The sequence below is a fragment of the Pelodiscus sinensis genome, chromosome 1 (assembly GCF_049634645.1).
Source record: "Pelodiscus sinensis isolate JC-2024 chromosome 1, ASM4963464v1, whole genome shotgun sequence".
Classification (NCBI taxonomy): Eukaryota; Metazoa; Chordata; order Testudines; family Trionychidae; genus Pelodiscus; species Pelodiscus sinensis.
The window spans coordinates 91,840,980-92,113,350 of NC_134711.1; the positions used below are offsets into that span (position 1 = coordinate 91,840,980).

Sequence of the window (272,371 nt, forward strand, 5' to 3'; positions counted from 1 at the left end):
TTTAATTACTTGTTAGTTCCTGTGAGTCTTATTCATGCAGAGTAGCATGTTACTCCACACATGGTCCCTATGGAGTAAGGTGCTATTCAGAATTCAAGGAATATGGTCCTGTATTAGACGCTAAGATACGATGAAGGACATATTAAAAGTTCCTAAAATAGATAAGCAGAGAGCACTTCTGGAAACACTAGTGTAATTATCCATGTTATAGTATTTCCTCTTCTTTCAGATGCGATTTGCTGAGCAGTGAAATAGTTAGTTCTGTGGACCTTCGTGGGATCATCACAGGCTTCTGAGTTAAGATCCATTGAAATGACCAGGGCTGTTTACATCGCTGGGCTCTAGTACCAGGTGTTCTGCAAACTAAGGCAGACTTCTCTGCATTGGTCGATCTTGCTTCATATATGGAAGGTTTCCTACACTACCATATCAGCAAGAGACTTTTTAAAAAGAAAGTTGAGAATTTGGAGAACAATAGAAAGCTTTGTCTGGACTAGGCCACTCCTAGTGTGGCGGGGGGGGGGAGGGGGAGAAGGGGGAGGAGCTGCTTCACTTTGAGAAACAGTGTCTTAGATGGTGATTATGGACTATTGAAACTCATTTGAAAAACGTCTGACCAGAGCTAAACTCCTTTAGTGTAATAAGCAGGCCCAGCCTCTTGACTCTGTGAAATGCCTTCCTGTTGTTAATGTAAGCCCTTCATCTCGTGACAAGTAAATAGTTTTCTAAGGCTTTGGCAATGTCTTTTACGGTCTTTGCTGAGTGAGAAGTAAGTAACCATGAAAAGAGTCTTCTTCCCCTGTTCGTGTGCTCAGTGGAGTAGTTTTATTGTATCTTTATTTATAGGGAGCTCACTTTTGGAGGTTAAAAGGGAGTTTAAATCATAGTTTGCTAAGCTATTTTGGAGGTGGCTGTTATCTGTGTCTCTACAGATTTAGTCTCATGACCCAAGTCTGTCTGTTGAAGAAGACCAGTTTACTTATTTCTGGTTCTGTGTGTACTGAACTAACGTACATCCCTCTGATATTGGCTTTGAGGGCTTCCCAGGAGAGCTTTTGATGAATTATGAGTCGTCTGAGATGCAATTTGAAATTGTTTGTATGAATGTTGTGTCGTTAAGCGGGGATAAAATTAAATCTTTCAAAGCTGGATTTTGATGGACAACACTGTTTCTACAGAGGTTGTGAAGGGAGTCAGATCCAAGATTGTAATCTAATGTACTGCTGATGCCATTGAGCCAGAGCCTGTGTTGGCATGCACTAATGAAACTCCACGGGCTTGACTTTAGTCACCTCATTTCTCATTCCTAAATGTTTCTCCTGCTCTGTACCCCCGGTGGGAAAGATCTAGGCTGCTGTGACTCTTTGGGAACCTCTCTTCTTGAATTCAGTCTGGAATGTCTATTTCAACACACTTAACATCCTTGTAATTTAAATCTACTCTTTATCAGTCTCTCACATCACATATTCTGAAGTTTGCCCCTCTTATTTCTTGTACTTTCTACACTGAATTATCCTGCACTCAGTCACGATATCTTGCACGTAGTCAAATTGTGGGGAAAACAGATGCAGCTAGGCTTCCAAGAGAGTGGATGAAATGGGATGCTGCTCACTGTAGATTGTGCAGCTGTTCCAAATATTATCTCGCAGCATTGATCTGTACAACCATCAATCTCCTTAAGCTTGGCTTACCCTCACTGGGACTTGAGTATATTCATGGGCTCTGGGGCTTGGCTCCTTCTTGCTTGGGGGAGAAAAAGATAGGTGTTATCTTCCAAATGCCACTCATTTATGGCACTGACAGTAACTTGTGCAGATCCATAAACTTCCCTCTCTTTTCTTACATGAGGAATAACTTGCTTGTCATATGAGTTAACATTGTTCCCAGATTAATGGGGCAGCTTGTGCTTCTCAGAGCTATTGTTCTAGGCTTGCTGCTCAGCTAGACTCCTCCCCATTGATTTGCATTGTTGAGGTTTTCTTTGCAGCCACAACATCTAGTGTCTGAATTTTTAAAAAAATGAAAGCTGAGATTCTGGAGAACAAGATGACTGCCATATTCCAGACACAGTACTGCCATGTACCAGTGTAATCCAAGCCTTTCCTGCATCTTTCTCTGGCTCAGTGGCTCTCAATCTGAGGTACGTCGGGCTCTTCTGGGGGGAACATAAGCTCCTCTAGATATTAGTCTAGTTTTACAACCGTCTACATGAAAAGCACTAACAAAGTCAGTACAAGCTAAAGTTTCATATAATGACTTTTTAATACTGTTCTATGTACTATACGCTGAAATGTAAGTGCAATACTTATATTCCAATTGATTTATTTTACAATTATATGGTAAAAATGAGGATGTCATAAATTGTTCAGTAATAGTGTGCTGCAACACTTTTGTATTTGTGTTAGGGATATAAATGGTTCACTGGTTAACCAGTTACCCCGTAAGCATTTGCCTTACCAGTATGCATACTGGGGTAAACAGTTAATTGGCACCCAACCAGCCTGGAGCAGCCTGCTGCTGCGGCTCAGTGTGGCAGGCCCTGCCTAGCCCAGTCGAAGCAGCCACCCACCCGTGGTACGTTGCAGCGGGCAGGCCTGGCCTTCGGGCAAGGTGAGCAAAGCGGTTGTCTTGGGCCCTGTGCCTTCAGGGCCCCTTGCTGCTCCGAGCCCCAGGGCCAGCAGCTTCCTTGCAGCAGCAGCTGGGGCTGTGTCCATTTCTTTCCTGGGCTGTGGATGAGCTGAGCAAGCATGTCACTGATCCCAGCCAAAGTGGGGACTGAAACCAACAGCGTCACTACCCACTGGCACCATGGACACTTCCGGCCCAGACAGCGTGCTGCTCCAGCTCTGCCTGCCCAGGCTGCTGGGGCTGGTGGCAGGAGCTTGGCAAGCCCTGCAGCGTGGCGGCAGAGGGGCTGTTCAGTGCTGTGTCAGGGTGAGCAGGACGGGATGCTCCTCAGGGCCAACTACTCTGACTGGGTGTTCACAGCGGTGTCCACCAACCTCAGCCTCATCACCCCCTACCTGTAAGTGGCTGCTTCCCCCAGGAGGGGTTGAATGTAGCGGGGGGATGAGCAGCTGGCTCTAGTCCCATACCCGCTGCGAGGGCAGTGAGCCAGACATCCTGAAGAGACACCGGATGAAATTTTTCTTAAATCTAGAGGTGCTGTGGAATAAATCCAGTGAGCAACTTGTGCTGCCCAGGCTGGACTCTGTAACCCCTCAAATAGGTTTGACTTAAACTAGATCATCCACTGGCTAGGCCCTGTTGTCAGCCTGTCGCCTTGGGCCTCACAAACTCTTTGGCCACGCCTGGTGGCAGGCGTGGCCAGACCTGGGCAGCACAGTACAGAGTGCCCAAGTGGGCCTACCACTGCACACTGCTGGCAGGAGGCTGCTCCAGCGGCCCCTGTGGCCTACCACAGCGGGCCAGTTAACCAGTTAAACATATACTTTAACCAACTAACATTTTAAATGGGATTCGACATCCCTAATTTGTATCTGATTTTGTAAGCAAGTGATTTTTAGGTGAGGTGAAGGTTGTGGGTACACAAATCAGACTCTTGAAAGGGGTGCAGAAGTCTGGAAAAGTTGAGAGCCATTTCTCTAGTTTCGTCTTGTGCAAAATTAAATTGAGACAACCCAGTTTGCCTTCTTAATTTCAGTTCCTGAGGGATCTCTCTGAATTTGTCTTTTGGAATGTCAGAGGTTTCTCTAACTCATATTATCCCACAAGGATAAAAATGTAAAAGAAAATTACATGTCCCTGCCCTTCGTACATCATTTACTTTCATTCTGTAAGAAGAGGTCTAGTTGTTCTCATTGGTGAGAATGTTCTATTTAAATACATTCTCATCTGGTCTAATCCAGGTAGATTTACCATCATATGTTTAATTTACTACCCTAATTGTATATAAATAATGACATCTTTCTGGAGACAGTCTCATGAAAATAAGAAGCAGATTGACACATCCACCCCACACAGAGCTCTCTTCTCCCATTCTCCTGCTAGCAGCATTCAACAACTGCACTCTGCCTATCAATTTTAGGAACTTTTAATGTGTCCTTAAACATTGTATCTTAGTGCCTAATACAGGACCAAGTTTTCTTGGAATTCTGAATAGCACCTTAATCCACAGGAACCATGTGTGGAGTAACATGCATAAATAAGACTTACAGGAGTTAAACAATAATTAAAAGGAATTGGTAGTTGCTAGTCTGCAAACACACCACTAACTCTGCTGTTCCCACAGGGTAGAGAGAATATATAGAATATCTACTGCATCTTGTGAGTGTCAGTAACTAGAGTGGGGGAACAAAGCTGAGTTTGTGTGTATGCTGACTCCTCCGGAGAAGGAATGGTATGTCTTGCATTGTGTTCTGGGAGCCTGATATATAGCATATTATAGGCATTGAGAGGGAGGTTTTTTTCAATTATTTCAATGGGCTTTGGACCAGGTGTAACAGAGGAGATACATGGGCTCATCCTGATCTTAAGTGGTAGAGTGTTCCATAAAGGTCATAGAATTTAAGGCCAGAAGGGATCACCAGATCCTCTCGACTGACCTGTATATCCCAGATCAGCTGCGAGATGCACTTTGGTGCCATCTGCTACGGTGTCCTTGGGGATCTAAGTATCCTTGGAGGGTTGTATAGATGGCAAAATACATTTCTGGTCCCCATTAGTCTTTGAGTGCCTTTTTTTAGTGATAGTGGTAGGAATGTAGACGTGTTAGTCTGGTGCAGCTGAAACAAAAAACAGGACTGTGTAGCACTTTAAAGACTAGCAAGATGGTCACTATTTGATCTGAGGTAGTGGGTCTGGCCCACGAAAGCTCATCACCTATTAAACCATCTTGTTAGTCTTTAAAGTGCTACACAGTCCTGTTTTGTTTTTTTTTAGTGATGGCTGAAATAAGTATCCAAGGCTGAACACTAGTTTGATGACGGGGGGGGGGGGGGGGGGGGGGGGGAGATGCCTCTGTCAGTTTTTTTGAATATTTCCCTTTCCCCATAACTCTTATACCCATCTAGTCTGGGTCTAGCTTGAGACAGCTGCCTTTATTCATGTGCTTCTTTCTTTTAGACATTGGAGCAGCCATTGATTATTATCATCATGTATATGATTGAAGCTGTCAAAGCCCCAATTAAGATGAGATCCCCCTGGCACTGGGTGTGGTCCAAATACAAGCTAAGGTCCCTACCCTGAGGAACTAACACTACAGTTTAAGTCAGGATGCAACAAGTGGCTGTAACAAACAAATACAAAGGAGAGGGCAGGGGCAGGAGAATGAGGGCAGCAGAGGTCAGATCACATGGAATATGCATAGCTTGATTATGATTCAATTAAAGGCTTTGCTTAAAAAATTGAAACATTTATTTTAAGCCTTTAAATCATTTAAGATAAAACCCCACATACAGATTGCATTATCTTTAATGTGAAAGATTATGGGCAAGTTCACTGAACTTGACCCAGGGTAAATTATGCCCAGGGTAAATTATGGTTTACTGTGTTGGAGGGGGCTTTTTACTCCTGTGGGGTGGGTTGCATCTACACTCAGGATTCCTCCATATTCTCCCTCTGCCGCTCTTGTAACTCCCCGCACCATCAGTGCTAGTGACAATGAAAGCCCTAATGTAGACAGAGTGTAGACAAGTTATCTGCAACATCCCCCTACCCTGCTCAGAGCACCCATACAAAAAAACATTGTCTGAACCTGACAGCAATATCAGCGCTCCAACTATCACTGGCATGGATGGAGCTGCCCGGCTGGGAGAATTCCATAATGATATTGACACTGCCTGCTTTCCAGCATGGGCAGATTTAGAGTCTAAAGGGGTATGGAATCAGTCTATTCCCTGGGCTCACCCACTTTCTACTCAGTGCCACCCACTTTTTTGGATCTCTGATGGCCTTTTTCAAGCTCTTCAGCAAAGGGGCAGTTGTAGCTATTTAAACTGCAGCAGCTTCACCCACAGCTAACTTTATTCTACTAGGAACTTCATTCAAATTAGGGAACATGCTGGGTTAAATAGAGCTCCCAAGCTATTTCATGGAGCAGTACATTTTATAATGTGCATTTCCATCCATTTCCTGTTGCATTAAGTTATAAAACTGTCAAAGTTTAAGAAAGCAATTTAAAAACTACCGTCAATATAAAAATAAAACCTGTTTAATGTTTAAGAGTGGAGGGAAAATTCTGAGATTACATTAGCCTGAAAACAGTAGGCCCCAGCTCAGTCACCCTAAAGTCTGACCCTCCCCACAATTACAGTCTGCTGCTTCTCAAGTAGTTCTGCTGATGCAGCTCAACTCTAACTTCAACGTGCTGTTCAAAGGCCCCTCGCCATCTGCACTGGATGCTGCATCTCAAATCTGCTCTGCAGCACTTACTTCTATTCCAGCCTCCCCCCACCTTTGCTAATACACCCCTGTGCAGACTCACTGCACCTTGCTGCATTTTCACTTATGCGCCTTGGTCCTTTCTTGCAGCACACAATGCTATTCCCTTCCTGGACCTGCTGAACAGTTCTATAAATATACCTCGGTCTGACCTTTTAAAACCAGAGCACTGGGCCCTCACACCATTTGGTTTCTGCACCTGAATTCTTACCTACATCACTTCTTGCCATTCCAGTCCTGCTGACTCATGCATTGATAACACGCTCCAATCCGACCTGAAAGACTGTCTGTCAGTCCTGGCACAGCCATATAGCTCTAGCGAGCCCCTCGTCAGACAAGTATTTTGCACAATGTTTTAGTCCAAATGCAAGGGTTAAATGAATTGCAGAATTCATCTGAGTTGCTATCTTCCTGTTGGTGACAGCAGGTTGGGAGTAGTCAGCAGTAACACAGTACGATGTTATAACATATTCTAGTCTGCAGCTGTGTATATAAGTAATTTAGTTGGAGTCTGGGATATAGGCCGTGAACAAAGGTGCAGGAGGTTCTAGGTCAGCGATGGGCAACCTAGAATTGTCGGTTGTCCACGATAGTGGCCCTCCTTCACCTCAATGGGCTGCAGCAGCCTGCATCCCATTGTAATTCCACCCGCAGCCCTGCAATCTCCTGTCTGCCCCCCTTCCCACACACTTCTCATGCACTGGGACACTAGAGCCCTACTCTTACCAGCTCCTTCCCCTCCCTCCCAGCACTTTTAGAGCGCCACGAATTGCCTGATTTGAGCTCCATTCCCACTCCTCCACCGCCCTCTCAGAGCTGGAACACCACAAATCTGCTGATTCACAGCATTCCAGCTATGGGAGGGAGGGTGAGGAGACGGACAGAGTGAGAATCAGGCGATTCGCAACTCTTCTGAAAGTGCTCGGGGGGGGGGGGCGTAGGAAGTGTAGGGTTCCAGTACCCCATTGTGCCAGAGGCACATGGGAGAAGGGGGCAGCTAGGATGTCTGTGGGCTGCAGGTGGAGCCCCAGTGGGCTGCATGCAGCCCATGAGCCACAAGTTGCCCACCACTGTTCTAAGTGCTGGTAACAGACGCTGCTTTTTATTCTTTAAAATTCCTTGGGAGCATCTCTTGTGTACCATAGAAGTTAGGCCTTGTTAAGAAAATCCATGCAAGTGTTTTACTGGTATTCAGCACACCTCACCCCTCTGCTGCTGCTCTCATGCTCTTCCATTCGTTCAACTCTTAGGTACCTTTGTCAAAGCCCCCGTCTACTCATTTGGCTTAATATTTCTGTCCTCAAATCTTATAGTGCCAGCAAAATATCTCAGTCCTTGTCTAGTCCTGCTTCTCCATATCCATCTACTATTGCACTTTAGTCCTTCCCTGTGGTCATATTCCTTGCCATTTTCTTGTCTTAACCAATATTTTTTCTATCTGTGTGTGGAATAAATTTTGGCATATGCCCCGAGACATGTACGCATGTGCACCACCAAAAGAAACACAGGTTGCCGGCTGTGGGTGCTCTGTTAATCAGCTGGGTGGCACCTGAATCTCTCCTAAGCAGCCACTCAAGCGCTCAGCTTATAGGAAACACTAGTCTTGACCCTCCCCCCCCACAACTCCTCTCCCAATGCACCTCAAGTCTTACTAGTACAATCCCTTCTATTCTTGCCCTGGAATAGCCTACGCAGTTAGGGTTGCCAGATGGTTTCAACAAAAATACTGGACACACTTGACATTACATCACAATCTACATTGCAACTTATTTAGAAAATACCGGACATTTATATTTTCTCATTTATATTTTCTCAATTTGTTTCCCGAACAGAAAGCTCAAATACTGGACTGTCCAGTTCACAACTGGACACCTGGCAACCCTATACGTAGTACAGGCAGTCCCCGGGTTACGTACAAGATAGGGACTGTAGGTTTGTTCTTAAGTTGAATCTGTATGTAAGTCGGAACTGGCGTCCAGATTCAGCCGCTGCTGAAACTGACCGCCAGTTCTGACTTACATACAGACTCAACTTAAGAACCCCAAGCGTCCCCAAGTCAGCTGCTGCTGAAACTGATCAGCGGCTGATTCCAGGAAGCCCGGGACAGAGCAACTGTGCCTCGGGCTTCCTGTAGTCAGCGCTGGTCAGTTTCAGCAGAGGAAGACTTGGGGACGCCTGGGGCAGAGCAGATGGGGTGCTGCTGGGTTGCTCCAGTAGCGCCGCTCCTCGGCGCTACTGGACCAACCCAGCAGCACCCCATCTGCTCTGACCCAGGTGTCCTGATTCAGCCGCTGCTGAAACTGACCAGCAGCGGCTGAATCAGGACGCCTGGGGCAGAGCAGATGGGGTGCTGCTGGGTTGGTCCAGTAGTGCCCAGAACGGCACTGTGGGACCAACCGGCAGCGCCCCAGCTGCTCTGCCCCAGGGTCCACAACAAAAGCCTGGTCTGCTGGGGGGGGGCTACACTAGCTGCGCCCCCCCCAGCAGACCAGGGACACGGGGAGCAAAGCCGCAGTGGCGGGGTGCCGCACCTCTGAGGCTTTGCTCTGGCGCGGGACCCGCCGCCGCTGCGGCTTTGCTCCCGGTGTCCCTGGTCTGCTGGAGACGGTCCCCAGCAGACCAGGGACACCGCGAGCAAAGCCGCAGCCGCGGCGGGGTCCCGCGCTTCTGAGGCTTTGCCATGGCAAAGCCTCAGAAGCGCGGGACCCCGCCGCGGCTGCGGCTTTGCTCCTGGTGCCCCTGGACTGCTGGGGACCGTCTCCAGCAGACCAGGGGCACCGCGAGCAAACCCGCTGCGGCTGCGGCTTTGCTCCCGGTGCCCCTGGTCTGCTGGAGACGGTCCCAAGCAGACCAGGGGCACTGGGAGCAGCTTTTCTCACCCCGGAGGTCGAGGTGGCGGACCGCTGCCTGCGAGCTCCGGGGCGAGAAAGCCCCGTTCATAAGTGCGGATCCGACATAAGTCGGATCCGCGTAAGTCGGGGACTGCCTGTACTGCCATTGCAATTCAGCATCTTCCATTCCTGGGCCCCTATATAGTAGTTCTGCCAAGCCACTTTAGTAGTCTGCTTCTCTAACTTCTGTGATCATAAACCTGAAATTCATGCTCAACTCTTCCAAAACTTCAGAGGGGTAGGCGAGTTAGTCTGTAACCGGAAAAACTTAAAAAACAAAGAATAGTCTAGGAGCACATGATGCCATCTACATGTTTTGTCAGTCTTTAAGGTGCTGCTAGACTATTGGTTGTTTTTTAAAGCTTTTTCAGCTCTTCCAGGCATTCTTCAATTCTAGCATGCAGCTTCTCCTGGTATTCCTGTCCTACAGCTATCCTCCACCCTTCGCAGAAGACCTCCAGGTTCCCTATTGCAGTAGGAGGAGGTATTTTGGTTGATTTTTGTGATTACAGGGTATGGCTGCCAAGTAAATAAAGTGAAGCAGTAGAGAAAGATTGCATCTGAGTACGTATTGGTTTGTGAAATGTTACTGTGACATCTGTTTGTGGGAATATATTTGTGTGTATTTATATGAGGGCTTTTTGTAGGTTTATGGTTAAGAGTAAATATTTGTAACTATCATGAAAATCCATAGCCTGAGCAGGACTTCATGTCACTGCTCTGAATGGTGTGGTGCGTTGGAGCTTTGTTGCAGCAAGAATAGGACTTAGATCCTCTGACTCCAAAAAGCACAGTCTACTACTAGAGTCTTTTTTAGCATCTGTACATGTATGGTTAGTAGAGCTCATATATGCGTTTATTTGTGTACTTGTATTTGGGTTTGTACATATGCTTGTACATATGCTTGTACATTAGGTGAGTGTTAAAAATCTTAGCAGTTACACGTTTACACACTGCAGGCTCTACAGTATAAAACTTATTTATACTGCAGAGTCTACAGTGCAGCTGGCTCCCTGGGAGCAGGGCTGGCAGCCAGTGCGTGCTGGGAGCCCTCTCCCAGCTGCCGGCTCTGCTTCCAGGGAGCCGGTTGCACTGTGGGCTCTGTTGTATAAGCTTTATATTGCAGAGGCCGCAGTGCAGGGCAGCAGCCAGCTCCTCAGGAGTGGGACTGGGAGTTGGCGTGTAACCGTTACGATACGCAATAAGCTCATGCTTATTGGTTAACCGCTGAACCAGTTACACTGCTATATCCCTATTGTACATATGTATTTATTTGCATATTTGGGTTAATGATTGTGTAGCTTTGTATGTATTTTGGATTTGTTATGAAAGACAGCCAATGCAGGGACCAGGATACAGGGAGTCTGTTTCTTCATTACACTGTGTGTTGTGCAGTCATGTACACCAGGACAAGTGCACAGAGTCTGTAAAATGGTGCCATTATATTTGGCAGCTGATTTCCACTGGGGCAAATGACTCCGGTTTCAGAACCATGCAGAATCACTTCTAGGGAGCCTGGAGTCAGCCTCAGGCCCAGCTACGTTATTCACTTCCAAATTGCTGGACTTTGCCGTGCCTTAGTTTCCCTTATGTGCTCAATGGGCCTGATAATGCTGCTTACCCATCCCTGCTGAGCCCTCTGCAAAAGCCAGAACTAAATCATCTTTGTGTGGTCTGTTGGTGTAGATGTGCATATTTATTTGAGTGTGCAGGTCAGTTGTGTTTGTAATAGGGAGCTACAGTATTGTGTGTGCGCTTTTGTCTCTTTGTGTTGACGGTGTGTTTGTGTGTAGAAGAGACTCAGAAACCTAGGCACAGCGGGAAAAACATGATGTTGCCCCTTTAAATCTCGAAGGGCGGGCCGGAGCTTCGCAGGATGACATCAGTGGGTTTGGCCCTGAGACTCAATGGAAACTCAATGAGAGAAGCGCTCAGTACACAGAGACTGAAGGGGCAGGCGAGAGGGAGGGAGGGAGGCAGCAGGCAGAGCAGAGAGACAAGGAGGGAGCTCAGGGCTTGGAGCTGGGTACAGCCGTGAACACCCTGTCCCAATCCTCCTTCATCCTTCCCATCCCAGCCACCTTCCTCCCTGACAGCCACCGGAGCAGCAGCCGGACACAGACCCCTTCCAGACAGGGTAAATATTGCAAGCATCTGCATTCATCTTGGGGTGCAAATCCGGGGGGAAAGGCATCCCCTCTGGCTCTTTGTTTTTGCTGAGAGAGGAGGAGGCTGGGGGAGGGGAGGGAGAGAGACAGGGCTGGGGGAATGTGACAAGCAAATAAGACAAACTGGAAGAAAGGAAGACAAAAGCTTTTTTGCAGAGACAAAGCGAGGGAGGTCACCCAGCAGAGCCCCCCCTGCTCCCCATTTTTGTAAGGACGTTTTAGGGGTTCTTGTCTACCCCTTTCAGAGCTGTGAGGGTTTTTTTTTTTTTTTTTTTTTGCTCTCAGCATTTTGAGGTGGCTCTAATTTTTTGTATTTTATTGGATTTTGTTTGTAGGGGGGTTAGATCTTAATATCTTACTAAACTGTTGTATTTGGGGAAGGGGCAATGAAATCTGCTCATTTCTGCTTCTCTTAATAACATCTCTCCATAATTTTAAAACATTTTGCCCTGAGTAACTGATACCCCTTTTTGCTCTCTGGGTGTTGTTTATTTTAGGGGTGGCCATAAACCAGAAAGGCAGCCCTGGCATTATATATTTATAAAGTGTTATGTCTGACAAACAGGGTGTGTGTTTGAGGTGTGTGTGTGTGTGTGTGTGTGTGTGTGGTGGGGGGGAGATGGTGTTGAGAATCAGCTGGGAAAATCAGTATTTCCTTTTGTGCATTGAAAAGATTGGTGTGGGAGGGAGGAAAGAGGAACTGTTTATCTGGAATTGTTTCACCTTCTAAAATGAGTATAGCTAGCAATGGATAGAAAATATAACTTCGGTGCCATTTGTAATTGGCTCGTGCTTTTTTAAAAAAAATATATCCTGTTAGAATCTGACTTAATTTAGTATTTTGCTTGTGGAGGACCATGGGGTGACATGGAATTTTTCTGCCTTGCTTATTTCCTTCTCTCTTTATTATTTTATTTTAATGCCTGTATTTGTTCTTTCTTCTTCCTGTAACTGTGAAAGGGGGGCAGAGGCCAGAGGGACCTGAATTTATATTTGACATGTTGTATGCAAAGAAAGTATTTTTTTCCTCCTTTAAATTCTATATTCTTTCTGTCTCTCTCTTTAGCCTCCCCCCTTCCCTTTTAATAAAAAGCTATGTAAAGCTTTTATGGTCTGTGTACTAGGCAGCTCTCCCCCCCCCTTCACTTTCCCCTTAATGCCAGATTCAGCCTAGCAGCCTCCATTATGTAGCTGGTCAACTCTCACTGTGTATTTAATATTTTCTGGCCTGTGGTATCCCCTGGGTACGTTCTGATCTCCTAGCTATTCAGGTGGGCCAGTGTAGTATCATTTGTATCTGTTTTATTTGTAAATGTGCTTCCTGGTATAGTCTGCCCTGACATGTAAAGGGGGGAGGGGGGAGGTCAATAGCTTGTGTGTGCGTATCATGTGTTTACATAATGTCCTGTGTGTGTGGACATGTGTATTTACATAATATAAAATAGGATTGGAGCCTATCTGTGTGTGTGCAACACTGACAGAAATATAGTATTTCTAGGGTTGTGTAGTATACAGTAGGTGTATGTGTGTAATGAGGATATTAATATATTCTACACATTCACTCATGCAGAGTGCATACTTCAAGATTTCATGGGGATGGGGTTGTGAATCCCTTAAGGAGGACTAATTGGTTGTCCTGTGGTCCCTGAGAATACTGCTTTGACTGGAGAGCACGGGGCAGGGTGGGGGCAACAGGGTCCTTTTTATGACCGATCTGGAGGCCAGACCCTGAAGGAAATGGAAGTGGAAACTGTAGGGGGGTGGTGGTGGTGATGAGCTGGTAAATCTTCTAATCCTTGGAGCAGTTCCAGGGGGTGAGTGTATGTTTTGGCCCTTGGCATGAGTTCATCCTGCTACCGTCTGTGTATCCATCTGCAGTGTACCCTCTATGCAAGGCTCTGTTTCCAGTGCTGCAGTTGGAAGGGGTGGATTTACAGGAAGGAATATCCATCATTCTCCTTTCCCTACATCACCCTTAAGCCCCCCTGGGTGCTTCCACTCTCCTTTTTAGAGACCACTGAGCCTGTTCCTAAGTTAGCCAGCTGGCTGTTGTGCAATTATATGGGATAGTCTCTACACTTTGCCCTTGCCTGTCCCAGGAAGTGGCGGGGCCAGAACTGGGCCTGGGCATGAACCACTAGCACTAACTCTGTAGCATGCTGAGCTACTGGTGTCTGAGCCTCAGAGTGTAACCTGCTCCTACCTAGTAGTGTGGAGCACTACCTAGCTGCTAAGACCTGGGGCCCAGCCTCTACAGTGTTCATAGGCCCTTCTGAGCAGGACTTGCAACAGAACCTGAGCAGAGTACTAATCTTTAGGGCACCATGCCTGGACAAATTCCGTCTCAACCAATACCGAGTATCATTAATGCAGCTTGTGCCTAGAGCTGCAGGCCTTTGCTCCTATACTGGAGCAGGGGGGTGAGTGAGTCAGGTGTACATACATGTGTCTGTAGTCTCAGAATAGCAGGCAGCGGATAAAACAGAGGCTGGTGCTGTGCCCTTATGCAGGCACACCTGCTTCCCAGGTCTGTTCCCAAGGTTGTGCCTATTCCTCGTTCTGCAGAAGTTTTCAGTAGCAAGAGGGCTTTGTAGCTTCTAAGCATAAAGAAGCCCAGATACGTGGGTAAATATCAGGCAAGGGGATTCCACCTCTTGGTGTTTGTCTGGCTTCTAGTGACTGCAGCTCTGCTTTCAGAGTTTGTGATGCCCCCGAATGCCTTGGTGGGATTATTTTTCTGTGTGTCTATGCAGCCCATCCATTCCTCTTTTCTGTAATCCCATCTCCCGGGTGGGAGAAATAGCTCTGGGTTGGGGTTTATGGTGCCCCCAGAACTTTTGTTACTAGCATTATTTTTGTCTCCCCAGACAAGGAGACATTCCGCTTTCCAAGATAACTTCCCATGCACTGCGCCCCAGCAAGGGAAAGTTTCTCTTCCTGTGTTCTGAACATCTGACTCATTTGCTGCTTTTCCAAGGTGCCCATCCCCAGTACACCCCGAGTCTGTGTTCTGTACACTAATAATATGGCATTACATCAACTTAACTGTACAGCAGAATCCTCTAAAAGGAGCCACGTTCTCTCCTCCCCTCCTTTAGACAGAGCCACATTACTTGAACAGGGGGAAGCTCGAGGTGGTGGCCATCCAGGGTGACATTGCCGGGGAGCCTCCAGAACTCCATTTGGCGAAGGCCTGCGCAAAGAGATGGGTCCTGCAGTGCACCCTAAAGGTGGTAAGGCTCAGGCTGGGTCTCTGGTGAGAATGAGAGCCATGGTTGTGGGCCTTCCACCCAGAGCCAAGTATATGAGGAAAGTGCCTAGGCTGAGTCTGGTGTCCTGCTGAGCATTTATAGGGGTTGCAGGTAAGACCTAGACCATGCCAAGATGGGGGGAGGGCAAGGGGAGCAGTCAAGGACACCTGTGGCGTACTGTAGTGCAGCTAGAGGAACCCAGTAGGGCAGTGGAGGCTGCAATCTGTTGTAGAAATATAGTGAATAGGAGAGTAGAAATCAATCTATGTATTAATGGACCGCTTCCTTTTTTTAATCCTCTTTCTCCAGCCCCCTGTGCAGTGTGGAAATGGAACAACTTGCTAGTAACAGAGGGTTGGGCTCTTGGAGCCATAAGTTCCAAAGTACACCTGCCACAGGCGTGCTGGTCCCATTCCTTGCTCAGCTTGGACTCCTTGCTATGGGATTTGTACCTAGCCAGCTTGGTCTCTGATGCTGAAGACGAGAACTCTCCCAGGTTCAGGTTACTGTAGGCTGCCATGTGTGAGGCTGGTCCTGGTGCTAATTCTGCTCCTCTGGGGCATCTCTCCACATCATATAACCCTCCAGTGTATCTCCCCCCCCCTTCATCTCTCTGAAGAAATGGCAGAGCAGGGTTTCACTCTGGTTCTTCCACATAACTGCAGATCATAAAGTGAATGGGTTTGGGTCTTGTCCCTGCAGCATTTCTGGCTCTGCTGGATTTGGATGGCCAGTGGGCTGGGGCAAGAAATGAATCCCAGTTGTCCTACGTGGCAGTTCAGGAGACTAAACCCTAAACGCCAAGCCTGACTCCCTGCAGAACTTGCAGCCCTGGGGAAAGGGACCGGCTAGTAAACTCCAAGTCTTTTGTGCAATGTTGTGTGGGGTACTGATTAAGTTCCTGTTTCTGTTCTGACTCTGCATTTCCTTTGCTTCCTCCTTCAGTGCGACTGAACCATGGAGCTCCGAGTTGGGAACAAATATCGGCTGGGCCGAAAGATTGGCAGTGGTTCCTTTGGAGACATTTACCTGGGTGAGTCTCTTGCTGTTGGCCCTCCTAACCATTGGGATGTATCTTCTAAACTCTGTGATGCTTCTTTCCTGCTAGTGGGGCAAAGCTAGCTTGTGAGGGGAACTATTCGGAGGGCAATCCTTAGTGATTGTGCTGCTCATGTTGGCTGCATCTCTGTCCTTCCCTGCTGCTGGGGGTTGTCTTAAGTGAGAATACAGAAGTGAGCCAAGAGCCAGCTCAGGCCAGGGCGTGGTGGTAGGAACTGGGTCTCTGACCAAGCTGGTTATGAAGTGGTCTGTATAGATTGTTTTGGTCAGACCCCACTCTTCCTTCCTCCCCCCCCTTGCAAACGTGTGTGTGTGTGAGAGGGACAGAACCTGTGCAGGTTATTGGTTGTGAGAGTGGTGGTTCAATGAAGGATGGCCTGTTACCCCAGGACAGAGAGACTGACCTATTAAAAATCTCTCGTGGAGGTTTGTTGGCTCCATATTGAATCGAAAGTTACTTATAAACCTGATAGCCAGCTGGCGTGTCTGAACTCAGAGCTGTTCAGTGTTGTAGGAAAGGCTTCCAAGCATTGGTATGAATGCCCCCTGTTCTTTGCTCAGGAATGAAGGCAGGAAGGAGTACCAAAAAGCAAGAGACCACCCTCGAATACTGGCATATGTCCTGTACATCTCTTTCCAAAACTTGTGTGCTGCCTCCGGTCCATTTCCATTTTTAATGGCCCAAACGTTAGGACTTTGGAGGTCTATTCTGCAGTCTAATAGAGCCCCTCTGATAAGAAATAGGTTCTTGAGAACTGCCCTAATGTACCCTCTATTTCTAGTTACAAACCCTCAAGAGACCACCCTGAACAATTCCCCTCCCTCTTGATGTTCACACCCTTCAGAGACTTGTAGGTAATGATCATAAGCTCCCTTGATTGTCAGGTGATAACTGTTTAACCCCAGCTTTCCTCATATCAGTCCATTGAGCTACTTGCTGCTGCTGCTGCTGCTGCTGCTGCTCTTCTGTGAATTCCCTCCATTTTGTTGAGCTGCCCAGGCCGGTGTTCTAGATGTGGTGGAGCAAAGGGCTCTCCTCGGTGCTCTGTAATGTGATGCCTCTGCAGAGAGGGCTTCCTTGGCTTCCCCACCACTACCCTATCACATTGCAAGCTCCTTTCTGACTTGGTGTCAGCTATCACCACAGAATCTCTCTCCGCTTTACTGAATATTGCTTTTGGATTCTTTTTCCAAGATTAATCTTTTTCTTTCCATGTTTCTAGTCACTTATGTTCCTCTTCTGATTTCTCTTTCCTCATGTGTTTGCAATAATCTGGTGTTGGTCATCTTCCTTTCCAAGTGCAAACTAATGGTTCTTATCGTTACAAGAGGCTGATTTAGTCTTTAAGGTGCTACTAGACTATTTGTTATTTTTTAAGTTTGTCCTGTGAATGTCTCACATGGCTATTTACTGCCTTTGCCCAGGTCACTAATAAAGATGATGGGGTAAAAGCAGAGTGAGGTTCCTTACCGTATCCCCCTAGACACTTCCTCCACTTCAATATATGGTTGTTTATGGTCCTGTAGATAGTTGCCAACTTAGGTGATTGTGTTTGTAACCAAGTGAAGCGGGGAACAAGGGTCAGTAATAACTTGCTAAGTACATTACACAATTTAAACCTTCCTTTTGAGATAGGAAAATATCTCCTGCTTGGTAATGAGACTGATCTTTCACTCCTTAGGAGTTTGTGTAGTCACCTGTACCTGTGTAAAGTGGGTGTAAAACACTCTTGAATTGTTGCACACTCTCTTTGCAAGGTGTAAGTGACTAACATAAGAACAGCCATACTAGGTCAGACTTATGGTCCATCTAGCCCAGTATCCTGCCTTCTGACAGTGACCAGCGCCAGATGCTTCTGAGAGAATAAATAGAACAGGGCAATTACTGAGTGACCCTATCCCAGCTTCTGTCATTTGGGGCTTAAGGACATCCAGAGCATGGGTTTGCATCTTTGACCATCTTGGCTATTAGCCATTGATGGACTGATCCTCTGTTAACTTATCTAATTCTTTTGAGTCCAGGTTATACTTTAGGCTTCACAGTATTCCCGCAACAAATGCCACTGGCTGACTGTGCATCGTGTGAAGTACCACCTTTTGTTTTAAACCTGCAGCATATTCATTTTATTGGGTGCCTCTTATGTTATGAAGGGGTAAATAACTCTTACTTTCTTTACACCATTCATGACTTTATAGACCTCTATAGTATTCCTCCCCCCGTGGGTATGTCTTTTGCAAGCTGAACAGTCTCAATCTTTTTTAATCTCTCCACGTATGGAAACTGTTCCATACCCCTAATCATTTCTGTATCCCTTCTATGAATCTTTTCTATTTCTAGTATTTTTTTTCCTGAGATGAGTGGACCAGAACTGCATGTAGTATTCAAGGTATGAGAGTACCATGAATTGAAATATTGGCATTATGATACTTTCTCTTTTACCATCTATCCCTTTCCTGAAGGTTCCTAACATTTTGTGTGTGTGTCTTTGTTTTTTGTTTTGTTTGCTGCTGCTACACAATGAGCAGATGTGGATAATTTGCTGAAAACAATGACTCTTAAGATCTCTGTCCTGAGTGGTAACAGTAGGCAAAGGATGAGGCAGTGGTGGCTGTGATGCCCTGCCTTACTAGGGGTGATGGGAAATCTATAATTTGGTAAACACGTAGCAGACACAAATGTTGTCTGTTACATGATTAACCACTGGGGCTCTGCATTGAAAAGAGTTTGGGAGCTGTTGCGCAGTCAGTCCGGCTCAGTCCTGGCTCACGCCGGGTCCTGGCAGCTACCCTTGCTGCAGCTCTGCATTTAAAGTAGCCTCCAAAATACTTTAAATGCAGAGTCTCAGTGGGGGTAGCACTCAGCATGAGCTGGGACTGAGCCAATGTGCCTGCGCACCAGCTCCCAAAGTACTTCAAATGCAGAGTTGCGGAGGTGGGGGAGGAGGGGCGGTTGTGTAGCCAGTAGTGTTAACTGATAAGCATCCGCTTATCAGGTGATTGTTCAGCTGGTTACACCATTACATCCCTAGTCTTGATATGCAAAAGGTGTATGGTTTTTAAATATTTTCACTCAGTCAAGTTACCTTAACCTGAAGCTGTGCTAGCTGGCTATATTTGAAGCTTAGGTGATTTCACACACCTCCCCCCGCCCCCCTTCCCCAGTTGGGGTCAGATATTGTAGTGTGGGTAGAGGAAGCTTACAGTCCTGTTACCCAGCCCTCCTTCCCTCCCCTTCCCCTATTGAACAAATCTCTCTGTTCAAGGATCTGTCAGTGCTGCACTAGATACGCCTAATTTTTCTCTTGTGGCCTGGGGATACAGAGGGAATGAAGTGAAGCAAATTAACTTGGTCCCAGCGTGAGATGAGGAACGTGGGTTTGTACAGCTAAACTCCTGACCCTCTTCCCTTTACCTGACCACTCCTGCAGCAGTAAGTTTTCTTCTGAGCTATAGGTGCTGTGAGAAATACACTTTGTGGATCATTTTTGGAAGAGGAGGGAATATTACTCTTCCCCCCCCCCCCCCACCCTACCCCACTTACATATGTTTAAAATTGAGTGATTTTTTTTTTTTTTGAATGGTCCCTTCCCCCATCTTGAGGACATAGGGAACAGCACCATATTGACTGGAGATGACCCAATGGTCCAGTGTGTCTTAATTATTTTCCACAATTTTGTAATTCAATAACTGTAAAACCATTTGTGCCGAATGTGCCTTTGCTTTATAATGGGCTTGGTGAGGAAGTGGTTTTGATTGGCTGAGTCAGAGAGGTGAGCTGCCTTAGTAGAACTGCGGGGGGAAGGGTGCCAAGGGCTGGAGTATGGGAGCTATCACAAGTCAGCAGTGAGATGCCGTGTCAGACTAGGGTGGTGAAGGGACTAGATTGCTTCCGAGACAAACCATAGAAAGGAGTATGAGCTGGGCTGACTGGCAAGTAAAGCATGCTGGTGGTGTGATTGGCCACTTCCTGGTTGTATGCCCCTCCCTCACATGGAGGGGAGGGAGTTCCCTTTGTTTCCTGGCCTATTAACTCTCTTGCCCTAGCTGACTTCTCCCATCTGTTCAGTGGCTATTCTTTCTTCCCTCATTAAGCTGGCAAGAGAAAAGGTAGTAGAAGGGGGAGAATGTAGGGAGAAGGAAGAACATGGCTAATAAACACAGTCTCTAGTGTGCATTGTGTGTTTAGTTTTTCTCATCTGTTACTTCTGTAAAAGGACACTTGGAGAATGCCTTCATGTCCTGCAGATGATTTTTCCCCCCCTTTCCTGCCCTGCTTAAAAAGTTCAAGACATATAAATTCTGAATTCCCAATTCATATGGGGGGCTGACTAGTGTTGGATGTTATGTAGGATTGTGGATAATTCCTAAATCTCTCTGGCTGAAGCTAGAAAGCTACATAGCATTTGTGTCTGGAACAGTTTTCTGAGACACTGAGATTGTAAGAGCAACGAATCTTAGAGGTGGTCCCTGTCAGCAACTTCCACAAATCTGTTAGGCTACATCTACACTACAAGGTTTTTGTGCCAAAAAAGCTGTTTTTACACCAAAAGTGGCAGAGCGTCCACCCCTCAAGTGCATTTTTGTTCAAGTAAATCAGCAGAACAGAGGGCTTTTGCCAGTAGAGTTAATTTCTTTCCCCACGAAGAATAACTTTTTGCACTACAGCTTTCTTGTGCAAGAGTGTCCGTGCAGTGTGGATGCTCTCTTGCACGAAAGCACATTGCTTTTGCGATGTGCTTTGAGGTCTGGACACGCTTTTGCGCAAGATGTTTTTGAGGAAGATCTCTTACGCAAAAGGCTTCTTGCACAAAAAACCCTTCAGTATAGATGAAGCTTTAGTTAGATAGTAAAAGAGGATTGTGTGGTTAATGCATGCATCAGAGGGCCAGGAACTCCTGAATTCTTCCCTTGGGCCTGTCACTGACTCCCTCTCTAGTGGTGGGCTAGTCATGTGGCCTCTCCTTGTCTGGGTCTCTGAAAGGGATATGCACCTACTTACGATATTTGTCTACCTGGCAAATCCAGGTTTTGCAGAATCTAAACTTAAAAAAAAAAAATAAAAGTACGGTTCTGTGTCTTGTGCTTGTGAAGATAATTTTCCACATGTGAACTAGCACATTGGCATCATCCTAACTCTGCAGAAGCCTGAAACAGTGACTCAGAGAACTCATCAGACTAAGGATGTTAAGGGGTGGGTAATGGGCTAATTGTGTAGTCAATTACATGATTAGTCAATAAGGCACTCTGTCCCAGCTCATGCTGGGTCCAGCAGCTACTCCTGCTGCAACTCTGCAGTTTAAATATAGTAGGAGCTGGGTGCAGAGGAAGCCCTGCTCCTATTACATTTCAGCTGTAGAGCCTCAGTGAAGGTAGGTCCCAGACCCAGCTCAAGCCAGGACTGAGCAAGCCCAGCTCAGTCCTGGCGCGTGCTGGGTCTGGGAGCTACCCATGCTGTGGCTCTGCTACATTTAAAAGCCTGGCAGCTTAGTACATTTAAAATATAGTGGGGGTAGGTCCTGGACCTGGCTTGAGTCAGGCTTGCTCTGGGTCCAGCAGCCCCTGTCTCCGGGAGGAGGTCCGGAGACCCCTCTCTCTGCAGTGGCCTGGGCTGGCTGCAAACACAGGCTGCTCTGGCAGCAGCCCCTGTCCACAGAGGGTTCCAGCTCCTTTCTGGGACACTCCTTCTCTCTTCCTCCCTCACCCCCCTCCCTCCCACGGACAGGGACTGCTCTACAAGATGCGAAGCAGCCTTTCCTTGTGACGAGCCTGGGCCTGCCGTGAGTAGAGGCTGCTTCATGGCAGCCTCCTCTGCCCTCCCCCGTCCCCCGTCCCCCGTCCCCTGCACTGCTGCCTCTGATAGGGACTGGCTTTTAAATTGGCTTCCTCCCCCCCCCCCCCCCCAGAACTGGCTCGTGTCCCCCCCCCCCCCCCTATTTTTGGCTGCCTCACGTACAGAGGTGGCGAGGGGGAATGCTAGTAGTTAACTCAACTACCAAATAAGCCTAGGCTTATCGGGTAGTCAGCTACTAAACTAGTTGCTTATATCCCTATCTCAGACCCCATTAACCTTGTTTGGGTTGGACTTGAAAGCCTAATGATGGCACGTTTAAGTTTTAGCATTAATTTTCATGGTGCTGGTGGGTGGAGTTGGGAGGGAACTGGGAGTTGCTTCAGGGAATAAAATGAAGAAGAATGAAAGGAAGTGAAGGAGAGAGAAAAACTGGAAATAGCTGTGGGTGTTTTCCCATTAGGTAGTAAGAATCTACCACTGACTGAATAAACAATAAAAACTAGTAGTACTGTGGCCTCTTAGAACCTAAGAAAATATATATATATATATAGTGTCATGAACTTTCATGGGCAACACCTAAGCTTAGGTCTGCACTGCGAAGTTAAGTTAGAAATTAGGACATTATTGAGGGGTGTGCAAAATCCACACTTTCAGCAATACAGCTGAACTCACCTAGCCCCAGGTGTAGACAGTGCTAGGTTGATGGGAGTATTTTCCTGTTGACCTACCTACTGCCTCTTGGGGAGGTGGAGCATCTACCCTTATGAGATGACTCCGTCCAGCAGTGTAGGTTATATCTTTACTGAAACACTGCAGAGGTACTGCTGCAGTGTTTTAAATGTAGACAAACCCTTAGTAACTCTGAAAGGGCTCTACAAGCCACCTCCCCTCTGATATTAGTAGGAGGGGTTCTGTTGTGGAGTGAAGGGAATATGTGCTCCTAAACTTAGACGTGGCCCACAGACCACAATTTAAAGAGGGAATTTGTTTGTGTCCAAAAATGACTTTGCCAATGAATCTCGAGAAGGCCTCTCTTCCAAGCCTCTAACCCCAGTTACTGAGTAAAAAATATTTCTTAATTTCATCCTGTTGATCCTATTTGTTACTCCCTCAGAGTGCAGTAAATAATTCCTTGCTCTCCTTACTGTTTACAGCCTTCATATTTTTGCAGGCTGTTATGTCTCATGCTTCCTCCCCACCCTGCTTAGTTTTTACTTAGACAAGAGATAGAATATAGCCCTTTTTAATAGATCTGTCCCTCCAGGCTTCTAATAACATTTGTGTGTCTCACAAATTCCTACCAACTTGTCTGTCACGGGCCTGGTACTGTAGTATCTCTGTGAGGCCTCAGCTGCCTCAAACTGATCAGTATTCGCAAAGTCCCAGGCCTTCCTCACAAGCAAATGGACTCTGTAGACATCTGCTTTATCTTGTGGACCTACAGTGGGAGAGGAAATCAAGTGGTGCTTTTTTCCCCTCTTTTGACCATTTTTCTCCTCTTTAGTCCCAGTTCTGGATGAGGGGTGGAAGCAGTTGGTGAATAGCGAGAAGGTGCTTTTTTTTGGTGTCCCTTCACTAGGTACTCTGTACGCCTGGATTAGAAGGCAGGAATTAATCTTACCTACCAAGACTAGATAAGGTTGTTTTGTGTGAGTGGGGAGGGGGGGTTCCCCCCCCCCCCCCCCGGGCCAACCTTGATCCACTGTCTCATCCCAATCTCTTTGGCTCTGTCTGCACCATAGTTCAAAATAAGATAAGATACACAATTTGCGTAGCTCAAATTGCGTATCTTATTTCGATCTTATTTTGAAATACCACTATTCCAAAACATTCCTTACTCGTGGAATGAGATTTACAGGGACGTCGGAATAGTGAGCCTGAAATAACAGGTTTGCTGTGAAAATGCAGGATACTGTGGTGTCCTGAAATAGCGTTGCAGTGTAGATGTAGCCTTTTATATCTATAACTTTTAGTTGGCTAAGTAAATCCTCCCCCCCCACCCCGCCCATCCCTTTCTGTCCTACCCCATCTTCTGGTTAGTACCTGTGCAACTGTCAGTTTGTGTGATGCTTAGTAGTTCCTAATTCCAGTATGTGCATGGGTTGGGTTTGGAGAAAGGTATGGAATATCATTCTTGTGAGCAATGCACAGTTCTTGCCACTTAAAGGATGGTGTAAAACAAATAGAACCCCTCTCCTCCTTCACCCTGCCATTAATATGTGGAAGGGGTAGAGTGTCCTTCCTCCTCTCTCCTTCTGTCATCCTCCCACAGCCAGCAGAAAATCCATCTTGGCTGATGGCCCTGTGTACTTCGCAGCATGATTACTATATTCTGGGGCAGCTAGTTTTGGTTTAGACATGTAGAATCCTTTTAATCTACTATATATTTGAGACCGTCTGTTTGTCCAAGAACTCCTACTAAACCGTAAGAGCTTGGACCTTTTGGTATGTAGTTTCCTCTTAACATAACTTAAAGCAAGGTCAGGGTTTGGTTGTGCCAGGACAATGGGATGTGCCTGGAATGGGATTGCTTCTCATAAAACCATACAGAAAAGCGACAGAGTCACCAAGCAGGTGAAATGGGCTGGTTGGAGGTGTCTCCCCAGACACTCTTTAGGGAGGGTGAAAGCTCCTCCCTCCCCACCCTCATTTTATGTGGGGACGTTGCTGGCTGTTCCCTTCATCAGGGTGAGAGAGGAATGTTCACAGTTTGCTGTATTCTGCGCTCTGGCTGGGGCGTGCAGGGGGGCATATGAGCCTGGACCTGCCCCTGCTGAGGAACCTGCATCCCTCCCCTGGCTGTGCCTCCTGCAGTGGCCATGGAGAGGTGCTTCTCACTTGGCCTCAATCTGCTGCAGCGAGAAAGGGCTGGTCCCTTCTCCCTAGGGCAGCTTGCATACTGAACCCCTCACCCCCAGCCCCACTCCAGATCAATGATTTAAATGAAGCAGGTACATTTTCATTTTATTTTCCCCAAAAAACAAAAATTGAGTTGAGAACCCCAGCAACGCCAGGTAAATCTTCTAGATAATTCCAGAAATATAGAAATACATTCAGTAAAGGATTCCCTGTGCAGTTTATTCTTCTGTTGCATTCCATTTACTTCTACTTACTTATGAAAGTCTTTGGCATATCCAAAATTGGAGTGATGACCCACAGTGACACTGTAGAGTGTGTTTTGTCATCTGGGCTGTTGGGCAATTTGGAATTATTGTACAGGTTGTACCTCCCTTAGCCAGGACTCTGTGGTCCAGCAACATCCATGGCCTGGCAGGACCACAGGTGGTCCTGGGCCACAGAGTGCAGGTATAAGGAACCGCAGGGGAGGAGGGGCGTGACTCAGCCAGAAGCCCTGTGCTGAGGGAGGGGAGCGCAGCAGGGAGTCCTGGCCCCTGCTGCCAGGTGGTAGTGGGGAGCGGCAGTTGCTGCAGAGTCCCAGCAGACACAGAGCTCCAGCCTGGGGAGCTATGGCTGAGCAGGCAGCAGCAGCGCTTGGCTGGAGTCCTAACTGGGGGCAGCATGGCCCATGTTGGGAGGGACCTTCCCTCGTTCGGCAAATCCCCTTGTTTGGGACCAGTCAGATCCCAAGGGTGCTGGATGAAGGAGGTACAACTTGTACCTCCATTATTGGGATGTTTAACTATTTCACTATGTTTTAACCATGTTGACCTCCATGTTGTCACTGAAGACTTAACTTGCTGATCTAGTGAGGTAATTTGCACTTCCCAGAAACTTCTGTTTCAGGCTGTGTTCCGAGTCTGCACTGGCTTCTGTTTATTTTGCTACCTCAAGATTTTCTTTGCAAACGTAAGAGTTAGAAACTGCATCTATGATTTTAAAATGAAATGTGTGGTGCACGATTCTGCGTCAAAGGGTAGATTCCAGGGCAAATTCTGCAGTGGAGGCAGCATGGGATTTGCATAACACTCATCGGAGGTGTCTCACTTAATTCCAGGCATGACTAATCTTCATTTTGCGCATCTCTTCCCCACCCCCCACTTTTCCTGTACAGGTGCCAATATTGCCACTGGAGAAGAAGTCGCCATTAAATTGGAATGTGTCAAAACCAAGCATCCCCAACTCCACATAGAGAGCAAGTTCTACAAGATGATGCAGGGTGGAGGTGAGATCAGTGTGGTTGCCATCCCCAGTGAGAGCAAAGTAGCAATTTTTCCAGGGCATTTTGGGGAGGAAGGGGAGAAATGACTGCTGGGTTACCTAAGTGTCAAATATGCCCTTCTCAGCAAGGGATACTGTTGGTGGTAGGGGATCACTGTGGATGACTCTCTCTACCTCTGACGCTTGGGATCGGTCTCTCTTTCTGCAGTGGGTATTCCCTCCATTAAGTGGTGTGGAGCAGAGGGTGACTATAATGTGATGGTGATGGAACTCCTGGGACCCAGCCTGGAAGATCTCTTCAATTTCTGCTCCCGCAAGTTCAGTCTCAAGACTGTTTTGCTCCTGGCAGACCAGATGGTGAGTTTCTTCTAAAGATGTCTGCACTCCAGCTCCATCCCATACCTTCCTGTTGGCTTTTCCTAACCACTCAAGTGGCTTCCAGGGTGTTTACTCTTGAAGAGGCTGGGGAACAAGGCCACACACTCATAGGAGCTGTCGCGCTGACTCAAACCCAAGGTCCATTTAGCCAAGTATTCTGCCTCTCAGGGTGGCTAGCACCAGAAGTCCTGGAGGAAGGTAAAAGACTCTCAAATAGGCAGATGTGGGACAATCTGTGCCCTTTCCCCCACGCAGTTAAGTCTCATGGTGGTCTTGAATAGCTAGATGCTTAATATCCCTCCCAGGGGCGATAATGGTGGCTTCCCAGCTGAGGAAGAGGGGAGTGGTGGTGGGAATGGATGTTTCATGTTCATCTGCTTCTCTGCTCCCATGGAGTTGGCAAAAAGAGTCCTCTCTTGGGCTGTGACTCTTATTGTAGAGCACCAGGATGCTAGCAGTTCAAGCCTACTCCCATGGCTGATGCTTGCCAGGCCATCTGGCCATGCCCTCTTTTTTAAGGGTAAAGGTTGTAACTCATCCCACCATAACAAGCTTCCTTCCCACTTCTTCTGCATTCACCCTCCTCCTCCTCCAGATCAGCCGTATAGAGTATATTCATTCCAAGAACTTCATCCACCGAGATGTGAAGCCAGACAACTTTCTTATGGGGCTTGGCAAGAAGGGCAACCTAGTGTACATCATCGACTTTGGCCTGGCCAAGAAGTACCGAGACGCCCGGACCCACCAGCACATCCCCTACCGGGAAAACAAGAACCTGACCGGCACTGCTCGTTATGCCTCCATCAACACCCACTTGGGAATTGGTGAGCCTGCTTTGCTTTCGTCTGTGGGGATTCTGCATGTCTGTCCATGTGTACCATCTGGTGTAGAGTGCAATATATTGGGAGGGGCAGCAGCTGCCATAGTGAAGGTTGCATACTAGTTTCTTTCCTGCTTCCTAGATTTCAGCTGCTTTGTAACACTTGAGGCAATGGTGTCCAATGGCTAGAGCACTGGATTGGGAGTTAAAGACCTGGGTCCTGTTCCCAGTTGTGCCACTGACCTGCTCCGTTATCATGGGCAAGTCGGTTCCTCTCTCTCTGCCTCTGTTCCCTCCCTCACTCCCCCTACTTTTCGATTGTCTTTTCTTTTTGTTTTGTAAGTTTCTGGGGGCAGGAACTGTCTCTGCTATGTGTTTATGCAGTGCCTAGCAAGCAGGGCCCTGATCTCATTTGGAGCTGCGAGGCAATATTGTAGCAAACAATACTACCATTAGTAATTCTGAAATGTACGCTTTTTCCAGATGAAATTCATATAAGTAGATACAAGTGGAGGCAGCATTAGGCATGTACGTGCAATGTAAACCTTACACTTTTTGGCTTCTGAGCACGTAATCTTTAAGTTGTAATTACCATGGGTTTTACTGTGTATGAGGATTTGTCCCAGGTGACTGGCCACTTTGGAATGATGGGTCCAGCCCTGCCTGTGATACCTAGCTCACTTCCTCAGGGAAGAAAATAAGCAGAACTGGAGAGCTGAACTGAGAGGAGGAGGATTCCATGCAGCTGGGCTGGGAACCTAGCTACCGATAGGCTGATGAGAACCATTGCTCAGCCCCAGGAAGGACAGCTTTGGAGTGCCTTCTCCATGGAGAAGGATGTGACTTGAGGGGCTGAAAGCAGACTTCGTTTACAAAGGCTAAGTAATTAACTGGACCCCAGGAAGGGGACTCTGAGGGTGGAGTGCATGCAGGGCCATGCCACGCCACGAGAGAGCAGGCTCCGGGGAGGTCATCCCATCTCAGGAGTATCTGTTGTAGCATCTCAAATCCCTCCACCAGGATCAGGGCCCCACTGTGCCGTCCCAACACATACACGAGAAGAGGAGGAATCTCTGCCTTGGGGCATCCAGACTTTGTGACTGTGTGAGGATTGGCTTTCACAGGGCTTCAGAAATGCACCTGGCATCTATTAACTGGAAAGCTTACCGGCCAGCCAGAGGGAGATGAAATAAGAGATGGCTGAGGATGTGGGGCTTCACCAGTAAGACCAGTGTTCCATACTCTGGTGACAAGCCCAGCTCCTTCTGCTACCTCAGTTGGAGAAAGGTGCTGGAATTTTCTACCAGGATACTGTACCGTAGCTACTTTGTTGGAGGTCAGTGGACTTCCTACAGGTTTTGAGTCTGTAGCTGGCTAATAAGATACCTAATGCAGTTAAAGCTCTTTCTCCTTCCCTCAGAACCTCCTGATGTATTTTGCTAGTGATGGGGGAGAGGTCCTCTGCCTCTTCCTTCCAGGCCTCTGATTGCTGTCACTAGTGGGGAAGCAGATCTGCTAACCATCCATCTTCTTTCACGGGGTCCCTCTCTTTGATGCAAACTCCTTCTTTCCCTGTCCTCATAACTTTGTCAAGCAATAGCAAAGCAAAACCAATGTGATTGGCAGTTTCACGGCTGCCCATGGAGTTCTGAATGTCTGCAGTAGAAATGATCAGACTCTTGGCACAGCTGTGAGCAATAGGAGCTATCTGTCTGTGGGTTTGGGAAGGCAGTACCATATGCTGTCAGCTACATTTGATTCACATTTGGAAGACTTTTCTCCATATTGATAAGGACTAAGAATTTAAATCCTACAGAGGCTTGGGTCCTACCCTCACAGTCATCCAGGAAAGCTTTCCACTCTTTGCTGACACTGATGACTTTACAGAATAGGCCCAAACCTTACGATTTCTAGAGAGGGGGGCGGGGGGGAAGCTGATTCTGATTGTCTTCATCTTTAATAACATGTAGCTGCAGCCTATGAAGACTGCATCAAAACAAGGCACACTGCATAGTTGGGAGTTGGAGGATCTCTCCTGTGCTCTGCTCTGTATTAAAAATGTACAGTCTGGAAGAATCCGATGGACCTTATTTTTATTACTCCTACTCATGCATATATATCAGTTGAATTTGGTGTGTGTCACCTACTTGCAGGGTTTGCATTTTGGGGATGCTCTGTCAGACATGAGTGAGGTTCCAATGTCTGGTTTTTCATGTTTAATTATCCACCATGGTCTTAAATCTCTAGCTTTTGATCTGGAGTCTAGCTTGCCTAGTGCAATGAATGTTTAGATACTATTTGTTCTTCAAAGGGCCAAATGCATATGCTGTGCACTTGTAACTCTCATACAGCACTTAGAACAAAAATTTGAAGCTGAAAACCTTAATCCTTGCAACATCTCCTAGAATCACTGTCCATTTTACAAGTGCCATCACAGAGCGGTTAAGTGACCTGACCAAGGATAATCAAAACTCTGCAATCCCTGGCTCCCAGAGTTGTGCACAGGCCATAAGACCTCTCCACTGAGCAACTGACCAGTGTGAGTTAACAGTTGTTGCCAGGGTACATGAAAACCTGCACTCTAAATTTTGACTCTTTCAGTTACTAAATACTAGTCTTAACCTCACATTCATGTAGTTGAAAGGCAAGGTGTGGAAAAAGTGAATAAGGAAAAGTTATTTACTTATTCCCACAATATAAGAACTAGGGGTCACCAAATTAATTTAATAGGCAGCAGGTTTAAAACAAACAAAAGGAAGTTTTTCTTCACTCAGCACACAGTCAACCAGTGGAACTTCTTGCCAGAGGAAGTGGTGAAGGCTAGAACTTTAACAGGGTTCAAAAAAGAAAGCTAGATAGATTCATGGAGGTTAGGTCCATCAATGGCTATTAATTAGGATGGGTAGGAATGGTATCCTTAGCCCCTGTTTGTCTGGAGGAGGGTGACGGGGGAGGGATCATGTGAGGATTACCTGTTGTGATCCCTCCCTCTGGGGCATCTGGCACTGGCTACTATTGGCAGACAGGATACTGGGCTAGCTGGACCTTGGTCTGACCCAGTATGACCATTCCAGTGTTTAAGGCAGTGGCCACCAACCAGTAAATTGGGATGATCTGGTAGATCTTGGAGCCTCTGACAGGTGATCCTGACTGGTTTGGCCAAGAGGCTATTAAGTGCCGGCACTTCAGCTGCCCCTTCCCCCACTGCTGCGCATCTTCTGTCCTTTGCCTTGGAGCTGCCCCACCCTGGGAGCCTCCTGCTTTCAGTACAGAGCAGGGAAGGGAGAGATGGGGTACTTATGTCAGGGTGCCCCCTCCTCCAGTATTCTCTCTCCACAGAGCAGAGAGGAGGCACAACTGGGCTTGGAATGGAGGGAGTTTGGTGGCTGCTTCTGAGAGTGGTGCAGGGCCAGGGCAGGAGTGAGCATGACTTAGCCCCATTGCACAACCAACCAAGAGCCACTCTGTGTCCTCCAGCTAGAGCCAGCTCCGATCCCCTGCCCCAGTCATGAACTCCCTCCTGCAGCCCAAGCCCCTGCCCCAGGCTCAGCTCAGAGCCCCTCTTGCACTCCAGATCCCTTAGTCCAAGACCAGCGCCTGTGCCCCACCCCTCTGCCCCTGCCTGGTGAAAGGGAGGGAGAATAGCAGTGGGAGGGAGGACAGAGTGAGCAGGGGCTGGGCAATGGAGAAGGGGCATGGGTATTTGGGTCTGAGGTAGATCTTGGATTGCACTTACATTCAGAAAGTGATCTTGTGCTTAAAAGGGTTGGAGACTACTGGTTTAAGGGGAGGAACCACTGAGGGGAATAGCAGTCAAATGAGAGCCTTTATTTCACAGTGCAAGCTAAGGGCTGTACATTCCAGTGTCTGGAAGGGAGTGCATTTTTTTTCTTCGTCGAGACTAAGGGAAAACGTGGGTGGGGAGATCTGGGAGGTTTTCTGCAGTTACCAGAGTAGTCATTTGCCTGCGCAGCCCCTTGGTTCATGCATTCCAATCAATTTTCACATGCTCTGGGGATGAGACTCCCCTGTGCCAGTCAGAGCGTGTAAAGTCTGAAATAGACACCCAGGGGTGCTCAAGAGGCAGACACAGAAGGGGCCTAACATATTTTGTCTGAAGAGAGAGTATGGGAAGCATGAGGGCAACAACTATCCTTCCCACCCTAAATGTCTTTTTATAAACGACATCAAAATGGGCCCCCTCTTTCTGCTGGTCCTGCCTCCAGCACTGCTTCCAGTTACACAGGCTATAAAAAACCCTCGTCTTCCTGGGCTGTGCAACTTTGGGAGTTCACAGTCTTATATGAATATGTAACTGGAAGAACACACATTGGCGGGGAATCAGCGGGTTGGGGAGAATCTGGCTGCCTTCCCAAGGATTTATCCCAGTCACAAATGCTTGGAAATAGCTTGGGTTTTGGAAGGGTAAGGTGGGCAGCAGTGTGCTGGGAATCCGGGAGCTTCTGCGGTTGCAGAGAAGCAGATTCAGATGCAAGTCCTAAATAGCCCCACTCTGTGCAGGCATCTGGTGCCTATGCAGCTTGTCTCCCCACTCTCATTTCCTGACCCAGGCCTTTTGTCTAGGCACCATCTGGGAGGGGAGGAGGAGTGATGAAGGGTCTGTGTCTGTGAGGGGGCGGGAATTGGCATGGAAGTAGGATACTAATCATAGAAATGGGAAAAGAATACTTCATTGTAAGGTACAGATTGGCTTTGGGGCTTTTCAGAGACATGGGGAAGAGATTATTTTATAGCGAGGAGGATCAGTTGGTTGGAGGATAGGGATGTGCTAGTATACACGATTAAACAGTTAACAGATGAGCCTGCGCACGCGCACACACCCGCCCTGCTGCTTCTGTGTCAGAGGCAGCAGCAGTGGGTGGGGGAGGAGGGAAGGCGGGAGCTGGTACCTGCTGGGAAACTGCTTTTAAGCCAGCTACCCATGCGCACCATCTCCTGTGGAACCTCACTCTTCCCCCTCCCCCTTCGTGTGTAAACATGTAACTATTGTAATTTTCAGCAGTTAAATGTTTACAAAACCCCCACATTTTAGCATCCTTATTGGAGGATGTGTGGATGCTGTTCCAAATGTCAAAGGGAAGACTGAGGAGCTGAAGATGAGTAAAACACAGAGGAAGTATGTTGTAATCGGCTAAACACAGGATTGGGAACTCCTGAGTTACAATCCCAGCTCTGACACACTGATTCACTCTGCAACAATGAATTTAAATCCTTTTCTTCCCCCTATTTCCTGCCTGTAAAATAGAGATGTGATTATTTTTTCCCCTACCTCTCAGGTATGTTAGGCTAAAGTGACTATTGTAAATGCTAAAAATGTGTATGCTAAGAAATGAGTGTACGTGGCCTCAGTTCTTAAGAAGAATGTGACTATTGCTAGGGAGTGAAGATCTTATGGTCTCAGATTGATACATCAATCATTTGTATATATCACTCTTATATTTTATTCTTTAAATATATATTCCCAGGCAGAAACTATTAAAATGGAGTTCACACTGAGAATACTTGTGTGTTTAGGGTCTCGTACGTTATAAGGCTGTTGTAATTATCCCGTAATCAAGAGTTAAAAACCCAGTAAGTTCACAGTTAAGTTACACTTGATAGAAATCAAGTAAAGTTACTGAAATGCAGTCAGGGCACTCAAACAGCTTTTCGAGCACTGCCTTGTTGGACTCTTCAAACCTTCTCCTGGGTTTAAAACTCACTGAGATATTGTGTCTAGGCTGTGTTTAAAGACATACTGATATAAATGGATTTTTAAGGGTTCCTTCCCTAGTGTTTTTTCGTAATTAGAAAAGGTGTCCTTCTGCTCTCTGGTGACACCATGGAAAAAAAAAATCCTGCTGTGATGATTAAGGTGGTTTTAGCTTGTATTGATCCAAATTAAACTGATTATTAAAGACAAATCCGACTCTCTTTTCATATTCCCCTGCCTCCTCCCCTGATGGTGTCACTTCAGGGCAGGGCGAGAGAGAGAGCATTTTATAATAGATACTACAGGTTTGCATGCTGCCTTGCTTCTGTAGGCCTAGCTCACTGCACTCAGTTGGGAGCTTCTTGCTACTTTCTCCCATCCTCCTCCTATTTCAGGCACTCCCTGTATTCCCTTGCTCCTTCCTCTTATGCTATGGCTTTGTGCCACATTATCTGCCCCCATGCCAGGGGCTCTGAACCCACATTTATCCCTTTCTCATTACTATTAAGTACTTCATGATGTCAACATTTTAAACTGCATGGGCATAACTGAGTTGGTGGAAGGACAATTTACAGAGGTGGTTGAAGCTGCCGGCTCCTCCAACCATATACCAGGGGCTCCATGTGTCCTTCATTTCTCCCTTTTTGTTCTCCCCACCAAAGCCAATAAGATTGTCTAGTGATGCTCAGCACATTTCCTGAAATTTTGGACTTGAATGCTGCATCTGATCAAAAGTAAAAGGCCATTGAGCTGAGCCTAGGTATCACTTTCATGACCAGTTTTAAAGCAAAAACAGGTCAAGCACTCGAAAGTTGAGATCTTCCAGAATTAAGATTATTCGTGGAACTTAAATTCAGTTCCTGGTGTGTCTTCATTATAATTAGGACCCTATCAAATTCGTGGCTGTAAGGTTTCCTTGTCACCCTGTGGCTTTATTTACACCACCACCAGGGCCCCCACCATGTGAGTCCCGAGGTTCATCCCGCGCTGTGTCCTTACAATATTAGTCTCTTTCCTCAGTTTCAATTTGGGGTTAGTTCACCCTGCCTTGGAAGTAGACTGGCAACGCCACTTTGGGTGGTGGGGAAAGGTGGGTGCGGGCCCGCCCTCCCTCACGGACCCCAGGTCAGGGCCCTAAGGACGCAGACCTGGCTTGGTCCGGTCTGGCTGGCGGGGCTTCCTGCTGAAACACACCAGCCCGCATGCAATCTGCGAATGCCCTGCCCTGGGCTGCTTCCTCTCCCCTTACCTAACTCACTGGCCTCTCGTGCCGTGCCTGTCTCTCCGCCCCTGTCTGTTCTCTGACTACCTTTTCAAATCACCCTCGTTCGGGTTTGGCTTCCTGCCTCTTCCCCAGCTCATGTCTCCCTTTCCCATCCTCCACCAGACCCTGCCTTCTTCCTTCCAGTCCCACTCTCTCCACCCGCTTATGATCCTCCCCGGGGCCCTGCCCCGTACCACTGTTTGGTAGCGCAGGGGTGCGCTGCACCCACGCTCACCCCGGCTCTCGGCACCCTTCCTCCCCTACAGAGTTGCTACAGGCGATTTTAAAGCATGGGGATGTAGCGTCCTGTCATGCCCAGGCATCCTCCCTCCCAGCTGTTTGGCGGCGTTCGAGCACGCTGTGCATGTGCTCGCCCCGGCTTATTGCGACCCATACAAGGCCGGCGCGGGGGGTGGGGGGGTTGTTAGTGTGGGGTCAGGACATAGCGCCCTGTCACAGTGGCCATGAAAAATGCATTGAGGACAATGAAATCTGCTCCCTTCCCTCCATTAAATTTGGATTTTTGTGTGCTTTTTACGCTGTATAGACTTCATGGAGAAGACCAATATTTTTGAAATTGGGGGCTCAAAAGGGAGTTGGAGGGAAGTCGTCGACGCTATTTTAAGTGGTCGCTGTTGGTCAGGTGCCCAGCTCTGAAGGCAGTGCCAGACAGCAGCAGCACAGAAGGGAGGCAGTACTATAGACAGAACTTTTGCCCTGCTGCTTCAGAGCTGGGCTGGTAGAGAGGGGCGGCAGCTGACTGAAGGCACAGCTCTGTAGGCAGCAGTGCAGAAGGGACGCAGTACTGCAACCTGCCTACAATAACCTTGTGACCCCCTCCCAAACTCCTTTTTAGGTCAGGACCCCACAACACTGAAATTTCAGATTTTAAATATCTGAAATCATGAAGATTATTATTATTATTATTTTAAATCCAATGACCGTGAAATTGACTAAAATGGACTGTAAATTTGGGTAAGGCTCTTAATTATACTACAGTCTCTCTACTTGTATCATCACATACTCATTGTTCCTGAGGATCTCCCCCATCTCATTCAGTGCACAGGATAGAACTGATCTGAGGAGGAATCAATGAAGAGGGAATACAATAACAAATGTGGAAATGGCAGAGATGCGTTGTGACCCTTGTTTGTTTGTTTGTTTGTTTTTGGTTTTCACGAAGAAGGTTGGTAGTGACTGGACGTCTAACATAGCAAATGCCAGTGGGAATGGGGTAGGTTCAGAAGTTAAAATAGGAAAAGAGCAAGTTAAAAATTGCATAGACAAGTTAAATGTCTTCGAGTCACCAGGGCCTGATGAAATGCATCCTAGACTGCTCAAGGAGCTGGCTTAGGAGATATCTGAGCCTTTAGGTATTATGTTTGAAAAGTCATGGAAGACAGGAGGGATTCCAGAAGACTGGAAGGGTACATCTACACAGCAGGGCTAAACTTGAAATAAGCTACACAACTTGAGCTATGCTCTTCCTCCGACTTCCCTTAATCCTCGTAAAATGAGGGTTACAGGAGTCAAAGTAAGACAACCTCCAGCTCGCCATTATTTTGACATGTCAAAATAACTGCTTGTGTGTAGATGCACACTTTACTTCCAAATAATGTCAATTATTCTGAAATAACTGTGCTGTGTAGATGTACTCAAAATGGCCAAATATAGTATCTGTCTATAAAAAGGGGAATAAGGATAGCTCAGGGAATTACACCTTAGCTTTTTTACCAGAAAAGATAATGAAACAAATAATTAAGGTATTCGTATACAAATATCTGGAAGATAAGGTGGGGATAAGTAACAGCCAGCATGAATTTGTCAAAAGCAAGTCCTGTCAAACCAACCTGCTAGCTTTCTCTGACAGGATAACAAGCTTTGTGGATAAGGGGGATTGGTAGCTGTGGTATATCTATACTTCAGTAAGGCATTTGATAGTCTTGTGTGACTTTCTCATTAACAAACTTTTTAGGGTGGGGGGCCGCTGACCCACAGAAAAATTAGTTGGGGGGCCCACAGATAAGCAAGGGGGGGGAACCCTCTACAGACATGGCCCCCACCTGAGAAGCAGGAAAAAGGAGACATTCACCTCCCTCCCCTCTCATAAGAGGAGAGACGGGGGATGCAGAGACTCAGGGCTTCCCCTCTCCCCCTCCGGGCCAGATTAACATTTCTGGGGGCCTGGGGCTAGTAGATTTTTGTGGTGGAGGGGAGGGGCCCTAGGTTCTAGGGTAGGACCAAAAATGAGAAGTTCAGTGTATGGGAGGAGGCTGCCAGAGAACAAGGTGGAGGGTCTGGGTGGGAGAGGGATTGTGAAAGGGGGCAGGGGTTTGAAATGCCTATCTGGCACAGCTCCTTGGGGGGGCACATGTGGCTCTTCACTGCCTTGCAGTTACTGGCCCCCTCACTATTCCCATTGGCCATGATTCCCGGCCTGTGGGAGTGATGGAAATTGAGCCTGCAAGCGAGTGCAGGGACAGAGCAGCCATTCCCCCTGGCTGGAAATGAGTGGGGGAGGAACTGCAACCTGCAGAGCTGCTTCCTTCCCCTTGCCTGGCAGAACCTGGCTGGATGTAGCCCATGGCTTGCCTTGATCCAGCCTGCAAGACTCAGGGCTCCCTCCTCACACAGCAGTGGGGAGCTGGCATTGGTGCTGCAGCCACACGGGAGCATGGCTGAAGCACCAGTGCCAGCTCCCTGTTGCAGAGAGCTGGAGCCCCGAGTCGCATGGGCTGTTTTAAGGCAAGATGCTGTAGGTTCCATGTCTCTTAACTGGTGCAATTATTGTAACCCCATCTAAGTTGTAATAAGGTGGGTGCATAACATGTTGGCTAACTGTTCTCAGAGTAGTTATCAATGGCTCGTAGTCATGCTGAAACGACATAACAAGTAGGGTTCTGCAGGGATCAGTTCTGGGGCCAGTTCTGTTCACTGTCTTCATCAACTATTTTAGATGCTGGCATAGAGAGCACACTTATAAAGTGTGCAGAAGATACCAAGCTGGGAGGGCTTGCAAGTGTATTGGAGGATAAGATTATAATTCAAAATGGTCTTGACAAATTGGAGAAATGGTCTGAGAGAAATAGGATGAAATTCAGCAAGGATAAATGCAAAGTTCTCCACTTAGGAAGGAACTATCTCTTTCACACATACAGAATGGGAAATGACTAGGAAGGAGTACTGCAGAAAGGGATCTTGGGGACATAGTGGAACAAGCGAACGTCATTCTGGGATGTATTAACAGGAGTGTTTGTAAGCAAGACACGAGAAGAAATGCTTCCGCTCTACTCTGCACTGCTTAGGCCTCAATTGGAGTATTGTGTCCAGTTCTGGGCACCACACTTCAGGAAGGATGTGGACAAAATGGAAAAAGTCCAGAGAAAAGCAACAAATGATTAAAGGTTTACAAAATATGACCTATGAGGAAGCATTGAAAAAATTGGATTTGTTTAGAAAAGAGAAGACTGAGCAGGGACATGAACAGCTTTCAAGAACCTAAAAAGGTGTTACAAGGAGGAGGGAGACAAATTATTCTCCTTAAGCTCTGAGGATAGGACAAGAAGCAATGGGCTTATTTCACAGCAAGAGAGGGTTAGGTTGGACATAAGGAAAAATATTTCCTAACTGTCAGGGTGGTTAAACACTGGAATAAATTGTTCACCCTGCTCTTTTAAATCTCTGATGGAAATTCCACAGCTTCCCTAGTAAAACACCTGTCAGGAATTGTCTAGATTAGGGATATTGGAGTTAATCGATTAACTGTTTAACTGATAAGCTTATGCTTTGCTGCAGCAGGGCAGCATACCTGCTTCCATGGAAGCTTTGCTGTGAGCTCTGTAGTATACAGCTAAGTTGTATGCTGCAGAGCCCACGCACGTGTAAATGCTAAGATTTTTAGTGGATGCAGTTACCATTTGTAACCCCCTTAATATAGATGGTACTTGGTCCTGCCATGAGTCCAGGGGTCTGGACTTGATGACCTCTCGTGGTTCCTTCCAGTTCTGTGATTCTATGAATGCAGTGAAGGAGGCTTGGTCAATAGTTCACCTGCTTAATTGGTTGCTGATATTGGAAAGTGGGGTAATTTCAGGAAGAGAGTGGATGGAATCAAGGGTTACACAGTTGAATGCTACCTTGGGAAAATTACACAGTTTCTGTGAGATACTGGATAAGTCATTGTTAAACCTACTTTTTCACAGGTGACCGCAAATTGCGTGTTCCTCATTTTTTGAACACCCAACCCAAGAGAGCTGAGGACTGATTTCACTTGTAGCCACTCCTCCAAATCAATGGCAGCTACGTTTCGAACATGCGAAGTACTCTGAAAAAGTTTTGGCCTTAATTCTTTCTCTGCCTCAGTCTCCCACTAAAAATAGACATCATAATAATACCATATCTCACAGGAATATTTTGAAGATAAATATATGAATGTTTAAGAAATACTTGGGTACTGTTGGAAACAGTGTGCCATACAATAAATACCCATACCGAAATTATGCATGCATCTGACAAAGTAGGTCTTTGCCCACGACAGCTTATTCCCAAACACTTTGATTAGTCTATAAGGTGCCACAGGACTCCTCGCCGCGTTTGCAGATTCAGACTAACACGGCTACCCTTTTGATACTCGATAAGGAAATTAGTAACTTTATAAGGTTTGGGTGGTGGACATTTAAAAAAATTGATACTGAATTAGAACGGGGCCCTGTGCAAAATGTAGTATGTGATCAAGTAATTAAAGATGGTCTCATGATGCATATTCAGAGTGCCAAATTAAATTTGTATAGGCAACCTTCATTCTGAGAGCTTGAATTTGCAACCTTATTGATCTTTTACTTTGGATCTCTTTAACATGGTGTGTTTCTTTTTTTTTTTCTTTTTTTAACAAACTGGGAAACTAGGAATTCCATCAAATGGAATTGTATTGACTCCCAGCCTTTGGCTCATCTGCAAGGTTTAGATCCACAACACAAAACTCTACCAATTGAACTGAGAGCAAATGTTAGCAGTAGTAGATTCTTATCCACTGTGCGGGTCACCCACCTGTGGGGGATGAGACATTTTGCCAGTGAGTTTCACAGCTACTTCCTGGCAGCAGATAGGCAAATGTAGAGTCTGAGGATTCTAGGTTTCTGTTTCACGTTTGAAGGGGGAGTGTATTTCAGGTGTGTTAGACTCTCCTGCTGCTAGCATGACTCTGTTCCCCATGTCCCTCTCCACCTGTCCCTCCTTCCCTCACATCTCCATGTTCTAGTTGGCCTTTACCATATCTTCCTCATTGCTCCTGGCGTTGGCGGCCAAGTGTTGAGAGCCTAGGAGAGATGGTCTCTCCATGTTCAGTTCCTGTGCCTGATGCTGCAGTAGTCCCCAGCTGCCAAGAGGAGCCATTGAAGGGAAAGTCCTGCACAGCCCCATGAGCCCAGAGATAGAAGCATGCTGAGTGCATAGAATCTTTGGAGAATGTAGCTGCCAAACGTTACCAGGTCTCTACTGATCATGTATAAAGTGCAGATACTCGGAGGCTTAAATCTTGGGGAAACGTGGGCACATTGTCCAAGGGGATGGCAAGAAGCACATCCTTGACACCAGAGTGAACCCTCCCTCCATCACCAAATGTCAAGTTCCTTCTCTGAATTACGGAGGTTTTAGAGTCTCAAAAAAAGTGCTTGGAAGATTCCCCCCCCCCCCCCCCCATTTTTTAAAGTATAAAAATGTGGTGTTTTGATTTAAGCTCCTTCTCTGTAGTGACTGAACCATTTTCAGGTAAACCTTCCAGAAAAATTAGGTCTGAGGCTGGTGGCCAATTGGTTGTGTATTAGAAGTGCAAAAAAGGGGGTCTCTCCTGTTTCCTCTTGCTTGCTCCTGACCCCCAGGACCAATTAAGCAACTCCAGTCACAACTCATTCCCTGCCCATGTGTAATTCTGTCCTCCTTCTCCTTCAGAACAAAGTCGCCGTGATGACCTGGAGAGCTTGGGCTACGTGCTCATGTACTTCAATTTGGGTTCGCTGCCCTGGCAGGGCCTCAAGGCTGCCACCAAGCGCCAAAAGTATGAGCGTATCAGTGAGAAGAAGATGTCAACACCCATTGAGGTGCTCTGCAAAGGGTACCCTTGTAAGTGCCGTATGCTCCTAATGAGTACCTTCATAATACACACAAGCATGTACACTCCGTCTCCCCTGCTGGAGTTATACTCTGGGGCGGGCAATAATGTTTTGACGGGGCCACTTCAGAAATCTGGCTGCATCAGAATGGGCGGGGCCTCAAGCAAAAGGGGCAGGGCCAGGATACCTCTTTGTTTCCTCACCCACAGACCGTGATTGGTCTGTGGTGGGGGAGTGCTTTCCCACCCCCGGAGGTTCCTCCTAGGCACCCATGCCCCTGGTGGTGGGAGGAGACGTTGTGCGCTTCCCCCTTCTGCCCTCAGGCTAACCAGGGCTTGGGGGTTGGGGAGTGTGCAAAGTTTCCCATCCTGCCAGGAGTGCATGGTGCTTCTATGTGCTGCGCTCTCCTTGCAGGGCGGAGGAAACTTTGTGTGCTCCCCCCACTCCTGGGTCCTGATTGGCCTGGGGGCGGGGGAGCAGTAGGGCCTCTGTGGGCCGGATCAACCTGCTTGGTGGGCTGGATCTGGCCCATGGAGGCCCTTTTGCCCACCCCTGCGCTACAGAGTCTGACCCCAGATTCCAGTGAGAGGAACCTGGCGCATTACTAATAATCGTGATTAGAAGAGCTGAGAGGACCTTGGCACTGCAGTCCTGGCACAGAAGGGGAGCCCTTAAAAGTCCCTAGGGAGCTGCTTTTGGGTTGTCTTGGTATTTTTGAGATGGCCCAGTTTAGCGGCAAGGTGTAACGAGAAGAAGGTTCAGAGCTCATGCTGCTGAGGTGTCTGGTTCTGTGGAGGGTACTAATGCCAGTGTGCAGCCTGTGCTGCTGTGGCCACTTTCTCCTCAGGCAGGACCCTGCTTACCAAATCTCCATTCTGCCTGGTTTGCTAATGGTATGTCCTCCCCTCTGGGATCTCATGCTTGAAAAGCAGCAGAAGAGGTGAGGCAAGCAAGGATTTTTCCCCAGATGAATTGGGTAGCTGTCCTCCATGCCCAAAGCAGAGCAGTCTTTAGCTAAGAAGGCGCCTGTTGTGCATCTCTGCAGTGATGCCTCTCTCGCCTGAAGCACTTTTATGGGGGGGTGATGGGGACTAGTCCTGTGGCTATATCTGAGGCTTGCTACAGGGAGAGTGGAATGGGGGTGTCTTATCAGGGCAGAGTTGTGTTTAATGATCAGTCATTGACTCTGCCTCTCTTCAGCTGAGTTCTCCACATACCTCAATTTCTGCCGCTCGCTGCGGTTTGATGACAAACCTGACTACTCGTACCTGCGGCAGCTCTTTCGAAACCTCTTCCACCGCCAGGGCTTCTCCTACGACTATGTCTTCGACTGGAACATGCTGAAATTTGTGAGTAGTGCAGGCCTTTGTGAGGGGTATGGTGCTCTCGGGATAGGGCAGGGAGCAGAAACTGAGAGCACATCAGGTGCTGGTCCCTAGTGAGCCGAAAGAGGGACAGACAGGGCTGCTCTTAAGATGTATGGGGCCCTACGCAGTGCTATTAAACTGGTTCCCTACGCCCCATGGCAGCTGGGGGGAGAGGTGATGATTTTTTTAGAGATGTGACTTGTTAATCTTCAGCAACACACTAATGAAATATTTTTAAAACACATTTTAAACTAAGGTCCTATAGAATAACACAATGAATTAAAATTGACATTGTATACCTGGAGTTGGCAAATGTCTGTTAAATGGCTGTGTTGCCACTTGAATGGCCCTTTCGCAGGTTCTGCTAATAGGTCAGGCAGGCTTTTTCCATTTTAAGTTAACTAGCACCTCTCTGGAGGAAGCAGAGCCAGAGAACAGGGAATAGGAAGAGGCAGGTGGGTGGACATTAAGATCCAGTGGTGCCCCAAATTTCCAAGTGCCCTACACCACTGCGTATATGGGAGAGGACAGTTCTGGGGACAGACATATGTGGCATGAGTAGCCGAAGGAGCACTCAGTGCCTTTAATTGGGAATCACTGGTGCTGTCCTCTACAGCATTGGTCTGACTCTCTCCCATTGCAGCCTTGTACGTTCTTCAGGGCAGGGACTGTGGCTTGGTCTATTTGGCAGGTACCTAGCAGCGACAAGGTGCTACTGCAGTCTAAACAATAATGCATGCTTTCCCCTCTCTCGCCTCCTCCAGAAGGAGACTGAAGCCTCCTCCTCATGGGATGGAAGGTTCTAGAGCGATGGAATCTCCTGTTTCTGTGACTAGTCCCTGAGCAAGGCTTGTTTCTTGGCATGGGGGGGGAGGCGCACAGGGGTTTTTGGCTCGTACTGTTTGGCTGCCAATTGACAGCTAAGCATGTTGGGGTTGGGGACGGTGTCTGCCTTTCAGGGAGCTGCCCGAAACCCTGAGGACATGGATCGGGAGCGGCGAGAGCACGAGCGAGAAGAGAGAATGGGGCAGCTCCGGGGTTCTGCCACGCGGGCGCTGCCACCTGGACCCCCAGCTGGAGCCACAGCCAACCGCCTTCGCAATGTCACTGAGCCCATGGCCTCCACGCCCACTTCCCGAATCCAACAGTCCGGTAAGTGGGACAGGGGCGCTGAGGCGCATGTAAAACTGGGGTGTCTTGGGAGTGACTGGAATCCGAAGGTGCTCAATGTTTCTCTCACTTTCTGCTGCTTTCCCTCGGACAGGAAACACGTCCCCCAGGGCAATCTCACGGGTGGACAGGGAGCGGAAGGTCAGCATGAGGTTACACAGGGGAGCTCCTGCCAACGTCTCGTCCTCCGACCTCACAGGGCGGCAAGAGGTGTCACGGATTTCAGCATCACAGGTGAGTCCCTGCCTGTTGCACGTGGCTGAGTCCTGTCCTGTAGGCCCCTGTAATGCTAAAGTGGCCACAAGAGCTGCTGACTGAACTGTGGAGCTGCCGTTAAGGAGCGTTGTCCTGTTCCCACAAGAATGGCCCTCTTATGCAAGAACCCTGCCCTGCCCTATGCCTGTCCCAGGGCCTAGTATTTCGTGAAATCTTCCTAGCCTAGCTTTCAGGATTCCCTTGCAGCAAGAGTCCTTCAGGCTGGCTCCCTGGTAATGAGGGTTTGGGGGGGGGGGGGGGGAGGTGAAGGGGACCAACAGACCCATAGAGAGAGAGAAGAATGTATAGAGTGCTTTGTTTTGTCTGCTGCTTTCTCCTCCACCCTCTCTCTGGCTCTGCCCACTCTCACTCTCTCTTGCTCTTTGCCAGACAAGTGTGCCATTTGATCACCTTGGGAAGTGAGAAGAAGCAGCCCCTGGACCAGTGTTTGCTTAGGTGAGTGCTCTCCCTGGTGCCCCTGGTCTTTTCAGGGAGACTGGTGCCAGCTGTCAGCCTGGGTTCACTTCCCTCTCTCGTCACACAGAGATGCCTTTTGGTCTTGGAATGGGATGCGTGAGCTTCTTTGGCTGGGGGTGGAGAGGAGCATGGTGGTGCTTCTGTGGGGGAAAACGATCTATGTGAGTTCTCAGCAGCAGCGCCTGGTGCTGCAGGGGAGGCGGAAGAGTGTTTGGAAGTTCATTCCACTGCTCCTGAGGGACGGGGATGCTGTAGAAGGCAATTCCTTTTTCTGAGGGAGGGGGATGTCGGTCTGGAAAGCCATTCTGTTGCTTGTCAGTTCATGTTCACCTTCCAGTTGGTGTGATAGTGCTGAGGTCAGGGGGGCTGACAGGCTTGCTGGGTCCCTGGGAATGCTGGTGGTGAGGGAGCTCCATTCTTGTGAAAGGGTCAGGGCCTTGGGCAGACAGGGCCTTGGGCCCTCAGTGCTTCCTGGGGTGCATGGTGCCACCCAGAGCATGCTACACTAGTGCCCCCTTCTTCCACATCCCGGGCAGCCTTGAGAGCCGCTTGGAGCGTGCTGTGTAGCACTCCACTGAAGATTTAAAGAGCTTGGGCTCCGGCCACCGCTGCTCATGTGGTAGGGAGGCCAGGAACTCCAGGGCAACTGCTCTCTTTGCCCTCCCCTGTCAGTGGGCCTAGCTGAGGAGGAAGTTTTGGGTTTGAGTGGGGATGCGGGAGTACACACTGGAAGAGGAAAGGTGTGTTTGTAGACTTCTTGTTTCCAGTGCATTAATCTTTAAATGGAAATAGTTGCTAACCAGGATAGTTCTCAGTCCAGAGAGAAGCCCTCAGGAGATAGGAAAAAATAAATGGCAAATTTGGGGTACCAAGCTCATATTGTCATGGGAGCCCTCCTTTTTCTAACACACTCTTCCCCTCTTTTTCTTTTAGTGTCTTCACTGTATTTTTCTTTTAAAAAACAAACAGAAAAACCCCACAAACAACAACAAAAACTTTAAAAAAACCTTTTTTTGTTTTTGTTTTTGTTTTGCCAACACTGTGGAGGTGAGCTGCACCCTGTGCTGGCATGAAATGTTTCTGAGCTCGCCACCTGTGTTCTCCAACACGAGCATCTCCGAGAAGCCAACGACGTGGGAGCCCAACAGAAATGCCTCCGCTGCCTTCGTGCGGCGCTCCCCTCTTCCCCCCCCAGCTCCACCCCTGCCCACCATCTTCCCAGCTGGCTGTACCCTGCCCTCCCTTGACTCTGCTCTTTTTTGTTTTATTTTTGAAACAACTTCCTGTCCTTTTTTTTTTTTTTTTTAATTTTGGTTTATTTTTCAGATCAAGCGGTTTATAATACAATTTAATTCACTTTTTTTTTTAAATTGAGGGGGAGTTGCACTTGTTTTGCGGGAATCTCCTGAGCAGGTAGAAAAATCTCTGATTCTAGCCATGACTGGTGGTAGAAATTGGATGTACAAGCATTACAAGGAATGGATTGCAAGCCGTGCAAGGAGTCACAGAGAAGGCCTGCCATGTATTCAAGGCATCCTTTTATCCCAGTGACACCTCTGCACCATGTGGAGAGTAAGCAGAAGCATCAGGCATGTATAAATAAGACTAAAGGTCCTGGCATGCCAAGGGTTTCTTTCCAGAGGAGGCGAGTGGCTGAGTGGAGGAGGTGAAAGTGAAGCTGAAGGACAGGGAGATTGTAACCACTTCCATGCAGGGAGTGGGATCTTTTTCATCAGGCTGCACGTGATATTAGGTTTTCTATATCTCTCTCTCTCTCTCTCTCTCTTTTTTTTTTTTTTTTAATCATGTTTTAATTACTGAGGGGAGAAAATGGGAACCGTGAAGAAAGGGGTGTGCAGAAACATAGAGGGTGGCTTTCCTCTTTCAGGTCTCCACCCCAAATAAGATCTGACATCCCAGTGTGTTTATGCACAATCCTGGAGAGCTCCCTTCCTCCCCCCACTTTAGTTGTTTTAAATGTATTTTAGGAATACTCAAGACACCCCATGATTCTTGGGTTTTAAAATGCGATAATCACCGCTGCGACATGGCCTCTAGCTGGCGCACTGACACTGTAGTGTGGAGCTGGTGGGGGTAGGGGTTGGGGGGGATTCGGTTTTGGTTTTATTCCTTTCTATTTAACACTGGTTTTTTTCCCTAATTTATTTACCCCTCTTACTCTTTTTTTTAATTAAAGAGCAAAACTTTTTATTACTTTGTAATTTAAAAAAACTGAAAAAAAACCTGAAGAACTTTGGGGGTGGGAAGGGATTTTGTACTTTTTTCCTGTGTAAATATTGGACTTTTTTGAGCTTTATCGTGGTTGTTAATTTGAAGTAATAAAGTAGAAAATGATAAAGTGATGCAAGTATCTGTCCTTTCTTCTCTCCTCCCCATGCTGTTCTGGTGATCTGATATATAAGCAGGAAGTGTCATCTTGCTGCTGGTTATGTTCCCAAGTTCCAGGAACAAGTTTGATTAGAATTACTAGGGAGGAAAAGCACATGGTCAGGGCACCTAAAAATAAAGCTGATCTGGTCTTTTGGAGTCATGGTGCAGTCAGCACTGGGGCATTGGTGTGGGGAGGATGGTATGAAATATGATTCGGGGGTCTTTTGATGCTTGGAAGAAGTTGGGGGGGGTTGTTTTTTTTAATATATTTTATATTTATATATAGACAGACACAGACTCACTCACTCCAGGAAAGAATGACTGAGGTTTCCATCTTGTGAATTTCTGTACACATTGTTGTCCCTTACAGCAAACATGATTTGTCTCTGAGGTTGTGATCCATCATAATAAAATCCCTCTGTCAGTTTTGCCCTCCAGCCTCAAAAATGTTGTCATGAATATAACTATACGGGAAAGGGAAAAATACATGTTGTAGTTTCAAGCAACTGAGATCAGATTTGTACCTGGTCAGGCTTAACTGCTGTTGAGAGTGATTCTTCCATATCTGCGTCTGGCTCTTGGGGTGCTCTCACTGTCTCGCCTACATGGTAGTTCATTTTAATATTGAAATATTTCTAATTACAGACTCCTGCAGTTATACCAGTCTAAATAAACAACCAGATGAGAGTTCAGTTTCCTGCTAGTCTCAGCTTTTTAAAGTTGATTTAAAAAAAAAAAAAAGTAAAAAGTAAGCCCTGGGAATAAATGACTGTCAATGCATGAATCCTTCCAACTCCATCTGTTAGCTGTGTGAAGATGGCTGCACTTTCAACTCAGAGCATATAACTTGGGCCATGTGGTAGCTTACTGCCACAGAAAGTGTGCATAGCAGCCATGGAGTGTTAGCACTTGTCCCCCCCATAACAGGAAACTGTCATGTGTGGGGTGTTTTTGGTACCTCTGTAGCTCCCCTCCCTGCGCTTTCCAAGGTAATAAGAGTGAAACTTGACTCTTTCCTTCTAGCTTCTGTTTCCTGTGGAAGGCACACTGGTAACTTAGCACCAAACTGCTGCCTTTCTGCAAGTTCAGGTTATGTGGGGATGATAACTTGCGTGACTCAGTAAAGTCCCCTGATTTATGGATGAAAAGCACTAGTCCTGAGGCACAGCAACACTCCCTAGGGATGGATCAAAATCTGTTTATACTTTATCACTTGGCCTTGGATGGAGGATTCTTTTTTTTTTTTTTTCTTTTCCCCCCACTGTTCTCCTATAACTTAGTCTTTCAGGTTTGCCTACTCCCATCTGCTCATGGAAGGAATTAATCTGATGAAAATGGAACTTTCTCATTCAGAGGTTGCAGTTCTTAATGTAACTTAAGCTTAGAGCAGTATAATGAATGCTAGGAAACTTCAGATTAATTCAATTAAAATTACCTAGATGTCCGTAGTATTTACCCACTGTACAAAAGAATTGAGTCTGTGACAGCAGGGGGCTGAGGACCAGCTGTCAGAGACCTGCTGCGGCACTGAATAGCATAGCAATTTGCAATTTAAAATAAAAAATAAACACAGCCACCGTATTTGCTTAGGGATTGATCATCCTTGTTAGAGAAATAGGTTAGAAATGGGCTTGTTTGCTTTCACTAGCAATAAAGCAGAGCTAATCAGCTTTGGCTTTTGCTCTGGAGTTTGATAAAAAGGAACAGCTGGGCTGGGTTTGGTTCTGTGGCTCCCTGTTAGTGGAACTCACAGAAAGTATGAAAGGTGAAGTGCAAAGGAGAAAAACGTTCCTCTTACTGTTTCTGTAAAGATGTAGAAGTCCATTGTGGAGTTATTGTATCCCTCTCTTTGCTCAAAGTACCTTGGTTGGATCTTTGGAGGAGTGTAATAGTGGTTTGGCCCAAGACTGGTCTCCGGAATAGTGCTGCCACTCTCTTCCTACATGAGGGAGAAGTGGAGGCTGAGTCTTTGGTTGCAATGCAAGAGAGCATGGCTCTTGATGCAGCTGCCTCGCAATCTCTCTCCTCCAGTAGTATCCCAATGTTCTCCAACAAACAGGAAGACCTGCTATTTCTAACTAAAAATTCCCTGCACATGTGAAATTGGGGTGGGTGAGGAGGGGGGGAGTGGTGTGACAGCCTTGATGCATAATAAAGGAGGCATAAAGGCTAAAAATAATTAAAGAGGCTGGGGAAAGTCTAAGATGAAGAGTCAGGCAGATTGTCTTCCATTTGTGTAACATTTATTAAATATACAGAGAATACCACATGAGGCCAAACCAATGATCTTTCTGGTCCATTGGCCTGTCTCTGACAATGGCAATGCAGACTGCTTCAGAGGAAAACCTATGTCCAGTCTCAACACACCTAAGGCTAAGTCTACAGTAGGGGGCAATACCAAAATACAGGATGCAATTCCAACTATGTGAATAGCAGAGCTGGAGTCAAAGTAACCTTAGTTTGAGTTACTGAAGCATCCCCACTAGTGGGATACCAGGGTCTGCTAAATCAACCCCCGGCAGGTCAATCCTTGCAGTGGTAAGTGTAGACAATGCCTAAGTGGGCAGTGTAATATTGCTGACGTGGAGGAGGTAAGTTTCTTCCTGTTACACTGATGAGCAGATGTTATGCCATGGAATGGGTAGATTAATAGCCTTTGTCATCGCTATCCTGACTTTGTGTCATTGCCAATGTAAAGAAACAACTAACCTTTGTTAGAATCTTACCAAGCTCTTTGCTTCAGTAATTTCATGTGGAGATAAGTTCCACAGGCTACTAAAGAGTTCCATGAAGCAATTCTATTACTTGATTGTATGTGTAAGGAGCATATGAAGATAATTATACACACATGCCACTTGTAGCCTTTCTATAAAGTTACATCATTTGTGTGTAAGTGTCATATCCACATAGTGAGCGCAGTAAATAAATGTATTATTGTGGAAGTAAACTTTATCAATGGGTTGGGGCAGGAAAAGGGAGAATGTGCTAAGAGCTTGGGTATGAGGCACTGGAAATGCAATCTGGAGAATACTAAAACACTTTAGACACTTCCTGGACGTTAAAACACATACATCTCAAAAGAATGTCATCTTAGGTGATGCTAGATTCAGTTGTACATGCTATAACCACTGCTGATTTCAGATCATAGATCTAAATAATCCCTTCCCAAAATTTGTAGGCCTGGCAATTTGTGATCTGCTTGTTCCCTCTGTCTTTGATGCTGTAATGTTTGGGAGACTGCTGCATTCTTTCTCATGGCTGAGTTATTCTTAAATATTCCTTTCACCAACCAGAGAAGGAATGTGCATGTACATAGGTGTGTGCATTGTCTTATTACAGATCAGCTAGTTATATGGGCATGGAATGGGAGGAATTATTTGGTTAGTGGGGAATCTATTGTCTCATGAGAAACAGCTGGTTTTTTATGTATAAAAATTGTGATGATGAGTTTCAGAGCATCTCAAAATATGTTGTGTCAAAAGGAGAGAAATGAATAGAAATGGACAAGAGACTAAACATCTTTTCAGCAAGTGGTGAATGGTAGGTATATCTGGACAAGTTCAGATAAAATAGCTCTAGTGGTATTTCATGTTATAGTTCTGGGAAGGGTATACTATTCTTTTAAGAAGCGCCTGTTTGCAGCTCAATGGATAATGAAGGGTGCCTCTTAAAATAGGAAGGAGTGTTTGCTTTTGCAAGGAGAGTGGTACCAAGGTGTAGTCGAATAATAGTTGGGCTGATTGTGGAGAGAGACTTATTGGGGTAGCTTCATTTTATAGTGAAACAGCTGGTGCCATCTGGATGCAGGGCGCCACAGGGTGATGCTGTCCTTCTTAAACAGTATCTGTGGTCATCTGAGGAGGCACTTCCTCTTTATAGATAAAACATACACAAATTGGGCTGGTACTTCATAAAATATAGACCCAAGAAGGGTTTGGTGTCTTGTTTTGTTATAAGAAATCTAGGTTCTGTTTAGGCTGGGTGATTTAACTTGACAGAAGTAGTGCAATGATCTCTCAAGAGTTAGAGAGTTAAAACAGCTCTGATGAGAGGCGGGGATTCTTACTCACACTGCTTGGAATTCTTGGCATTTTGTATAAGCATGCATCTAAATTAATTCAGTATTTATTATCTGGACTGTGGTAGTTCAGAGGGCTAGATTATTGCAGGGCCCCATTGTTCTAGGCACTGTGTAAACATAGCAAATGAATAGGCCCCTGCCTGAAAGAGCTCAGACTATGTGGCAACACATAAAAGGGATGTGGCAAATAAGCAGGCAGTGGGGTGGGTGGGATGGAAGCTCAATGGACACCAGTAATACTGATGTAATGTGTTGCTCTTACCTATAGCTTTTCCTATTTAAATCTTGAGGCATTTAACTGGGCAGGGTAGTATCACAAGCTCTATTTTACAGATAGGGAAAACTGAGGTACAGAGTGGCTAAGTGACTTGGTGCCTGAGTCAGGAACAGAACCTAGGTCTCCTAAACCTAGTCCAGTGCTCTGCCTAGGGGGGTTTAACACAGACTTGTTGCACGGATAGTTTAATGGCATCAGCCACTGGGTAGCAGGAACCAAAGAAAGCCAAAGTAGGGCAAATTGATTCTCAGTTCTAATGTTTCCTCTCTCTGACCACTATACAGCTGGACATGCCAAGGCTGAGGAAGGCCTCTTCCCCTTTACAGGCAGAGCATTACACAGTGAGCGCAGTAACACTTTTAAAAACTAATTTAATAGTAGCTAGTGTGAGGAAAGGAAGCTGTGAAAGGCTCAACCCCCTCTGGAATGTAGTGAGGGACCTATGGTACATTTGGGGGAGCCTACAGGTGCTCCACATAGGTGCTGGGAGTGCTACAGTAGTGTCCATTATATCCTGGCTTCACAGGTTTGTTCAATGCACTGTACAACATGTTCCCCTGCCTCAGGCTGGGTTTTTCTGGAGCACCAATCTCCTAACTCATGATTTTCTTAAATGTGTCCCAATGCACTTCTCTGCTCACTCTCCACATCATTGTGAACTTTGTACAAAATATGCCTTGTGAGGTATCATCTGAAGACTAAAACTTGCTGTGCAACACTATGGTGAAATGTATGTAGCAGCCCTCTATGTAATGTTACAGTCATAAACATGCTTCTGTCATGATTTCAGTTTACTAGACAAGTCCCAGGAAGAGGTAAAGCTGCTTCTCAAAGACAAATTACAAGCTGGATGCCTCTAGCCAGCTGTCATCAAAGCTGGTGTGCTATCATCGATCAAACGAACAGTGGTTGGTAAGGAAGGGGGCAGTACCAAACAGATCTGCATCTTAGCAAACAGCAGCATGGAGTATTCTTCACCACCTGACTCTTGGCCTCTGTCCTCACAGCCGGGATGAACACTTATCGAGGAGTAAGCCTCTGAAAAATGCATTTCAGAGGGGTAGCTGTGTTAGAGTGTAACTTTTAAAAATGAGCAGTCCTGTGGTACCTTAGGGTACGTCTAAACTACATGGCTCCGTCGACGGAGCCATGTAGATTTGTTTTTTTGGCAAAGGCAAATGAAGCCGCTATTTAAATGATCGCAGCTTCATTTAAATTTACATGGCTGCCGCGCTGAGCCGACAAACAGCTGATCAGCTGTTTGTCGGCTCAGCGCGGCAGCCATGTAAATTTAAATGAAGCCGTGATCATTTAAAACGCGGCTTCATTTGCCTTTGCCTATCTGTCTAATCTACATGGCTCCATTGATGGAGCCATGTAGTCAAGACATAGCCCTAGAGACTAACAAAAAGTAGACAGTATCATGAGCATTCCTGCCTAAAACCCACTATGCCAGAAATTTAAAAAATGAGAAGTTAAGCACCCCCCATTTGTGTCTCCCTAGCCATCTTTCCTTTACACAAGATGAAGTGGACTATGTGAGCTGAGTTGGTCAGTAGTGTTGCTTGTAGCTGGTTGTAAAATTTTTACTTTGGAAAAAAATCTAGTTAAGGGTTAGTACTTTTTAGAGGTTGGACCTCCCTCATCTGGCAGCCTGGGGACCTAACTGGTCTGCATAAGAGATTTTGATAGACCTGAGAGGTCATTTCTTCCTCCCCCAGTAATATTCTTCCTTCCCCTCTCCTCCCCTCCCCATCAGAGCCTAGCTGCCAGTGTCCTCTGCTGGCCCTTCAATGCAGAGGGCTCCAGGCCCCATCGTAGCAGCCCGCCATCCGCCAGCCCTGCTCCTGGGCACCCAGTCCCAGTGCCACTGTCTCCCAGTACCACCTGGCAGGTGTGCCACTAGGCAGCAGCCCAGCTGTTGGACTCCAGCTGTGTTGCTGGGTGGCAGACCAGCGAGGAGAGAAGTGGAGAGGGATAGTTCAGTGGTTTGAGCATTGGCCTGCTAAACCCAGGGCTGAGTACTCAGTCCTTGAGGAGGCCATTTAGGGATCTGGGGCAAATCTGTCAGGGATGGTACTTGGTCCTGCTGTGAAGGCAGAGGACTGGACTCAATGACCTTTCAAAGTCCCTTCAAGTTCTAGGAGATAAGTATCTCCATTCATTTAGTCATTTAGCCCTGCCAGACAGCTCCACTGCAGCACAGCAGCAGGGCTCCTAGGTTCCTGGTTATACTGCCAGCTGGTTCCCCTGCAAAACTCCAGCCCCTGTCACCTGCCAGTCCCACTAGGCACTTGTGCTGCTGAGCTCCAGCTGGCCCGTGTCGCCACCAAGTGGCAGCTCTACTGCTAGGCTCCCAGTTTTGCCACCATAGGGTAGCCCCACTCATGGTCTCCAGCCCTACTGCAAGGCTCCTAGCCACCAGCCCTGCCCTGGGAGACTCTGGTCCTGGACCAACCAGTTGCTGGACCACAGCAACTCAATCCCGGTGGAGAGAGATTCAACCTGTACTATGTTTTTTTTAAAAGCACTAGCTAGTGTTCAGCTTAACTCTCTTTCTTTTGTTCCCTTGCAACAAACCCCGTTGCCAGCTTTGTCCACATATTCATTCTGCTGATACCATTATTGGACCTAACCAAGTGAGTTATAAGATCAAGAACACATATTCCTGCGCATCCAGAAATATAATCTACGCTATCATGTGCCGAAAGTGTCCGTCTGCTATGTACATTGGACAAACATCTCAGACACTTCGTCAAAGGATTAATGCCCACAAAACAGATATTAGACAAGATCACAAAGAGAAAACAGTTTCTTGCCACTTTAACCAGAAAGGACACTCTCTAAATGACTTAGCCACCTGCATTCTGCTACAAAGACCTTTTACATCTGCACTTGAAAGGGAATCCTCTGAACTGTCATTCATGTTAAAATTCGACACTTACCACCAGGGACTTAACAAGTCTTTGAACTTTCTCACCCATTATCAAGACAGTTTCCCCAATTATCACCTGTAATACCATTAACTCACAAACATCCCACTCTCCCTACCTTTAATATCAGCAATTCACAGACACTTACCTTCCTTCCTCCCCCTTCCCACCCCCCCCGCATCCTCCTTCTGTTCTGCAATGTGATTTGTCCTTTTCATATTTGTTCATTTTTTTAAATTGTATCCTTTGGTATATATGGTTGTGACTACTTTCTTCCACTATTTGATCTGAGGAAGTGGGTCTGGCCCACGAAAGCTCATCATCTAATAAACCATCTTGTTAGTCTTTAAAGTGCTACATTGTCCTGCATTTTGCTTTCTTTTGTAGTCATTGCTGACTTTAAGATTCTACATTTATACTCACTGAAGTGTATTTTTCTACAAAAATAGTCTTTAAAAATTATTCCAGTGTGTAAGGGAGCAGGCTGGTTTATAGCGCCCCGCTGCGGGGCGCCAGACCGATATAGCTGGAATCTAGAGGGCTAAATTACTAACTAACCCAGTAGTGGGAATGTATTGCAATAAACCTGGGGCTGGCAGAGAGGCTGCTGGACTGGGGCTGTGACGGGGAGCGCCTAGAGGGCGGCACAACTTGGTGAGTTTCCCCCGGGGGGCAGAGCGGGGATGCCTCAGCCCCGCATGGGTGCGGCTTGCACCCTGGAGTAAATACACTGGGTTCCCTGATTCGTCCTGTGAGCCCCGCCCCCGCCTCCTCCGTTAGGCAACCAGGCGGGGCACGAGCCCTGTTAAAAGACCTTGGCTGGGCATTCGCAGCCTCACACCGCCTCTGCTGCTGAGTGCTTCGGAGCTGGGGGGAGGGTCACGGGGGAAGGGGAGCACTGCCCCTTTAAGAGCCCCTGGAGGGCGGGGGAAGTAAAGAGGCGCTGCCCTTTTAAGAGCGCGTTGGTGATGTCATCCTTTCGCTCCTCCCTCCTCCCCGGGGCGGGGCCTCGCGCGCTCTCTGCGCCTGCGCAGCGTTGCCTCCCCGAGGCCCGGCTCCTAGCTTCCCCGGGCCGCGGCACAGATACAGACGCCGGCTCGGGCCCGGCCCCAGGAGCGGCTGGGCACCCAGGGAGCCGCCGGGGGGCGCGCGGCCGCGGCATGGGCTCGTGAGGGCCCCTCCCCCGAGCGAGCGGGACAGAGCGGCCCCGGGGGGAGCGCCCGGCCCGGCCGCACGGTGAGACGGGGCGGGACGCGGGCTGGCACTGGGCAGTAGCGCGGGGGGGGGGCCCCGGCGCGGGCTGGTGCAGAGTGGTGCTGGCTGGCCCGGCACCGTGCTGCGGGGCACGGGACAGACAGAGCCCTGGCTGGCGGGGCGCTGATCGGCACGGTGCGGAGTGTGGCACAACGTGATGCTGGCTAGTGAGCTGCGGGCTGGTACAACGTGGTGCTGCTCGCTACAGCGCAGCGCTGCCGGGTGCTGCTGGATGCTACTTGTTGGCATGATGGGCTGGATGGCATGGTACAGGGCAGTCCATGTGGAGTGGTGCTGGGAGGCATGCTCGGGTGTTGGAAACTAGAGTGCACGGTGTAGTGCTGGGATGTACAGAGTGGTACTGGTTGGCATGGCGCAGGGTGCTGAGTGGCAAAATGTGATGCTTGGATACTAAAGGTGCTGGGTGGCACAGTGTGTGGTACTGGGTTGATCCTAGCTGGTAGTGATTGACTCATGGGGTGACCTGGCGTGGTGCTGAGTGACACTGAATTATATAGCATGGTGTTGTGTGGTGCAGCTTGGTTCTGAATTGCACTGCATAATGTATAATGGCACAGGGTTCTGTGGCATAACAATGTGGAATGGCCTGTGACATGCCATGTAAACTGTATTAAAAGCATACATCTGACTAATATGATGAGATGTAGATCTAGAAGGCATGTATTTAGAACAAAAGGGGGTTGTGCATATATAGCTTGTTTAATGTACACTGTATATGGTGAATGGTGCTTGTGGCATATGGTGGTAATAAATGCTGTAGACAGCACATACACAATGAGTTCTGATAGTAGGCACCGAGAGGAACAGTAGTATGAACCTATAGTACTTCTATTGCCTTTAACTTAGCCTATCTAGTAGAGCACTACTGTTCTCTTAGGACTTCAGTTGCTAGGTAAAATGAAATCCAGTCCTGGCAGATACAAAGTGGTGAACGTTAGAATGAATAATTGGAAAATTTATACCACACTGGGTTCTGATTAACTGTAACTCCAGAAAAAGATCTGAACGCTGCAGAGAGCTTCCTTTAAAAACCTTTAGTGCATGTGCTGCATAACAGGTGTTTGTATGGAGCTGGGATAACTAAGGAAAATTATTGAAAATGTAGTGCTGGTATAAATCCATACACATGATCATATGGAATACTTAAAAAAAAAAAAAAAAGACATAGCAAAAATGGAGGGGACTTGGTGTGTGTGGAGCTGGTTGGAAAAATCAAAATGTTCTGTGGAGATAGGTCAGCTGGCAGAGAATTTGGTGAAACTGAACTGTCTGGCTACCCTGCAACTTGCCTAGCAATCTGGAGAGCTTGGGCTTCCAGGGCCTGTGGCATTGGAGCTACCCATCAGGTGTATTGGTACAGAGCCTCTGCTTCATTCCCTTTTGCAGAGAATGTTGAGACTTTTGGTTTTGTTTCCTAATGAGAATAAAACCAATTTTCAATCAGCCCTCTGTGAAATGGAATTACTTTTCTCTGCACAGTTCTATTGGGGTGGTTTTAGTAAAGTGCTTTTTCTAGTTATATTAGTCTTAAACTAATAGCCTTTTGAGTCCTATGGATGGGAATCTATTTTTTTCATGTGGCCTTATTTAAAATGGGTTATATTCACACTAATAGATATTGAGAGAGGACCCTTTCTTTATCTGCCTGCTCCAAAGAAGAGATGTCTGTTTCTATTCCCAGCAGTTCAGAGGAAGTCGAAAAGCTCTTGCTAATGACAGAAATAGCTTGTAGAATAAATTTTATTTTGGATTTTTATTTAGCACCAGCTTAGTTTAGGAGCCAGCTGTGTTTGTGCAGCACCTAGCACATAGCAAAAGAGAGTCCCTGTGCTGAAGAGAATACAGTCTGAATAAACAAGACTGGTGAGAGTGAGTATCCCCATTTTATAGACGAGGCGCTAAACTACAGGAAGTTTAAAGGCTTGTCTACAATATGACCTCTAATTTTTCCATCCATGTGCAGAATAAACTTTATTATGTGCACTGAGATGTGCACATGTGCACCATCAGTAGAAACACATGCTGCTGGCTGTGGGTGCTCTGTTGTTCATCATCTGGATGGCATTTGAATCTCTCCCGAGTGGTTGCCCAAGCTCTCAACTTACAGGGAACACTGCTTGTCTGTACAACCAGTGAATGGCTAGATGTGTTGTCAGTCTCCCTCATGCTAGCTTGCCTTTTTTTGACTGTCCATATGGACCCTGCTGCAACACTAAAAATTCTCTAGTGCACTTTGATCATCTCCAATTTCCATAAGCAGCTTGTGAAAATATTTTTTGGCTGAGGCTTCCTGCTCTGTGCTCACCCACAGCGGCAGCTCTTGTCCCGCAGGATTGGGTTTAGCTCCCCTTTCTGGCCCAAGGGCGCTCTCAAACTTGTGAGTAGTGAAAGCCAAACAGTGTCACTTGACATTAGAGATGTAAGAGTGTAACTAGTTAAATAGTTAACGGATAAGCCTGCGCTTATTGTTTTCCATTCTGGTTAAACTCTTTGCTGGCGTGTGCCAGCTCCCGGCTGCCAGTTCACACTGTGGGCTGTGCAGTATAAAGCTTATACTGCAGAGCCCACAGTGCAGCTGGCTCCCTGGGAGTGGGGGCAGCTGTTGGAGTGGGTGTGCCTGGGGTGCCCCACTCCTGGGGAGCCGGCTACACAGTGGGCTGTGCAGTATAAGCCTTATACTGCATAGCCTGCAGTGTGTGATAACTGTATAACTGCTAAGGGTGTAAAATTCCGTTTAATCAGTTAACTGGCTAAATGTTACATTTAACAGGTTAACTTGTTTCATCCGGCTCCTGGCCAAATGTAGGGGGGAAGGGGCGCTGCCAGTTAACTGGTAATCAAGAGTGATGTTTGCCGGGTAACCAGTTAACTATTTACCCATTCATGTACCTATTTACTGCTAGTATTTTAATGGTTACATGGTTATTTTTAAACCATGTTTTGCATCCCTACTTGACATGCAGCCTTTGTGCAGACAGGACCCTCCCCTCACAGTGTCTCCACCCACCTGCCACCTTCCTGGTCCTAGTGTCATTGGATGTGGGGCATCAGACTTCCTTTCTTCCCCTGGGACTCTTGCTCTGTCCTTGCAAACCTCATCCCAATCCTCAACCAGGGGACTCAACCCTCTGCTCCATGGCAACTCCCAATTTCTTCTCTTTGGAACCCCTCCAGGCTTGATATTTTAATAGGTTTCTCCTGCTCACCTGCTGTGACTCCCTGGACACCACAGTTCCTCTTCCACTTGGTCTGCTCCAGACACTGCACCTGAGCCTCCCTGCTTGGCAAAGCCTTCTGCAAATGGTTCTCTTGAAACATCTAACTTCCTGGGCAGTGCTGCTGAGAGCCAGGAGCCTGCATGCCCTGTTGGGACTGTGGCAGGGCCTTCCTTTCCCACTGCCCCCTTCCTGGCTCTGGCATCACCAGATGTGGGGGCTTGTCTGTCAGAGCTGAGTGGCTAAAAAAATGACAAGGTAGAGCTAGATAGGGGAGGACTGAGCTTCCCTGTAGCCTTAGCCACCTTTTGCCTGTGCAAGTTTCAAAGTGGAGTAGAGCAAAGCATGCTCCTGAGCTTTTAGTGTGCAGCAGCAGGGTCCACACAGACCGTGCACAGCAGACTAGTGTGAGAGAGATTTATATCTCAGCTTGTCACATGCTAATTCTTCAAGTTATAGAGAAACTACATGACTTGCCTGGATCACACAGGAAGTCTGTAGCAGAACAGAGGTAAACTCAGGTATACTGGGCTGTGCCTTAATCCACAGTGCTATTCTTGTAATGGTAATATTGAAGTCAGGTAAGACCAGCGTTCTCACTTGTCTGTCATGCAGGAGTTTACTGTGGCTACTTCTCGGATGCCTTTCAAATCACTGAAAGTAGACTGAGCACTGGAGAATGTTCTGCAAGGAACAATCAGGTGTGTGTGTATGGGAGTAAAATATGGCCTACTGACAATACACCTTTTACTACTGCCTGTGCTCTTTTTTTTTTTTTTAAAGGGATCTATATCCTTTAAATTAGGACATTTAACTACTGAGTGTGAAGCTGCTGGGATGAGAAATAAGAGGTCTTGCTCTTCTCCTGAAGAAAGTGGGCTGTTCTCTCCAGGTGAGTGGGGAGCAGCTGCCATTAGTGCAAGAGTGTTAAGTATCTAAGGGATCTTGTTCGTGACTGACTGTGAGCAGGAGACTGACTGGTGGATTGGTGCAGTGGCAACAGTGATGCAAGCGCTGTACCCATCTGTGGTGTTGAAGTGGGATCACTCCAATGAAGCTCTCAGTTTACAGGTCAGTCTATTTCTCCATCCTCACCTGTGGTCATGAATTTTGGGTAATGACTGAAAGGGCAAGATGACAGGTACAAATGGTGGAAGTGAGTTTTCTCCACAGGATTGTGGAGTTTCTCTCAGGGTGAAGGGCATGGCTTTTTGGGAAGGCTTTGGAGTACAGCCACTACTCCTCTGGATTGAAAGGAGCCAGGTGAGGTGGTTCTGGCGCCTCAGGAGGCTTTCTTTAAACCTAGTAGGGATGTCTGTGGTTAACTGGCTAACCAGTAAGCATCACCCTTAACCAGGTGATGCTTACTGGTTATGGTTAATTGGTGGTCCAGCTCAGCTGAACTGCCCCTCACTTGATGCAAGCAGGGTGGAGGAGGACTGCTCCAGCCCAACCAGGCCTGCTGCACCACAGGCTGGGGGCACTCCAGCCCAGCCTGGCTGGAGTAGCCCCTGCCTGTGGTGGGCCTGCTTGCCAGAGAAGCCCACAGCATAGTGGGCCCACCTGGACTAGAGCAGCTCCCTGCTCAGACCACAAACTGGGGCACTCCAGCCTGGCCGGAGCAGCCCCCACTTGCAGCTCCAGCTGCTCCAGCTCAGCTGGACCCCCCTCCCCACCCCTGGATCTTGTTTAAGCAATTAAATGTAATATTTAACCAGTTAACTGATTAAATGCTATTTTACATCCTTAATAGCTGCAGACTTGCAGGGCTCTAGTAATTGCTGCTGTGCTGTAGAAGAGGGGTGGCCAAACTTACTGACTCTGAGTCTCGCAAAAGCCAGTGATCATCTGAGATCTCAGGGCTTCAGCTCTGTGAAAGAGCCCTAAGCCCTGGCAGGTGCCGAGCCCTGCTCCTGATGAAGCTCCAAGTCCTGGCAGAAGCTCCTCTCTGGCCACCTCGCTGCAAGGCAAAGGTCCCCCCCCCCCAATATCTGGTAGGTGGAGACTGGAGGAGATATTTGAGGGTGTTTTGTGAGCCACAATAATGATAAAAGAATTGCATGTGGCTTGCAAGCTGCAGTTTGGCCACCCCTGCTATAAAAACTTTCTTATGCATATGAACACCACTGACTGCTCTTGTGCTGATGCTTCTGTGTGTAATTGTACATGGAGGTTTAGAAATAAAAGCCTCTTTTCTCTTTGAGAGCTTTAGTAACTGCACCCTGACATCAGCCCCTTGAAGATCTGGATGTTCTAGAATTAGTGTTCTACTGTCTTTCCAGCCTGTCTGTTTTACCGTTTCTGTTGCCTTTAGATGCTATCATTTTATCCCTCTTTCTCCTCTTGTGATCCTTTGGTCTCTGCTCTTCTGTGCTGGAAGAGCAGCTTTCTGACATACTTGTGACTCGGTTAAAGTAGTCTGAATCTGATTATAGTCATAAAATAATGTAAACAAAATATTTAACTAAAATAGTCATAAAAACTCGACAGCAGCTGTGACCAAACCCCAGCGCTTAGTAAAGCTTTTCTGGTTATAGTCTAAAAATTAAGAGGGAGACGTTGAGGCAGGCATCTAGGTGCTGCATGTTCTGTACCCTGAAAGTCATTGTGGCAGAACTTGCTTACGCAGTGTTTAAGAGGACTTCTGACTAGTGAGCAGTGTTTTCCGAACACCCCTTTATACATGCTGACTTCCCTTCTAGCTGGGGTGTTTCACCCTGCCCCACCCCACCCCACCCCACCCCCGCTCCCAGCCTGCCTCTTTCTATCCTTTCTTTCCAGTGTGCACCATCTGCCCCCTCCCCACATGTGTCCTGCACGCTACAAAACAGCTTTTCACTGTGGGCAGGAGGCACTGGGAGGGGGAGGAGTTAATCAGCAGGGTCATGGATGGGCGAGAAGTTCAGGAGGGTTGGGGGAACTTGGCTGCTAGTAGGTGCTGATACGTTAGTATCAGTTGGAATGAGGATTGAGAAGATCTACTCTATATATAGGTCTCTTGCTAGTTAAAAAACAGGGTGCTTTTGTTTGTGTGGTGGTTTTTTGTTCTAGTGCAAGTGGAGTGGCTGAGTAGGCAACCGAGCAACCTGTATCCAGGGACGACGTTTTATGCAGACAAGTCCCTGAGAACCTTGCTGCAGCTGGGCATGACAATGCCTTTATAACCCCTGAGGTGCATAATTTACCGGAAACTTGAAAGGGGGAATAAATAACATTCTGCCTGCAGCATCCAAAGTTCTTTACACCACACAATAGATGGTATTGAATTTTTATCTTCCCACCTATCCTCCCATTCAAGGCAGTCACTGATCAGTGACAGCAACAATATTTGAGGGATCAGGAGTGTCTTATATAAGACACAGAAGCTAGTTTTCCCACCAGTGAGGCCTCAGAGTACTGGGCCCATTTCTACATGTTACACTTTAGGATAGATGTGAGCAAATTGTAGAGAATGCAGAGGAGAGCAACAAAAATTGAGGTTTAGAAAACCTTACTTACTGGGAAAGATTTAAAAAAGACACATTTAGTCTTGAAAAGAAGACTGGGGGGGGGGGGGAACCTGTTAAATCAGTGGTTCCCAAACTTTTTGGCATCCTGCCCCCTTTTTAAGAACCCCCTTCCCCCCCAAAAAAACCAGCAAAACTTGTTGAGGGGGAGAAGGGAAAGGAACTGACCGGGGACAAGAAACAAAAATAGCAGCAAAACTTAGAGGAGGGGGAGATTGACGGGGGGGGGGGGGGGAGGGTTGCCTCGTGCCCCCCCCCCCCCCCTGCAATTTCTTCACTCTCCTCAGTTTGGGAACCCATGTGATAAATCTTCAACTATGTTAAGGGATATTATAAGGAAGACAGGGATCAGTTGTTCTTCATGTCGACGGAAGGTATTACTAGAAACGATTGGCTTAATATTCGGCAATCTAGTGTGAATACAATTAAATCTTTTTATTTAAAATCGTTTTTTTTAATTGTTTAAATGGTAATACTTTTTAAAACAGAAGAAACGTGATTAAAGTGACTAAAATGAGGAGGGAGGGAATGAGAGCTATTAGTTTTAAAAAATTTGAAAGATAGGCTGAATGTAGGAGAAGGTCTTATTTACAAGAGATGTAGGCAGGTAGGAACTTAAATCACAGTTGCTTTTACTTAGGTACATATGAAAATTTTCCCATTGGGACTCGAAATAATCAGTTTTAATTCACTGACTGCAGTTAATCCCTATATTCTTTTAACAAATCATTTAGTTGTCAATGTGGAATGTTTTGATAAGAGAAGTTTGCATATTCAAAACATGAAAGGTGGTTTCCTTTAATAAAAATAAACAAATTACATAACATAGAAGATTACCTTCCTAATGCTGGTTGGCATAAATCATGAGCGAAAGTTACCTAGTAAATAAGCAATATGTATCATTCACCATTTTCTAACATACTTAAGAATCTAAAAATATTACGCTATATAATTACTCCAACGTCTAATGTCAGTATCTTCTAGGTTGCAAGAAGGTCTATCATCTCTTGTGCAAAAGCTGTAGATAACTCTTACATTGACGTGTTTTAATTGTATCCACTAATGACCATGCATCCCGACAATAAGGGAGAATTAGGTTAAATGTTAGGAAAATCTTTTCAACTATAAGGATAGTAAGTACTGGAAGAGATTATCAAGGGAAGCTATGGAATCTTCATCGTTGGAGGATTTTAGAGCCAGGTTAGGCAAATGCCTGTTAGGAATGGTCTAGGGTTTACTTGGTCTTGCCGCCTCATTTGTGGAAGAGGAGAGGGGAAGGTAGAGTAGAAAGGGACCCTGAGAGGTCCTCTATGATCAGCCAGCTGTATAACAGGGGGTGACCAAGAGCAGAAAGTGATTGTCATTGTCTTGCATTCCTGCTTCCTCGCTAAAGAGACTCTTCTTTCTCCTCCGGATGTTGTCCCCAGCTTGATTTGGTGGAAAAAGGCAATCTCTACAGTTTAGAAACAAATGAATAACTGCAGTGTAGTGCATAGAGAGTGGTAGTAAAGCCTTGAGAATGGGTCTACCTACATCCTAACGACTGATGCTTCCCCATTCTACTCATAGGATTTTAAAAACATGAATTTAGCACTATTAGAAACTGCTGAATTGATTGCTCAAGAGTCTACGGTAGCTGTTGTCAGTTTATCTGCAGTTCAGGTACAGGCAGTCCCCGGGTTACGTACAAGATAGGGACTGAAGGTTTGTTCTTAAGTTGAATCTGTATGTAAGTCAGAACTGGCGTCAGCCACTGCTGAAACTGATCAGTTTCAACTGTGGCTGAATCTGGACGCCAGTTCTGACTTACATACAGATTCAACTTAAGAAACCCAGGCGTCCCCAAGTCAGCTGCTGCTGAAACTGATCAGCGGCTGATTCCAGGAAGCCTGGGGCAGAGCAACTGTGCCTCAGGCTTCCTGTAGTCAGCCGCTGGTCAGTTTCAGCAGCGGCTGACTTGGGGATGCCTGGGGCAGAGCAGCTGGGGTGCTGCTGGGTTGCTCCAGTACCATGGCTCCTCGGCGCTACTGGAGCAACCCGGCAGCACCCCAGCTGCTCTGCCCCAGGCATCCTGATTCAGCTGCTGCAGAAACTGACCAGCAGCGGCTGAATCAGGACGCCTGGGGCAGAGCAGCTGGGGTGCTGCCGGGTTGGTCTGGAGCGGCGCTGTGGGACCAACCCGGCAGCCCCCACTGCTCTACCCCAGGGGTAGGCAAGAAAAGCCTGGTCAGCTGGGGGGGGGGCAGTAGCTGCACCCCTCCCCCCCAGCAGACCAGGGAGACGGGGAACAAAGCCGCGGAGCATGCCTGCAGGGGGACAGCTCAAGCGCGCCCGGGCTGTCCCACTGCGGGCATGCTCCAAGACTTTGCTCCCCGTCTCCCTGCAGACCAGGGAGACGGGGAGCAGCTTTTCTCGCCCCGGAGGACGGGGGTGGCGGACCGCGGCGCATCTGGGCGTCCCGCCGCTCCTGCCCTCCGGGGCGAGAAAAGCCCCGTTCGTAACTGCGGATCCGACATAAGTCGGATCCGCGTAACTTGGGGACTGCCTGTACAGTGCTGGCAGCAGCACTGTAAGCTGTGTCCTTGTTGCCTCTAGATGAACCATCTCGTATAACAGATGAGGCAGGTGTTTCTGGCTCCATGGCTCATCAATTCTTTGTTGCCTCTGTGTGTCTTTTGTCAACAAGACTATCAGTTAATGTTAATTGTGATTGTTGTTTAGGCTGTTGTGGCCACCTCCCCTGTTAGAGTGGATTGAGCCTCCTAGCTAGTTTTTTCTCACTGTCAAATGGCAGTAACTTTTATATAGCATTTGAGGCAGAAATTTTCAAATTTGGCTGCCTAAAGTTAGTTGCTTAAATTCCTGTTTAGGTGCATAAGTCAAAGGAGTTACTCGGATAGCCATGTCTGAAAATATTGGGCTTAATATCTGCCACCCTCATCTCCTGTCCCAGCATAAAGTTGCTGTGGCTAGCAAATGCAGTATTATTGCGCAGGTGGGGACCGCAGGATTGCTTCAAGATCTATCGCTATATGCCTTAGTGTCGATCAGCTTGACAAACAATACCTTTTACTTTTTCACAGATCTTCACCCTCTCTAGCCTGCTGTGCTGTTGCTGGTAGAAAAGATTAAACTGATTCCAGCCCCTTGGACAGTGCAAGTAGTCCTGGGAAAGTGGGGGTGGGTCTAAGAGACTTTTGTTGAATGTTTGCCTGAGGTGGGCCCATTGATACTGTCTTTTTCTGTTATCCTTGTTGAGATCTGAGAATAGCTTCTACCTTCAAGCCAATTCTGCTTTTTCAACACCTGAACTTAAGTATTTAAAGGATGTCATCTTAACTAAAGCAATGGCTGATTTTAGCTAGTTTAAAAAAAAGTGTGACATGAACACATTTAGTTTTGTAGTATGTAAAGGGAAAGAACTCTCCCTCCAAGAGCTCATGGAGTCCTGATTCTGCTATTGGAAATTTGTCGTTCATGATACAATTTGATCTTTTACGATGTTCTTGATCTAGTGAGGGAGAGACAGAGGATGGGGGAACAGGACTGAAGAAATAGGTGGGACCCAGTATTCTTGGGAATTACTGAGGCCATGTATTGAGCTCCGTTTTTTCCTTTTCTTGGCATACATGACGACAAATGTTATTACCGATTGTAACAAGAACAAGCATTTGAAGTGGTTGCTCTTGAGGGCTTTTAAGACATTTGACTTTATTTGTAGGCATGTTTCTAGGACATAACGGCCGCACTGGGTCAGACCAAAGGTCCATCTAGTCCAGTATCCTGTCTACCGACAGTGGCCAACACCAGTTGCCCCAGAGAGGGTGGACCGAAGACAATGATCAAGCGATTTGTCTCCTGCCATCTCTCTCCAGCCTCTGACAAACAGAGGCCAAGGACACCATTTTATCCCCTGGCTAATAGCCTTTTATGGACCTAACCTCCATGAAATTATCTAGCTTCTCTTTAAACTCTATTATAGTCCCAGCCTTCACAGCCTCCTCTGGCAAGGGGTTCCACAGGTTGACTACACGCTGTGTGAAGAAGTACTTTATTTTATTAGTTTTAAACCTGCTCCCCATTAATTTCATTTGGTGTCCTCTAGTTCTTCTATTTAGGGAACTAATAAATAACTTTCCTTTATGGGCCCTCTCAATACCACTCATGATTTTATAGACTTCTATCATATCCCCCTCAGTCTCCTCTTTTCTAAACTGAAAAGTCCCAGTTGCTTTTACCTCTCCTCATATGGGACCCGTTCCAACCCCCTAATCATTTTAGTTGCCCTTTTCTGAACCCTTCCAAGGCCAAAATATCTTTTTTGAGGCAAGGAGACCACATCTGTACACAGTATTCAAGATGCGGGCGTACCATAGTTCTATACAGGGGCAGTAAGATATTCTGTCTTATTTTCTATCCCTTTCCTAATAATTCATCACTGTAGTATGCATATCATCACTGTAGTATTTTAGCACCTTTGCATCAGGGAATCTCATGCCACAGGAATCAGAAGGGGTGGTCTTCCCCCTGCTCTCCTCCATGTACATCACTTCACATTAGATTAAGTGCATAATGAGGTGTCCAGTTTGTTCTGAGGCATTAGAAGCTGTTTGATAAAATGATGGCTTGATCTTGTATGGGAGATCTTGGGTAGTAATTGGAGTAAATGCCTGTTTTAATATGAATATATTGCTGCCTTGTGCATCTTAATGTGTAGCTGTCACTAGCTGAACAGTTTTCCTTTTGACTTCACACTGGCCTGTTTAAATGCTATTGACAAATTATAGTCAACCCTCTTAGACCTTTCATCTTTTCTCAAAAAAGAATGGGAGCTATGTGGAAAGGGGTATGTTATTAAGTGAAAGAGAATCTGGGTTAAGTTCCTGTCAGATATTTTCTTTGAGAATTTGGAAAATTGAAGGGAAACCTCCTGTTGTGTTTTGTAAATGCTCATTTCAAACACTATTTTTTAATTGTCTTCTCACCTGCTATCATGGAACCTCTGATTTGATGGACAAGGCTGGAGTGTATATGTGGGTTGGGGCTGGCTGCGATGTGAGAACTGGACATGCCCTGCCACACACATGCTTTTATCCAATTTTAAAAGAGGGACTGGAAGGTTGGGGGGGGGGGGGGAACGACTCCTCCTCCTCTCTCGATTCCTGTCTTTTTCCAAAAAAGACTGGTTGTGGGATGCTCGCCTGTTATTATGTGGGTCAGTCTACTGAAAAAACAGGGCAGGGAAAGGGACAATAGAAATTAATAGAGCAGAAAAAACTCTGGGAGGATGAAACTGCGGCTTCGGGTAAAAGGGATTTATTGCCAATCCTGAATTGAGGGGGGATAGGGAGCTCTCTTTCAGGATGACTGTGTGTATTTGGTTAGTAAGGAGTGGGGAGTAAGTAATAGCAGAAAGGGTAATTGAGGTGTGACCAATAGGAAGGGCAAAAGAGGAGGCATGTGGTGTGTTAGGTGGAGGGAGACAGGATTTGCTTGTTCTGAGTTTAAGATTAATTGAAATCAGGAAATTGTGTCACTCTGTACACAATTTAATCTTCCACAATGTACTCTGTTTATGTGCATAGCCAAGGGATCATCCCCTGAATGTGCACTTAGTAGGAATAATCCCACTACCTGAAGTCAGGCTCTCACCATTACAGAAAAAATGTTCATGTTCCAGCTTGATTTTTCTGTCTTTTGTTTAACTGCGTGTACTGATAGCTGTTTAGAAAGGAAATGATGAATGGACAGAATCTCATGAGTATTCAGATTGTTATCCCTCTACAGGACTGAACAATGAGAAGCCGCATTTGGACATGTATTTGTTATGCAGCTAGTTGATGTGCAGTCTAGTGGTATCTGATAGGAGCCACAGAATTCTAACATGTTGATACAAGTTATGTAGTTAAGTACATATGCCTGGGTGGAGGTCAGTGTGTGCGAATGTTCAGGCACATGTGAATTCCAAAGTATGTGAACTAGGTGATTGGCCTGAGGTTAGGATGACTTTTATTTGTTGTGAGTCGTGAATCCGTGAGTGAGTTACATGGGTCATCCCAATCATACTTTTGTACCACATAATGAGGAAGTCTTCATATGCCACATTTAACTGACATTAAGACCTTCTAAAACATTGAGACTGTCTTGTTTCTCTCCACTTGTAAAGGCAGGTGCCTTTGTTGTGAGTCCAACTATACAGGTTGCAGAGGGAGAAACAGTGAAATTAGTAATAAGTTTAAAACTCTTGATTCCTTGATGGTTGCTACCTAGCTAATTCTGGGCTTGTCGACATGGCAAGTTACTGTGCCACAAGCCTGGGGGATGGTAGGTTGAGACTGGTTATACAATGGCATTTAGCTGATCAGCAGTTGCCAGCAGCCAACATCACCAATGTGTGGTGATAGGACACTAGCGGTGAACAGCTCTCCATTACTACAGAGAATTCTTTCCCAGGTTTCTGGCTGGTGGGTTTTGCCCATGTGCTCAGTGTTCAACTGCTCTCTATATTTGGGGCTAGAAAGGAATTTTCCCCTGGGTCGATTTGACAGAGAACCTGAGATCTGGTGAGGTTTTTTGGTTTTGCTTTCCTCAGCAGAATGGGGTATGCGTTAGGGATGTAAGAGAGTACTTGACTACTTGATAAGCTTGCACTTATCGCAGGGGTGGGCAATAATTTTCGACAGGGGGCCACTCAACCATTTTCCAAAATCTTGGAGGGCTGCACTCTTCAGGATATTAATGGTGGAATTCTGAGGTCTGGGATGGAGGCTAAGTGCAGAATAAGGATGTTAAGGACTAGTTGACTATCTGATAAGCAAATGCATATCAGTCAAATCAACAAGTTGATTCCGCGGGGCCTCGCCCCCCTTTGCTGCCTCTATTAGATAGAGGCAGCAGAGGGTGGGGGGGGAGGGTACTTCAAAGCGGCAATGCCGCACGGAGCTCATATCTGGGCTCTCTGTGGCACTTCCCCTTGGAATTTTGAGGCAGCATTTCAATCGACTACTCGACTAGTAAATTAGTCATTAGTTAACATGCTTCGTGCAGAAGGGAGCTTGGGATAAGGGATTGGGGTGCAGGAAGGAGAATGGGGTCTGGGAGGGAGTTTGGATGAAGGAGGCAGTTGTGATCTAGGGCAGGGGACAGGGATGCAGGATTTTGGGATGTGATTTGGGGCAGGAGATTGGGGTGCCAGATCTGGGAGGGGTTATGAGTGCAGGAGGGGACAGAGGGTTTAGGTATGTGGAGGGGGGGGCAGAGGGTTAAGGAAGAAAGGGAGGGGCTGGGGTGCCAGAAGCAGGCTTTGGCTGGGAGGCACTTGCCAGCAGAAACCTGAGGCAGACTGCTGCAGGCTGCTCCGCATGGCTCCAGTCCAGGCATGAGAGGGAGGGGTAGGGGGTTGAGGAGGAAGGGAGAAGGCTTCCTACACTGCCCTTGTGCCCAGCAAAAATTCTCAGCTCCTGTTGGCCAGAAACTAGGGAGGTTGGCCAAGGGGAGCTAAGAGATTTTGCTAGGGGGGAGGGGGGGGGGCGGGAACAGCATGAGAAGTCTCTCCTCCCTCTCCAGCTGTCCAGAATGGAGAACAGCTGGGTTTTTAGAGTGTGAGGTGTTCTCTAAGGGTTCCAGCCAGGTGCCTGTGGGCCAGTTCCAGTGGCAGGGCCAGACTCGGTTCTCTGGCGGCCTCTTGCCCACCCCTGGCTTGTTGAGTACTCAGCTACTGTTCTCGCATTTCTTCCTCCCTGCTCTGTAAGGGCTCAGGATGAGCCAGCTGCTCTGGGGCTAGCTCAACCGTGACTCTGCTCTCTGCCCGTTCCATGCACTGGGCTGACCCTGCTCCTCCAGGTGCCCTGCTTGCACCCAGCAGGCAAGGAAGGGGCTGGGGCTGCTCAGTGCTGGGCCAGAAGCCGAGGACCAAAGCCTGGGTGGGCGGAGCGTAGCAGCCGGGTGGGCGGAGCGTAGCAACCAGGCGAGCTCAGCGCTCCAAGGCTGGGCTCGGGGAGATGCCGGCTTGCCTCACTGGCCAGACTGGTGGTGCTCTGCATGCGGGTCTCCCGTGGCGAGCCAGGCCAATGCTTTCGCCGGTGCTGCGCAGAGCCCTGGGCTGGGCAGGCAGGTGCAGTGCCTCAGGCTGGGCTGAGTACTCAGGGAGTCTGGCTATGCCCTGCAGGCACCTGGGAGGAGGCTCTGACAACTCAGCCGGTGTTGGCTGGGCTCGCTGTTCAGCTGGAGCGAGCCCAGGCTGAGCACTGCACACCAGCCTGCTGGGCTTGGGGGCAGGGACTGGAGCTCACTCGTTGCCAGGGCTTCATCCCCAGCGGACAGGTGCTGTGTGGCTGGGCTTGGGTGTGTGCAGTTGAGCGGGGCTCCTGTGGGTGCGGGCAGCACTCTGGTTGTGGCCCAGCCTCCACTGTCTTCCTGCCTTGGCCCTGCAATTCCTGGCCGGGCTTTGCCCACCCCTACCCAGCCTGTGTGGTGCATGGGTGCTGCTGCTTGGCTCTTATTACATTTAAACTGCAGAGCTGTAGTGGGGGGTAGTTCCCAGAGGCTTCCAACCCTTTCGACTGTCAGCTGTGTGATTAGCTGATTTACTTGGTTCTTAACATCCCTAGCATGGATCACTTGCAGGTTTAAATTATAGTGGAAGTGACAGATTTTCTGTAACATGAAGTCATCTACATAATAATTTGAGGACTTCAGTAACTCAGCCAGAGGTTACAGTCTAGTTAGGGTGACCAAACAGCAAGTGTGAAAACTTGGAATGGGGTGGTAAGCAGTGTTCCCTCTAATTTTTTTAGGGTCATGTGTGGAATGACTTAGGTGCATCAATATGGAACAAGTCATTCTGCACGTGGACAGGTTGTTTTGGGAGTGAGGGGTCTAAATGGGGGCTCTGGACTGGGCCAGGTAGTTGGAGTGAGGGCTTTGGGGGTGTGGACTCTGGAGTCAGGCTGTGAATGAGGGGCTTGGGGTGCAGAAGGGAGTTCTCAGCTGGGGAGGTAGAGTCAAGGGAGTCAGAGTATAGGAAAGACTGCAGGTTGAGGCAGGGAATTGGGGTGCAGCAGAGGGGTGAGGGCTTTGGCCTTTGGGTTGGGGTACAGGAGGGGGTATAGGTTCTTAACTGGGAGTGAGAGCTTTGTGATAGGTCTGAGGATGAGGGATTTTAGGAGTCAGTGGGGTAGGGAGGTTTGAGGCTTGGGCAACTACCTAGTGCCTGCCTGTCCTGGGGCAACGCACTGTGCCTTGGAAGTGGTCAGCAGGTCTGGCTGGGAGGAGGGGGTGAGGCTCCACAGTGTACTGTGTGTGCTATTCTCACCCACAGGCACTGCCCCCCCCCTCCCAGCTTCCTGGGCTGGGAACTGGACAGTGAGAATTCAGAGCCATTGCTCAGCATTGGGTCAGCACTCAGTGCCTGCGGCCTCTCACCTACGACCTGGCCCTGCTGCTGACTGCTTCTCTGCCAGCCCCAGCACAGAGCTGCCCTGGCCGGGCCAGCTTCATACTGGAGCTGGCAGGGAGAGGCCTCTACTGCCATGCTAGTCACTGTAGCTTTGGGGCTTGGGGAGAGCACCTGTATGGGGCTTAATAGTCAGTTTGTGGGGCTTAATAGGAAGTTGCGTGCAGCTTAGAGAACTTTGGTGGGTTACAGACATATGTATGACAAAACCCCAAATACCAGGACTGTCCATATAATAAAATCAGGACTTCTGGTCTAGGTCTATTACAGGAGTGGTGGGCAAGGTTCTGTGACCTTCAGGGTGCTGAAGACCAGACTAGATGAACATGTGGAACTTCTGGCCTTGAAGTCTGTGAAGGTGTGATGTACTAGTTTGGCTTGCAGTAAACCTTCCTTGGGGCACTGCAACAGCACAGTGACAGTCCTGCTATTGTGTGGCAAGCACCTTAGCTAGCAACACAGTAACTGTCCATGTAGACAAGAACCCCACCTGTGAAATGTACACATCCTCATGTTACATTGTTCTCCCTTGGTTCTTGTCTGCTTTTTTGTCTGATCCACTGATTATGTCTTGTCTTTTTAAGAGGGTGAGCTGTTTGGACCAAAGACTGTGTCATTTTGTATGTGTGTATGTACATGTCATTTGTACTATTCCTACCACAGAGAGGCCTTGACCAATAAGTTAATTCTAGGCCAGGGCTTAGCAACCTTTCCAAAGTGGTGTGCCAAGATTTAACCCTCCTGCCCTCGGTTGTGTCGCTCTCCCAGGAGGAGGGAGGGGCTCTCTCCAGCACTTGCCCCATGGACCCCCTGGGTTAATGCAAACCTTTCTCCGGACTACCAGTTGCTAATGGAAACTCACTGTTAATTACATAATTACGCCCAGACCATTTTGCAAGTGCTGCAGCTGGGGAGAATGGTTTAATATTAAATTATTAAACAGATTAAGCATTTTAACTTTCTCATGTTAGTTGATCAAACTTCATTTTAAATAAAGTTAAACTTTACGTCCAAAGAAGGTTTCAATGTTTTCTTTATTTAAGGCAGAGGTGGGGAGCCTTTTTTGGGTTGAGGGGTCACTGACCCACAGAAAAATCAGTTAGTGACCACACAAGTGAGCAGCAAAAAAAAAAAATCCCCCCAAAAAACCCCAACTGTCACTTATGAGGCCCCCAAACTGAGACACCTCACTCTTCGGGCACGCCAGCCACCCACCATGGGGCGAGGGGAAGGGACAGGAGGACTGAAGTTCAGGGCTTCCCATAGGCCAGATTTACTTTTTCTGGGGTTCCGGAGTTAGTGGATTTTGTGAACCCCCTTAGGCTCTGGGATGAGAACAAAAATGAAGGGTTCACTAGGGTTGCCAGGTGGTTTCAACAAAACTACCAGACACACTTGACATTACATCACAATCTACATTACATCTTATTTAGAAAATACCAGACATTTATATTTTCTCAATTTGTTTCCCGAACAGAAAGCTCAAAGACTGGACTGTCTGGTTCAAAACAGGACACCTGGCAACCCTAGAGTTAAATGTGCGGGATAGGGCTGCAGGACAGGGTGAGGAGGGCAGGTTCTGGAAGGGAGTTTGGCAGCAGGAGAGGATCTGGGGTGGGGATACGAGAGGGGGCTGGGCGAGTAATACAGAAAAGATGAGAGGGTGAGAATGCAGCCAAATAGCTAATTGGGGAGGGAGGCAAAGAAGCAGAGAGTAAAAGGAAAGTGCATCTTCTGCAAAGTAAAAGTGTATCTCCCTCATGTCTTCCCTCTTTTCCAGCATCGCTTCCCTCAGCACTGTGATCTCCACCCCCAGACTGATCCCATGTATTGCCCCATCCACCCTCGGTGCAACACCTGCCCCCTCTCATCCTGGCCCTGCATCATTCTTCATCCCCTCTCCTGCCCACACATCCCTGTGCCCCAGCACACTCACTGGCAGGGGTGCACAGTCTCTTTGCCTGTGGGCTGCGGTTCTGGGGCTGGGTCAGGTAGAGCCTGGGGCTGCTCAGGGTTGGCTGCAGCCCAGCCATGGGCAGAGTGGTGCTGGGGAAGGGGCTCCCCGACTCCTCAAACAGTCTGTTGGGAGCAGCCCAGCACACCGTGTGTGCCGGCCACCCAGCCCCGTGCCCTCCTGAAGCAAGAAGCCCGTAGCCAGGTTGGGGGGGGGGGGGGGGAGGTTAACACCTTAGCTGCTGGGAGCTGCACACCCAGGCTGGGCAGGGGCAGCTCCAGGGACACATGCGTGCCTCACCCCGACCTCACCTTCCAGCAGGAAGCTAGAGCTAGTGATCCAGCCTGCAGCTGCGTTGCTGAGGCTGGAGCCAAAGCACGAGCCCTGATTGCATGGGGTGGAGGGAGGGACAGGGTGGGGTGGGACTGAGCTCCCACCCTGTGTGCCATGGGAAATCGGCTCGCATGCCATGGGTTGCTGACCCCCTGTTCTAGGTACTACTATAGGGGTAGGGAACCTTTTTTGGGTCGGGCTGCTGACCCACAGAAAAATCAATCAGGCTGCACATAAGCGAGAAGTAAAGGGGGGAAAAAAAAACACCCCAAACAAACCCTCACTGATGAGGCCTCCAACTGAGAAGAAGAGACCCTCCCCACCTTCCCCTTGCACACCAGAGCCTAAGGGGGCCCAGGCTAGTAGACTGTGCTCTAGCCCCACGGAGGGGCAGCAGGACAGGGAGGTAGTAGGGGGTGGGTCTAAATCTCATGGGCTGGCTGCAGGCAAGCCAGGGGCCGCAACCTGCACTGGACCTTACGTTCTTCTCCCCTGCACTACTATAATGAAAATAAAAATGATTTTAAGGAATGTTAGTTTTCTGTATAAAAATATTTTTAAAGTCCAGATTTCTGAGGACCACCCAGAGGTAACTGTATCTGAGACCCATTGGCAGAGTAGATAAAATAATGTTTTTATTTTGTGTGTTCCTTTTTTAGAATAAATCTGTTCAAATGAAATCTGAATTTACTGTAAAAATACATTAAGGCTGAACTTTATAATCTCTTGAAACATAATTAAAAAACAAACACACAGAATGCATAAGCTTATATGAAAAACTCAGTTAAAGGCTTTTTTTCTGTATAAAGAAAGAGTTGCGGGGGTGGAGGGAGAAAGCGAACATCTAACTTTTTAACTTTTCAGGCCAAGCTTTTTAAATTTGGCACAGTATGATGTGTATTAAGGGCTTGTTTTGTTTAATAAACATTTTTTATGCTGCTGAGTGTTTAATTAAATTCTAAGTACTCTCTTAATTTTGCTCATGATTTATGTCAAGTTGTATTAAGTATTTAGAAAATGAGCAATTTATCATTTACCATTTTCTGACCTACTAAAATGTGCAATTAATATCTGAAAACATTAAACTACATAAATACTCAAATGTATGGAGTTTGAGAGGTAGTAGTACTAGTTTGCAGCTGTAAAAACAACATGCAGGTTAACTGGTTAAGTCACTACAGAGGCAATTTCCCTGCCTTTGATATTCGTATCTCCATAGCAAATACTGTGAATGGAACACATCCACTCTGACTTAATTAGCTTTATTAACACTGGTCCTAAAATTGGCAGGTAACTTGTTTTGCTGTTATACCCAAAATTCTGTAACTTTCACCAGGGCTGTAAGTGACTAGTTAGTTCCCCCGCTGCCTCTATCAGGCGCAGCAGGAGGGGGTGGGGAGCAGGAGCCAGTGCTGGGGAGGGGGAGGCAGAGGTGAAGTGGGGAAACACCATGAGCAGGGACTGAAGCAGTCCCCGCTTGCACTGGGTCCTTACTGCTGTGCCTCTGCCTTTGAAATGTAGCAAGAGCCCTTCAAGGTGCAGTCGAGAGAGCAAATGCCCCACCCCATTCACTAATCGAGTAGTTGATGGAAATTCCATCGACTACTCAATTGGCTGATTAATTGAAATTTAACATCCCTAATTTTCACTCCAATTCATCTGATGAGGGGGGTTTTATCCATGAAAGCTCATGACCTAATAAATGTGTTAACCTTTCAGGTGTCGCAGGATTGCTCATTGTTCAAATGTATGGAGTGAGTCGCTCCTCCTAGGTAACAAGAAGGTATATAATTTCTTGTGGAAAAGCTGATTGTTAATCGACATGTTTAATGGGTCTATCAACTATTGAGAATGTACCTTTTAAGTAGCTGAAGTACAGATGGAAAAGTTGATTTAACATCAATTTATTTAGGTCCAGGTTGTCAACTTGGTAATTTTTAAATCCGTAACTTAAATCGCACTGATGCAAATCCATCAACCCTGCCCGTTGGGAAGCTGTAAAGCGCCCATTTCCAATGCTATAATGCTGTCCGTTTTAGGCTATTTTCAAGAAGTCAGACCTTAGACTGATTCCTGGTGGCAGACTGAGTTTGTTTTTCCACAGAGTAATTGTAGAGAGAAATCCCACCAGCAGGAGTGGAAAGAAGAAAGGAAAGGAAACCTTTATTTTGTGGCAGGTTAATTTAAAGAAAAAAATAAATATATGGTGATGGTTTGAAGTTGCTTAGAATTTGGATTGTTGGAATGGAGGTGGATTAGTAGGCAGGGGATAGGTATGACATATGCATGAGAGGGTCTGTTTGTTCTTTGGATAGCTATGTTTGTGTGTAAACACACGTGCCCCAGTTTATAATATGGATAAGATTGAAATGTGGAATTTAACTCCATATGGGATTCTTTGTGGGTCTTCAGGTTAATACTGATGGCAAAGAATCACGCAATTTCCTATTCCCTTTGCTGATTACTTCAGGAGCCAAGATGGTGATCAGGATACAGCTACTTTTGGTTCAGACAGGATAAAATGGGATATAGATACTTCTGAGGACAATTAAGTTCTGTAGGACCTAGGGCTGTCAATTTCCTAATTTCAGAAAACTACCCTTGCCCTGAATGCCCTTGTCCCGCCCCTGCTCACTCCATCCCCCCTCCTTCTGATGCTTGCTTTCCCCCACCCTCTCTCTCCTGTGCCAAGCAGGTGAATGTATTGTTGTGACAGATGTATTATGCTAAGTTCAGGTTTTTTATTACAGGATGCTAGAGCTGGAAGCAAAATAGTCAAAAAGATAATTAAAAAAAGAAATTTCACAAAAATTCTTTCCCTCTGTTCCCATTTTTCATAACTAGCTCCATATTTTAACTAAAACTTTTGTAATTTTGTATGTGGATTTAGGACTACACATTATCACAGCTGCAATGGATCCATTAAAGGCCCACTTCTGAAGCCAAAATACAAATTCATAAAGCGCTACTGTAGAGATGCATACCTGTCCAGATTGCTATATAAATAAATCTTCAGAAACTGATTCCCATGCCTACATGCAGATGCATGTGTGCATTCATGTCCTTGTTTAGTATGCACTAACACACATAATTCCACATGTATTTAGTACTGCAATTGTTGTTTAGTGCCTAGAGACCCCAATTAAGATCAGGACTTCAGGATGGTAGATTCTGGACACGCACACAGAGAATCTGCAGCAAAGAGTTTAAAATCTAATTAAACAAAGGAGGGGAGTCTACAGCAGTATATGGAGGTGAATAGGGTGTAGGGATGTGGGGTGTTAGAGATATGGGGGTGGCAGCTCTGTGAGGTGGAAAGCATGGGTGGGGGAGAGCTGTAAGGGATACAGGGATGGGTGGGTGTAGCGGGCAGGACAGGATGGGAACAGGGAGGGATGCAGTGAGGGCGATGGGGGTACAATCCCATTCCCAGCACTCTGAGATGTTGGTATACATACCTCAAATGTCTGGGTGCCAGTGAGGGGACAACAGACAGACCACAGGGCAAGCATCACAGTTCTAGCCCTGCTCTGTGAGGAGAAGAGAGCAGTGCAGCAGCAGGAGAGGCATGCACCATGTGACCCCTCCACAGCCACCTGTTGGGTGGTGAGTGCTCACAAGTTATGCTAGTTCCTCCCCTGCCTTAGCCAATGGGAGCTGCATGTGGGGCAGGGGGAGCATGTGGATCCCCCTAGCTGCCCCTAAGGCATGGTGTGGTGACTACTAAGGAGCTTGTCAACCCTGCTGTGTGGTGCAGCAGTGCTGTCAACTGGACGGTCATCAGCCTGGTCAGCAGTGCTGAGTGGCGCCTCCAGGATCCCATTTTTAATCAGATGTTTCAGTCCAAAACTGGGACCTGGTCACCCTACCTGCAGCATGCCTGACTGACTTGAAGTCTGGTTGGCTGCTGCCCCAGGTGTGTGCTTTCTGTAACAAATGCAGTGGGTGTGGAGCGCACATGCATACCATTTTTAGTTTAATTGTTTTGAGTTCTAAATTTGCTTTTGGTGAAAGATGCTGGTTTGATGGTGTGAGAGTGAACATTCCCCTCTTCCCAGCAGTGGTATGGGCTAGACAGCAGCAAAGTGTTACTCATTGACCTGTTCCTAAGCTCTGTAATGTTATCTTGATGTGAAATCCAAGTGGGGCCAGGGACAGGTAGTTTAATCTTTGTATAGCTGGGCAAGCTCAACCCTTGAGCAACAAAAATAAGATTTCAAAAACCAGCCCCATGTAAAAAAGCTGGGCATGTTTAGTATTAAGAAAAGATTGAAGGTGGACTGGATAACAACCATCAAATACATGGTTTTTGTTTTTGGGTTGTTATAAAGAGGAAGGGGGCCAATAGTTCTCCATGCTACCTGACGGGAAGACAAGAAATTACAGGTTTAATCTGCAGCAAGGGAGATTTAGGTTAAATATTAGGAAAAACTCCCTAATTATAAATGTACATGAGTTCTAGAGTAGGCTTCCAAAGATGGTTGTGGAATTGCCATCACTGTCCAGTCTCTTCCTAAAAATCTCCAAACACCGAGCACGAATGGGCTGGGTTTACTTGGTTCTACTTCAGAACAGGGGGCTGGATTTGACTCTCTCAAGGTCCCTTCTATCCCTGTATTTCTGTCATTCTGCTTCCCCTCCCCCCACCACACACTCACCTGGAGTTTACTTTTGTTTGCTGCATACAGGTATAACCACACTGCATTGTTTCCAGAAGGATTTTTCAGTAAGATGTTGGTGCAAACCAACTTTTTGTTTCTATAGTGAAGGCAAAGCCAAATACTCCGAAATTGACTTTATGCGAATATTGGATGATAACTTCAGTCGCTACCAGTTTGGTTTGTATCTAAATCAGTGCCTGATAAGTGAAATGGTTCCTATCCTGTTCTAAAGAATAGTTTAGTGTGCAGAGGGCATTGGTGTTCAGGAGAGAACATAGGCTTTTCCCCTCTCCATCATGCTGCTTTTAAGATTGCTACATAATTGTATTCTGAAATTCTCAGAAGTTGGCTGAAGAATCCTGTATGAAGGCTATGTAGGATGGATTACATCCCTGTCAGACCGGGGAACACATCTGTAGGCCCCCACACCCACAACACTTATGTAGATAAATTCTTGTTAAAGAAATGGGATTTTTCCATTCACCAAGCAATGTACATATTTTTCTATTGTGTTCTTCACTCATGTTTGCAAAAACACTTTCCAGGGAGAGTGTACAGGTTGAACCTCTCTAGTTCAGCACTCTCTGGTCCAGCAGCATCCATGGTCTGGCATGATTTTTGGTTAGCTAGTTGTCCACTTATGGGTGTGGCCAAGTTTCTCATGGTCCCACAAAGTTTGTTTACAGTCCTGTCTCTCCATGTTCTGTGCTGTTCTTTAGCTCTAATTTACCCCTGAATGTCTTCCAACAGCCGAGTAAGCAGTGACAGTGTGGATAATGCTGCTAGGCAATATTGACCTCTGATGGCTTGGCAAATTCTCTGGTTCAGCACTGATCAGTTCCCAAGGGTGCGGGACTACAGAGAGTTTCAACCTGTGCTTATGAATTGAAAATGAAGAAGGTTTTATGTGAGATTTAAAGAGGGAAAGTGCCTCAGAGGCAGGAAATGTGAGAATTCCAGATTGGTGGACCAGAATATGAGAGAGCAGATCTGCACCTCTTCACCCTGGAGTTGTAAAGAGTTCCAGAAAAATGAGCAGAAAAGAGAAGGCAAGACTGGGGGGTGAAGACTGTCATGATTATGAGGGTTAGCCAGCAGCCTGGGGATTAAGGGGTTAACTACACCTAGCCAGGTGGAGTGACCAATAGGAATGTAGGTGGGATTTTTTAAACTGGGACAAAGGGATTTGGGTTTCTTTTTTTTTCCTCCCTTTTGTCTCTTGGAGAGTTCTCTGCAGCTACAGAGAGGGACAAGCATGTCTCTCTCTCTCCAAGACACCATTTTTCATTTTCTGTAAGTAGGGTAAAGTTTAGGTAGTTTCGTTAGGTTTTATTGTTTTAACGAAACTACCTAAACTTTACCCTACTTACAGAAAATGAAGAATGGTGTCTTGGAGAGAGAGAGACATGCTTGTCCCTCTCTGTAGCTGCAGCGAACTCTCCCAGAGAGACAAAAGGGAGGGAAAAAAAAAAAGAAACCCAAATCCCTTTGTCCCAGTTTGAAAAATCCCACCTACATTCCTATTGGTCACTCCACCTGGCTAGGTGTAGTTAACTCCTTAATCCCCAGGCTGCTGGCTAACCCTCATAATCATGACAAAGACTAAGCAGGCTTAGGGATTAGTTCTAAAGTTAAGATTGCATCCTTGTATGTATGCATCAGTTACATTTTGATAAACAACAAGAAGTCCTGTAGTACCTTATAGACTAACATTTATTGGAGCATAAGCTTTTGTGGGCAAAGACCCACTTCGTCAGGTGCCACAGGACTTCTTGTTGCTTATGCAGATACAGACTAACACGGCTACCCTTCTGATAATTAAATTTTTAATTACTCAGCCAACTCCAATTTGTCAAATAACACACTAAAAGCTGCTCAGCTTTGGAAGCTCCGGGGGCCACAATGATACAGCACATACTGAGGGCTGCAACTAAAGTGTGGTTACATGCAAATAGCTTCTTTCACACTGATGGGCATGAATACAAAGATTAAGGCAAGACTTAAACAGGACCTGGGTAAAGTCAGTTCTGCTGATATTAATAAAATGCAATATTTCCGACTTACACTAATGACAGCACTTTTAATGTGCAATGACTGTCCAGGAAATTAACTTCTAAAACACACATCAACAGAAGACCATTATATTAACTTTTTTTATTTTAGCTCCCACCAGGAGCTGCAAACAAACTGGCTGCAGGGTGCATGTGGCCCGTGGGCCACGTGTTGAGTAGCCCTGCACTATAATAAACAATCCACAAGCAAGATGTATCTGACAAAGTGGGTTTTTACCCATGAAAGCTTATGCCCAAATAAATGTTAGTCTAAGGTGCTACAGGACTCCTTGTTGTTTTTATTAAATTAGACAAGATAATTTCTCTTTCTCCCTCCCCTCCCCAAGTTATGTATTCTATTAATTTTGCAGGATGCATATACTGGTTTCTTTTCTGAACCAGCAGCACACCTTTCCTTTGGTGCATTTCAGTAGAGAAAGTCAGCTATCAAGCTAACGTTCCTGAAAATTTTCGTGACCTATATATGCTATCACCATTGCACTTTTTTAGCCTGTAGTTTTTTTCTGAAAACTTTCACACAGTGTGCAGCAGTGGTCAAAAAGGCAAATAGGATGTTAGGAGTTATTAAGAAAGGGATAGAAAATAAGACACAGGATATCTTGCTGCCTCTGTATAAAACTCTGGTATGCAAACATCTTGAATACTGTGTAAAGATGTGGTCTCCTCACCTCAAAGATATTTTGGCCTTGGAAAGGGTTCCGAAAAGGTGCAACTAAAACGTTTAGGGGTTTGGAATGGATCCCATATGAAGAGAGGCTAAAGCAACTGGGACTTCTCAGTTTAGAAAAGAGGAGACTGAGGGGGAATATGATAGAGGTATATAAAATCATGAATGGTGTGGAGAGGGTAAATAAACTAATAAACACTTATTTATTAGTTCCCACAACAGAAGAACTAGAGGACACCAAATGAAATTAATGGGTAGCAGGTTTAAAACTAATAAAAGAAAGTTCTTCGCACAGTGCATAGTCAATCTGTGGAACTCCTTGCCAGAGGAGGCTGTGAAGGCTAAGACTATAATGGAGTTTAAAGAGAAGCTAGATAATTTCATGGAGGTTAGGTCCATAAAAGGCTATTTGTCAGGGGATAGAAATGGTGTCCCTGGCCTCTGTTTGTCAAAGGCTGGAGATGGATGGCAGGAGACAAATCACTTGATCATTGTCTTCGGTCCACCCCCTCTAAGGCATCTGGTGCTGGCCACTATCTGCAGACAGGCTAATAGGCTAGATGGACCTTTGGTCTGACCCAGTACAGCCATTCTTATGTTCTTATGTAGTCAGTTCTCAAACTACCACACACTTTTCTTATAAATGACTTTCCTGGATTCTGGAATTCACAGGAAGCACACACTACTCCAAAATGTTGCATGTGTTTCTAAGCCAGTAGGAAAAAATATTACCAAATACATTTGAAAAATAGTAGGGAATACAATTATAGCACAATCTAATGCATAATCACAAGAGGGCAGTATTAAGGTTACACATATAGCCTCAGTGTGAGCATTTTCCTGACTCTTGAATGCTTAACTCTACAATCTTTATAGTCTGTTAGATTTTTTTCCTCAAAATTTCCTGTTTAAGTATTTTTTTTTGTTTTTATAGAAAAAGAATCAAAGGAGAATTTTCACTCTCCAGGCCTTTGAACCTCTGCTGGCTTGCAAAAAATTTAAGAAGTGTGTTTGAAGATCAGTTTTTATACAGTTTGGTTAGGTGACAGTGGAAGTCTTTGCCCCATTCCTGCATGCCTCACATGGACCACAGCCCCTGTGGCATTTTAGGAGTTCTGTAGTTTGGAAAGGTTCTTAGAATCTTCCTCATCTGCAGAGATCTGAGGTACACTGGAGCAAGGTCCCTACTTTGCAGCTTATAAAGTCAACAGACCTTCACTTGACACTTGCATGGCTTTACAAGGTCTGCAGGGGAGGCAGCCTTTCTTATTGTGGGTCTCATTTGTTTTGCTGTAGTTTAGGGGTGGCCAACCCGTTCCAGATGAAGAGCCACAATAGCAGTGGAGACAGGCGCTGTGCTGGGGGAAAATAGGTGCTGGTACATCTGCCCCAGGACATGGCTTTTTTTGGTTAACAACTTTTCCCCGGGTCTTTGCGGCCCTGACCCTTTTTGTTCACCAACTTTGCCCCAGTTCTTCACGCTGTCTCCACTGCGTGACTCACAAAAAAAGCACTGGGAAGGGGTGAGAGGTGCAAGCTCTGGGAGGGAATTTGGGTGTCAGAAGAGAAGAGGATGCTGGCTCAGGGAGGGAGCTCTAGGCTGGAGAGTGTTGGGGTTGGGGGAGGATTGGGGTGCTGAGCGAGCTGTAGGCTTGTGGCTGTGAGGGTGCAGGAGTTTGGGCTGGGATGCATGAGGGGCTCAGGGCAGGGAGGCTGGGAGTATGATGGGCTCAGGACATAGATTTGCAGTGTGTGGATGGTGCAGGAGTGTTGTGGCAGAAGACTGGGGATGTGGGGATGCAGGAGTTTGGGGATGTGAGAGGTTCAGGACAGGGGGTTCCAGTGTATGATACGCTCAGGTTTGGGGTTGGGGGGTGGTATAGGAGTTATGATTCTGTGGCCAGATGGGGGCTTGGCCCCAATTGTGGGCTTGTTGGCCAGGCTTCATTTTTAAATAAAATATTATGTCGAACACAAAATGCTTCAGTATTTTGTCTTTATGAGAAGGGCAGGAAACCTGTTTTGAGTCAGGGGTCACTGACCCACAGAAAAGTCAGTCAGGTACACACAAGTGAGATGCAAAAAAACAACTGCTCCAAAACCCCCCGAGCCTCACTAATGTGGCCCCAATGTGCTGATGGGGACAGGGTGCTGGGGCAGGCTGCTGGTGGGTGCTTGGGCAGGGTACTGGGGGGAGAGGGGGAGGAGGTTCTGGCCAGGAGGAGGGGACAGAGACCGCTGGGGCCAGTACCTGGGGATCCTGGGTCTCAGGCAGCACACTGCCTGCTCTTCTCCCTCCCTCCCTCCCCCCCCCACTCCCGGCACCCCTCCCCCGGCTCAAACCCAGTCCTCCTCCTCTTCCCCAGAGCCAGGTGCATACCTCCAACCGAATTCCCCTCCCCTTCCCCAGAGCTAGGCACACCCCAGCCCCCAACCCAATCATCCTCCCTTTCCCCAGAGCCAGGCACCCCCAATCCAATTCCCTCGCCCCCCCCCCCCAACCTAATTCTCGAGTCCCGGAGGTGGAGCTGCCACTACAGCTACATACGTCTCCCTCCAGGTGCTGGGGCGCATGTGCTGAACTCCCGGCCTTGAGATGTGCTGGCTGGGATGCCATGCTCATCTCCCCCAACCGACCCCAATCCCCCTTCCTTCCCTCCCCTTCCCTGCTCTCTCCTCCCCTCCCCCAGACTAGAGCCAGGCACCCTCTTCCCCTCCCCCCCATCCCACTCTAACCTTATTCTCGGGTCCCGGAGCCACCGCCACTACAGTTGCGCGTCTCCCTCCAGGCGCTGGGGTGTGTGTGCTGAATGTCCGTCATGCCGTGCGCACCCCTTTCCCCTTCCCCAGAGCCAGACACCTTCCCTTCCCGCTCTAATCCAATCTCTCTCCCCCACTAACCTTATGCCCAGAGCTGCTGCCGCTGCCTGCACTCAGCAGCCAGCTGCTAGCAGGTGCAGGCTGGGACCTGAGTGTGACCTGGCCAGCATGTGCAGGATATGACACAGTGCGCTGGAGGCTGAGAGTGGAATGGCACAGGCCGTGAGCACGCATGTGCCTTACAGCAGCCCGGCCGTGAGAGCGGCTGACCTGAGTGGTTCTGGGTTCTGTCCCGGTTCCGTCAGGAGCCGTAATTTTTTTCTTCACGAGCCGCGTACGGCTCGCGAGCCACAGGTTGGCCATCCCTGCTATAGTCCTTTTTACGTGTGGTGAATGTTTGAACTTCCACGCTGCGGCTAACAGAAGTGCAGCTGTGCCAATATTAACAATATTGGGATCCCTAGTGTGGATGGGGTTAAGGCTGTTGAGGTGACTTTTAACACCATTTTTAGTTGGATCCCCGAAGGAGACATGAGGCTTTTAAAAAACAAAAAGCAATTAAAACTGTATCTGTGCTAGGATTCCCAGTGTTGCTAGTACTAGGGCAGCTTAGATCAGTGTTATCTAGGGTAGAATTACTTTGGTACAAATTTGCTAGTGTGTGGACTGTGTGGCGTAGGGTTATTATATTTGAACTTTCAAAAATGAGGACACACCTGAGAGGGAGTGTATCTGTGTCTACCAGCTCATGTTGTATATTATATCAGTGTTTCTCAACCTTTTTATATAAAGTATCCCTTTATATATAATAATTTTTTTAAAGAACCCCCAGTGCCTACACTTTTCAGACACATTTTTTTCATACCATTGCAACACATTTGTTTAAACAACTTAATCGTATCTGGGTGGGTGATTAAATTTTTGGGTGTAAAAAGTACAAAAATAATAAAGTGCTGTAAAACTTAAAAATTCAGTTTTCCTCCAAACTTCAGTTGTTGGCATACCCTCCCAGACTTCTCTCGAGTACCCCTAAGGGTACTCGTACCACTGGTTGAGAAACATAGTACTATATAACACATTGATACAACATGAGCTGGTAGGTGTTGATACAGATACACTCCCTCTCAGTTGTGTCCTCTTTTTTGAAAGTTCATATATGGTAACCCTCAGGAGCCCTCTTGGCCCCTTCACATTTTAGAAGAAATGCAGAAGAACTTCTCCTGAGCTTCCCTTGTCCCTACAGATTTGCAGTATGATAGCTGACTGGACTTTTCACTGAGTTAACCATGGATGCATCTCCTATGAATCCTTTCTAGATAAGCACCTTATGAGCTCTGTAGAAATATCTATTGCCTGTGTTAATATGGGCTTATCCAAGGCTTAGAACACTGTCCAATCATAACCAGTTTCATCCATAATCAGCAAAGGCCCTGCTTCTCAGTGAGGGCAATTTCCATTCAAGTTTGTGTTCAAAGCTTCAGCCATTTTTTTTTCTGCAGGGATGTTTGAATTGAAAGTCACAAGAATTTTTTGTTTTTAGTAAGGGGAAAAGTATAATCTTGTGCTCAAAAATAGTTGAACTGCTTTCCCTCTTTTTTTTTTTTTTTTTTTTTAATCACCCTTGGGCAGACATCAAGCGTAGAAAATTTTAGCCTGAAGGCAGAATGTTTCAGAGAAAGCGCAGCGAACGGAAGAAGAAAAGGGAGTGGAGAACCATAAAAAATTTCCAGTCCTTCTGCAGACCCATGCACTGTTTTCTTCTGTGCCAGTGTTTGGTACACTCACCAGAATGCTTTGTAATTGAAATTCTTGCCAGTTTTGGCAACCATAATTCATGGATAAACTTGTTAGAAATAACCCAGCTATTTCCCCCCAACTTACTTTTTGTTTTCCTTCTCTTTGCAAAGTGAGAAGAAAGTAGGTAGAATTCTTTCCATCGGTAGAATTATTGGTCACACATGCAAGCCTCTCATTTAGAAGCAACATGGCCCCAGCAGAGTGTCCCTAGGAATGCTTTTGGTATGTGTACATCCTCCAAGTGGTGGTGGTAATTAATAAAGGACATTTTCCTTTGGAATTGATGCTGAATCAGTTCCCCTCTGTAATATTACATGTTGGGCTGCTTGTGGTGCTGTTTCAAATGAGCTATAAATCTAAAATGCTGGCCGTTCAGTATAGAAGGACTCTGAGACATGTTTTAAAGGGTAAGGATGTTTACTGGGGTGTCCTGGCCACATTCTAGTTTGGGAAATTTAAATTCTGCAAACCTGAATTCCTATGTAGTGCCAGGTGGATGCAGTATTCTTTACTTCCTGGCTAAACTGTTCTATAGGAAGAGGCTGGTGGTGTTTGTGCTGTTAAATAGCTGTTTCATTTCACCCTAGAGTAAGCCTGTTAAATATCGGTTAATTGACTAATCAAATAATTTATGGAATTTCATCGACAAGTTGACAGGCACTTCCGCATTCCTCAAAGGAGGAATTCAGAACTCCTCGTGTAGCCCAGGGCCAGTGGGAAGTCCTGCTGACTCCAGGCTGCATGCAGTGCACCAGCTTTGAAATATACAAGAGTCCCCAGCAGGGGCTCTTGTGCATTTCAAATCAGCAGCACAACATGGAGCCCAGGGTAGGTGGGGGGGCTCCATGCTGCACTGCCGATTAGAAATGCCACATGGAGCCGGAGTCAGCTCAGGACTCCCCTGCTGACCCTAGGCTCCACAGCGGAGGCGGAATTCAAAGGGCAGTGCAGCACAGCTGAGCCGCCAGGGATCAGCTGTGCGGTGCTGCTCTTTGAATGCTGCCTCAGCATTTCAAAGGGACAGCCCCGCACAACTGAGCCTGGGCTCAGCTGTGTGGTGCTGCCCCTTTGAAGTACCCTCTCCCCGCCCTCTTTGCTGCCTCTGTCTGATAGAGGCAGCAGGCGGGGGGGAAGCTTTTGCTTATCGGATAGTCGACTAGTCCTTAACATCCTTTACCCTAGATGTGGCTGTGAGTGATCCTTATGTCTTTACCTAACCATCTCAGAGAGTGCTATGAGTGCTTAGAAAGCATTCTAAGATCACATGTGAAAAACATGGTGTGAATGCAGAAAATTCTTACCTTTGCGTCCATACAGTTGAGATTAATCTCTGCCTTTTTTGTATTTTTCCCCTTTGGGTTTGACAGGGCTCAGTTTGAAGGAGGCTCTTTAGAAACCCTGGTGGAACCACTTTCCCAAAGGCACAATGATAGTGGTGACTGGAGTCATGTCAGCGCCCGAGTTGGGTTCCACTGCCACTACCCCTGTTGCAGCCCCCAACTTCTCCTGGATGCCTGACGATGGCAGCCCCACGGCTATGGAGCAGCCAATATTCCTAATGACCACTGCGGCTCAGGCCATCTCAGGTTTCTTTGTGTGGACAGCTTTGCTCATCACCTGCCATCAGGTAAGACTCTCTTGGTGTTTGATCCCTGTAACACTGTCCACCCAGTTTTTGGGGGGAGAGGGTAAAGATACATGGAGTGAGGGATGTCTCTGCCCTTTTGGCAGGATGGGGGTAGCTCCAGAGTGGTGCCAAATCCCTGTTTTTGGGGTTTGTTAGTGACCAGAGCAGGAATGATTCTGTTTCAGCTTAGCTCTCCCCTTCTACTTTGAGTTACTGTGTGAGATAATCATTCCCCACCTTTCCCCCTACCAAGATGAAAAATATTTTAGCCTGTAACTCAATAAATGGAACTAGTGCTTAGTACTGTATTAGGCAAATGTTTAAGCGGAGAGAGAATCTTTAGCTTCAGGTGGAGTGGTAGAAGGGCTGTATGAGAGTTGTGGAGGTGCCTACACCTTGTTGCTTAGCGATCTGCTCGGTTCCCTGAGAACATGCTGATGCATAGGGAGGAAGCAGCAGGAGAAACAGAACTCCATCTTTCTGAAGAGATGCAATATTTTGTGTGCATATGGGGGAAAAAAAGAAACATGCAAGTTTGAGGTTTGGTGACTATGGCACAATTCTGCATAGTATCGCAGTAGCCAGGGAGCTGCCTACACACGTCTCCTATTTCTCTTTGTCTTCAGGCTTGTAATAATTAAACTTCCTCTAGCTATAAATAGAGCCCTGCATGGATATAACATTTGTATCTGCACCCATATCTGCAAAAACGAGCCACAGATATTCACATCTGCGGATGCGGATACCTGTGGATTTGCAGGGCTCTAGCTATGAGCCCCAGGGCATTGACAGGTGAGGAGAGGGGAGGGTATTATAAAGGATGTGGAGGATCAAGGATCTTTCTGTCAGGCTCTCAGTTGCAGTGGCACAAGCGGATTGTCGTACTGGGTAAGGCCATTGGCCCATTCAGTCTGGTATCTCATAGCTGCAGCTAGTGGCTGTTGTCACAGTTACTGCACTAGCTGAAAATCTGTCGCCCTTTTTGGTCTCTAAGTGCACCCCGTCAGATCTTAGACCTCATGCCTCATCTCTGTCAGGGAGGAATTCTGCAACTCTCCCACTCAGACCAAAGGTTCTCTCTACCATTATTGCCTAGCAGATCTGATTTGAGTTCTGGCATCTGCAGTTCTTCACTTGGGAAGTCTGTGACCAGTCAGCTTGTTAAACCAATCATACGGTTTAAACTTTTTTTTTTCTGTTAAAAATAGAGAACACGGATTTATACTGGGGTGGGGAACCTGAGGCCTGGGGGCCAGATATGGCCCCTGGCTTGCCTGCATCTGGCCCCAGAGGCTCAGGGCCCCTCCCAGCATTGGAGAGCCCACACTGGTGCTCTACCCCCCACCGCTGCACCACCAAGGGGCTGGAGTGCACACAGTCTAGCCTGGGCCCCTGTAGGCTCTGGTGTGTGGGAAAAAAATGTGAGGAGTGCCTTTCTCCTCAGTCCAGGCCATATCTGTAAGGGTGGCTTTTTGTGTATGTGTGGCCCCTGGCTAACTTTTTTTTTCCCCCCCGTGGATCAACGGCCCCTGACCCAAAAAGGTTCCCCATCCTTGATTTATACATTAACAGTCTGCAAGTATCTCTTATCTACTGGCCTGTCACCCCCTGAGAGCCACCCAGGCAGGCCTAGCTTCTTCAGACACTAACAGTAGGGTATCAGGCATCTGAGTCTGTTTTCCCTGTACAACTCCCTCCTCTCCCAAGAGTGTTCCTTTTTTAAACCTGCCAGAGTCCTGTTAGTCAGCTGTGTTAGCAGACCTTTGTTAGCCAAAATCTTCAAAGCTAGTAGCCTTGGCATTGCCCCTCAACAGCGCTTGTGGAGAGATGGCTTATCCCAAACTGCTCTTTGCCTGCCTGCCTGATTTTCCTGATAGCTTCTAGTGTGTTAAACCAATATAGTCATACAGGAAACACCCCAATTGCCAGACCAGCGTATAGTATTTGAGTTATGGCAGAGCTGCTCCGAACCCATCACACCTGTTTCAGAGGAATGTGAACTCCCACCTCCCGTCCAGTAGTAATACTCAACTTGGCCTTTTGAGTAGTGCTCTAAGTGGGGGTGGTGACATGTGACAGCACCCTGTTTTGCCTCTGGATGGCGCCACCGCCTGTGAGATCTGATAATTAGGTCGGTCAGGCTGATGCCCCTTTCAGCAGTTACACCCCATCATTTTCTCCTCTGCAGCTCCTTTCTCACTCTCAGAAGCCACTGCTGCCCTCTCCCTGGCGCAGCCCCCTGGCCAGTAGGTCACTGTTGCAGTGCCCCTCCCAGAAAAGAATGAGTCAAGGTTCCTGCTCTCCAGCACTCTTCTGCTTCACTGCCTCTCAGTGCCACAACCCCATCCTGCCCTCTGCTCCCATTTGGGCTCAGAGATCCTTTATGCAGCAGGCAAGGCCCATTCCCTGTCCCTTGCTGCCTTTTTGTGAGCTACTTCCATACCTCCTTGCACCTCCCCACTTCTCTGGGTTTGCCAGTTTCTTCACTCTCCCCCTCCCAGGGAGTAACTGTAGGCAGCTTATCTCTGTAGCATCTCAAACAAATCTCCCTGGAGTGACCATATCCTTCTCCCTACTGCCCCATCTTTTTCCATTTGCCTGTCTTTTATAGAAGCCCTTCCTTTCTCTCATATGTGAGCATCTCTCTAATTAGCTTCCTCCAGCCTAAAGCTTCCCCCCTTTGCAGCTTCATTAGCTGATTGGGCTCATCTGATCCAACGCTGCTTTTGCAGGGCCATTGTGGGATGCACACCCCATCACTTGGCAGGATAAGCAGGTGATTGTGCCAGAAGTTAGGAGGCTTAATTACCCTCTTTTCTTATCTGGCCATTTTGTAGTTATGACAGCTATTAGTTCATTAAACGATCAGCTGTTTGTTTTAAATCATCCAGGCTGCAGTGCCTGCCTTGATGGCCTTCCCTGCCAGTGAATTCCACAAGCTGATTTCCGCTACGGAAAGGAGTAGCAGGAAATGTTTGTTTTGCTTTTTCTCTCTTTCTTCTGGGGCAACGCCTGGCCACTCTATGTCATCCGGATTCTCTGGGTGCCAGAGCAAGTCCAATCCAACATCCCCTTCTCTAGTGTAGTTATCATGTGGACTGTAACACAAAATGGGAAGCACATGCCCTGAAATTTATCAGGCTGTGTTTAGTACTGGTGTGGAGTTTAGATTCCAGAGAACTGAGTTGGAAAATGACAGCATATTGTAAAGGCAAATAGTCTAGGGAGGTCTGAAAAGAGATCGCGTCACTGATGAATAAGATAACACTTGTAATGCCTCTAGCTTTGGTAAGAATACGTGCTATCGACCTTCCTGCTTCAGGGTGCACATTGAACAACTGCTGAGAGTAGGAAAAAGTTCTTCCCCTGGTATAGCACTGCAGGTGTTGGAGACAGAGGACTGGATTAAATGTGCCTTTGATCTGTCAGATGGCATTCCCTACCTGATGTGATCTTGTGCACACAGTGAAAGGCTCCAGTGAGATCCCTCTAACGCTGAGAGGGAAACCTGGAGTCGCTTGACTTGTGATGCTTAGTATGCTTGGGGGTGGGAGGGTATTTTATATTCCCATAGCACCAAGGAGCCTCAGCCACGGATTAGAATCCTCTTGTGCCAAGCACTGTGCAAGCAGAGAACAAACAGATGGTCCCTGCCCCAAGGAGCTTGCATTCTAAGTATAAGATAAAATCCAGCAGATGGGTAAAGGCAGGGGAATACAAGAAACCATGAGACCAGATTGGCCAGTATGACAGGCAGTTGTCTCAGCATACCAGCTGCCTCGCTGCCAGGATTTTTGTAGACCTCTCAGCCGAGGAGAGGTTTTTTTTGAGGGTGGATTTGAAGATGGATAATGAGGCAGCTTCCTCCCAGTGTGTGGGCCAGCTTGGGAGAAAGCATGAAGGTGCTTGTTTCAACACTCAACAAGAGGGAATTGGAAATGACCAGTATGAGCTGGCAAAATCAGCTATTGCCTCTAGATAGTGAATAAGAGATCAGGTGGTAAAGAGCCTTGAAAGTGACTATAAATAGCGTATGTTTGATAGGAAGGAGGGGGCCAGTAGAGGGATTGAAGGAGAAGGGGCAATGTAGTCCAAGTGACGAGCTAGAAGAATGATCTTTCTAACAGTGTTCTGAATGACTGAACAGGGGAACAGGAGAAGGTATTTGTCAGGCCCGAGTAAAGGATGTTGCAGTCATTGAGACAATGAGAACAGGGAAGAGATTTAGCTATGTGGACAGATAGGAAAGTCTGTATCTGAGATGTGATGCAGAAAGAATCTGCAAGATTTAGATACAGCCTGGCTATGAGGATGTTGACAGAGGCCTGAGTCATAGGCAACAGCTACCCATGTTATACAGTGATGGGCAGGATGATGGTGGTGTTCACAGTCATGCAAAAAGGAGGTAGCCAAGAGCTGTCTCCTAGCCATACTGAGTTTGAATTAGCAGTTAAACATCCATGAGGAGAGGTCGGAGAGACAGGTCTAACTTCTAGATTGGACAGGAGAAGACAAGTCTGAGCTAGAAATCTATGAATTGTCATCAGTGATGGGCAACCTGTGACCTGCAGACCCCTCTCTGTCTCCTCCCACCCGCATCACTGGGGCACTGGAGCCCCACACTTCCTACACCTCCTTCTAGCTCCCAGCCTTTTTGGAGCACCATGAATCCACTGATTTGTGCTCTGTCCCCCACTCCTCTCCCTTCCTCCCTGAGCAGATCAGCTGTTCGGGGCTGTTCAAGCTCTGGGAGGGTGTGGGAGGAGCAGGGACAGAGGACAAATCAGTGAGTTCATGGTGCTCCAAAAGTGTTGGGAGGGAGGGGGAGTGGTAGGAAGTGCAGGGCTCTTCCCCAGTGCGCAAAAGGTGCGGAGGAGGGGGGAGGACACCAGACAGGGACGCTGCAGGTGGAACCCTAGTAGGCCACAGGCTGCTGTGACCCACTAAGATGGAGTGCCACTCACTCTTTTTCGTTGCTCATCACTGAGCTACATGGAGAAGGTTCAGTTTGAGTTTGCAGGGAGAAGATGTGGGAATCAAGGACGAACTCCTTGAAAACCCCTGCAGAAAGTTGAAAGGGGGATGATGAAGAGGAACCTGTGAACAAGCAGTAAGAGAGGGACAGGACAGTTGCAGGAGCCAGGACAGGACAGTTGCAGGAGCCAGGACAGGACAGTTGCAGGAGCCAATGGAGGGTCAGAATTTCAAGAGAGTGTGGCTGACTGTGTTAAAGCTGCCTGACAGGTCAAGGAGAATAAGGAAGGAATATGGTTCTGAGCTTTGGCTAGGAAGAGTTTATTAAAGACTGTGAGATCAGTTTTAGTTGCATGCAAGGGATGGGAACCAGATTGGAGAGGCTGTAATATGGAATGGGAGAAACGGAATTTGAAGGATTAAAGCTGGATTGTAAGGAAAAACTACATGCAAAAGACCTTGTTCTAGAGCAGGGGTGGGCAATAATTTTTATTGGGGGTTACTTCAGAAATTTTTGAAGTGGTCCTGGGCCATCCTGGAAGAGGCGGGGGGAGGGAGGTCTCAGGCAGAGAGGCAGTGTCAGGACACTTCCTTGCTTCCCTGCCTGCAGACCCTGATTGGTCTGTGGGTGGGGAAGCGCATGAAGTCTTTGCCCCTCCCCCCTGAGAGAATCGCTGTTCTGTACAGCTGGTGGTTCCCTCTAGGCGCCCATGTCCCTGGTGGTGGGAGGAGACTTCATGTGCTCCCCTCACCCCCAAGCCCTGATTAACCTGGGGGCGGGGGAAGCGCCTGAAGTCTTCTCCCACCCTGCAAGGGGCTTGGCACTAGAGTCAACTGCCAGCTGCTGCTCAGCTGGCGGGTGACTAAGTGTGGCACTCTTTTGCAGGGCCGGGGCAGACTTGATTGGCCTGGGGGTGGAGGGAGTGCGAAATCTCTCACTCCCTGCCCTCCAGCGTGCAACACTTACTGTCAACCACCAGGTCCTCCATCACTAGGCCCTGATTGACCGTCAGTATGTGCTGTTAGGCTTTTTTTCTTTACCCAGGCCATGTTTCCCTACTAGGTGTTCATTTTGGTAAAGGTGAACTTGGTTAGAAAACAGAGATGCTGGGGGAGAATTTTTTTAGGTGTGTGACTTAGTTTAATTTTGAAATGACTAATGAACTCCCTGACCGTTGGAGAAAGTGGATGGGATTGTGACATGGTATCTGTCTAAGCCAATTATTCTGAGTGACTAAAAATTTTCAGTTCTATTGGTTATCAACTGCACAAGTTTTATGACTTTATGGTTCTGTGCAAAGTCCAGTTTCAGAGCTATGAAATGCCAGCCTCTTGCCCACCTACCAGAGCAGTACATGTAATGGCTGCGCTGTCAAAATAGTAATACAACTTACCAGCGAGTAGTGGAGTTTGGCACTTATCCATCTACTTACAACATTTGTGAAGGAACTTTCTGGTGTTTTTTCATGACAGTCGTGAGAAAGCGTATAAAACTGCTCAGAGATCAAGATGTCACTTTAACAATAACAACAACCTGATATGCTCATCCTATATGATTGAGGCCTTGAAAACATGAGACCGCACTTGGTGGTAATTAGCAAAAAATAATAAATGAATTTTCAGTCCTGTCTCATTAGAAATTGTACTTTAACCCCCAGCTCACTTCACACAGGCCACTGTGAGTGGCCATATGAAAGTAACCATTTTTTTTCCTGCCATCTTAAGACTGCATTAGATCACCTGCTCCAAAGAGGAATCTGTATTTTGGTCTCAGTCCCCCTTGGCTGTCCCAATCACTGATCCTGTTCTGCTTCTTCTTCCATTCAGATTTACATGCACCTGCGCTGTTACAGCTGCCCCAATGAGCAGCGCTACATTGTCCGGATCCTCTTCATTGTGCCCATTTATGCCTTCGATTCCTGGCTCAGCCTCCTTTTCTTCACCAATGACCAGTACTATGTTTACTTCGGCACTGTGCGGGACTGTTATGAAGGTATGGAGGGGCCATATAGGGGATGGCAAAGCATGGGGGTTTTCTGTTACAGGCTGGAGCGTGGGGAGGGCCTACCTCTGTTCCATGGCTATAATTTGTATTGATATCAAACTAGATCTGTTGTTTGAGGCCTGGCTTAGTAACTAGGGAGCAATGTCTTCTGTCTTCCTGGCTGCTGTGGGAGTAGCAGGGTGTATATACTGGACTTCCCCTAGGATATAACTTAGAAAGACACACAAGCTTCTGAAGAGATTTTCTCACATGACAGGCTTGTGTTCATTCTTTCTAAGGAGGTGTAAAACTGAAGCACTGAATGCTTATCCTTGTTAAAGATCCAAAAGAATAGGGTGTTAGCCCTGGGGACCCGAGCAGACTTCAGGCTGGCCATTTATATTTTGTCCCTAAATCCCAATTGCAGTTTTTGTTAGCAATGTTACTCTCTCTTCCCATCCTGTGACTGTTTGCACGGTGTCCCTGGTAGGGATGTGAACGATTAGTTGACTATCTGATAAGCAAATGCTTATTGGATAGTTGACATGCTAGTTGACTAGTTGCTTCCCTCCCACCTTGCTACCTCTACCTGAAGGAGGCAGCAAGGAGGGGAGAAGGGGCGGTGCTTCAAAGCAGCAGTGCCATGTGGAGCCCGAGTTCTGTCGCTTTGAAACACTGTGTGCAGCCCAGGGCCAGCTGGGGACTCCGCCACTGACCCCTGGCTCCATGCAGCACTGCCGCTTTGAAATGCCACATGGAGCCTGACACTGGGCTCCCTGCAGCGTTTCAAAGCAGCAGCACCACATGGAGCCCAGGGTCAGCTGGGGACTGAGAGCCCCCAGCTGACCCTGGGCTCCACGAGGATTGCCGCTTTGAAATGCCTTAGGGAGCACGGGGCCAGTGGGAGCCTGCTTGAGTCCCTTGCTGGTCCTGTGCTCCTCACAGCACTTTCACCTTTGAAGTGTAGCAACAGCCCTACAGTATTGCTACACTTTGAAGGCGGAAGCACCCTTATCAACTAATCGAATAGTCAATGCAATTTGCATCGACTATTCAATTTAGCCAGTTAATTGAAATTTTACATCCCCAAGTCCCTAGCACCGAAACTGCTACATTGCACTGTGGTAGCCACTAAGATTCAGTGGTGCTTTGGGATTCTATGGTCAGAAAGAATCAATATTGATTATTTATTATACTCTTTTAAGGATGTGACCCATCTATCTAGCAAAGGGAAAGATGCCTTGGGGCACATGAAAGTCTCTAAAATAAAGAGTTCACCTAAAATTTGTCCCTTCACCCTGTTCAGAAAAGAAGCCTTCTCCCCTCACCAACAGCACCCTAAGAGAGGCTGTACTCTCTGGCAGACAGTCCTGTTGGACTATAATTATTGTGCTGTTGGTGTGTGCGTGTGCACAATGACTAACCTGTATCTTATTTGTAGTGTTTGTTGTTAATGAGCTCTGTCTTGCAGGCAGAGAGGCCCGGGGATGAATCAAGAAGTTAATCTGCTCAAGGGACCAGTAACAATGCACTGATGTAAAAACAGATGGCAAACTCTTGTACAATCCAGAAGCCATTTTTTCTCTTTCCACCCCCCCACTCTGGTTGTGTTTGTGTGCAAAGGCCTAGCAGAAAGCCTGCTGCTCTGAGAAACTCTTCTCCTAGCAACGGCTATTATCCCCTTTGCCTTGCCTAGGGAGTTTGCAAACATCAAAACATCTGCTCCAGGGGTCAGCTTGCTGCATTCAAAAGTTCAGTCACTTGACTTGCTGCTTGTGTTGTGTGTTGGGACATCACCTGCCCCCTTGTGTTTTCTGCACACTTTCAGAACTATGCCTAGTTAAAGCAGGAGATTGGAGATTTCAGGAGGGATCTTTCTCACTTTCAGAGGAGAGTTTTACTCTTGTGGAATAGATCCATTTGAAAACAATTAAAATAGTGACACACAAAAAAATCCATCACTAAACTTGAAATCTGTGTTGTACCAATCACGGGTGGCTCTCTGTGCTGTATCTTTTGGCAAGTGGAGTATATTTTGTTTTATCTTTTCTTTTATCCTGATTCCGTGCATACAAATTTGTGTTCTTATGTATGGAAAAGTAAAGCATTTGATACAGTCTCACATGACCTTCTTACTAATAAGCTAGGAAAATACGACCTAGATGGGGCTACTGTAAGGTGGGTGCATAACTGGCTGGATAACCTTTCTCAGAGAGTAGTTATTAATGGTTCACAGTCCTGTTGGAGGGGCATAACAAGTGGGATTCTTCAGGGGTCTGTTTCGGGACCAGTTCTGTTCAATATCTTGATCAATGATTTAGAAATTGGCATAGAGAGTATGCTTATTAAGTTTGCAGATGATACCAAGCTGGGCGGGGTTGCAAGTGCTTTGGAGGATAGAGTCATAATTCAAAATGATCTGGACAAACTGAAGAAATCGTCTGAGGTAAATAGGATGAAGTTTACTAAGGACAAAAATACTCCACTTAGGAAGGAACAATCAGTTTCACACATACAGAATGGGAAGCGACTGCTTAGGAAGGAATACTGCAGAAAGGGATCTAGGCTCATAGTCGACCAGAAGCTAAATATGAGTTAACAGTGTGACACTGTTGCAAAATAAGCAAACATGATTCTGGGATGCATTAACAGGAGTGTGGTGAACAAGATATGAGAAGTCATTCCTCCGCTCTACTCTGCACTGATTAGGTCTCAGTTGGAGTATTGTGTCCAGGCCTGGGCACCACATTTCAGGAAAGATGTGGAGAAATTGGAGAACGTCCAGAGAAGAGAAACAAAAATGATTAAAGGTCTAGAAAACATGTCCTATGCGGGAAGACTGAAAGAACTGGGCTTCTTTAGTTTAGAAAAGAGAAGACTGAGGGGGACATCATAGCTGTTTTTCAAGTATCCAAAAGAGAGTTACAAGAAGGAGGGAGAAAAATTGTTCTCCTTGGCTTCTGATGATAGGACAAGAAGCAATGAGCTTAAATTGCAGCAAAGGAGGTTTAGGTTGGACATTAGGAAAAGCTTCCTCGTGGTCAGGGTGGCTAAACACTGGAATAAATTACCTAGGGAGCTCATGGAATCTCCATCTCTAGAGGTATTTAAGAGCATGTTGGATAGACATCTATCAAGGATGATCTAGATGGTGCTAGGTTCTGCCATGAAGGCAGGGAACTGGTCTCGATGACCTCTTGAGGTCCCTTCCAGTTCTAGTATTCTGTGATTCTATTAATCTTTTGTGGTAATATGATAAACACTCCTACTAACAAAGGCAAATATGGGTTTGGAGGAAAAGTGCTATTCTAGCCCAGCAGTCTTTTGATAATTAACACTTGTTTCTTTTAGGGAATATGGAGGAAAAGTGAAGCTAATGTCCCCATTCTCTCTCCCTCTGATTTTCATCTCCTTTTCAGTGCTTTAGGATGGGCAGCTGGGTGTTTCAGTGAGCACAGTGTGGAGAGAGGGGGAAAGATTCCACTGGAGAACTGTAGGAGACGCTTAGCTTCTCATCTCCTAGCAGCTGAGAGCTGCCTTCATAGACCTGAAGTTAAGGGAGATGCAGGAAGTTTGCAGACCAGCTAATTTACCACAGGGTTTTTAATAAATGGTTTCTGCTGTGCCTTTTTGATGAATTATTTCATTGATACCAATTCTCCACATCATTACAGCAGTATAGTCAATGGGCCTGTTCTATAACCAGGCTTACAGATAGAATGCAAGTTTGCCTTATTGTATACATAGAAGTGGGTAGATCATGGCCATTTATAAACTGTTTTTTCTGCTGTGTTAGCAATGTCTGCAAGTGCCTGTGTTGTCTAATCCTGTTGGGTCTTTGTGTGTGTTTGTGAGAGAGGGCCTCATGGAATGTGTATCCCTTTTTGTAAGAGCATATTTGGGTGATTACAAAGGTCCAGAGGAGGTAAAAGTCCACAAGCTGTTTCCGATGGTGGATGTCTTTCCAAGTGAGAGAACCTCCTGGATATTTGTTATCTAGCTCCTTGGCCTTATAAATTTTGTTTTGTTTCTGCCTTGAAATTCCTGTCCCTCTCCTGAATTTGTTATTTCTTCCAGACATGTTGATGTTACCTTGTATATTCAGGATTTGTGCCCCATTGTGCTTGGTGCTGTACAAACATAGAGTAGAAGAGACCTTGCCTCAGGGAGCTCAGGGTCTAATTTAAATCAGGTTACCAGTGTGACTATAACAGGAGAGAGGTGGGAGAACTAGAATAAAGGAAACTACAGTGAGAACATGTCAACATAAGCTAGCCATGTGCATTGGTAAATGCTTCTCTAGTTAGTTATTAAATTTTATATAACTAATTTAAAGTCCCCATCAGCCGTTCATGGGACATTGTTGAGAGGGCTTACAGGAACTATAGCCACCCCAAAACTTGCCTTAGTCCCCTGTTGCAGCTGCCACTCTCTGGCTGTCCAGTTCTCTGAGCAGAGCAGAGAGATGGGTAGCTACTGGCTGGGCCTCCAGCAGCAGCAGAGAAGTAAGCCCAAATCGGGGACAGACGCCCCAGACCAGATCCTGGACCCTGTCCCTGCCTACTGAGGCATGCCACTCAGAATAGGTGGTGGGTCTGGGGATCCCCACAGCAGCCCAGAATGACCTGCTCTGGCCCTGACTAGGGATCTTAAATTTAGATTAATTGGCTAATCAGTTTGCATTGACTCCAGCTCCAAGGGTGTTGCTGCATTTCAATGGCAAAAGCGCTTCAAAGAACATGAGGCCAGTGGGGGACTCAAGCCATCCCCTGCTGACCCCGGGCTCCCCACAATGCTTCAAAGCAGCAGTGCCACTTGGAGCCCAGAGTCTGGCCCCGGGCTCCACACAGCGCTGCTGCTTTGAAGCACCCCCTCTACTCCATTTTGCTGCCTCTTTCAGATAGAGGCAGCAAGGTGGGGGGACGGGACAACTAGTCAACTAGCGTGTTGACTATCTGATAGTCTTGGATAGTTGACTAGTCGTTCACATCCCTAGCCCCGGCTCTGTGACACTTGGCACCCCCCCCAACACACACACAGTTGCTGCTTCCCCGTGGCCAGGAGGGCTTTGCCGACCCTGAAGCCACCTGGGAGGCTCTTACTGCTTGCAAATAGCCAGCATGCTACCTGGGTCTGTCTTCTGGCCTGCACCTGGGAGGCGGGGAGGAGGTAGGAAGAGGGGGCAAGGTCAGAGAGAGGTGGAGTCTTGTGGTGAGGAAGAGGCAGGTGCTGCCCCAGCCACTTGCTTTGCTGTCAATATGCTGTAGGTGTCAATGGAGGTGAGTCTTGAGCCTTTCTCATAGAATGGGTGGTCTGGAAGAAGGAGCGATTGCCCCTTCAGGTCCTGGTGGGTGATGGAAAGCCTTTACTTTGCTGCCAGCTAGCGAAAATGTAACAACTTTCTGGGGAGAATAATAGACTGCAGGTTCTAAAGATTACCATGAACGATGATCACCGTAAAATGTCAGTCGTCAGACCACCCCTCCATTTCTTTGTGTGTATCGGGGGCAGGTGGGGAGTTGGCACAGTCAGATTGTGTAAGAGAGACTGTTTGCTCATCAGCTGTCCTAAGCTAACCAACGTAGGGCATCATTTGTACTTGGTTTAGAAACATCAAAGGGGAACGGAGAATGTGGAAAGAAGAAAGATGGACGATTCATTAGGGATGCACTTCCATCTGAGTGGGTGCTAGGCTAATGGCCCAGAATATTGCTAGGAATTGGTGACACTCCGGGAGTGGCACCTTACTGATGAGATGTAAAGCAGAGGCCTTGACTAGAGTGCTGGTGTTAAAGATCCCTTCTAAAGAGGGCCATGGGTAGGGGCATTAGTCTTGATGCATGGCTGGGTTTCACCATAGATTGTTTTTACAGGGCGCACCCCCCCCCCCCCACCACCACCAACAGTTAAATGACAATCTGGGACTCCTTCGAATGAAAGGTGCTGCACAGATTTTCATTGCTGCTAGTTTTGCTTCTCTCCTGTGCCCCAGCTGCTTGTCCCTGTTCAGTGTGGGGGGGTCATGATTTTAATCAGGTGAATCTGTCTCTGCAGCCTTTGTAATCTACAACTTCCTCAGCCTCTGCTATGAGTACCTTGGTGGGGAGAGCTCTATCATGTCTGAGATCAGAGGGAAATCTATCGAGTGAGTACTCCGTCTTTTTACAGTGCACTCTCTCCCAGCCTTCACTGGGAGCTTCTATATCACAGGATTTATCTTAACCCCTGCCACTGGGAACTGTGTGGTGCAACAAGTGTATCCTGGAACTGGATGATACCACCTCATTCATTGCACAAAGGGCTCAAACTGGATGAGGCCATCCAAATCCTCGCATATGAACTGAGCCTATGTATAGCTTTCATGTTCACTTGGCTTCCCTGTGCTTTCTTCTTTTCTTCCCCCAGTGTATGCTTTCTTTCTCTAGCCCATGCTGTGTGTGACTGCCTGCTCTCCTTTTTTGGTGCCATACCATGCTAGCCAACAACTTCCCTCCCAAAAACCAGTTTTGGAGGGCAGCAATAGAAGTACAAAACCATACCTCTGTTCTTGTCTGCATCTCTGAAGGCTTTTGTCTCTATGACCTTGACTAACTGGACCTGGGGAAAGCAAGAATCATATTTTTCATTGAGAGGACGTGGGCAGGCAAGAGCCTTCATCTCACTGCTTGCTATATCCTGAGCTCTGCTCTCTGACTCCTCATTCTCTGACTGTCTTCCTCTGTTGCATTTTCAGATCCAGTTGCATGTATGGGACTTGCTGCCTGTGGGGGAAGACATATTCCATCGGATTCCTGAGGTTCTGCAAACAGGTATGAGTTGAGGAAACCCAGGCTGTGTGCAAGAAGCAGGAGAAGAGGCAGTAATGCTGTGCCCATGGAGTTTGAGATGAAGGCTCCTCTGGACCATCCTTTGGGGCATCCTTTGGTCAATGGGTTTATTAGATTGAGCTGAGAAAGGCAGGAAGGTTGGTGAGAGAGACTAAATCTGTTAGTGTTGTAACAGCGTTGAAGCAGGTATGCCATATTGCTCTGCCCACCCAAAAACTAGAAAGTCTTTTAGCAAGGGGAATGACCTGTCTTCTCTGCAGTATCTATTGGAAACCTTGGGGGTCCCTGAGAACTGATGCTTGTTTCCACTTCCCCTCCCGGATGGGCAGCACCTAGATCCTCTATGAGAACTTCATGCCTTCTTGAGTTCCAGAAACCCCCAATAGTTGTGCAAGTGTCTCTTGAGTTCCCCAGCTTTGCCTGTGTGGTTCAGAGTGGGAGTATGGAGTCTGATCTTTGTGACACAGCACTTTGCAGGAGGAACTTCTCCAGCATATTGCTCACTCCAGGGGTGTGCGTGCTGAAGTGGATATGTCAGGAAGAGAGAGAAATCTGAATGACAACAAATCCGTCGTGTGTTCAGTCATGGAGTCCTGGAGGCTGTCACAGCTGGCTGCCAGGAGGTAGCAATAAAGGTGGAGATTTGCTAAGTTGCTGAAATTGACATACAGGATCCTTCTGGTGATAGTGATGGAATCAGATTTGGTTAGGTGGAGTGTTGCTTCCATTCTCTGAAAAAAAGTTAACTATGGTCTTCAGGTCTCCCTATGAGATTAGGCCCATTTGCAGCCCTTACATCTCACCAGAGCACCATCTGATCTGAATGAAAAGTTTGTATTAAGATCAAGAGTGAAAATAGCCTGATTACTGCATTCAGTATTCCTCCCTGAGCATCAAAGTGACCTTTAAGACCATGGCACTTTCTCCCTTCCCCATCCTCCTTTATTGGTTTCTCTCCCTCTTTCCAGCCTTTTGTGTATCTCCTTTCTTCCATGTGTATTTCCTTCCATAAGCAACTCCTAATTCCTTCCTTACCTGTGCTCCACTCCCACCCCATTCTCCATTCCCTCCATTAACATTCTGAGCAATGAAATAGCTCATGTTGACAGTTAAAGTGTTGTCGATTGGCTTTCAAGTAACGTGAGATTAATGGGGCCTAGGGGTAGTTCACGTGAGATTAATGGGGCCTAGGGGTAGTTCACGTGAGATTAATGGGGCCTAGGGGTAGTTCACGTGAGATTAATGGGGCCTAGGGGTAGTTCACGCCTTCTTTAGAGCTGTTGTCTGCAGAGTCGTGAGGTGGGTAACACTCAGTTCATAGTGGGAAGGTTTCCTTCTCAGCCATGAGGACTAGAAACTTTTATTTTTGGCAATGAAAGCTGGAATTCTGCAGACTCAGTGTGTTGTGCTGGTCCACAAATCAATCAAGTGAGCTGAGGGTTTGACAACGTTGTCTCAAGTATTTTTCTAGACTCTCTTGCTTTCCTGCATTGTGATGACTGTTCTTCCAGATGAGTCTGCCCTTTGCAAACTGCTAGCATTGCTTTCTAGCCTGCCAGAGGGATTTGAGGCACTTTCCTCTCACTCTGTAAAAATTGGGCCGACATTCAACTGCTGTCAGCAATCTTTGGCACCAAGCACAGCCTCTGGGACCTCCTTGGGATTCCAGCACTGATGATCAGGAGAACTTCCAGGGCCACCTGATCTTCATGATGACAGCTGAGAAACCTGCTTAAAGGAACACCTTGCCATCTCAGTCCCACTCTACGCTTATCGGTGGGGGCTGTCACCCTTTCAGTTCTTGTCAGCCTTGTTAGAGCTGAAGGCCTCTTCAGCGCCACAACTGTCCTTCCCTTCTCTGCTCATGTACAGGGCTGTTCTCAAGTAGGCATCTGCTGTATCCGTCTGTATTGGCCATGTATATCTTGGGCAGGCAGAATATGTCTACGCTGCAATAAAAGACTTTGTGGGATAGGTGCAGCAGGCCCAGGTCAGCTGCCTCTAATTGGGGCGGCTAAAAGCTGTGGTTTAGACATTTGGGCTGGATCCCAGGCTCTCGGACCCTTCCCCTCTTGAGGGATTTCAGAGCCTAGGCTCCAGCCTGAGCCCAGATATTTGCACTGTAATTTTTAGTCCTGCAGCCTGAGTCCCATTAGTCCAAGTCATTTGACCTGGCCTCTGCGTCTTGGTGCTGCGGGTTTTCTGTTGTACTGTAGGCACGTCCTCAGAGGCCACGGTCCTGGGTGTGGTCTAAAAGTATGGGCAGACAGTTGTCTCCACAACAGGGCATCATGTAGAGGTTCTTTCCCGACTTGTGACCTTTGTGATGTCTGGGTCATGCGCCCACAGTGCGTTTCCCATATCTCTTCATGCTTGCTTCCCCAGGAAATGCCTAAAAACAAAAGTGTGTGGTTTGTGTTGCAGGGAAATAGTTAAACAATCCCTGGAGTAGTGGGGAGAGGAAGCTGAGAGTTGTTGTTTACCAATTAGCTTGACCTTTTCCAGTTCTCATTTTGATGACTCACCCGCTGGCTTGTGCTGGGGTTTTTTTATCTCCTTGAAGTCTTATGACCACTAGCAAATTGCATGTTATCGAAAGCAACCTTCCCTTTGATTTTTTTGCTTTCCTTCTGTCCCCCCCTCTTCCGCTGAGCATGGGTCAGCACCTTGCAGAACTCTTGCCTGATCTGCTTTAGCGAGACACACAAGAAAGTATTAGGATCTTTGCTTTTCATACCCCCTCTGAGCCTTTGGAGTTCAGCTCTGTCTCTCTCTGGAAGTGAAATGTTTCTTTCTGATGTGGTTTGGGGTGGGAGGGAATTTTATGGGGGCGGAGCTTATGAGGCAGCACTGAGGCACCTGCTGATGGAGCAGACAGAACTGCTGTCAAGTTCCAGAAAGCCTGCTGGGGAATTCTCCCTTCCCAGCTGACTCCAGTGCTCCTGCGAGTGAAAGCAGAGCTGATCTCACCTAGCTAAACATTTAGACAGCACTTGTCATCTTATGCAGTTTCATTGGCCAAGATATCCCTTTCTAAGACGAATCCAGAGTGACTTCCTCCTTTATCCCACCTAAGGTGACCACCTTTATTGCAAGCAGCCCCTTTGCCTCCCCCGTTCCCCAAGACACAACTCCATAATGTTCTGTTCAGCACACAGAAGTGTGTGTACCAGGTCACAGGTTAGGATCATGTGCAATTATCACCTGGAAATATGCTTTTTATCTGATCCAGTGTTTCTCAGGCAATCCTCACTGGACTTGATCATGGAACATTAGGCTCAAGTTAAAGACCTTGATTTAAAGTACAGGGTGGATTGTCTTGTCTCCCTACCTCCATAGTAACCTAGCTCCTGAACAGACTTTCCGTGCGCAAGCAGGTGAGCTTAGGCTCTTGTGGCAGAGGATGGGAAACCAGATGGCTTCACACAATCTGCATCTCTCTCACCTTCTACTCCGGCAGTACTGCAGGGAAGGAATGGTGGCACCAGTGTCCTTGTTAGGGCTGAAACCACGCTCTGCTGTTGGAACTGCTCTGAGGGTGATGCCTGATATTGGTTGCCTCTGAATCAAAGCCTGGTGTATGTATATTGCACTAGTTCTCTCTCCTTCCCCATCTCTTTCCTCTTCTCTCATTTCCCTTAGGCCACTTTGCAGTTCTGTGTGGTGAAGCCCCTCATGGCGATCAGCACTGTCATCCTCCAGGCCTTTGGCAAGTACCGGGACGGTGACTTCGAGTAAGCAAACTGTCATGGGTTTTCTCCAGCAAGAAAGTTTTTCACACTCCTGCATTTTGCTTCTGCTACCCCAAACTAACACGGCTACATTTCTATCACTATTTCACACTCCTGATACCCCATGTGCTTGTGAAGGAAAGGGCCTGGCTGCCCTAGGTTCTGAGTAACTGCACGTGTTCCTGGTGGGGAAAGGGCACGTGTGGAGAAAAGCACACTCCATGAGTTTCCTGAGAAGAGGGAGGGTGATGTGGAGGGGAAAGAAGACATGTGAGAGCTGTGCCAATGGCTTTCATGTTACCTCAGCTGATCTGTGGGGATGTTGGAGGGGAGAGAAACATTGTACCCTTGTATCCAAAAGGCAAGGGGTGAAGGATATTTATGAGCTTCATGGGGTTCACATTTCTTCTCACTTCAGTGTCACCAGTGGCTACCTCTACGTGACGATCATCTACAATATTTCAGTCAGCCTGGCGCTCTACGCCCTCTTCCTTTTCTACTTTGCTACACGCGAGCTGCTCAGCCCCTATAGCCCTGTTCTCAAGTTCTTCATGGTGAAGTCTGTCATCTTCCTGTCCTTCTGGCAAGGTGAGGCACCTCCTTTCTCTAGCATGCAGTAGAAGAGCTCTGGGGACGTAAAAGCTGGTGGAACAAGTGTTGAGTACTCATGAGTTTGTTTTGCTTGTCCCGGGAAAAGTGCTCTCCTCAGTCATCTTTGTTCCTCCCCTGGTGTCTTCAACATACACCTGCCTGGCAAACCAGCTGCTTGTTTCATAGGTAGCCATGGGTAGCTCTGCCGATGACAAGATGCAACTGGCAGGAGTTTATTTGCATCCTACGGTTGTATTGCTTAAAGTGACAAACCTGAAATCACGTGTGTCTCTTAAAGATTATCAACAACTCTTCAGTCACAAGTTCATATGCCCTTCTGCTAAGTGGCACATCAGCTAAAACATGTGGCTGCAAAACCCCCACAGGATCAGGGCAAGATGCATAGAAATGCTGCAGAGAAAGTAGAAAACTGAATTCATGGGCTGGTGTAAATATGCTGTGATTAGAAAAAATGTTCATATCTGTGTTCAAATCTGTTGCTATTTAATGTCACAAGTTGCTATTTTCCCTTTGTACAACCAAACAGGGTGGATGGGCGCACCTGGCTAACTTCCTTGTGTAACAGTTGTTTTGTTAAACAAGTTTGCCTGGGTATGTGCACAATTGGCCATGATCGTTCTGTGGGGAATTGAGGGCGGGCTTTGTTTTTCCTCACTTGTGTTTGAATCTGCTGCCCTGCTCAGGGATGCTGCTGGCTATTCTTGAGAAGTGTGGTGCCATTCCCAAGATCCACTCTGCCAATGTGTCTGTGGGTGAAGGTACTGTGGCTGCTGGCTATCAGGACTTCATCATCTGTGTGGAGATGTTCTTCGCAGCCCTCGCCCTGCGCCATGCCTTCACCTATAAGGTCTATGCAGACAAGCGTCTTGATGCACAAGGTACAGGCGCCAGCCATTCTGGGGCGGGTGTGCGTATATTTTTGTTGGCAAGAACCCCCAGTTGGCAAGAACCCCCAGTTGGCAAGAAGGGGGACAGTCAGTACCCTAAGCTGGTTTATTGGGTCCTAAACTCCCAATCAGGGTGTACTCAGGAAAGTGTCCTCTCCCCAGTTACAGTTGCACAATTTCAGTGTGCAAAAACCTTACAGGTCAGAGCCTCGTTTGATTTTTTTTTTTTCCAGTGTTTCTTTTTCAGTTCCTCAGTACTCCACCCAGGACAGCTGGCTGGAGACTTCAGAGCTGTAAGAATTAGTCTCCCTGTCAGAGAGTGGCATAGTAGCCTCTTTCCTCTGTCTCCATGGGGGAACGCCACATGTTCAGGTTGTGCAGCAGACACAAGGGAGTCAGGGAAGGGGTCTGAAGCAGCCCTGTTTTCCCTAAAACTGAGGGAGATGGAAGTGTGTGTCCTAGGCACGAGGGTGTGGGATCTTCCTGCATTGGCATTCAGAAACAGAGGGATCAGACCAACTCATGGGAAGATGAAGTGCATCAGCAGAGGGATTTGGAAGCTGGCCAGTGAAGAGAGGATATTCTTGTGCCCACCGCTGTACCAGTGTGGGGTATGGTTTCCTTCCCTTTGGAGATGGGATCTGCATCGTGTGCAGATGGCATGATCATTCCATCCCAGCAAGCCTAGAGGCTCTGGCAGGACAGGTCACTCCAACAATAGGGGACTTTGGGTTGGAAATGAGGAGTCCTGCTCTCCCGCAAACATACAGTCTGCATGCGTTAAATGAATGGTTAAATTGCTACCCAGCATTGTGGGGGTGTTTTGGTGGCGGGTCTGAGAATAACTTGCTTGTTCAGCCTGTTATTTCCCATCTTTCTGTCTCTTTTTTTTTTTTCTTTTTTCTCCTTTCTCTCTCTTTTTCTCCCTTGCTTTGGCTACTGGTTTCTGATGCAGCTGTTCCATCGTATGGGCCCTACGGTAGGTGCCGTGCTCGGTATATTCTTCAGTAGCTCTTAACTTAATTTTTCAGACTAGTTTTCCATCCCTCTCCAGCAATATCCTAATCCTTTCCTGTGAAACACTAACTGGCAAATTCCTGCTGCCATCCTGTGTGTGGAACCTGTGAATTCTGAGAGTTCCTGTATTGTAGAGCCCGTACAGTGTTCAGGCCTGGTGTGCATTTTGTGGGGCTAGCAGGTTGAGGCTTATCTGTAGCAATGACACTTAATTGTTTTTAGGCCTAGCTAAAACCATGGGTCTTGCATGAAGAACGCCACACACTCTGTACACTGATTTAAGAGTGGGGGCAGGGCTGTGTATATTGAAGCAGTCAGCATTACGTGTGAGACACTGTCCCCCTTTTTATCACCAAAAATAAGCAGCATGCCTTGGTGGTCCGGGGAGCTCATCCTTGGGGATGGGAGAAAATTCAAAAGCACATGTGGGGACTGATGCCCATGGCAATTCAGAGAGAAATGGGATCTGTATTATTACAGGGTAGGAGGCAGCCATCTCACTCCGTACATGTCTTGCACCTCTAATTTCCCCACATCCCCTAGGCCTGACTGACTCCCATGTGGAGCTGGTACGGCTGCAGCCTCCCTCACTGCTGCTGTGGGAGACATGCACTCATCTCTAGCTCCTCACAGAGGCTCCTTCTCTGATGCTTCCTTCTTCCCTTCCTAGTTTCACATCTGCCCCCTCTTTGTGAATGTTTTCCACTGCCCATCACAGCCGTGAACTCCTTAGTTCTATCTGCTTCCACTGTCCTGCCTAATGAATGTAAGCCCCATAACTCCCCTGAATTGCTACAACCTTCCTCTTGCTCTGTTTTACCTTCTCCAGATTCCTCACAGAAATTCTTTCTGGTCTGTGTCTTGCAATCACGCACCCCTACCAGCTAGGGCGGGATCTTCAGCTGTGTGGGTGTGCGGCCCATTCTCCAGTCTGCTGTTTTGAATTGGAATGGTTCAGCCAGTTGTGGCCAATCCTCTTCCAAATGCTGGGGGGAAAGCCGCTGAAAGCTTGTACCACTATTTATGGCACTCCTTTTGAAGCCCGTTGAAGGCATCCATCAAAAGATGTTAGGCTTTGGAGGGGCGGGGGTCACTGTGTGAAAATACCCTTCTCTGATTATCAAGGCTTTTCCCCCTCTCACTGCTCTCTCCCATCTTTCCTGGCAGGTCGCTGCGCCCCCATGAAGAGCATCTCCAGCAGCCTCAAGGAGACCATGAACCCCCATGATATTGTCCAAGATGCCATCCACAACTTCTCCCCTGCCTACCAGCAATACACCCAGCAGTCCACACTAGAGCACGGTCCACCCTGGCGCAATGGCAGCCACATAATCTCACGCTCCCACAGCTGCTCGGGTGCCCGGGACAATGAGAAGACCCTCCTGCTGAGCTCGGACGACGAGTTCTAAAAGAGGCCCCCGCCCCAAAGCTCCTCCCTGAGGCCAGTGGCTGCAACCATCCCAGTGTAGCCTGGAACCTTCCTCTTTATTTATTGAACCAGAAGTCATGTCACTTCCTGAATGGTGCTCAGTGCAGAATTGGGCACTTCCCAGTAGCTTTTGTGGGTGTGACGTCATGACTGGGGGGTATTGGTTGGGACTGTGTTTTCACACATTCTCTAAAGCAAAGATCAACTGGACCATGTTTTTTTCTCACTAATAACTGTTTAAAAAGCATGAAACACGCATGGCAATAGAGGAGCCCTAAGAAAAAGTGAACCCTTTTCTTTTTTTCAAGAGTAGGGGGATGAGTATAGGAAAAACTTCAGGAAATGAGGTCATATCCTCCCACCACTTGGGCAAGTTTTGTGGAACATGATTGGCTGGAATGAGAAGTGGCCAAAACTTTTTTTTTCTCGGTGAACAGCTACATTACTTTGTGCTCTGTTTTTGCGTAGTGGTTAACAAGGACACGGCATATCCCCCCCTCTACCCACCCCCACACACGGCATATCCCCTCCTCCCTCCCACACACACATTGTTTCCCTCTTTTTCAGCTCCTCCCTATTAATGTCTCTGTACCCTTTGGGCAGTATGATAGACACACCTGTAAAATTCTTGATGACCATATCAGACCATCAGTCCTCTCTGCTTCTCTGTTCTCTGGCTATTGTTGGAGGCTTTTGTTGAAAAGAAATCCATTTCCCAATACCCCTAATTATGCAATATTGTACTTCCGGGACAGAGAGGGCGACAAATTTCTTCCCAATCCCAGCTGGTAATCATGTAAAGCCCTGCAAGATGGGCATATTTGAGCCATTTTTTCCCTTTTGTGGGTGAGGAGTTTTATGATCACATGGGTGGTTAGACTTCCCATCTTACTCCTGCCTTATAGAAGCAGAATTCCTCCATGAGTGTCTGGCTGTCCCTCCTAGTAAGTCTTCGCACCGGCCATACTCAGTAACTAACGTTTAATACTTGTGGTTAGAGGTTAATAGAATATATTTCTGTGTAGTGGGGACATTTAACTCCAAACTGTCTCTCTTTGAGACTCTCTTCCCCTTCCAGAACTTTATCTTGCAAATAAATTCTAGAACATGCACCATTCCTTCCCCACTCTTCTGACAGCCTCCTGCCAATCTTGTCACCCATTGATTTGCCTTGCAGATTGAAGGCATATTGCAACTAGGATGGGATGTTAAATACTCCCTCCTCATCTTCCTCTTTGGTCAGGGCTTAACTGGGTCTGTTGGAGTTGTTTACAGATGGTGGCCAATCTGTCATGCACCTGCGTTGTCCCATGATCGCCCAGGGCTGAGTTGCTACTCTATAATCCCTGTCATGACTAATGTTGTAAAGGCTTGAGCCAAAAGCCACTGAAGTTGGTGAGGTTCTTTCCATTGGCTTCAGTGGGCTGTGAAGGTGGCCTTTGAGGGCCAGCAGAGGGACAATAAAGTCTCCCAGAAGAGCCAAAAATCTTGCCAGGCACAAAAAAATGCCTATTATTGGACTTCCCTGCTGCTGCTCTGTGCCTGTATTAAAACTGCCCACTGAAAGGGAACTGAAACCAGGTGGTTAACATAAAGCTGCTGCTTTTCCTCCCAGCTGGGCTTCTCTTCGTTCCTTCCCCATCATTAGGAACAGTCCTAAGCTGCTACTATGGCTTATGGCCCCTTGGCTAGTTGGAGTCAGTGAGCACCTGTTCTGTCATGGTGTGTCCAGCCCCTCGGCTGCGGGAGGCCTGATGGGAGGAGCTAGGGCCTGACTTCTTTTGCATGTGTCTTCCCCTACTTGTCTGTGCCTTAATTTTCACAAGCAAAGATCCCAGCTGCAGCACCTTTGGAAATTACCTATTCAGAAATGGTCTTGTTGGTGGAGAGTGTATATGGGCTAGAGGCGAGCCTGTTTCTCCTTGGGATGTCAGTGCACGTGTGGTTTGCTTTCCACTTTATGCTATTGAGAATATTCTCTAGGGAGGTGGGTACATTCAGAACACCTTCCGCTCCCCCTACCTCAAAGCTGCCAAAGGGCCTACGGACAATAGGGAGGGTGGTTTCTCTGAGGGGGGTGGGAGCAGAACATCTAAAAGCACTATTGGTATCCCCTCAGCCTTTAGTCCCAGGCAATATATGGTGCTTCCTTCCCACCCCACCCCTTTAGTCATTCACTGCTTAACTGAAACAAACACTAATTATCAGGCCTTTCTCCACCTGCAGTCCTACCACGATGGAGGACTGAAGTTCACACAGGCCTGCCTTTGCTTCACAACTATCCCTCATCTCTCTCATTACTTATTGACTCTCTCAGGGGGCCACAGAACCCTCCTTTTTTAACAGGGCTGTCCAGTCCCTGTATTTCCAGCTGCCATGTGTCCCCAACCCCCCATCTCACTTTAATTTGTTTGTAGTGAGTCTCCTGATGTCCCTCCCTTGGGTGGAGGGAGGTGGCTGAAGTTTGGAGTGGCCTGGGGTGGTGCCCTTGACCCTAAGATATTCAGACTTTTGGGGAGGGTTTTTTTTATTCTATTTTAAAGCGGATGCTGCATGTGCTGTGTGTAGGATCTGGATATTCTTGAAGCTTCCTGTGCTTAGTGGTTTAAAGTATAACCCTTTTGGCACTAGTCGCCTTTGGAAAAACAAAGAAACGTGGTAGACTCTAGAGCTGCATCACAGCCAGCTGCCATATGCTTGGTTTTATCACTACAGAAACCTCTCTGCAAAGCTTGCTGCTTACCTTCAAGATGGGCAAGTGCCAGAACGTGAAACTGACTGGCTGGCTAATAAGAAACAAGTACTCGATACAACTTAGTGCTGGAGGTCTGGGCTAATCAGTCCATTGACGGCGTATATCCAGCTAATGGTAGCTCAGAACCCTCGCACCTAGGCCAGTCCCCACAGTAGGCCCTCAGTGCTGCCCACTCCCTCTCCTGCTCTTTCTCCTGTGCCCTTTTTTACCATGTAACTTACCCATGGGATTTGTTTATTTTTTTTCCATATAGAGTAGTTCTTTGTATATAAAAGACTGGAAAAAATGTATGATAAATAAGACAGAGTCACCTAGTTTTGTACCTATCGTGTATAACTTGTGAGCTCAGCGACAAGCCGCTCTCTATTTTGGTCTTTGTGATGTTATAATACTCTGCAGATACAAGCAAATAAAATGACAAATAAAAATATATAGATTGTACTTAAACTGCCTCTGCCTCATGGTGTGTGGAGTTCTCCCTGCTCGGATCTTGTGACCTCTTTTGCCTCTTGCAGGGGCCTGAGCCACTCAGGCCCTGTCTGCTTATATGTCATTCAGGGTTTGTGAAAAAAGACCTCGAGCAATGTAACTTATACTGACAGACACCCCAGTGTGAACAGCGCTACAGTGGAAGGAGAGCTTCTCTCACCAAAATCGCTATTGCTGCTAGTGGAGGTGGTTTTATTAGGTATTGCATAGAGCAGCTATGCAAGTGATCTTGCAGCAGCACAGCTGCACCAGTATAGCTGTAAGCTCTCCAGTGTAGATGTGGCTTCCATCAAGTTTCTATCCTGTGGCTTTCCTTTACAAAACAAAAGCTCTTCCTTACAGTCTGTATCCGTCCATCTCCACCTCCTGGCAGCGCTCAGATTTGATGGGGATGTGTGTATGTCTAAATAAAAGTGCTGAAGAGGAACAGGACCTAAGCAAACTGAGGACAGGGCCAGATGGTAGAAGACCTGCTTTCTATTCCTGGTCTGCCACTGAGACTGTTCCAAACAATTTGCCCAAGAAAACCGAAATGGACTGTTGTATGACGTATGGAATCTGATTTTTCAGAGATCCTGAGCATTACAAGTCCAATTTAAGGCATGAGGGGGTGCAGGAGGTCAGCCTTTTTGAGAATCATGCTGCCAGGGCCTGGCACCCAAAATGAGTGGACATGTTCTTTACAAATCCATGCTGACAAGCTGTGTCAAACCAATCTAATAGCTTTCTTTTACAGGGTAACCAGCCTTGTGGAAGGGGGGAGGCGGTAGATGTGCTATATCTTGACTTTAGAATGGCTTTTGGTGCTGTTTTGCATAATGTCATAAACAATCTAGGAAAATAAAACCTAGATAATTACACTTGTGGACTGGTTTTATCAGTGGTTCACAATCAAGCTGGAGGGATATATATCAAGTGAGGTCCTGCAGGGATCCATTCTGGGTCTGGTTCTGTTCAATATCTTGATCAAAAATTTAGATAATGACATAGGAAGTTCACTTAAGGAGTCTGTGGATGATATCAAGATGGAATGGGTGTGGTTGATAAATCATTTGAGAATAAGATTAACATTCAAAATGGGCTGGACAAACTGAGAAAGCGGTTGGAAGCGAACAGGATGAAGTTCAGTAAGGAAAAATGCAAATTAGTGCACTTAGAAGGGAACAATCAGTTATACACATACAAAATATGTATGTGCCTAGGAAGGAGTACTGTGGAAAGAGATCTAGGGCTCATAGTGGATCTCACACACACACACACTCACACACAAAAAGTGGTCAGTATAACACTGCAAAAAAAAGCAAACATTCTGGGATGTTGTGTTGTAAGCAAGATGTGAGAAGTAATTGTTCTGCTCTACTCCAAGCTGTGTGTGCTTCACCTAGTGTATTGTGTCCAGTTCTGGGTGCCACATTTCAGAAAGGATGTGGACATTTTAGAGAAAGTCCAAGAGAACAGCAACAAAAATGATTAAAGATCTAGAAAACGTGATTAAAATTATAGGAAGATTGGAAAATGTTGGATTTCTTTAGTCTGGAGAAGAGAAGAATGAGGAGATATAACACTTTCAAGTACATAAAAAGGTTGTTACAAGGATGAGGGAGAAATATTGTTCTGGTTAATCTCTGAGGTTAGAACAAGATGGGCTTACGGTACAGCAAGAGCAATCTAAGCTGGATATTTTAAAAACTTCCTGCAGTAAAGTACTGGAATAAATTAAGTAGGGAGTTTGATGAATCACCGTTTTTGGATATTTTTTTAAGAACAGGTTATACCAGTATCTATCAGAGATGGTCTAGATCAGGGGTGGGCGATAATGTTTGATTGTGGGGAGCACTCTAGGAATTTGGTAAGTGGTCAAGGGCTGGACTGTTCTGTGATATTAATGGAGAGAGAGTGTGGGTCTGGGATGGATGCTGGGTACAAATGGGAGCTCGCAGTTGGGTATTGGGGTGCAGGAGAGCGTCTGGGTGGGAGTTTAGGTGAAGGAGGGGGTTGTGACCTGGAGCAGGAGATGGGGGCACAGAGTCTGGGAGGCAATTTGAATGCAGGAGAGGATTCTGACCTGGGGGAGAGATGTGGGAGGGGGTGCAGGGTCTGAGAGGGAATTGTGACCAGGGGCACAAAGTTGGGGTGTGGAAGGGAGGGGGCTGCCAGGTGCAGGCTCTGGCCTCTAAGCTGATCCTAGCCAGGAGCCCAGTAAGACCTCCAGGCTCCCTACTGCTGTGCCCCACATGCTGCTCAATGGGGCCACCTGTTGGGGCCAGCGTATTCATCTCTGTACAGCACACCCTTTGGGGGAAATCTGTGTGTGCTGAATGTGTCCACAAGCAGGCACCAGGTAGCTCTCATTGGCTGGTTTCCAGCCAATAGGAGCTGCAAGGATTGTGCTGGGGTGGGGGAGCCTGTCCGAGGATCTTGCTGGGCTGCAGGACATTGGCAGCCTAGATTACTGTGATGGGCCAAATCCGAATGTTTGGTGAGCCAGATTTGGCCTGTGGACTATATATTGCCCTCCCTTGGTCTAGATAATACTTCTAGTTTTGCCATGAGTGCAGAGGGCTGGACTAGATGACCTCTTGAGATCCCTTCCAGTTCTACACTGCTATAAACTTTAATCTCGCTGTGCCTCCATTTCTCTGTTCATACACTGGGATGATAATGGTAAGTGCTTTGAGATTTATCTGTTTGTGGGAAATAATATAAATGCAAAGAATTACAGTAGGGTAACTGAGTTTATTTTAAAAGAACAGCCCACGCTGATTCTAGGCTTACTAATATATTTTTGCCATGTACTTCCGGCCAGTATAAAAGTGGTGAGAAATGTGGTAGCTGTGTTGCAAGGGCTTCATTTCTAAGTCATAAGGCTGCCTCCCCAAATAAAGGAGGTCTCATCAAGTAGTGAGCCTACACTTTCTTTTCCCTGGGCATGGGGCCAGGGCCATAGCAGAGGAGGAACACTGGTGTGCTGGTAGCCTAGCTGGGGGAAGGCAAAGAGCCAGGCATGGCCCCACCCACATTCCACCTGCCCCCAGTGCCCACCCTCCTGGTACTCCAGTCTGGGGCTGCGCGGTGCACCCTCATCCTTCCCCCTGATGCTCCAGGGCTGGAGAGGTTGGGCTGCATGGTGCACCCTTCTCCCTCCCTGGGGCTGGGGCAAGCATGTGCCAGCCTGCTCAGCTGCTCTCCCAGTGGTGGTGGGGGGGGGCTTGCCTCCTCCAGCCTTACCTTCACCTGTCACCCATGGCTGTGCTGGTGGAGGCTGAGAACATGAATTCTAGGGACAGTGCACTAGAGGCTGCTGCAATGGGACGCACTGACGGGGGATGTCAGTTGCAGAACGGATGTGTGGCTGCAACATTGCTAGAGGCTGGGAACATACCTGTGCACATTACAAAGTGCTGTAAATAATCCCTCCCACCTGGGCTCTGGAGAGCAGAAGTCATCACATGTTTTTCCATATAGGTTAAGAGGATCCTTGTTTTTCTGTGGTGATGGCAGCGCTGTGGAATGTGGAGCTGGTGGAACAGCAGTGGCTGACCTCTAGGTAGCATTCCTGGAGTTCCATCCTGCACCTGCTTCCCCTGCTGCAGCCTGCATTCCTTCCACTGGGGCCTCCTAGCTTGTAGTTTCCCCAGTGGGAAGGATCTCAGCTTAATGAGGCAGTGTGGTCTCCTGGCTGAAAGGCTCCTATGTAGGCAGCAGAATGGACCCACAATGTGTCTCTCCCTGCAGCCCCTGTGACTCTATACAAGCCTGCCAAGTATCTTGGTATCAGGCTCCTTCTACCTTCTGACCCCATATCACTAGTTGCTGAAAGCTCTTACCACCAGACTGCATTTTGGGGAGGCCTGGCCACTTATCATCAAGCAGACTCCAGCCTATTCCCAGCAGGATGAGAACCCTGGTAGTCACCGGGCACTCGTTGCCTCTTTCACTGCCAACATTTCTATCACTAGGCAGGCAAGGGGACTGAATGGGCAAGGCTGAGTCAGATTACCACCTCTCCAATGCAAAAAACCCAAGCCTGCCCAGTCCCCAACAAAACTACATGGGCACACGTGTTTCAATAGCCACTGGCAATATCTAGAGAGTGATTCCATCATGCAGCTCCTCACTCCCACGACTCAACCCCTCTTGCACACACAGGCGGCTTGCATGTTGGTGAGCAGCAAGATTCCCTTTAAATTGCACAGCAGTGCAGACTCTCAGCTGCTTAATCAACCCCGCCCAGTCAGGCAGCCCCTTGCATGGAGCCCTTTGGTGGGTAGGGTTGCCAAATGTCCAGTTTTGAACCGGACAGTCCAGTATTTGAGCATTCTGTTCTGGAAACAAATTGAGAAAATGAGACAATATAAATGTCTGGTATTTTCTAAATAAGATGTAAGGTAGATTGTGATGTAATGTCAAGTGTGTCCGGTATTTTTGTTGAAACCATGTGGCAGCCCTATTGGTGGGCAGACATTTGCTGTATTTTTACCCTTTTTGAGCTGTTATCCCTGTGGAAGTAGGAACACTGCAGCATCTTTAGCTGGACCCAAACTTTGAACATTGGTTATCCCAGTGTGTTGTGATGATAATGCAACTCTTTAGACCTGTGTTTAAAAAAAGGAAAGAGTTTGTGGAAACTGGCAAATTCATCAAAAATAAAATCAACCAGGCCTGTCTCAAGTGTTAACCCCAAGGCTGAGGCATTGTCTCTTGGCACTGTGTGTTTGTGTTGCTGCCTCTCATGTTGGATCTGCCCTGTGTATAAAAGTGTAATCCACCCTCAGGCCTGCCACTCTGACTCCCTGCCACTAGGAGCCAGAGTCACTCGTATCTGACAAGGCCTCAGATCCTCTGTCAGAGCTGGTCCCCACTCTGGGACTCCGAGCACAGAAGATGGGGGCCTGCAAGAAAGCTTACATACCTTGCCTCTATAGGCTCTGCTTACGAAAACTCCCCCAAGTCACAGATTTATTGACTTTGGGGGATTGCTGCTACCACCAAGTGAAACAAACCCCTTTCTTCTTGAATCCAGGAGGGTACCCAAGCTCCTCTGCCACAAGAGAGCTTGAAAAAAGAAACAAAAAGCACAGAAAAACAAACTGTATCTCTCCAAGGTTAGGCAAGACACACACCGCCCTCCTGTTACCTTCCAGGACACAAGAAATCAAATCATCACCTTAAAAAAGATGATTTTATTAACAAAACAAAAAGATATACTTGATAATGCATACTAAGTTGCTAGGTGTTACAGATCAACTGAGTAAAACAAAGAGAACATCGTTAATATTCTCTTAGTGAATGGGAGAGGGAAGGCATAGATTCACACAGAGAAGTTTAACCAAATAACGAAAACAATGAAAAATGCTCTGATGGTAACTAAATAAACATTTTCCCTTTATTTACTCATGATCACTTCCTGGTTCTGTCCACTTCCATGCCCCAAATTCCTTGGAGGCATTGTAGTCCTGCCTGGATTTAAATCATTCTGTCTCTCTCAACTCCGAGCTTAACTTTCCCACACAAAGAAAGCAGGCAGGATAACTTATACAATTCAGATTTCAGCACTGTATCCCATTGGTTCTTCTGGCTCCCTGCTAGCTACCTGAGTTTAACCCTTTAATCACTGGGAGCTGGCCAGTACTACTCCTATCCATCACACCCCCAAATCATGATTTCACAGAACAACCCATTCTTTTTATTTACTTCCCAGCTTCTGAAGGCTTCGGGTACAGCTGGTTCATGTGCTGAACCTTTTCTGACCGACCAGGAGGGTTAGTAACTTACTTTTTTAATGAAAATGATATTTTCCATGCAAGTTCTTCATGCCATCAAGTGGGATTTTGAGAAAAACAGCCAACTGAGAGCACCACAAGCACTGGCAATACTGATTCAGAGCTCTCTTTTACAGCTTATTAAACCCACCACGCTCTCTCTGTGGAAAATAATTGCTTTATTTGTAAAGTTACAAAATACAGAAGAGTCAGGTAGATCACTTACTGTACATCAGAAAATAAATACCTTTTTTTTGCTCTATATAAGATAAAATGTGATTTGCATATATAAAATATAATGTACGGCTCTGTACCAACATCCTGGCTGTGCCGAGAGGCGGAATGGCAAAGAGGACGTGACAATAACTTACATTCGTGCAATAAATAAACCAAAGGTGGGGGGAAAGGAGAGGCGAACCATGGAACCTCCCACAAAGTACATGGGGGAAAGCGGAGATGGAGGAGTTTGGCCACCCCTCTCAACAGCTGGCTGCAGCTCTGTGATGAGTGGCCAGACAAGCTGCGGGGAACAACCAATCAGGTTTGGGGGAACTGAAGTGGCTAATTATCTAATCTAGCACATGGGCAAAAGGTGACTGCCCAGTATTTTTACTGATCCCTATGCAGGCTGTATTTATTTGTGGGTCTGAACCCACCCTCCCATCCCTGCCTGAGCTCCTGTTTGAATGATATTGCGCCTTTGAGACCAATGGAACTAGTAGGGAACAGGGAACTATCCTGGACTCTCCAGCTTCTCACTTTCCCTCACCAGCCTCATTCAGGGCCAAGGGCACTGAACTGGGAGTCAAGAGATCTGGCTTGTCAGTTCCTACCTGTGCCTCCAACCTGCTGGGCTGTGTGCCTCTGTTCCCCCCCCCCCCCCCAGTAGAATGTAAGCTCCTGGGGAGAGGTGCTTGCTCTCCATTAGTTGGTGCAGTGCCTAGTGCAATGGGATGCCATTCTTGGGGAGAGGAGGAAGGGAGTGGAAGTCCAGGCGCTACTGTCATGTAACTAATAATTTTATCTCCACTACAGCTGTGTTTATTTCCTTCCTGCTGGCCTTTTAGAGAGTCCCACCATTCCATGGAGGAAACGTCACTATTGGAAGGAAAGGGTGTGAGTCTGTGTGTAAACAGAGATAAAAGGACTTGCTCTCTTCCCCCTGCTCCTCCTCCAAATAAAATCCCATCTTTAAAGGCAATGAATCAAATGTGAGCATGTCCAGCCCATTTGCGCTGGTTCCTGGCTCCATCTGCCTTTTCAGGCTGTACTGGTTTTTGTACGGATGGATCCAGACCAGCAAAACCAGATTGATACAACTTCCTTCTGCATGGCTTATCTCTGCAGTTCGTTTGGCAATTGTGCCAGCTTGCAGTTACGCAATCAGAGACGCACTGAGACGTGCTGTGCCTGCTTTGTTCTTCCCAGAGCTTCTCAATGTTGTGGTCACAAAATGTGATTTGAAAGAGGCTCTCTCCCTTCCAGCACTTCAAACATAGTCCTGCTGCTACTTCTCTAGCCAACTACTCACTTGCTCTGTTCCTCTTTCCAGTGTCTCTGCTCTCGCACTCTTTCCTTTTCTCTCTCTCTCTCTCTCTCTCTCCTTTTTACCCCATCCTGGTCTCTTTCTCAAACCCCAAGTCCCTTCCTTGCAGGGGATGTTGGAAATTTAGCTAAGCTGCTAAATGTACATTCACCCCTACAACTGAGTCTTTGTATTTCCAGTGTGCTTATCACCCTGATGTCAAGCAGAGATGTGCACTGGAATGGCCAGGCTACACGTGCTACAGTCAGTCTGTCTTCTCTCCATCACTCACATGCTTGTCCTCTTGCTTTCCTCCTTCTCTCCATTAAACTGAAACCTCTCTTTCCCCAGCACTACCCTTGTTCTCCCAATCCCTGAAAGACAGGCTTAAGTCAGCTAGATGAGTCTCTGCCATTTGCTCTCAAGATCAGTTGTTTCAGGGCCTTTCTGAAAAGGTGTGGGGAGGAGATCCAGGGATTTCTCTGACCCCTGGGATGCAACTGACAAGGAGGCAGGAAAGGTTGTTGTTTATCTCCCTGCTGAGAGGACACAACAGAAAATCTGGACTAGCAGGGCCCGAGTTAAGGAAGAGAGGGCAGCAGCTTTTTTGCAATTCCTGAACAGGTATCCCACCCCCTGCTCTGTGCTCGACAAAGGCAAACAGGTCCTTGGCCTGGCCCTCTCCACCTCCATCTCACAGATCTTGGCACCAGACAGCTCTGGGAGCTGCACCCCTACCAATAACAAATGGGAAGGGTCTCTGAGCCCCTTGTCTAAATACTGGGGGAAAAGGCCCTGATCTGAGCCCCTGGTGTAGAGACCGAGGGAGGGGCACTGATAGGAAGGAAAAGCTAAGAGGAGACTTCTCAACAGTACAGAATTGGTCAGAGGGAGGGAATATTTCAGCTAGGAGATTCCGACTGGCACGTTTTCACCCGGCTTGACAAGCTGGTGGGGAGGGATCCGTGGACGGAGGGCTGAGTCACTGCTTGGTTCTAGGAAGGTGGGAGCGGTGGAGAGAAATCGAGGGACCACTTGTTTTAGGGTCTTCAAGTCAATTCTGTCTTGCAGGGATTGTAGGAGGAGCCAAGGCAGCGGCTGTCCATTCTGGGTAAAGAGCTGGGCCCAGCAGGACGCAGTTCATGGGGAGCAGACAAGCACTAGGAGCATGTGGCCTGGTTGGTGCCAGATTTGACGATGGTGATGACGCTTGCGGTGGCCACCTTGGCGGCAGAGCCATGGGCAGCAACTGTGCGGGCAAAACCCTGCAGCGCCTCGTACTTGCCCCGCAGGGCGTCCAGCTCCAGGCGCATGGCAGCGTTCTCGCGGGCCAGCTTGTCCACCTCCCGCTCCAGCTCCGTCTTCTGCTTCTGCAGCTCCTCCTTCTGGCACACCCGCTTGACCCGGCAGCTGGCCGCGTAGCCGCGGTTCTTCAGCGTGCGCCGGCGCTGCTTCAGCCGTGCCACCTCCTCCTTGGAAAGACCCCGCAGGTGGTGATTCAGTTCCCGCACCGACAGCCCCATCAGCTCCTCGTCTGATAGCTGGGGCACGTTTTCCCCCAGCTCCTGCTTGATCTGGCCGAGAAAGCACCGGGGGAGAGGAATGAGTGTGTGAGAGAGGCAAGGAGGGGCAGAGGAATACGTACAGGGGGAGGGGAATGGAAGACAGAAGACAGTACAAAGTGGGCAGGAATACTGGAAGGGGGAGACCAGTGGGCCATAGAATCATAGAATCATAGGACTGGAAGGGACCTCGAGAGGTCATCGAGTCCAGCCCCCCGCCCTCAAGGCAGGATCAAGCTCCGTCTACACCATCCCTGACAGATGTCTATCTAACCTGTTCTTAAATATCTCCAGAGAGGGAGATTCCACCACCTCCCTTGGCAATTTATTCCAATATTTGACCACCCTGACAGTTAGGAATTTTTTCCTAATGTCCAATCTAAACCTCCCCTGCTGCACTTTAAGCCCATTACTCCTTGTCCTGTCCTCAGAAACCAAGAGGAACAAATTTTTGCCTTCCTCCTTGTGACACCCTTTTAGATATTTGAAAAGAATAGGACTGAAGTAGGACTGCTATGTCCTCCCCTTTTTTACTGGCTGTGCGATGGGGGAGGGATGAAGAGGAACAAGCAGGGGGCGGGGTTTTGGGGGAAAGACAGGCAGTGCAGGAGCGAGGCCTTGGGGGAAGTGGCAATTTGTGGGGCAGGGCTTGGGGAGAAGGGTCTGTGCAGGGACAAGGTCGTGGGGAGGTGTGACATGAGGGCAGGGTTTCAGGGAAGCAGTGGTCTGGTGGGTGGGGCCATGTTGGGTGACCAGGTGTCTGTTTTGTTTAATTGGAGTCCCTGGTTGAAAAGGGACACTGCTGGCTTCAGTTGGTACTGCTGACCAGGCTGTTAAAACTCCGGTCAGCAGTGATGCGCGGCTAAGGCAAGCCAGTCCCTACCGGTCTTGCACTGCACTGGAAGCAGCCAGCAGGTCTGGCTCCTAAGCGAGGAGGCTCCAGCTCCACGCGCTGCCCTTGCTCTGAACACCAGCTCTGTCACCCCTTGGATGGCACCCAGGGAATGGGAGCGGTGCCTGCCCACCCAAAGTTATGGCCCACTCACTTGCCCCATCCTGGCTATGCCACTGGGAGGAGCCATAGGTGGCAAGAGCAGCATGTGGCCCCGCTCTCCCCTCCCCAGCCTGGACACTGGGACTTGTGGGCTGTTTCCGGGGTGCAGTGCGGTTACGGATTAGGGAGAGGCAATGGGCCTGCTGTAACCTCACTGCGCTGTTGACTAGAGAGCTGCCTGGGGTAAGCCCATGCTTAAACCCCAGCCCTGAGCTCCCTCCAACCTGCACCCCTCCTGCACGTCAAACCCTCCTTCCTGGCCCCACCCTGAGCCAGCACCCCAAAAGTTCACAACTCTAGGCCATGGTTCATGTGCCAGTATAGAGGGGGGGCACTTTTACCACTCATGAGGTGGGCAAGAGGAATGGAGGGAACGCAGAGGGGTGAGACAGAGGGTCAGGGAGAGCGGAGATAATGCTCTTTCGTACCTTCAGGGCCTTGCTCGATAAGCTGTCTGCGGACATTGTCTCCTGCAGTCGTGCTCCCCACACGAGGACCCTGCAAACAAGCCAGAGGCGACATGTCACTCCCTTCCGTCCTTGTTCATTTCGTGCACGAGGCTCCCTCAGTGCGGGTATGTCTACACCAGCTCGTTAGTTCGAGCTAGGTAGGCAAATGAGGGCAACCGGAGTTGCAAATGAAGCCTGGGATTTAAATATCCTGGGCTTCATTTGCATGTTCCTGGGCGCTGCCATTTTTAAATCCCCCTTAGTCCGAACTGCATGCCCGCGGCTACATGCGGCACGGAGTAGGTAGTTCAAATTAGAGATCCTAATTCGAACTACCTACTCCGTGCCGCGTGTAGCCGCGGGCACGGAGTTCAGACTAAGGGGGATTTAAAAATGGCGGCGCCCAGGAACATGCAAACGAAGCCCAGGATATTTAAATCCCGGGCTTCATTTGCAACTCCGGTTGCCCTCATTTGCCTACCTAGCTTGAACTAACGACCTAGTGTAGACATACCCTATGTATGGGGGAGAGGGCAGAAAAGACAGCCTGGACCATAGCCTTTCTTTGAGCCCCAGCATTTTTTGCCCCCGTTAGAGTTGCCAGATGGTTTCACCAAAAATACCCTTCTCCCCTCCTCCGAAATCTTCGGGAAAATTTTGTTGAGGAAAAAAAAAAAAAAAGCACCAGGCTGCCAAAATGCAGTTGTGGCCCCTTTAATTGCTGGGCCGCTCCCCTGCCACTCCACTGACCGCTGCTGCGTGTCTGTTAGGAGCCAAGCCAGGAAAAGCAGAAAATACTGGACATTTTATATATCCGGTATATTCTCAATCAAACAGAAGGTGCAAATACCAGACTGTCCAGTTCAATACCGGACACCCTACTGGCGCAACCCTAGCCCCAGCCCCAGCCCCAGCCCCATATACCATGGACATGTGGGTGCATCCCCTGTCCTGGTAAAGAGATGAGTCTCAAGGGACACAGAGATCCAGCACTGAATGATTCAGCTATTTTGTTTTAAAACAAAACTTTCCAATATTCCTTCCTCTCCCTTACTTCCTCCAAATAGCAAGCAGCAGCCAGAACCTACGGCTCCTTCCCAGTGTCATAGCCAGGATGGGGCAAGTGGGTGGGCGGGCAATGATGGGGGGGTAGCAGCAACAGGGCCATCTCTCTCCAGCTCCAGCTGGCCTTGCGGGAGGGTGGGAGGGATAGACACACTGGCCAGGTACTCCATAGAAACGTGTACCCCTCACCTGGCAATCAGGGTTTGCTCCCACTGCCTGCGGGCCACTCCAGCTGGGGGGCGGGGAATCAGGGGCTTGCCCTGCTCCCACCCAGTGCTCTGAGCAGGTTGTGGTATCAGGGCACGGAGAGCTTGCCCCACTCTGCCCGCCCAATGGCCTGTGCAGGGTTGGGACATGGAGCGTGCAGAGCGGGCTCCCAGCAGCAGTGGGGTTGGGACACTGGGGCTTGCCCGCTCCTGTGCTCCAGCTGTGAAGCAAGATCGGGGGCTTCCCCGCTGCCCTTGGTCGCCTGGCGCTCACAACTCCGCTCCCTGGCAGGAATGTTGGGTGAGTGGAGCAGGACTAGCCCCCCCACCCCACTCCCCAGGCCTGGCTGGAGCACTGGACAGAAAGAAGCATGCCCCTGCACCCAGGTGGGAGCAGAATCAGGACTGGGGGTGGCTAGGCCTGGATCCTAAGTCGGTGGGTCACAACCCACTCAGGCCCATCCATAGCTATGCCCCTGCCTGCCCCCCAATGCAGGTTACAGCTGGATTCTCCTCTGCCCTGCATCGTCCGCCCCTGAAATAGATGCCCCCCCCATCCTTCACCAGGAACTGCACAAGGGCAAGAGCTTTCCTGACTGAGAGGAACCAGGGTGGGGCTACAGCTGGTGGGTGTGTGGCTGAAAGTCTGTGCCTGGAAAGGCTGGCTAAGCCTAAAGGGAAAGCAAAAGCAACACAGGTAGCAGGACCAAGCTGGCCATTCGAACCTTCCCAAACTTGTCCAAAATACCCCAACCCCGTGCCCTAGAGTTAGAGGATTTGGGAGGCAGCCCTGTTGCAAGCAATGCAAAGGGTCCTTTCGGCCTCCCTGGTCCCCCTTAAGAGCTGTGTCTTTCTGAGACATCTTCTCTCCCCAGGGGCTGCACTGGGAGAGCTGAGCCACATGTCCTCCCCTCAGGGCAGGGGAAGGATGGGCCAGCAACAAGGGGAAGGAGTCACTTGCTTTGCTCTGCTGAAATGTGCCCAGAAATGACACTAGACTGAGCCCATGAGCTGAGGAAAGCCAGGCTCATAGAGAACTCTCTCCCGGAGGGCCAGCTCTGGAGGTGGGAGGGGACTCGGGCACATTCCTTTCGCCCCCGAATCCCAACTGGAGCCCTGGCCACAAGTAGGACGTCTCTCCTGGGGTCATGACTCCTCCTCGGGGAGGAGACAGGGCTGAGTTAAGAGTAACCCCCAAAGCAAATGGGGCAGCTGCCTCATGGGCTGATCCAACTGCCCTATGGCAGGGAGGGACCTCTCCTGGGGATCCTGTGACCCTCTCACTCCACTGTGTCCTCCGTGAGGATACAATAGAGGCAATTCCTGCCAATGCACGCAGGCAGGCCTGCACACAGAAACACCGCCCAACCTTCCACCTAGCTGACGGGTATCAGTCTTCCTTCTCAGGGGTGGCAGCGCGATCCCAGTCTAGAAAGCCCTTTGCATCATCTAGGATAGAAGGTACTAGGGATGTGGATGCTTTCTTTTTTGTCCCACCTGTATGCATGTAGGTTTGATACACAATAAGCATATGCCCAGATGTACCTGCACGATCATGCACAAGGTTGCTCCCTGCCCTGCTTGTGAAACATGAGCACAGCCATGAAGCCTCGAGCTCTGACAAAGCCCGACCTCAACACACACCACAAAGAACACAACAGTGTCAGAGCCAGGAGCCACTCATTTCACAGACACGCCAGCCCCTTCCCTCCCCGTCTTCCCTTCCCGGGGGCTGGCGCAAAAGAGGCTTGTGGCTGAGTGAATCAAACGTCTGGAGCGTTCCAGTGGAGGAGGAACAGGAGTGAGGGAGGCAGCCAGGGTGTGGGAGGGATAAAAGCCATCTCACTGTGATTCAGCATAGCGCGCGGGAAGGTCACCAAGGCTATGCGTACCCCCTTCCTCGTAATTCTCCCACTGCCACAGCGTGGCAGGGAGGGAAAGGGTTGCAAGGTTGATGTGACCATGATTACCCTGAACTAACAGCCATATAGCACCATGAATTGGTCCAGCAAGACAAGTTCTCTGGTCCAGTGAGCTTCCAGTGAATGGGAGAAAGGTGACAGGGTAGGTAAGGGATGGTGAAAGGACCAGTAATAAGAGAAAGAGAAGGCAGTATTGGGAGAAGTTGGCTGGAAGGCAGAGAGAGAGGCTGCCTGATGGTTGAGAAGAAGCAGACTGGGAGCGGAACAAGGGAAGGTGGAGAGCCAAGAGCATGAGGAGGAGACCTAAGGAGCGAGGACTGGGAGAAGCAGAAGGAGTGGAAGACGAGAAAATGAGAGCAGAGTTGGAAGTAGAGGAATATGGACTGCACAGGGCCCTGGATGTGCAGGTGTCAGGTGAGGAGCTGGAATCTGATACAGTAAGAGATAAAACATTAAGAGATAAGACAGTAAAGAATGTGGGTCAAGGATGCAATCACGTGACCAGAGCAATAGGCAAAGGTAGATGAGTGGAATATTTGATCGGCTGAAGGAGGCGGGGACTGTTAGGGTACGTCTAGTTCACATGCCGCTGCTGACAGAGGCATGTAAAATAGGCTACCCGACATAGTCAATGAAATGGGGATTTAAATATCCCTGGCTTCATTAAAATAAAAATGGCTGCCGTGTTATGCCAGCTCAGCTGATCGTCGGCACAGTATGCGAGTCCAGACGCGATCGGTCGACAGGGGAAGCCTTTGTCGACTGCTCCCTTATGCCTCATGAAACAAGGTTTAAAGGAGCGGTCAACAAAGGCTTCCCTTGTCGACCGATCCGCATCTTGACTTGTGCACTGTGCCAACGATCAGCTGAGCCAGCACAGTGTGGCGGCCATTTTTATTTTAACGAAGCTGGGGATATTTAAATCCCCGCTTCACTGACTATGTCAGGTAGCCTATTTTACATGCCTCTGTCGGCAGAGGCATATAATCTAGATGTACCCCTAAAGGCAGAGAGGCCAAACTGTAAGAGGTTTCAGTGATGAGATAATCAACATGTGGAAAAATCAGATCTTCATGTAACCTGTGTTATTGCCGCTGAATCCAGAAATGCTAGCCAGGCTCAGTCTGCCATTGTCACAGGAGAAAGAAAATTCACTGGAATAGCCACTTGAGACCGGCTTCTTGAAATGCCCACTCTCAGAGACAGGAAGGAGACGTCCCCATGTTGGAGACTAGAATAGGACTTTCATGACCTGGGGATGATGGAATCAGAGACAGGGAGCAGGTTCCCCACATGTGGGTACCAGAGTCTATGCAGTGTCACGGTCTTCTGCTACTTGAAAAACTTGGGTGAGATGTTCAAGCTAAGATTCCTCGTACACAGGAAATTCAATTATTAAAGCCCCTCAATGGCATTAACTCAACTACATTATGCCTCAAAAGCTAAAACAGAGTACTAGCCACCATGTTTAGCGGATAGTTTTTTCAGATCTTGGTTTGCCCACATATTGGAATGACTATAAACTATCTCCAGTTCACCCTGCTTTAGGGCTATGATTTAACACACACAAGGGACAGGGTATTCAGGCCTTCTCCTCCAAGGCATTTAGTGCCAAACTCCCATACAGTACTTCAGTCCTCACTTAGCAGGACACTGGTCCCATTGAACTCAGGGGCAAAAAACTTCCATTGACTCCATTGGGAACAGGTTTGGGCTCCCTGTACTGATTTATGCCCAGCACTGCAGCAAGTAGCTCCATTGGACAAGACTTGGATTAAGGAGGGAAAAAAGAGCTTCCCTCATACAACAAAGGAAAAAGTTTCCTAGGTAGCGTCTTCTCTTCCTATACCATCATTTGGAGGTGGCGCCACATAATTTGTTGTGAGAAAAGAGAGCTGACCTGGTAGTTAAAGATGCCTCAATGTCATCATGATGGGTGTGTTAGAAACAGGCAGGGAGGCTGATTGACACTGAGTGGGAGGAGTTGGCTTTGGTGACAAGCCCATGGAGGTGGGGTAAAACTATTGCTAGTAGCATCTACAGTAACTCCCATTGGGATTATCATTCGGCAGTCCAAGGAAAGGAAAACTGGACCTTTTCCTCTCACTCTGCACCAGGTTTTGAAGGGTGGGGAGTAGCTCTCCCTGAAGAGAGGCATCTGCCTGGAGAAATCTTCAACCAGACTATGTCTACACTTGCATTTGATCAACAAAGCTTTTGTTGTTCACAGCTGATACAATGCCCCTTCTCCCTCCCCCACCCCCCTGCCCACACACACACTAGGGATGTTAAATTTAGATTAATTCACTAATTGAATAGTCGATGGGATTTCCATCAATTATTCAGTAAGTCTATAGGGGCATCTCCGCCTTTGAACCGTAGCAAGAGCCCTGCCGGTGGGTGCCTCAGCCTTTGAAATGTCCAAGAGTCTGGGTGGGGCTCTTGTACATTTCAAAAGGAATCCCCCCTCCCCCCCCAGGGAAGGGGATCAGCAGGGAATCCCCCAGGGCTTCTGCTTTTGAAATGGACAAGAGCCCTGCTGGGGCTCTTGTGCATTTCAAAAGCAGAATCACAGAAGAAGTGGTGCAAGCAGAGACAACTTCAGTCCCCGCTTGCGCTGTTTCCACTGTTCCTCTATCTCCCCTGTCCCCCGCAGACTTGGTGCTGGGGGAAACTGGTTTTTAAGCCAGCCCCCCAGCACTGGCTCCTGTTCCCCCTGCCGCTGTCTCTCTCTGACTGAGGCAACAAGGGGACGGGTGAAGTAACTAGTTATATCACTAGTCAACTATCTGATAAACTTCTGTTTATTGGATAGTTGATTAGTCTCTTACATCCCTACCACACACAACAAAATTTTTGCCATGGCAAGTGCAAATGGGAACACTCTCCTGCCTAAAAGCTGCCTAATGTAGACATATCCTCAGTGTTTGGGCAGAGGGATAATCAGCAGAGGCAGATCCCAGCAATGTTGGGTGCTAAGCAGCATCCCAAGCACTGAAGGAAGATGGAATCAATGTTCCCTCTAATTTTTTCCATCCATGTGCAGATTAAATTTTGGTATATGAACTGAGGCATGTGCAGATGTGCACTACCAATAGAAACACATGCTGCCAACTGTGGGTGCTCTGGTAAATCAGCAGAGCAGCACCTGAATCTCTCCTGGGTGTCCAGCCAATCACTCATTTTACAGGGAACTTTGGTGGAGATACTAGTGTATGACCTAGGGGTGGTAAAAGGATTATCTGAGGGTCAGAAGAGGAACAGATGAGTGTTGCATTAGTGGGAGGACACTGACTGTCTCCACAACTGTTGCTTTCCTTTCTTTTTATGGCTTGCTTTAGCAGGAGTCACAGCCTAGCAACCTTACCTCTGAAAATTTGTGTGGGATCTGATATAATAGTTGTCATGTGATAATGAGTCGCTTAATTCTAAACACTGAACATGAAGAAAGTATTAACCCTAAGCTATTTTCTCTAGTTTCCTATAGAACTTCTGTCTCCAACTTTCCCCTGCCCTTCCTGCCTGGCTTTCGGCTACAGATTTAAAGAAACAGTAAACATATTTTCACAAATATGACCGATACTTAATACTCAGTGGTAGTCATTAAAAATTCAACATTTGCCCACAAATCCTCATATGTTGGTATGTATACCAGTGTCACACCTTCCCCCATGCCCTCAGAATAAGAAATAAGTCTGATATTTCCATGGCATCTGCTGGCAAATATTTATCACTGTATTTAGCACATTTTTCCCTAGAACTAAGTACTTTGTAAATTCATTCCCAAGCTATGCAGTTTACATAGGGATCACTTTGCCTGCCACTAAAATGCAATCACTTCTGGGCTGAAACACAGCAGCTGCTCAACAGTGCACAGAAGTACTACACAAAAATTAAGGACAGAAAGTAAAGAAAAAAGAATATTTATCCAACCAAAACCTCAAAAGGAATTTAGGGGCTCAATTTTGCAACTGTCACATAGCTAATACTACCACTGAAGCTAATGGGAGCTCAAGATGAAGCAGAGAACACAAGATGGAGTCTTTGTAGTTTACCCTGGATGGGATTTGGCTATGATTGCCACCTTTGAGGTACCAAAAATTGGGTATCTGGGATGATCCTGAGCCTATAAAACTAAGCAGCACGCAGTGTGTACTAAGCACCCTTACATATTTCCCAGGACAACTATCTTAAAAAGGGACCATCCTGAAAAATCCGAGGCAGAGGGTAATCCTAGATTTTCTCAGGATTGGTCTAACATCTCTAGGATTATTAAATGTGCTGGAGGAGTCTCAATGGATCAGGGCCTCAGCTGTACCTCTCTTTCACTCACATATATACATGCCCCACGCATCGTTAATTTGCACCATGAGTAACTTCTCTGTTATTGAGAGATTTCCTGCCCGCACAGCTGTCTAAGCTCAGCAATGGGTGTGTGAAAAACAGACATGAATGCACACTCACGGAGACACTCTGTGCTTTTGAACACTTTGATCCTCTGCATTGCTCTTCTCCCCACATGCTTCTCTGAAGATACACCCCTTATGTCCAGAACTTAAGTCCAGACAACCATGTCTTTTGCCAGACACACTCTCGCCCATCTTCATTTCAGCTGACATCAACCCTCCTTCTAGCTGGACACACGCAGTCCTAAAATAAAAGCACCACAGAGCTGTATCATTCAGGCGTTTTATCCTTCTCTGGTTAGGGAGGGCACAAGAAAAACAAAAAGCTCACACTGGTGAAACACACACATACACAGCCAGCGACATAAACACACCACCCCGAGCTCTCTGAAGTCTGTAAACATCTCTCCTAAGGAGGGGTGGGAGACAGCTGAACAGAGACTTCTCACTTACTGTGCTGTGTTCATTGCTTTGAGTCTTTGTTGTTGCTCTTCTCCCTTCTTTATCCCTTTAGAGATCCTTTTCCCTAATGGTTTCGGTTTAGTCTCCTTGTTTGAAGTTGTTGTTTGGAGAGGAGCTGGACTCTGGGCTGAGATCTGCTGAGTTGTAATATGAGTTTCCTGGAATTACTCACTCACAGGATTCTTTTCATTCATAAAAACACAGTCATGCGATGACATCATTGTTTCCCCTCCCTCTTTCTCCATCTTAGGGAAGGGCACAGCACAGGCATTCGAAACAAGAGGAAGCTGCCATCTTGGTGCTGGGCATCAATCTTAAAGGGCCACCATGCATGTTTGTTCTCCTTGTACATAGTAATAACCATTCTGACTGCTGCCCTTTATAATTAGTAATGTTGTGTACTTTTATAGTGAGAGATGATTTTATTGTTTTGCACGGCACTGGGAAATGGAGGGTGTAGGTTGTAGTCCTGAGTTTGTCACCTGGGCAATATTACCTCCCCGGCTTTGTCTCTAATATCCCGGGATCAACAGAGCTACAACTGCACTGCATCCAACAACGGAAGATATCAAAATCTATCATCCAAAATGGAAAGTCCACAACAAAAAAGGCAAAACTTAAGAGCATTACCTCACTCACCTTGTCTCACTTAGGAAAATCATTTAGTATCGCATGTTTCCCCTTGGTGACCTGGGGATATCGACCATTCCCTTGTCACCCAGACTTCTTGTAAGGCTAAATTAACTCTCTCTGCAAAGTGCATTGATTTCCTTGGGTAGAAGGCATTGTAGCAGTGGAGAGTATTATTTTTGTGTTCTTAATAATGCCTTGCATCTGAAGCAGGGCCCTCCTTAGTACGTATGGGGCCCTATGCAGTACTGTTAAACTGGTACTTCTATACCTGATGGCAGCTGGTGGGGGGCAATATTTTAGAGATGTGATTTTATAGTCTTCAGCAACACACTAATTAAATATTTTAAAGCAAATTTTAAACGAAAGTCCTTGTAGACTTAACACAGTAAATTCAGAAACTGATAGTACATACCTCCAGTTGGCAAATGCCTGTTAAATGGCTTCATTACCACTTGAATGGCTCTTTCCCAGGTTCAATATTCTGCTAATAAGTCTGGCAGGCTTTTTTACTTTTAAGTTAACTAGATGGTCTCTGGAGAAAGCAGAGCCACAGAATGGGGATGAGAAGAGGTGGATGGGAGGACATTAAGACCCAGTGGTGCCCCAAATTTTAAGGTGCCCTACACAACTGCATATTCCACATATGTATGGATGAGGACAGCACTGCTCTGAGGACTTCAAAGCACTCATGATTAGGAATGGATTTTACATAGTTTCTTTTAAAATGTTGGATAAGTACTGTATATGTAAAAATGGGGAGAAAGAGGAAGCAGTGGCGGGTTGGTTTTTTTTTGAAGTAAGTATTTTTAAATAGTGGAAGGTTTCACCTGTCCTCTTATGGAATGGTTATATCAATATGTTGTGTGTGGTGAGACGCATCATATAGGAATGACATGTCTAAGATTATCTATAAAAAGGAGTTTTTTTACTGTCTGTAACATACGATGTACCTTTATCATTTAGAGTACCAATCATAGGATACTAAGATTATCTGGTCACACAACTCTCCTGAATGCACCGAGCAGTTGCAATTTTCCAGTATCTGGCCTGCTGCCTTCAAGGTCAGAGAAAAATGAAGGAATCTCCTTGCATTATTTAGGGTCTTGTAATTGGGAGGAGATAAACATTTTAGCACAGCATTTAGTTCTGCATGGAGGAATACAGAAAGAAAGGAACTGTAACGGGGGTGATTCCTGGCTAGTGTCAGCCATCAGAACATCATAGTTTAGTTTTACTCTCCTTTATAAAATTAACCTGCAGTAATGGCATTGATGTTACTGAAGTGTTAGACCAGTACTGCACTGTAATATAGTGGGATTTAAAAAAAAAAAAGTTAGCGCCTCCTATCATCTCTTCGAGAAACTCAGTCATATGAGTTACTTAGTAGGGATGTTAATGGGTACACAGTTAAATGGTTATCTAGTGAGCATCACTCTTAATGGTATCTGGGAGCATCCATCCACTCGTGGCCCAGTCCTGCCAGGCCCCTCGCACAGGACTGCCAGGAGCCACAGCGGTAGCCCCCGTGGGAGGGTTGAGAGCTGCAGCGGCAGCCCCTGTGGCGAGCCGGGAGCAGCTGGGCTGGAGCAGTCCCTGCCTGCAGTGAGGGCTGCTCTAGCCTGACCCCAGTGGGTAGGACACTTCCTCACGGGACCAGCCCCTTTAATTGGTTGAATGGGATTTGACATCCCTGTTACATAGCTAGTGATTTCTGTGCCACAGGGCATAGCATTTGCATTTATGCAGGTGCCAGTCCTTGAGAAAAAAAGAGGGACTAAATTTGCCATCCTTCCAATCATTTTAGGATAGTTCTGTATTTCATGGGCCCAGTTTTGCCCACTCCAAATGTTCAATAATCATGAGACAGGCTCATCAAAAAGCCTTGAGAGTGGCTTTAAAATAATAAGATTATGTAAAATAATAGATTTTGTGTTCTTTTTATTTTCCTTCTGCTTTTTGAGCCTTTAGGACCTAAAGTTTAAGGGACACTGGGAGCACTTTTTGAAGCTTTCTCCATAGTTTTGAAGGCTATAAATTTACTATTTATTTAAGAATGGAGGCTGAAATCATCACACATTCACTTGACTCATGATCTTCAGACATTAAGGAAAGCATTATCTATCATGAGACTTGTGACAAAATCATGAGAGTTGGCAGCATAATAGCATCTTATTTACTTTCGGCCAGAGCATCATGTTGTTACACAATGGCTAGAGCTCTTCATCTCTTGTCATCTCCATATCAAGACTGGATGCCTGTCTGGAAGATATACAGTAGTCCAACACCTCTTCCTAGGCTCAGCACAGGGGTAATTGCGTGAAGTTGTATGGGCTGTGATCTTTTGGGCCCTGACATCCTCCGCCAGGTCCTCACTATTTTAAAGCCTTTTTGGGTGGGTAGGGGCGTTGGGCTCAGGACTTCCACTGTGGTTGACATGCAGTGGAAAGATCCGGTTTGGTTTTCATGTTCTGGGGGTTTTAGGGTGGAAACATTTCCTGACACGTGTTTTACCCCGCAGGGAACCTGTGTGGAGGGGAAGAAGAGCAGATTTGCAAAACTTCCCAGGCAGAGTTAATGGCCCTTTCCCGCCTCGCCCCAAGCAGGAGCCTGGCTGCAGGGCTGGGGCGCTCTGCAGAGCCGTGCAATGGCTCTTGGCCCCTCGCCACAGAGACTGCCTCGCGCAGAATCTACTGAACGGGAGAATCCAGGCTCCGGCTTCGTAGAAATGGGGGAACGTTTTCAGGTCACTGTCTCTTTAATGCGGGCGGGTCTTTTGCCCCTCACAAAGATGGCTGTCATGCTACCGCCGTCCTTTGCCCTTACTTCCGCCCTCGCTCAAACATGGCCGCCGCCGGAACTACACTACTCCGACTGGGCGTTCAAAAGGAAAAATCATCCGGGCCCCCGCACAGGCCCACTCCCTCGCCCACATGGGACGGCACCTGTGATTGGCCAGGGAGCGGCGCGAGGCGGGAGAGTGAAGGAACGCGCGCTGTGGTTGGCGAAGAGTGGGGTCATGTGACGACGCCGTCCTTTGTGGGGACGGCTGGCAGCCGTGAGCGGAAGGTGAGTGACTCAGGAGCTGGAGCGAGTCTGGGAGGAGGGGCACGGGTTTGAGCCGCCCGCTAAGGATTGTGGGGGCTCGAGGTGGGTGGCAGCCCCACGAGCTCTGGCACGTGGGAAGTCTGGGTTCGAGGCCCATTGGCTGAGCCGGCGGGGGCGCGTTCCCCTCAACCCAGCTGGGGAGGGTGCGCAGCGCTGCTAGGCAACGAGCTGGGCTCAGCCTCCCCCCCCCCCCCGTTGCCAGGTGGGCAGCTCCCCACCCCTGCCAATGACACTGCGCCACAGCGCCTGCTTGGGTCCCCTCCCTGCCAGGGGCTCAGGAACAAAGTGCTGCCCTTGCTCTGGCTGGGGCAGAGGCGGGGGCCTGGGGCCCTGCTAGGAGGGAATTTCCAGCCTCAGCAGGAAGGATGGCTCAGCTGCTGTGCAGGGCCTGGACACAAGGTTTCCAATTGCAGCCAGGCCCCTGGAGGTCTGGGGGACAGCGAAACCGCCACGCGCCTTCCTGGAATGACAGAGACTAGAGGGAAGTCAGCTCGTAATAAAGGAACAGAAGAGCTGCAGCTTGGTGCTTGCTTTCCTCTTTGGTGTGTATGTGTGTTTAGTGTTTATCGGGTTCTCTGTTCCTCTTTTTGCGTATGGTTCACTTCCTGTATCTTTTCATTGGATGGGTGGAGATAAAAGACCCGTTGTTTATCTTGTGCATATGCTTCCTGTGTTTCCTTCTTTCCCTTAATAGGTAGCAGGTTTCAAACAAACAAATGGACATATTTCTTCACACAGCGCACGGTCAACCTGTGGAACTCCTTGCCAGAGGTTGTTGTGAAGGCCAGGACTTTTAACAGGGTTCAAAAAAGAGTTAGATAAATTGAAGGAGGTTAGGGCCATCAATGGTTCTAGGCAGGGCTCACCAAGTGGCAGCGAGCTCTGCTCACCAGCCGCTTGGTTTCGTGCGGTTCTGTGCATGTGCAGATCGCTCTGCGCCAGCTCTTCCGGCTTGTAATCTACTCACCACGGGCGAATAGATTACATTATTTGTCAAGCCCTGGTTATAGGCCAGGATTGGTCCATCAATGGTTATTAGCCAAGTTGGGCAGGAATGGTGTTCTTAGCCTCTGTTTGTCAGAAGCTGGGAATGGGCAACAGAGGATGGATCATTTGATGATTACCTGGTCTGTTTATCCCTTCTGGGGCACCTGGCATTGGCCACTGTTGGAAGATAGGATACTGGGCAATGATTTGAAAGGTTACCAATTCTGGTTCACTGGGGGCTGAAACAGCTCCTTGCCTGCCATGGGGATGGGGAAGGCCCCTCCAGCCCACCGGTGGGCTGTAGGCCCCCCCTTTAATTGGTTAACCCGTTAACCAATTCAATGGGATGTTTTACATCCCTAATACTGGGCTAGATAGACCTTTGATCTCATCCAGTATGGCCATTCTTATGTTCAGTCAGCATTTTTCCCCTTTCCTAGAAGTGAGTCCATAAACAGAAGTCTCTAATTAACAGAAATTATCCCTCCTCTCCCTGCAGATTTGTTGTACTATCTCTAATTTTTCCCTTGGAAGTAAGGATGTGCATGCTTAACCAGTTAACCAGTATGCCTCAGCCTTAACAGATGAGCAAGGCTCGACAAATCAGTGTATCTACTCGCCTGTGGTGAGCAGATTTCAGCCAGTTGCCCTGTTCACTGGTGGCGCGTGCATGTGTAATGCGGGCCTGGTGCATGCACGGTACAGGGCTGGCGAGTGGATTTCGTTATGGTTTGTCATCCCCTGTAGATGAGGGTTACTGGTTAAGGTTAATCAGTGGGGACTGGAGCTGGTCTCCTCCTGCCACAGACAGTGGCTGCTCTGGCTGTGCTAGAGCAACCCCTGTCCCGCCACGGGCAGAGGCTTCTCTGGTATCCTAGCAGAGAAGCCTCTGTCTGCAGTGGGCCCAGCTACCCCACAGGCAGGGGTGCTCAGACAGATTAACTAGTTAATCATGGGTGTCTGTTAACCTAGGGAAGGCTTTGCCTTTGCAGGTGTGGCCCCACCCACACGTCACCCCCAGAACACCTGGGCTACGTCTAGACTGGCATGATTTTCCGGAAATGCTTCTAACGGAAAAATTTTCCGTTAAAAGCATTTTCAGAAAAGAGCGCCTAAATTGGCATGGACGCTTTTCCGCAAAAGCACTTTTTGCGGAAAAGCGTCCGTGCCAATCTAGACGCGCTTTTCCGCAAAAAAGCCTCAATTGCCATTTTCGCGATCGGGGCTTTTTTGCGGAAAGCAAATCTGGGCTGTCTACACTGGCCCTTTTGCGCAAAAGTTTTGTGCAAAAGGACTTTTGCCCGAACGGGAGCAGCATAGTATTTCCGCAAAAACACTGACAATCTTACATGAGATCGTCAGTGCTTTTGCAGAAATTCAAGCGGCCAGTGTAGACAGATGATTTTCCGGAAAAACTGGCCAGTCTAGACACAGCCCTGCAGTAGATGTACTGGGGGCAGAGTGTTGCTGCCTCCAGTACCTGCCCTCCCTGTCCTATGGGGCAGACAGGCTGGATCCATGCATCCTCCTCCCTCCCCGGTGTTCCAGGGCAGGTGAGGTTCGGACTGCATGGCCTCCTCCCTCTCGGGGACTGGGGAGGCTCAAGCTGTGCTGCCTCCTCCCTCCGTGGTGCTCTGGGGCTAGGAGGGCAGGGCCTCAGCAGAGGGGGTGGGGCTGTGGTCCTGCCTCCCCCAGCCCTAGCTGCTCTGACTGCCCATGTGGTTAATCAATTAAATGGGAATTTACATCCCAACTTGGGAGTGTCTGGAGTTTGAGATTTATTTTGGGAATGAGGTGAAGTGCTTTTCCAATCTGCAGTAAAGAACACATCTTTGTGCTCTTAAAGTGGATGTGTGAGAATGCAGATTCAGAAAAGGAAAAAATAAAGTGTGGTCTTCATCTACACAACGGTGGTGCAACTGCAGTGCTTCCGTGCTTTTGGGAGAGCTCTTGGTGCAGTTAATCCACCTCCCTGAGATGCAGTAGCTATCTTGGTGGTGCTGGAAGGGGCGGGGCCAGGAGACTTCTCATGGTCCCTCGCTCACAGACCCTGATTAGCCTGGGGATGGAGGAATGCATGGAGTCTTTGCCCCTAGCTCCAGGTGCCTAGAGAGAATCAATCACCAGCTATTTTAAAACAGCTGGTGGTTCCCTCTAGGCACCATGGCAGGAGGAGACTTCACACGGTCTCCCCACCCCCAGGCCACCCAGGCCAATCAGGGCCTGGGGGTGGGGTGGAGCGCGCAAAGTCCCTTGCCCCTGCCCTGCCAGGTGCACAGAGAGAGCCACTAGCAGTTCCCTCTGGTGCCACGTGCCCCTGGCGGGGGAGAATACTGCCTGCTCCCTGCTCGCCAGGTCTCGATTGGCCTGGGGGTGGGGGAGTGGCAAGGTGACCTCGGGCTGGATCCAACCTGTGGAGGCTGGCTTGCTCACCCCTGGATTAGTGTAATGTCATTCTGGGGTGTGGATTTCTTGCACCCCTGAGCAAGGTCATGTGTAGTGTAGACCTGGCCTCAGTTTACTTACAGATGAAACTTTTGCCCATGTGACATCCATGTAACACCCATGCTGACCCCCTCCCTCTACTTCAGAGATTTAATGTACAGATTTAAAAGGTGTTATGTGCCCATGTCAATACATAACCATTTTTCAAAGCAGTATGTGATGGAAGAGTAAGGGGCTTGGTAGGGACCAAGGATGTTTCATAATCAGGATTGTGGATAGAGGAACAGTGTGTGGCAGGGAGAGTAGCTGGGCCATGAATGGAGAGAATGGGGAACATGGTTATGATGAACTGCAGCTATGGGGCCCACCGTGACAACTAACTCAAGACAGCGTGGGGGCATCTGAGCTCTGGGAGAGGGAGGTATGATAATGGATAACTGTCTGACTGTCAGCACTGATCTACACTTTTTAAGGAATTTGCCACGCTTTTAAACTCAGTAAGGGTTTTCAAATGATTTCCACAAATGTAACCATAAAATCACCAGCAAATCCCTAGTTAAATCCTCAGTATTCCATGTGACCTACAGTCATGATTTCACCTTGTCCCCTCTGCCTCCCCCACAATATCATACATCTGCCTCTTCCTGTTTCTTCCTCTGCACAAAACATGCAACTTTTAACTCCATCCACAAATAGCTGTTACAACACATGAGCGGACAATCTTCCTCATTTCATCATCCAAATTAAGTTGACTACAGATATTAGGAACTTCCCAGAACGATGAATACTATATAAGACTTACAATTAAAAACCAAAGATTTCTCTTAATCAACAGTCATACAACAAACAGTACGCACTTCATAACCATCAACTTCAAATCCATGCCATGCGCATAATTATGAACTATCACACAACACTAATTTTATACTCCAAACATCTGTTTCATACCACTCCGTGCAGTCCTAGTTAAAAGTTACATGTTTAGGCCCTGATAGTAAACACTTTATTGCCATGAATGTTCACACTGGTAGTACAGTTAGGGCCTTATGTTTGCAGGATTGGGATCTTAGTGGGGAGATGGAAGGAGGTGACAAATGATGTCCGTGAAATAATGTGAAAAATTCACATTGGGCAAAATCATGGCCATAGTTGAGACCTTAGCTAAGGGCTTCCCGACTTCTTTTATGATCGTATTTTGTCTAGAGCACTGGACGGGGACACAGGAGATCTGGGTTCAATTCCTGACTCTGCCGCAGATGTCCTGTGTGAACCTGGGCAAGTCACTTGTCCAGAGCTCAGTTTCCCATCTGTAAAATGGGGGTAATAGGCCCAGCCTTTCTCCTACTCCTTGTCTGCCCTGTCTGTTTAAATGGTAAGCTCTTTGGGGCAGGGCCTACTTCATAGTACAGCACCCAACACAATGGGACCCTGACACTAACTGAGGCTAAAGATTCAGGGGCAGACAATGCCTACTAGAAATCTCTTTAACTGATATGTGGGAACCAATTTTTCATTCCTCTTTTCCTGTTGCACACCTTTCTGAAGCAGGTTAGGGTTGACACATCTGGTCTCATAAAATACATGAAGAGTCACTGGACCTGTAGTGAGGTAATGCTTTGGTGTGTACGAAATGAGGAGCAGGGATTAAGGTCACTGAATGGAAGTCTTGGTGATTTGCTGGGTAGGGGCAGAGGGAAGGTACTGACCTAGGCTGAATTTGGACTCTGATTTCTTCCAGAGTGAGGGGGAGAGGACAATTGATTTCCCGAAAACATGCAGTTCTTTGGCCGACTTGTAGACACCATCAACAATGTCACCAACCTGTTTTCAAACCCGTACCGAGTGAAGGAGGTGCCTCTGGCAGAGTATGTAGCTCGCACACGCTTGAGAGAGGAAGACAGGCTGGTTCTGTACAAAACCAAAAATGCTCGCTCCTGGGACTGCTTGCTGGTGAACCCCCAGAGTCAGCTAGTCGCCTTCCGGTAAGTGACAGACAGCCCTTTCCTCTTCTGGTCACGTTTTGGAGTGAGAGTGGAGATTTTCTGAGAACAGGGAGAAGGGGGAGTATAGAGATTGGGAGCATTTTCCTGGCTGCAGGTCTGTCACTGGGGACTGTATTCTTAAGAATGAACGCAAGAATGTGTCAATGGGGGTGCACACTGTGCAAGCGGGAGGAGGAATGCCTAGTGCAAGGGTGTGGAGAATCACTATTTCTCCCTGGTGCCAGGAGGGTTGGCTTTTGGCCTATTTAGATGGTCATTGGACTGCATTTTCATTCCCTTTTCTCTTTTCCAGGCTCTTCCAGTTAGACAATGAGATGGAAGCCATTGAGCGTTTTGAGCAGTATGCAAGACGACTGCGCCCCTTCTACGAGAGTTCACCACAGTCCTTGGAGCTGAATGTCCTCCAGCAACTGAGCGACTGTTTCCGTAACCACCCCAACTGGTCCTTGGCGCATGTGGCAGTGGAGACGGAGCTTCGGGGGAGTTTCCGACACAATCATATCATAAGGCAAGGGCTGAGGCATAATCCAGAAGGAATTCTGCTAGGAGTTAGCTTAGAGCAGGAGTGCACTTTGGGCCCATGCTTTCAAGGTCAAGCACTAAATCAGTGTTTTAGCTTCTAAATAAGTAAAAGAGGGCTTCCTTTTGGAAGAGCTTGGCTCCTGCAAGTTCCACTGACCTCACATTGGCAAATAGTGGCCTAAAATACCTACCTTGTTTTGCTTACGGAAGAGCAGACCTACTGGGTCAGATGGAACATCCAAATAGCCCAGTGTCCTATCTTCTGACAGTGGCCAATGCCAGGTACCCCCAGAGGGGATGAACAGAACAGGTAACTATCAGGTGATCCATCTCTTGCTGCCCCTTCCTAGCTTCTGGCCAACAGAGGCTAGGGCAGTGGTCACCAACCAGTCGATCAGGATCTACTGGTAGATCTTGGAGCCTCTGACAGGTGACCTTGACTGGTTTGGCCAACAGGCTATCAAGTGCCGGCACTTCAGCTGCCCCTCCCCACCACTGCTGTGCATCTCCTGCCCTTTGCCTTAGAGCTGCCTCCACTTTCCCCACTTGCTGGGCAGGGAAGCAAGAGGAGCGGGTGCTGATGTCAGGGTGCCTCCCCTCCCACTCTGTAGCTTATCTCCACAGAATGGAGGGGGACACAACAGGGCCAGGGATGGAGGGAGTTTGTTGGCTGCTTTTGAGAGTGGTGCAGGGGCAGGGCAGGGGTGAGCCTGCCTTAGCCTCACTGCACCACCTGTGGTAAGCAGTGTCCAGCTGCAACCTGCATCTTGAACCCCTGCTCCAGTCATAAACCCCTCCTGCACCCCAAGCCCCTGGCCTAGCCCTGATCCACCCCAGACCCAAACTCCCTTACAGAGCCTGTACCCTGAACTTCCTCCTTCACCCCAACTCCCTGCCCCAGGCTCAGATCAGAGCAACTGCTAATCCCTTAACCCAAGACCAGAGTCTGAACTCCAACCCTCTCCCTTTCATCAAGCAGGGGCAGGAAGGATGGGGGAGTGAGGGAGGACAGAGTGAGCAGGGGTGGGGCCTCTGAGAAGGGGCACAAAGGGGGCAGGACAAGGGTAATCGGGTGTGAGGTAGATCCTGGATTGCACTTATTCAAAAAAATGATCTTGTACTTAAAAAGGTTGGAGATCACTGGGCTAGGGACACTGTCCTTGCCCATCCTGGGCCATAGCCACTGATGGACCTATCTTCTATGAATGCATCTTGTTCTTTTTTGAACCCGGTTATAGTCTTGGCCTTCACAACACCCTCTGGCAAAGAGTTCCATGGGTTGGCTGTGTGTTGTGTGAAGAAATACTTCCCTTTGTTGTTAACCCTGCCTCTTACCCATTATTGAAGGGTATAAATCTAACACTCACCATAGGAGTTGCTAGTGGGTTGTGAACTCATTACCTTCAGCACCAAGCTTCTGCATGTGAGCTGAAGACATGTAATCTGTATGGACTGGCCACTAACAGGGGTTGTGGTACACGGTGAAACCATGTTACATAAACAAGGGAGAGGAATTGTCATCCTGGATCATCAAATGCTGGAAACCACTTTCAAGTAGATGCCCCATTGCCTTTCAGCATTGATCTGGTGAAACATTTGGTGTGGGCAAGGGAATTAGGAACTGGATAGCTCGGGGACTGAGGCGCTAATGCAGGAGCTTTCTCAGGCTCTGCTCTAGGCTTTCATAGATACCAACTAGTAAAACAATTAGTTCTAACACAGCAATTTAGGGATTTTGATGCAAACCTCTGGGAGGGTGTTGTACTGAATGTCGTCTCTTAAGGCAGGGGCCTCCTGTTTGCTGTCTTGTGTTGCAGCTGTGTGAACAGCACAGAGTGCGAGGATGGCTGTACCCCACTGCAGCTTGCCTGCCGGAAGGGAAACATGGAGTGTCTATGTGAGCTGGTGGAGTGCCATGCCCGGCTGGATGTCACGGACAAAAACGGGGAGACGGTTTTCCACTATGCTGTCCGAGGGAGTAACCCTGAGATCATAAAGGTGAGGGGGAAGCAGGGGGCTTTAGAGCTGGCTGCTGGGTACTCTTCCTGCTGCGGGTAGGGGATGAAAGAAAGGAACCCAGTGCTCTGCATCTGGAGGAGAGATAAACAAGGCTTTCCACGCTTGGAGAAGAAGAAGTCAGCTAGATCTGCTGCTGCAGGAGGACAGGCATTTGCAAGTCTTTGGCTTAATCTCAGGCCTCCCACTTCCTCCCTCTTCAGGGACTTTGCCCTCTGTGTGACTGCAGAGCCCAGAGTGCATGGGGAGAAAACAAGACAAGGTGCAAAACAATTGCATTAGAAAACCTTATTTATTTGCATCTACTTCTGGCTGAAGGTCGACAGTTCCGGGTCTTGCTCTTATGGCACCTATAGCAAGGGAAGACCAAACCAAGTCTCTTATAGCATAGTGACCGAGGGCCAAAGGCTAGCTTGAACAATTCCTCTCATCCGTCATAATCTGCAGAGTCTGTCCTTAAACCTGCCTCCCCTCGATTCAGGTGACATGACAGAGCCATGTGTTGATAGAGTCTGACCAAAGCCATAATTCCTCTGTGTCCTTGTTTGATTACTGTGGAGTGTTGGCCAGAATGGCTTGACAATCCAGATCCTTATGGACTGAATCCAGGTAGTTCTTTCCTGTCTGAAGAGTTAATGAATCTGATGCATTAACACAGGCTAAGACTAAGGATTGTGGACCTGAGGTTTTGGTGGTGCTCATAATTACACTCTGGATTTGGTCTGAGTATAAACCTGAGTGATACAGATACGCTTCCATTGTTGCTCTGCGGGATGACTGCCTGCAATCTATAAACAAGTTCTGTTTTTGTAGTGTGGGGGGCCTGAATCTTGATGGAGATGGTGACCGGACACTTACAGGTGGCATTGGAGACTTCTTTTAGCAGCCTGTTCTCCACTCTTATACCATCGAGAAGGGCAGGGTCACAGTTACATGTGGCCAAGCTCTTGGATGGAGGAGTGTATATCTCTGGTCTGTGGTTATTGGTGGCCAGTCAGGTTACCTTGCAGGTGTGTTCTGGGAGAAAAGGCTGATTCTTTGTGAAGAAAGGGTTGGGGTTGAATGGAGGCAGGCTGAGTCCTTTGTGTAATTTGCTATCTAGACATCCACAGACCACTAGTCGTCCACGAGCACCCTTCAGGTGGTCCATGGATAGTTCCCTCTAAGGCACATGCCTGGGCAGCAGCACACAAGAAAATGAAAGGCTGTCTACCTAATTAATGGAGCCATGTAGGTGTGGTTCCATTAATTCGAGGCCTACACCTGGGAGAAGATGCACATGTAAGGTAGGTGGTGGCCTTAGCAGGAAATAAAAGGTCGGTGGGAGAGGACAGTGGGGTGAGGTGGGGGGAATAGAAGATAGGTGGGGGGGAATTTGTGCAGGGCTGCAGTAGTCAGAGAAAGAGATGACTTCCCCAACTCCAGGCTGTGGCAATTGGATAGAACCCCCTCCTTCCCAGCCCTAGCTTGGGGGCTGCCGCAGTGGGGCTGAAAAGGAGAAACTTCCCTCCTTCCCAGCGCAGCTCTGGGGTTGCTGCAGTGGAGCAGAGAAGGAAAGACCCCTCTTCCTTCCCAGCCCAGGTCAGGGACTGCCTTGGAGGGAGAGAGACACCCCCTTCTTCCCAGCCCCAGTAGAAGGGGCAAGACATTTGGAAAGACCATTAAGTGGTCTGGCAAGACCCTCAGCCATTTTCAAGTAGACTGTGGGGAAAGAAAATTGAGACTTATAGGTCTAGAAACAATTATTCAGGGCTTGACTCTGCTGTCCCAGTCACAGAGGAGAGGGAGGAGCTGAGCCTCCTTCACAGCTCTGACGTAGGTTTGTAAAAATTCCTCAGGTCCCAGTTTGCCTCTGTCTGATCCCATTTTGTGCTAGCACCGCTTGAGTCTCCTTCCTCCTTGCTCTTTTTCTGTGGCAGGTTATGGTAATCTGTGTGGTGGGTGGGGTGAGAGAACATGTTACAGTGCTGGGATTTCTATGGTCGTAGGCTGCAAGCCTTGCAGCTCTTCACCATTTCTCCTTTTTCTTGGCCTTCAGATTGGGTAGTTTTCTAGGGGTCAGTCTTGAACTTTAAAAGAGTCTGAGAGAGTTTTGGGACAGACCATGGGCATTTCCTTGGCTTATGATGAGAACTGTAGGATGAGAAAGAGGAGGGCTCCCCACATTTAGGGTGTCTGGATTTTTTTAAGGCACCCTAAAAGCAATTCTGATTTAACACAGCAGCTTCTCCCTGAGTTAGTATAATAACAGCAACTTAGTGGCTTTGCCCTGAGATTTTAAACTGGATTAACCTTCCCCCAGAATGCTGTTTGCCCTTTGTCTTTCGTTCAGCAAGAAGAGGGAAATTCAACTCTCCAGATTCACTTCCTGCTTCTCTGGTGGGTTTGAGTTTCCTGCCATATGTGTGTGGAAGGGGGTGGGGTGTTACCCAGAGTTCTTTCAACCCAAACCTCTTTTTCACATGAACTGAATCCCTTCTCTATCTTACTCAGGATCTTGGAGGCATAAGACACAGGTTGGAGACCTGGCCCATGGTTCTGGCTTATCACAGCTCCCATCCCTTTGTCTGCAGTTGCCAGCTGTAATACAAATGGTTCTCCGACCCTAGGGTATGGCGGGGATGGGGCTTGGGCTGAAGTTTGTTTTAGCTGAACCATGGTCTCCTGCTGCTGAGGGCCCCAAATCCACTCTGCTCCTTTCTTTAACAGTTCATGCGGTGGAGCTGTCTTTTCCGAAAACCCTTCAATAAAATCTCGGGAGGAGTTAACCATACCCAGGAAGGTTCTAAGAGCAGTTACATCTGTGGGGGCTGGGAGCGTAAGGATCAGCTCAACCCTCTTTTGGTCAGGGGAATGCCCTTCTTGTCCCAGGGTTACTCGGAGAGAGTTTCCCTGCTGGGAGCACAGTTGGGCCGTCTTTGGGCTGATCTTTAACCCTGTTTCCTGAGTCTTTTGCAGCACTTTGTCCAGCACCCTTACATTTTCCTCTTGGGTCTGTGCGCTGACCAGGATATCATCCACCTAAGAAATCATGGTGTTCCTTTCAGGCATCCCCCCTCACATTTTTGCTACATGTGCAGGGCGGATGACAGGGGCATTATTCCAGCCCGTGGGGACTCGGGCAAGGCAGTTATTTTTCCTGAAAGATGAAAGTGAATTTATAGTAGCTGTCCTACTGTTAGAGCACGGGTTCCCAAACTGGGGGGGGGGGTGCCTCCCTGGATGGGGGGCAGTGAAGAAATTCCAGGGGGGGGGTGCGCAAGGCGACCCAGCCTCCTCTCCTCCCCCCATCAAGTTTTGCTGCCCCGGTCAGTTCCTCCTCCTTCTTCTTCTTCCTTTTTTCTCAACAAGTTTTGTTGCTGTTTTTTGGGGGGTGGGGGGGGTGGGGGGGCGTGAGGGTTTTTCAAAAATCAAAAAGGGGGCGTGATGCCAAAAAGTTTGGGAACAACTGCGTTAGAGGATAGCAAAGAACTCATTAGCCAAATCTAAAACTGAAAACCTTTGGGCCCCTCCTACAATGGAAGCCATTACCTCCTGATACTCAGCCACTCTCGGGGGCCATAGGAGGAATCACCCAGTTAAGGGGATGAAAATCCACCACAAGCCTCCAAGTTTTGCCATTACTCTTAAGGATGGGCCAGAGTGCTACACTGTTAGGGCTGGGCTGTTCCACTAAAACTTCCTGATTTAACAGTCCATCACTTGTTTCCTTTAGTCTGTTTTTTGCCTCCTTTGGATAGCAATACTGTTTCTGGGATGGAGGATCATGGCTTTTTTCTAAGATTTCTGCCTCAATTTTACCACATTCTATTTTATTTTTGGCCCACACTTCCTGGTATTTTTCTGCAATTTCTAAAACTTCTGGGGGCCAAGCAGGCCACTCCAATTCCTCTGATGCCTTAAGGGCTGCTATTCAGTAGCTCACTGAAATCTCCATGGAGTTCCAGGAGACATTTCCCACAAAACCCTGTTAGCAAAATCAACTGGCACTCTCAATTCCCTCAAAATATCTATTCCTAGAACACCTTCTTTTCCTAGATCCATCAAGCCAAATTGCCCTGGACTTTTCTTTGTTCCTACACTGCAGGGGATTCTTTTGCAAAAGGGAACACTCCTTTGTGCCTCATTAAAGCCATGCAAGATTTTGATATCAGCTGGAGGTCCAAACAGGTTTTTGTTTTGGGTACTAATCAAGGAATAATATGTGGCACATGTGTCTACTGGTAAATTTTGTTCGAACCCTGCTCCTGCAAACTTTGCATAAATTGTGAACTTCCCCCACTCATCGCTATTTAATTGTGCCACAATTGGGAGTTCCTGGGATGCCTGGCCTCCCTATGTGGATAAAACTGGTGCAGCAGTAGGGCCTTTTCCTCTATGCTCAGCCATCTCCTAGTCTGCCAGTTTTACTAGGAGTTCAGGGTTGGCAACCAGTCTGTTGTTTCCTTTGGCTCATATTTTAAGAGCCGCTTCCAAGTGTCCCCACGCCATGGGTCAGGGGTTCTGCCTCGATCCTTATGGGGTCTTCTCCCCTTTCTTTTCCCTGAGTGTTATTTGGAGGAGTTATGGAAGCCACCTTATTGGGTTTCCTTTTAGGAAGGTGGATGTCTTTTTGAACTCCTAGGCCTGCTTTGCTACATCTGCCGTGTCTTTTATCTGAATGGCTGCCAGATCCATACTCACAAAGGCCGTATGAATCAAAGGGAGAAATCTGTGGGTTAAAGCTTGTTTGAAAGGGAGGGCTGCAAGGTCTGGATTAACAGCATGTGTCAGCCCAGAATGTCTCTACGCTATTTTCTTTCTGGCTATATAACTTTCTGCTCTCGCCCTGTCTTGTTGTTTCTCCTGATAAAATATAACTGTGGGGCTCTCTCCCGGGAAGAAAGCATGTATTACTTCCTCTGCATGGTTGAGTTAGGGATGTAAGTGACTAGTTGTCAAGTAGGAACTCGACTAGTCGCTCCCCCTCCCCCTTGCTTTCTCTATCAAAGGGGGGAGCACAAGCCAGTGCTGGCTTATAAGCCATTTCTTCCTCCCTCCTCCCCCCACACTGTCTCTGCAGGGGGTAGGGGAGGCAGGGGGCAGAAGGGAAACGTCAGGAGCATTTGAAACAGTCCCGCTTGCACCCATCCCACAGCTGTTCCTCTCCTTTGGAATGTACAAGAGCCACCTGCAGCTCTTGTACATTTCAAAGGAAGAGGCACAGAGGGGAACCCTGCCAGCAGGGACTGCCTCTCTCCCTTTGAAATGTACAAGAGCCACAGGCAGCTTTTGTACATTTCAAAGGGAGAAGCGCAGTGGGATAGCGAGCGCCCCGCCCCCCTTATTGACTAATTGGGAAGTCAATGGAAATTCTATCCACTACTCAATTAGCTGATTAATCAAAATTTAACATCCCTTATGTGTGTGCTTCTCTGTATCATTTGCTCCAAGGGGCCCCCCATTTGGATATCATAAGGGAGTCCTGCAAAAATCCTTGGGGGTCATACACTCCCTGCACATAGCGGCTACATCAGCTGGAGTGAATCCAGCCCTGTCAGATACTCTTACCAACCACCTCAAGGCTGCATTTCTGTTCAGCGGGTCAACTGATTTCCCTGCTGTCCTAATCTGGTCAGGGGTAAAGGGGCTAGTTTCCACCCATTCCTCTGTTCCTGAATCCCCTTCCCTGGGTCCTTTCCTTGTGACAGAGCTATTGATATAGAGACTTTTGGAGGAGGTCTTTCTAGTTCTTCCAGTGACCTCCGTAGGGGACTGTATGGAGACTGCCAGATAGGATCCAGGGGGAACTCATCAGAGTCCTTCCTTTCCCAATTGCAACAAGGGGGGTATGGATCAGGATCTTCCTCTGCTTCTGTGTCTTCCTCCCAGCTGCAATTCCCTCCCATCGCTGCCATGATCCCCTTTTGTTCACCTAACTGAACCTTAAGGCAGTGGTTCCCAACCTTTTTAATAGATGTTTGCACATTCATTATGCATAATGAATATGCAAAGCTGCAAATAAAATGTTACCTGCCTGCCTAGCCCCAAACCAGCCCCCTGCTCCCCAGTGCCTAACACACTTTGACCCCCCGACCGCTACACCCAGTGTCCTTTAACATCTGACCCCTACAGCCCATGCCAATACCCTCTTGCCCTGTTGTTATGCTTATAAGAAGCACATGGGATCTTTTTCAGGGGAGAAGGCAATACACAGTGTTTATTAAGAAGACAGCAGAGAAGCCGTTAGCATATGCTTTATAAAGATAAACACATACATACATACACACACAGAGTCCTACAGATGTTGCATAGTTACCAGTCCATCGTGGCTCCAGTCAGTCTTACTGGCCAGGCAAGGCTGACTGAGTGAGGAGTCAGGGTCTCTTGATCGCGATTCGAGGCTCCTCCAAGGCTTGGCTTGCAGGACTGAACCCAGAGTCCCATGGCAAGAGCTTCCCTTCTTATCCGTGTCAGTTCCCATTGGAGTCTATGGGTTTTGCAATGTCCTGCTGCAGTCATCCACCCTTAGGAGGTGTTCATTTGTGTTCCTTTGATGGTGATTGTTTTTCACTCTTGGTGGGGTCTCTGCCTGTCTCCAGGGTTAGTCAATGCTGCCAATTCAATTCAGCCTCAAGACACAATGGATAGTTCAAAGTTTCCAGTTCTTCTTCTTCACCTGGGCATCTGTGATGGCTTTCACTCATACACATGCTCCATTCACACCAAACAATTGTACAGAGTTCAAACAAGATCAGTAGTTCAAGGAGTACAACTTAATTTGCAATATTTAACAGGGAGCAAGGCCTTGCAGTGAACATTATCTAATCACAAGAGACAGAGAGAGAGAAGCTAGAGAACTTATGAGCAAGTCATTACATCAAATCATTATGTATCATACTTATAATCTTATAATCAATATAAAAATATGCATTTTTTCTACACTGTGACCCCTTCCCCACACACACACCCTCACCCAACACCCCTTTGCCCCCACCCCACCCCTACACTCCCCAGAGTGAGGCTGCCCCCCCTAGGTATCATGTCTATTAGTGCTGCAGGCAGGGGGCACGGCCGTTGGTGGTGTGCACACCCTCTCCCTCCCCAAGTGCGTCTTGCACCCTCATCGGTAGAAGGCAGAGGAGCACAGAGCTCCGGCTGGCTATCATTATCGAGGGGGGGTGAGGTGCCTCCTGCTTCGCCTTCTCCTGCTGCCATCTCAGTCACCATGGCTGCCAGAGCTGAACCACTGTGAACAGACGGCTTGAGCTCTGACAGCCGCCACGGCCCGGCAGCCAGCAGTTCGTGGACTGGCACCAGTCCGTGGCCCAGCAGTTGGGAACCACTGTTTTAAGGGCGCAAATTTGTCTCTGGCATTCCCTGCGATTTGCCTGAGTTCTGCCTTGGGAGTCTTTTAAAAGGGCTCTCACTGCTGCTTCATTCTTGGTCACCTGCTGTTGTAACACAGACGCCTCCTTCTGCCATTTGTCTCTGACTCTCTCACAGTCATACCCCCCCTCTGCATTCCAACAATCTGTGCTGCTTGTGTGTTAGAGCCGTGCTTTGAGAGTGTCAGATTTTGCCTTCAGATTAATCACTTCAGTTTCCTTTTCTGCTCTGGTTCTCTCCAATTTCTGCACTCTGTCTTTTAGCCGATCTAGCTCCTGATCCAGCGTTGTAGCAACTATCCACAAGCCCTGCAAATCAGCTCTCTTCTTTTGGGTCTCCCCACTTTTCTCCACCAACCCAGATATCCCATCACTGGTGGAGCTGCAGGAAGGCTCAGGGGCCAATAAAGGCACTGGGCTTTCAGGGTCCATTTTCCCCATGCTCCTGAACAAAACCTGCCAAGCTGTTTCCCAACATCACTTGCGACTGTTCTTTCTTTCCAGATGTTTCCCTATCTCTGGACATAATTCTTCACTTGAGCAGGCAATCAGCCTGAGTCCAAGTAATGGAATGTATCCATAAATTAATTTGTGAACTGCGACACGGCAACTTGTAGGGAGGGACCTCACCCCGTTGTCTTTTACCTTCTATTGCAATGGACAGACTACAAACTGTTTGTACCAACTGTTTGTCTCCTTGCTCTCGACCAGTCCTCGCTGGAGCCTCCAAAATTTGTTACTCAGGGTTCTTTCAACCAAACCTCTTAGTCATCTTACTCTCTGCGAAATGGTTTCAGGAAATAACTCAATGGAGACCGACCGACCGATAGCTGGATGGATGTTACAAACAGAACAAGACAAGAGTGCTTTCTCATAAAGCTAAACTTTACTTACTTTCAAGCACTTACGTTCACAACAGATTAGTAAAACACCCCCACTATTGGTAACTACCGAAGCTGAGTGTGGCTCTTGAGTGTCACAGTGATGGCTTCCAATGGCCAATCTTCCATTTGCTGGTGGGGACCAAAGATGTGTCCAGATGTAGAGCAGTGTTTCTCAACCTTTTTTTATAAAGTACCCCTTTAAAAAAAATTATAAATACCCCCCAGTACCTACAGTTTTCAGACACACACAAATTTTTTCTACTATTGCAACTCATTTGTTTAAACAACTTAATCGCAGCCAGGTGGACAATGAAATTTTTGGGTGTAAAAAGTACAAAAAGAATAAAGCGCTGTAAAACTTAAAACAAAAATTCAGTTTTCTCCAAATTTCAGTTGTGTTGACACCCCCCCCCAGACTTCTCTCGACTACCCCTAAGGGTACTCATACCACTGGTTGAGAAACACTGATGTAGAGTACTTAAAAGGGTCCCCAAAAAGTCCATGAAGAGTCCAACTATCTCAAACTTTCCTTCCCTATTTATCCGTTAGTATTACATGTCATTCAAAAAAACTTGCTAGGCAAGCATATTTTAAAGGCTAGGCGAGAAGTTTTCTTCTGATCATCAATTAGCCAGATGTGTTTTTTCAGCATCTGCATGCCCTCAGGCTGTGACAGATATCCCTTAGGGCACATCTAGATAAGCTTCCTGTTTTCTAAATGCATAGCTCAGCAGTCTCAACTGAGATCTGGCCCTCAGGAAGGACACAGGGTCAGGCTTCCCTCTCTGTGGCACCCAAGCCCCCTTCTTCCCCTGACTTGGTTATGCTAAGGCTGCCGCTTAGGCCTATTTAGGCCTGCTAGCTTGGTTGCTATTAGCAGTAAGCAATAGTGGTTCAGGCACTTTACTGGCTTTGCCGAAATCTCCCTTTATGGGGGGAGAGTGTCAATTTTCAACCAACCAACCATACTAGTTTGTTTGAAATTTCTGAAACCAAAGTCTTGAAGCCATTTCTATTTTGTTTATGCTTTAAGCAGGATCTGCATTCAGGCTCTAAGCTAAGCTTGAGCCAAAGGGGAGAACACAAAGTACAGTAATAGACTTCCCAGTTGGATGCACAAGGAGAGTTTAAATAACCACCAGGATGGTCCTAGGGTAGGTGATGGGGGGAGAACAGGCTATGCCATTTATGAGGAGTCAGCTACTATTCCCAGCAGCATTCCTCAGAGCCTGAAGAGAGATTTTGCTGTTTATTTCTTTTCAGCTCCTGGGCAAAAAGCCATCTGTTGGCTTGAACCACCTGAGCAATCGGGGGCAGACACCTCTGCACCTAGCCTGCCAGCTGGGGAAGGAGGACGTGGTTCTGGCTCTACTGAAATGTCATGCCAAGTGTAACATCATGGGCACACTGGGCTACCCCATTCACACAGCTGTGAAGTACTCCCAGAAGGGGTAAGTGTCCACCTGTCTTGTCGGAAAAGATGCACTGGAAGGGTCCTGCCTATAGGTCTGATGCCCATGTGCTTCTCCCTGGATGCCTGCTCACCCTGCTGAGAACAATATCAGGGCATCTCTGACTGACACATATTCACTGCCCTTTCCCAGTGCCTTCCCCTCCGGAATAGGAGTGACAGCAGGATAGTCTACATGCATCTGACAAAGTGGGTATTTGCCCATGAAAGTTTATGCTCCAACACTTCGGTTAGTCTATAAGGTGCCACAGGACTCCTCGCCGCTTTTGCAGATTCAGACTAACACGGCTACCCCTCTGATAGTGCTTGCTGGCTGAGACCCCACTTAGGACCTGTTCGCCTGGCTTGGAAAGAACTCCTTTGTTGATACCTGGCTAGTATGCCCCTTCCTAGTGCTCACTTGCCTCCCCGAGCATGGACGCTCCTCAGACACCTCACACCTGCTCAGATCCTGCGTGCCCACTTCCATTGTGGCTTTGCCTTTGAGGATGGGCCAGCCCCAGGATGTCGCCTGCTAGCACTCTTACTAGTACAGTGTTCATTTGCCTTACCAGCACGGTAGGACCCAGTGGCACAGATTCCCAGGTGTCCATTCCCAGCGCCTGCTATCCTCTCTGCTAGTGGGGCCCTGGTAGCCTGATAGCACCTTGACTGTTAGCTCCTCTTCAGTATAAGAGCAAGGAACGCTGGATGCTTTGCTGTTGAGGGTGCTGCCTAGGTCTCAGAGTATCCTAGGTGGGATGGAAGGAGAGAGGGCTATTAACCACAGTTCCCCAGCAGGCGCGCTCCAGGATGTGACGACACCTGTGCGTTCTTGGTAGGCTGGGATCTTTGTCCCTTTCCATGCCAGTTCTGTTTCCATGCCTCTATCTCATTTCCTCCCAAAGGTGTGTGCAGGCCCTTCTTGAAGTGGATGTCAATCAAGTTCAGTTCGTTGACCCCCGCTACGGAGCAGCTCCGCTCCACTGGGCCAAAAACGCTGAGGTAAGCAGAGATGATGCCAGGCAGAGGGGCAGACGGACAGGCACATAAGCCCATCCAGTCATGCTGAACCACTTCTTCTCATTTGAAATTCTGCTTCCCTCACTCCTTTCCTGGGTAATTCCTCCAGCTGGAAACCTTCCCCTTCCTGCATATTGCAGGTGTGTGTGTCCGTCCATTTAGAGCACAGTAACCAGCAAGCCACCCAAAAGACAGTCACTGGTCACCCTGGATGGGAGGTGGTAGCCTGTATGTATCAGGCCCACAGATTCTCAGGTAGAGCAGCCTCTTTCCCTAGGGCTCTTCCCACTGCACTGGCTGAGAGAATCAGTGTCATGCACTGTGCAGGGAGAAGGCTGTGGACTCTCACAGTGAAGTGGGCAGATAATGGTATTGGGTACCCAAGGTCAGCAGATTGCCAGCTTGATCTCCTCCTCTCTCTTTCTACTGGTGTAATAGTGCTTCCTCTAAAACAAGGCCATGTCTGGGGTTGAACATGGCAGCCATTCTGTGCTGCTAACATATATAGCAGTTTCTAAGGCAGGAAACTGAAGAATAACTTGTTACTGCAGGGGAATTTTAGCTAGGTACATTATAATCACCCAGAATGGAAATTGGCTTGACCCCTGGACCTCAAATCCCAGATTCTTGGGGAAAAATATCAGGGGAGTGGCATAATACCCCCAGTACTGTACCAGAGCACTAGTTTAGAGAGGAAAGTGCCTCTTGTTGAATTGGCAGCACTCTTTCCTCCAGCATCTGTTGCCCTTGGATGTTTCCCAGTGAAGTACTGAAAAGGCTTGAAACTGTCTAGCTCATCAAGTGGAACAGTGGAAACTAACAGGAGGATTTGGCAAAATTACGCAGAATCTTCCCTCAAATGTGCAGGATTTTGCCAAGGATTTAAGCCCAAATGGGAGTGTGTTTTTCATTTAGGTCTGGCACTGCGTGGTCCTATTCTTGTATTTTGTTGTAAGACACAAGAGAGACATTCAGAAGCATAGGTAAGATCATTAAAGTGAAAGTCTGTTTTGGTATCAAGCGTTAGAGAAACCTCACAAGATTTTCCTTAGCACAACACAGGTGCCCAGGGCTTTGTAGCTGATGCTCAAGTGCCTTTTGTTTCTTCCCTCCCATTGCTATCACTAGCTGCACCAGCACTCACTGCTTTGCATGTCCTACCTAAGGGAGAACAGGATAGTTTGCCCACCCATGCTGCTGTTCTGAAGCTGTCATGCTTCCTTGTTGCCTTCTCTCCCTCTGCCTGCGGGACTCAGATGACGCGGTTGCTGATTGAGTACGGCTGTGACGTGAATTCTGTCAGCAGGACAGCAGACATGGCTTTACACATCATGGTCAAGCGGGGGCGCTTTGACAGTGCCATGGTGCTGCTGACACACGGGGCTCTCACTAACGCCAAGGGGCAGGATGGCAACACCCCACTGCACCTGGCCATGAAGGTGAGTTTTTTGTAGGCTGCAGGTTCTGCACTTCCCAGGGGACTGTTTCTTCAGGACCAGGGCATGAGAAGGTGGCCATGGAGGAGGCCTGCCATGCCTTTTGGTGAGAGAGGGGTTAGTAGGCACAACCATTCTCTTCCATACTTTGAGCTGGGTTCACTTGGTCCAGTTGGGCTGGGGCCCACACCAGGAACTTCACAGGTCCTGGTCTGCAAGTGGTGGGAAGGATGCTTTTGATTAGCTGGCACACCCTAGGATGAGAGCAGGGAGGAGAGTGACGACTCACTAAAGTAGGTAGTGGCAGGCAGAAGAAGAAAGTGTTGCCTGTGACCAGAGCTTTCATCCTCCTTACAGCAAGACCACCTGGAGATGATCAAGGCTCTCATTGTGTTTGGAGCAGACGTTGAGATCCCCAATGACCTTGGGGAGACTCCAGGGCTGGTGGCAGCCAGAACCAGCAAAGGTGAGAGAGAGCCCAGAGCAGAAGAGAGGAAGAAGGGAGCAGAAGGTAGAAGTGGAAAACCAGACGCTGCCCCTCTCCAAGCCGTGTTCTCAAATGCTGTCAGAGCATGTTGGGGAAAGGAAGGGCAACTGTACTGCCAAGTGCAGGCCCCCCTCCTCCCTGCTCTCCTTGGCCATAGTGAGTGTGCAGCATGTATCCCATAAAGCAGCTGTGAAATGCAGGATCAGAGATCCCAAGAGAACACAAGCCTTAAAATCTATGTGGAAGGGTGCACAGAGTCTGATTCCTACCTCACTCCCCATCTCTCTTGGTTACTGTGCACACAAAGGACTGGCTTGTTAGGGCGTTCGGAATGACCTCGTGATCTGTGTATTGATTTTCTCTTTAACATGTGCAATTCCCCCACCTCGCAAGGTCCTAACCGGAAGGTGCTCTTAGGCCTGCTGCAGAAGGTAGGGACAGAGCGCTGCCACCCACCTAACCCTGAATCCCCCCACATGGCATCTGGGTCGTCACCACCACTCTCCCCGGAAAGACCACCGCTCCCACGGAACAACAGCCACAGTTTAGGTAACACCTTGCCTGGCCCTGTCTCTCACTCTCTCCTTCTCTTCACAGTCCTCTCTGAGAGCATCTCTCTGGATTGTTCTGCACTTCTGGGGCTCCATCCCCGCTCCCAGCTTTTATTGCCTTTAGTAGTTGTCAGCCTGCTCCCATTCTTCTGAGGATCAGGTCTACCCTTTTTTTATTATTTTCCTCTCCTCAGGAAAGTTCTATGGATCTATTTGGATTCTAGATACACCTGTGTACTGCAACAGTCAGAGGAGGAGTAGTTTGGGTGGCTGGCTCCACCCCTTTGAATAAATCTGCCCCTTATGCTCCCATATACTGTTACACTCACCCCCATCCAGCTGGAGAGACAGAAATGAAAGGGCTCATCTGAAATCTCTCTTGAGTTTTCCTATCTCTGTTGGTGATGGGGCATCCTGGGTTTGTGGGGGGAGTGGGGAGGAATGAGATGTGGAGGTAGCTGAGGCCCAGGTATACAGGGCTGAAAACTTGTGGAGAGAAAGGTTAAGATGATGTGGAAAATGAATTCCCTTCTCACTAGAGAGGTCTACATGTAGAATCCTAGAATACTAGAACTGGAAGGGGCCTCGAGAGGTCATCGAGTCCAGTCCTCTGCCCTTATGACAGGACCCAGTACCGTCTAGACTATCCCTGATAGATGTCTATCTAACCTGCTCTTAAAGTAGTCGACTATACACTTAGCCTAGGTTTATTGTTTAATCTTCTCGACTGCATACATTCTCCCCTCCCCCCCCCACTTGCTGCCTCGGTACCAGAGGCAGCAAGGGGGGGAGCAGGAGCTGGTGCTGGGGGAGCCGGCTTAAAAGCTCATTCCCCCAGCACTGGCTCAACAGTAATGCCTGTGTGCCCCTTCCTCCCCCCTCCCCCCACACTGAGTTCTCTATCAGAGGCAACAGTGCAGGGGACGGTGGAGGGGCTGCCGCAAAGTAGCCTCTGTTCATGACAAGCCTGGACCTGCCATCCTGTGGGGTGCAGAGCAGCCTCTGCCCATGGGAAGCTCGGACTCTCCATGGACGGGGCTGCTACCACCCTCCACTTCTGCCTCTGTATCAGAGACAGCAGTGCGGGTGGCAGGCAGCTGGTCTGTGTGGGGAGCTGGTTTTTAAACTGGCTCCCCTTGCAGACCAGCTCCCACCTGGCATCCCGCCCTACTGCCTGTAATAAAGAGGCAGCAGCGCAGGATGGCAGGGGGCTCCCTGGGAGTGGGGCCAGAACGCACTGGCTGCTGGCCCTGCCCCAAGAGACTATAGAATAGTCGAGTAACCAATAAGAATTAATGCAGTTACTGTGGTTAGGGTCTTGGTAAGATGGATGGTGTGGCAGACAGACAGAAAAGGAGGAATTGCTGACCTGTAATTCTGCTGCTCTGAAGAAATGGCCAACCAGGATTCTCACTCCAACCTTCGCACTTTCTAATGCAAAAATACCATTCCTGTAGGGTGTGTCTAGAGAAAATGATTCATCTCACCCCAGCAGGTGAGCGTCTGTACCTCCAGGAATTCCATTGGTGGAGTAGTACAAGGAGGGAAATCCAGGGCTGAATTTCCTTCTTTTCTCAGAAGTAGTGGGGGCTACGGGTGTTCTTTCAGGATTAGGTTTCTGATGTATTGACAGAACAGGGCTGTTTTGATCAGGGACCTGAGTGTGCTGAGAAACCTCGTCTGATGCTGAGATTCCTCCAAAGATCCACTCCTTTCTCCTAGCCACTGTTTTTCTTTTGGTTTCACAGGCTGGCACCTCATCTGTGCCAGATTGCCCCCCCACTCCTAGGGTGTGGCCTGGGATACAGCTACAGATGGGTAATGAGGAGTCTCCCAGATCTCCATGTCTGATTATCTCCCAGGATTAGATCTAGGGTTCTTTCTCATTTCCTGCGGCTGCCCAGATCTGCCTTCTCTGTTTTACTCTGGCTGTCATCTGCTCCTCTGCATCTTTTATTTGAAAGTGCTCTAGGTTTCGGTGTTTGCTTTCCGGGATTTGATTTCTGGTCGTCATATTTGATGTGGAGTCGAAGAACGGGGTGAATTGGTGGTGCTGCTTGCAGTGGCTTTTCTCTTCCAAGCAGCAGGGCAAAGACCTTGTTTGATGGGGTGGGAATTTTGAAGATATTTGTGCTGATATAACAGGGTGCGAGTCCTTTGGAGGGGTAGAATGTGTACATGTTAGTAACCAGCTACTGGGAGACAGAAGAGAGAAGGCAGAAGTTCTGGTTAAGGACTTCCCTTATAGCAGATAACTTTGCAAACTAGTGAATATAGGAGATGTGATGAGTATCTGTCCCCCTCAAGAGTGCTAGAAGGGTCTAAATAGCAAGGAGACGTCGCTAGGCTAAAACAGCAGAACTGTGGCTGGCTGCTATGAAGTATTTCTTGGTGGTGATGTCAGTGTAAGTGTCTCCCAAGGGAAGCAGGGGAAGCCTCATTGCTTGGGATGTTGAAGAGCTGGGGATTGTACTACAGGGAGCAGTTCTGCACTGGCAGGGAAGGGAAGACATGACCCAAAAGGTCTTTTCCACCACTGAGCTTTTTAAGATGAGGGACAGAAGGGTGGGAAAGGAAACTAGAGGCATGGGATGGAAGACTAGAGAGCAGTGAGGGAACTCTAGGATCCCGGAAGACCCCTTAGGGACTATTCTCACTCTGGGGGAAGCAAAGGCCCTGTTTATGCATAACCCTCTCCTCTCGTTATGACATGTCTCTCTGTTCCACTGTGTCTGTGCCTCTCTAGGGTACGAGAGCATCATCCATATTTCCACAGCACTTGGCCACTTGCTGAAGGCGCCGGATGTTGTGGACACTACCAGTGATGCGAAGAGAACGTAAGTGAGGAGTGGAGCAGATGAGACAGCTGCACGGCTTGATTATGGGGATGTGGGAATGATTGTCTCCTCCCCCCGTGATGCACGGGCCTCTTTCCTAGAATGAGCCAGCATGCCAGGCGGGGGAGAGCGCATGCATGTGGATGTCTGAAGTTCTCCGCTGTCATTATCATTGACCAATATCCCATGTGTGGCATGCCCAGGAGTGATCCCTCTCCTCCTGCTAGTGTGCAGAGTCATGCACTGGCCGACACCAGGGGTGGGCAGTAAGCAGCCCGCAGACTGCCAGTGTTTTATGTACCTGCGCGTCTGCAGGTCTGGCTGCTTGCGGCTCCCGTTGGTCACTGATTGCAGTTCCTGGTCAAGGGGAGCTGCAGGAAGCAGCACAGGCAGGGACACTACTTCCCATTGGCTGGGAACAACCATCTGCAGCCAAAGGGAGCTGCAAGCAGCCGTATCTGTGGGCATGCAGGAAAATAAAGCACCAGCAGCCCCCCGGGAGCTAACTCTGGTGCTCTGCGTCTGGCCCACAGGCTGCTCGCTGCCACCCCTGGCCAATCCCCTAATGGAACCCAACCTGCATGATTAAAATCTGCCACCTCTACCACCACCACCCATTTAACGCTGTGGAGCAGCAAGTGTGGGCTTTAGCCCTGTTAATTTTTTCCCTGCCTGACACACTGAGCTGATGGCTACAAAACTCTGTGCCAATTTTCACACCACTTTGGCAGCATCTTTGTGCATGTGATGCATCCATTTTGTGTGGGGCAGGGAGAGGATGCACAAAAGTGGCAGGAAGTACAGGGGGGAGTATTGGTGGAACAAATTCTTGCTGTGATTGCTGGGGGCTGGAGGAAGGTCTGTGATTAGAGGGCAAGCAGCAGGGTCCTGAGCAGGTGAGTGGAATAAGGAAACTGTCCTCAGCGGCTCAAAGGGGTGGCCAGCGCTGAGTATGCCTTGTGGTTTAGAAACGAATATGCTGTTCAAACAAGCTGTGTTGGGGAGAAGGAATCTGAAAGGCTGGCGACGGTCGCAGCTGTGGTGGGGCCTGGTGGAAGGGCAGTGGAAGGATTGAGAGCTATAGCCATTTGTTCCGAAAGCGCTGCTACAGCGTAGACAGGAAGGATGTCGTCAATCAACCCCAGTCTTCAAGGGAAATAGCTCCCAGCAAGGGGATGGGTTGTACTAGAGCTGTAGGAGCCGTAGCTCAGGGCACTGAGAGGAATCGTACTGCGTGCCCAGCCCTCTCAGCAGCCAGAGCAGAGGTGCAGATCCCTGTCTCTCTCAGAGGGCTGAAGGCCTTCTCCTTGAGCTGTGTGTGGATCTGGTCTCGCCAAGACCCAAGGACTCTGGCATTGAGCTGGCCTTAAATTCTGTCACAGGACCCCTGGTTTCCATGGCAGTAGATTGGGAATTGTGCGGTAGCTTCCGGCGAGTGTGTGAGAAGGGAGGGATTGTTGAATTAAATAGAAACGTGATTAACATGTTGGGACCCCAGTGTAATTTATTTGAAGATTAAATTCCCTCTATTTTATATGCATCTAAATGTAAAGGGCCAGCTGGTGTAAATCAGCATAGCTCCATTGAGAAGAATGACATCCTGGGCCCTAAAGAATGCATTGTTGTTTCTGGCAACACATAACTGCTGATCAGTGAAGCGACACCAATTAGCACCATCTGGAAATTTGTCCATTTTCTAGCAAGGTGCTGCCGACTTTTTTTGTTTGTGGCAATGTGTAACTGCACTGCGGGGGATGTTGCAGGGGGAAGGTAGAGGTTTTGATAGCTGGGACGGGGAGAGATGGACCTTTAATGCCTGGGAGATGTGTTTGGGATTGTGGGCCGTGAAATAGTTCATGATATTGAGAGGGCAGTGATGCGTTCTCGTGGGGCTTTGGATGGTGCTACACCTGGAGACAGCTCTGCACAGAGTAATTTATTTTGTCTGTGAGGCTGCTGATCTTTCCACAGCTCATGGAAAGACCTTGTTTATCCTGGGCAAATGCCCCTGATTTCCCCATAGGTGGGGTCTGGGAGCTGGTTGAGGTGATGGATGGCTGCTTTGGCACCTGAAAGGGCCAGGAATATGTTTGGCAGTTAGAGATCAGTTGAGTGCTTATGGAGTTACAGGAGGGTTTGGCAATTGAGCTGGGACACTTGAGGGGCATCAGGGAGGTGCAGAGGAGGTCAGTTTATAGAGGAACGTCTGCTGAGCTAAGCATCCAGTATGTTCTAATGCATAAGCGGGCCCCTATCTTCTTGTTCTCCTGTTCCCTCTGTAGGTGCGATCGCCTCCTATGTCTGGATGGAGGGGGCATCCGGGGCCTGGTGCTCATCCAGCTTCTCATCGCCATTGAGAAGGCTGCCGGCCAGCCAATCAGGGAGCTCTTTGACTGGATTGCAGGGACCAGCACAGGGGGGATCCTGGCGCTGGCTATTGTACACGGTAAGGCGCCACCGGGGAGGCAGCACCCACACACAGGCACTGCCATTGCTAAGCCTCTCAGTCTGTGGAGAGCAGAAGGCAGGCAGGAGAGGTGCAGGGGCTGCAGCTCTGTGAGCCTGTGGCTCTGAGAGGCTGCTACCAGCTAACAAGGAGTGGGATTTATTAATGAAGAGATGTCAGCACTCTGATTGGTGTTTGCTCCTCCTGGGAAATGGACTGGCCTGCAATCTGGAATTTGGGAAGTCACACAGCAAATAGGGAGAGGTTTTAGCAACCAGGCATTCCTGGTCTTCTCCCCTCAAGGGACTGTGACCTGGTTTATTAGCTCTTTCTAAGTGTCTGGAGAACTCGGAGGAGTCAGCCTTGGACTTGCCCTCCTTCTGCGAAGGCTTTCCGAAACAACCAGCCTGCTGGAGGAGATTGGGCACTTGACGCCTGCTCTGGGTACACACTGCAGAGGCTGAGTGTGATGCTGCCACACCACCCCCAATCCTAGGGAGTTGGATATCTGATTCCCAGGGTTTGGCTGGTTCTGGTTTTCGGTCTGCTTCCCTATGCCGGCTGGTTACAGCTCGTCCCTTTCTGTGTCTCAGGGAAACCTGTGGACTACATGCGCTGCCTGTACTTCCGCATGAAGGATGAGGTGTTCCGAGGGTCGCGACCCTATGAGTCGGAGCCCCTGGATGAATTCCTGAAGAAGGAATTTGGAGAGCACACCAAAATGACAGATGTCCAGAAACCCAAGTGGGTCACAGTGGGGGGCTGCGCTCTGCTGGGAATCTCTGCTGTGGTTGTTCACTCCCCTCCTTTCGGCAGGCTCCATGGTGATATGTTCAGCCAGGCCATGGACCAGATCAGGAGGAGGAGGTCGCTGATGTGTTTGTTTTAACATTAACCTGTTGTTTCCCCCAGGGTCATGGTAACAGGGACCCTGTGTGACCGGCAACCTGCTGAGCTCCACCTCTTCCGGAATTACAAGGCACCAGTGACAAAAAACAAACCTGATGTCAAGACAGCAGATGCCTTCAAACCACTGACCAAGCCAGAAGGTAGATGCTTTCATTGGTCCAAGTGACCGGCATAGAAGAGTACCGTATCAGAGAGAAATTCTTGCCCCTCCTCCTCTCTCTCTGAAGAATGGTACATCCCGGTAGTGGATTACGCCTCATAAGAGCAGAATGGTATATCCTGGCAGTGGGTTATTCTCGAGTTAACAATCCTTAGAGCTTGGTCCTAGTGGAAGTTTCTTAGTCTCCCCTCTCCCCTGTCCTTCTTTGCCTGTTCTTGCTCTCCTGCAGCAATCAGCTGTGACACGCTAGCCTAGCCACAAGGGGATATGTTCGTGGAGCCACAAAATCAGCAGCCACTCTGTGGGAGAAGAGTGGTACGGAAGATCCACCAGGTTTTTAGAAAGGAGTCAGGATGTATGTGCAGAGCCAATGTGTGGGAGGTGGGGCACATGAAGTCATGTGCCCCCCCCCCCCTCCATATTTCTGCCTTCCATTTAGCAACATCCTGTGCTTCAGACTCTTCCCCACAAGGCAGTGGGGGTGGGCAAGGCCTTGGAGCTGTCTCTCACTGGGACACCCAGCAGGAAGGAGGCAGAGGCTCCCCTTGGGGTGACACTCACTATATGTCTGTGCAGTGCAGAAAGGGGAGAAGCAGCAAGATGTGTGGCTGCTGGCTGAGACCCTCCCTCTTCCTCACACCCTCCCCACCACTACATGGGGCTGCTTCTCCTTTCTTGATGCTGGAGTCCCATTGCTTCCCCCACCTGCTTTACAGGCCAACGCCCTAGGCCTGTTCCCTGGGCAGAATCCACTCTTATAGCACAGACTCTGTCAAGGGGAAAACTGCTCCCCCCACACTGCAGCAGGGTCTGCCTTCCATTTAGCAACAGCTTCGAAATCCAGAGGTGATGTGTGGGGTGGTCATGTCCCTCCCCCCTCAAAACCTTTCAATTGTGCCCCACCCAACTTTCGGGAGTTGTCGCTTCTGTCTATAGATGACGGGTTCCAAAGGGACAGCTCTATTCCTCCTGGGCTAGTGAATGGATCTATTACATACATTGGGCAAATTCATTCTAGGGATGTAAGCGACTAGTCGACTAGTGATGTGATTAGTCGCTTCCCCCCCCCCCCCCCGCTACTTCTATCAGAGAGGGTGGAGCAGGAGTCAGTGTTGGCGGGGAGCCAGCTTAAAAGCTGGTTTCCCCCCAGCACCGTCTCTGCGGGGAGGCAGGAGAGGTAGAGGCACAGTGGGAGACAGCACAAGCAGGGACTGAAGCAGTTTCTGCTCACGCTGCATCTGCTGTGATTCTGCTTTTGAAATGTACAAGATCCCCAGTGGCCCCGTGCTCCCTGCGGGGCTTCTGCTTTTGAACTGTAGCAGGAGCCCGGCAGAAAATCCCATTGACTATTCGATTTGTTAATTAATCTGAATTTAACATCCTTAATTCATTCCCAGCATAACTCCGCTGGCTCTAGTGGAGTCCCAGGAGGGATGAATATGGCCCAGTAGTTTTAAAGAAGGTGATGGTGGTTGGGAGATGGGTGGGAGGATATTGTGAGGCCATCATTTACACCATTATTTCCCAGTGAATCCAAGCAAAGCCCACAGTGCTATGAAGAAAGAGGGTAGAGCTAATTGATGAGTGGGACCTCTGGAGTTTCAGATCTCTTCCCCCCCCCCCCCATCTACTCTATCTTGCCTCACCAGTCAGCAGTGTGTCTGTCTGTACGTGGGGACACGGGAAGTCAGCCCATCAATCCCAAGATCTCTCATCTTCTCACAGATCAGCTTGTGTGGCGGGCTGCCCGCTGCAGTGGGGCTGCTCCCACGTACTTCCGACCCATCGGGCGGTTTTTGGATGGTGGCCTACTGGCCAATAACCCCACCCTGGATGCCATGACAGAGATCCATGAATACAACAAGTCCCTAACCCAGAAGGTGAGGATAAATCCTAGGGCTTTAATCACTACTTGATGGATTTCTTTGGTGTGATGTTACCAGTGGGGTTTGGTTTGAAAATGACTCCTCACTGGGAAGGAGGCTTTAACTGCAGGGGTCTCTGAGACCAGAGTCCCATATTTAGCCACTGAGCATGTAGTGCAGCCTAGACAACAGCACTGCCAGCTCCCTGCCTCTCCCCAGTACAGTGCTCCAACCTGGCTGCTGTAGGAGGATCAGCTCATTCTGGGTCTGAGACTCTTTCAGTTCTTGGCCTCTCTGGGGAGGCACCAGATAGGTGTTAATTGTGGTGATGGCTTTGTGTGTGCTGGCCACTTTGCTTTAGGCTCGAGGCTGAGAATCCTCCTTCCCCCCCTCCCCCCAGTTATTTCCACATGGGATATTGAGCAGAGGTTGATGACTGGCAGTCACATCTGACATGGGGCTGGATTCGCACTGAAGATTTAGAGGGGAGGAATGGAGAGCGTTGTGGTTCAGGATGGGAGAGGCAGGTGTCTCTGAGAGATTGTGCAGGAGGAGTGGGGGCTGCGGGGAGATTTTACGTAACCCTCAGTCTCCTCAGTCCGACAGTCCCCCAGTATTATCATCAGCTCAAGGATCTGGGCAATTGGGGTAATTGATTAATCCGGATTTTACATCCCAACTCCCCACCCCCACAAAAATCTTGTTTGTGTATTTATGGGGAGGGTAACATTGTGATTCATGCTAACAAATATTTGTTTCTCCACTCTCCAAAGGGGCAGAGCCAGAAAGTGAGGAAATTGGGAGTGGTGGTCTCCTTGGGGACAGGGATGCCACCGAAGATCCCAGTGAGTTCTGTGGATATCTTCCGCCCCTCCAACCCCTGGGAGTTTGCCAAGACTGTCTTTGGGGTCAAAGAGCTGGGCAAGATGGTGGTGGATTGTGTGAGTAATGGGGATGGCTGTATGGGATGAAGCTGTGGAGTGGTGTTCACTGTTTGAGGTGGGGAGCACCTGAGGCAGTTTCTGATGTGAGTCGTGCCATTTTTAAAATGAAAATGATGCTCAGTTGGGACTTACTGGGCTATTAGCCTTTAAATGCCCGTGAGGCTGTGGGGATCACTTGTGACATCTATTCAGAGCTCCATGGACCACTCCGCTCCTCATTATACATAACTCAATAACAAGGGTTTTATTCCCTAGCACAGTCTCAATAATCACTTCCCGTCTTGACGGCCGATATTCCTCCTGTTGGAACCTCCTTATATTCCCTCATTTTTTAAACTTTTGAGTGTCCAGATTGCTGCAGCAAAAACCTCTCCCACACTTTAGAAAGTGGGTTGAGTAGTAAGACAGAAATCGTGATGCTGTGCTCATGACATTTAGAACCGTGAGCCACTGTGTTACCCCCCTGCTTCAGCAAGAGCGAGAGCTTTGCTGCTGCCAAGCCATGTGTGTCATCTCCCTGACACGCCAGCTTATCTGTCTGGTTAGCAAACTCTTCTGGACTCTACCAGTCAAAGCCTGGCCTTGCAGGTAACATCCAGTGAACCTGTTCTACAGAGCCTTCTCTCAGTAGCACCTGGTCCTTCTCACTGGACAACTACCACGGAGACAGACCACATGCCAGCCTGTACGGGTAACTGGAGACTCACACTTTTCTTTAGTCCACACAGCACTGAGATGTCTTATTAATAAAACGTGCATAGATTTATTAACAAAGAACATAGATTCAAATGCTGTTAAGCGAAAGAAGGAAAGATTGGTGGTTCCAAACAAAACAAAATGCACACTTTGCAATCTGTTTCTATGCCGTTTTCCTTCATATATCAAGTTACGGCATCCCTAGCCCTGCACACTATGGGATCCAACTTTCACAGCCTGGAAGGGTACTGTACCCTGGATCCCCTCAGTGATGGATCACCGAAAAGGTCTCTGTGCCCCCCTTATATTACAGAGTCCATTGTCTCAGACTTGAGAGCTAGGAAGGCTTCCTGGGGTTTCTGTTCCCTGCCTGATTGTTAAATGATCTTCTCCCCACCTTGATGGTTTTGTTTACTTTATATGTAAATACACTTGCATTGTTTTCTGCTGGTAACTAAGCTTGTCACATGGGCAAATGCTCATTCCATTATCTAAGGAAGGCTGAATTTACCCACTGCCTCTCAAATACATTTCCAAGCATCCACTGATAACTCTTTGTGCATCCCTGGACATACATTCCTCATGTGGTGACCTTTGGGACCAGCCTGTCACCAGTTTACATACGTTACCTTCCATGACACGTTTTAGATGCAAAGAAGGACGCAGTATGTTGGGGCAATGAGTATGTCAGGCCAAAGTCACAGGAAAGCCAGGACAGTAGGAGTGAGATGGTCTGAGGTGTCTTCTTTGGCACTTACCCTTCAAATACATGTCTATTTTGCAAAGGGTTCAGATAGATAACACAGTCTATCTGGGAGTGAATGAGAAGGCGAAATGACCAGCAGGGGGCAGAGTGATGTAAGTATCGAATACAGCATGTCAGTCCGGAGGAGTGTTTGTGGACAGGTTATGAAGCTGTGTTAATGACACCATAGCTGAGAGGATAACATATTCCCCATGTTGCCATCATGATAATTAACATTCAAGAAATAAAGGAAATTCCTAAACAAAAACTGTTCCAGTAAAGAAAAGATTGTCTCTCTCTCTCTCTTTCTCTCTCATATCCTTTATACAAAAAGAAGCTTGTTGTATTTTTATTCACAAAAGCTGAATATTCGAAAGAAAAATTTAGAGTGAAGGTTCCACAAATAACCTTAACTTTGACCCCTTCTTAGCTCACCTCAGTCTTATACCTACCGCCTGGAAAATTTCCATGGAGCTTGCATTTGCCATGAGTTCTTCATTTCAGGTCTCATTTGAAAGATGCCCCAGCAAAACTTAGAGGGTGTGTCTAAACTACATGGCTCCGTCGATGGAGCCATGTAGATTAGGCTGATCGGCAGAGGGAAATGAAGCCACGATTTAAATAATCGCGGCTTCATTTAAATGTAAATGTCTGCCGCGCTCTGCCGACCAGCTGATGATCATCAGCTGGTCGGCAGAGCGCGGCAGCCATTTAAATTTAAATGAAGCCATGATTATTTAAATCGTGGCTTCATTTCCCTCTGCCGATCAGCCTAATCTACATGGCTCCATTGACGGAGCCATGTAGTTTAGACACACCTAGAGTGACTGCAGCCCTTGCTGGCATCATGCTCCTGGGGCAGAAGCCAGGATGCAGAATCTGAGACACTTCACAGAACCCAGAGCCCCTTACCAGAGTCAGTGACAAGACCCCTTTTTGCACTTCCCTGCACACAAAACAGTGGAGGCCTTGGAGACCAATAGGATTAGAAGAGAGTGTGGGTCCTCATAGGGGAGCTGCAGCAAGGCCTATGGGAAGGTCCCTCTAGGCCATTTCGTGGGTAAGTTTCCAAAAGGCAGTTACCATTTTTCTGTCCCTTGGAGGCCTGCATAGTTGGACTCAGGGGACCCCTTAGTTCACAGGCAGAAGAATGCAAGTACTTAGGCTGATTCCAGAGACCTAAAAGAGGGCATGTTTCCCCCTGCAGTGCACTGACGCAGATGGCCCAGCTGTGGACCGTGCCAGGGCTTGGTGTGAGATGACAGATGTACACTATTTCCGGTATGAGCTCTTGTGCCCTTCCCCTCTCTTTCTGTGCAAAGCCATCTATTTGGCTCTTCCTTCCCATCGTTCTTACCCCTCTCAAGACTTGAGCATGGCATGTGTCCCCATCTCCAGGCACTGTACAGTGCTGCATTTAATGCCAGTATTCCCATCGCTGCCTGTCTCTTGTGTTGCTGTAATGCTTTTCGGATAGTCGACAGGATAGTCAACTAGTCGCTTTTCCTCCCCCCCTCTCCTCCTTGCTGCCTCTGCGGCACTGCTGCTTTGAATGCCATGGGGAGCCCAGCATCAGGCTTCCTGCAGCATTTCAAAGCAGCAGCGCCACTTGGAGCTTGGGATCAGCTGGGGACTCCACTGCTGACCCCGGGCTCCAAGTGGTGCTGCTGCTTTGAAATGCCGCGGGGAGCCCAGCGTCGGGCTCCTTGCGGCATTTCAAAGTGGCAGCGCCCCATGGAGCCTGGGGTCAGCAGGGGAGTCCCCAGCTGACTCCAGGCTTCAGCGCTTTCACCTCTGAAGTGTAGCAACAACAAAAATGCGTCAACTATTTGATTAGTCGATTACCCGATACTTAACACCCTTAGTCCTTGTGTCTTCCCCAGTCCCACCAGGTGACATCTCCATCTCCACAGGCTCAGCCCACAGCTGCACTCCGACGTGATGCTGGATGAGGTGAAAGACACGATCCTAGTGAACGCACTCTGGGATACTCAGCTCTACATCTACCAACAGCAGGAGCAGTTCAAGCAGCTGGTGCAGGAGCTCCTCACCCAGTGACTCTCTGGAAGACTCAAAAGCACCAGAGACTTAGGAAGTGGGCAAGGGACAGCAGCCTTTGTAAAAGGCCTGGACCAGGGCTTGTCCTTGCCCTCAGACCAAGACATTGGTGGGAAGAATTAAGGACTCAGAGATATTAAATGAGAAGCAGCTCCCCTCCCCCTCCATGCACACATGCAGTGGCAATAGGAATTTACAACTGAAATGGAGCCCTGAGTCCCTGGACCTCCGAGTGCAGTCTCTGGGTTACCCCCCTCCTGCCCTGTATGGGCATGTTCCCTAAATCTGTGAATCTGACAGAGCAAGGGCAGACCTCACACTGCTTCCCAGTGCCTCAGTAGACCTCCTGTATGGTAACCTTGAGAACACATCTCCCCCTAGAATATCTGTGGCGCTGGCCCTTCCCACTGAACACACTGAAAGTAGGACAGAGACAGACTTTTGAGGACTAGTTTACCCACTTTGCGTGTGTGTGTGTGTGTGTGTTGTGAAGAGAACTGGAATTGCTACCCCATGTGGTCTGGGTGGAGAAAGGGGCAAGAGAGTAAAGTCCCTGCAATAGTTTTAGATCAAAAGTATTGTGATCCATTATTAGCCTAGGGATGGGGGAGGTGTGATATTTTCCCTTGATCTATTATAGCCTGTGGCTGCTACTGCTACCCTTTCCCTTTCTGTGGCTTCATTGCCCCCTCCCCAACTTCAGTCCTATCTCTTCTGCCAGTGTCCCACCTAGTTCCCTAGTGCCCATAAGCTGCTGGGTAGTGTGAGTAGGTCTGGGAGAGGGAGAGGAAGATGATGAGCCTTTGGGGTTTTTCCATGAATGTTTCTAGTTGCCTGGCCTGAGCTGATAGTCCTCAGTCGTGTGCTGTGGAAACTGCCCCTCCCCCTTCCCTTCCAGGGGTCACATGATGCGGAACAATATTCTTGCTTCAGCCATGGAACAAAGATTTATTGGCTGATAACACTTAATAAAAAGATAACTGTGATTTAAATGCTGTATTTGCTGTGATCATTTCTCCCCTGAGGAATCTGACCCCTGATAATAGCTGGATTTCTGCTATTTTATTGCTTCCCCCCTACCCCAGCTCTTCCTCCTTTGTTGCACACTGGAATTCCCTTTTAAAGGGCACTCACTGTTTCTGAATTTGGTTTAGTTTTTTATAAGAGATGAATTTAATAACTGGTAGGAACTGGTAGGAGTTCACAGTTTGTCAGATCATCTCCAACTGTCCAGGAATTGGATCACAAGAATAGAGGATACACCAAAGTGTGTTGGAATCTAATGATCATGAGGCATCAGGGTGTTTAGTTCTGCATCTCGTCCCAAAGATTGTTGTCAGCATCTGGTAAGAGAGAAGCTTTCTGCACCTGGGTGAAAGCCGTATTCGGCCTGGGTCTATTTGATGTGCGTTGTGCAGAGCTGTAGGTGTCCTGGAGTAGAGATACCAGCCGCATCAGGCTGCATGCATGATGGCATTAAAGGAAGCCTGCTTGTTGGGTTTGGTGGGGCAAGCTCCACAAATTCTCTTTTCCTCGAGTTGGAAAGGGATGTGGTTGTGACTGTTCTTGGAATATGTAGGGCTGTGGGCCACCTTGTTGTCGGCAGCCTCTAGTATGAGAGCATCTTGTCTGTGCCAGCCGGGTGTTAGCTCCCTAATACAACCAGCCTGTTATACACCCATGCACTCTTCTCTGGGCTGTCCGGGTTCTGCCTTTGCCCTGCAGGTTGACTATGAAATGCACCCCAGCCTCTGAGCCTTCAAAGTGTCCCCCTGTGGTGTCCAGCCCCTTATCACTGGATACCCATGGAAATCCCAGGTCCTCCATAATGTGGCAGGGTGGACATGGCACCAGTGCTGGGCGAGAGCTCTCCCAGCACTCTAGGTAAATCACCTCCATGAGGGGACTAGTTCAGGTCCATCCTTAGGCATAAGCAGCTGCATAGGCCACCACTGAATTTGGGGTACCTACTGGTAGTGCCCCAAATTTAGTGGTTCCCTATGCTGTGTATGCCTAGGAACAGGATGTTAAGCAGCCATGGGCAGCATCCGCTCCAGAGCCCCATTCCCTGCCACCCTCACTCAATGCTGGCTCTAGGAGACAGCCCTTCCCCCCCATCTCCCAGGTCTCAGCGCTAGTTCCAGCCCCATCCACTGTCTGCCCACCCCCTCTTGTGGGCTCTGCACCCAGAACCTGCTCACCACATGGCAGTGAACAGCATGAGCATGGGCCAGAGGACTCCAGAGTAGCAGGAGGCAGCTGGTGGCTGGAAAGCAGCATTGTTTTCCTCTTCAAAGCACCCCTTCTCTCCAGCCAACAGCGCAGCTGGCCTCTGCTCCTCTGGTCTGCCCTCGCATCGCCCATTGCCATCCCGGACTTCTGCTCTGAGGCTGCAGGTGAGCCTTCCTCTCTGCTCTGCTCCAAGGTTGCCAACTCTCTGACCGGATGCACCGGACAGCACTGCAGCAAATGGGCATCTGGTCTAGGAGAATTGCTGACCCCTTGTCCTCCACAGCTTCTGCCCCCCCGTAGCACCCACTACAGAGCAGCTGGTTGCTCCTCCCCCCATGTGGTGGAGGTGCTGGTGCTGGGCTGCATAGGGCATAGGCCCTGCCCTGGGCTAGCTAACACTGCCAGAAACCTGCTTACACCCATGCTGCTTTACAGCGCTGTAACTTGATGTGCTTGGGGGAGGGGATGTTTTTCACACCCGTAAATGAGGAGTCACAGTGCAGCAAAGTGGCAGTGTAGATAAACCCTTAGATGTTTCCAGCAGTCATCTTGGGTAGGGTAGCTAAGGAGAACTGACTACCAGAATTACCTCACTCCCCATCCTTAAACAGGTTTTGCATAAGGCAGGAATCCTTTGTGTTCCGTTTAAACTTTTTCTCACTTTCATTGAAAAAATACAGAGTCCAAAATGGGTCCCAGCATCAGGTGATATGGCCACGTCTTTGTAGGATCCACCATAACCCCTCCTCCCAGGCTCATAGGAAAAAACAGTCTTTTCGCAGATCATTGTCCTGAGTATTGGGCCATTAAGGGCCAGAGCCCTCAGCATCACTACATTAGTAACAAAACAGGTTCATATTTCATATTTCTAATTCCTAACACAGCAATGATGCATGCATACAAGTAGGATAAACACATTCAGCAGATTATAACCTTTCCAATGAGATGTCACATGAACTATCTTGTATAAAGCATATTCCAGTTATTTCATATTGTCATAAAGCACATGGGATGTCCTGTCTTAGTGAGTTTGTAAGATCTGAGGCAGGACAATGAACCTTTTCCCAGTAGCACCAATGTGCCTCTGTGGTGAGGCACAATCCAGATGGCTTGACCAGCACATGATGGTACAGGGGGGTGAGCTGTATGCTGAAACCTGCAATAAATAATTCAAAGTGATGGTCACATGACCCTCATGGCTGTCATAGGATTCCTCTCTCCTAGGTGTCTGGTTACATTCAAGGATCAAGTTCTAACATCCTGACTGGTGAATTATTAAACCAAACCTCCTTGTGGTGTTCTCATCCCTTCTCACTGGACATGTTTCTTCCTGGTGCCCTGCTGTGCTAGGCAGAGAGAGTCTCAACCCATCTAGGTCCTTGGAATTGGAGTCTCAGGAGAGTTTGAGGACAACTTGTCTTCTCCCCACCAACTTCTCAGTCTTTGAGAGCTCCTTGCCTCTCTGCTAAAGGCTGACGAGATGGAGCAGTCCTACAGATCCACAATCTCCATCTACAAGGTGAGCTGTGGCTGCCAGACAGGCTGTGGAGTGAAAGGGCTGTTCTCAATTGGTTGAGAGACTCATGGGTTGGGGGCGTCTTTCATAAAGGATTTAAAAGCACAAGAGAAATGAAGTATTCTATGGGGGGATTAAATTAAGATTGATTGATTGATTTAATGTGCTTTGAAAAATCTGTGGGCCAGATCTGATGTAGTTCTGGCTCTGTGAATCTGGTGTGAGAGCAGACAGATGGCCGAAGGGATGTGTGGTGTAGTTCATACCAGAACCCAGCAGCGCTGGGGTTAACCCCTTCTAGGTATGCTGCTGTATTAAGGCACAGCACTTTTCTCAGTGAATCCCTGCCATGGGAGAGCTAGAGAGGCTCATCTTTGGAAGGGGGGGGGAGGGGGAGATTGGAGTGATGCAAGAGGGTAAAGCAGGAAAGTTACAAACTGAAACTGAATAGCATTTTGGCTGATCTTAGGAATCCTTTCCGGACAGTCAGGATCCACAGGACTGTGGAATATTCACTCTGTCGAGTCAGACGTGCCCAGACACTAATGTTTCTAATGGCGAGTGGAGGGTAGATTAGTGTATGGGCAGCTCCTTGCCCGAGTGACCAGACCGATTTCACTGGTCTCTGAGGTCCAGATCAAACGATACAATGCACTTTTTGGTAAAGACGCTGCCAGGATCGGAGCTCTTGCTAAAGAAATCCTGGACACGCCCATGCTCAGTTAGGCTGGAGTGTGCAAGTGAGGGCACTTCCGCTGTGTGATAGGCTCTTCTCCTTAATTTTGTGCAGCACTTAGATCCCACACCTGAATTTGCACACTGCTGCCCCAGCATGGGGTGCAATAAGGGGTGCTGTGCACCTTCAGTTAATAGGGTAAGTAGACCTATGAGGCTGGGTTAAAACTGCCGCATGCCTCGACTCTTATCAAGCGATGGAGCCCTGATGCTCATGATATGGTTCCCAAGATGTGATGCCCACCCCGGAGGGCAGAAAGAAACTCACTAGATTCCAGGTGAGGATAGTAGCCCTTGGGGCGTTCAGAGGGAAGCATGCCATGCTCTCCCGATCACCCAACCCCACGGTTTGCTCTCAGCTGGAAGAGAAAATGCAAGGGCTGTGCCCCCACAATGTGAAGGGTGCCTGAGCCCTGACACCAGCCAGCGGGGTGATGGATAGGCCACAGCTCTGTCAGACAAATCACATACAGACAGCACAGGGCACGGGCCTGTTTCATTCCAGGCGTTGGGGCCCGGTGGAGAGCATTAACCTGTTGTGTTCTTTCACCCCTCTCTCCAACACGCATGGATAACAGAGCATCCTGGAGCACTTTAACCCTGCCCTGGAGAACCTGGTCTACCTGGGCAACAACTACATACGTGCTTTCCACGGTGAGTGCAGCCTCTTCTCCCACCCGACTGTAGTGGGGGGACAAAAGCTGGGACTGTGTGCGCTGGCAAGTGGGGTGGGGGGGGATCAGTCTGGGCTGGGGCTGTTCTGAGGTTGTGGGAAGGCAGGAGAAGAGATGGTGAGGCCGGGAAGTGGCAAAGAAGGGGCAAGTTGAAGAAAAAGGGGATGAGGATGGAGCAGGGTAATTTGGGGAAGCTTTAATCCAGCTGCTCTCTCTCCTTGTATTTCCACAGCACTGTCTGAGGCAGCTGACATCTATTTTAAGGCGATACAGAAGATTGGGGAACAAGCCCTGCAGAGCTCCACCTCACAAATTCTGGGTAAGGTTTCTTCTACTGACCCTAGTTTGGTTTTAAATGCCCCCCGTGCTCCCATCGCACCGAGCAGCATGAGGGACTGTGCTCAGAAAGGAACCAGAGTCTCCAGCATGGCAATGCCCGTCACTAACCCCTCCATGCATGGGTGTCTGGTATGTAAGGCAGGGGTAGGCATTGCCTTCCCAAACCACCAGGCGTAGCCCCGCCCACCGTGTGCCCCCAGAATGCCTGCAGTAGGGTGTGCTCCAGGGCAGGAGAGGCAGGGCTGGGCCAGGCCACGTGGCGTGCCCTTCTCCATGGCTGGGGAGGCTGGAGCCATGCCGCGCAGCACGCGCCCCCTGATTTCCTCCAGGGTGGGAAGGCTGGGGTCATGCTGTGTGCCCTCTGCCCTCCTCCCTCCCTGGGACTGGAGAGGCCATGTGGCGCCCCCTTTTTCCTCCCCTGGTGCTCTGGGGCTCGAGAGGCTGGGTTGTGCAATGCACTGCACCCTCCTTCGGGACTGGGGAGACTAGGACAAGTGCCCGCCTCCTTCCTTCCTCTCCCCATGGTTGGGAGGGGGAGCTTGTGTACGGCATGCTGCCCTGTGAGGGTGGGGAAGGGGCAGGGCTGGGGGCTTGCTTCCCCCAGCCATGCCTTCACCAGCCACCCATGCCTATATGCATTACGCCTGGACTGTGCAGCAATCCCAGCCTCTATTAGGCTTGTCAGGTGTCCGAACGGGACCCTGGAGGCTCCGGTCAGCAGTGCTGATTGGGCTATTAGAAGTCTAGCTGGTGAGGCAGGCAGGCTCCCTACCTGGCTCTGTGCAGCTCCCGCAAGTGGCAACATGTCTCTCTGCTCCGAGGTGGAGGGACAGCCAGGGGGGCCCCGAGCTTTGACCCCATCACACGCACCAGCTCCACAGCTCCCGTTGGCCAGGAAGAGTGGGCAGTGGAAGCTGTGAGGGTGGTGTCTGGGGGTGGAGACAGCGCACACGCTATAGAACTGCCTGGCTGGGCCTCCGCCTAAGAACTGGAGGGACGTGTTGCCACTTCCCGGGAGCTATCTGAGGTGAGCGTCACCCAGAACCCACACCTGTGCCTGAGCCCCCTCCCATGTTCAAACTCCCTTCCAGAGCCTGCACCTTGCCCCAACTCTGTACCCTACCCCAATCTGGAGTCTCCTGCTGTACCCCAAACTCCTCATCCCCTGTCCCACCCTGGAGCCCATAACCCCAGCCCAGAGCCTGTATCCCTTCTCATACCCCAAATCCCTGCCTCTGCCCAGAGCGTCCTTCCACAATCCATACCCTTCAGCCCTACTCCCCAGCCCAGAACCCCTTCTGCATCCCAAACCCTTCACCTCTGGCCCCACCCCAGAGCCCACACCCCAGCGGGTGCCCTTACCCCTCTGCCCCAGCCCGGCATTCCCTCTTGAACCCCAAATTCATCCCCACCTCCAGCCCAGAGCCTGTATACCATCCTGTACTCCACCCCTTACCCCAACCCAGCTGTCAACTAAGGCTGTAGAGCAGACTTATTATTCTCTCTGGGTAGTGGTCTCACTAGAAGGTGTGTGGATTACAATGCTGATCTCACAATCCCCAACTGCCTCCCATGACTTCCCCAGATTCCCTGTCACGTCTTACTCAAAACCCCATCAGCGTAACTACCTTCATTGCAACTTACGCATATCAAAAGCTGTGCAACATCTCAGACCAAATACATGGGCACCATCTAAACTAAATATCCGTATAAGCCAGGCAGGGTGGACAAGACTACGTGTGCTGGCGTATTTCAGTTTGGATTCTTTACACATGGGCTATTTAACATATGAAGCTGAACCCAAATTTTCAGCCTGCTGCTGCTGTGCCACGCAGAATCCAGAGTCCCTGGAGTAGAATGTGGATGTGGCTTGCTGTGAAGTACACTATGGCTTGCGATGGGGAACAGCCTTCCAACCCCTTGCTAACTCCATTAGCCCTCAAGTGTGGTTTCCCGTAGAGTGCTAAGCCATTAGCGCTCAAGTGTGGTTTATTATAACATGCATAATCTGTGAAACTATAGAAAAGGAATGAGCAGCTGTTACCTGAGTAGTAGAATGAAACGGATTGGCCGGAACTCTTTCCTCATGCATTAGACCCCGCCCCAGCAGACAGCGAACACACAGCAAAAGTAGTTGGACCTTTGCACTAAGATAACACTACCCCCACTTTCGTGATTAGTGCTAATGGCCCCTTTGTTCTAACACCCTGGGAGAGAATGCTGCACACATGGGAGGAAGATCTGACTGTGATACTTTGATCTCTTTTCTTGAAGGTCAGATTTTGATACAGATGTCTGACACCCACAGGCACATGAACGTTGACCTGGAAGCAGTGGTGAGTTTCTCTACTGGGAGTGGCCCACAGCTGTATGCTGGGCCCAAAGCGCCTGTGTTTTATGGAGCTGGGGGAGCCGGAAGCCATCTGGTGTTTCCATACCAAGAATTTGGGGTGGGTTGCTCCCAGTTTGTGGTGGGCAGAACTGGGGACGGGGTGTGTGATCTAAGCAGCATTCAGTTCTGAGGTGCCAATATTTCCATCCCCTGCCCCCAGTAGTGCTGCTGGGGATGGGGATTGGGAGGGGGAGGACTAGTGGAAAACGTGGATGTTAACTCTTTCCCGGCTGTGCGGTTGCTACTGATATCACAGCAGTGTCTAGAGGGCCCATCTGGCATTGTGAGACAGTCTGCTCCCCAAAGAGCTTTCAGTCTGGCTAGACAAGACAAAGGGTGGGAGGAAAGATGGCGTTAGCTCTGACTGCAGTCAGCTGGCCAAGCATGTTCATCAGGAGGCGGGGGGGCTGGTACTCTCCTGTTTCGTGACACCCCCCCTCCCAAGCTGCCAGCGATACCCTGTAACACCTGCTGCTCTGAAAAGTGTTTGGTTAGAACAGCGCAATGGAACTGAGGTGCAGTTTCTAACGACTTCTCTGCCTCGTCTAGGCTCAGACCTTCCATGGAGACCTGCTGCAGCACATGGAGAAAAACACCACACTGGACATGAAGTTCATCAATGTGAGCCCAGCCCTTCCCTGTCTCTCCCATCCCTAAGAAGGGTGCTGGACCTCACTCCCCACACCGTCACTGTGCCCCTCCCTCTCTTGAGCCCCTTAGAGCAGCTCAGACTTTCAGCCCCTCACCCATTTAGATCATTGTTTCATCCCTGAGGCGTTTCTGAGGATATTCCAGGCTGTCCCTGGGGCAGAGGCTGGAGAGCTTCTCATACCCACTGGAGAAGGAGGGTATGTCTACACTACAAAGTTAATTCGAACTAATGGACGTTAGTTCGAATTAACTTTGATAGGCGCTACACTAGCGCTCCGCTAGTTCGAACTTAATTCGAACTAGCGGAGCGCTTAGTTCAAACTAGGGAAAGCACATTGTACGAGGACTAAGTCTAGTTCGAACTTACTAGTTTGAATTAAGGGGTGTGTAGCCCCTTAATTCGAACTAGTGGGAGGCTAGCCCTCCCCAGGTTTCCCTGGTGGCCACTCTGGCCAACACCAGGGAAACTCGTCTGCCCCCCTCCCGGCCCTGGACCTCTTAAAGGGGCACGGGCTGGCTACGGTGCCCGTGCCAGGTGCAAGCCTGCCAGCACCCAGCTAGCAGACCCTGCACCTGGCATGGCTCGAGCCAGCCACCCGATGCCCCCCAGCCCTTCCCCTCTTCCCGGGACCAGGCTGGCGGCTCCCGGGAGCTTGCCCGGGACCGCAAGAGGCGGGCACCCACCTGGTCTAGTGCGGACATCGTGGACCTTGTCCACGACCTCCGCACTAGGCACAGGAAAGTGGCCGTCTAGGGCAGGAGAGCTGCCAGCCTGGCCACCCAGGAGCAGGTGTGCATGAAAATCAAGGTGGTCCACTGAGACCCCCGACTCTGAGCCCTGAGCTTACAATGGCCGTCCTGGGTCAGACCAAAGGTCCATCTAGCCCAGTAGCCTGTCTGCCGACAGCGGCCAACCCTAGGGACCCTGGAGGGGATGGACCGAAGACAGTGACCAAGCCATTTGTCTCGTGCCATCCCTCTCCAGCCTTCCACAAACTTTGGGCAGGGACACCACTCCTACCCCCTGGCTAATACCACTCTATGGACCCAACCTCCATCACTTTATCTCACTTCTCTTTAAACTCTGTTCTAGTTCTAGCCTTCACAGCCTCCTGCAGCAAGGAGTTCCACAGGCTGACTCTTTGCTTTGTGAAGAACAACTTTCTGTTACTAGTTTGAATCCTGCTACCCATTCCTTTCCTTTGGTGTCCTCTAGTCCTTCTATTATGGGAACTAATGAAGAATTTTTCTTGATGCACCCTCTCCACCCCACTCATGCTTTTAGAGACCTCTATCCTATCTCCCCTCAGTGTCCTCTTTTCTAAACTGAAAAGTCCCAGTCTCTTTAGCCTCTCTTCATATGGGACCTGTTCCAAACCTCTGATCATTTTAGTTGCCTTCCCTTCTCCCACCCTCTCTCTTCCCCTCTCCCACCTCCTTTTCCCAGTCTCCCCGAGTTTTGTTCAATAAAGAGAGATTCTATTTTTGACCACACGTTATCTTTATTTTGTACATCAGGAAGGGGGGCTAGGGAAGGGTAAGTGGAAGGAGGTGAGGGAGGAATGGGGTACGAGCCCCCGATGGGGAGGACTGGGCTGGCTCTGCGGGCTTCTGGGGGTGGAAGCTCTCCTGCAGCCCCCCAATTGCCCCCTCTCCCCAGATGGCAGCCTGCGGCAAGTGCAGCCGGTCTGATGGCCGAGTGCTGTGATGTGCCCAGTGTGGGCACTCAGGGCACTCCAAGCCAGGACTGCTTTGCAAGCGGGGCACCCCTGAGAACTGTCTGTCCGGGGTGGGGGTCGGGACCCTTTAAGCACAGCCCTCGGCTAGCCTGAGGCAGCAGCTCCATGCTCTAAGTCCTCCTCTGATGCCCTGCCAGCACTGCTTCCGGCCAGCCTTAACCCCGGTTCAGGGTCCACTTAATGTGGACATGCTTTTTCGAATTAGCAAAACGCTAATTTGAACTAGTTTTTTAGTCTGGATCCGTTAGTTCGAATTAGCTTAGTTCGAATTAACTAATTCGAACTAAGTTAGTTCGAATTAGCGCTGTAGTGTAGACATACCCGGAGAGACTAAGGACTTTCCTTCTGCCTATCTGATCACGTCCTCCATTCATTGGGCTCTTAAGTCCCATTTTCAAAAGGGATTAAGGCCCATTGACTTTCAATGAGATTTAGGCTCCTAAGTCCCCTCTGTGCTTTAGAAAATGTTCCTCATCGTCTCTGTTCTCCTTCTGTGCTCCTGGCAGAACAGCCGTCAGCAGTACGAACTGGAGTACCGGCACAGGGCTGCCAACCTGGAGAAGTGCATGTCGGAGCTGTGGAGGATGGAGAGGACTCGAGACAAGAATGCCTGGGAAATGAAGGTGGGAAATGAAGGGGAAGCAAGGATAGTGCTGAGTTGCAGGGGATTCTGGAATGAGGCGAGTGGTCATCACAAGATAATGTTGATGATACCTCCAGAGCCCAAGATGATTTCTAAGTCTCTCCGGGTATATGTACACTACAAAGTTAATTCGAACTAACAACCGTTAGTTCGAATTCACTTTCATAGCGTCTATACATACAAACCGCTACTTTGAATTTAATTCAAACTAGGTAAACCTCATTCTACGAGGACTAACGCCTAGTTCGAATTCAGTAGTTCGTATTAAGGGCATTGTAGCCACTTAATTCAAACTAGTGGGAGGCTAGCTCTCCCCAGCTTGCCCTGGTGGTCACTCTGGGCCAAACCAAGGAAACTTTTCTGCCCCCCTCTCGGCCCTGGAACCCTTAAAGGGGCACGGTCTGGCTACACTGCTTGTGCCAGCAGACCCTGCACCTGGCACGGCATGAGCCAGCCACCCGCTGCCACCCAGCCCTCCGCCTCTTCCTAGGACCAGGCTGGCGGCTCCCAGGAGCCTGCCCGGGGCTGGAAGAGAAGGGCGCCCGCTTGGTCTAGTGTGGAGATCGTGGACAACAATCTCCACACTAGGCACAGGAATGCAGCCGTCTAGGGCAGGATAGCTGCCAGCCTGGCTACCAAAGGCCACATGCGAACCCAGGAGCAGGTTTGCATGAAAATCAAGTTGGTCCAGTGAGACCCCCAACTCTGAGCTTAGAACATAAGAACGGCCATACTGGGTCAGACCAAAGGTCCATCTAGCCCAGTAGCCTGTCTGCCGACAGCGGCCAACACCAGGTACCCCGGAGGAGATGGACTGAAGACAATGACCAAGCGATTTGTCTTGTGCCATCCATCTCCAGCCTTCCACAAACAGAGGCCGGGGACACTGTTCCTACTCCCTAGCTAATAGCACTCCATGGACCCAACCTCCATGAATTTATCTAGCTTCTCTTTAAACTCTGTTATAATTCTAGCCTTCACAGCCTCCTGTGGCAAGGAGTTCCACAGGTTGACCATGTGCTGTGTGAAGAAGAACTTTCGCTTATTAGTTTTAAACCTGCTGTCCATTCATTTCATTTGGTGTCCTCTAGTCCTTCTATTATGGGAACTAATGAAGAACTTTTCTTTATTCACCCTCTCCACAGCACTTCTGCTTTTATAGACCTCTGTCATATCCCCCCTCAGTTTCCTCTTTTCTAAGCTGAAAAATCCCAGTCTCTTTAGCCTCTCTTCATATGGGACCTGTTCCAAATCCCTAAGCATTGTAGTTGCCCTTTTCTGAACCCTTTCCAAGGCCAAAATATCTTTTTTGAGGTGAGGAGATCACATCTGTTCACAATACTGAAGATATGGCGTATCATAGTTTTATACTTCCCCTCCTCCTTCTTCCCCTGGCTTCCCCCTTCCAGCTCCCTCCTCCCAGATTTCCCCCTACCCTCTCTCTTCCCCTTTCCCACCTCCTTTTCCCAGTGTCCCCAGAGGTTAATTCCCCCTCCCCTCCCAAGTATTGTTAAATAAAGAGAGTTTCTAATTTTGAACATGTGTCCTTTACTTTTTACATCAGGAAGGGGGGCTAAGGAAGGGTAAGTGGAAGGAGGTGAGGGAGGAATGGGGCACGAGCCCCCGATGTTGAGGACTGGGGTGGCTCTGTGGGCTCCTCAGGGTGGAAGCTCTCCTGCAGGGCCTCCTGGATCCTGACTGCTCCCCGATTGACCCCCCCGGATGGCAGCCTGCAGCAAATGCAGCCGGGCTGATGGCTGAGTGCTGTGACGTGCCGAGTGTAGGCACTCAGGGCACTCTAAGACAGGACTGGTTTTCTGTCCCTCATCAAGGTAGACAACCAGGTGGGGAACCCTGAGAACTGTCTGTCCGGGGTGGGGGTCGGGTCCCTTTAAGCACAGCCCTCGGCTAGCCTGAGACAGCAGCTCCACGCTCTAAGTTCTAACCTGATGCCCTGCCGGCACTGCTTCCGGCCAGCCTTAACTTCGGTTCAGGGTCTACTCAATGTGGACATGCTATTTCAAATTAGCAAAATGCTAATTCGAATTAGTTTTTAGGTTAGAATTAACTAATTTGAATTAAGTTAGTTTGAATTAGTGCTGTAGTGTAGACATACCCTTCCTTCCTTAGAACACAAAGCGGCACTCCATGAGATGAAAAAGGCAGCAAGTTGACACACAGATAGGACATATCTTTTCATAGAGGATACTGTTATTCTTTGGAACTCCTTCCTGCCTGAAGTGTCTGAGGCAATGGAAAAACTAAAATAAGATTAGGGGCCTGATCCCTGCTCCTCCTAGAAACACTGTGTGCTGCTTCAACACAGCAAAGGGGTTGTAAAGGTGTATGACCCAGCCAGCTAAGAGGAACCCCAGGTATTTTCTTCCAAATACTGCTCTGTATAGACTCAGGGTGCTGGATTGACATCAGTCCCTTCTTTTCTCTTCCCCCCAGGAGAAAGTGAAGCGCTTGCAGTCAGAGATGCAAGCATTTGTCTCTGAGAGCCAGAGGGCTGCCGAACTGGAGGAGAAGCGCCGCTACCGCTTCCTGGCTGAAAAGCACCAGCTACTCTCCAGCACCTTCCTCCAGGTCTACAGCAGGGTAAGGAAGGGATGTGGCCTGAATTTAGGAGGAGGACAGCATCAGTACCAGGCCCACCTCACTTGGGTGCTGCAACACTGAGGTGGATTTACAAGAAAGCAAGAAGAAGCTTAGTAATTAAGAAGAGAGATTGAAGTGATGCTAAGCAGAGATCATAGAAGCAGAACAGAATTTACATAAAAGAAAAGTCTAATCACATTTTCTAGTGACTAAAGCTTAGTTAAAAAGCCTGAGGGGTATCAGTGTTAATCTGTAACTTTAAAAATGAGTAGTCCTGTGGCACCTTAGAGACTAACAAAAATATACATGTAATATACTTTCGTGGGCACAACCCACTTCCTCAAATGAAGCTTAGTTACAAAGCTTGTCTAAGAAAAGTTTCTTACCTAAAGCAGCTTTTCTGAATCACCTACCCACATGGATGGGGATCCACTGTTGGAAGATAAGAGAGTGCTGCCTCTTTGTTCATGAAGTGATGAGGGTGCCCTTTTGCCCAAGTCGTAACTAGCTAATTTGGCACCTGAGGCAAGACCATCTTCGGCGTGGGCGGGGGTGCTGATGTGGCGCGAGGCACGATCAAAGAAGCTGTCTTTTCTGCGCCGCCTCAGCTATGTGCCCGAGGCAAGTGCCTCATTCACCTCGCCCTTGTTACGGACCTGCCTTTTGCTTCTCTTTATATTTCCCAAAGTTCATTCGTTGTCTTTTTTTCAAGAGCTTCAGAGGGGTGGCCGAGTTAGTCTGTAACTGGAAAAACTTAAACAACAACAGATAGTCTAGCAGCACCTTAAAGACCAACAAAACATGTAGATGGTATCATGAGCTTTTGTGCGCACGAAAGCTCATGATAACATCTACAAAAGCTCATGATACCATCTACATGTTTTATCTACATGTTTTTTAGTCTTTAAGATGCTGCAAGACTATTTGTTGTTCAAGTTTTTTTCTCAAGAGTCAGGATGACCCACCAGGGTCCTGTGGTGTGCTGATGCTGTGCTATTTCCTTACACTCCTGACAACTGGTGTTTAGAGGCAAGTGAACAGTCTGTTGTCTGTGGTATCACCATGCTCAATGACATGGTAGGCCCAGGCAAACAGACAAATCAACATTCCTTTGTCTGGGACAAACTCATTCGTGAGGTCTGCTCCCAACACGTAACATCTCTGACATACATACCTAGTTCATTACACACTGTCCATCCACTCATCACACAGTGCTACTAATGATCAGTGTGTCCCCAGCCTTCAGGTGATACTTCACACAGCGCTTGTCACTGATAAATACCGTGGCAGCCATCTGTTAGGCTTACTGAGTGTGTCAGGCCTGATTCGTGCTCCAGAACAGTCGGCCCTCTGCCAATAGGCATTGAGGGGCTCTCAGGATATGTCTACACTACCCCGCTAGTTCGAACTAGCGGGGGTAATATCGTCATCCGCAGTTGCAAATGAAGCCTGGGATTTGAATTTCCCGGGCTTCATTTGCATGAAGCCGGCCGGCGCCATTTTTAAATGCCGGCTAGTTTGGACCCTGTGCCGTGCGGCTACACGCGGCACGGACTAGCTAGTTCGGATTAGGCTTACAGCTAGTTCCTTACAGCTAGAAGCCTAATCCGAACTAGCTAGTCCGTGCCACGTGTAGCCCCGCGGCACGGGGTCCGAACTAGCCGGCATTTAAAAATGGTGCCGGCCGGCTTCATGCAAATGAAGCCCGGGAAATTCAAATCCCAGGCTTCATTTGCAACTGCGTATGACTACATTACCCCCGCTAGTTCGAACTAGCAGGGTAGTGTAGACATACCCACAGAGTGGTGGGCCTCCCTCATACTGGAAGCAGCGTGGGCAATGTACTTGGGTACAGATTATAGCTTCTTTTGGGTCCCTACTCTCTAATTCCCTCTTTCTCCCTCATAATTGGTCTGCTCCTGTTCTCCCCCTGATCTCCCCTCTCTATGTTTTCCTCAGGCTTGGGGTATCATCCAGAGCAAGGTGCCAAAATGGAAGGAGCAGTTGGAAGCCAGCCGTAATCCAAGCAGCAGCCACTCCTCGAGCCTGCTCAGTACCTCCCATGGCCAGGGGTACGTGTCAGGCCGCCTGACCCCCAGCCAGCTCGACAAGGTGAGGAAAATGATCTCTCCAGTAACATGGGGTGCCTGCGATAACCCCTGTACCCCATTAATCTGTATCTCCAGGGCCTCACTTGGCTGTCCTCCCTTGGTGGCATTAGCTACTGAAGATGGGGTGTCGGGGAGGGAGAGAGGCTGTGTGTGTGTGTATGTGTACATTGAGGTTTTAGAGGGATACGATCCTCTAGGGACCAAGCTTCTCTTGAAGAATTTCTGCTGTGGGGCCTCTTGTGTGTGGTGCTCATGCTCATTTTCATTTCCTTCCAACAGCCCCAGAGGCCTCTGCGAGATTTTGGCTCGGCCATGACTGGACGTAGTTCAAGCCCCTTCCGCCAGGAGCCTGCAGAACTTCTTAGATCCTCTCCTCAGCCAGAGCCAACCAGGAGCAACCTGCAGAAGACTTCATCAGCTGGTAAGACTGGGTAGAGGGGGCAGTGATGCGGGGCTGGTTGTACCTCATGTGAGCCGGCACAGGCTGTATTTTGGAGGGACTCAACTACCCACAATGCATTTGTCCCAGGGTGCACTAAGGCACCTGTTCTATGCCAGGATGAGAGGACAGGGTACATGGAGGGTGAGGGGGAAGCACATGAGTGGATGAACAGGAAACCACACAGGCGGGATCAGGGCTTCATTAGGGAAATAATATGAGTGACAGGGGGAAGGGCTGAAGGGGGAATGGAGCCTTCTCACTCCATCAGTGGAGGTTCTGTCCCAGCCATACTCTGAGGGGAATCTAGGGTTGAAAGAAGCCCTCTGAATCCTCTCTCGCCTTGGCTACCCCTGCCAGGCTCGCTCTCAACTGGCCAGCTCTCGCGCGCCAGCTCCTTCGGGGAGCGGGCTGGAAGAGAAGCAGGAGGAGGAGGCAGCACGTTGAGAGTCCAGGCAATCGTGCCCCACTCTGCCGGCGCCAACCGCACCCTGCTAGGGTTCAGCATCCAGGACGTCATCACGGTGCTGATTCCAGAGGCACAGAATGGCTGGCTGTACGGCAAGCTAGAGGGATCCTCCGCGTAAGTGGGCTCAGCTTGTCTCTGCAGCGCCGGGCCAGAAGGCAGCAGGCTAGGTCTGAAATGCCATGTCCCAAGGTTATTGCCCTCCCCTCCAACCTTCTTTCTTAAAGCAACTCCAGTCAGGACCATCCTTAGGATGTATGGGGCCCTATATTGTACTATTAAACCCATGCCCCAGTGCCTGATGACAGCTGGGGGGAAGGATTTTTTTAGAGATGTGACTTGATAATCTTCAGCAACACTAATGAAATATTTGTAGGCAAATTTTAAACTAAGGTACCATAGATTAAATTCAGAAACTGACAGGATATACCTGGGGATGGCAAATGCCTGTTAAATGGCTTTGTTACCACTTGGATGGCTCTTTCGCAGGTTCGATGTTCTGTTAATAGGTCTGGCAGGCTTTTCCACTTTTAAGTTAACTAGCTCCTCTCTGGAGGAAGCAGAGCCACAGAACAGGGAATAGGAAGAGGCAGGTGGGTGGACATTAAAACCCAGGGGTGCCCCAAATTTTCAGGTGCCCTACACATCTGCGTATATCGCACACAGGTAAGGACAGCCCCAATGCCAGTCTGTCTAGCTGTAGAGGTTTTTTTACGCAGGCAGCAGCAGCTGCTGTGGTGCAGTGCCTGGCCCCCTACGGCTCCCTATCACTGACCTGGTATCCAATATGTGGCATGGCTCACTGGCAGTGGCAGGCATGTTGTGGGTTGGAATTTGTGGAATGCTGCTCACCATAGGATTCTTACCCAGATGCTGCCTTTCTCTTTGAAGTCCATTAGTCCCAGTTGTGCTAGCTTTGGAGGAGGGGAGTTTCCAGGAGAGAATCCCACGGGATTCCCCACAACTGTCTTTACTTCCTGGAGTCAGCCATATCTGTGTCCAATATGAGCCCGTTCCCAATACCCTGGGGGAGCTCTCCCAGGAAAACCCAGGTGCTGCAGCATGGCAGTGCAGGTGGCTTAGTAAATGGTGCTCTTTCCTCTAAGTTGTCCCTAAATGTAGGCCCTGACCTGGTGCTAGTGGGGTCCACGTGTTGCTGGGAGTGTTGACTTTCTGCAGGACAAAGGGCTTGGTGATTGGTGGCCTTTTAAAGAGCTCCCCATGGCTCTCCGTGCAATGGGCGTGTTTGCCCCAGTGGCCTGGCCAGACTCCATGGCTGGGAATGGAATGCTAAGAAGTGTGTTGCTACAAAGGCTCATTGTCCTCCCTGTCTCTGGCGATTTAGGAGCGGCTGGTTCCCCGAAGCTTTTGTAAAGCCCCTGGGAGAAGTAAGAGACCCAGAGGAACCACCCACCAGGTAATGGGAACAGCTGCCATGCATGTTTATGTGTGCATGCCTGTATGAAGCAGTGTTTCCTGTGAGCTATGTGCTCAAGAACTTGTCTGATGGCCATTGATGCTCTTGGACATGGCCTCTCTTGACAAAACTGAGACATGCTTCTCTCATTATGGCTCTCCCAATATGGGCACAATATTTAAGTCTACCTAGGTAAATCCTAAGGATATATATTCCTTATGGAAACCTCTTGGAAGGGATTTCCAGGAGACATATTCCCTCTGGAGTGGTCCTGGGAGGGGGAGGTCTCAGACCATGTGTGTTGTATGGAGAGACCCCAGAGCAGTCTTCCTAAGATCTGGATTCTAGCCTTTTCTTATTCCTTTTCTTCTTATCGCTCTGTTCCTCTCTTGCTCAGGTCCTTCCCATTACGAAGCAGTCATAGCATGGATGGCCTCCTGGATCGCCCCAGTGTCATGTCATCAGGAAATTACCGACACAGTGCTGCCCTGCCCCAGCCATCAACTCCTTCTCCAGCCTCCCTTGGCGCTGGCAGCCGCCGGAGTAGCACGGCTAGCTCTTCTGCTCCTGCGGATTCCAAGGTGTGTGCACCCAGTGATATTCTAACCTCAGCTAAAGCGGTGAGAGAGGCTCTGTGGGTTAAGGTTGTCCCTCAACTAACAGACTGCCCTTTGCTTTCACTTGCTTTCGAATTATGAGGATAGTTAACAGGTTACCAAGGGAGGTTGTGGAATCTCTGTTGTTGGAGGTTTCTAAGAGCAGGCTGGACAAACATCTGTCAGGGATGGTTTAGGTGTAGTTGGTCCTGCCTCTGCCCTAGGAGATGGACTTGGTGACCTCTCCAGCTTCATTTCATCCCTACGTATGTGTGAGGCTATGCTCCCCATCCATTCCATCCCCACTTCCTGGGAAGGGACGTGTCCATCCACACCTCACTGCATCACAGATTTCATCCGTCTCACCCATGCTTCTGAGCCTCTTTAGTGCTGCTCCAGTCCATCCATGAATCCACCCTCGCTGATCTCCGCTACCTTGCTGGGCACAAGCTGCTTTACAGATGTTCCCATCCCTCTATTTCAGAACCTAAGGCCAGGGGGCCAGGTGCGGCCCCTGGCTTGCCTGGATCTGGCTCCCAAGGCTAAGGGCTTCCCCCCCCCCAGCATTGGGGAGCATGCACTGACACTCCAGCCCCTTGCTATCCCAGCATGGGGCTGGAGCACACAAGATCTACTAGCCTGGGCCCCCCTAGGATCTGGTGTGCGAGGGGAATGTGGGGAGTGTCTGTCTCCTTCTCAGTCGGGGGCCACATCAGTGAGAGTTTGGGTTTTTTTTGCTTCTCACTTGTGTGCAGCCCCCAACTGATTTTTCTGTGGGTCAGCGGCCCCCAACCCAAAAAAGATTCTCCCCCCTGCTCTGTTTGCACCTCCCAGCTGAATGAAGTCTTCTTCCACACAGCTGTTGTCCATCCATCCCTCACACACTCTGTGCCCTATCCCATGGCAGAGCCCCCCTCACTTCTTCCCTTTATTACTCAGCAGGGGCCCTTCAGTTCACTCCTCTTCTCCATGACATCCCAGCCTGATTTCTGGTGGCTCCGGGGCAGCAGCTCTTTCTGCTAACAGTAGGACCCTGAGTGCGGGGAGCTGGGCTGGGGACCAGCTGACAGAGATGCCGTCCTGCCAAGGCTAGGGATGGCTCTTCTGGGTGCCTTGTCTAAAGACAGTCGAGGACGGGGAAGCCATGGCGTGGGGCACAGAACACAGAGGCTTCCACTGGAGATCATAAGTTCCAATTTGGAGGCAGGGTGAAGGGCAGAAGCATGTTTGGATGCCACCGGGGACTGGGGGATGGGATATGGAGACTGTCCTCTCCAGGTCATTGGTTCCAGTCCCAGGCTGGAGGGACCTGGATGCTTGAAGGGATTGAGAAATGGAATTTTGTAGCTTTTCACCTGGGTCTGTGGTTGCAGTGAGGCCCCAGTCTGCCTAGCTCAGGGGACTGGGCTGAGGAGAGGTAACAGGCCTATATGCAGGAATTTCTGTGGGGAGGTGCTTTTTTTGTAAATGAGGAGCACAAGAGTACAAACGTACCTCCTCATGGTCCCCCAAGTAAGCGTGCTCCGGCCAGGCTGGGGAAGGCAAGAGTGGTGCACTTGCCTGAGCCTCTCTCCCACATGCTCTGGCCAGCTGAGGGAAGGTTGGAGCTGATTTCCCTCTGCCCTCCCCTCGGACCAAGGGAATCAGCCCCAGCCTTTCCCTGGCTGGCTGGAGCATGAGGAAGGGAGGCTGGGGCAACACAAGGCCCCAGCCTTCCCCAGCCTGGCTAGAATCAGCCCCATGGAGAACCATGGGGGGGAGGGAGGGTGCATTCACACCCTTCACGCACACACCCCACATGTGGGCCTGGGTAGCCTGTCCCCTCTGGTGACTAATTCCAATCCTGCCCTATGCTAGGAAACTTAAGAACTCAGGGGATTGAGGAATGGGAGCCGCTCTCCTCCAGCACTGGCCCAGCCACAGCTCAGCAGTCAGTGAAAGCCATCCCCAGCCGATGGTGTGGAGCGAATGGGGGGCTTAGCCCAGTACCTAGCATGTGTTACAAGCCCCGCCATCACCAGTGCTATTTTGTGCTCCCTTCTGAGGCTTGGCAGAGACTGGGATGAAATGTGCTGTAGCGACTGAGCTCTTCTCTCCTCCCTAGGGTTGATCCATCCAGGGCAGCCCAGAGGCACAATTTAAGGCCGTGTATGTTGGGATCTTGCCGTAAAGCTATATTTATATACCATACAAGGCTGTAGAAAGCATGCAGGAGGCAGGGGATGGTATCCCAGGCCCTCCTATGATCAGAGGTGGCATCTCTGGCCATGCTGGCAGGGGAATTCTAGTTCCAATTTGTTTGCTCTTTGCTGTGCTCTGCAGATCCTAAATCCCCATGATCAGAAATATACCCGCCTCCCTGAGAAAGAGATGGGGGGGCCTGGGAGCCTGTGGGGGGAGGGACAAAATCCCCTCTTTCCCCTGCACAGTAAGGGAAATATTTGTTCTCTGCAATTCTGCTTTAGTGGGTTTTCTCAAAAAGCACCTAAGCTATTTAGAAGCTCAAGTCCAATTAATGGGAATTGGAGGATGGGGTATGGAGTCTGTCATCCCTTTAGTGGGACTTGGGCTCTTTCATTGTTTAGGTGTTTTTGAAATGCCCACTGTGTGTTTGGGTGTGTGTGTATTTCTTTCCCTCCCCCCTCTTTGTGCCCCTCTCTCTCTCCTGCACAATGTGCTTGCTCTCAGCTTTTGCCCCTGTGTCTTGTTTCCTTGCAGAAGTCAGCTGTGCGGGAGCAGCATCCAGAACTCTTCCCCCGGTAAGTGAAGTCTGCGATCACTGTGGTTTTCTTATTGCTTGGGAAGGCCTGGAGAACTGGGGAGGCAAGTGTGGTGCTGGTCTTCCAAAAAAGGAAACAAGGGTGATCCTGACAATTACTGCCCTGACCACTGACTCCTCTCACTGGTAAAATAATAGATCAAATGAATGAAAGGTGGGAAAACCACTCAGCCCCTCACAAGGCCCCCAGACCCTCCTCTGTTCTGTCCTGGAGGAACTGGAGCAAGTGCTCCCAGAGTGAGGAGATGATGAATTGGATCCCTTGGAGTTGCCCGTTTGTAAGGGAGGATCTGAATGTAAACAAAGAGCAACGGGAAGAAATTGAGACAGGAAATCAGGCTAGTGAGAGCTGCTGGATTGTCAGTCTCCCAAGGGAAGCGGGACATCATGTGGGACATCTGAAATATTGTGGACTAGCACAGCAAATCTGTCTTAATGGCCAAGCTATACCAGCCCCAGGGAGATGACAGGGAGGATCTGACAGAGTCTCCCCATCTCTTCTCTCTCCTCTTTCTGAGAGTACAAAGTGGGGCAAGTTCTCTAGTGGGTGATGGGACAGGCTGCTGGCAGGTGACTCAGAAATGCTGCACAGTGATCAGGGCAGATTGAAACAGAAGGGGGAGCTCTTGCTGCCCTAGCCAAAGGGTGGAAGGGAGGGAGAGGAGGTGCCATGCTGTGCTCTGTTATTTGAACCTTTGCTGCTGCTCCTCCCCCACAACTCCTCCTTCATTGGCCGACTGCTCCTCTTATGAACTGTGCCAAGGCTAGGGAGGAAGGGTCCCTCTGGCAGGAGAGTGTGGAAGGAAGCAGGGCTTCCTGGCCTGGGAGAGTGCATGGAAGTGGCTTTACCAAGAGGAAGGACCCACCCAGAGAGAGGGAGGAGAAATTCTGTTAGGAAAAGGTGTGGGGGGGGGGGAGGGGTCTCCTGCAGGGAGAGGAGGAGTTGCTCTGTCAGGAGGAGGTGGGGGGGATGTGTGCTGGGGAGTGGCCCAGTCTGGAGGAGGGGGGAGAAGAGGGTCCCATCCAGGGAGAGGGCATGAGCCTTACCAGGAGAGCCAAGGATGTATTAGCTGCATTGATAACTTGCACACTGTGGGCACCATCTGAATGAGAACGTGTCCCCAAAGCATTCTCCGTACTGCACCTTTCCAAAGCCGCTTTCCTTTCTCCTTCCAGCGGCACCAACCCGTTTGCCACAGTGAAGCTGCGCCCCACCGTCACCAACGACCGGTCGGCACCCATCATCCGGTGAAAGGGGGCCGTGGAGAGCAGCGGATTCTGGGGGGTTGACAGAAGCAGAGGTGGTAGAAATGCACAGTCCTTTTCCCATTCCCGGGCTGCTGTGACCTCAGATTGGCACTAACCTAGTGCAATTTCTCAGGGCACGCCCTCTGTCTTACTCCCTGTGTCTGGCGAGCTCCAGCAGTAAAGAGCTTCCCTGGTTTTCTGTGGCATTCTCTTTGGATTAAACTGTGTGATGCTGGTCCCACGGAGTGGGAGGCATCCCCAGGATACGGATGCTGGTGGCATGGAAAGGAAGTTGCCTAATTCAAGCACTGAGAGCTAAAGGAGGGTACATCTCTCCTGGTCTGTGCGCCTGCGCTGCATGGAGTAATTTTGGCAGGGGAAAAGAATAACTCTAACCCCTACTCTCTTTGTTGTAAGGCACTGAAGGTGGTTTGGCCCCTGACCAGAATCCTGACCAATATGTGGGGTTAGGCACCTGCATGATGGATCAGCAGAGCCCTGTTGTGATTACCTGCACAGCAGGGGTCTTCTCCTTCCAGCTCCTCACCCCAGGGCCTTGGGCAACTGGCCACTGAGTTTCAAAGAACTTTGTGGGGAGGATGTCTGCCTCTCCTCCACTTTCTTGCTTGGTAACCCCAGGGCTGGATAAAAGGATGGGAGGGGAAACCCAGTAGCACAGCCTTGTGTTTGATTCTGTACATAATAACAGTAATATATTTTTAAAATAAAATGGAAAACACACCCTCCCTGTGTGTCCCAGGTCTTCTGACCGTCCATCTTGTCTGCTTCTTGGGGGGATGTGAGGAGCAGGGTCCACCAGGGAAACTAAGACATGGGAAACCTTAGCCTTGGGTAGGCCTACACAGCAAGAGGGGGCCTGCGGCAGCGTCTCAGGATACATCGAGACTGCGTTGCTATTTCGGGATATCGGAAGTATCCCAAAGTAGCAACGCCGCGTCTTTAAAAGCACCTGCTATTACCCGAAATAGTGGGTGCGCTATTCTGGTGTCCTTGTAACCCTCGTTCCACGAGGCTTAAGGGATTTGTCGGAATGGTGCCTCATTTTGAAATTTGGCGCTGTCTACACAGCACTACATTTCAAACTAAACTCTTTCGACCTAGACTCGGAGTAAGCTACGCAATTTGTGCGAATTGCGTAGCTTATTCCAACACAGAAGGGTGCTGTCTAGAGGCACCCTCAGAGCCTGCATCTACAGATTTGGGCTGACGGGGCTGGCTCTCACCTCATACAGCAAGCCTGTAATTTCCTGCCACTAGGGAGCAGCAAAGTCCCATGTCCCCTTTCCCTAGCTGAGTGCAGGGTGCTGCCCTGCTGTGGGAAGGTGGTGGCGGGGGGTGCGTGTCTCCTGGATACAGGGTGATGGGTGTTCCTAGAGAAGCCAGTCACATGCACTGAGGCGGGTGATGTGGCTGGAGGCTGTAGCGAGTGGTGCCCAGAGAATGGCACGGAGCAGGGGGAGGGGTGAGCTCTCCCTTCCCGCTCCCCATCCAGACCGTTGGCTCCGGGGTTAGCTCCATCTGAAGGAGCCAGGCTCCATCCACCTCTTTACATTGGAATGTGGTGCCACCCTCACGGAGCCGTTACACCTGCACAGAGTTTGGTTCCTCTGGGGGAATCGGTGGCGCCAGCCCCTTGCTCAGGTGTTGAGTCTGAAAGTCACCTTTTAAACCTGCTTTAATGAGAATGTGCCTGGCCTCCCTGTCCCCAGCTGGATCACTGTAGTGTGGGGGGGGGGGGAGGAGAGGGGAGGAGGGGGCGTTTTCTTCCGTGCAGTCTGTGCTTCACGAGGCCTCCACACAAACACGGCATTGTTGTGTCAAGCTCTCCCGGGGGCGGGGGAGACCTGCTGTGGCTGCTTTAGCCAATTAGCATTATTAATAGACATTAACTCCCCTTCTGCAGCTCCCCAAAGCCCTTCACGTTCCCCCCATTCCTGCTCTGTTACCCCTTCCCCTTGCAGGAATTTAGAGATGGAGGGAGGGGGAGGAAGCTAAGAAGCTTTAGTGGATTAAATCTCAGGCCTTTCACTTCTAGGGACCCGGGGGTGTGTATCTTAAATCTTCTGGCCACACCTGGAATGAGTCTTGCTGGTCTCAGTGCTGATTTCAGGTAGAAAACAGATGCCTGGTTTTATCGTGAAAAACTTAAAATACAACAAATAGTCTGGTAGCACCTTAAAGACTAACAAAACATGTAGATGGTATCATGAGCTTTCATGGGCACAGCCCTCTTCAGATGACCAGACTACTGGTGTTACTAGACTATTTGTTGTTTTTTAAGTTTTTCCTGTTACAGACTAACTCAGCTACCTCTCTGATGATTTTATGTTGGCTTACCCCTCCCTCTTGCCCATTCAGGAACTCCCACCACCCCTCCAATCAGCTGCCAGAATTATGCCCCCTGTTGTGTTTTTTAAAATTATTGGTGCCTGTAGCATTCTTCCTGGCTCTCGAAACATACGGATCTCCCCAGAGCAACACTGCATGCTACCAGCAGAGGCTCTGCCTGCTCTGGGGGAGAGAAGAGTGGAGTGTCCTAAACTGCCAACCCTGCCCTGCATTCACCTGGCTTGTGTGTGGAGCCTGCAGAGGAAGGGGAAGTCCTGGCAAATCCATCCTGAACTCTCACCAGCCAGCTGTCCTTATGCCTTGAGAGCAAGGGAGTAACTCATGAGATTGTGCACACTCCTTAAAAGGAAAACTTACCCCAGGCAAGTTGAAAGGAGGCTGTTCAGGAAGGCCTGCATGGTCCTCGCTTGGCTATTTATGTAGCTACTACCATATGAGGACCCCATGAGCATTGCTTCAGAAAGTTCCCTGCACAACCCATTGGCTCTTGTTTCCTTTGCTCCATCATTGTACCCTGCCTGTCTCCACTGCAGCACCTCCCTAGTCCAGCACTGCATCCTTGTCCTGTCACTGCACCCCCACTGCAATGCCCAACTCTATCACTGCACCCTTGTCCTGTCACTCCATCCTCACTGCAATGCTCTCTTCCAGCCCTGCACCCTTGTCCTGTCACTTCACCCCCACTGCTCTCCTCCCGCACTCCATTTGTGTCCTGCCACTGCACCCCCACTGCAATGATCTCCTCCAGCCCTGCATCCTTTGTACAAGTCCCTGCTACCCCCGTCTGCATCCTATCCCTGCATCCCCTGCTCTGTCACCACACCCTATCTCCCCACTTCACCACTGCCCCCTTTGCCTCTCCCCCCACTCCAGAACAGCATTGTGTGCTCACGCTCCAGCTTTGGAAAGCTCCTTGGTGTTGTTGCCTTGGCTGCTCCATCCTGATGAGCCAAGAGACAAATGTTAAGAGCTTCCCTGCTACAGAGGCAAGTGCGGAGGGGAAGCCGTAAGGGATCTTTGGGCAGGCTTCCAGCCACCTCTTTGTGCTGATCTGAGGGATTACTGGGGTATTCTGGCCCAGGCATGCAGGCTACTCCTTCCCATTGGCTGAGAAAGCTTATTAAAAATGGAGAGGTGGTTTCTGCTAGATCAGCACCTCTGATGCTTTGCCAACTTTAAAACATAAGCAGCTGCTGACCCACATCCACTGTGTAAACACCTTGAGGCTTAGGCTGCAAGCTGCACTGCACCCATGGGCTCCCAGGGGTGAGGACTTGGGGGGGTGTCTTTGCAGCAGCTGGAGAGCACTGCCTGACCCCACCGGCAGCCAGTGGTTCAGGAGAAGTCAGGAAGCAGGGCAGGATTTTCCGCAATCCAAGCTGAAGGGGCGACGTTGCTCTCCAGGACAAGGAAGCCGGCATCTGCCATGGAGCTAACCCCAAAAGACACCATCTAAGTTAACACACCCCTCCAGGTGCCAAGAAGTGCCACGCAGACCGGCCCCTGGAAATCAAAGGGCGAACAGGCCGCTACCGACCATCCTGCAAGGTTTGTATCCAGATGCACTTTGCACAGTGATTCGTCTGGCAGGTTAGTGGTGTGTGCGGGATGTTCTCCGGGTTGTCACTCAGACTAATGCTGGTCTTGGGGCATAGCTTGTTAATAGGTTCGCCTGTGCCTGGGCAAGTTAATTTCATTCTCTTCTGGATGCTGTCTCCACGCACCCTCTCTCCCTCTGTGATGTGGATCCACTGCTCTTGAAGGTGGTGAGGGTTAAGTCCTGGCGTAGGGACTCTAGAGGAAAATGCTGGCTCTAGTGTGTGGCTCCTATTGACTCCTGGTGCCAGCGTGCCCGAGCTGCGGATCCCATTCTGATCAGAGGCTGGGTGTGTGACCGCTCCCTAGTGGGGAGATCCTGCTGTGCACGGAGGATGATTCGCAGTGCTAACCCTTGGGGTGTTGCCCACTCTGCACTCAGAGACTGAGGGTGCGATTCTCATCATTAGTGCGCTGCCTGGGCACGTTGGTTCCCTGACACTGGTGGCGAATCTCACCTTGGTGTAATTGAGGTGTCAGCACTGAGCTGCAAAGGTGACAGGTGCTACGGAGAAACCTGAGGATCCATGTGTGCTGTGCTGGGTGTTAGCTTTCGGGAGGAGTCTCTGCCAACCATCCTTCTACAGTAGTGTCTGTTCACTGGGATTGTTTCTTAACAGCCAGGCAAACCTCTCCAGCACTGGAGAAAATAGTAGTGAGCGGTGGTGTGCAAGGACCAGACACAGTGTACGTCAGTGCATACAACCCACATAGCAAGGATCAGATCAGCCACCTGTATACCTTATCTGGTGCCAGTGGTCCTTATCCAAGACTGATCTGGGGTATCTTTGTCCCAGGAAAGCACACCTGCTTTAGTGCAATAGTAACTTGCTTACCAGTACGCTAGAGGGCTTTTTGGGAGGCGTGGAGAGTGGGGTATCACTAAACCAACCTGCCATGGTGCAGCCGTTTGAAATTATCATTTGAAGCTGTGAAAGCTTAGCACTGTTGGTAGCTGGCTGCAGAAACTGGGTTTACTGTAAACCCAGACGGTGAATACCTAGCGTGGAAATGGGTTTCTACCAGCCAGTTCCTGCTGCTGTCCCTCATTCCTTTGCACTGAGTCAGGGATATGTGGTTGTAAGGCTCTGATTTGCTTCATTTTGGCAGGATAGTCTAGATCAGTGGTTCCCAACCCAGTGGTTCTGTAGGGGGTCCACGCTGAGCCTCTCGCAGCCAGCACATCCTTCCACCGCATTGCTTCCCCAGAGGGCTGAGGGACACGGCTCAGGAAGCAGCGTGGGCCGAGGGATGTGCAGGGCTGCAGGCACAGCTCTATCGTTTGGGGAGGGTCAGTAAAATGTTAATAGATTGAAAAGGGGTCTGTATGATCAAGAAGGTTGGGAACCATTGGTCTAGATTAGTGGTGGGCAACCTGCGGCCCATCAGGGCTCTATGTGTGGCCCACGCGAGGCTTTGTTTACCACCACCCAGGCACGGGACTGTCAGATTCCCCTGGTTCCCATCCGCATAGGTATTTTCCTACTGACAGTACTAAAGTGTCATGCGCGTAAAGCAAGGGCACGTGAATTGAGGAGCTAGCTGCCCCCTCATACACCCCAATCCCAAGCCCCCTCCCCAAACCTAGCGCCCCCTCCTGCACCCAAACCCCTTAACTCCAGCCCCACCTCAGTGCCTTCACCCTCAGCCAGAGCCCTTAAACACCCAACCCGCTGTCCCAGCTTGAAACCCACAGTCCCAGACCAATCCTAGAGCTTGCCCCTCTAGCTGGAGTCCTCACACTCCTTCTTCCCAATCCTCTGCCCCAGCCGTGAGCTCTTTCACACACTCAGAACCCCTTGGCCCCACTCCCACCACATTCATTTTGTTATGTGCACCAATATGAAGATAGCGCGTCGCACATCACATCCACGGTGCACGTAAGAAAATTCATTCCTCTCAGGGATGGAAAAATTAGAGGGAACACAGCTCCTGACCCAAAAGGGAGTTGTGTGTGTGGGGGGAATCATGCAATTATTTTAGGGGGTGAGTCACGGTATTGCCACCCTTACCTCTATGCTGATTTCAAAGCTGGGCAGCCAGAGAATAATACCATGTCATGCCACCCTTACTGCTGCCGTCAGAGCATGGCAGCTGGACAGTGTGGGCAGCTGACTGAAGGCACCTGGGGTCACTCACTAGCCCTGCTTCTACCTGGGCTAGTAGATACAGATACAGAGCCAGGGTGGCTGGACAGTGGCAGCTGCTGACTGAGGACCCAGCTCTGAATGCTGCAGCACAGAAGTAAGCGTGGCAATACCATCCCATGCCATCCTTTGTTCTGCGGCAGCGGCTTTGCCTTCTGAGCTGAGCTCCTAGCCAGCAGCTGCTGCTCTCCAGCTTCTTCGCACACTACAACTTTCAACCCCCACACTACAACTTTCGGGGTCAGGACTCCTACAATTACATCACGGTGCATCTTTAGATTTAAATAGCTGAAATAATGAAATGTATTATTTTTAAAATCCTAAGTCTGTGAAATTGACCAAAATAGACCACAAATTTGGTAGGGCCTTACTTATAGCCAAAGCATAGAGCGTGTTTCTCCAGCAACAGGGGGAAGCTATGTGGCAAAGAGAGAGGCTATGTCCTCTCCATGCTGATGCTTTGCGCTCACGGGGTCCACCACGTTCAGCATTGGGAAGGGCCTGACGGGTGCCTTGGCACAGGCTGCAGAAGTGAGGAAAAACAAACCTAGATTGGCCAATTGGAGCAACATTCTTGGCCAGCTTAAGGCTCCCGACAGAAATTCACAAGACACCCCCCCCCAGCCCCCTGCCTTTGTTCTGGCCCTGCCATATGAGTACGGAGCCCTAATCTCTCTGGCACGCAAATACCCTACAGCTCCAGCTTGCACTAGAAAGTAGGGGGGTGTGGCGGAGAGGGGGGTGGACTGTCTGCAGCATGCTTGGGGGAGAGCGAGTGGTGTTATATAAAGTGTCCAGTAGGGGAGCGGCTAGAGGCCCCAGCCCAAACCAGAGCCCTGCTGGGCTAAGCAGTGCGCAAATTCTGCCGGAGAGGGAGTCCTTGAAGAGCCTCCAGGCTAACTAGAGCCGGCAGATGAAACGTGAGAGGGGAACCGGGCCCAGCGAGGTGACGTGACTTGCCCAAAGTCTCCTTGCAGGTCAGTGGCAAAGAGCTGGGACTAGAGCCCAGGTCTCCTCCTCTTGTGCCCTAGCCACTAGCCCTCACTGCAGCTCCAAGGGGACAGAGGTGAGCGGAGGTGGGAGCAGATATTGGCACAAGGGAACCTGGCCACGTCAGCAGGTAGTGGTGGAATTCTGGGGGGAAGGATGGTGATGCCATGTGATACATGTGCCCCGTGTGTTCTCTTCCTGCAGCTCGCTCTCCCCCTGGTCCCGGTCCCTGCTTGGCATTGGGCCCCTCCCCCAATTTAGGAAATGGGGAGGTCTGACCCAGAGGAGATCCTGCCGCCAGCTTCGGTGAAGCCCCCAGATGGTGGCTGGGGCTGGATAGTGCTGCTGGGCTGCTTTGTGATCACCGGCTTCTCCTATGCCTTCCCTAAGGCAGTGAGTGTCTACTTCAAGGAGCTGATGCGTGACTTCCATGTGGGCTACAGCGACACAGCCTGGATCTCGTCCATCATGCTGGCCATGCTGTATGGTACCGGTGAGCATGGCCGCATGAGTCCCAACCCCCTTCCAGACCTCCTCCAGCCCCTGCCTCAGCCCTCCCCCACTCCAACACATGCATGGCACAGAGCTGCCTTCTCCTTTGGGCCTTTAGTCTTCTCTTTATGCTTCCCAGCCCTCCTCTCCATGCAAATCGAATGGGAGAAGGGGCAGGAAACCTCTGTCCCCGGCACCCCTCCCAGAAGCGGGATGAACATGCTGCATTGCTGGTTTTTGCCCATACACCTCAGGTATCCCCTGTGTCTCCACTGGTACCCTGGAGATCAATACGCTCCTCAGTTCTCTTTCTTGGTCTCCACGGGGCAAGGGGGGGAGAGAGGGGAAGGTTCATCCCTTTTGCGCCCCTTTCTGAAGCAGAGTGTAGCTGTCCCCATGTTACACTCACGGAGACTCTTCTTGCTGAGGAAAGAGGGAATCGGAGCCAGGTTTCCCTTGGGGCAGTGTGGAACTGGGGCTGATGGGGAGGGAGGGAGTGGAGAAGTCGCTCTCTCTGTCCTGACTGTTGTAACTCCTTGTTTCCTCTGCCTGATCTGCTTCTATTCAGGGCCTGTGAGCAGCATCATGGTGAACCAATTTGGGTGCCGGCCTGTGATGCTTGTCGGAGGACTCCTGGCATCTGCTGGTATGATCCTAGCCTCTTTCACCACCAACATTATTGAGCTGTACCTGACGGCTGGCATGTTGACAGGTGAGAGCCCTACTGCGGGTGTGGGGGGTGCTGCACCTGTCATATCCAGTCAGCTTGAGCCTAGGGGTGAGATGATGAGACAGAAGGGACACAGATGATGTCTAACCAGCATGACTGGAGATATTTGACTATGTGAGGGCAGAGAGAGAAAGGGTGATGGAGAGGCCCTGTCTGTGCTTTCACTGGATCTGTGTGAGCAAGACACATGAGTTCAGGCAGGCACACTGCTTCCAGAGTTGAGGGAGACAAGGAATAGGAGGGAGAGACAGGAGTTGTGGGACTGATGGAGAAATAAAGGGGTCTAGGTCCATGGAAGGGTTGTAAGCCATAGGGAAGAGAAGTGGAGACTGAGCGAGAAATGCACAGCTTCATGGTGTGGTTTGTTTCCCCTCCGGAGGACCAGAGTGTTTTCTCCTTACTGGGCATGTGCTCAGGGAGCTGAGGTGACATTTTGTGGCGATGGTACTTGAGGCTGGAGGAGGGCAAGAGGAGGAGGCTGAGCTGTGGACTCCTTCCTGCCTCCAACTGGAGGTGCATAGATGGAATCAGAGCTGGCCCAGGAACCCCAGTGTCCAGGACCCCAGTTCTCTGGCTGACAAAGGCTGAGAGCGTTGTGCACTCAACCAGCTCAGCACTCAGGGGCTGGCGGGAGAAACCCCTCAGGTTTGGTGCATCAAGTGAGTTAGCAAGATTGGATGCGCTAGAAAGGGAACTTCACACAGCCTTCTTCACACACAAGCAAAGTCATAGTGGGGTGGGAGGGAAACCACTGAGACACCGAGGGGTAGTGTGGGATAAGAGACACACCAGGAAGAAGACCCCACGTAATAGAAAACATCCCGCTGGTCCATTAGCATTTTCTCCTCTGGATGCAGTCTGACAAGGGAACAGCCTGAGGTGGGCGTAGGGGGAGAATCACAGTGGGACTTACAAAGAGTTTAAAGGATAATAGCACAAGTGAAGTGATGGTGGAGAAGTCCTCAGCCAGGCACTCAAGGTAAGGCCCACCCGTGAGAACTGGGTAGCCAAAGGTGGCTGACAGTAGGCAGGTCCCAGGACAATATAAGCTCTCTGGCCCCCAGTCCTACCTCTGCCTGTGTGCGCCATACAGTACATCATGTGGGAGAGGACTTGGGAAGAGGAAGTGAACCACGCGACTGGGTCTTTGGGCGAGGTGTGTGCACACAGCGTCCGAGAGGTTTGTCTTTGTTGCGCATTGTCCCCATTGGTGTCTCACCCATTACTCTCTCCGTCTCCTCCCTGCACACAGGCCTCGGTATGGCTCTGAACTTCCAGCCCTCCCTGATCATGCTGGGCACCTACTTTGACAAACGTCGACCTCTGGCCAATGGGCTTGCTGCAGCTGGGAGCCCTGTCTTCCTGTCAGCCCTCTCTCCACTGGGGCAGGTCTTGCTGGAGAAGTTTGGCTGGCGAGGAGGGTTCCTCATCATGGGAGGGTTGCTGCTCAATTGCTGCACCTGCGGAGCCGTCATGAGACCCCTCGAGGCTGGCATGAAGCGGAAGATGGAGAGAGTTCAGGACAAATATGAAGCCAAGGAGATGCTGCCCATTGGGGACAAAGCAGAGGAAGCCATAAGCACCACTGATGGAGCCAAGTCAAAGAAAACCAAAAAGAAGCAGCCCCGGAAAGGGAAGAAGCTCTTGGATTTTTCTATCTTTTCCAACCGGGGGTTTGTCATTTACTCCATTGCTAAGTTCATCCTGGTCCTGGGCCTCTTTGTGCCCCCTATTTTGCTGGTCAACTATGCCAAAGACATAGGCGTGCCAGACACAGAAGCTGCCTTCCTGCTGTCCATCATTGGCTTCATCGACATCTTTGCTCGCCCATCATGTGGAATGCTGGCTGGGACAAAGTGGATGCGTCCCCATATAGCCTACTTATTCAGCTTTGCTATGCTCTTCAATGGCCTGACAGACATCTTCAGTGCCAGGGCTAACAATTACACGGCCCTGGTCATCTTCTGCGTCTTCTTTGGCATCTCCTACGGCATGGTAGGCGCACTTCAGTTTGAGGTGCTCATGGCCATTGTTGGATCCCAGAAGTTCTCCAGTGCCATTGGGCTAGTCCTACTCATCGAAGCATGTGCTGTGCTCATTGGACCACCCTCTGCAGGTATGTATGTGTTCTAGCGAGCAGTCAGCACCCAGCTGCCCTCTCCGTCTGACACTGGGACTCTTGACCAACAGGATAACACCAGTGGCTAGGTTCTTGCCTCCAGACATTTTAGCTGCACGTTTCTAACTCTCATTTGTGATTGGTGGAATGGTATCCGTAATCATCCAATGGCATCCTCACTATCAGGGTAGGATGGCTTCAGCACCTGGCATCTGTAGGGTCCATGGGGCTGCACCTCTTTAATTCCTTGAGGGAGAGGACATGTAAGCAGATTACTGAAGAACCGAAAAGAGTTGAACAGGTCAACTCCTATTTTTAGAAAGGAATGATTTTTCACAAAGTATACTTTAGCAGTAAAATACTGAGCTCATTTTTCATTTCAATTGTCCCTATACAAAAAGATGATCTGAAATGAAGAATGTGAGTCCAACCCAATGCACAACAAACCTGGCCCAACCAGTGTCCTGAGACTCTTTTTCGAGAGAGACTCTTTCTAGCTTTGCCCATAAAACATTAGGGCTGTGTCTAGACTAGCAAGTTTTTCCGCAAAAGCAGCTGCTTTTGCGGAAAAACTTTTCAGCTGTCTACACTGGCTGCTTGAATTTCCGCAAAGCACTGACTTCCTACTGTCTGAAATCAGTGCTTCTTGCGGAAATACTCTGCTGCTCCCGTTCGGGCAAAAGTCCTTTTGCGCAAAGCTTTTGCGCAAAAGGGCCAGTGTAGACAGCTCAGATTTGTTTTGCGCAAAAAAGCCCCAATCGCGAAAATGGTGATCGGGGCTTTTTTGCGGAAAAGTGCGTCTAGGTTGGCATGGACGCTTTTCCGCAAAAAGTGCTTTTGCGGAATAGCGTCCGTGCCAATCTAGACACGCTTTTCTGAAAATGCTTTTAACGGAAAACTTTTCCGTTAAAAGCATTTGTGGAAAATCATGCCAGTCTTGATGTAGCCTAGTAGTTATGAGTAGGGATGTGAGTGGTTAACCAGTTAACTGGATAATTGATGGTCCGGCTGGACTGGAACAGCTCCCCGCTCACCCACAATGTGGGGCAGTGGGCCTGGCCTGGCCAAAGCAGCCCCCACCCACCGCGGAGGGCTGCTCCTGCCTGGCTGGGCAACCCACCTGCCCCTGCTTAAGTGGTTAATTGATGAAACATAACATTTAACTTGCGTAGTTCAGAAGAGAAGATTATGGTGGTGGTGGTGGTGGTGCTGATGCTGATGGTGGTGTCGTTGTTAAAACCCGGCAAATACTGCAAAAAGCTTTTGTGAACATTTATGTGACAAAAACCAGTAGATTCTCATTGGTATTCACAGCCCTTGTGCTTTGTGGCTGTGCATATTTATGACTGTGACTATTTTTGTTAGCAGAAAGCACAAGTCTCATGAATGTCCGCAGCGAGCATCATGCACTGCACCATCTCAAAATCGTTGGTTTTTTAAAGAAATGATTCCAAGTCTGTCATTCAATAAGGGAGGGGGGTGGGAGAGCTGGACTAATGTGTTGGAATAATGAGGGTGTCTTCTCTGTCTGACACTAGGACTCTTGACCAACAGGGTAACACGAGTGGCAGGCCCGTACGCAGGAATTTCTGGGGAGAGGGGTGCGAGCTGTGGGAGGGACTGGTGGCTGCCCTGCCCCCATGGCCCAGCCCTGCCCCGCCCCTGCAGCCCAGCCCCACCCCCTGCCTCACTTCTGGAGGAGGAAGGGAGGAAACAGCCCCAGGCCAGCCAGAGCAAAGGGGAAGGAGGCTGGGGCAGTGTGACGCCTATGCTTTCCCCTAGCTGGCCAGAGCACGGGGCGGGAGGGTGGGGCGGACCATGAAGGACCATGGGGGAGTGCATTTGCACCCTTTGCATCCCCCCACCCCACCTGCGTATGGGCGTGAGTGGTTAGGTCCTCACCTCCAGACCTTTCAGCTATGCATTTCTAACCCTCATTTTTGAGTGGTGGAGCCAGGCTCAGGATGTGCCAGAACAGCACTCCTGCATTTTTGTTGCCTGGAGGACACCATTTTATTTTCAAAATGGTACCCTCTGCACAGCTTGACTTCTCACGCACCGTGCATGAGAGTTCTTGCTGGTGGGGCTGTTCCAGTAGTACCAGAAATGCTAGGGGTCCGGGACACTTAGGACTCATCTACACTACGGCAGGAAGTCAACTGAAGCTATGCCACGCCAGCTGCAAGAATAAGATAGCTGGTGTTGATGTACTTTACGTCAAGTTACCGTGGGCTCTACACTGTGGAAGGAAACTCTCCTGTCGACTTCCCTGAGGCTATGTCTACACTCACAGCTCCTTGCACAAGTACGGCCGTTCTTGCGCAAGAATCTGCAGAGCGTCCACAGAACTCGCCTGCTCTTGCACAAGGAAATTTACAGTACGGTGCGGTAAGAGAGGGCTCCTTGCGCAAGAGTTATGCTCTTTTTTTTATCAGGTGTAAGCCCTCTTGTGCAGGAGCTCTTGCGCAAGAGGGCAGTGTGGACGCTGGGCAGGGATTTCTTGCGCAAGAAAGCCCTATGGCTAAAATGGCCGTCGGAGCTTTCTTGCACAAGAGAGCGTCCACACTGCCATGGGAGCTCTTGTGCAAAAGCACAGCGCGCACATGGCAGTGTGGATGATTTTCTTGCGCAAGACTTCTTGCACAAGAACCCTTGCACAAGATGCCGCCAGTGTAGACATAGCCTTACTGTTTTCACCCAGGGTAGAGTAACAGGTTGACAGGAGAGTAATTTGGCAGGTCTTCACTAGAACTGTTAAACTGACTGCCAGTGCATGGATCTCAGAGAGTGGATCCAGGCTGTAGGGTAGATGTAGCCTTAGTAAGATGCCAAAGGGGTCATTTGGGAACCATGGCACTACAGCCTCTGAAAGCAAATGATTGCAGCAAGGGAGGTTTAGGGTTAGCCATTAGGAAAACCTTTTCTCAGTGTCATTAAAAACTAGATCAGATTACCTAGATTGTGGCATCTCTCACATTGAAGAGGTTTTTTTTTTAAGAATAGGTTAGAGAAACCTGTCAGGGATGGGCTAAATAATACTCAGTCCTGTCTCAGAGTAGGGGACAGGACTAGAAACTCTCCTGCTGTGAGTGGCAGATATCCAAAGCAGGGAAAAACGAAGCTGCCTCAAACAGCCTTGTATGATCAGCCCCTGGCCTCTTCTTATTTCCCAGCAGTGCTTTGCTGCCGGGCCGGGGGCTTGTTCCCCATGGCTGGGGCCCAAGGCTGGGGCTAGCGGGGATGTTTGGTGCTGGAGGATACACCCTGCTGAAGTGCCAGCTGCTTGGCCCTGTAATTGCAAGGCTGGGGAGAGCACACTGCCTGGCAAGCTGGCGGGTAGGGGGGGGGCATGCCGCCTGCCTGGTGCTCTGGGGGTCAGGAGGCTGGTGGCTTCATGATGGGAGGCTTCTTGGCTTTGGCAGGAGGGGTGAGCCCTCGGGCAGGGGCTAGCCTCCCAAGCCCTGGGTTCACCCACTGCCCATGCCTCTTGTGGTTCCTTCCTATGCATCTATTGTATCTCTGATTGTAGAGCGGAAAGGACCAGACCTGGCCCTTCTTCTCTGAGCCAAAAAGGAAGAAGCTTAGTTCCCAGGGCCGTGCAGGAGGATGCTGACCCACTGCAGGGAGATTGCTGAGAGAGAGAATGATTCATGGGGCTTAGTAAAGGAGCTCTGGTGGCAGGGGAAGGGGACAGTAGCTCAGCATTGCTGGTGGGCCTGTCAGTATCCAGCGCTTGATCACACGACAGCCAAAAATGCATAGGCTGGAGAAACAGGCCATTATTGTGTATTGTGTGCAGCTCGGGAAGGCGTGTGGGCGAAATGGCAATAGAAGGGGAAGAGAAGGGGGAGAGCATGGGGAGATCTGAGCTGCCTCGCGAGGGAGAGATGCTTTGTCTCCTCTCCACTTATGCACAGAGTTTAAGGGTAGAGGGGACAGGTCTAGCCTGACCTGTACTTCACAGGCCACAGAGCTTCAACCAGTTACCCCTGCCCTGAGCGCAGGAATGCATGGCTTAGTCAAACACATCACAGGCGGGATTCAAAGAGGATCGAGATTATTTGGGCAAGTCAATACGTAATGGTAGAAAGGGAATGAGTGTGCTGCAGCAAGAGAGCTGGGACCATCATTGTACAGTGAGAGTGGTTTATTTGTAACACAGGACAACCAGGGAGTAGCTGTCACAATAACCTTGGCTGTATAGAACTGTGACTAAGCTTGTGTGTTCAGCCTACGCCACGCAGAACATGGTGCCTGACAGCTGTAGGGGCCTGATGGTGGGGGAAACTTGAATCTGTTGGTAAATGCCGTGGGTCTGACTCAAGGGAGCAGAAACTGAGTGCAGGCCTGGCCTTAGGGCAAGGTGAGCGAGGCGGTTGCCTTGGGCCCCGCGTGGTTAATGCCCCGTGCCCGCCCACCTGGCTGCTCGCTCGCTGCCCTGGCTGGGAACCACCCAGACTTGCGGTACAGCCAACCACAACATGCCACAAACTCTTTGGCCGGGCCCGAGTGGGAAGAAATAAGGGGTTTAACTGTGTCCCTTTGCTTGGCATAACCCTACTTAGGCATAACCTGCTTAGTCTGCAGGGTGGAGGGGATGACAGGGCTTGCTGCAGGATAAGATTTGTCCCCGGTATTCCCTACTCTTGGCTCAGCCTGTCGTCAGCTATAGGGTCCCACCACACGCACTGGACAATCCTGACTTTCACAGAGTTCTCCCATGAGTCCTATCCCCTGGGGCAGTTCAAAAAGCTCCTAATGGTGGTTTTTAGGCAGCATTGCATGCAAGCCCCATTGCTTCATCTGAGTCGTCATACCATGGTGTTGAGAAGTGGGACTGGAGCGTGGTGTCGGACCACATTTGCACCATGGCCCGGTGACTTAACCCGTACAGAACAAAGGGAAATTCATAGCTACAAGCAGTGCCACAGACTCGCCTCTTGGATCACATCCCCGCTGCTTTTCTCAGCCAACACAGACTGGCTTTCTCATGTAGATGGGTCAGGGCTTTGTCAAGTATAATGCTGAATATCCCAGTGAATAAGGCTTCAGTCTTTTTCCTTAGGAAATTATCCCCCAGCTGAAGAGAGCTCATTGAGGGACTGATCTCCACTACTTCCATATCACTGGAAAAGAGTCGGCGACTAACCCTAATGATTTCTCCTTTGACTATCAGGACGCTTGGTGGATGCATTCAAGAACTACGCCGTCATCTTCTACATGGCTGGTTCAGAGGTTGTTGTCTCTTCCCTCTTCCTGGGCATGGCCACCTTCTGCTGCCTGAATCAGGGGAAAAAACCACCCCAGCCAGAAAAGACCCCTTCTGCCGGGGGTGGCAGTGACACCGAAGAGGCAGAGTCAGATGTGCAGGAAGTGGAAGATCACGCCGGTGACAACCACCACCTGTCCCACAGCACCAGTACTGCTGTCATCATCGACAGCGATGCGGCGAACCATGTAGCAGAGGATCGTAGTGCCGATGGGGTCGAGCAGCCTGCGGGTGAGGGGGCAATGCCAGCCCCAGGGGAAGGCGACTCTGGCCAGACAGTGGAGAGAGAGAGTTTTTAGCAAGCAAAAAGCCAGGAGGAAGAGACAATGCTAGACTGTGTGTCTGGCCTGGGCTGGAGACAAGTCTATGGGGGAGGGAATATGGGTCGGAGGGGACGACTGTACAGGGGAAGAAGTTGTGTGGGAAGAGCTGCAAGGAACAAGCGCCAGATTCCAAGACTAGCAGAATTTGTATATATAGGCATGTATGTGTCTTTGTACTGGTATACTGCAAATACACTGATGTGTTCAGCCCAGGCACAAAGGGACTGAAAACCATCCTCCTCTACAAACTGTGTCTGGGGGAAAAAGGCAGCAGAGGCAGCCAACATATGTTCATTTTCCTTTGGCCCGGACACACTAAAACAGAATTAGGGGCGCTTCATGACCACATCTGCTACCAAGCACTCAGCCATCAATGCCTCTCCTAATCTGCCTCTGCTAGCTGGACAGACCCAGCTTCATAGAGCACAGAAGGGTAGACGAGGCCACTATGAACTTGCCTGTACTAAAAGGATACAGGGTGATTAGGCTCTCGTGGGGTAGGGACACAGCCAGAGAGTAGCTGCAGCGATGGCCATGCTTCTGGTGAATAATCTCTCTGACCTTGCCTCCTGCCATAGCCCTTGCTCAGAGAATGTATTGTCCAAGAAGGGGAAGGCCATGCCTAGCAGTGATGCAGAAGGACTTTGGTTTGACCCCAGCTCCAAATTATCCGATACCAAAAGCAACTGGGTTGTCATGCTTCATGGGCAAGGAGGGGGGACCAGGAAGAAAAGCTCCAGTTAAAGGCACAAGGCAAGGAAACATAGGCATGGGAAATAAGGGTGTGGGTGGGTTCATGGGTGGAGGGGGAAGGGGAGTGATGCAGCATTCCAAGTTTTGCAGCTGGTATCTCCACCACTGGCTCCATGCCACAGGGCCCTGCTGCTACCTAGGGTCCTGGCCCCTCACCCAGGGGCTCTGCTGCTGGCCCCTTGCTCAGGGGATTTGCTGCTAGTCTCAGGGTCCTAGCAGTCATCCCCTTGTTCAGGGTTTCAGCCATAAGCCCTGCTGCCACTTGGGGTCCCAGTGGCTAGCCCTTGGGCTCCTCTCTTGCTTTGCAGTTGCCCTCAGCAATAGCCCAAGCTTGTGGGTGTGGACAGGGATTGGGGGGAATCACAGCTCAGCACCCCCAACCTAAAAGTGGTTCCAGCATCGCTGCAAGGACCAAAGTAAATGCCATTAGGTAACAGCTACCCTGACACTGAGTCTTACAGGCAGGAATACTACTGGGTCCCTTTCCCCACAGGCTGAAGCTGCAAGGAGAGAGCAGATGACATGCAAAGGGGAGCAAGGCTGAGCAGGGAGAGTTTCTTTTCAGGGCCCAAGTAAAAACTTGTCCTGTCTTGAGGGATAAGCCATGCGGCAGCCATGCTACAAAAGGGTTTGGGATGTGTGTGTGTTTTTTTAACTAAAAGAAAACCCCTTATGTAAAGGAATCAATGTTTAGGCAGACGAACAAGCAGCAGGCGCAATGAATGAGAGTGTTTGAGCAAGTAGTAAATCAGGCTTAAGAGGTGGATTTCTGGATTCTAAGAGAACAACCTTCCCTCGCATGCTTAAACCACAATTAATCAGCTTTAGCAGTGGGTCTACTATGACACTCCTAGCCAAAGCCCTTCCTTCCAGTTTCCTGAATTACTTCACCTCAAACACCCCACAGCAGCACCTCAAGGGACCTATTACACCACCAAGGGATCAGAAGCCAGGGGGCTGTACAGCAGGGATTGCAAGAGCTGCAGAAAGAAGGGGCATGGCACTTCAGATCAGCAGCTCAAATATGAAGGAGGGGGCTAGTGATGGGGGAGGGGGGAATAGGGCAGCTTGTTGTATGGGCAACTTATGGCAGCCCTCAGGCTATTCTAACTTCCAGAAGCAGACCGGTTTCCCCCATCAGTGAGACTCCAGGGGCTATCAGGCTACTAGAGCACTACACCTTTGCTGCTCTCCCTTCCAAATTACACTGAACACAGCCTTAGGACTGGCCGGCGCTCCATACTGCTTCTCCCGCAGAATTTTCTTACATACGTTTTCCCCCTCCAATACCTTATTGTGGACGCTCTTGTCCAACTCCTATACAAACAGCGACCATCTGGACTCCAGCCCCCCTCAGCAGGACAAAGCGGGAGGAGCGCTTGTTAAAAGAAGAGTTGGTGCCATCACATTGCACTATAACTGGAGTTTAACCTGCCCCTCCTCCATGCACCTCTCAAGCACTGGCGCCCCACACTTCCTCCCCCTCCTTCCCAGCACTTTCGGAGCACCGTGAAGCTGCTGATTTGTGCTCTGTCCCTCCTCCTCCCCAGCCCTCCCAGAGCTGGAACACTGCAAGTCAGCTGGCTGTGGCTGTTCGAACACTGGAAGGGAGTGGAACAGAGCGCAAATCAGCAGATGCATGGCACTCAGCATGCCAGGAGGGAGAGGAAGGAAGTGCAGGGCTCCAGTACCCCAGTGCACAAGAGGTGTGAGGGAAGGCGGCAGCGAGTGGGTGTAGGGGCAGCAGGTGGAACCCCAGTGGGCAACAGGTTGCCCACCACTGGTCATGCAGCCCATTGAGACAAAGGCAGGTGACATGTGGCTCACTCCCTAGTCTTGGTTGCCCATCGCATTCCCACAGGATGCCCTCTGATCTCTGCCATTCGAGGAATGCTTCAGGCCCAGATTTATCATATTCTACAGGGACGTGTTTGCCCTCTAAGCCAAACCACAGCGCACCTGGGAACCTAGGACACCCCTATGTCAATAGCCTTATCTAGCATGCACATCACACTTCCATTTGCAACGCAAGTTGCAGCGCTGGCTGTCATATTTCCATTCCAGGCGTTACTATCCACTTTAAGACAAAAGGAATGCAGCTTAGGCACAACTTTCATGTCCCTCGCTGCATCCAAAACAGACAGCTGTGGAGTTTACAGATCACGAAAAAGGAAAATAGAAATGTTCTGTTTTTCTTTATTGGAGGCAGCCATTAGTGTATTAAAAGTCCATTCAAGTCTTCCAGAGGAGCCTAGCCCCCGCTAGCCTTGTGGCAGCCATGGAGAAGATGACAGCAGACTCCAGAAACAAATAGAAAACATAAATCATAAATTAAGGCCCTTCATCATCTCTCTCACTGCTACATGCCCTCCTTAAGGAGTGGGGAGAAGTCAGAACCTTCATTCGCCACCAGCTTACTGCCACAAACAGGATACCACTATATAGAACCAGAACTCTGAGGCTACGTCTACACTGCAGGCTTCTTGCGCAAGAACTGTTTTGTGCAAGAGTTCTTGTGCAAAAGGTCTTCCACAAGAGAGCGTCCACACCTGCCATGTGCTTTTGCGCAAGAGCGTCCATGGCAGTGTGGATGCTCTCTGGTGCAAGAAAGCTCGCATGGCCATTTTAGCCATAGGGCTTTCTTGCGCAAGAAATTCATGATGCCTGTCCACACTGCCTTCTTGTGGAAGAGCTCTTGAGCAAGAGGGCTTATTCCTCGTGGGGAGAGGAATAACTCTGCCGGAAGAAGCCCTGTTTTCCGACGCTGTACTATAAATTTACTTGCGCAAGAACGCGCATGCAGTGTAGACGCTCTGCAAGTTTTTGCGCAAGAACAAGTGTTCTTGCACGAAAAGCCTGTAGTATAGACATAGCCTGAGAGGAGAGAGAAAGAGGAGGGGAGTCAGGAGGAACCATTACTTCTACTGATTCTTCCCTTTCCCCTTGCCTGGTGTTGGGGCTGACAGTTCCAGCTGGGCTTTCTGCCCCAAGGCAACATGAAATGGGAAATTGACTAGTCATGTAGCAACAAGGAGAGCTGTGGGGTGAGAGTAATAGTCCATGCTCCTTATATAATCTGCCTAAAATATTTCCAGCTGCAGGCAGTTTTCCCCACCCCATAAGACTCTGGGTCCAGCATGTTCTCTGCTATAAGGTTATAGAATCCCCTCCCTGGTTTTATAATGATCACTCCTCTTGGCATCTGTACACAGGGAGGGGTACTCACTCTGCACATCATCAAGGAGCAAATCTGATGAAGGTCAACCAGGAGCAAAACGCAAGAGAAGAAATGACCATGGACACATGTGGACCACAGTCCCTGAACCAGTGTCAATTTCACAAACCTCCTCCCTTTGGCCTTTTGCCCCTGTACAGTTGAAGAAGGTTCCTCTCTGATAAAAGTCAGTTCCCCTTTTTCTTAGGGGAGGCTGATGCTACACATGGAAAGGGCTTCCGGCTGCCCTTTCCTTAAAGGATCTCATCAGGCCCTTGATGGTGGATGAGATGTAAACAGGTCGCTAGTTCTACACATCAGGTTGCCTCGTTTCCTTTTCTCTTCCACAGGACACAGTAGCCAAAGGAGGTGAGAGGGGGCAGATTCCTCTTCCATCCCGACACCTACCTAGAGCCAGCAGGGGCAACAGAATTGTAAACAACATATGAAATGGGAGAGTAGAGAGGTGAAACCCCCTAGTCCCAGGGTGATCAGCAGTGGAGCGAGAGGTCCTGCTGACTTCAGCATTTTTCCATCCAGCGAGGGCAGATGGGGAGGAGCTGCTCTTGCCGTCCATAGTCCTCCCTCTTCAGGGGCTTTTTTTAGCTGACCCAGGCATCAGAAAAGGAGGGATGTATCCTTCACACTCAGAAGGGTCCCCTCTGCAGGTGGAATCATATGGGGGGAGGCCCGAGGAAGGGAATTCCTCACATGGTTCCCCACAGTAACCCTCTATACCTCAGTCTCTGAGCTGGGCAATGGAACGCTGGGGAAAGCCATCCAAGCAAAGAGGAAGGAAGGAGAAAATGGAGGCTGGAAAGAAAGCAGACTTTGGGCCCAAGTCATACCAACTGCCCCCCTCTGAAGCAGAGGAGGAATCCCTGGCTGTACCTATACAGAAAAATCACTGAGGACGAGTCACCATGTGAAACAGATTTTATCAGTCTCTAACGTCTTTCCCGCCCGCCGCGGCATCATATTCAGGCATCATCAATGAGCTTTTCGCCATTTGCCTCCTCCTTCCTCCTGGCCTCCTGCTCTCCTACTTCCTCCTCCTCCTCTGCCCCATCTGAGAAGACATCCTTCTGCCCGTAGCTCAGGGTGGTGCGTGCTAGATCCACCTCGATGGGAAAGACGTCTGCGTCCCGGAGTACGGCGTAGCAGTCGTCATAGTACTTGGACATGGTGGAGACAAAGCGCTGGAGCTGGAATACTATGTCCTGCACTGCAGAGGGGAAGGGATGGGAATAGATCAGGGGAGGACAGAGCAGGTGGTGTTCTTCCTCTCACATGCATTTTTGCGTGTTCAGAGACCAGCCACCATGTCCACACCCGATGCGACTCGATTTCAGAGGCATGTGCACCTCAGAATGTGATCGAGCTAATTGCAACTAATCCGTTACCCAGAGTTTTCAGAACCCACAGCAGAGGTCACTCTCCCCTCACCCACCCACCCACCCTCAGGCTGTGAGTGAGCCTCTCTCCTAAAGATTAGCCAAATGCAGCACATTCATGCTCTGAGCACAGCTGCCCCTCGTGCACCATGACAGAAGGGTCCATGAGGACAAGGGAACCACCAGACTGCATGAGGTCAGTAAGATACCGGCACCAAGGGTTTTGGGGATGAGATTAGGGACCAAAAGGGCTAAATGAATGAGCTGCCTGGATGAAGCTCTTAGGGCCCTTGAAGGAGGGCAGTGACACTCACCATGCTTCTGGTCCAGCAGTTCAATCTTCTCCAGTACATCCTTCCTCATCCTGGCAAAGCGTGTGCGTGCTTCCTGGCGGCAACGGAGGACCAGGCGGTACTCGTAGTTCCCGGTGCTGACCCTGTAAAGGGGCTCGCCCAGTGCCTGCCAAGAACACCACACCCTTGTAGAGACTCCCAGAAATCCCACAGTGCCAGAGGCTTCACACTCAGCTTCTTTACTGACGTATCTAACACACGGGTTAGACACATTTTTACAAACCGCCCCTCCCTGTCCCCAGGGTATAAAAGTTTATTTTTACTCATAAACAGCGCTGCCCTATTAGAATTGGGTCAGCTCTGCTCCGCCACAGGGAGGGCCTGATGAGCTTCTAGCGCACCTGCGCTGTGCTCTCTTCCCCCCGCCCAGAGGAGGGTGGGTTGCGCCTGGCTGCAGCTGCGTGGGGCCTGGGCGTGTGTGGCGCTCCCCTCCCGCAGGCCAGCCAGCTTGCCTGCGCTGCGCTCTCTGTTCCCCCAGCTGGCAACAGGATGGCTAGCTAACAAAAGATGGGTGGAATGCAGGATGCTGGCAGTTTATCCTGGTATGTGCAATTACCATGAATTAGCCTATAGAACCCGCGGCTTATACATGTCCGCAGGTAATCTAAGGTTTGTTTGTTTGTTTGTTTGTTTTTTTAAACACAGCAAAGAAAAACTGCAGGTTATACACGAGTGCAGGTTATATACGCTAAAACACGGTCATTTAATGGGGTTTTACATCCCTAGCCTGTGTGTGACAACTACCTTCCTGCAAGCTTCACCTCTTGCATGTTGCCTAACAAGCAAGCATGAAGATTTCTTTTCTAATACATAACACTTTTGAATTATATAGGGCAAGTCTACCCAGATGTGTTGCCTCCATCTAGTCATGGCACAGGAAGTCAGTGAGGATGGAACTGATTGTCTGACAGCAGGCTTTAGAGGCAAGAGATGGTGTCTGTCAGCACAGAGCACCGCAGATAGTGCTCCCCCCATATACACACAGTCGTTTGGGCCTGTGGGTCTAGCTTGTATTTTTCACTCACATGTGTTAAAGCCCAACAATGTCATCCTACTGGGTGGGGGGAGATTTTCCTCTGCCATTTATCAGGGTGCATATCACCCTCATTTCTCGATGGCTTCCGGGATTAGCCGAGTTACTCTGTACAGGATAAACTTAAAAAAACAAATAATGGCTGTGTCTAGACTGGCCAGTTTTTCCAGAAAATCAGCTGCTTTTCCGGAAAAACTTGCCAGCTGTCTACACTGGCCGCTTGAATTTCCGCAAAAGCACTGACTTCCTACTGTAAGAAATCTGTGCTTCTTGCGGAAATACTATGCTGCTCCCGTTCGGGCAAAAATCCCTTTTGCGCAAAAGGGCCAGTGTAGTCAGCTCAGATTTGTTTTGCGCAAAAAAGCCCCGATCGCAAAAATGGCGATCGGGGCTTTTTTTGCACAAAACGCATCTAGATTGGCCACAGATGCTTTTCCGCAAAAAGTGCTTTTGTGGAAAAGCGTCTGTGCCATTCTAGATGCTCTTTTCTGAAAATGCTTTTAACGGAAAACTTTTCCGTTAAAAGCATTTCTGGAAAATCATGCAAGTCTAGACGTAGCCCTAGTCTGGTAGCACTTTAAAAACTATGTGCCCATGAAAGCTCATGATACCATCTACGTGTTTTCTTAGTCTTTAAACTGCTACCAGACTATGTTGTTGTTTTTTAAGTTATTTCTTGATGGGTTATTCAATTTTACTAGTTCCTAAGGAGGCAGCATTGTCTGGTCCTCTCAGCGCCAAGGAATCCAGAGTTCTAATCTCAGCTTTGATACTGACTCCGTCTCTGACCTTGGACATTCGCATCACCCTTTTATAGTTAGGAAAACAGAGGCATACCCAGCGTATCTTTATTTACCTTATAAAGTGTTGGTAAGGGTTAAGATTTGAACTTTAAAGATTCACAAGACTCTACTCAATGCTAAGAATTATTTTTTATGCCAGTTTGAGGATTACACTGGATTTTTAGAAGTCTTCCAAATACAATTATGTATAGTTTATAAACAAATTGTCCTGTGACACCTGAGAGACTAACAAAAATATATAGTATCATGAGCTGTCGTGGGTAAAACCCACTTCATCGGTATATTTTATGTACACTGTCACTAGGAGAGCTTCTCCTGAAATCCATTTTCCTGAAACAACTACAAATGCAACTTACAAACAAATTTCCATTAGTGTGGGATGCAAAGTATCTAATACCAGATGTATGATAAACTGAACTTCATACTCAAGTGGAATCCATTAGAACAGGGATGGGGAGCCATCCGGCCCCCCGAAAGCTCAGGGCTCCCCCCAGCTTTGGGAAGCCTGTGCTAGTGCTCTAGTCCCGTCCCCCCTTTGCCTCCCTACCGTGGGGCTGGAGCACACAAAATCTACTAGCCTGGGCATCCCTAGGCTCTGGCATGTGAGGGGAATATGGGGAGTGTCTTTCTCCTCAGTCAGGGGTCAGGTCAGTAAGATTTTTTTTTCTTCTCACTTGTGTGCCCTGACTGATTTTTCTGTGTGTCAGCAGTCCCTTGTCCCACAAAAGGTTCCTCACCCCTGCATTAGGAGAACACCGTATAATAATCCTTATCATATACTAGTATTACTAGAAGAGCAGGACATAAGACAATTCAGTGAGCATGCAACTGAGATGATGACTGGTCCCAAAGGTTAGTGATGGGATGTGTTTCATCAAAGGGATCAGTTACATTTTCTGCATAGCACTGAAAGACCTTCAAGGTTTGAAAATGTTAACAATTAGAATGTATGAGCCTAGGAACATACATGTGCCTACGCACAGCCATGTGTTTCTGTGGTCACATGTGAGAGAGGACAAAATGCTACAGAAATACAACCTTAAATCATTATGGATGAAACTCAGTACTCACAATGCAGCTGTATTCCTCATCATCCATCTCCTTCACTTTTAGGCAGTAAGACTAACAAAGGAAAGATTAAAAACCGAAATACCAAGGGTTAAAAAAAATGTCATCACCATACAGAGTAGAAGCTTTTGATTGCTTGGAAGCTATCAAAGTGCTGGGGGTTGTCCCAGTTTCAAAAATGTTGTGGCTATATACAGTGGGAAAAGTGCAGCTGGACCAGATGTGGTATCTTAGTTGGAGAAAGGACCCCCATTTGGGGAAAGGGGTAAGGAGGGTAAGCATGCTGTTCTTAGGAAGCAGGCAGGGAGGAAGGGGAAGAGGTTTGTATTTATGTTACAATAGCATTAAAAAAGATTTGGACCCTGGATAGACATACAGGAAGTTTCTGTTCCTCCCTAAAGAACTTACAGGCTATTAAAAAGCCCTGTGCTGTGTACAGTTTGGGGTACTACCATAGCAAAAAGACACGAAGAGAGAATAAATAAGGCAGCCAAGAAATGATTAGAATCATTGATTTAAGAGTGTAGCCCAGTGGGCATACCTCTATCATCATAGGCATGTGCACGGGGTGTGCCGGGTGTGCCCAGGCACACCTTAATGTCTCGGGCTGGCTAACAGCTGCTGGAGGAAGAGGGGGATTTGTGACGGGGCACCGCAGCCCCTCACTTTACATTCCCCGCGGACATCTACAGGGCACTGTGGGGCAGAGGGAGCACATGCGCGGCTTCCTCAAACACTGAGTAACAGGTGAGAGGGGAGACACCTGGGTGTGGCGTGACATCACAGCCCGGGACTTTAAAACTGCGCGGCCCAGCTCCAGAAGCAGCTGAGGGCCGACTACAGACGCCAGCCCGAGCCATTTTTGCGGCCCAGCCTCACCCATCCCAGCAACACCACGCGGCGCCCCAGGAGCGCCCTGAGCTAGGGCCTGGCCGGCCTATAGCTTGGGCCAGCTCTGACTCCAGCCCCGCAAGCTGTAAGGTAGAAGCCAAAGGTAAGGGAGGGGAGAAGAGGGGAAGGGGGAAAATAAGAGGAAGGGTTGGGAGAGGAAGGGGCTTGTGCTGAGGGGAGGAAGGCAGGTCAGGAGAAGAAAGGGGAAGGCACCAAGGGACAGGGTAGAGGAGACACAAATGCTCGGGGGCCAAGTGGAGACAATAAGGAAAAGGGCAGGAGGGAAGGGGTCAGTGGGAGACGGGACAGGGTGATGCTGGGAGGGGAGAGGGTAAGGGCATTGGGGGCTAGAGGGGGAGGTGCTGGGAGAAGGCTTGAAAGAAGAGTTGGGCATGAGGAAGGCAGGGATGGAGCAAGTCATGTGTGAGAACACAGGGGCATGAGGGTGGTGAGGGGGTGGGCATCAGAGAAAAAGAGGGCAAAGGGGGCAGGGGCAGTGAGGGAAGGGGAAGGCACCAGGAGGGTGCAGGGGTAAGGGAAGGTGCAGGTGCCAGGGGATTCTGGGGGTGAAGCAGAAGGGCAGACACCTGTAGGGGAGGGACCAGCACCAGAGGAGAGAGGCAGGGCAGGTTTGTAGAGGGAGGTGTTAGGAGAGGGGATGAGGAGGGGTAGCTCACATGATCAGAGTGGGGCTACTGGAGAAGTGGGCACAGGGAGGAGAGAAGGGCTGGTAGAGGGGGGCAGGTCTCAGGAAGGCTGAGGGCAGTGAGAAGGGCAGGAGTCAGGACAGCAGAGGAGGGTGAGGGGTTGGAGGGCAGCAGGCAGCAGGGGAGTTGATGGAGCAAGGGAAGGAGATATGGCAGCAGAGGGAAAAGGTAGAGGTTTATGAGATATTTATTAATAACTTGGGTGCCACAGTGGCACATCCAAACAAGCCACATGAACTCAGTACTGGTGCACTACACAAAATTAATTCTGCTCATGGGAGGAAACTCTTAGAAGGAACACTTTGCCCAGCCTCTCCGCCCCCGAGTTAATGTCACACACATTGGGTTAATGCAATTGCAGGATAGTTGCATGAGGGGGGTTTGGTGGGGGTCAAACTAATCCATATTGGTAGGAGGATGGTGGGAAAAGTTCTTAGAGGAGGGGGTCACATGACACCTTTTACTTCTGGTCAGGTGTCCGTCTTGCCCAGAGAGTGTTACCTCCAGAAGTGTGGCCAATGGGGGTCAGGGGTGTGGCTAATAGTGTCAAAGTACATTTTAAAAAAATTCTTTGGGTGCACACCCTAATGAAATGTGCTGTGCATGCCTATGTCTATTATATTCACCGCTTTACATTACATTCTGCTTTATTATATTCAACAGCAATGCAAGGAACCTACAGGTTTGAAACTTATAAGACATTGGCTTCAGGAATTAGCATGAGGCAACCCATAAGTTTTGGGGAACTGGAAACAGAATATAAAGGGGAATTCTGTCCATAAAGATACCAGCCAGCCATAGAAATATAAACTAGAACTAACATCTTTTGAACAGAACATCTGATCACAAGAGGGCCATGGCAATGAACTGACGTATATGATAATGGGGGGGTGAAATCATAAATATTCTACCCTATAAAAAAAGGGCACCTTAATATTGGTAAGGGGAAAAGTACAACTAAGAGAGAGAGGAGAAACCCTACTGCATTTGCATTAGGCATGGTAACATATTATAAGAAGTGGCATCCCGGCGCAGTAGAAAAGAGAAAGAGCTATGGCTCTTGGGAGGGGCCACAATGATGGTCACTGGGGAAGATGAGGAAAGTGACAGTGATGAGGAAGATAATGACTAACATTTCATGGTGTAAGTATGAATATTCAAAAGCACTTTCTGAGGTATTTCTGTCTGCCTTACAGAGTTTAGTGTGACTTTGCTAAATGTATCAATCAATTATTTGATTGTAAATATAAAAAAAGTTTCTATTGTGCAATTGTTGCACCTGTGCACATTAGAGTTCCCAACAATATATTTGAATAATACTGGACCTGAGCTAAGGACAAAAACCTGTCTACCCTTCCAGTAATAACTGGACATTCTTATTCATATTCTATAAATCAGGCTACAAGAGGAAAGATGGTCAGTTGTCTAGCTGAAATTATTCAAGTTATCTGAAGGGTATTAATGCTGGGCAGAGGACATTTTCAGGAGATTCGAAGAGAGTAAACTGTGTTGGAGACCCCCTTACAAATAAGGGTGTTAAATACAATGAAGCAATATGTCATGTGGATACCAGGAAATGCATCTTAGGGTGTGTCTACACAGCAGGGCTTCACTTGAAATAAGCTATGCAAATTGAGTTTCGTCAATTGTGTAGCTTATTTTGAAATTGGGAGCATCTACACAGCACTTATTTCAATATACAGCACTCTTCCTCTGACTTCCCTTACTCCTCGTACAATGAGGGTTACAGGAGTCGGCGTAAGAAGTCCTCCAGCTTGACATTATTTTGAACTATTCCGTGTCCGCACAGCAGGAAGTTAAGTTATTTTGAAATAATGTTGCTGTGTAGACGTACCCTTACTTGTGAGGTCTATTAGGCTACGGAATAATCTTTCGAGGGAAGAAGCTGAAGCATGTTTCTTGGGTCCTGGAGACCAGAGAAAATGCTAGGGAAGATAAGGTATGAAATACTCTTGACCAGGAAACAAAGACCATGTAAATGAATAGGTCTTTTCTTTGTTCAAGTGCTCTTACTCTATGAAACCTCACCTCTACCAGGTGTTTAAACTGAAAAAAGGGAGGGAGAGGGGGAAAGAACAGCTTACCAAGTACTCAAACTTGACATCCAAGTATTTTTTGATGGTTAGTCTTGTGTCAGGAATGGCTTTGTTCAGATACGTGTTGAGATCAGTCAGCATCTGCAGAGAAAACATGTTAATTAAGTGACAGAACTCAGAAAAATAAGGAGCATTAAAAGGAGCTAAAAGGACTTGATGGCTACATGCAATGAGCTAACTTAATCTTCCTTGTTCACAAAAGGGCGGGTGTCCATGTCACAGAACCACGATTGGTACTATACGTTCTCTTTTGCTGATAGTCTTATCAGAGAGCTCAAGCACAGAAGCAACTGTGTAGATGAAGTACATTATCAACAGATGTGGAGCCTCCCAGAGGACGACAGGCATACTGGAGAGTGTACGTGTGAAAGTGTCAGTCTAGTTGTGGGGGGAATCGGTCGGAGAAGTTTGAACAACTATGTTCAAATAACTCTGCAAACTATTGATACATTTACAACTTCCACTTTGTCTTAATTGTCCAGACAGTTCCTTTAAAGAAAGTTTTATAAGAATGGCCATACTGGGTCAGAGCAAAGGTCCATCTAGTCCAGTATCCTGTCTGCTGACTGTGGCCAATGCCAGATACCCCAGAGGTAGGGAATACAACAGGTAATCATCACATGATCCCTCTCCTGTCTCTATAATGTTATTTCTAACTCTTCCCAACACAATTTTTGAGAGCTACAAAGACAGACTCTTCCATTTCTGGTCTCACTCCCCCACTTTCCCCAGTATGCTGACACCAGCCTCCCCTCTTGTACTTTGATTCTTTACCGGTTTGATAGTTTTCAATAGGCGGATCCCAAATTTCTCAATGCTGCGATGGGCATCTGCAAATTTCACAAAGGCTTCACTTGCAGCTGGCTGTGGTTCTCGTACACCAATGACTGAGAAAACATCTCCAAATGCTGAGCAAAGAAAAAAATCCATATAAATGGAGAAAGGGGTTATTTGGAGAGATGTTTCCATGTCTGATTTTAAAAATCATTTCCACAAGCTATAATCTGGCCAGTAACAGTGTTACAATCCTATTCTTGAAGGATGCCATGGGTTCCTTAAAGACTACAAATAGTCAAGGACCCACATATATCCCATCTGAAAGATGGTACCTATGGCAGCACAATGCCCATTAACACCATGCTAGGGAACTGTTTATGAACCGACTCAGAAGGAAGTGCAGCACTTCCTCCCTCGTTCCAACAGTAGCTAGTTTTTGTTGTGGGTCAGGGTTCAAGTACTGATGCTTCTGAGATCTGATAATACCATAGACATCCACTCCCCCACGCTAGGGTAGCCAGTCTGCTACAAATTTGAGGACTGAGTTTCTTCCAATCTATTTACCTCTGTGTGTCTGTGACAGTTCAAAGAAAGCTCTAAGGAGACTCTTGGTGTGCTCTGTCATGCCTGTGGTGGGGAAAAAGGGAGAGAATATATAAATCACCCCACCGACACAGAGTATATCCTCTCTCCTCCAATCCCAACCCACATGTCTGACAGAAGAGGGCAATTGACCTTTGTACAGCTCTGCAGTCCTCTCCAGCTCCTCCAGCCTCTTCACCAATCCATCTAGAGGGGAACAAAGAACCGGAGAACAGGTGGTTATGATGCTGAAGTCCAAGGGTACGTCTACACTACCCTCCTAATTCGAACTAGGAGGGTAATGTAGGCATACTGCACTTGCAAATGAAGCCCGGGATTTGAATTTCCCGGGCTTCATTTGCATAAACTGGGCGCCGCCATTTTTAAATCCCTGCTCGTTCGAACCCCGTGCCGCGCGCCTACATGCGGCACGAACTAGGTAGTTCGGACTAGGCTTCCTAGTCCAAACTACCGTTACTCCTCGCGGAATGAGGAGTAACGGTAGTTCGGACTAGGAAGCCTAGTCCGAACTACCTAGTTCGTGCCGCGGGGTTCGAACGAGCAGGGATTTAAAAATGGCGGCGCCCAGTTTATGCAAATGAAGCCCGGGAAATTCAAATCCCGGGCTTCATTTGCAAGTGCGGTATGCATACATTACCCCGCTAGTTCAAACTAGCGGGGTAGTGTAGACATACCCCAAGGGAACACAGGGATGTGACTGGCTGAAAGGAGCAGGCATGTATTTTATATGAACAGTTGAAAATACTCTCTCCCCCCTCCTCAAAAGTCTGGCTCCTTACCCCACCAGGAAAACACTTTAAAAATAAATGCAACCTGGATTCAGAGATTCATAACTGGGCTTACTCCCTACTTGAAATTCATTGGGTGGATCCCTGATTTTCAGCACTCTGTTGTGTCTTATGCACCCAACTACTAGTTAAAGGGCCCCAGCAACGTTATGTCGTTGGTTGTGGATGGAGTCATGTTATACAGTGACACAGCACATTTCCCTCAGAAGGGGGCAGCCCTATTTACAAGAGTTACAAATGCTAAGGCAGAATCCTGAGGGAATGAAGCAGAACTTGTGTTTAAGTAACTGTGACAAATTAGGAGGGAAGGGGCAACGGCTAGTTAATTACTGCACCACTCAGATGAGAAAGCTGATGACTATCACAAGAAATGCCCAGTTCACCCCTCCCACAACACTGAGACAGACATCTCACAGTGCCTGACATATTCATTTATTATTTGGGGATTGAGATTGAACATATGGACAGTCTCGAACTCCTTGACTATTAGAAGCTGAAGTCCAGGCCATACGTAACCGGAAAAGTTGTTTTCCCTGCACTTGTAACCAGGTTTAAAATTTGACCTACCGCCTCAATCGCACAATAATTTAGCCATTCTTAGAACATATGAAAGGGTTAATGGAGAATCACTTCATTCACCGCTCAAATGAAACAACATGCAGAGTGGAAGGTGGCAGCTGTGTAACAGCACATTATGCTGCAGTTTAATACGGGAAGTACAGAATAGGGAGGTTAACACTCCACTGGAGTGGCCTAGTGTAGCATTTCCCAAACTATGGGACCAGTACTGGTCCATGGGAAAAAAATACCAGGTCTCAGCATGGCTGCCACAGTGTTCTGGGCTTCCAAAGTGCCCGTGCGGCGCCGGGTCCCCCAGACCCTGGGCCAGGCTGAGCTGAGAATGCAGCCGGATATTCCGGGCTCCCGGCAGAGGCATAGCAAGGGCAGGAGCAAGGGGGGCCATAGACACTGGGTGCCATGCTGGGGGGGGGCGCAAGGCTGGGGGGGTGGGCGCTGGGCTCACCTAGGGTGCAGGAGGAGGGAGGTGCTGGGAACCCGGCGCTGGACTCAAGAGGAGGGAGGGGCAGGGAATCAGTGCTGGGCTCAACATGTCTATGGGGTTTGGAGGGAGGTGCAGGGAAACAGAGCTCAGCTGGGCTGCAAGAGTGAAAAGGTGCGGGGTGCTGGGCTGAGCTGGGCAGGGCTGCAGGGGGTGGGGGGAGGTGCAGAGCTCAGAGCTCAGTTTGGCTGCAGGAGGAGGGACGTGCCAGGGACCCGGGGCTAGACTCAAGGGGAAGGAGGGAGAGGCAGGAAATCAGAGCTGGGCTCAGCAGTTCTGCAGGGTTTGGGGGGAGGTGCAGGGAAACAGGGCTCAGCTGTGTTGTGGGGGAACCAGTGCGGGGCTTAACTAAGCTGAGGTGGATGGGGGAAGGCATAGGGAACAGAAGGGCAGCACTCAGCTGGGCTGTGAGGGGCTGCAGGGAACTGGTGCTGCACTCCCTTGGATTGTGGGGGACGGTTTTGGGGAAGGTGCAGGGAACCAGCGGGGGTGGGCAGCTCAGTTGGGTTGCCGGGGAGGGAGGTGCAAAGAAGCCTAGTGGGGAGGGGAGGTCCTGAAATGACCTCTCCTGGTCCAAAAAAATCCCTCATCTGGAATCAGTCAGTTCCGGAAGATGCCAGACCAGGGAAGTCCAACTTCTACCCTAGACCCCTCCTTGCATCCTCCCTCCTAGCCAGACACCCTGCCCCCAATCTGCTCCTGCTCCCGCCTCCCGGAGTGCCCGTACAGCTCCAGGTCCCCCAAGCCCTGGCCCGGCCTGGGTGGAGGATGCAGCTGGATGTTCCAGGCTCCTGGAGTGCTCGTGCAGCGCTGGGTCCCCCAAGCCCTGGCCTAGGCTGGGCAGAGGATGCAGCCAGGTGAAACAGTGAAAATTTATTCATTTTTCATTCTTTTTTTTAAATATGCATTTATATTTTTGGGTTGCAAAAAACAGTACTGAAAAAAAACAGGTTCCAATTAAAGTAAAAAGTTTGGGAAACCCTAGTCTAGCCAACTTTCTATCCATCTTACAGCCCATTAATCCAATCCATATTCCCTTAACTTGCTGGCAAGAATATTGTGGGTGACTGTATCAAAAGCTTTGCTAAAGCTGGCACTGGGGACTTTGAGGGGACCAGAAACAACTTATTTGCATATTCATCAGTTGCTTAATGAATACGCAAATATGCAAATGAATGTTACCCATCCTCCAAAAGCTCGTGAATGGATTTACTGGTCCCCGTGGCAAAAATTTGGGAAACCCTGGCCTGGTGGATAAGGTAAGCCATTAACTGGTGGTCTGGTCGGGCTGAAGCAGCTCCTGGCACATCTCAGGCTGTTCCAGCCCGGCCAGGCCCGTGGGATCCTGGTTAACCGGAATATTTAACATTCCATTTAACCAGTAAACTTTTTAACCAGGATTTTACATCCCTCGCTACAAAACTGCCGTATCTATTTGGGACTGCAGAGGAGACTTCCAGTTTGCATTCTCTGGGTGTGACTGACATCACTTTGAGGGACAACCATTCAGCCACTGAGACTGTTTTGAATCCAGGTTTATTATGCACATGGGACACTTACAGGCAGGGTATTTCAGACAGGTTTACTAAAAGGTATGACATGACACAAAACTGAAACAAATGCATGAAGTCAGAATGCAGTCAAAGAAATGAGAGGAAGGACACCAACACAGGCCTGCACAACATATGGCCTGAGGGCCGCATGCGGCCCGCAGGGGGCTCACTGTGTGGCCCGTGCTGACTACGGGCGGCGTAGCCCCATCCGATCCGTTGGACGGGCGGAAGAGCGGAGCGCCGCCGGGGAGGGGGAAGTGCGGCAATTCTTGCCGCCGGGCTGCCTGCGTGCAGCTCCATTGCGAGGAGGCGGGGCGCGAGCCAGAGGGCGGGATGCCGGCAGACGCCAGGATGCTGGTGTGACGTTATGACGTCACAGCCAGTGACCGATGGATTCAAAAAGGCAGAAGCCAAGTAGGGGAGGGGAAGGGACTTGTGCTGAGGGGAGGGGGACAGGTCAGGAGAAAGGGGAAGGCACCAAGGGGCAGGGTGCAGAAGACACAAATGCCAGGGGGCCAAGTGGAGACACGCAGTGGGTTTTTTTTTTTCCTCCTCAACAAAAATGTTTAGATGTGTGTTTGGTATTTTTGGGGAGAGCATCCCTACTTGCGGCCCGCAGCTGTTTTCTTTAGAGTAATATGGCTCTCGTCGCTTTCCGAGTTGTGCAGGCTTGCACTAACAGATATGAGGGCTGTTGCTTGTTGGTATAACTATTTTGACTTTGCATGGCAATGTAACCTTGTATTGCATTTTGATTCAGTAACACAACAATCATTGTGCAGTCAAAACATTCAGGAATCTCTCACTGTACTGTGAGCTAAGTACGAAAGACAGTGACTCTTGCAAGGACTAGGAGAGGTGCCTATCCTAGTCAGACCCCTTGTCCCCACAGCACTACTGGGCACCAGCTTAACAAACACTCCCTCTCATAGGGCACCAGCTTACTGACACCGACAATAAGGAAACAGGAAGATGCCTTTCTATATAGCTGCTTACCATTGCAGAGGATGGCTCGGCTCAGTCCCAAGGCATCTGCTGTCCCCGAGCTCATGTTCTCCACTAATCGGTGCTTCACTTTCTTCAAAACTACACCCCCCCAAAGAGTCAAACTTGGGATCAGAGCAATTTCCATAGTCACAAAGAATACAATTAACAAAACTCTCAAATGTCAGGTACCAAAATGGCTAGATTGAGCCTAACTCAGAGTGCAAAGGAGACTGAGCAGAGAACAGAAAGAGAATACTACAGAAATTAGATGCAGGGAAGATCTGAACTTGGGCCAATGCAGGCATATTCTGAACAATATGTGTTCTATTCAAGTCCTATATACCCCAGGCAACAGGGTTTCACAACTTCCTTTGGAAGACACAGCCTAAAGACACATAAGAAATATGTTCTGACATTCAAGGCCACATCTTGCTTACTTTATTCAACTGATTAAATCCAACGAAGTTAGCAGAACAGTGTGAGAGTAAGCATGTAAGGTTTATTGCTCAGCCAAAAATTTCCCTGTGGTTAAATTTTAATCTCATGACTCTTAGTTAAAAGTCTCTGAACAGTCCCTCTCCCTGTTTGGGGACCATACCCTTTGGATTCTTGAAGATAATTATACACTTTTTGGAATCCTATGACTACTCTACATGCATTTAGAGCTTGATTTTCAGAGGTGTTGAGTGTCTGCAGCTTCCAGAGATGTCAGTTGAAGTCGTGGATACTTGGCACCTCTGATAAATCACAGGCCCTTTACTCTTATTTTTTCCCAAAAATCCACTTCTCAGCCCCTGTGCATTTTCATTTGCTCTTGTTTGAGTTTCCTTTGTCAGCATCTTCACCAACAGCGAAGAATGAAAAGAAAAGCAAATCCAAAGAAATAAATACCCTTTTCAGCTTTTCCAGAATGCTGGGAACATGGTCATGTTTTAAGGGGACACTCAAGTAGATTAAATTTAAAAGATAAAGTTTTGTTTTTTAAAAAGTTATACAAAATCCACTATGGAGAGAAATATAATGATTTTCTAAAATAGATTAACATGGGTTTTGGACTGACATCTTTCCGTGTACTCTCAAAAATCCAAATACAGCAGTAAGGGCCAACTGAATAAAAGACAATAAGTGAAACTGATTAGTTAAGTTTCACTATCCAAACTGCACACAATACAGAAAGCAAGCAAGAGCAAAAAGGATAACGGTAATTTAATTTGAAATAATCAGGTATTATTAGTGACACAGGGAAGGACTGCTTTAAAAAAAAACACACACACACACACAAGTTTTAGCTTATGTTCATTTAAAGGAGACAAAATAGAAACAAATACTGAAACAAAATTTGATTTTGGCCGGGATCTCCTCACTACCTGCCCGCATATCGAAGGAGAGAAACCAACATGACTTACCAATATCCAAGGACTTGCCCTGCTTTGGGTCGGCTTGGAGTTTGTTGTAGTGAATTGTCACTTCTCCCTGGGTGAAATAGCAAAGCCAGAGCTGTGGTTCTGGAACTGAACAGCAGGGGCCTTCTCTACTAAGGACAACAGTTTATATATAATCTGTGACCCAACCTTACCACCGAACCTTTCCTACTTCTTACCTTTACCACCTGTATCATTTTGGCCACCTCCACTTTGGTTTTCCCTTTGACTGACTTCCCATTCACTCCTGTGATTTCATCGCCAGCTGCCACAGTTCCATCTAGGGCTGCTGGAGTGTTATCAAACACCTAAAAAAGAAGAGGAAGAGCAGAGGAAATACAGAGCCAGAGAGGAGTGCAATTAGTCTTATTTATGGGGCAGCCTCTATTTCTCTTCTCTTCCTGACCCAAAACCCTTAGATATCCCATAGGGATCTGAAATCTAAGTACTCAGTTCCTTCTGGGGCCTTTCATCCCTACTTTGTGCATCATCTAGGGAAGGATTTCTTGAAATCTAGTACAGGTTGTACCTCCCTGGTCCGGCACCCTCAGGACCTGACTGGTCCCAAATTAGGGAATTGCCGGACCAGGGGAGGTCAATTCCATCCCTCTGCTGACAGGACTCTGGGCTCTCCCAGGGTCTGTCAGCAGACCTAGTGGAGCTCCCTTGACCCCAGCTCCCAGTTCCACTGAACAGTCCCCACCACTGCAGCTCTGCTGTCCCAGAGTCATCTGGCTCTGCTCACCCTAGGGCTGCCACAGCTCCAAGCCCAAAGACTGCTGGGACTCCACTGTCCCAGGGCCACCATGGCTGGGCCACCACTGCTCTTAGACACCGAAACTGCCACACCTCTGAGATGCCAGGGCTGCTATGGCTCTCGAGCTGCCGGGGCGCCGCTACCTGGGGCTATTGGACTCCATTATTCCGGGGCTTCCCAGCTCCTGCGCTGCCAAGGCTCAGAGCATCAGCAGGAGAGATTTGGGGCTGCTGTGGCAGCCACGACTCTGCTCCTCAGACCTGCCAGGGCTCTGCTCCTTTGGGCCACCAGGGCTTCTGCAGCTTTGCTATCCCAGGGACGCCAAAGCTGCCACAGATCCACTGCTGTAGAGCCACTAGAGCTCCACTCCTCGGGGCTGCAAGGGCTGCCACGGCTCTTCTGTCCCAGGGTTGTCGGGGCCAACCCCATGGCCACCCAGCCCGCAGGTCCAGGGGCTCTCTGGTCCAGCAATATCCGTGATCCTGCCAGACCATGGATGTTGCCAGGCCAGAGAGTCCCAGACAAGAGAGGTTCAACCTGTACAGGTGTTCTCAGCTTTTCAAGACTACTATACCCCTTTCAAGAGTTTGATTTATCTGGTATCCCCAAGTTTCACTTCATTTAAAAACTACCTGCTTACAAAATCAGACATCAAAATGAAAAAGTGCAGACACGTTATTACTGAAAAATTGTTTATATTCTCATTTTTATCGCATAATTAAAAAATAAATCAACCAGAAAATAAATATTGTATTTACAATACAGTGTATACCATATAGACACACACAGACAAGTACTTGTCTATATGAAATGTTAGTTTGTGCCAACTTTACTATGTAGCCTGTTGTAAACCTAGGCAAACATGTAGATGAGTTAATATACCCCCAGAAGACCTGTAAAATAGATGTACCCCTGGTTGAGAACCACTGATCTAGTATATCACATGTGACATTCCCCTCTCTGACCCCTTTGAATTTTAATATGCTCCCAGGACTCTGCTGATTCTCAGGTGGGTGGGTGAATTCAGGGGCTTTAACCCTATCCTTCCAGAACTATTCACAGCTAGTGTGAGAAACTTCTATTTGCTGGAAACGAAAGAAGATACATTTTCCCCTTTTGTCAGAGTATGAAGTAAGATTCTCCATCTTCCCCTCAGTTTCCATCTGTCAAGCTTAGCATGGCTTTACAAGGACAAATCATAATAGTCTCTTCTTCCATGAGTGCCCACCTGAACAATATAGAGACAGGGACAGTACTGTGCTCCTCCCCCAATACTGATCCCAATCAGATTCTGCGAGTCCTTCTTCAAGGTTATTGTTCCAGGAACGGTGGGGATCCCACTAGAACAATATAGAGAGGAAAATGATAACTGACACAAGTTGAAATAGCTGTATCTTCACGCCAGAGCTAAAATGTATAATGTGACAGTATGCTAGATATGTCTCCTCTGAATTAATTACATTACCGCTGCTGTTCTGCCTTCCAGCTCAGAGTGGCAGGACTTTATTTAAACATAATTTCAATAGGTTTATTTGAAATCACTAAGTTGAACAAGAGGCTAATGATTAAACGTGATGAAAGTAGACTAGTGAGCAGATCCAATGCTGTGATCAAAACTGTCTTCTGTTACTGGGAATAGAGAAAGAGAACTCCCAAGGCATCTTTTTCAGAGTTTATATGAGGAATAGAGATATCCTATCATACAATGTTTAAATATTGTCTAAATATTGTAGAGGCTATTTTTTCACATCTCTGTGCAAAAGTTAAGTAAATAAATACACAACACAAATATGTAGGGATGAGATATGACTGACAGTGAGAACTTCTTGCAAAACAAAGAATCCCCCCCTCCCCACACACACACCTTTTATTTCCATAAAAATTCTAGTGCTGTCATGCGGGGGGAACTCCATGTGCTTGTCATGGGCCTAAGGATTATACACACTCCCACCATTTCTTTCGACTTCATACTTCCCTCCTAGCAGAGTGCACCCCTTTAGAACACATCAGCAGTGCTGTGCAATCAGTAAAATAGGAAGAATCATTTTGAGCAACAGAAAGATTTCCCTTCTGCTCACCGCCACTGCAAGGCTCCACCCCACTAGCTATAGGGAGCAAGACCTCAAGACTGAACAATGACCCTAGATCTCCAATACACATCACTAGGAGTGAGCAACTCTACCTGCTTTGATCAGGTCCTTGTTGCAGCTCCTTAGGCATTGTCTACACTTAAAATTTAGGTTTACCTAGCTATATTGCTTACAGCTATGAAAAATTTCAAGTCCTGTGGAATAGTTAGGTTGAACTACTCCCCAAAGTACAGGCAGTCCCCGACTTACGCGGATCCGACTTATGTCGGATCCGCACTTACGAACGGGGCTTTTCTCGCCCCGGAGCTCACGGGCGGTGTGTTGCCACCCGTGTCCTCCGGGGCGAGAAAAGCTTCTCCCGGTCTCCCTGGTCTGCTGCGGGGGGGGGGGGGGGGGGGGGGGGGGGGGGGGGGGGGGGGGGTCCAGCAAAGCCACTGGACCCCCCCAGCAGACCAGGGACACCCAGGCAGCGGCTTTGCTCGGGTGTCCCTGGTCTGCTGGGGGGGTCCAGCGGCTTTGCTGGACACCCCCAGCAGACCAGGGAGACGCAGAGCAAAGCCGCGGAGCATGCCCGCAGCGGGACAGCCTGGGCGCGCCTGGGCTGTCCCGCTGTGAGCGTGCTCCAGGGCTTTGCTCCCCGTCTCCCTGGTCAGAAGACCAGGGAGACGGAGCAAAGCCGTGGAGGACGCGGGCGGTCCCGCCACCCACGTCTCCCTGGTCTGCTGGGGGGGGGGTGTAGCTAGTGCCCCCGCCCCAGCAGACCAGGCTTTTCTTGCCTATGCCTGGGGTAGAGCAGCTGGGGCGCTGCCGGGTTGGTCCCGCAGCGCCGCTCCTCGGCGCTACTGTACCAACCCGGCAGCACCCCAGCTGCTCTGCCCCAGGCGTCCTGATTCAGCCGCTGCTGGTCAGTTTCAGCAGCGGCTGAATCAGGACGCCTGGGGCAGAGCAGCTGGGGTGTTGCTGGGTTGCTCCAGTAGCGCCGCTCCTCGGCGCTACTGGAGCAACCCAGCAGCACCCCAGCTGCTCTGCCCCAGGCGTCCCCAAGTCAGCCGCTGCTGAAACTGACCAGGGGCTGACTACAGGAAGCCCGAGGCAGAGTTGCTCTGCCCCGGGCTTCCTGGAATCAGCCGCTGATCAGTTTCAGCAGCAGCTGACTTGGGGACGCCTGGGTTTCTTAAGTTGAATCCGTATGTAAGTCAGAACTGGCGTCCAGATTCAGCCGCTGTTGAAACTGATCAGTTTCAGCAGCAGCTGACGCCAGTTCCGACTTACATACAGATCCAACTTAAGAACAAACCTCCAGTCCCTATCTTGTACGTAACCCGGGGACTGCCTGTAAATGGAGTTAGGCTGATAGATGAATTCTTCCATCAAACTTAGCTACTGCTTCTTTAAGAGGTGGATTTACTACAGTGATACAAAACCTTTCAGTCACTATAAAAGGTATCCATAGAACCACAGCAGAGCTGCAGCTGTCCCTTTGTAGTGTAAACATGTTCTTTGATATTTAATTGTCAAGAAAGGGAAATAAAGTACTCACAGCTTATCCTCCTCAATGTCATAGTCCAAGTCTCCAAACATCGCTCTGGCAGTCTGGAGCCTTTTGACTTGAAACTCTGTTTACACCAAAGTGCCTGGAAAGAGGAAAAAAGACTTGTAAATTTAATTCTCTCAATTCATCAATGCTCAGCAGCTAAAGCTGAAGAATCAACCTGTGCCCTCTGTCAGGCCCCTTCTCTCTGCTAACTGGGGATGGAGCTGTTTGGGAAGGAGATATTTCAGACTCTTCTGATTCACTGCTCAGGGTTGGAGATGGGGTAATGGTGCTTTTTATTGTTTCACAAGGTATACAAGTACTCTAATACTTAGAAAAGGACACAGCCCATCATTCAATCTGCTTAGCACAATACTTTCCAGAGCTATCTGGGGTCTTATTCCCTTCACCCATTTACTATTTCAGTTTCTTCTGGATTCTGCAGCAAGTCAATATGCATCTCACGGGCCTCTGCCTCCTTCCTCTGAGGGCTAAACACAGTTTTCCCTCACTGCTTTTTCATGGAAAGTATTCTCATGTCTGACAATTTGAGGAAGCATCTTTCTCCCGCACCCTCATGTTTCAGAGAAGAGCGCAGCAAACATCTCTCTGCATCACCACCACCATCACAGTAGCTGCACAGCGGTTCATCTCTGGATTCGTGCTCTGCTCTGAGTCTCCCAGCTTCTGTCGCTCCACTGGGGTGGCTGGTGCTGGAAGTGGGGAGACTGCGTGTGCCTGCGTGAGAAGGTGCCGGTGCCCTGCGGTGACTTGTCAGGGTCAGTGCTGCCAGGTGCTAAGCGGGTTAGTGGCTGCTTGGCATGGAGTGGAGGGTTGTCAGGATCTGGGGGATCCCGCGCTGCTGCGCGAGGTGAGGAGCAGGGGTCAGGCTGGCACGGGGGGGGGGGGGGGCAGCTCTGAAGGGAGCAAGTGAGGGGAGGGGCGGAGACCGGCCCAGACTTTGCCCCGCGGCGCTCAGGGCAGTATGGGGTTAAGGGGGCCCCTCAGCTGCCCCCCCCCAGGAACGTGCCCCCCAGGGCTGGGAAAGCTGGCACGGGGGAGGCGTTAGTCACTCACCGGAAACAGCTGTCCAGAGCTGGGTACCTGCATCCACCTGCCGCCTCTACCTGTCAGAACACCGCGCCTCCACGTCACTTCCGGGCCGGAAGCCGCCTACCTATCCCAACTCCCTCTCCCCCACTCGCACCCGGGCTTCGCCCACCGGTCGGAGCAGCTGTCTCGGGGCCCGCCCACCGCTCCGCGCTCTCTTCTCGCGATAAGACAGGCCCACCCCTGAGAACGGGTCGCTATGGAGACGTAGAGCGCTCGGGCGGCTCTCGGGACAGCCAATAGAGGAAGGGGCGGGGCCCAGCTGTGGGCTCGCGCCCTGCAGCCGCCATGTTGGGGCGGCCGTTGGGCGGGCGCGCGGCTCTGGCGCAGTCCCGCATCCCGTGGGAGGCGCCCGCGCCACTTCCCTGCTTGGGCCCCTGCCCCGCAGCCGCCGGGCTAACGGCCAAGTGGACGCGCCTGCGTGGCCTCTGCCAGGCCGGGCCCATAGCAGGTGACAGGAGCCGGTGCAGCGCTCAGGGCACTACCTGCCTGCGCCCCCCCCTACCCCCAGTGCGCGTCACCCCCGCCGGGGCTCATTTCCCGTGCCTAGGCTGGTCATTGCCAACCCTCCAGGAGCCTCCTGGAGTCTCCAGGACTTAACGGGCGATGGGATGGGATGAAATCTCCAGGACTACGTCTGACCAAAATTGGCAACCCTGCGACCAGGGGCAAAGTCACTCGGCCCACGCTGGGCTGCCCCTGGGACTGGGGGGAAGTTACCTTGACCTTGCAACTAGGGTCGTGAATGGGAAACCAGTTAGCTCTGAGCAGCCCCCTGCTGCCCATGACACCCAGAACAGTCACTTGAGGTTGTTCCAAGTTAGATGTAGGGTGTGGGATGAAGAGGGGTTCAGAACAGGGGGCTGGTGTGTGTGAGAGGAGGGAGGGAGTGTTTAGGGGTGAGGAAGGACCGCTCCCCCCGGGCAGCCCTGGCTGCTCTCCACATGGCCAGGAAGGATCTGGTTGGGACTTGCCTTCCCCAGCTGGGCTTTTGCCCACTGTCCCTGGGCTCAGAGCAGAGGATGGAGGTGCAGGAGATAGGGCAGGGAGGCAGGAGGGTGACTTACCAGGGCCAATCATGGTGGCAATGGTGACAGTGTTCCAGAGGCAGCTCCTCCCCGGGGCCCAGGATTGTGCTTTCTGGATGGCAGCTTGTTCAATGGGGGGAAAGCTGTATGGTCTGACCCCAGCCTCCAGTTCAGGGTTGGGGGTGGGGGCTCTGTGGGCTGCCCTGGCCTCCAGCTCCCCTGCCAAGCCTCCAGCCTGTCCAGGAGGGTTGGACCTGTCCTCCAACTGCCCCACTATCCTCCAGTTGGTCCAAGGGGAGCTATGATTTCCAGCCTCGGAGTCTCCCCAGTGAGTCTCCTCTGGGGCTGTGTGGAGGAGTAGGTCACAGTTCCCAACCCTGGCCTATCTTTGGGGGTGCAGTTTCCTCTGTGGGGGATGAGCTGCAGTTCCCGGCCTCTCCTCTGGGGGTGTCTTCTGGGGAGTGGGTGGGCTGCAGTTCACTGTACCACTGTCTTCTGGAGGGGTTGGATAGCGCTGCCTAACCCCAGAGGTTGTCCTGGGGGGACCACAACAGCTGGACATTGTTTTGCTGTGGCAGCTACCCCAGTGATCACTCTGTCTCTCTGATAGCTGTCTCCAATCAGTTTACCAAAGCCTGACCTTACTTTAAGTTAGGAGAAGAGGAAGCTGCATACCAAATTTGGTGGTCTTAGTTCTTATCCTTTAGGAGGAGTTCTTGAACAGATTTTCAGATGAATATACTCACAAAGATGCACAAACTCTCTAACACATATATATAGAGAGCGAGAGGTGGACTGCACCATAAAGCTGGCACCAAAGCATCTCTGGAATCCAAAATCTAAGGAAATTCATTGGGAATTTCACAGTCATGCAAAATATATCATGAACTGTGAAATCTGCTGTCCTTCCATGAAATCTGGTCTTTTGTGTGCTTTTACCAATAGATTTTAAAGTGTGGGTCATGACCCAGCACTGCACTGCACCCTGGAAGTGAACAACAGCAAGTCCAGCTCCTAGGCAGGTGCACACTGCCCCTGCCCCAGTCATCAGTTTCATACTTCCACTGAATAGGAACTGGCCAATGGGAGCAAGGGAAGCGGTGTCTGTGGGCAGGAGTCGCCTGGAGCTGTTTGCATGCCTCAACCTATGAGTCAGATCTGCTGGGGTACAGCATAGTCTGCGATGCTAGGAGAGGCAGGAAGCACCTCAGCCCAGAGGCCCCTCCTACACCCCAAGCTCCTCATCCCTGACCCCAGCCCAGAGTCTGAACTCCCAGCCCAGAGCTCTGGCCCCTCCCACACCTCAATCCTATGCCCTAACCCAGAGCCCCCTTCTACACCCTGGCTGTGTCTAGACTGGCCGGTTTTTCCGGAAAATCAGCCGCTTTGCCGAAAAAACTTGCCAGCTGTCTACACTGGCTGCTTGAATTTCCGCAAAAGCACTGACTTCCTACTGTAAGAAATCAGTGCTTCTTGCGGAAATACTATGCTGCTCCCAATCAGGCAAAAGTCCTTTTGCACAAAACTTTTGTGCAAAAGGGCCAGCGTAGACAGCGCAGATTTGTTTTGCACAAAAAAGCCCCAATCATGAAAATGGCGATTGGGGCTTTTTTGCGGAAAAGCGCGTCTAGATTGGCACGGATACTTTTCCGCAAAAAGTGGTTTTGCGGAAAAGCGTCCGTGCCAATCTAGACACGCTTTTCTGAAAATGCTTTTAACGGAAAACTTTTCCGTTAAAAGCATTTCTGGAAAATCATGGCAGTCTAGACACAGCCCCTGAGTGCCTGCTCCCCAGCCCCCTCCTGCAGCCCTCACTCCTGCAAACCCAACCCTCTGCCTCTGTTCCCTCCCAGCTCCCACACCCCAAACTCCTCATCCTTTGGATCACAAGCATCAACAATTTTCTTCAGTTGGGTCAGCAGAAAAAAAGTTTGAATACAGCTCTGAAGGCAGCACCCCACCAGCAGCAGTGCAGAAGTAAGGGTAGCAATACCACAACCCCCATACAATAACCTTGTGATCCCCACACAACTTTTTGGCTATGTCTAGACTACAAGCCTCTTTCGAAAGAGGCTTTTTCAAAAGAATCTTTCGAAAAAGCCTCTTTCAAAAGAGAGCGTCTAGACTGCAACCACTTCTTTCGAAAAGGTGAGCCGCTTTTTTGAAAGAGAGCACCCAGGCAGTCTGGATGCTCTCTTTCGAAAAAGCCCTGTTTGCATTCAAGAACGCCTTTTTTCGAAAGAGCACTTTCAGAAAAAGGTGTTCTTCCTCGTAAAATGAGGTTTACCACAGTCGAAAAAACCACTGCGTTCTTTCTATTTAATTTCAAAAGAACATGGCAGTCTAGACACAGGAAGTTTTTTCGAAAAAGTCACTTTTTTCAAAAAGACCCTGTAGTCTAGACACACAATTTGTGTCAAGGCTTCTACAATACAATACCAGGACATTTCAGATTTAAATATCTGAAACAATGAAATTTACCATATTTAAAATTATATGACCATGAAATTGACCAAACCGGACTGTGAATTTGGTAGGACCCTAGGGGTACGCAATGTGTAAGAACATTCTGGCAAATGATTTCCATGATACTTCTGATGTGGTCTTTAACAGCTAGGCTACATCTAGAAGCGGGGCTATTTCGGGATACCAGAAGTATCCTGACAGCAATTCCGTGTCTCTAGACGCGCCCGTTATTTCAAAATAATGGGCATGCTATTCTGGCATTTCTGTAACCCTCATTCCACGAGGGATAAGGGATTTGTCGGAATAGCACTTTATTTTGAAATTTGGCACTGTGTAGACAATTACCTTGAAATAAGCTACACAATTTGCGTAGTGTAAATTGCGTAGCTTATTTTGAGGGAAGGGTGCTGTGTAGACACGCTCCTAGAGAGCAAGCCTTTTTCACTTGTGAGACGTGACAAATAAAAGTAATTTAAATGGTTCCCTTTAACAGGGAAGTACTTTTCAAAGATGATAATGTGATTATGAAAAAACATCTGGATTGACAATGCAGATGAAAGTGCAGATGCAGTCTCTCCACAGAGTCAGTGAAAACAGAGAGAGGTCTTTGAAACTGATTAATACATCTCTGTCTGCTGCTGACAGTGCAGCACTGACCTATGGAGAGAAATGTTTTGAAAGCCAGTCAGCACAGCTGTGTGCAAAATCACTGCAACTGTCATTCATAGAATGGCAATTGTCAAGCTTTCATGTAAGCTTCTTGTCTAGGATGCAGCAGGATTTAAAAGTCAAATATTTCAATGAGTTATCTACCTCTGCAGAGAGAGTTCACTAATTGAAAGACTGCTTTGATTTTGTTGCATCATTTATTCCAGCCATTGTTCAACTTCTGAAACACTTGAAGACTCTGACACCAAATGTGACTTTGTGACACAAAGCAAAAAAAGAAACAGTCTTTGATCTGGAAACTCTGACCAGCAACAAAGACTTCATAACAGTTACTTCTCTCTCCTTGAGTTTTTCTTGAAGTTACTTGAGCCTAGTAACCAAACTGATCAAAATACTTGAAGGAAACCATCCACACTGCTGCAGTAAATGTGTGACAGTAGGTGAAGGTTAAGAATGAGTTTGCTGTCCTGGGCGTAAGAGAAGTGATTTAATGTCCAAGTTAACCAGTATGAGCATACTCAACACTTTTGAACAGAACCTCCTCTCCTCTCAGAAATTACAGGGCAGGGTGAAATCTTGATCCTACTGAAATCAATGGGAGGTTTATCTGTGACTTAAATGCGTCCAAAATTGTACCCCTTGAGCAGGGAGTCTCAAACTTCACTGCATTGCAACGCCCTTCTGACAACAAAAAATACTGCACAACCCCATGAGGGGGACCGAAGCCTGAGCCCACCTGAGTCCTACTGCCCGAGGAGAAGGGGCCAAACCCCAAGACCCAACTCCCTGGGCACAGAACCAAAGCTGAAGCCCAAGGGCTTCAGCTCCAGACAAGGGGCCTGTAACCTGAGCCCTGCCACCCAGGTTTGAAGACCACCGACTCCAGCTTTGGTCCCAGGCAGTAAGGATCAGGTTCTGGCCCCAAATCCCAGCAAGTCTGAGCCAGCTCTGGCAACCCCATTAAAAGAGTCGTGACCCACTTTGGAGTCCTGACTCACAGTTTGAGAACCGCTGACCTAGGCTACATCTAACCTACGATCTTCTTGGGGAAGAGCAAATGCAAATGGAGTGCTTATTTGCATATGTTGGGCTCTCATTTGTATTTCCTCTTCCTCTCCATTTTGTGCAAGGTTTTTGTGCAAAAAAGCGCTGTGTAGACGGTGCCGTTTTGCACAAAAAAACCCTTTTGCGCAAGAGCCATTTTTTCTCATTTTTTGAAGACATTATCCCAGAAAAACTCTTCTGCATCCAGGGACATGTTTGTTCTTCTGATTTTTTTAGCGGAAGAGCAAACACTATATTTCGGTAATTCCTGTATTCCCCATTCCACGAGAAATAAGGGGGCTTCCAAAAGAAAGGGTTTTTCTGACATTTGGCCCAGTCTAGACAGGTCAAATGTTGGAAAAACCTCTTCCTACAGAAGAATTGGGGGAAAAAGCAGCAGTGTAGCCGTACCCTGAGGCTGTGTCTAGACTGGCAAGTTTTTCCGCAAAATCATCTGCTTTTGCAGAAAAACCTGCCAGCTGTCTACACTGGCCGCTTGAATTTCCGCAAAAGCACTGACGATCTCATGTAAGATTGTCAGTGCTTTTGCGGAAATACTATGCTGCCCCCGTTCGGGCAAAAGTCTTTTTCCAAAAAACTTTTGCACAAAAGGGCCAGTGTAGACAGCAGAGATTTGTTTTCCGCAAAAATGGCGATCGGGACTTTTTTGCGGAAAAGCGCATCTAGATTGGCCACGGACGCTCGTCCGCAAAAAGTGCTTTTGCGGAAAAGCATCTGTGCCAATCTAGACGCTCTTTTCCGCAAATGCTTTTAACGGAAAACTTTTCCATTAAAAGCATTTGCAGAAAATCATGCCAGTGTAGACGTAGCCCAAGAGTGTATAAGGGCCACAGATAGCAAGTGATGGAGAGGAGGAGAACAGAGAGGGCGGGCCTTCAAGGAAGGGATGGAGTCCTGGGGGGAGGATGGGTAGATCTTGGCTTGTTCTGACATTTAAAAGGTTATCTTAGGCGTAAAAAGGTTAGAGACTACTGAGTTAAAATAAACTCGATGGCCTTCTGAGGAGAGGGCTCTATTCTGTTGGGGAAAGTGTTTCTTTTTAAAATTTCATCACTTCAAATTCCTTTCAGTTCTTGAGTTAAAATAACTAATCATGTTTAATTACATTTAACTGTGTACTTGATTTTTTTTGATTCCAGAGAAACCCCGGTAAAGACGAGTGGGGTTAATTGTATTATTCTAGTTATTTATACAGGCAGTCCCTGGGTTACGTACAAGATAGGGACTGTAGGTTTGTTCTTAAGTTGAATCTGTATGTAAATCGGAACTGGCGTCCAGATTCAGCCGCTGCTGAAACTGACCGCCAGTTCCGACTTACATACAGATTCAACTTAAGAACCCCAGGCGTCCCCAAGTCAGCTGCTGCTGAAACTGATCAGCGGCTGATTCCAGGAAACCCGGGGCAGAGCAACTCTGCCTCGGGCTTCCTGTAGTCAGCGCTGGTCAGTTTCAGCAGCGGCTGACTTGGGGACGCCTGGGGCAGAGCAGCTGGGGTGCTGCCGGGTTAGTCCAGTAGCGCCTAGAGCGGCGCTGCGGGACCAGCCGGCAGCACCCCAGCTGCTCTACCACAGGCGTCTGGAGAAAAGCCTGGTCTGCTGGGGGAGGGGGCGTACTAGCTGCTTCCCCCCCACCCCCCCAGCAGACCAGGGAGACGCGGGCGGCAGACCGAGACGCACCGCGGTCCCGCCGCCCGGGTCCTCCGCGGCTTTGCTCCCCGTCTCCCTGGTCTGCTGGGCTGAGTCTAAACTACATGGCTCCGTCGATGGAGCCATGTAGATTAGAGTTATAGGCAAAGGGAAATGAAGCGGCGATTTAAATAATCGCCACTTCATTTAAATTTACATGGCTGCTGCGCTGAGCCGACAAACAGCTGATCAGCTGTTTGTCCGCTCAGCGCGCTAGTCTGGACGCTCCCCTGCCGACATCAAAGCCCTTTGTCGGCAGCCCCGTTATTCCTCGTGGGATGAGGTTTACCGGGGCTGCCAACAAAGGGCTTTGATGTCGGCAGGGGAACGTCCAGACTAGCGCACTGAGCGGACAAACAGCTGATCAGCTGTTTGTCGGCTCAGCGCGGCAGCCATGTAAATTTAAATGAAGCGATGATTATTTAAATCGCCGCTTCATTTCCCTTTGCCAAAACAACAAATCTACATGGCTCCGTCGACGGAGCCATGTAGTTTAGACGTACTCCTGGAGACCAGCAGACCAGGGAGACGCGGAGCAAAGCCGTGGAGCACGCTGGCAGCGGGACAGCCCAGACGCGCCGCGGCTGTCCCGCTGCCGGCGTCCTCAGAGGCTTTGCTCCCCGTCTCCCTGGTCTGCTCGTCTCCAGCAGACCAGGGAGACGCGGAGCAAACCCCGTTCGTAACTGCGGATCTGTCGTAAGTCGGATCCGCGTAACTCGGGGACTGCCTGTATTGCAGAAACAAGGAGAGATCCTATCTGAGACTGGGCTTTCGCTGGCTGGGCACTACAGAAATGCATAAGAAGAAGTACCACCTAACCCAAGGAGTTTACAGTCAAATGAGAAATGGGTGAAATGACTTGTGCAATGTCACACAGCAAGCCATTGGCAGAGACAGGAAGAGAAGTCTAATCATGGACCATACTGTTTTTCATGAGCTCATTAGAACCATGCAGTTCCTAGCTGCCCTTGGGAACACCGAATCAGACCTCTCCCAGGGGAGTGCCTGCTTAGTAGCAGCAAAATGCAGGACAATGTAGCACTTTAAAGACTAACAAGATGGTTTATTAGATGATGAGCTTTCGTGGGCCAGACCCACTTCCTCAGATCAAATAGTGGAAGAAAGTAGTCACAACCATATATACCAAAGGATACAATTAAAAAAATGAACAAATATGAAAAGGACAAATCACATTGCAGAACAGGAGGGGGATGCGGGGGGGGGGGGGGAGGAAGGAAGGTAAGTGTCTGTGAATTGATGATATTAGAGGTAGGGAGAGTGGGATGTTTGTGAGTTAATGGTATTAGAGGTGATAATTGGGGAAACTATCTTGGTAATGGGTGAGATAGTTCAAGTGTTTGTTGAGTCCTTTTTGGAAAGTGTTGAATTTTAACATGAATGACAGTTCAGAGGATTCCCTTTCAAGTGCAGATGTAAAAGGTCTTTGTAGCAGAATGCAGGTGGTTAAGTCATTGAGAGAGTGTCCTTTCTGGTTAAAATGGCAAGAAACTGTTTTTTCTTTGTGATCTTGTCTGATATCTGTTTTGTGGGCATTAATCCTTTGGCAAAGTGTCTGAGATGTTTGTCCAATGTACATAGCAGACGGACACTTTCGGCACATGATAGCATAGATTATATTTCTGGATGCGCAGGAATATGTGTTCTTGATCTTATAACTCACTTGGTTAGGTCCAATAATGGTAACAGCAGAATGAATATGTGGACAAAGCTGGCAACGGGGTTTGTTGCAAGGGAAGGTACCAGGGTTGGTATTAGTGTGGTATGTCCTGTGGTGGTTGGTAAGAATTATCTTGAGGTTAGGTGGTTGTCTATAGGAGACTATGGGTCTGTCTCCCAGAGCCTCTTTGAGTATGGTATCCTGTTCCAGTATAGGCTGTAGTTTATTGATAATGTGTTGGACAGGTTTAAGTTGGGGGTTGTAGGTGATGACAAGTGCTACATTGTCCTGCATTTTGCTTCAGCTACCCCAGACTAACACGGCTACATTTCTATCACTATTCTGCTTAGTAGCAGGTATGACCGCACCTGTTACAGCATAGTCCAGAGATGTGGGTACTGTTCCTAGCTCTGCCATCAAATTGCTGGCCAATCTTAGATCAATACCCTGGGTTAAGCAAGTCACTTTACCTCTTTGTTTCTTTTCACTTGTATACAGTGGGGCAAACAGTACTTCATGACCTCACAGGGGTAATGGCAGGGTTCATTGAATCCTGTTTGTAAAGTGCTTACACACAAGGAGAGAAGAAGCAACAGAAATGCAAAGTTGAATTTTTCTTAATAATAAAATAATAGAGCAGGCGGCTTGCAAGGGTGTGGGATTAGTTTCTAGAAATATAAGCCTGTTTTCAAACAGCCATTTTCCTTAGTGTGAATAGGTTCACTGCAAGGAACTTCTTTTGGTATTTGAAGGCTAGAAGTAAATTTAGGGCTGCAAGGAAGGCTGGAGCAGATGTGAAGTGCAGTTGTTGAAAAAGGAAAAAAAAGTACATAAAAAAAGTCATTCCAGAACTTTACTTGATACTTCCTGACTTACAGAGAAGTGAACTGGGAAGCTATTATAGACACAAGATTCTTGTTGCTTCTTGCTCCATGAAACAGTGCCAAATAGCAGAGAGGAAAAGTCAACTGACTGACAGGCCAACTCCCTTAGGAGTTTGCATTTTTGGTGGAACAGTGCCACCTTGTGGACACGGTTGAGAACTTCCCTTGCCAACAAAGGTAAACGTGTGTAAATACAGTATCAAATAAATATGGTTTGTTGATCGTAGGTTTATGACTGTCATTGCAAGAAGAAAAATATTTCTTGCACAATACATTAGTTAAAATCAGTTTGTGAAGCATTATTGGATATTTAGCACAGCAGGGTTTATGACTGGAGGCCTTATGGCTGTGTAGCATTCCCTCTTCCTCTGTCCTGCTACTAAGAGGGAAGACAAGTTGCATAACTTGCATGGGGTAATGATTCCCAAGTGACCATTTGCTTTGATTGTGCTTAAGGCTGGGCCCGATTATTAACTGTAAAGACAGAGACTTAAAATGCTGCTCTGCTGTGTTTTTATCCCCTCTCAGTAACTTCCAGATCAAATGGCCTCAGGTTAGGTAACATGTAAAAGAATTTCCACACACCACCAACCTATCAGTCTGGAAAACTCACGCTGGGTTCTGAGAGTCAAGCTGGCTTCTTCTTCGCTTGCATTAATAATAAAAGGATCTGCAAGCTAATCATGTCCTTAGATTAGTTATCCTGATGCCCCCACAAATCTCTCTCTCTCTCTGCAATGGACCCATTCCTCTCTTTTGGGTGTCACATTTCTTTCTGCCTTAGAAGTCTAGAGAGACTGCTTTTCTATCTTAGATGGATGGCTGTCAGCTCAAAGTCATGGCCAAAGCAGCTCATTTATGCACCTAAATTCTCAGCTCTGAGGCTGTATTATCCTCTTAGCAGATTTTCCCTGGGGCTAGAAAGAGCACAATACGCATCCGCTCTGGCCCTAACCCATCCACTCTCCCTGCTAGCCTGCCCAGTCTCTGCATCTCCCTACCAGTGTACCCCAGATGCATGGAAAAGCCTCTGAAAGGGGTAGAGAAGAGTCAGCCAGTAATAAGGTGGTGTTGACCCATTCAGTGTGGACTATGGCACATGGAGGGGACCTCTCATAGGTGTGCACTGTAGGTTTATGAGTCTACCTCTACCAACTCAAAAAGAAGAAAAATAAATAAAACCAATACATTTAAATCACCCCTAAATTAATCTAACCAATCTCTCCTAAACATATACATCATTGAAAATATAAATAAACTAGTAGGTCAAGACCTCCCAAAGTTAGAAGCAAATTCAGTGTGTTCCACTGGCAAACTAGGCATTCCCCCTTTCCAACAGCTTGGCTCTCCCATTTCTGGACTGACACAGTCACAAGATCAATCAGAACTTCACATTACTGTTCTGCATTTCAAACTAATTGGGATGGGGGGGGGGGGAAGAAATTTCACAGTGGTGGCAGGAAAGTGAGTGTTTGGGTGGCAGTATCATCTTTTGTGGTTTAAAGTTTCATCTCTCTGAAGCTGCCCAGGGTTTCAACTGTCACAAGCTTTTCCAGAGGAGATGGATAAATGGGCAGAGTGCAGGTGAAGTGAACAAGGTGCATGCGAGATGTATTTTTATCCACATAGCTGCAATGTATCACATGGATAGCACATCCACATGAAGAGTGTAGATAGATACAGATGTATACACACGCACCTACCAACAAGGAAGCTACCTAACTGATCAACCAACCACTGGAGTTTTCCTTCCTGTCTAGAGCACTTGTCTCTGTCTTGAATGGCAAAGGATTTGGCAAGGGCTAGGGCAAGGAATTACTCCTCAAAACTTAAACCCCCACCAGGGAGGAAATCCCTGAGCCTCCCTCTCCAGTCATAGGTTATTAAGGGAATTAATTACACTGCAGCCTCCCCCTCTTCCCCCCCCCCCACACACACCGTGCAGCAACTAATAGGTGACCCACTGACAGTCTCTGTCCATCACTCAACTCTGTGCACAATGGGATAATTAAACCCTGACCCTTTGCTCTTTTTATCCACTTCCTCTGTTCGGAGGAGGAGAAGGGCAGGAGGCTCATGCTAAAGCTTCCACCTATAATGAGGATCTAAAGCCCAGGAAGGAATTGCTTTAAAACAAAAGAGGAGGAGAGTAAAGAGAAGGGCCTGAGAGCACTGACTGGAATGGAGCAGAGCACACAGCTCCACGGGGGCACCCCAAGCCCAGCCCTTAACACTCCCTGCTATCCCAGCCCTGGGCTGCCCACCTGCCGATGTTCCTCACTCCTGGGCCATCCGCCCCCTTGATCTAATCTTAGTGCTCTCTCCCCCCCCCCCCCCCCCCCGCCCTTGCAGTTCTGCCAATGTAGATCATTCTTGACCTGGCACATTTCACAGCTCTGTCAATGCACCTCAATGCTGACCTCAAGGACCCCTTGTTCTTCCTCAGGAAACCTGGAAAGAGGCGGAGAAGCAAGGAGGGATGAGAATTCCCCAGAAGGAGGCTGTCGGGTGTCTCCTCTGGGAAGCCTGAGGAGGTTGGGGTGGGCGAGAGGGAGGTTCTCATTTTGAAGCCCAGAGGGGTGAGGATGTAATCCCAGTCATAGCTGATGCTTGAGACAGCCAGAAGTGAGGTTCTGGGCTATCCCCCTGAAATTTACTAGAAATGAGCTCGAAACCACCACAGCTTGACAAATGGGATGAAATGCCATGGGAAAAAAAAGAGACTGATTTCTTTCCTACCCTGAGTGGAGAAGTCATCTCCCTCCCATGCACGAGCCAGAGGGGCTGGGGCCACCAGGGGAAGGGCATGATGGGTAGAGCTGTGCCCCTGAACAATTGAGCACTGTCCCCAAGCGCTGCACACCCCAGCCCTCTGAACAAAAGGCTACACACAAGAGACCTGACTGTGAAGCTTCCATCCGCTTTCATCACTGACCCCTGGGGCAGCCGGGTCATGGGGTCAACCCACTTAAACGCCAAACTCAGCCAGAAATAGAGGCGGGAAGTGGGCAGGGGTGGCCAAGTGCAGGGGTCCCAAGCATTTGAGGGGTTCTTTGACTGAGCCATTTAATTTGCTTTTTGTCAAAGACACATTTCCTCTGTAATAAAAATGGAGAGGGGGTTGCCGTGAATTACGACCCATGCTCAACAAGAGTCTTTTACATTCTGGAGGTGAAAAAGGGCTGGAGTAATCAGACAAGTTAGAACCAGCCATGAGGGCAAGCACCCACCCACCATGGGACAATGTTAACCCACTAAGGTAAGTCCTGGTCTCCATAATGGAAAAAGGGGTAAACAGCGATGTGGCAAAATTTGCAGATGATACAAAACTGCTCAAGATAAGTAAGTCCCAAGCAGACTGTGGACTGCTACAAAAGGATCTCAGAAGACTGGGTGTCTGGGCAACAAAGTGGCAGATGAAATTCAATGTTGATAAATGCAAAGTAACTACACATTGAAAAGTGCAAAGTAAATACACATTGAAAAACCTAATCCCAACTATGCATATAAAATGATGAGATCTAAATTAGCTGTTACCACTCAAGACAGTTCTCTGAAAACATCTACTCAGCGGCAATCAAAAAAGTGAACAGCATATTGGGAATCATTAAGAAGGAAATAGATAATAAAACAGAAAATATCATATTGTCTCTATTTAAATTCATGATACGCCCACAGCTTGAATAGTATGTGCAGATGTGGTCACCCCATCTAAAAAAAATGGAATTGGAAAAGGTTCAGGAAAGGGCAACAAACATTGTTAGGTATATGGAATGGCTTCCATATGAAGAGAGATTAATAAGACTTGGACTTTTCAGCTTGGAAAAGAGCTCTTTAAGGTGGGCTATGATAGGTCTATAAAATCACGATAGATGTGGAAAAAGTATATAAGAAAGTGTTATTTACTTCTGATAACACAAGAACTAGGGGGGTCATTAAATGAAATTAATAGGCAGCAGGTTTAAAACAGACAAAAGGAAGTGCTTTTTCACACAATGTACAGTCAAGCTGTGGAATTCTGCCAGAAGATGTTGTGAAGATCAAGACTATAACAGGATTCAAAAAAGAACTGGATTAGTCGATGGAGGATTATGTCCATCAGTGGTTATTAGCCAAGATGGGCAGAGAAGGTGTCCCTAGACTCTGTTAGATAGATGCTGGTAATGGGCGATGGGGTGGATCACTTGATGATTATCTGGTCTATTCATTCCCACTAGGGCACCTGGCATTGGCTACTGTTGGAAGACAGTATCAGAGGGGTAGCCGTGTTAGTCTGAATCTGCAAAAGCGACGAGGAGTCCTGTGGCACCTTATAGACTAACTGAAGTGTAGGAGCATAAGCTTTCGTGGGCAAAGACCCACTTCATCAGATGCATCTGATGAAGTGGGTCTTTGCCCATGAAAGCTTATGCTCCTACACTTCAGTTAGTCTGTAAGGTGCCACAGGACTCCTCGTCGCTTTTGTTGGAAGACAGTATACTGGACTAGATGGTCCCAGGAAGGCCATTCTTATGTTCTATGTTCCCAGGTTTCACCAGACAGTGGGTATGTCTACACTACAAAGTTAGTTCGAACTAACGGACGTTAGTTCGAACTAACTTTCATAGGCGCTACACTAGCGCTCCGTTAATTCGAATTTAATTCGAACTAACGGAGCGCTTAGTTCGAACTAGGTAATCCTCATTCCACGAGGATTAAGCCTAGTTCGAACTTACTAGTTCGAATTAAGGGCTGTGTAGCCCCTTAATTCGAACTAGTGGGAGGCTAGCCCTCCCCAGGTTTCCCTGGTGGCCACTCTGGCCAACACCAGGGAAACTCGTCTGCCCCCCTCCCGGCCCCGGACCTCTTAAAGGGGCACGGGCATGCACAGCTGGCACGGATCGAGCCACCCACCCGATGCCCCCCAGTCCTCCCCCTCTTCCCGGGACCAGGCTGGCGGCTCCCGGGAGCTTGCCCGGGACCGCAAGAGGCGGGCACCCGCCTGGGCTAGTGCAGACATCGTGGACCTCGTCCATGAGCTCCACACTAGGCACAGGAAAGTGGCCGGCTAGGGCAGGAGAGCTGCCAGCCTGGCCACCCAGGAGCAGGTGTGCATGAAAATCAAGGGGGTTCACTGAGACCCCCGACCCTGAGCCCTGAGCTTACAATGGCCATCCTGGGTCAGACCAAAGGTCCATCTAGCCCAGTAGCCTGTTTGCCGACAGCGGCCAACCCTAGGGACCCTGGAGGGGATGGACCAAAGACAGTGACCAAGCCATTTGTCTCGTGCCATCCCTCTCCAGCCTTCCACAAATCTTGGGCAGGGACACCACTCCTACCCCCTGGCTAATAGCACTCCATGGACCCAACCTCCATGACTTGATCTCACTTCCCTTTAAACTCTGTTCTAGTTCTAGCCTTCACAGCCTCCTGCAGCAAGGAGTTCCACAGGTTGACTACTTGCTTTGTGAAGAACAACTTTCTGTTACTAGTTTGAAGCCTGCTACCCATTCCTTTCCTTTCGTGTCCTCTAGTCCTTCTTTATGGGAACTAATGAAGAACTTTTCTGTATGCACCCTCTCCACCCAACTCCTGCTTTTAGAGACCTCTATCCTGTCCCCCCCCCTCTGTCTCCTCTTTTCTAAGCTGAAAAGTCCCAGTCTCTTTAGCCTCTCTTCATATGGGACCTGTTCCCAACCCCTCATCATTTTAGTTGCCCTCCCCTCTCCCAGCCTCTCTCTTCCCCTCTCCCACCTCCTTTTCCCAGTCTCCCCCAGTTTTGTTCAATAAAGACAGATTCCATTTTTGACCACAATTGTCCTTTATTTTGTACATCATGAAAAGGGGGTAGGGAAGGGTAAGTGGAAGGAGGTGAGGGAGGAATGGGGCACGAGCCCCCGATGGGGAGGACTGGGCTGGCTCTGCGGGCTTTTGGGGTGGAACCTCTCCTGCAGCCCCCCGATTGCCCCCTCTCCCCAGATGGCAGCCTGCGGCAAGTGCAGCAGGGTTGATGGCCGAGTGCTGTGATGTGCCCAGTGTGGGTACTCCGGGCAATCCAAGCCAGGACTGCTTTGCAAGCGGGGCACCCCTTAGAACTGTCTGTCCGCGGTGGGGGTTGGGACCCTTTAAGCACAGCCCTCGGCTAGCCTGAGACAGCATCTCCACGCTCTAAGTCCTCCTCTGATGCCCTGCCGGCACTGCTTCCGGCCATCCTTAACCCCGGTTCAGGGTCCACTTAATGTGGACATGCTAGTTCGAATTAGCAAAACGCTAATTCGAACTAGTTTTTTAGTCTAGATCCGTTAGTTCGAATTAGCTTAGTTCGAATTAACTAATTCGAACTAAGTTAATTCTAATTAACGTTGTAGTGTAGACGTACCCTGAGGGAGTGAGGCAAAATTGTTCTCTTGCAGATTTTAATTACATGATGTAGTGCTAATGGAAAGAAAGAGAGAAAGAACAGCTTCACATTCAACCCCTTCTGCTCCTTTCTGCGCAGTTCTACATGCTTCTTAACCTGACTCCACCCAGGCCTCGTCCCTATACCTTGGCTATCTCCTCTGCCTTTTGTTTCTATGCTTCTCACTTCCCTGTGCTTTTGTTCCTCCATCCTTAACCACTTCAGTTTCTTGTTATCCTTGTGCCTGCCCTCAACTCCTCCATCTGACACACTTTCTAACCCTGTGCCCCCAGTCCTTCTGCCCTGTCTGTCCGGCCTCCGTCTTCCCATCTCTTCCGGCTTATCCTATCCCCACAGTCCTTCCATAGCTCCTCCCTTGCCCTTTGGCCCCCTGTCTCTAACCACATCCTCTCCAGTCCTCCCAGACCCTTCTTCCCATCTCTCCTTCTCCATTCCATCTCTTTCCAGTCTTTCTGCCTCTCTCCCCCAGCACCTCTGCCCTTTCCTTTCCCCATCCCTCTCACCTCTATGCATTTGTACCCTTTGCCCCTTTGGCAGCACACTCATCCTCCTAATCCTCAAGCCCCATGATGCGTTTTTCCTGTCTCCTTCGTCCCATCCCCCCGTGTTGTTTGCATGAGTCATTTTTGGAATCATGAGATCACTGTTTTCTCTTTCTCGCCAACAGTGGGAACATCACATTAAGGAGCGTGGAGAAGTGACCGGGGGCCATTGGGGTGACTGTGGCACCCCCTCTCCCTACCCTCCCTACCCCCTTCCCGGTCTGTATCAAAGGAGGCCTTGTTATCTGAAAGCGGAATAAGAACAGCAGATATAAAGGCGGAACATGTGATCTCATTGGCTTTATTTAGCTGTCTCCACCCATCCCCCTTTCCTTTCTTGGTTCATCTAAAATTATCTAAGCAGGAATCAATAATCCACCTCCTCTGGAAATGAAATGGTGGTAGATCCTCTTTTGAAAGTGACTTGAACAGTCCTATCTAATGGCCTCCATGAGAAGCAGAGAGCAGCCTCCCAGAGCACAGCTCTGGCACTCCAGTGTACTTCTGCCAACAGCAGGCCTAATTAGCCTTCAAATGTTGCAGGATGAACCCTTTTGCCTTCATGGGCATCACCCCTGGTTTACACTGGTGTAAGTGAGAGAAGAATTAGAGCTGAGACTCGCTTTGCTTCAGCATCCATAGACAGAGGGAGAGCTAAGAAGATTCAATGAAGAGTCAAGCAATGTAGGAGATAAAAGGCATTGAGAGGTTTTACAGTTAAGGCATTGGGCTGGGGCTCAGGAGATCTGGGTCTGCCGCAGGCTCCCTGTGTGACCTCGAGCAAATGACGTCATCTTTGTGTGCCTCTGTTCCCCATCTATGAAATGGAGAGAATAGGCCTTTATCTGATCTGCTTCTGCAAAGACTGTCTCTCACTTTGCATTTGTATAGTGTCTAGCACAACCGCCCTGGGTTGAATTCTCTCTCTCTCTCTCTCTCTCTCTCTCTCTCTCTCTGGGATACCAGTCACTCAAATACCCGCAAGATGGGAGACAGGAAGAGGATTATCAGTTATTCATTATTCATGATTTGTATAGATGGGCACAGTGTTTACAATAAGGGCTGTGATATTCAGTTTTTGGACTGATTTAATTACCTGATAGAAGGCACAGGGGAGGACATGAGAGGAGAGGAAGTCAAATGAGTGAAAAGGATGACTAGAGAGAGAAAGGTGAGAAGAGCAGCATGGTAGGAAGGAACATGGTAGTTTAGGGTGAGAATAAATTTCATGTGGAAGACAGTAACAGTGAGGGGGGGGAAAACCACATTCCCTGACCAATGTAACTATGCCAGCAAAACACTCAGTGTAGACACAGCTGTAGCTGGTTTACACTAGCAACTTACGCTGCTATATATCTGTCACTCAAGGAGTGTGGAAAATCCACTCCCCCGTTTTCTACACCCTCAAAGGTTGCACTCATGGGCTCGTCTACATTGGCCCCTTTTCCGGAAGGGGCATGGTAATTTTTGAAATCGCAATAGGGAAATGCGCGGGGGATTTAAATATCCCCCGTGGCATTTAAATAAAAATGTCCGCCGCTTTTTTCCAGCTTTTAGAAAAGCCGGAAAAGAGCGTCTACACTGGCCCCAATCCTCCGGAAAAAGCGCCCTTTTCCGGAGGATCTTATTCCTACTTATTCTGCTCCCGCTCGGGCATAAGTCCTTATTCCGGAACACTGTTCCGGAAAAGGGCCAGTGTAGACAGCCCAGTAGTCTTTTCCGGAAAAAAGCCCCGATCACGAAAATGGCAATCGGGGCTCTTTTCCGGAAAAGCGTGTCTACATTGGCCACAGACGCTTTTCTGGAAAAAGGGCTTTTCCGGAAAAGCAGCCTGCCAATGTAGACGCTCCTTTTCCGGAAAAACTGAAAACGGAATAGTATTCCATTTTAAGCAGTTCCGGAAATTCATGCCAGTGTAGACACAGCCACAGTGACCTAACTGCCAGTGTAGACAACTCTTTTTGTTGATTGGAGGGCTTCACTCACGGATGTAGCTGCCACCTCTTGGGGGGGAGGGTTACCTATCTGTTGATTCTTCATTGAGGCACTACAGTGACACCACCTTTTAAGTGTGACAACAGAAGAGTGCTTCCATTTGCATAGTTAATGTCATTCAGGGAGGTGGTGTTTCTACACAGAGAAATATGACTTCTGTCCGTGTAGGCTGTGCCTATACTAAGCAGCTTAGCTAGCATAGACTCCTAAGTGTGTGGACCTCCCCTAAGGTATTATCACTGTGGGAGGCAGATGGATGTCTGTGTGGTGTGACAAGGATATGATCACAATTTGAGATGGAGCAGTATACATGCAGAGTCACTATGGCACTATATCCAAGGGAAGGGTATCACTAAGGGGTGACTGAGGGTTTATCACTGTGGAAAATGGATCTATGTGGAATCACTGAGATTGCCATGGGACATGGAGGGATATATCTTGGGAGTCACTGAGCTGTTAGAATCATAGAATCCTAGGGCTGAAAGAGACCTCAGGAGGTTGCCAAGTCCAGCCTCCTGCCCAAAGCAGGGCCAACCCCAAATAATTCATCCCAGCCAGGGCTTTGTCAAGCCAAGACTTAAATACCTCGAGGGATGGAGATTCTATCACCTCCCTAGGTAACCCATTCCAGTGCTTCACCACCCTCCTAGTGAAACATTTTTTCCTAATATCCAAACTAGACCTCCCGCACTGCAACTTGAGACAATTGCTCCTTGTTCTGTCATCTGTCACTACTGAGAACAGCCTCTCCATCCTCTCTGGAACATCTCTTCAGGTAGTTGAAGGCTGCTATCAAATCCCCCCTCACTTGTCTCTTCTGCAGACTAAACAAACCCAAATCCCTCAGCCTCTCCTCATAAGTCATGTGCTCCAGACCCCTAATCATTTTTATTGCCCTCTGCTGGACCATCTTCAATGCGTCCATATCCTTTCTGTAGTGGAGGCCCCAGAATTGGATGCAATTGATGTGGCCTCTTATAAAGGGGAATACTCACTTCTCTAGATCTGCTGGCAATGCTCCTCCTAATGCACCCTAATATGCCATTAGCCTTCTTGGCTAGAAGGGCACACAGTTGACTCATATCCAGTTTCTCATCCATGGTAATCCCCAGGTCCTTTCTGCCAAACTGCTGCTTAGTCAGTCGGTCCCCAGTCTGTAACGATGCTTGGGATTCTTCCATCCCAAGTGCAGGACTCTGCACTTGTCCTTGTTGAACCTCATCAGATTTCTTTTGGCCCAATCCTCCAGTTTGTCTAGGTCACTCTGGACCCTATCTCTGCCCTCCAACATATCTACCTCTCCCTCTAGCTTAGTGTCATCTGCAAACTTGCTGAGGGTGCAATCCATCCCCTCATCCAGGTCCTTAATAAAGATGTTGAACAAAAGAACTGATCCTCGGGGCACTCAGTTTGAAACCAACTGCCAACCAAACATCGAGCTGTTGATCACTCCCCTCTGAGCCCAACAATCTAGCCAGCTTTCTATCCACCTTACAGTCCATTTATCCATTCCATACTTCCTTAACTTGCTGGCAAGAATACTGTGGAAGACAATATCAAAAGCTTTGCTAAAATCAAGGTATATCACATCCACTGACTTCCCCATGTCCACAGAACCAGTTACCTCGTCATAGAAGGCAATCAGGTTGGTCAGGAATGACTTTATCTTGGTAAATCCATATTGACTATTACTGATCACTTTCCTCTCTTCCAAGTACTGTTAGCGTGGTGGGAGGCAGAGAGCAATCTGTGGGGAGTCACTGAGGCATTATCACTGTGGGAGTCGGAGAGATTTCCGTAAGGAGTTACTGAGGTGGGAGCAGAAGGATATCTTAGGGAAGTCTGAGTTAACTTTGGAAGGGGTGCTGTAAATGTATCCCTTAGGCAGGAGTAGGAGATATCTGGGGAAGTCAAGGTAGGAAGTTCTTGTACAGAACAGCTTTGCAACAGGGGAATCAAAGACACCAATAGGAGTTCTGAGGGAAATATTTGACATTTCAATCCATTTTAACAAAGAGTGGTAGTGGCTGTTTCCAAACAGCTGAACAATAAGAAAAGAGCAAAGAAAGTGAGTTTTCTTTGCATTCAGTGTGTTTTAATAAATGCAAAGTTCCTATAAAAATCTAGACTCTTATGTGGCCACTACTGGACTCCAGCCAGTTCTGCGTCCCTGTTGTTTGATGATTCTTCTGAGACGGGAACCATGACTCTGTCTTTATATATGAAATTCCTGTAAGCATGTGGGACTGACTCAACCTATCTTCCACCTTGGCGTGTCTGACATCCTTTCCCCCCTCCCTCTACCCCCAGCATTGCTGGAAGAAGCTTATTGGAAGGTGTAGGACCATTCAAGAGATACTTATGATCCCAATCAAATAATAACTAGAGAAACATTCTCCATGACCGCACTATGGTCATTTTTTGCCATTCCTTAGTCACTTAGCAGCCAATGGAGAAAAAGGCGGGAGCAGGATGGGGGGAGTAAGAGAGACTGGAAGGGAACAAAAGATTCCTTTGTGATTTAGAAAGAAAAAAGGGAAAGCATCACCAAATGCCCAGAAGCCATGTTTGTAACAAGAGAACTATTATCTCAGCCTCTTGGAAAACAACTGGGAGTGAAAGACCCAGGCTGAATTAACCCTTCACAGAAGTGACTCTCAGAGGGTGCAGGACAGATATTGTAGTGGGAGGAGAATTTTAAGGGTGGCAGGAGTTTAAAGACATGATTGGTTATTTCAGAAAGGGAGGTGGGGAAGATGTTGGGTGACTTGACTGCAACAAGATTAAAAATGTGAGGTATCTATTCTCTTTAGGAAAATTTCCATCTGAAGTTTTAGCAAGGTGACTGGCAACATCTTGGCAGTGTGGGGAGTGTCTCTGTTTTCCCTCCTTGGGATATTCTTTCTGAGATGATGGAGTCCTGACCTTCTCAGAGAAAAACAGTTCTGCCAAGAAGACATAAAAGATATGGACAAATTGGAGAAAGTCCACAGGAGAGCAACAAAAAATGATTAAAGGTCTAAAAAATATGACCTCTGAGGAAACAATGACAAATTGGATTGTTTTAGTCCAGAGAAGAGAAAAGTGTAGGTGTTATAATAAAGAGGAGTGTGATAAGTTATGCTCCATAACCACTGAGGACAGGAAAGAAGTAATGGACTTAAATTGCCGCAAGGATGTTTTAGGTTAGATATTACGAAAAACTCCTAATAATAAGGATATTTAAACCTAGAACAATTTACTGAAGAAGATTATGGAAATTTTTAAGAACAGGTTAGATAAATACCTGTCGATGTTGGTGCAGATCAGTGTTTCTCAACCTTTTTTTATAAAGTACCAATTTTTCACAAAAAAAATTATAATTACCCCCAGTACCTACAGTTTTCAGACACACAATTTCTTTTTCTACCATTGCAAGACATTTGTTTAAACAACTTTGGGCTCGTCTACATTGGCCCCTTTTCCGGAAGGGGCATGTTAATTCCAGAGATCGCAATAGGGAAATGCGCGGGGGATTTAAATATCCCCCGCGGCATTTACATAAAAATGTCCGGCGCTTTTTTCCGGCTTTTAGAAAAGCCGGAAAAGAGCGTCTACACTGGCCCCGATCCTCCGGAAAAAGCGCCCTTTTCCGGAGGATCTTATTCCTACTTCAAAGTTTGAAGTAGGAATAAGATCCTCCGGAAAAGGGCGCTTTTTCCGGAGGATCGGGGCCAGTGTAGACGCTCTTTTCCGGCTTTTCTAAAAGCCGGAAAAAAGCGGCGGACATTTTTATTTAAATGCCGCGGGGGATATTTAAATCCCCCGCGCATTTCCCTATTGCGATCTCTGAAATTAACATGCCCCTTCCGGAAAAGGGGCCAGTGTAGATGTAGCCCTTAAGCATAGCTGGGTGGGTGATTAATTTTCGGGTGTAAAAAGTACAATAATAATAATAAAGCGCTGTAAAACTTAAAACACAAATTCGGTTTTCTCCAAATTTCAGTTGTATTGACATACCCCCCAGACTTCTCTCGAGTACCCCTAAGGTTACCCGTACCACTGGTTGAGAAACACTGGCCTAGATAACATTTAGTCCTGCCTTAGTACAGGGGACTGAGCTAGATGACCTATCAAGGTCCCTCCTAATCCTACATTTCTGTGATAATCTGTCCCACTCCAGTCTCCATTTTTCCAGTCCTGGTCTCCCACGCAGATCTGCTAACCATAGGTGCTAGGACTATGGGTGTGGGCAGTGCTGCAGCACCCCCTGGCTTGAAGTGGTTTCCATAACATACAGGGCTTACAGTTTGGTTCAACAGCTCTTAGCATTCCCCCCCCTCCGAACTATAAAAATTGTTCCAGTGCCCCTGTTGCTAACGCAGCTCAGTTCTGACCCACAGCACCCCATTGGGGGTACAACAAAATTGCTGGGCACTGGTGGGCCTGCTTCTGCGCTCCTGGAAGAGACAGGGACTTAGGTGGAAGCGGTGGAGCTGAGAGCTAGCCTCCCCCTGCCAGCCCTTCAGTGCTGCCTGCCACTCCGACTGCAAGAGAGAGGAACCTGCTGAGCACTAAGCCCTAGGAAAGCAGGACAAGCCTGACTCCTGGCTCTCTGCCCCTTATAGGAAGTGAGACAACCAGACAGGAAATAAAGCCTAATTTCCCACACAACAGTGCAGAGCAATAACTCCCTGTATAACTAGGCCCAGCTCCTGAAGCACCTCTATGGCCTGCCAGTCCTAGGGAGCAACAGGCTAGGCAGGGAAATGAATATGGGTCCCAGCATATGACAGTACAGACAAGGGGCACTGGAACAATTAGTGTAGTGGGGGCGCTGAGCGCCATTGAATCAAACTGAAAACCCTGGATATAATGGAAACCACTTCGTGCCAGGGAGCAGCAGCACCTCCAGCACTCCTAGATCCAGCACCTAGGGTGTGTCTAGACTACATGGCTCTGACGATGGAGCCATGTAGATGAGGCAGGACGACAAAGGGAAATGAAGCGGCGATTTATATAATCGCCGCTTCATTTAAATCAAAATGGCTGCCGTGCTGTGCCGATCAGCTGTTTGTCGGCTCAGCGCGGCAGTCTAGACAGGGATCTGCCCAACCCAGAACCCTTTGTCGGCAGATCCTTTATGTCTCGTGAAACGAGGCTTACAGGATCTGCTGACAAAGGGTTCTGAGTTCAGCAGATCCCTGTCTAGACTGCCGCGCTGAGCTGACAAACAGCTGATCGGCACAGCACGGCGGCCATTTTGATTTAAACGAAGCGGCGATTATTTAAATCGCCGCTTCATTTCCCTTTGTTGAGTAAACTAATCTACATGGCTCAGTCGATGGAGCCATGTAGTCTAGTACCTCTATAGTACAGACAGTTCACCGCAGGGACACCCATACCTCAGCAGCACCGAGTGCTGCAATGTGTCCTGAAACATAGTTCGGGTGGGATGATGAGAGGATTCAGGTTGCGCACTATATTACGACTTTGCTTTCGTAAATGAGAGATCACATGGGACTTGTGTGTGTGTGTGTGTGTGTGTGTGTGTGTGTGTGTGTGTGTGTGCAAGCGCGTGTTATAGCAGCACTTTGAAAACAGCCAAGGAAATCATGTGGAAACATAAATATGCAGGCTCTGGCTCTCTCTCCCTGCCCCAGCCTCTGCCCTACCCTTGTTCTGCTTTATCTCACTCTTTTTTTCTGTGACTCTAACCACAAATGCTGAAACCGCATTCTGCTCTTACTAACTTAGTGCTAGGCCTTGAGGCGTTTTTGCTGGCACATCTCAGTTGGCATCATCCCTACCCGTGACACTCTGACCACCTGTGCTATGTAGCTTCCCTCTCAACTCCCACCTTGGAAATGTTTTTGAACCCTGAAGAAATCCCATCCTACAATTTTACATTACACCTTCTGGCTGCTGGCCCTAGGAGGAGGATGCAGAATTTCCCTCTCATGAACCTGTCAACACCCACAGCCAAAGAAAGGCCATTGTTCAATGGCTCTCCAGAGTCCATGATGTTTCAATGAGTAAGAAAGTGATGTGAGGTGTTCGTGTCTATAGTACCCCACCTTGGATGCTGAATTTGATAAATCTATTGTTTGACAGGGATTGTCCCAAGACCTTTGTAGAGATCAGCCTTCTCTTGGGTACTGCTTGTTTATACCTGACAGACATTTAGTTGAATTACTGACAGGGTCACTAAATTCTACACTTTGTGCCACCAGTCTTCTAGAATGCAGGCTGGATATTAAAAAATGTCATGGTCCAATGCATCTCCATTCCAGAAATCCCTAATCAAACCCATTCATAGGGGCATATTAGGACAAGATCCTTAGATCACTAAAATCCAACTCCCATGTTCCAGGCCAAGCCCATAATGATGCTCCTACACCTACCGAAGTCATCCAGAAAACTTAAAAAATTACACCATACTTTAAGCCCTGTTTCCACTGAGGTAACACCCAGAAATGGGGTCCCTGGGGGTCACAAAGTTTTTAGATGCCTTCATCCAGACAGCCCCAGTGATTTCAAAAGTGTTGGAATTGAGAACTACACAAAACTTTGGAATCAGGATCTGCTACCGGCATCATAATACAAACATGGGAATGTCTGTGTCAGTGAGAGAGTGTGTCAGCATTCGGCTTTCTCTGCCAAAAATTAGGGAGAGGAGAGAAGAAGGAGCTCTTGATACCCGGTGGGAAAGAGAAGATGAAGAACAGAAGGCACTCTAGAGATGAAGGAAGGGTCTGACACCCAGGAGGTGGGAGCTGCTAAGCTTTATTTGCTGGTCCTACTGACATGACTTGGGTCACAGTTACAAAGGTTATATAACAGGGATCCAGTTTACTATTCCAATCACCTCTCCAGCTACCAGAAAAAGGAGAGGTGTATTCAACTGCCACTTCCAACAAACAGACCAGGGTGGAGAGATCCAAATGGAACAGGGGTGCCTGGTAGGAGTCTGATGAGGCTGGAATTGGGATGAGTGAAACAAAGTCTCATAGGCTATGTCTACACTGGTGAAACAAAGTCTCATAGGCTATGTCTACACTGCACTGTAGTTCGAAATAAGATATGCAATTTGAGCTACACAAATTGAGTAACTTATTTCGATATTACTTTGAAATAGCTTATTCAATAATTTGGCGCTGTCTACACAGCACCACATTTCGAAATAACCTGCTATTCCGAAACATCCCTTACTCCTAGTGGAATGAGGTTTACAGGGATGTCAGAATAGCAAGCCTGAAATAACGGGCTTGCTGTTAAGACACGGGATAGCTATTTCAAGATACTCTGGTATCCCGAAATAGCGCTGCAGTGTAGACGTAGCCATAGCATATGTCTACACTAGCCCCCTAGTTCGAACTAGGGCAGCTAATGTAGGCATTCGAAGTTGCAAATCAAGCCCGGGATTTAAATATCCCGCACTTGATTTGCATCTTCCCGGTCGGTCGCCATTTTTGAAATTTACAAGTCCGTACTAACTGCCCGCGTCTACATGCGGCAGGGACCCGGTATTTTGAATTAAAGCCCTAAATCGAACGACTTGTTATTCCTCCTGCAAAGAGGTTTAACAGGTCGTTCGATTTAGGGCTTTGATTCGAAATACCGGGTCCCTGCCACGTGTAGACGCGGGCAGTTAGTCCGGACTTGTAAATTTCAAAAATGGTGACCGGCCGGGAAGATGCAAATCAAGCACGGGATATTTAAATCCCGGGCTTGATTTGCAACTTCGAATGCCTACATTAGCCTCCCTAGTTCGAACTAGGGGGCTAGTGTAGACATACCCATACAGGCTTAATTCAGTGCTGACTGCCCAGAAACAGCCAGCCAATGAGTTAGTGGGAAATTAACACAAATGAACCTTCTAGGTTGCAACCCAGTGATAATTCCTCTATAAGATCCCCCAGATTCAGACACTACACCCTCAGTCTACACTACACCCTTAGTCTCTCAGCAAGGCCACATGTTCTGTAAAACCAGAATTAACTAACAATACCAAGTGGGGTGGATTGGTGGGCTTTGTGGCTCTGTATCACAGATGATAGAGGAGAAGTTGATGGGCTCTGTGCTAAAGACTATCAGAGAGGAAGTGACAAATCCTTTGCACTGTGCCAAGATTAATAGAAGGGGAACAGGAATGCTCTGTAATTCTGCACCAGAGCAGTCAAGGAGAACATTGTGGAAATCAGTGGTCCCTGTAAGCTGAGCGCTCAGGTAGCCATAGATTGAAATGCCACCCAGCTGATTAGCAGAGTGGTCACAGCCGGCAGTGACATCCACACATGCCTCCGTACACATAACAAAATTTATTTCATACATAAATAAAAAATTTATTTCACACATATGGAAAAAAATTAGAAGGAACATTGATGGAGACCATGATATTATACCAGAAATAATCAGGAAGATGGTGAGGCCTCCCATTGCTGTGCCAGTAGTGAGGGAGGAGGGGTTGGTAAGCTCCATTATACCAGTCAGGGAGAGCACCTCAAGTTCCCTCTCCCCATTCCTGGAGCTGGTCCGAAGGATTATCAAGGTCTGTAGCATTATGACAGAGATGACCACAGAGAAATTGTCAAATGCCATGGTTCTGATCCAGAGTAATGAGAGTGCGAGCAGTGGGTTTTGGGCACTATTGATGGCTAGGAAGGCTCTGTGGGACTATGTGAGACATGATATGAGAGAGATTGGTGAGCACTGTGACACTGTGACAAAGCTGGTTGGGAAGTCCTTGGTAGTCTGCAAGGTACTCTGCCCATGACAATCGCAGAGGGCTTGACACAATTCATTGTCTTCTTGTCTCTTAATCCTGCACCCTTGTTCCTCTGCTACTGATGCTAATCTTTGTTGTCCATTTTTCCAGCTGTCTCTCTGCTTTCTACACTGCTGCACCTAACTCATGGCACATTCTTTCTAAACTAGTCCATAAGGGCACTACCCTTTCCAATACCAAATACCCCCTCAACAAGTCATGTCAAACCGACCTGATAGCTTTCTTTGATAGGATAACAAGCCTTGTGGATAAGGGGAAAGCAGTCGATGTGATATAACTAGACTTTAGTAAAGCATTTGATACAGTCTCACATGACCTTCTCATTAATAAACTGGGAAATACAACCTAGATGGGGCTACTATAAGGTGAGTGCATAACAGGTTGAATTACTATTCCCAGAGAGTAGTTATCAATGGCTCACAGTCATGCTGGAAGGGCATAATAAATGGAGTTCTGCAGGGATCAATTCTGGGACTGGTTCTGTTCAATATCTTCATCAGTGATTTAGATAATGACACAGAGAGTACATGTATAAACTTTGTAGATGATATCAAGCTGGGATGGCTTGCAAGTGCTTTGGAAGACAGAATTATACTTCATAATGATCTGGACAAACTGGAGAAATGGCCTTCGGTAAATAGGATGAAATTCAACAAGGACAAATGCAAAGTACTACATTTAGGAAGGCACAATCAGTTTCACACATACAAAATGGAAGATGACTGCCTAGGAAGGAGTACTGCAGAAAGACATAATAGAGGATCACAAACTAAATATGTGTCAACAGTGTGACACTGTTGCAAAAAAAAAAAAAGCAAACATCATTCTGGGATGTATTAGCAGAAGTAATTCTTCCCCTCTACTTTGCACTGATTCGGTTCATCTGATGTACTGTGTTCAGTTCTGGATTCCACATTTCAAGAAAGATGTAGACAAATTAAAGAAAGTCCAGAGAAGAGCAATAAAAATTATTAAAGGTCTAGAAAACATGAGCTATGAGGGAAGATTGAAAGAACAGGGTTTGTTTAGTCTGAAAAAGAGAAGACCAAGAGGGGACATGAGAACAATTTATCTAAAAGATTGTTGAAGGAGGAGGGAGAACATTCTCCTTAACCTCTGAGGATAGGACAAGAAGCAATAGGCTCAAATTGCAGCAAGGGAGGTTTAGGTTGGACATTAGGAAAAACTTCTTAACTGTCAAGGTGGTTAAGCACTGGAATAAATTGCCTAGGGAGGCTGTGGAATTTCTGTTATTGGAGATTCTTAAGAGCAAGTTAAACAAACACCTGTCAGGGAAGGTCTAGATAGTGCTTGGCCCTGCATGATGGCAGGGGACTGGACTTGATGCCCTCTTGAGCAGTGTTCCCTGTAATCTGAGTGCCTGGGCAGCAACCTAGGAGAGATTCAAATGCTGCTCAGATGATTAGCAAAGTACACACAATATCCACAACTAGCAGCATGTGTTTCTACTGGTGGTGCACATCTGCACATACCAAAATGTATTCCATACATGTATGGAAGAAATTAGAGGGAATGTTGCTCTTGAGGTTCCTTCCAGTTCTATGAGTCTATGATTCTGCTGTACTGCCAACTTGAAACTTTTCAATTAATGATGGCTTAACAGTGACAAAATACAACCAATCATCAACTTCCCTCTCATCCTTCTCCCTCAAAAGCCCCAATCCTTTTAAAAAATTTTAAAAACAACAAGTTGTGCAGATTGCTAGCCTGTATATTCTGTGATTGTATTGCTGTTTCTTTTGTCATCCATCCGTTCCATTTGTTTCTTTCACTCATTGCTTGCCTTTCCTCTTAAGTTAGTTTGTAGACTTTCTGGAGCAAGGGACACATTTTCTTATGTGTTTTTATGGTGCCCAGCACAGTGTGACCCCATCTTCATTTCAGTCTATGGGCTCTTCTGCAAGCCTCAAAATGTAATAGTGCCAATGTATCAGAGAAAATTCCAGATGGACTGGTAGGCACTGTATCTGCACAGCAACTAAGGGGAGTTGGAGGATTGCTGTGTTCGAACATATCAGGGACCCGAGAAAGCTTCTACATCTTGTATGTTGTCCTAATTTGGACGTTGTAACAGTTGTGTTGATCCAGTCCTGCAAGACAGCTCCTGGTTCTGATGTAAGGGGTTACTTTAATAAATAAACATACATTAAAGAGTCTCAGAGTTTTAACCTGTCTTGGCTTAGTCCTTCAACCAGGGCAATCACCCTAGTTCATCTTTTTATTGGATTAGATTTTTGAGCTTGACTTGTTTTGATAAAATGGGGTTGGAATTAGTTGAATGGATCAATGAACTGGGTTAAAATACTTCGAGCACATTTGCTTTGGACTGGATTAGATTGTGTTTGATCCAGTTGAACTGGGTATATTATCATTTCAGTGGGCTTTGGAGGAGGCCCTTAGTCTGGACCAGGGCAGATTGCATTGGGCATAGTTTAGTCAGAATGGATTAAACTGCATTGCACTGGGTCATCTTGGATTGAATTGAAATTAGCACTGGCTTGGGTTGGATTGAGTATATGTAGGTTGGACTGGCTGGATCACAGTTGTACTGGGGACAGTGGGATTGAACTGGATTGCGTTAGATTGGTCGTATCTGGTATAAAGTGAGGTTTGTTCGGCTCATATCTAACTAGCCAAGTTAGGTCAGAGAAGATTTGTCAGAAGCTGCTCTCTATGGATATAAAGTTCTGAAATGAACCTCCAAACTACTGACAACAGGTCTGGGTCTAGAATTTGGTCCTTCAGATTCCAATGAATCCACACTTTCTGCCTCTCCCCCCACCCCACCTGTGGGCTGAGTCCTTCAGGAGGCACTCAGACCAAAACCTGTTCTTCCTTTTCCTGTGCCAACCTGCTGGATCAATTCCTATCACTACTCAGCACCTTAACATGAAGAAGAAAATCTGCTCCCCCTCTCCCCCCGTGCAGACTACCCAGGTGGGGGTAGAGTGACAGCCTTCATATTAAGGAAATAAGGGACAATGCTGATAAATAAAGAACTAAGTTTATTTTTAATAGTATCTCACCACAACACACTGATGATACAAAATTATACACAGCATAATATCATCCATTTGTATGAACTACATATGATCCTTTTGCATGATTGTTATTGACCTATATGAGGCATAATGCATTTAATATTAACCACGTACAGGATGTGGGACATTAGATGCCGTGCAGGGATATGCCTTCAAATAAAGGATATCTCTTATAATAAGAGATTTCACATGGAAATAAAGGCTTATGTGGTCACCCTAGGCAGGGAGATGATGCTCTCACATTCCTTCCTTCCCCACCTGCTCTGTTTGGCTTTCCAAACAAAAATAAATACATAACAGCGGGTAGGAGATGGCATGGGTTTTGGTGGGACTGGTAAAAGCAGTGCCCCGTCTCCTTACAAAGCTAGCAGAGAATGGAGCAGGAGAGCGGAGGGTAGCACAGCGCTGTACAGCTGCAGGGCTGCTCACAACAGGGCAGAGCGCTCAGAGAATGTGCTCTTTGTTCCCTGCCTTTAAAGGGTAAGAGAAACACTTATGCATGGCAAATTAGCCCAAAAATGTATTTCTCTAAAACACCCGATTGTCTGGCCAGCTCTGCAGCTGCAGGGAAGTTCCAGAGAGAGAAGAGGGGGAGGGAGGGAGATTTTGCTTGGACGGGGGGGAGGAAGGGAGAGTGGATTGTGTGAAAGAAGGATATGTTAATGGAAGTGTCCATTCAAACTGAAAGTGAAGAGATGATGAAAAGGGGGAGTGGGTGATAGGACCCCTGTCTTTGGGCCTGTGGGGGTGACCATATAATTGTGAATGCATGATGGTCCCTGTAGGAGAGATGATGAGGAGCACAAATTTAATACTGAGATAGTCTTCTTATAGACCTAGAAGGAATGAAGCTCAATAGCAGAAGCTCAGGGCAAGGCAGCCAATTGCCTCCTATGTTTGGAATCCTGTACTGCAATGTCTTGGTCCAGTTGTACTACTCAAGCTGAGTTTCTCAAGTGAGTGGTACCCACTAAGCAAAATCCTTGAGCTAATTCTCTTTGGTCTCTAGCCACTGTGCATAACAAGCACGAGGTGCAAGTGTCTTTGTGAGAGATGATGGATGACTCCCCTCAAAACTTCCTCAAGTTAAACAGCTTTATGAGTTAATTCCCATCAGTCACGTCACATGTTCTCTGGATGCCAGTGTTGTCTCCAGTAAAGAGCTTTAAAGACCATGCTTTCTTTGATTTAAAATGTCCAGGATGGTGTGATCAATATCTAGGAATTCTCAGGCCGGTGCAATCTCTGGTTAAGTATTTACAGCCTGGTGCCAATATTGATTTAAGGACTCCCAGATCAATGCTGGCAACCAAGTGAACTTCCCTTAGATTTGGAGAGCAGAAGCTAGTAGTAGGAATGAGACATTTGAAAGCTGTCAAGATGTTGCCAGTGCCATAGACTCAGGAAGAATTTAGACCTGTCAGGGCTCCACAAAGCATTCCCCAGGCAGCACTTACCATGATGACTCACTTTACCTGTTAGCCTGGTTGTGTTTGGTGCTCCTGAGGTGGTTCCCGATCACTGAAAGGAACTTTCTGTTGATTTTCTCTTTTGTGAGCAACAGTAACCACGTGGTGAGACAAACACTTTGAAAAGCAGAGGGAACATCCTCTAGAGACAGAAGAAACTAGACCAAACAGAGAGGTTACTTTTCTCTCTACCAGGAAGTCTTGGTCAACCTTGCATCTATTCCTCCTCCAAAAGACAACAGCAGAAGAGGCCCAGGTTGAACCCACTCCAAATAATCTTGTGAGCCAGGGAAATGAGAGACTCTTAGACATTTTATCTGGGCAGAGGGAGGTGTTCTGCCTTCATGTGCATATGGAACATTAGTTGTCCTCTTTGGTTATTGACTGATTTGTAATAAGGGATGCTCATTGGTTCCAGTTTATTCAGCCACAAAACCAGATGCTTCCTTGGAAAACACCATAAGTCCCCAGGATCAGAACTCTGAAGTCCCAATAACCTTCTGTCACTGAGTTGGAGAGAGTTTCCATGGGATGTCTATATGAGAAAGGAGCATAGGGACAGCAGACATAATTAGTTTGCTTTCTGTGCATCCTAACCTCCCTTGTGTCTGTGAGGTCAAGCTACTGGGAGAGGACCAGCTGAACATACAGGATTCACTGCAGGAGGAAGCCAGTGTCATAGTGGAGAGAAGCAGAACAGACAAATATTGTGACAAAAGCAACCAGTAGGGGGTTGGAGAGGTGTGGCACAGGGCTGACCTCACTGTTCCAAACCCACAATCGAGGGAAGCGGCCTCTGGTTACAGAGCTAATCTCTACTGCACTTGTCCACTGTCACCATTTGGATCATCTCATTGTTGTCCCCTGGACTATTCATTGTTCCACATTAAAATTATACTGGGGAGGAGAAACTGTTTAATTTTAATCAAGTAAGCAACATTTATTAGCTATGACATTTCATATTCCAAAGCTTTATAACAACATATATATGAAGCCCCCCCTATAATATAGGAGAGTCCCCCAATCCTTATTCCCCCGCTGCATCACAATGGTGCAGCCCCAATACCACAATTCTTCACATGTTCCCTGAGAAACAGCCTCAGAAATGCATGAGGCAGAGTTAAATGAATTTTATTCAAAATTCTTCTGTGCCAGGTCTATTGTTATTTCAGGGTGAAGCTTCACTCCCAAAAGTTTTGGGATGTGAGTGGGCCATGCTGATCAAAGAGCTGCCAGTAGTTTGACAAAGAACCTCGGACACCATTCATGAAGAGATGGGATTGAGGGGGACTCAGTCTCCAGATACGAGACTCTAGTATTTTGTATATATCCCAATAAGGTGCAGGAGAGCAAGCAATGAGAGATGGATTAGTCTGGGTGCAAGAATACCTGGAAATCTTCACTAGCAATAAGTGATATGGCAGAGAGACCTCAGGCAGAATTGCAGAAAGAGATCTTTATAAAGTAAGGTAAGACTGAGCGGCCAGTGTTAGGTTCAGGGGCTCTAGAGTCTGAGGGCTAGAAGTTGGATTCGTCTTGCATTCCTGAATCCCCAGTTACCACGCTGAATGAGGTAGCTCCTGCAAGCTGACCTTCTTTCTCCGTTCTACTCTTTATTTTACACTGACTCTCATGATTCAAAAGGTGCTTGTGAGAGGTTTCAGATTAGGTACCAGTGCCCTGCTAATCTGAGAAGAAACTCCTTTGCTAAGGCTGTGTCTACACCAGGTTTTTGGCAGAAAATTTCTTATCATTGCTTCTTCTGGTTCAGCTGCAGTGGTGGTAGTAGAGGTGGGAAAACTAATGTATACAAGGCTCTTGTGGCCACTGGAGTTTCTACCACGCTGTTGTCTAATCCTGCACACACCGCAGGTCTAGCTAAAAGGGTGGTAAAAATGCCAGGAGCTACCAGCACTTTACCTACATTAACACATCCACTGGTGGAACTGCACCAGTGTGAGAAATGGTGGTAAATTTAGGGACAAAAATCCCAGCATACACATGGCTTGGGTGCAAAACGGCCTTTGAGAAGGAACCTCCAACACGGCTCGTGATGGGATTTGGGGACAATTAAAGAGCCCCTAGTGTTTTGAGTCATTATAGAGAACCACTGCCCCCTCTACTAAGCATGTGCACAAATCTACGCACCCACCCATGAGTAGCTCTAACACCTGTGGATTCCAGCCTCTGTAACTGGGCTAACAGATGAGAACCTGAATGAGCAGCATAAAGGCGCATTGCAGCCCCGTCGCGGCTCCGTCCTAGCCTATCCTCCCCAGCTGCAGCAGCATCCGCTTTGGGCCCGGAGAACAATTCTTACCAAGTCCTCTGCGCAGTTTTCTTTTTCTCTCGCTCTCTTTTTTAATCCCCCTTTTTGAACGTATCATTACAGGAGAAACAAAAAAGAGGGGACAATAAAGCCATTGATGCACTCCTCTCATCCCCCGTCCCCCACCCCTCTTTGGTGCGTGCCAGCACTCTTTCCACCCGCCCAGGGCTGGAACCAGTGCCAAACAACCTCTGCTAATAAACAAGAGGAACCAGATAAACCAGGAACACAATAGAGGGATTTGTTGCACTTAGAGATGGTGGGAACAATGTCAACGTCGCGCGCAGCTGCATGTAGCCCCCACACACTCACAACCCAGCCAGTGTGATTTATGAAAGGTCAAAGTTCATCATGTCTTAATGGGCTCCTGACTTGCATCATTTATTAACCCTTTCTTGACAATGGCCTCTGATCGTGCTGGCAGTGTTGGGTTTATACAGTATTTCCTTTGAGGAGATGGAGTATACACATTGTACTGTAGACTTCTCTCGAACACATGTTGATAGTCAATATTAACTGGTAATAAGCGGTATTGTTAAGTGAATTTGGTGGTGGTGAAGGAGTCAGATTAATAGCTCTGGAAACTACAGTTTGGCCATCAAAGCAGTGCACCACCAGCAAAGGCAATGAATGAGTTTTGTCTAACACTGTCCTGCCAATATGCTTTTAGGGATACTTTAGTGGAGCTCCTCTAAGGGTGAGAATGAAATATAGTCTTCATCCTTCAACCAAGTCTTGCCCTTTTTACTGAGATTGCCAATAAGGAGGCCAATTAGTAGCTATTTTGATGGTATTTGTATCATGTGGACATCTGCTAGGAACTGAGTTGGTGCCCAGATACTAAATTATGATGATTGCTTTATATACTGCAGTTTTGAGGCTCACCACAAGGTCTGAAATGCAATGCAGGAATTACTGGGTAAAATTCTGTGGCCTATGTTATGCAGGAGATTAGATTAGATTATCATAATGGTCCCTTCTGGCCTTGAAATCTATGAATCGGGAATACCTAGATAGTAGATAGATTAAATAATTTCACTTGACACAGGCCAATGATTATTAGATTCACCAACTACTAGATGGATTTTTTGCTCACTACCAGCGTGGGATAGAAGAGTATAACTAATGAGCTAGAAGTGAAGGAAGAAAATAATACCTAGCTTTAAAAAGGGGAATAAAGAGAACCTTGGGTATTATAGACCAGTCATCTTAACTTTGATACCTGGAAAGACATTGGAACAAATTATTGAACAATCAGTGTGTAAACACCTAGGGTTATTAGTAATAGCCAACAGGGATTTGTCAAGAACAAATTATGCCAAACCAAACTAATCTCCTTCTTTGACAGGGTAACTTGCCTACTGGAGAGGTGGGAAGACGTGGACATGATATATCTTGATTTTAATAAGGCTTGTGACACAATCCAACACGAAATTTTCATAAAAAAGGAAACGTGGTCTAGATGAAACTACTATAAGGTCAGGGGAAAGTGGTTTAAAGGACAGACGGGGCACTGCTTTTACCAGTCCCACCAAAGCCCATGCCATCTCCTACCCGTTGTTATGTATTTATTTTTGTTTGGAAATCCAAACAGAGCAGGTGGCGAAAGAAGGAATGTGAGTAGTTATCAATGGTTTGTTGTCAAACTAGAATGACATTTCTAGAGGGTCTGTTCTGGGTTCAGTAATATTCACTGTTTTCATTAATGACTTGGATAATGGAATGGAGAGTGCACTTATAACATTTGCAGATGACACCAAGCTTGGAAAAGTTGCCAGCATTTTAGGGGACAGGATTTGAATCCAAAACAACCTTGACAAATTGGAAAATTGGTCTGAAACCAATAACATGAAATTCAATAAAGACAAATATAAAATACTAAACTTACGAAGGACAAATAAAAAGCACAACTCCAAAATGGGAAATAACTGGCGAGGTGGTCACACTGTTGAAAAGGATTGAGGGGTTATAGTGGATTACAAATTGAATGTGTGATGATCAACAACATGATGCAGTTGAAAAAAAAAAAGCTAAAATAATTCTGGTGTGTATTAAGAGGAAGGTTGTATATAAGACACCTGAAGTTTTTGTCCCTGTCTACTTAGCACTGGTGAGGCCTCAGCTGGAGTAATGTGTCCAGTTCTGGACACTATACTTTAAGAAAGATGTGGGCAAACTGGAGAGAATCCAGAGGAGAGTAACACAAATGATAAGACCTTATGAGGAAGGGTTAAAAAACACTGGGTATATTTGGTCTTGAGAAAAGATGATTGAGGGGAGACCTGATAACATCTACAAATATGTTAAACGTTGCTATAAAGAGGATGGTGATCGGTATATTCCATGTCCACTGAAGGTAGGAGAAAGAGTAATTAACATCATCTGAAGCAAGAGAGATTTAGATTACATTTTAAGAAAAACTTTCTAACTTTAAGGGTAGTTAAGCTCTGGAACAGGCTTCCAAGAGGTATTGTGGACTTTCCATCACTGGAAGCTTTTAAGAGCATGTTGGACTAACACCTGTCAGGTTTATTTGGTTCTGCCACAGCATAAAAGGCTGGTCTTGATCACCTCTCAAAGTCCTTTCCAGCTCTACCATGCTATGATTCTCTGATTCAGTGTCTCTTTCACTCTCTTATCAGTTATGGTTACCACTTCAGCCAAAGCTTGTTATATTCCAGGCTATGTCTACACTACAATGTTTTATCGGAAAAAGGTATGCAAATTTTGCTCCACATCTACACTGGGCCCTTTCAGAAGAGACCTTAGGAGGAGAAAGATAGGGCTTTCGAAAGAGCATGTCTGCTCTTCCTCTGAAAAAAAGTGGAAGAGCAGACACATTCCCTGGACGTGGTAGAGTTTTTCCAGGATATCCTGGAAAAACCCCATAGCATATACATAGCCCCAATACAACAGAACAATGTCATCTTGTGATGTCCTGGTGCAATGTTGTAAAGCCCTGAAACATTGATTTGCTGGCCTGAATTTTGTTCTTGACCTTTTGATCATCTTTTAAGAGGATCCTGTGGGACATGGAATAGTTGCTTCAAAACTGAGATCATCCTGAAAAAATCAGATGGGTAACAAGCCTGCCCCTGGCCTGACATCAGTTTGGAACCACTGCCCAAGAAGTGAAAGACTTTGTACTCCAGTCTCAGCTCCTATAGCTATCTCATGTCCCAGAATGGACATATTGCTGATGAATATCATTGAGGGCTGAATTCTAGAGGATTTTCTCCATTAACAGCCTTGAATTTAAATCTCTCTTCAGTCTCCTACTTGGGTCTGGAGCAAAGGAAACTCGATGCTTGGGTTTGGGGTGAAAAGGCATCATTTGTATATGTGATCCCCTTTGGCATCATATTCTGGTTCAAGTAAAGAGAAGGGACAGAAGGGATTCCGGTGTGTATTAAAATCCCCTTTAGTATGGCACTGCTGGTACAAGACAGAGAGACACTGCTCCTCCCAGTCTAAGACAAAGAAAGGTCTGGATTCATGACATGGAGGCATCCCCCTCCTTGCATGAAACAGAAAACTGAGGACTGTATGTAAACAGCCTGCTTCTGATGTGATGACTCTTTGGGCAAAAGGACTGGAAATGGTCCCCTTTGCCATGGGGCAGAGGGGACTCTGGAGGTTGGGGGTTAAAAGGAGGAATGTCTCACTGTCTGAATGCCAGTTGGTAGCTCTGGTTACCAGCAGAACTGTTTCTGCCCTTGCTTTGACGTTTCAGCCTCAGGCCTTGCGAGCTTTCTCTCTCTCTCTCTCGCTCTATCTCTCGCTCTCTCTCTCTCTCTCTCTCACATTCCTCTGGGAGCTGATCAGGGCTTGAATGACACCCCAGATGACTCTTCGCTATTAATTCCTGCGTACAGAATGGGCTCCTTGTTCTCCCAGTCCTACTCTCCTTGAGGAATTACAGGGGCCAAGGCAGCAGACTGAAGAGTTCCTGACTTAACCCTTCCCCTGACTTCCCAGGAGTCTCCCTGCAGTTAGAGGGCCAGCAGAGAAATCAGAGAGTGGGAGAGAGATCATCCCAGCCCCACTTTTCAATAGCGCTCAGTGTGCTCACCAAAAGACACTGCAACAAGGGGTTCAGACGGAGGGTCCCGCTGTCTATTTGTTATGTCCATTGCCAGATAACCCCCTTCTTCACCTGTCCAAGAATTCCCTGTGTTGCACAGATATATCACCTCTAAGAACCCCAAAGTTGTCTCTGGTACATCAGACTGGATGTGAAAAACCTAACCACAGCTAGTGCCGCAGCAACACCAGGTATTCTGCCCCCAGCTCCCGCTCTTGTATTGCTTTGTTTTGACCAATACATTGAAAGCACATCTCTGTTTTAGGACATGAGGGGGTTAATAGCAAGGGAATGAAAGGCGGAGAGCCACCTGTCAAAGCAGGTAGCAGACAGACATGCTCTCCCCCCCCCCCCAACTCCCTCTTTGATCTTCCCAGACCCCAATATTGCAGGAAAATTGTTCTATTTAGCAATTGTAAAACCTCCATCAACCCACAGAACAATGATAGAATAACCAAGGCAATAGATATAGAACTTGGGGGCTTTATGGTGATCCCTAGACTGATTTTTGTTTCCTTTTCTAGCAGGCTACTGTAGGCTTTGTTTACACTAAAAAGTTTAAAGTGCAGCAATGAAAGGGCTTTAAATTGAAAGTGTGGCCACAGCACAAGTGCTGGGAGAGAGCTCTCCTTGTGCTTGATGTAAACCACCTCCATGAGGGGAGTAGCTAACAGCACACTGGTGCTTTACAGTGCTGTAACTTCCTGTGCTCGGGGGTGGTTTTTTCACACGCCTGAGCCCAAAAGTTACAGCGCTGTGCTCTGAAGCATTTAACTCAGCAACCCACCCCATCAGTTTGCAACCACTGGAGAGTCAAGTCCTCTGTTTATCTGAAAACAGCAGGTACAGGCCTGGCAGCAGCCGTTTCAACTTCCTGCACATCCTGCCCCATCAGTGTCCCTCAGCCCTGCCTTGGAGGGCAGTGTGTATTTGTGGCCGTTCCTGTTTTTGTCTGGTCTGGTGGGGCTTCTAACAAAGAGAACTAGTGTCACTGGACATGATGCTATTGTATGAGCACACCTGTCCTGGCAGTGACTGAGCTGACACACACATCCACCCTATTTCCTCCACTATTCATTCCACATGGCTAAGTGAACAATCCGAAACGACAAACATTTTCAGTCTTTAATAACCCAGGGCTAGATGGGAATCAATAACCTAAAGGTAAAAGGCTTCATGTCCTACCCTCAATCCTCATGAGTCCTTCAGTCTTGGGGAACAGACTCTATAGAATTCCCAATGCCAGCCCAGGGTAGTGAGAGAATGGGACTGGGGTCCGCATCTCATTGGTCAGTGGGGCAGTGCCCACTGCTAATGCAGCCCAGGCACCACCGGCGTCCCAAACCAAGTGATGCTTTAGGAAGTGAGAGACCTAAATGGGGAATGCAAGCAGGTTCTCCCATGCTCAGGTATTGCAGGACTTAGCCCCTGGGCCTGCCCCCCAAAGCAGACTCTTTTTAATAGAAGGAAATAGCTAGCCCCTGGCATGGTAAACAACCTCCATGCCTAATGTGACTTTAGCTTTCTCCTGATTCCCCATGACAACAGTTACTGCAAGTCCCATGAGGGAATGCCACAGACAGCTGCAGTTCAGCCACATGAAGCCAACAACCAGAAACTGTTACAGAGTGAGTGGTTGTGGCCAGGTCAAGGATTTTGTTTTTTCCCTGCCCTGTTGCTTGCTTGGGTGACTTTCCTGTGGTGACTCCTCGGAGACTACTGATGCTTGGCCAGTGGCTGAGGGAGAACTGAATGGGGCCTTTAAGAAGCTCTGGGACTGGCACCAGTGGGTTCTGCTGAAAGTTATCTGGAATGAAACAAACCAGAATCTGTCTATCAATTTTACAGCTGCCTTGCATCTACAGGGACCCCAGAGGCAGGTAAAAAATATCCCTGATTCTGTCACAAACTGTGGTTGATCAGACTCCAGACTGGCTACCACACTGGAACTGTCCATTGGAACAGAAGAGTCACCTCACAACATGGCAATGTTTGCATCATCTGCGAGCCCAACATAAACATGAGGACTCTATACATTATGCTGTGACTGGGAAAGACTTCTGAAAATCAGAACCCATGGGTGAATGTTGTGGGGTTGTGGGCTTTACTCAGGGAGGGAAAAGGTGGGGGACAGGGGCAAGAGGCTGTTTTTAGATACTGTGGTGATGGAATCTATAAACGAAAAGGCCCTGATTAAAACTCACACGGACGTAAATCAGGAGTGATGTCACTGAAATCAATAGAGCTACACTGGTGTCAAACTGGCGTGAGAGCAGAATCAAATCCATGGATTTTATAGTGTCATTATACAAGAATCATAAAGAAGAGATTCTATTCCCCCTCTCCCTCCTTTTCCCCTAGTGTCACACTCAGACCAGCTTTAAACAAAGAGCATATTTTGCTGAGACTCTGTTAATCTGTCGGGTTCCTTCCTGATATTCCCCTTTGACTGCCTTCATGCTTATGCAGCTATTTGTGTCTCTCTGAAACCTTCCTGGCTCTTTCTCTACACTCCACTCCCTGGCCTCCTTTTCCTCTCATGATGTCACAGAGCAGTGTAGCTGACTTCACAGTCATTTCTTTAATGATGAGTTCTGATGTCACGGCACTGCCCCGTGACATCTTCACATCCAAAGGAAGACACATTTCTTACTGTGTATATTGGCTGCTCTGTTTCTACCTGATGATGTCCCCTCTTTCTAGGATCTTCCCTCTAGCCATCAGGTCCTTGCTATCTCCCCAGTGGGGCACAAGACAGAAGAAATACATCTCTCAGTCCTCCTCTCACCTATGATCACTGGGCTCACATTCCCTCTGCCCTCCCCTTCTTCCAGTGAGAATGATTCCTCCTCCCTTCCCCCTCCCTCCCCCCATTTTCCTGGCACTTTGGAAGAGGTGGAATTCTCCACACCTGCTTCTATCGTGCCATAAGATGACACATGTTGCACCTGCGCAGGTAGAAGCCATGTGTGCGGTGACATGTGCGGCAGGTCATGAGCATTGCTGGAGCTTGGATAGGCAAAGAGGGGAACAGGAGGGAGGCATTGCTGCCCCGTGAGAGGGAAGGGAGGGTGGCCCCTCTACTTACCACCTTCATTTCCCCAGGTCCCCCTCACCCAAATTAGCAACATAAGCAAAAGACAAACCTTCAGCTGTCTCTGCTATCCCCCCCAATACGGCACTGGAAAGGTCCCTCATTTTAGTTCCACCGAGGCTTCCTGATATCACTGGAGAGAGAGGCAAGCAGCCAAAATCCATGCCAATCCACCGGCCTGCCAAATGGATGTGGGGTAGGGTAGCATGAGGGAAGGAGAAAAATAATAAGACGAGAGGGACCCAGCAAGATGCCCCCTCCAAAATAAAAATAAAGCCCACCCTACGTACTCCAACTCTTCTTCCTGCTTCCCCACCTCTGAGGCTATAGTTTCGCATGAAAGAAGCATGTGTCCTACTCAGTCCCAGAGGGAATGCACCAACGAAGGCTGCAGGATCGGGTCTGGCCATTTCAAAGAGGAGTCGGTTCCCAGCAAGACAGCCCTGCCCTGCCTTGCAGTCTGGCAGTTGCTCTCTCTGCTCCGCCTGGCCCTGTCTCCTCTCTCCTGTTTGGGTCTGTGGCAAGCTGGACGCTTTTAAAAAGCT

General features: G+C 48.5%; 7 protein-coding genes across 18 annotated transcripts; 5 read left to right on the forward strand and 2 right to left on the reverse strand.

The window, feature by feature from the left end:
- The first annotated feature begins 11,218 nt into the window (after window positions 1-11,218).
- Window positions 11,219-45,595, forward strand: CSNK1E (casein kinase 1 epsilon). 2 transcript variants are annotated; one of them, XM_075936965.1, is made up of 12 exons: window positions 11,219-11,430; window positions 14,560-14,694; window positions 15,658-15,745; window positions 25,575-25,685; window positions 25,890-26,038; window positions 26,655-26,883; window positions 39,803-39,973; window positions 41,164-41,312; window positions 42,290-42,482; window positions 42,595-42,734; window positions 43,146-43,211; window positions 44,166-45,595. In XM_075936965.1, exons 3-11 carry the CDS (start codon window positions 15,670-15,672, stop codon window positions 43,176-43,178), a joined length of 1,251 nt encoding a protein of 416 aa, XP_075793080.1. In that variant the 5' UTR covers window positions 11,219-11,430; window positions 14,560-14,694; window positions 15,658-15,669; the 3' UTR covers window positions 43,179-43,211; window positions 44,166-45,595. The 2 variants fall into 2 exon arrangements, with proteins under 2 accessions (XP_075793080.1, XP_075793071.1); XM_075936956.1 differs by lacking the exon at window positions 14,560-14,694 and having other exon boundaries at window positions 11,220-11,430.
- An 8,309-nt stretch (window positions 45,596-53,904) lies between these two features.
- Window positions 53,905-110,952, forward strand: TMEM184B (transmembrane protein 184B). 8 transcript variants are annotated; one of them, XM_075937008.1, is made up of 13 exons: window positions 53,905-54,150; window positions 58,020-58,105; window positions 58,210-58,296; window positions 74,371-74,434; window positions 86,036-86,295; window positions 93,097-93,262; window positions 99,308-99,398; window positions 99,987-100,062; window positions 103,723-103,814; window positions 104,230-104,399; window positions 105,107-105,301; window positions 106,266-106,289; window positions 107,495-110,952. In XM_075937008.1, exons 5-13 carry the CDS (start codon window positions 86,095-86,097, stop codon window positions 107,734-107,736), a joined length of 1,257 nt encoding a protein of 418 aa, XP_075793123.1. In that variant the 5' UTR covers window positions 53,905-54,150; window positions 58,020-58,105; window positions 58,210-58,296; window positions 74,371-74,434; window positions 86,036-86,094; the 3' UTR covers window positions 107,737-110,952. The 8 variants fall into 8 exon arrangements, with proteins under 8 accessions (XP_075793123.1, XP_075793104.1, XP_075793117.1 ...); XM_075936989.1 differs by lacking the exon at window positions 74,371-74,434 and having other exon boundaries at window positions 58,188-58,296; XM_075937002.1 differs by lacking the exon at window positions 74,371-74,434.
- Window positions 110,767-129,604, reverse strand: MAFF (MAF bZIP transcription factor F). Of its 2 annotated transcripts, XM_006118945.4 has the most exons (4): window positions 129,405-129,604; window positions 129,010-129,195; window positions 121,332-121,401; window positions 110,767-119,861 (listed from the first exon to the last, which is right to left on the reverse strand). In XM_006118945.4, exons 1-4 carry the CDS (start codon window positions 129,416-129,418, stop codon window positions 119,448-119,450), a joined length of 684 nt encoding a protein of 227 aa, XP_006119007.2. In that variant the 5' UTR covers window positions 129,419-129,604; the 3' UTR covers window positions 110,767-119,447. The 2 variants fall into 2 exon arrangements, with proteins under 2 accessions (XP_006119007.2, XP_075793163.1); XM_075937048.1 differs by lacking the exon at window positions 129,010-129,195 and having other exon boundaries at window positions 129,405-129,603.
- A 3,346-nt stretch (window positions 129,605-132,950) lies between these two features.
- On the forward strand, window positions 132,951-167,974 carry PLA2G6 (phospholipase A2 group VI). Of its 3 annotated transcripts, none has more exons than XM_006118944.3 (17): window positions 132,951-133,112; window positions 138,322-138,565; window positions 138,879-139,094; window positions 140,926-141,106; window positions 150,639-150,826; window positions 151,734-151,830; window positions 153,105-153,287; window positions 153,642-153,750; window positions 154,165-154,320; window positions 157,069-157,159; window positions 159,442-159,605; window positions 160,199-160,349; window positions 160,518-160,654; window positions 162,400-162,554; window positions 163,313-163,480; window positions 166,132-166,205; window positions 166,838-167,974. In XM_006118944.3, exons 2-17 carry the CDS (start codon window positions 138,357-138,359, stop codon window positions 166,980-166,982), a joined length of 2,424 nt encoding a protein of 807 aa, XP_006119006.2. In that variant the 5' UTR covers window positions 132,951-133,112; window positions 138,322-138,356; the 3' UTR covers window positions 166,983-167,974. The 3 variants fall into 3 exon arrangements, with proteins under 3 accessions (XP_006119006.2, XP_006119005.2, XP_075793188.1); XM_006118943.4 differs by lacking the exon at window positions 132,951-133,112 and adding an exon at window positions 133,205-133,693; XM_075937073.1 differs by lacking the exon at window positions 132,951-133,112 and adding an exon at window positions 134,469-134,763.
- A 135-nt stretch (window positions 167,975-168,109) lies between these two features.
- On the forward strand, window positions 168,110-190,300 carry BAIAP2L2 (BAR/IMD domain containing adaptor protein 2 like 2). Its single transcript, XM_006118942.4, has 14 exons — window positions 168,110-170,733; window positions 172,044-172,119; window positions 172,372-172,458; window positions 174,753-174,814; window positions 175,420-175,491; window positions 177,767-177,883; window positions 180,358-180,504; window positions 182,464-182,616; window positions 182,895-183,036; window positions 183,415-183,637; window positions 184,866-184,937; window positions 185,335-185,518; window positions 188,252-188,292; window positions 189,489-190,300. Exons 1-14 carry the CDS (start codon window positions 170,695-170,697, stop codon window positions 189,562-189,564), a joined length of 1,491 nt encoding a protein of 496 aa, XP_006119004.2. The 5' UTR covers window positions 168,110-170,694; the 3' UTR covers window positions 189,565-190,300.
- Window positions 190,301-192,988: 2,688 nt separating this feature from the next.
- On the forward strand, window positions 192,989-205,572 carry SLC16A8 (solute carrier family 16 member 8). The gene is made up of 5 exons (XM_006118941.4): window positions 192,989-193,478; window positions 196,868-197,156; window positions 197,724-197,867; window positions 199,138-200,001; window positions 205,181-205,572. Exons 2-5 carry the CDS (start codon window positions 196,928-196,930, stop codon window positions 205,570-205,572), a joined length of 1,629 nt encoding a protein of 542 aa, XP_006119003.2. The 5' UTR covers window positions 192,989-193,478; window positions 196,868-196,927.
- Window positions 205,573-209,168: 3,596 nt separating this feature from the next.
- PICK1 (protein interacting with PRKCA 1) lies at window positions 209,169-230,794 on the reverse strand. The gene is made up of 13 exons (XM_075937108.1): window positions 230,577-230,794; window positions 229,506-229,599; window positions 227,104-227,215; window positions 225,298-225,426; window positions 225,104-225,170; window positions 223,707-223,796; window positions 219,442-219,495; window positions 219,271-219,333; window positions 218,704-218,837; window positions 217,918-218,010; window positions 214,218-214,268; window positions 211,272-211,416; window positions 209,169-210,788 (listed from the first exon to the last, which is right to left on the reverse strand). The coding sequence occupies exons 2-13, from the start codon at window positions 229,544-229,546 to the stop codon at window positions 210,544-210,546; spliced, it is 1,224 nt and encodes a 407-aa protein (XP_075793223.1). The 5' UTR covers window positions 229,547-229,599; window positions 230,577-230,794; the 3' UTR covers window positions 209,169-210,543.
- Window positions 230,795-272,371: the final 41,577 nt, after the last annotated feature.

What these genes read in the sequence shown, in the direction of transcription:
- CSNK1E (XM_075936965.1), top strand. Translation starts at nt 15,670, where the DNA reads ATGGAGCTCCGAGTTGGGAACAAATATCGGCTGGGCCGAAAGATTGGC. An exon ending in TGCTCCTGGCAGACCAGATG is followed by an intron (nt 26,039 to 26,654) that starts GTGAGTTTCTTC and finishes CTCCTCCTCCAG; the next exon opens with ATCAGCCGTATAGAGTATAT. An exon ending in CACGGATTTCAGCATCACAG is followed by an intron (nt 42,735 to 43,145) that starts GTGAGTCCCTGC and finishes GCTCTTTGCCAG; the next exon opens with ACAAGTGTGCCATTTGATCA.
- TMEM184B (XM_075936989.1), top strand. Translation starts at nt 86,095, where the DNA reads ATGATAGTGGTGACTGGAGTCATGTCAGCGCCCGAGTTGGGTTCCACT. An exon ending in TCCTGAGGTTCTGCAAACAG is followed by an intron (nt 100,063 to 103,722) that starts GTATGAGTTGAG and finishes CATTTCCCTTAG; the next exon opens with GCCACTTTGCAGTTCTGTGT. An exon ending in TCCATCGTATGGGCCCTACG is followed by an intron (nt 106,290 to 107,494) that starts GTAGGTGCCGTG and finishes CTTTCCTGGCAG; the next exon opens with GTCGCTGCGCCCCCATGAAG.
- MAFF (XM_006118945.4), bottom strand. An exon ending in CAAAAGCACAGAGTGTCTCC is followed by an intron (nt 121,402 to 129,009) that starts GTGAGTGTGCAT and finishes GCTTGTTTGCAG; the next exon opens with GGTCCTCGTGTGGGGAGCAC. An exon ending in TATCGAGCAAGGCCCTGAAG is followed by an intron (nt 119,862 to 121,331) that starts GTACGAAAGAGC and finishes TTTCTCGGCCAG; the next exon opens with ATCAAGCAGGAGCTGGGGGA.
- PLA2G6 (XM_006118944.3), top strand. Translation starts at nt 138,357, where the DNA reads ATGCAGTTCTTTGGCCGACTTGTAGACACCATCAACAATGTCACCAAC. An exon ending in GTAACCCTGAGATCATAAAG is followed by an intron (nt 141,107 to 150,638) that starts GTGAGGGGGAAG and finishes ATTTCTTTTCAG; the next exon opens with CTCCTGGGCAAAAAGCCATC. An exon ending in ACAGATGTACACTATTTCCG is followed by an intron (nt 166,206 to 166,837) that starts GTATGAGCTCTT and finishes CCATCTCCACAG; the next exon opens with GCTCAGCCCACAGCTGCACT.
- BAIAP2L2 (XM_006118942.4), top strand. Translation starts at nt 170,695, where the DNA reads ATGGAGCAGTCCTACAGATCCACAATCTCCATCTACAAG. An exon ending in CTCCACCTCACAAATTCTGG is followed by an intron (nt 172,459 to 174,752) that starts GTAAGGTTTCTT and finishes CTTTTCTTGAAG; the next exon opens with GTCAGATTTTGATACAGATG. An exon ending in CTGCTCCTGCGGATTCCAAG is followed by an intron (nt 185,519 to 188,251) that starts GTGTGTGCACCC and finishes GTTTCCTTGCAG; the next exon opens with AAGTCAGCTGTGCGGGAGCA.
- SLC16A8 (XM_006118941.4), top strand. Translation starts at nt 196,928, where the DNA reads ATGGGGAGGTCTGACCCAGAGGAGATCCTGCCGCCAGCTTCGGTGAAG. An exon ending in GGCCATGCTGTATGGTACCG is followed by an intron (nt 197,157 to 197,723) that starts GTGAGCATGGCC and finishes GCTTCTATTCAG; the next exon opens with GGCCTGTGAGCAGCATCATG. An exon ending in GACGGCTGGCATGTTGACAG is followed by an intron (nt 197,868 to 199,137) that starts GTGAGAGCCCTA and finishes CCCTGCACACAG; the next exon opens with GCCTCGGTATGGCTCTGAAC.
- PICK1 (XM_075937108.1), bottom strand. Translation starts at nt 229,546, where the DNA reads ATGTTTGGAGACTTGGACTATGACATTGAGGAGGATAAGCT. An exon ending in AAATGATACAGGTGGTAAAG is followed by an intron (nt 225,171 to 225,297) that starts GTAAGAAGTAGG and finishes TATTTCACCCAG; the next exon opens with GGAGAAGTGACAATTCACTA. An exon ending in TATTGAAAACTATCAAACCG is followed by an intron (nt 218,011 to 218,703) that starts GTAAAGAATCAA and finishes TTTTCTCTGCAG; the next exon opens with ATGCTGACTGATCTCAACAC.